At 40.6% G+C, this 288,358-nt stretch overlaps 6 protein-coding genes, 2 long non-coding RNA genes and 1 pseudogene across 17 annotated transcripts; 5 read left to right on the forward strand and 4 right to left on the reverse strand.

The window, feature by feature from the left end:
- Nucleotides 1–4,318: 4,318 nt before the first annotated feature.
- DCPS (decapping enzyme, scavenger) lies at nt 4,319–47,704 on the reverse strand. 3 transcript variants are annotated; one of them, XM_021000702.2, is made up of 7 exons: nt 47,462–47,704; nt 44,849–45,023; nt 20,163–20,308; nt 15,581–15,694; nt 6,707–6,817; nt 5,027–5,150; nt 4,319–4,540 (listed from the first exon to the last, which is right to left on the reverse strand). In XM_021000702.2, the coding sequence occupies exons 1-7, from the start codon at nt 47,684–47,686 to the stop codon at nt 4,518–4,520; spliced, it is 918 nt and encodes a 305-aa protein (XP_020856361.1). In that variant the 5' UTR covers nt 47,687–47,704; the 3' UTR covers nt 4,319–4,517. The 3 variants fall into 3 exon arrangements, with proteins under 3 accessions (XP_020856361.1, XP_020856359.1, XP_020856358.1); XM_021000700.2 differs by lacking the exon at nt 5,027–5,150; XM_021000699.2 differs by lacking the exon at nt 4,319–4,540 and having other exon boundaries at nt 4,756–5,150.
- On the forward strand, nt 39,921–41,237 carry LOC110218051 (60 kDa heat shock protein, mitochondrial pseudogene; annotated as a pseudogene).
- Nucleotides 47,705–63,185: 15,481 nt separating the features above from the next.
- TIRAP (TIR domain containing adaptor protein) lies at nt 63,186–68,895 on the reverse strand. Its single transcript, XM_078147114.1, is given in 5 exon segments — nt 63,186–65,607; nt 65,913–66,491; nt 68,296–68,364; nt 68,709–68,775; nt 68,777–68,895. Coding segments are annotated over 5 exon segments (819 nt in total). The 5' UTR covers nt 68,861–68,895; the 3' UTR covers nt 63,186–65,587.
- Nucleotides 68,405–78,778, forward strand: LOC110218148 (uncharacterized). Its single transcript, XR_002327210.2, has 3 exons — nt 68,405–68,770; nt 71,489–71,598; nt 76,306–78,778. It is a non-coding gene; the product is annotated as an uncharacterized LOC110218148 (long non-coding RNA).
- FOXRED1 (FAD dependent oxidoreductase domain containing 1) lies at nt 76,711–83,672 on the reverse strand. The gene is made up of 12 exons (XM_021000698.2): nt 83,384–83,672; nt 81,623–81,843; nt 80,266–80,376; nt 79,864–79,982; nt 79,497–79,591; nt 79,228–79,329; nt 78,800–78,876; nt 78,407–78,567; nt 78,173–78,302; nt 77,784–77,888; nt 77,283–77,541; nt 76,711–77,098 (listed from the first exon to the last, which is right to left on the reverse strand). The coding sequence occupies exons 1-11, from the start codon at nt 83,466–83,468 to the stop codon at nt 77,287–77,289; spliced, it is 1,461 nt and encodes a 486-aa protein (XP_020856357.1). The 5' UTR covers nt 83,469–83,672; the 3' UTR covers nt 76,711–77,098; nt 77,283–77,286.
- A 202-nt stretch (nt 83,673–83,874) lies between these two features.
- On the forward strand, nt 83,875–90,859 carry SRPRA (SRP receptor subunit alpha). Its single transcript, XM_021000697.2, has 14 exons — nt 83,875–83,991; nt 84,555–84,638; nt 84,959–85,122; nt 85,417–85,580; nt 86,090–86,249; nt 86,420–86,573; nt 87,307–87,398; nt 87,544–87,662; nt 87,790–87,876; nt 88,134–88,306; nt 88,443–88,656; nt 89,144–89,307; nt 89,383–89,481; nt 89,677–90,859. Exons 1-14 carry the CDS (start codon nt 83,875–83,877, stop codon nt 89,803–89,805), a joined length of 1,920 nt encoding a protein of 639 aa, XP_020856356.1. The 3' UTR covers nt 89,806–90,859.
- Nucleotides 90,860–91,344: 485 nt separating this feature from the next.
- Nucleotides 91,345–192,667, reverse strand: FAM118B (family with sequence similarity 118 member B). 8 transcript variants are annotated; one of them, XM_021000646.2, is made up of 10 exons: nt 192,572–192,661; nt 191,846–191,870; nt 165,647–165,698; nt 136,684–136,776; nt 127,230–127,482; nt 116,012–116,239; nt 111,696–111,824; nt 105,669–105,954; nt 92,229–92,285; nt 91,345–91,870 (listed from the first exon to the last, which is right to left on the reverse strand). In XM_021000646.2, exons 4-10 carry the CDS (start codon nt 136,767–136,769, stop codon nt 91,857–91,859), a joined length of 1,053 nt encoding a protein of 350 aa, XP_020856305.1. In that variant the 5' UTR covers nt 136,770–136,776; nt 165,647–165,698; nt 191,846–191,870; nt 192,572–192,661; the 3' UTR covers nt 91,345–91,856. The 8 variants fall into 8 exon arrangements, with proteins under 8 accessions (XP_020856305.1, XP_078003237.1, XP_020856306.1 ...); XM_078147111.1 differs by lacking the exon at nt 191,846–191,870 and adding an exon at nt 181,023–181,166 and having other exon boundaries at nt 192,572–192,660; XM_021000647.2 differs by lacking the exon at nt 191,846–191,870 and having other exon boundaries at nt 192,572–192,667.
- LOC144454573 (uncharacterized) lies at nt 92,962–98,562 on the forward strand. Its single transcript, XR_013483094.1, has 2 exons — nt 92,962–94,119; nt 98,032–98,562. It is a non-coding gene; the product is annotated as an uncharacterized LOC144454573 (long non-coding RNA).
- Nucleotides 192,668–192,760: 93 nt separating the features above from the next.
- Nucleotides 192,761–208,114, forward strand: RPUSD4 (RNA pseudouridine synthase D4). The gene is made up of 7 exons (XM_021000717.1): nt 192,761–192,997; nt 196,371–196,536; nt 203,429–203,630; nt 205,911–206,004; nt 206,083–206,227; nt 206,643–206,740; nt 207,416–208,114. The coding sequence occupies exons 1-7, from the start codon at nt 192,809–192,811 to the stop codon at nt 207,614–207,616; spliced, it is 1,095 nt and encodes a 364-aa protein (XP_020856376.1). The 5' UTR covers nt 192,761–192,808; the 3' UTR covers nt 207,617–208,114.
- Nucleotides 208,115–288,358: the final 80,244 nt, after the last annotated feature.

Consider the following 288,358-nt stretch of genomic DNA (forward strand, 5'->3'; position numbering starts at 1 on the left):
AATAAAGGAAAAACAAATTAATGAGGAAGTGGAGGGGGAGGGCTGCTGGACTTGCATATTTGGAGTGGAGTTTGGGAAAGCTAAGGGCTTTCCGGAGACTTAAAGTTGGATTTCAGGTTTAGCTGCCTCATATGATCATAGGATCATAGACTTGGGGCTGTAGGGAACCTCGGGGTTAAGTCCAACCCCTCCATGTTTCTGATGAGGTCAATGAGGCCTAAAGAGGAAAAGTGCCTTGCTCAGTCAAGGTCATACTGGTAGTAACTAGCAAAAGAGCTTGGATATGAACCAAGGTCTTTTGATTCCTCAAGGCTGGTAACATAGCGGTCTGGGCTGGGGGAGGATATTTCTGACATATAGTGTAATGATTAATGAGGTAGGAAGTATGGTATTATAGAAAGAGTACTGGTTTTGGAATCATTAGGCTTAGGTTCAAATTTAGCTGTATGACCTTGGGCAAATCACTTGATCTCTCTGAAGAGCCTTGGTTTCCTCATTTAATACTGCACTAGCTACCTTGAGTATGTACACACACACACATCCACACACATCCACATACAGCAGATTTTTATTAGACTGCAAGCTTCCCAAGGGCAGAAACCATCAGATTTAGAACTGCAAGGGAACTCAGAGATCATAGAGTCTAATCCCTTCATAGTGTCTTGTGAGCCTAATTGGAACTCAATAAATGGGATTTATCAATAGACTAAAATATTTCTTGTAGGATGATAAAAATTGAATTATTAGGTGATTACAAGATGGTGGCAAGGGGGAAGGAATGAGTGATAAACCTGAGTTCTTACTTCCTCTTGATGTCTGGTATATTTGACGGCAATAGAAAACTGAATGGCCCTGGCATTAAATGTCTTTAATTTCTCAGAAAGCTGGCTTGGTTTTCTCAGTGAAGAATAAGAAGGGGTTTGTTTGGTCTGGTCTAAAGCGTTCAGTCACTGCCTACTGCCCCTGGTCAGAGGTTAGGGAAATCCTTTCTAGAGGCAGGGGAATGGAAAAGCTCATACATATCTGACCCCAGGGACCTAACGAGGTATCCTTTTCTCATGTCACTTCCCATTCGTAAGGGAGCCAAACTGTAGTTTGAGTGTGTGTAAAAGGAGCAGGGCAGCTCGCTCATTTATTGACTCCTTATCTTCCCAGGCCAGATCTGAGAAAGAATTTTCTGAGTCTAGGGCTCTGCTCTCTGCTGTTTTTGTTTTTACGATTTTTATCAGTCATCTTTTATTTTTATATCACGTTCATTTTTGAATGTATTCCCCTACACATAGCCAGCAAGTCAGCTCTTGTAACACAGCATAAAAGGGGGTGGGGGGAGCAGTTCAGGAAAGCTAACCAACACGTCAACTATATCTGACAATGTATGCTGTGTTTCTCACCTACAGTCCCTCATTTCTGCAAGGAAGAGAGGGAGGTGCATTTTCCCGTTTCTTCCTTGTGGCCAAGCTTGATCATGTTGGATATTGTTTGGTGGTGTTGTTATCATTATTTCCTTTTATCATGTGGCAGTCATCTAGTTTTTCTAGTTTTGCTTCCTTCACTTTTTATCAGTTCACATAATTCTTCCTTCTCTGAATTCTTTAGTCATCACTTTTTATGGTTCAGTAACATGTCTTTCCATTCAAGTTTTACACGATATTTAGCCATTTCCCCATTGATGGCCTACCTTGTCTTGAGAATAATTCAAAACTAGTGTTTGCCTCAGATAAGCTGTAGTCTCTGCCTCTTCTATAGTAGGTGTGGTGGACAGAAGTCACATTACTGAACTATAAACCAACTTCATTAAACAGGAAATTGATTTACAGGCCAGTAATGTAACTTTTGCCTACCACATTTTCTATGGAGGAGGCAGGCACTTAGATTGAACAGGAGGGGATGGGCAGGGGAGACTGCTTTCAGGAAATTGCAAAGCTTCTTTGATAAATCCAAACTTCCTTCCAGAAACAAAAGTCCATCTTTTTATACCAATATTCTACCAGTACTGGGAAACACAGAACACAACAGTCTCTAAAGAACTAAAGATGAGCATAGAGGGGTTATGGTGAGTGTGAGCAGATTACAATATATAACCAGTGAGGAACTCCAAAGAATAGGGCCAAAGAAGGCCAACAGGGAAATGAAGATTAGGAAAAGAAGATGGGCTGGTCCCACAGTGTGGGCAAGGGATGACAGGACAGCCTGAGTGTTCCACTAGTATCCTCACAATGTCAAGAGAAATATTGGAAGGTCTCCATCATCTTTAGTGGAGCTTTCATGGCTAAGTTATGGAAGGACTCTCTTAGACAAGAGTCACACCGGAAAGGTAGGCATGAATGGATGGTATTCAAGTTGATCACATATCCATTTAAGTACCAATCAACTTGAAAAGTTCAAATCCTGTCCTGGTTCAGTTTTGAGGGGAGAGAGAGAGAGAGAGAGAGAGAGAGAGAGAGAGAGAGAGAGAGAGAAACTAAAAATCCCAGATTTTGTGTTTCTGTTGAATTGTTTGTCAAGAATCAGCTTTCCCCAGTTCCAGCTTTTCCTTTAGAGATAAAGATTCCTTGCCTGACTTCCCTTTCTTTGTACTTTGTACAAAGCTAGCTAGAGAGGATTTAATCTTGCAACTGTAATAAAGGCTTAAGCCCAGGGTCACAGGTACAACTATATGCACTCACCCCTGTAGGAACTAGCATTAGTGAAAGAACAATGTGAGTACTTTTTCATCTAGCCCCTGAGGGGTATTAAAAATGTCTCTCCTCTGAAAAGTTGAGGGACGCCAGTGAGTTACACAGTGCTTTACAGTGGTCCTGACTGTCAGAGGGCATTTCCAATTGGCTTTTCTAGTTGCCCTGTGCCTCAATATTTCAGATATAGAGTATGATTAATGAGGTAAGAAGTATGATATTGTTGAAAGAATCTTGGATTTGGAATCATCAGATTTAGTTTCAAACCTAGCAATATGACCTTGGGCAAATCACTTGACCTCTCTGAAGAGCTTTGGTTTCCTCATCTAATACTTGCGCTAGCTACTTTGAGTATGTGTACACACACACACACACACACACACACACACACACACACACACACACACACAAACATACAGAAAGCAGCTTTGTATTAGGCCGTGAACTTACCAAGGGCTAGAATTATCTTCATATCTGGGACCCAGTCAAACTTATAGCTGGGCTGCCTGTCCAATATTTGCTGTGAACTGTATTCATTACTGATGGGCTTTCTCCTGCTGTTCATGCAACAAACTTCAATTCACTATATTAACTGTGGGTCTTTCATGTAATCACTCCCCTACCTTAACTTGAACCTCAACTCTGATGGGCTCGTCCCTCAGGCTGCTATAGCAGGCTTTGGGGAACCAAGTAGAGTCTGAAGTAGTAACGTTCTCACTTTCTGGAGAAGGAAAAAGGAGAAAGAACCTATTTTCTCCCCATGGATTTGGAGTAAATAAGGCCAGGGCAGCACACTCAACACTGAGAGCCCAGGAGCTCAACCTCACAGCACAAAGACTTCAGCACGAGCTGCTGACTGAGCTGGTGGGACTACTTGGTTTCTGTACCAGTCAGGCATGGGACTTGCAGCCCCAGCGATCCTGTTTGCTCTCTGTCTTAAGATATTACCTGCCTTGATGCCTTTGTAGTCACCCAAGGAAATAGTTTTCCCTCTAGCTTTATCTTATCAAATCCCTAGAACTTAAAGGGATTGGCAGAGGTACAGCCATTTTGCTGGTCAAATTATGGTGGCAGTCAATTTGCCAGCTTGGACCTCCCAGGTTACAACCCGGGCCAGATGCTCTGAGGCCTTTTTACTCTGAGATACCTTCAACTGTCCCTACATTTCTGTGTTTTTCTGTTTTCTGGAGACCAGGGCTTCAGCCTGGGTGAGATGGTAAACAACCTAGGCAGACATAAAGAAATGTATTCACTGGAAAGAAGGGACTTGGAGTAGGTGATCTCAAGCTTCCTTCCAGTTCTAAAATTCAGATTCTACAAATGAAGACTATCTCCTCTAGCAAAAAGAACCAAAACAAAATACACCAATCACTCCTTTACCTTGAGTCCTCTCAATGCTTCCAGACTTAATTTACATGTCATCATCTTGATACGCTGCTTTGCTGCATAGTGTTGTACATTTAGTTATATTGCTACATATATGTATATATACCCACACATACATGTCTGTCTGTCTGTCTCTCTCTCTCTCTATATATATATATGTATATATATATATATGCACATACATATAGTATGTTTGCTGACAATGCTTTCACTGTATCACATGCCCTATAGATGTTTGCTGACCAAACAATAGACACTTTTACAGATTTCGTCATCTGATTTTTATTTAAATTTCCTCCCTACCTCCACGTCACTAACTCCCACGTCTCACCGAGGGAGCAGGAAAGGGCAGTGGGTAAACCAAACACTGGAGAAAAGAGGTGAGAAGGAGCTTTCAGATGACGCAGCGGGCTGTTTAGAGAAAGGTCTTCTAGTTGTGACCGTCCTGAGGAATCTCTAGACCACAGAGGTTTGGAGAGCTGCTTGGAATAAAAGGCCATAACAAGGTTAAGTACACTAAATAGGGACCTAGGGAGAAATAGAGACCCCAGGCTTGGTGTAGATCCAAGCTTCTTCATGATCTTTTCATCATGATCTTCAATAAGGAAACTCCACCTACCTGAAGAGAGAACCCTGCTCTTCTCCTCCCACCTCCTTATCTTCCCAATCCCCAGGATACTCAGTCACTCTTGGGCCTAGTGAACTAGATATTTTATTAATTGGTACAGAGAACAAACCAGTAGAAAAAGATGTTTTAAAAACCCAACATGGTAATAAAAATTCCCTTCATCTCCCCAAGGAGAGCCCCTCTGTGTGGGCACCTCAGCTCTTCTTGGCCTCTTGGAAGAGCTTAAGTAGAGGCTCATCAGCCCTCAGGGCAAAAGTAAGGGTACGCTGCTGATAATAGTGTGGGTCACGTTCTAGATTCTCAATCACATCAGCCAATAGGTGTGCCCGCTCCACACCTGAGCCAGGTGCCTCGAAGCCCAAGGCAGTGAAGTGCACATGCAAGTGGTAATAAGAGGGCTGGTAGTGCAGGTAAACTCGAAGACGATCCTCCTTCACTTGGTAGTGCTTCTGGATGGCCTCCTGAGAAAAGAGAGGAGTCCCAAAGACAAAACTTTTGAGTCCACACAAATCCCTTTCCCAAAACACTACCTAGGATCAGAGGCCTAGGCCAAGAGGCCAGACTCAATCATTCTCTCTCAATTTGTTATCAAAGGTATATCCTCCTCCCCAGGTCTATTTCCCTATGAGGAAGGTCCTGTTCAGAACACAAAGCCCCAGGATTGAAAGACAAGGCCTCTTGGTTCCTGAAGATTACTGAGACTGATATCCTGCCCTTTTCTCTGATTATCTCCAGACATTTTCCTTCCATGTTGCAGGGAAGGGAGTAGACAGAAGAAATCTGTACCCCCCTAATTGAGGCTGTGAACTTGAAGAAAACAAGGTCAGAGCAAGGCTAGGAATTAGAAAAGCTTAAGCAGAGAGGGTGGATAGAGGGGTGGCTGTGGGATGCTAGGGCAGCCTGAAGGCCAGTTAAATCTCAACTTGGCTCCTCTGGAAAGCAGGAAGGCCTTTACTTTGGCTCTGGATGAGACCCTGGTGCTGAGGTGGATTTTAACTAAGTCATCAAGTTTGGACAGACTGCTTGCTATTGAGGAAGGGGAAAGAGAAACTGCTGAGGAGCCGTAACAACAAACCCTTGGTGACTCCTGGAAAGCCTGCTGGTTACGTGCTCAGCTGCCCTTCAGACTTTTAATCAAGAGCTGGGGGCTAACATACTCAAGGAGTGGCCAGATCTACAGTAACTTTGATACAGCAGTATCAAACTGCTCCTACCTCTTTGCCTCCAACTCTGTCCTTAAGTTTCCTATGCTTAGAGATGGAAGAGACTAAGCTTTCTCAACTTGGGTAAATTTTAGAGGGAGTCAAGATGAATAGAAAAGACAAAAGGGCTCCGGGGAGCTGGAACTGTCTCCCAGAGACACAAAAACATGGTCAGAGCATCTGGCTACAGGGATCATTACCAGGCTCTGCATGAGACAAATCTTCCCATATGATAGAGGCAAGACCCAATATAAGAGTTTGAACAATGTGGGATGGAGTGGTCCTGGATAGCTTAACAGAAAAGGAGAATGTGAACTGGCCCTTGAAAAACTATTAGAATCTGGAGGGGAGGGACAGCTAGGTGGCACAGTGGATAGAGTACCAGCCCTCAAGTCGGGAGGACCTGAGTTCAAATGTGACCTCTGACACTTACGAGCTAGGTGACCCTGGGCAAGTCACTTAACCCTGACTGCCTCCCAAGGAGAGAAAAAAAAGAATCTGGATGGGGGCTGGGGAGCAGGGTGGAGATCAACATGCAAGGTGGAGAAAACAACTTGAGCAGATGGGAATGATTAGACAATGAAGAGGCCAGTCTGGCCGGTGTAGAGGCCTCAAATTACAGAGCTTTTATGCCAGCCAAGTTTTATTCTAAGGGTGATACACTAAGGATTTTCCTGTGGTGGGCTCCTGGGGAAATGCTTGGGAAAGGCAAGAGGAGTGAACTGAAGAAGAAAATGAAGAGCTCAACAAATGCATGATACCATTTTTTCCCAGGGAGGAACCAGGCCCTGGTGTGGCCTCTTGGGGTGGCTCACCTGCCCCTCTTGCAAGATGTTCCTGAGTAGGGGTAAATGTTCTCCAGTGAGCTCTCGTAGGGACTTGATCCCCCGGCGATGGCAGATGGCAATCAGGTAGAGGTCATCCAACTACAAAGAGGCAGAAGCGGCAGTGGTCAGGCTGGAGCCAGGGACACAGGAGAGTCAGACCTCCCTCCTCCCCCACTTTCTATGACCCTAGACCTGAAACACCGGCCACTGAGCCAGCAGCAGCAGCAGCAGGGGATACAACCTGGCCTTGAGCTAAAGGTAGACTGCTTTTCAGACACCATAAAGAACCTAGTTTTATCCTAGTAAAACATGAACACACACGTGTCGGGGTTTTGAGTAGGATGCAACAATAAATACAAGTTTTCTAAATCTTTCAATTTAAGGAAGCAAGATTAAAGGCCTTTCAGTTTTTCTGTGGGGTCTAGCTATATGTCCGCACCTGTGTTAACTGCATATCTATTTACTGTAAATACTACCAGTAAGTAAACTATAACTTGTGAGCTAGATGTTGCAGTCAGTAGAGTGCTGGCCTTGGAGTCAGGAAGACCTAAGTCTGTATTTTGCTCAGGCACTTTCTAGTGGTGTGACCTTGGTCAAACCATTTAATCTGGCCAAGTCACTTAATATCTCTGCCTCCATCTCAGTTTCCTATATAGAATAATAACAGCACCTATCTCATAAGGTGGTTGAGAGGATCAAATGAAATATTATTTGTAAAGCATATTGCAAACCTTCAAGTACTATGTAGATGTTAAGTTATTACTCTTATTTTCCTTTACCATCCCAACTAGGTCCCTGGGTTAACATTTCTGAGCTGTCCTGATTCCCATTCATGAATAAGGTCTGAAATTTTGTGGCCACACCAATTCAAAGAGCCAAAATGACTGGGATCCTACACAATAGACTGAATTGTTTTCCACTTCCAGCCAAGCAAAGCCTGTCCCCACCAACTCACCAAAGATCAGAGCTATGGGCTGGCCCACTGCATAAATTCATTGTGAATGAGGGGCCTTGATCACCAGGGTACTAGGAAGACCAACTTTGAGAGGATCAGAAAGGGCTCTCAGCTTCAGACTGTTTCTATCCCTGAGGGAAAGTACCAAATGACCCTGATTCCAATTCCTCACTGCAAAGAATCACCCAACTGAACCCTCTGAGGTCTCAGATCCAAGGATACAAAATGAGGTTTTCCCTTTGATTGCCTGAGGTACAACTGAGCTGTACCCTCTGTCATGCTTCCCTTTCTGTCCGTACCTTAGAGGGCTAAGTGATTTGACCCTCTACTCAGACCTGAAAGTACTGACCCAACCCACTGTGCAAGAGCATGGAATTGCTGAATGAATACACATTGTTAGGCTGAAAATGTTCCCTCCCTGCCCCACCCCCCACCCCCCCCCAGTCTCAGTCCTCCTAGTTGTGATCAGAGAACCAAGTTGACTAGTTTGGCCAATTAAGGGATCAAGGAGCAGCTAGAAAAGAAAATTAAGTTTCAAACTTGGGAGGAACTGAATATTCTTGACTTGTGTGGGTATGGTGTTTTTTTTAGCTCTTCTATTTATCAACTGCCACAGTGCTCCCAAACAATAATCGCATTTATTTTGGATGAACGTGGCTGACAAATGCTAAATATGACACACCGAATTACAGCTCTTGGCTCCACTGGCCCAGAATGGGGCCTGTTTGTTACCTGTCAGCTTGGAGGCTGCATCGGGGAGTGCAGGTGATGAAGAACAATTCTACGGAAACCGTGCCATGATTGGTTTCTAGTATACTAACCTAATGGATATGGTCTCTACAGGTCTCCAGGGAGGTCAGAAAGTTGTCAGATGTTGAGCAGAGACAAGGGACTTACATGGCAACTCAGATGGTGGGAGACTCTCCTCTTTCCATGGGGCAAGGTAAGCTTACCAGAGATTGTGTGGCCAAAGCACCACTTCCCCAGTGGGAACAAAGGCTGGGAATGCTGCTCATTTTTGACAATGTAGTGACAAAAAGAAGTCTAGTGTAGAAGGGATCTCACCTGCCCGTCACACATAAATTCTACTTGATATACATTCCAACCAACCACAGCTCCTAGTTCTTCCCCACCTCATCATGTCCCCTGTGGACCTCTACATTCACAACTGTCATCCCCCATGGCTACATTTTCCTACCACATTTCCAGTGATTAAATCTTTCCCTACTTTTCAAAGATCAGTCCAGGCAATAACTGTTTTCAATGAAACTTCCTTACATCCTTCTGGCTATACTTCATGAAGAGAGAATTGGATTTGAAATCAGAAGAATTGTATTCAATTCCTGGCTCTAACACTTACCAGCTGTATAACCCGGACATATCAATTAAACCTCTGTGTGCCTCAGTTTCCTCATCTGTAAAATGAGGACAAAAAACACTTTACTACCTACTTCACATCGTTGTTATGAGGAAAATGCTCATCAAAACTTAAAGCACTATAAAAATGTAAGTTACTAGTCTGTTTTCCACCTCAAATTTCTCATCTCATTTGGATTTCTCCCTTAGCCTTATCTGTCTATAACAGACATTTTGATAACCCCCTCCTCTTCCCTCCTTTCCTCAACCATGCCCCTAAGCCTCAGCTAGGGGTTCCGTGATGTCCCTCCTAAGGAATGTCCCTGCCACCTCTATCAGAAACAAAAGAAGAGATCATGTCCATGGTGCTGCTCTGCTTCTAATTTGTAGGTCCTAAGAACCCTATTCTCTTCACCCTGTCCATACTGAGTTATAAGGAAGGGACTGTATGGCTTTTCATCTTTGTAATACCACTGCCAAACACAATATCTTTCACAAAGCAGGCACTTAATGCAAATGTTTGTTAAGTCCAAACAAAAAGAGTAAACAGAAGCCACTTATCCAGTTTGTTTCACCTGATCATCTGGCTCCCCTTAAAGGAAGTGCCTTCTTATACTTAAAACAATCCAGATACACTCCATTTGAGGCAATGGAAAATCCATTCTTGGGAAGGCCACCCTCCTGGCACAATTCAGAGTCACTCCTCCAGAACTTCCTGGCTTACACTCAGATAAAAGCCAAAATGTTGTAGATCCCCTTGCCTAGGAGAATAAGCTTAATGAAGGTCAATACCACTCATGGTGAAGATCTACAAAATAAAGACATGCCAGCTGCAAATGAGACACCAGTATTCAGCCACTGGAGGGACCACAAGGAGCAAGAGGTGGGACGGCATGGTTGGGGTCCCTAGCTGTGGCTTGGGGTGGAGAGGAGTGCCCAAGGTTGGGCCCTGGGACAGAACTCAGAACAGTAAGAAGGACCTGAGGCTTAGGGCATCATTCCCAATACCTTCAGACCAGAACTTGATGATAATAATAGCTGCTAAAAACAAAATAAATAAAAATAAAACATGAGAAAGCAAAGGAGAAAGAACCCAACCATAGATAGCTACTATGGGGATAGAAAGACAATAGCACTGATTTAATATCATAGCTGACACCATCTGTTATCACTGCTGATAAAAGCTTTTCGTTTAAGCCAGCTCTTCTCCATTTCCAGGCCTGCACCACCTGTGGCCTGGCTGCTTATGGCCTGGAGTGCTATATTTCCTCTACATACAAAGGATGTTTTCCTCTACATCTTGGGGGGCTGCCTGAAATCCTTTGGCCTACCGAGCCAAAGGCCGGAGGGCTGTAAGCTGCCTGTGGGCCACAGGTTGTGTAGGCCTGTCCTAATCCCAACCTAAAATACTGCTTTTGGCCTCCTTGATGGGAGGATGGTGGTGGCTGAGAGCTGGACGAAATTCCCAAAAGTTCTCTGTGACTAAGTGCTATGTGAGAGACTGTCCAGAGGGACAGGGGAATCATTCCTCCCGGATGGCAAGACAGGATGTCTAGCTGTATTCAGACTCATTCAGTGCTTTCTGGGGATAGGAATTTTACATTTTTTTTATTGTTCAGTGGAGTTTAACTCTTCATGACCCTTTCCTTGTGACCCCATTTGGGGTTTTCTTGGCAAAGATATGTGGTTCACCATTTCCTTCTCCAGCTCATTTTACAGATGAGGAAATTGAGGCAAACAGGGTTAAGTAACTTGTCACAAAGCTAGTGTCTAAGGCCAGATTTGAACTCAGGAAGATGAGTCTTCTTGGCTTCAGGCCCAGCACTCTATCCACTGCACCACCTAGCTCCCCTTATGCATGTTTACTGTCAACCTATTGTTCCTTTTGCTCAGGCTTCAATCTCCTACAAATCATGAGCTCTGAAGTTTCAAGGGTCTTGTTATGCTGAAATCTCTCCCATTACCACCATCCATCTACCACCTCATGAGTTAGCCTTGAATCCTGGGCCTCTTGAGTGCGTGGGGAATGCATGGGGAAGGTCAGGAGTTTTGTAGAAGCTGACTCCTGAGCTAAACTGAGTTGGCCCTGGGGGCATTTCCCATTGCTGGCACAGGTGTTCCTGGCTCAGCAGCTTCATCCCCCAGCTCCTCCCAAAACAGCTCCAGAGCCAATGCAGGCTTGTCTGCTGGCAGCTCTTTCCTCCCTACTATCTCAATTAACTCCCAGAGGCCAAGGCAAAGGCAAGGAAAAGACTAACCATAGAGGGCAGACAGGTGTTCTCATCATCTCTTAACTGAAGATGGGGTCATTTTCTTTGATCTTACTTAGTTTTAATGAATTACTCAAGATTTCAGTTTCTGGAAATTCCCTTCAAAATTCCCCCCATCCCCCAAGCCACAATTGCCTAGGGGCTGCCTGATCCCCCTTCTAAACAGTGTCCCTGCAACCTTTATCAGAAACAGAGGAAGATCATGTCCTTGGTTCTCTCCTTCTGATTTTTAAGTCCCAAGAACTCCATTCACTTTATCCTGTCCTTGACTATTTTCTGCCTCTGTCTCTGTCCCTCTATGTGTGTGTGTGTGTGGTGTGTGTATACATTTCATTTTTCCCCAATTACATGTTAAAACAATTTTTTAAATACTTGTTTTCTTTTTAATGTTTTTTTTTATCTTTTTTTAAGGCAATTGGGGTTAAGTGACTTGCTCAGGGTCACATGGCTATTAAGTGTCTGAGGCCAAATTTGAACTCAGGTCCTCCTGACTCCAGGGCTGGTATTCTTTTTAAAGTTTTGAGTTCTAAATTCTAACCCTCCCTCTCCCCCCTCCCCTCCCCTGACTGAAATGGTGAGCAGATACAGGTTATACATATGCAATCATATAAAACATTTCTATATGTCATTTTGTACAAGAGGACTTGAATGAGAAAGAAAGAAAGAAAGAAAGAAAGAAAGAAAGAAAGAAAGAAAAAAAGAAAGAAAGAAAAAGAAAGAAAGAAAGAAAAACAAAAAAATAGCATGCTTCAGTTGTATTCAAACAGTCTCAGTTCTTTCTCTGGAGGCAGATAGCCTGTTTGATCAGGAGTCTTTTGGGATGGTCTTTGATCACTGTATTGCTGAGTTTAGCTAAGTAATTCACAGTTCTTCATTGTACAGCATTGCCGTTACTGGGTACAATGTTCTCCTGGTTCTGTTCACTTCATTATGCATCAGTTCATGTGAGTCTTTCCAGTTTTTTCTGAATCATCCTGCTTGTCATTTCTTATAGCACAATAATATTCCATCACAAAAGGGGAAAGAAAAGGGAGGGGAGATAGAAGGGAGGAAAGAAGTGGTAAGGATAAAGGGGAAGAAAAGGTAGGGGGCCAGTAGAAGGGAGATGGGACTGAGGGAGGCGGTGGTCAAAAGCAAAACATTAGTGAGGAAGGAAAAGGAGAAAGGAGATAGAAAAGCATAAATGGGGGAAAAAAGTGGAGAGAAAGACACAGATAGTAATCATAAATGTGAATGTGATATATGAATGTAAAGGAACACTATTGTGCTATAAGAAATGATGAGCAGGTGGACTTCAGAAAAATCCGGAAAGACTTGTATGGTTTGACGCTGAGGGAAGTGAGCAGAACCAGGAGAACATTGTACACAATAACAGCCACGTTGTGTAATGACTAATATTGATAAAGTTAACCCTTCTCAGCAAGACAAGGATCTAAGACATCTCCAAAAGCCTCATGAGGGAAAATGCTATCCATATCCAAAGAACGAACTATGGAATTTGAATGCAGATCGAAGCACACTATTTGCTATTTTTTTTCTTCCATTGTATTTTGTTTCCTCTTTCTGATAGTTCCTCCTATTGGTTCTAATTCTTACTTACAATATCGTTAATGTGAAAATATGTTTAATAGGAATGTATATGTACAGCCTATATCAGCTTGCGCACTGTCTTGGGGAGGTAGGGAGGGAAGGATGGGGAGAAAAATTTAAAACTCAAAAGCTTATGGAAGTGATTGTTGATAAATCAAAATAAATAAAAAAAAATATTCCATCACAATCACATACCACAGCTTGTTTAGCCATTCCCCAACTGATGGTCATCCCTTTGATTTCCAAGTCTTAGCTACCACAAAAAGAGTTGCTATGAATCTTTTTATATAAATAGGTCTCCTTCCTTCCTTCCTTCCTTCCTTCCTTCCTTTCCTTCTTTCTTTCTTTCTTTCTTTCTTTCTTTCTTTCTTTCTTTCTTTCTTTCTTTCTTTCTTTCTTTCTTCCTTTCTTTCTTTCTTTCTTTCTTTCTTTCTTTCTTCCTTTTTGTATATTTTTGGGATTTTGCTAGATCAAAGGGTATGCACAGTTTTAGAGCTCTTTGGGCACAGTTCCAAATTGCTCTCCAGAATGGCTTGGATTAGTTCACAACTCTACCAACCATGCATTAGTATCCCAATTTCCCCACCTCCCCTCCAATATTTATCATTTTCCTTTTTTGTCATATTAGCCAATCTGAAGTGGTACCTCTGAGTTGTTTTAATTTGCATTTCTCTAATCAATAGTGATTTAGAGAATTTTTTCATATGACTATAGATAGCTTTGATTTCTTCATCTGAAAATTGTCTGTTCATATCCTTTCACCATTTATCAATTGGAGAATGACTTGTATTTTTATAAATTTGACTCTATTCTCTACATATTTGAGAAATGAGGCCTTTATCAGAGATACTTATTACAAAATTTCCCTCCAGTTTTCTGCTTTCCCTTTAATTTTATTTGTGTAAAACCTTTTTAATTTTATGCAATCAGTTATTTATTTTATATTTTGTCATGCTCTCTATATTTTCTTTGGTCCTAAATTATCCCCTTATCCATAGATCTGACAAATAAACTATTCCATGCTCTCCTAATTTACTTTTTTATCACCTTTTATGTATAAATCATGTACCCACTTTGACCTTATCTTGGTATGCAGTTTGAGGTGTTGGTTTCTGCCATTTCTAGTTTCTGCCATAATGTTTTCCAGTTTTCCCAGCAGTTTTTGTTAAATAATGAGTTTTTGTTCTAAAAGCTTGGATCTTTGGGTTTATCATATACTAGATTACTATGTTCCTTGACTATACTCTTGTGGTGATAGGAAAACATATAGAGATTGAATGTATGACTGACACACTCCACAGGTCAGCTCAGTTTAGAATCAGAAAGCCTCAAAGTACACAGAAGCCCCAAAAGTAATATGGAAGGAATCATTGGAGAAGAAAGAGGACAAAGCCCAATCTAGGCCCCATGACAAGGCACTGACATCAGGACCACAGAAGTCAAACAGACTTGGTCTAACAGAGAACTATAAGAAAGGATTCAGAATACTCAGAGGGAGAGGGAGGGAAGAATCACTGTTTCCACCTTTTGACCTAGCCTCTCCTCATCCCCCAGCTTGCTGAGCCCTCTATCCTGATGCTGTCAACAGCTATTGCACTGCTCCTCCTGCTGATCTCATACAGACCTCAGTCTGCTCCTGGACACAAGAAGAATCCACTGTCCATTTTCGCTATCACCAGGGAACTGAGGGACTCGCAGAAAGAGATAAATGGTAACATAAATATAATAATGACCTGGGCTGGCAGAGATATCCTTCAGGGGATGGCAAATAGTTTAGGTGTGAATGGATCATAGCTGAAATAACACTCTTAAGTTCAACATTTAAGAGGCAGAAGCACTGAGATTTACTTAGAGACCAGGGAAGAGAGAGCCAGTAGGCAAAAATGGGCCTCCCACACAGAGGAAAGAAAGATGGGGATATTGACTGAGGCTGCTGCATGCTTTCTGCGGACTGAGGCTTATTTTGGGGAGCCTGATCCCTAAGAGAGTGAGCTACAACTCATCCCTAGTCACTGGAAGTCAAATAAAATATAATACCTTTGACAATAGGGGTTCATGTCTGAGGGAACAGCTATCAGTGCAGACAAAAGTTTGGCTGATGCAGGTTGCAGCTAGAGGCCCTCCTGCAAGTGAGATGGAAACTGGCACCTCTTGGTGGGAGCTGCATGGCTATTAAAACATCCTCCACACGGCCGCTCTCTTTAAGAGACGCCATCACTGTACTTTTCCTTAAACACTGGCTCACTGGGTGGGAGGAGAGGCAGAATGGGCATTTGGTCAATTTTTCTCACCCACATGTTTGGGTATGATAGGTATGTGCTCTGCCGACTTTTCTTCCTGGCTTTGAGAGCTTTGTGATCCACTTAGGTAATTTCAAAGAAATTTGAAAGGAAAGGAAACAAGGGCTAACGCAGGAGTAGGGAATCGGCAGCCTTGAGGCCACGCATGGCCCTGTAGGTCCTCAACTTTGGCCCTTTGAATCCAAACTTCACAGAACAAATCCTTTATTAGGGGGGTTTGTTCTGTAAAGTTTAAATTCAAAAGGCCGCACTTGCAGACCTAGAGGGCCACGTGTGGCCTGCAAGCCAAAGATTCCCCTCCCCTGGAACCGCTAAGGACTGCCAGAAACTTGAAGTCAAGCAACAAAACACTGCAAGACATGGGGAAGCTCCAGGAAAAAAATAGTCTTACTTGCTTTTGATTCCACTTGAGGTCAGGAATGAGAACAAAGCCATCTGAAGAATCTGGGTTCTCAAATACTATCCGGTCAGCTTCAGCCTTCTTCTCCAGAATATTATACACCCACTACAAGAGAAGAAAGAAAAAGGACTACACTTGGGTTTTTAAAAAATGAATTCCCATTTGATTAATGACAATAGCATACATATACATTTGTTTAAGAACAAAAACAAAAAACCTCCCTGGAAGGGGCAGCTAGGGGGCGCAGTGGATAGAGCACTGGCCCTGAAGTCAGGAGGACCTGAGTTCAAATGCGGCCTCAGATCAAATACTTGACACTTACTAGCTGTGTGACCTTGGGCAAGTCATTTAACCCTAATTGCCTAAAAAAATATATAAAAAAATAAGAATGGTAAAAAAAATAAAAATAAAAAAACCTCCCTGGGGCCGTGCTTCTTCACTCTGGCTAATTCATTAATTAAATTTTTATATTTTTAAACAACAAAAATATGCTTCTCTTTCTCCCTCTTCCCCCTCACCCCATCAAGAAATAAAGTTCCAAATTGCTTTCCAGAATGGCTGGACCAGTTCACAGTTCCACTAAGTGCATTAATGTCCTGCCAGCATTGAAACAACTATATTTCCCAAAGATTCTTAACTTTTTGCTACTAGAGGATGGACCATTCTGTATTGGGCAAATTCTCTGCTCCCTCAGGAGTGGAAGGGGTAGGAGGGGGAAGAAAGAGTAAGACAGAGGGAAAGAGAGGGAGAGGGAGACAGAGAAAGAAAGGGACAGAGACAGAAAGACAGAGAAATAGAGAAAGAGAAAGCCAGAGAGGCAGTATATAAACCTTATCTTCAAAAAACAGCTAAGCTAAAAAAAACCCAAAAAACAAAAAACAAAACAGCTAAGCTCTGAAAAATCCAACTACAGCCTTCTTCAAGATGAAGTTCAGCTCAGAGGTTGAGAAAGAGTTTTCTCTCTCTAAGACAGATATAGAATCATCATCAGCATCATCACCACCACTAGGGTCAACCCCAGCTCAAATAGGGCTCCAGATGCTTCAGGCTCAACTTAGTGCTTTTTCTACACTACTTCAGGCTAAAAAAACCCATGGCCTTTGTACTGCCAAAGCAAATATCTGCCTTCCAAGGGCCTGAAAGGTAAGGGAGGCAAGACTGGTTGAATGGAAACCTCTGGAATCCCCAACTCCTTCACCTTCCAGGCTTTTTAGGGACCATCATGCAAAGGAAACAAAAGGCAAGCTGGAGTCTTCAGCGGTGTCCTTGTGGAGAGCTGGCAGAGTGGTTAGTGCTGGGCTGCTCTGAGGACTGTACCACTGGGGATGGCAGAGAGCCCTGCCTAGTCTGGAGCACTCCGCTGCCCAGTAGGACTCCAACAGATAAAGCAAGCTTTCAGAACATCCACCTCCTTGCCTGAGAAACCAAAGTAGAAGGCTACATATAACGGGTGTTCTATCAGGGGTCCTCCAACCAAACGATGACCTTCTATCCCTTGCACAGGCCCTTCAGGTAGCGCCTCTCAGGAGCCAGACCAATCCCGGGAGGGCTTTGGTCCTTCATCATTAACTGTATCCCCAAAGCAAGCTCTCTCCACATTACAGGTCAGGGAATCGCTCTGAGGAAATGGGAGTATAGGGAAGGAAGGAAGACAGTTGGACTCGGGGCCCAGGCTATCTAACTCATGCTTCTCTAGCTCTATTTGCTCACCTCTTTCGACTCTGAGAACTCTTATGAACAGGAAACAACCCCTCCCAGACTCCTTCCACAACTGCAGCTGATGCTCCACCCATTTTACACAAAGGAAGCAAAAGTCCAGTGGGGGGAAGAGTGTTAAGGGGTACAACTGGCTAGAGCTTGGGTGACCAAGGTAGTACTGGCAATAAGTGGCTCAGGTCCTAGGGACATAAAGTCTGGTAAGGCACCCTGTACCTTAGGGAAGGTGGGAGGACTGTCCTTTCATTGTCTCCCTGACACATGCTTAATAGAAAGTACGGCAACCCTCTAGAGACCCATAGTGGTAACCTCGGTTTCAGGTTTAGTAAAAAAGGGAAGAGAAAGAAGCCTTGAAAAAAAGATAGCAAACGATGGAAGCTTCTGCTATGAGATAAAGGGAAGTTGGATGCCAGAAGGAGACAGGCTAGCTACAAAGTCTACTTTAATAACCCTGGTGCTTGATCTGCACATAGGGCACGTTGTCCTCACATGCTGATAAGGGTAAGCTGGCAGGAGAGAAGACAGAAGGAAGGGCTGGGATGAGGCCTATGCTCATCAAATAAGGGGTGAGAGGCATTGTAACCTTTGGGTCTGCATTGATTTGGGACTTCTGGGTCAACTTTGGGTTTCATTTGGGCTTGTGCCTTCATTTCTGCTGCTATGGGCTAGTTAGCATAGCAGGGCTACCCAACCATGGCTATTGCAAGGTGAGGGGGTGAACTCACTACCCAAAATTGATCATCTGTATCTGCCTCAATGGCCATGCTGGTCAGCTGCAGTTTGAGGGCTATAATAAGGGACGGTACCCATGGCCACACAATAGGCCCTGTATGAGAACATGAGTAAAACAGCTGGAGGTGGCAGCAGGGCTGGACATAATGAGAACAGACAGAACCTTCAAGCCCCTGCAACTGGTTAGAGCAAGTTCAGCAAAAACCACCCCTCCCAGCTCAGTATCTCAAGCAAACCTTCTTCCTTCCAAATTGGTATGGGAGTCCCAGGGAACGTGCCTTGCTCAAATACCTCTTCTTTCCCCTTCCCTGCTTCTATACGCTGGTTAATGCCTTTTTCATACCCTTGGCACCAACAGTCTGAACTCCCTATCCCAGCCCAGACAAAGCCGGAAAACCAGAGAAAAGAGAATAACTGAGATCACATTGCAATCTGCTTCCGCCACTGAGCAGTGAATGATTCCCAAGGACCAGTGGAAGGGGAGGGAAAAGCAGCTGGCAGGATTTAGACCTGCTAAACCAAGCAGGCATATGGAGAAAACCACACGCTCCTCTATAAGAATTCTCTCCCCATCAAAGACTGGAAACATCAACAACAAAAGAGTTAGGGGGCCAGATCACAATCATATTTAGAGTTACAAGAAAGCCATCGTTGGAGCTATGCAGAGATACTTCCACATTATGGATTTTTTAAAAACAGGCTCTATAAGGATAGTGCTTTAGAAAGGCATGTGTCTCATGGGGGTTAGGCATGAAGCAAATGTGGTACATTCTTTTGGCATCTGCTCACCACAAAGAAAGGACACGTCAGGGGAGGAGATTGGTTCCACTTTCAGGGAGGGCTCAGTCTCTGAGCTGCTTTAGGGTTACCTTCCCTACAAAAAAAAGATCAATGCCTACAAAAAGTCTCATTCCCAGAAATAAGGAGTCCATCAAAATAGAGATTGTCCCACTGTCCTTGTCATCAAGAAGGTCTCAATGCTACTTCCCACTTTCTCCCTACCTTGGTCCTAGTACCTACTGTTAACCAAAGACAGGAGACCCAACTTAGTCCTTGCCCCTTCCAATGAGCAATAAGGTGGGATAGGGAGCTCTTCTCAAAGAAGGGACAGTTCATTTTAGTTGACAAAGGGCTGAACTGGGGCTAAATCACTTGCCCAACAGAGTTCATTCCACTTTCTTTTGGGTAAATATAATGCTTAGGACGTGTAAAATGCTTAGAAAGACCCAGAAATGAGGAGCTTATGAAAGATAAAATATGATGATAATGATGATAATTGATGATATCAATCAGGTTCAACTTCAAATAGCCACACAGCTAGATTCTGAGCAATGATTCCCACTGGCCTCCATGAGACAGCTTAGGGCCAAGGAGAAGCTAGGTTCTCCTGACTAAATAACCTTTACACTTGGTCTAGAGAGGATGTTCAAAGGATTGGGTAGACCTAAAAATTTAGGTACTGGGTAAAGATGCCCTCTAAATTATTAGGGGGAAACAGCGCTCCTAGCAAAAGGCTCTGTTTATAATAGGTACTGAAGTATTTATTGAGGTAAATGTGGGAGGGTAAAGAAAGGAAGAAAAATGGTAAGTAGTATTTCACCCTAAGCTTCAACCCTTAGAGGATGGTTTGCTTGAGCTACACCCAGGGAAAAGGGTCTGGGTAAAGGAAGGTCTGGGGAATGGTTTCAGGAGGTCCAACCATGACGAATTCACAATGGAGACCGAGTCAATTTGGGAGCCAAGCCAGACATCTAAGTTCCTAAAATGGACATAAAGCATTTGTTCTGGGATCCCAAAGCCAACCCTGCTGAACCACATTGTGACCTTCCTTGTAGAATCAAAGACTGAGAACTGAAAGGGACATTAGAGGTCTCCCTCATTTTACAGATGAGGAAACAGAGGCCCAGAGAAGTTAAATGATTTTCCCTGGGTCACAAAGCTGCTAAGTGTTAGAGGCAGGATTCAAACTCAAGACTTCCTTATCTCAAGTCCAATGTTCTATTCACTTCACTATGTTGCTCTTTCTCTTTCCCCAGTGCCCAAAGGCAGTCCAGAATAAGTCCAGCCCTGAGTGAAGGCCTTATGATATTCATTCCTCTGTTTATCTCTTCTGGTATATAATCACCTGGATGCTGAGGCTCTGTGAATCCAAATAGGGTAGAGTGATGTTCTTGTAATCATCCCCAGTCTCCCGGACCAGATGGAGGTCCTGGCGTAAGTATTTTTTCAGGTGCTTCTCTGTGGCAGGGTAAACCACAGTTGTCTTTATATCTGCAACCAAACCAAAGTACCAGTTAACACAGGTTTCTTAGCCATACCTCAAACAGGCTTGGGGTGGGTGGGTGGAGACAGAGATGGAAGGGAAGAACCCAGGGAGGAGGTCATGTAGACTTGAAAAATAGGCCATGCTGCCTGTTTCTTTAATGAACCACAATTAGGAACTCTTGGAGTTTTCTTAAATGTAGTCTAGGCCCAGGAGAAGAGCTAAGGAGTACCTGACCTTGGTCAACCTTTACTCATCATCCTTCTAAACCCTTTCCTCCTCTTCTAGAAATTCATCAAGGTAACATAAAGTAAGACATATAAGAAGGTCCTGACCTTAAGCAATTATTACAGGTGGCTGGTCCCTCTGCCTAAGATAAAATTTCTGGGAGCCCCTGAACTTGGTCTATTCTGGAAAAAAAGACCCATCCTGCCTCCTTAAAATCCACCAGGTAGCCTTCTTCCTCTTTTACAGCCCAGGATAAACCCAACATTATTTTGCTGGGTAAGAGATCAGTCACTTCCTAGATGGAGAATTATAAAGTGTTTTGAGATGTCAGAAGGCAATGTGGAGAACTTATTTTTAATTATTAATCACTGCACAATTCGCTGCTAAGGAGAAGTAAAGGGTGCTGAACTCGAGGCAAGAAGCAAAAAGAACAATCAAAAATGGTGTTGGTTTCAGGAGAAAAAGTAATTAGGCCAAAAACGGCTAAGGCAAAAAAGGCTCTCCTTCTGACTCACCAGGCTTTTTCTGTTTTCTCCATAGTGGGCCTTGTTGTGGGAACTCTGGAAGAATTCCTTGATATTTTTCCTTCCTAACAATTATCTATCAGCAGAATGAACCACCTCAGGGTTCTTCTTTACTGAGGAAATGTCATTAAAGGCTGGATGACCACCTGTTAGCTAGGGAACAAAGAATTTTGGTTGAGGTATGGGCAGGTTGAACCAAATCGTTTCAGAGGTCTCAGCATTTTGGATTTATGATTTCTACTTCTGCTTTCTATTCTTGGAAAGTGGGAGTAAAAGCTGTTTGTACAGACTCCCTTTGCATGTGGTAGGGCAGATGGACGCACAGGTAGGCCTCAGCCTGTTTGATTCTTCCTGCCTGGCACCTAGACATACCCCTAAGCTATAAGCCCACTGTAGTCTATGGTTTCTTGGCCTCTTAAGAGTAGAAAGCCACCAGGGCCCACTAACATGTCTCTGTTTGCCAGGGCTTGTCAAGAAGCCTCCCTCAACATAGAATTACCAAGCCACCCACTACAGCAGGAAGAATGAGCAACCCCATTTGCTTGTAGTTACTTACCTCAACAGCTTCTTCTCTGCCCCTCTAACAACTAGGCACTGGACAAAGAGTTTTTATCCGTTCACTCACCCATCTTCCTTGCCAGTATCATTTGGCCTCTGAAATCTCATTGATACCCTCTAAGGGCATCTCCTAACTCCTCTACCTTGACACTGCTGACTTGCTGTGCTCAGACCATACTTCTTTCAAACTCAGTCCATTACAAATACTAAGTCTTTCCCAGATCATCACAGTGGAAAGTTACCTCCACAGGTAACTGCTGCTACCCAGCCTCAGTGGCATGGCAGTGACATGGTTCCTCAGTTCAAGACTAAATATCCGTTGAGTAGGAGAGATTGTCCCAAAGTCAATAGGCCCAATCTGGGAAACAGAAGCACTCAGATCATCAGGATTTTGATTTTTGGAAAGCAATTGTTTTGTATGTGTGCGTGTCAAAGACTCTGATAAATCAACAAACCTCTCTTTGGCAACCAAACTGCACTCGTGGTGTTTGTCGGGGTGCCAGCAACTCCATTTAAGACAGGGATGGCCTGTGGCCAGTGCCCACTGCAAACTTGACGTTTGTCAGCTTTGTCTCCATACCTAAGTCAGCTGATAGGGCTTGGATGTGTGGATTCTATTCCTAGGAATACTCCACTTTCGGGTGAACTGGGCTGGCAAGTTCTCTGTTTCAAAGGGTAATATTTGGTGACTTTTTTAGCTCATAACTCTGCCCTGAGGGCAGATTAGCCCAGTTCCAGTCTTCACATTGTCTTTCTGAAGGTGATCAACCTCAAACATCCATTCTTTCCTTTACTAACATACTCTTTTTTTAAAAATATTAATTTATTTTTAGTTTCCAACATTCAATTTCACAAGCTTTTGAGTTTTAAATTTTCTCCCTTTCTCTCCCTGCCTCCGTCCCCAAGACGGCATGCAATCTGATACAGGCTCTACATATACATTCCTATTAAACATGTTTTCACATTAGGCATGTTGTAAAGAAGAATTAGAATCAATAGGAGGAACCACAAGAAAGAAGAAACAAAACAAAACAGAAGGAAAAAAAAGAGCAAATAGTATGCTTCCATCTGCATTCAAACTCCATAGTTCTTTGGATGTAGATAGCATTTTCCATCATGAGACTTTTGGAGATGTCTTAGATCTCTGCACTGCTGAGAAAAGTACTAGCACATTCTTAAAAGGAACACATTCAAATTTCCTTAACTTCAGCCAGCCCCCTTTCCCCTATAGCTCTCTTCCCACAAACAGCCCTAGAGAAGGAACATAAACAGCTCCAACTACTTTGGGAGAAACATAAACAGCTGGTGACATAATGAGGTGCTAGAGAGATCAGGCACACAGATTAGGGAAGCAAGAAAAGAGGGAGGCCCTGCAGTTTATTAAAGACCCACAAATTCCACCCCATAAAGAGCCTGGAGAGTGGGGGAGGGATAAGCAGGAACCATGACTCTCACGAAAACCTCTGCACATATGTCTTTGGTAATGGCATTGCAAGTTTATGCTGGTAAGAAGTGAGAAGTGAGAAGCCTGGGATGAAACAGATCCTGGTAGTAAATAAGGGAAGAGGATTACAAGGGAGAGGGGTAAATTAATCTTGCATCAGTCATAGCTAGCTTAGCTGCCTTGGCATCTGCAAATAAAGGTGCTTTTATGACTGGCACCTTCATTCTTCTCTCAGAGTTTGGCAGCTCTGGCTCTTCCTGAGCGGGAAACTGGGGTGGATAACGACTACAGGGAAAGCAAACTCTTTAGTTCACTCCTGATGACTATGTTTCAGCTTCCTGTTGATTTCCCACCACCATTCTGTTGGACTTTCAGTTTCAGGACAGTGAAAGTTCTTTAAATTCCTGGTCCTAGAGATTTTATCATTTACTTAAAAAAAAAAAAGACATCTAGAATCCACTCTCTTCTTCCCTGGTCAGACCATATCTAGAGGACAGTGTCCAGTTTTGGCCACCATATTATTGGAAAGCTATTGACATTCTAGGGCATGTCCAGAGGAAGATAAGCATGATGATGAGGGGACCAGAAATGAGAATCCATTAAAGGAATTGGAGGTATTGGTTTGAAGATGAGACTTAGGAGAGAAATGATCAAACATTTGAAGAGCTGTCATATAAGGAATTACATGTGTTTGCTTGGTCTCAGAGGGCAAAATGAGAAGAAAGCCATAGGGAAGTAGATTTTGGCCCAATGTGACAATTACAGCTGCACAAAAATGGAACATGCTGTCTTTGGACACAGGAAAATCTATTACTAGAAGTATTCTAGCAGATGCTATATCTCCCCTTATGGAGGATGCTATAGAACAAAGTCATACTTTGGGTAAGAGTTGGACTAAATAGTTACTGAAAGTCATTCCAAGGCAACAGCTCTGAGAGTCATAGGATTCCATGTCTAATGGGAGTATTTAAGTTGACACCCTCCCTAATGAGTCAGGTAAAGCAAAGAAACCTGTATTTAAGAAGATAGCAGAAGGAATCCCTACCTGCCTTACGGCTCCTTCAACCAACTTTTAGAGTCTCTGAAGGCACTGGAGAACAAAACAAGATCAAGGTAGTAAAAAGATCAAGGTCTAATAAAAAGAACACTGGCTTGGCAAGCAGGAGCTGTATTAAACACCCACTAAGCACAGAACAATGTGCTAGGTGCTAGTTTGCTTAAGATGTGATGCCTGCCCTCATGGCACTTACAGAAACACAAAGAGGAAAAGACAGGAAAACAGATAACTATAGGACACACTATTATAAGATAACAGTATTAGGTATAGCACAAAGTGCTCTATGAAGTCTTTAGGTAAAGACAGGTTACTGACAGGTTGCTTTGGGGTTCTGAACGGCTCTCTGGATTCCCAAGGAAGATGGCACTGAATTGTACTTTAAAGTATTCAGGACATTTTAGGCACAGGAAACAGTACGAGCAAAAACACAGAAGAGGGAAAGCATTAGATGTATTTGGGGAATATTACGACAGTAGTTTAGATGGAGTGGAGAATGATGTATGGAGGAGAATAGTACAAAAGAACGATGGCAAAGGAGAGTAGTATCTGACTGTGGAGAGCTTTGAATGCCAGACAAATAACTTTAAACTCTGCTTGATAAGATGGAGCTACTGAAGGTTCTGAGCAGAGAAGTGACACAATTTTATGCACAGAGATGGATCTGGCAGAGGCATTAAGAGCAATTGCAGAGGATAGGAAGTAGGGGCAGGAATATCTGTTAGGAGGTTACTGAAATTGTCTAGGTAGGTGGGAATCAATGTCTTTAAGAGAGTGGTGACAGCAGGAGTATAAAGGAGACAGAGAAGACCATTAGTGGCCTGAGGGTTCAGGAGAATTGGCCTAGTCTAGCCTTGTCTTACCTCTCTTGTAATCTTCCATTGCCCAGTTTCAACAAGGAGCTGGAGGCCCCCTTCTGGGGGCTTGAATGCTGACCTATCTCATCCCTACCCCTCTCTGAAATAACCCAGAGCTCCACTGTACTCTGACTTTCAAAAACCAAAAGTCATTGGTCAAGAACTACCTCCCTTGTCACTGCTCCCTAAAGTCACCTGGGCCTTTCCATCTGCCTTGAAGCTGGGCCTTCTTGTATGTGTTGTCTCTCTAATTAGAATATGAGCTCCTTGAAAGTAGGGATTTAAAATTTTTTTTTTACTGTGCTTTTGAAAATAAAGAGGACACAGACAGAAAGAGAATTTTTTGCTTTCTATCTGTAGCCCCAACACTCAGTATGGGATTTGGCATAAAGTAAGTGCTTAACAAATGCTTTTCCAACCCATTCCATTTTGTAGAGGTGAATGACAGGAATTAGAGGTGCCTTAGATATGAGAGATAAGGGATTGGGAAGAGTTCAAGACAACACTTAAGGTTTCCAACAGAAGAGAATGAGTAAATAGTGACAATACAGACAGAAATATAAAGTTAGTTTTGGACACACTGAGTTTACAATGATGGTGAGACATCCAGTTGGAGATATACTAGAAAAAGACAGATATATGGAGGTCAGGGCTGAAGATATAGATACAGAAGATGTCAGCACAGAGATAATGGTTAAAGCCATGGAATTAAATGAGATTGGTTAAAGAGAAAGAGCACCAAGAAATGGACTAGTGAAGGAGACAGAGAAATAATAGTTGGAAAAGCAGGAAAACTGGAAGAATATGTTTTCTAAAGCCAAGAAAATAGAGAACATCCAAGAAGAAGAGAATGGTTAACAGTAACAAATATGTACAGATGTCTAGGAAAACAAAAAGCAAACAAAGAAACAAAAAGGCCAGTGAATTTGTGATTAGGAGGTCACTTCACTCCCGGTCCATTGACAGCAGTCTTGACTTACTTCTTGCCATAGGACTCTGATGACTCTGGAGGAGTAATGACTTTGCTAATGACTAATAACTTTGCATAGCTCTGCCTCACTTAAATCCAATTCACTTGAAAGTCAAGACATCGTGATGTCATTGGTCCTCTTAAAGAATGAAGGACAAATACCAACAAGGAGGTACCTCATGACCTTTGGGATGGATGACTGGTGCCAGGAATTGAGGACAGAGTAGGTTATAAGAAAGTGATGACTACACTTGTCTCTGTCATTAACCTGGTATGTGACCTTAGGCAAGTCACTTCAATTCTCTAGGCCTTAGCTTAACTATCTGTAAAACTAAGGAATTGCACTAGGTGATCTGAAAGTTACTCTCCTACTCTAGTTCCATCCCACAAATGAATACAAGGCTAATCTGAGAGGGGAAGGCAGGAGCAATCGGGAAAAGGGACCAACAAAGTTCTCTTGAAGGAGATGGAATATGAGCTGAATCTTGAAGGAAGCCAAGAGGCAGAGGGGAGAAAGGAGAGAATTATAGTTATAAAGGCCAGTCAGCACAAAGTCACAGAAATAAGATATATATAGAGATGGAGAGTTCTATTCAAGGAACTCCAGAGAGACCAGAGTTGTTGGGATCACAAAGTGCATGGCAGGGGGAAGTTTAAGAAGACTAAAAAAGATAGGAAGGGGTGAGGTAATGTAGAACTTTAAATGCCACCCAGGGAACTTTATATTTCATTCTGGAAATAATAGGATACCATTGGGTTTTACTGATGGGGGGGGTTAACATGTCTGACCCATGTTTTAGGAAAATTAGTTTGGTGGCTGAGGAGAGGATGGACTAGAGCAGAGAAAGACTTTTAGCTCAGAAACCAATTACAAGTCTATTACAATAGCCCAGGAGAGGTGAGAAGGCCCTGAACTAGAACGAGAAACGTAGTGAAGGCAGAAACAATAATCAGAAGCTATCAGGAGCAACCATCCACACTGATGTTCAAAAAAGGAACAGGGAAACAAAACTAGAAATGGCCACTTCCCCCAAAAAGGTGACAACCAATCACCTGCCCATCCAAATAATCTGGAGCCATCTAGTGATAGCAACTTGTAAGAGGAACTGAGACGTCACCCAAGTTCCCACTAAGTTTCAACAGGATTGGGATTCAATATTACCAGGCAAACAAGTGATTAGCAATAGTGAAAGGTACACAACAGATGCCAGACAAATGTTTGTTCAATAGAGAAGGGTCTCCATTAAGATAGAGTGCTGGACACAGAGAAGACCTGAGTTTAGACCTTGTCTCAGACTCTCCCTAGTTGTGTGACCCGAGGCAAGTCACTTAACTGCTCTGGGCCTCAGTTTACTTATCTGTAAAATGAGGGAGTTGGACTGGATGGCCTCTAAGGTCCCTTCCAGCTCTAAATATAAGATCCTCTGAACTCTCCTAGCTAAGGGCTTGGCTCAGCTTTGGGACCTTCGGGTTCTCTGAGAGAGTAGCCAATTTAAGTCTAGCAAGATCTTAAGTCCTAGGGGGCAACTAGGGGCACAGGGGATAGAGCACCGGCCCTGAAGTCAGGAGGACCTGAGTTCAAATCCAGCCTCAGACATATAACACTCACTAGCTGTGTGACCCCAGGCAAGTCACTTAACCCCAATTGCCTAAAAAATTAAATGTATAAATATAAATATATATATATATATATATATAATATATATACACACATATATATGTATATACATATAAAAGATATTAAGTCCTAAAGCAGATAGCTGGTTCTTATCTCAGAGCAGAGAAATGGTCTAGCCCTAGCCAATAAACAAGTTAGTTCTTGGTTCCATTTGCTAATTTAAGACCATTCTTTTCCCTAGCCAAACTCAGAGTACCTCCCAAACTCCAATAAGACCATCGGATAACATTCTCATATCTACATATCAAAGGCAACATTTAAATACAAAATGGTAGCCTAAGGGCCACATTCTCATACCAGGAGGGATTTCATCCATGGGTTTAAAAACAACTTCTCTAGAGAATTATCTTCAATTGGGAGACAAAAATGCTAGAGAGATACCTAACTTCTAAGATGTAGGAGAACAAGATTACTACTATTTGAAAGAAAACATTCACAATGTTAAATACTAGGGTCGAATCCAGCCCTGAACAGTAAAAGACACCAACTGAACACCCGAGAGATTCAGAACAGCCTAAATCAGGAAGGGAAGGAAAAAGTGGGGTACATGAATGACAGGGGATAGGATTTGCTCTAGACCCCTAAAAGGAAAAGACCATGTCTTTGGGATCTGGACTCCAAAAAGGAAAAGCTCCTAAGCTTTCCCCAGTGCTCATCCTACAATAGTTCTTTGGACTGTCCTTTCATTGTGGCTTTGATCTTCAATTCTGATACCTCTAACCCAGCCCAGCCCTTCATTGTCTGATACCTCCAGATCACCGCAGGCTATTTTGCCACTCCTTGATTCCCTCTAGACCCCTTCCCTGTTACCTCCCACACATCCCCAACTATTGGCCACTCCTAGATCACATTCAGATCTTCCCACAATCTATATAAGGTTCATCTTGCCCCTCCCCGCCCCCCTCTTCCCCCAATTGCTCAGATTCCTTAAGAGGCTGGCCTGCGTCACAAATGCATTGGTTCTTAAAAGTCCTGCCTGCTTCTACTGGCGAAACAATAAACCTTGTCTCTGACTGAAAAGAAGGCTTGAGTCTAATTCTTTCGAGTTTCAGGGTTCCCAACACCCGTTAGTCTGCAACACCCTTTCTCTAACATACACGTTTCTTTTGACAGACAGTTGCCTGACTTTTGGCTCCACTGCTCTTGGGCTATCCACCAAATCCTTTGTCCTTCCTCCATTTGCAGTCACAGCACCCAGGACTAGCTGTTTTCAGAGGCAGAAGGCAAGGGACAGAACTGCAGGTGGGAGCTGACTAGAGGAGAGTAAAGAGCAGATGCCTCTCTTTCTCTCTGCCAAACCCAGATTACTCAAATCCCCAGGAAAACACCACTGCAAATGAAACACGAAAATGTAAACCACAGACAGTCTGCTCTCCTTCCCATACACATGTTCAAACAAGACTGTTTTCCAGTGGTCCCTAACGACTTCTACTGCATGAGGTCATTCCAATGGCTCAGGCTGCGGTTTCTGCTCTCCCTTCATTACAATAAGCCAGTTTCTATTTATCTGACCCAGATGTGCTAGGCCCAGAAGAGAAGGGAGAAACGATAGAAACACAGAATCTGGGAATGAAGACTTTTCCTCAAAACAAAGTCAAGGCAGACCCGTAAAGAGCAGTGTAGAAACCTCGAGCTGGCTGGGCATGAATTCAGGCCCATGGTCAGACGCTTTGGACATCAAGAGCCAACACAGCAGGAGGTAGGAGGGAGGTGCTCACTTCCTAGGACAGGGGCTCTTAACTTTCTTTAGGTCACAATCCTCTTAGTGGACCTCTTCTCAAAACAATGCTTTCAAAATGCCTAAACTAAAATACACAAGTTTACAAAGGAAACTAATTATAAAACTATATTTTTAAAAAACCAAGTTCATAGACTCCAGGTTAAGAACCCTATTCTAGAGCCTTTCTCTTGTTAGCCAACACTCTCCATCATCCTCAATTTAAGGTAAAGGGCAGGTTCCCCAGCCTTGGTAAAGGGTATGAGATAGATCTGGAGGTTAGGGGCAGACTAGCAGCCACTGGACAGTTAACGCTGGGGGGCAGGAGCCCAAGAATTACAGAATTATTCCTCCACCCTCTCAGGGAAACTGCAGACATACCTCTAAAGAGAGGATCAATTGGGCCAAAGGGTGTGGTTCAGTTGCTGGAAGTCTCAAAAGCATATCCCCAAACCACTAATTACCTGGTACCACTAAAGATTAAGGCTTCTCTCTGAGGCAGAGGCCTGGTTTTAGCAAGGTCTTAGGTCTGCCAGAATTCATTTATAAGACCCTAGTTTCTCAATTTCTCCTTCCAATCATTTGAAGGCTGTGGCAGAGAGACTCAGACTTTTCCTCTCCTTAGTCACCAGCCATTGTAGGCTAATTGACAAAATGCTAGGAAGTTGAATGAGTCTTCTGGTTCAAAATCAAATTCTGCTGTCCTAAGCACAGCTCCCACATCCCTACCCCTAACCAGAGGAGGACCAGGAAAGTGGCTTCGATCTATACTCTCATAGCCGGCTTGAGAGGAATGGGGGGAGGGGTGAGAAGGGGAGGAGGGAGGAGAAGGAAGGAAACTATGAGACTCTGAGGGTGGGAAATGTTATGCTGTAGGATAGCTTCAACATCTATCACTCAGCAAAATGTGAGGATCAAGACAGCTGACTCCTAGTCAAAGTATGGAAATACACATACTATTGAATTCTGGTTCAGAATTTTTAACTCCGTAACAAAAAAAAAGTCTATTCTAAACGAGAGAGTATGCCATACCATAACATGAAGCATCACTTACTATACTCCTGGGCTATAAAAAAGTAGCCTCTCCCCCTAAGTACTTATCTCATCATTTCCTTATTTTATGTTGAGAAGAACATAGACAACAAGTCTCAATAAAAATGGAAAATGTGCTATAGACTGTCTCCTGTGTGTGTGTGTCTAGGGGTGGGCTGGGCCAATAGGGAGAAAAGGGAGACTGAAAAAAGGCACAGGACAGTACTCTCAAAAGAGAGTCCAGGTATAACAGTGGACAGAGCACTGGCCCTGGAGTCAGGAGGACCCAAGTTCAAATCCAGCCTAGACACTTAGTAGCTATATGACCCTGGGCAAGTCATTTAAGCCTGACTGCCTCCAAAAAAGGGGGGGGGGGATCCAGCACCAACTGAAACTTAAAGTGAGCATCACACGAAGGTTTTCAGGAGACTAACCACTGATCTGGGAGGAGGCAAAAGGAGCAGGCTACCACAGGCTGGAATTTACAGATGGAGCCAAATGAAGAAATGGAATAAGCTACCACTGTGGGTAATCTGGTTCCAGCCCAAACCTAGCTCTTAGGTCCTCTGAGTAAGCGGAACTTTTCTGCTGACAAAGGCCCTGATTACCCACTAAGACTTGGGCCTTGGCCTCACTAAGGGCTTCCACCTCCGAAGGAGAACTTGCTAATTTTTGCTGGCTAGGGGAGCACACAATTTGGTAGCCCTTAGCAATGCCATTTTGCAATAGAATCTAAAAAGCTTGGCCTCCACAGAAGAAAAGGCTTTCAAGAGAAAATGGAAAGAGGATCTCCAGCACACTAAGAAACTGTTACTGGTGCCCAGGTGGGGAGGGGTAAGCAGGTCTAGGCAGAAGAGGGGAAGGGAAACAAAAAAGTAGAGGTAATGGTGAGAAAGGTTTAGGTAAACAGCTGGTGCAGATCTTGACTTTTCTTCTCTTTGAGATCTTGAGCAAAGGTTTCTTTTCGGAAATGGTCATTTTTTTTATAACTAATTAATGAAATTTATTATGCTCTTTTTTAAAATGCAAATTGGGTGTCATAGAGATTCACAGTTTCATGTTATGGGCCTCATTTTCTGTTCTTCTATATGTACGTGAATGCTCATGTTTACTGATGTTTGTGAGGTTCAGAATAACAAAAAATAAAAATGTAAATGAAAGAAAAAGTGGATTATCTAAGAATGATGAGAGCAGAAGTTCATATGACGTGTTCAGATTGATATTGTTTAACATTCTCCACGCAATCTGAGCCTATCAACCACCCTGAGAGGTAGGTACTACAAGTACCTAGCTACATTTCACAGATTAGGATCAAAAGAAGGTCATCTTTCTGATTAGCCGTCCTTGGACCCTGCTCCAAGAATACCCACATGGAGGCCAAGGGAAATGGGACACAGCAAAAGTCCCATACCGTGTTGGAGAGTAGCCCTTCACACAGGATACCTGGAACTCAATGCTATCCTCGCCTCCTTCCAAACCCTCAAGAAAACTTTAATACTTTGGTACGAGGAGGTCTGAAGTGCACAAAAAGGGAAAGAAAAGAGCCTGATGCCTTTAGGATCGCTGGGAGGGAAGGCTGAAGGCACAAAGAGATGCTACAACAGGTCCCTGCTCTCTCCTCTTGTTCCTCCTTCCTCCGGTCCCATTAGCAAAGCCCCACTTAAAGTACTGAGTGGACACCAAACCTCTGTTCACACAGAAACTAACTCTCCTCAGTGGGCTGTGGGACATGTGCTCCTTCTGCCCTCTTTGCTCAGAATGTTCCCTCTTTCCCAGAATACCCCTTCATGCAAACCTTGCCCCAAAAGCCCTGGCTCGAATTCCACCTCCTGCTGGAAATCTTTCCTGTCTGCCCTGCCTCACAGAAACCCCTGGCTCTTCTGATCTCCTGCAGCCCTCATTATCCATACCACTCATCTGACATGTGATAACAAGTTTCCTTTGTTCCATGGGTTTCTGTGGCCAAAGAATCTATCCGTGTGGCCGACCAACTGGTGATGAACTTCCTTCTCTGTACTTAAGAGAGCTTGGCCTCAGAAAGCAAACTCAAGTCTTTTACTGGGACTGAGCTTTCTAGCATGGCAGAACCCGCCTGGGCATATGCATTGCCTGCAAGAACCTGGGGCCATCTCCACAACACAATGGGGCTCTCAGAGTAGGACTTTGTGAAGGCCTTTGTGAGTAGGCTCAACATATTAAAACAAAATTAGATGAAGGAGAACAAGAGTAAAAGGAGTCATCAAAGAAACGTATGAGTGAAAAAGAAGATGGACTGGTCATACGGCAACAGCAAGTGAAAACATTTGATGGACAGGTTGTGCACTCTACTGGTAGACTCTTGATGTTGGAAAAGTGCAATGAAGACCCTGGCATGTTAAGTGGACCCATGTAGTGAGCTTTTGGGAAGACACATACAAGAGTCATACCAGCTGGGAAGGAATTGATGGACTGGGGTCAGAATTACTGGAGGGAATGCACACGATGACATCACAGAGGTTGCCTTCCGACCTAACTGATTGTTCCTTCTCAGTCTCCTTGGCTGGCTCTTTATCCATATCATGCCCCTTAAATATGGGTGAATCCCAATCCCAAATCTCTGTTTTTTCTCTTCTCTCCCTATACTCTCTCACTTCGTGACCAATCAGCATCTTTGAGTCTCCAAGAGTGCTACCCTTGTAGCTGAGTCCAAGAATAGCTAATGCAAAAGATGACAGTGTTCAAAAAGAAAAGGATGAAGATGACTCACAGATTTATATATCTAGCCCTAGTGTTTCTCCTGAGCTCCATTCCCATATCACCAATTGCCTGATGGACATTTCAAACTGGTTATCCCACAGACATCTCAAACATATGTCTAAAACAGAACTCATTCCCCTCAGATCCACTTGTTTTCTGAAGTTCCTTGTTTCTGTCCAGGACACCATCATGCTCCCAGTATCCCATGTTCACAACCCCCTACTCATCCTCCCTTCCTCCACATATCCACTCAGTTGCCAAATCTTGCCATTTCTGTCTCCACCATCTCTTGCATCTATCCCCTTTTCATTATTCACATAGTTACCAACTTAGCTCAGGCCTTAATCACCTATTGTTAGGACTAACATTTAACAGCCTCCTAACTGGCCCTCCTGCCTCAAATTTTCCCTATGCCAATTCATTCTTTGCCAAAGTGATTTTCCTTAAGTAGGTCTGACCCATCACTTTCCTACAAAGTCAATGAAGTCCAATGTTCCCCTAATGACTATAGGGTCAGACACAAATGGTGTAGCACTGAAAGTCCTCCACAACCTGGTCCCAGCCTACCTTTCCTGCTTTATTATACATCCTTTCCCTTCTCACATTCTGCAGGCCAGCCGAACCAGCCTCTTTGTTGCCCCCGCCCCAATTCTGGTCTCTGTGCCTTTGTCTTGACAGGCCCTCATGTCTGGGAGACACTCTCACGTCAACTCTGCCTTGCAGAATCCCTCACGTCAATTACAATTCAGCTCCGCATTTGTCATTTAGCTCTAACTCTGTGCATCGCACACCAGGCCCTTCTGTCCTCCACCATCTCCCAAAGTCTGTCCAAGCTCATGTTTGTTGCTTCCATGACACTATCTATGATCTAGCATCACCTTCTACTTAAAGCCTTTCCTGATCCCCACTCTTTCATTCTTTGTATTTGTGCCCCCAGTGTCTAGCACAGTGCCAGGCACATAGTAGGTGCTTAATACATGCTTACTGATAGACAAAGTAATATGCTACCTTAGATCATTAACTTTTCATGTGTATGTCTTGTTCTCCCACTAGCATCTAAGTAAGTTCCTTGAGGGGTGTAACAGCATGATTTAGTACTTAGACACAGATGTTAAAAAACTCTTTGTTTCCTGACTAATGGGCACGTGACTGCTAGTCACACACATGCATCTATTAGGGAAATTAGAGGAGACTCAAGAAATATAGGTCATCTTTGCAGAAAGTGAGGCTTTGCGTTTTCATGCCACAAGGACTCTGGCTGCTCAGAACACAAATTTTCCAGCTGGGCCTGACCTTTGGGAGCTGATCTCTCTATGAGCTCAATGTGGCCTTCTCTCTGGAGTGCCATATAGAGAATACATCTGAAAAGCCCTCAACTAATTCTCCTTTAAATGCCAACTGATCTCTCTCTGAAGAGGGACAGTCTATGGCTTCAAGAAAAGAAAATTTAAGGCTCCAGAACTGGAAAGCACCTTAGAAATCAGCTAGTCAAACCTTCCCATTGGACAAACAAGGAAATGAGCCTGCAGAGAATAACTTACTTACTTACAGTTCCATAAGTAGCAGAGATCAGATCAAGCCCAGAGCCCAGGGTACTACTTTTTTCCACTATACCAGTTATAAAGCCAAAGGACAGCCTTTCAGTGAATCGGTCAATAAGCATTTATTAAGCAGCTACTACTTGCCAGGCACTATGTTAAGCACTGGAGATACAGAAAGAGGCAAAGGGCATTCCTCCCAGATCTCAGCAATATTCTATCCTGGTCTAACCCAGGCCACAATGGGGTTTTACTCCAATTTAAAGTTTTCTCAAAGCTACATTCCTCTCTACTGATTGAGAATGAGTGAAGCCATAGTGCTGGCTATGCAGCCCTATTCTTAGACTATTAATGCTCAGAAAGGTCTCTTAGACGATCTGGTCTAATCCTCTACTTTTACTGAAGAAGCTAAGGCCTAGAGGTAGGAAGTGACTTATCCAAGGTCATATCATCTCTGTCCTTTTAAAAAAATATTTTTATTTCTTCCTATTTAATAGTATTTTTTTTCCAATTACATGTAAAGATAGTTTCCAACAATGACTTTTATAAGATTTTGAGTTCTAATTTGTTTTCTCCTTCCCTCCCCTACCCCCTTCCCAAGACAGCCCCATCATCTCTTTAGAAGGGATCTGGTCATTAGTACCCTTTTAACTACTTTCATTACTCTAATAACTACTGTCCCTTGGCTCAGGGGCAAAAAGAGCTGAAGAGGAGACCGATGATAAGATGGAATGTTGCCAAAGTCCTGTGCTGGCCTGTGATGGAGTGGAGCACTGAATGCCTGGTACCCAGTCCTCCTCTCCAGCTGCTAGAGAACTCAGCCACATTGTACAATTCTGTCCAGGGCCTAAGTCACCCTGACATGGCAGTTCTGTGTAGCCACAGCAGCTGAGTCAACCTTCCTCCTTAACGCTCTCAATTACAATTTCCCCAGAGAGGAAAAAAAGTCCCAATGAAGATAACTGTTCAAAACATGAAGAGGAAGGGAAGCTCAACATAAACAGAAGTTGAGCAAAACTCAAAACCCCAAAAGAAAAAACCTGAACTGAAAACTCTCACCAAGAGTAGCTTCAAATAAGGCTTCTGTATAAGCCCTACAGTGGTTTCTCTGGTAATTCTTTCTGGGCACTACTCCACTCTCTGAGGCTCAGGTTTCTTCCACGTAAAATTGGAGAGGACAATACTGGCCTGAGGCTAAAGTCCCAAAATTTCTTGGGAGCACATTAGGGGATGGTTCCCAAGATCTGGTAGGTCTTTCTCCTCCCTACCTTAATCTCCCCTTCACCCATACATTCTTGCCTTCTCCTACAGAACCAGAGATTACACTCCCTTGTTTTACATCCTGGGAAACAATTGGCCTTTTCAGAAAGTAGTCTTGGCTTCTAAGCCAATTCCCCCCCCCCCACTTTCCTTTCTCAGAAATATCTCCCTCCTCAGATAAGAGGTCACTGAAATCTCACAGAAAGGACTCCACTGATAGGAGAACAAGAGTGTTTGAACAGTGGGATTAGATAAAGCCAGAGACAGAACTTCATTGGCTACCTAAAGGAAATGTTCTAAGATGTACTCTGGCTGGTTGGAGAGAGCATCAAGATGAACTGTCAGTCGTGAAACCACGAAGGTTTGTGGCACAATCCTACCTCAAAAATAACAACGCAGGACATACAGATAGACAATGAGTTGATCCTAAAGTTGAAAAGGAGGACAACAGGTTAGATTGCTTTTAAGAAATTGCAATGGATTTTTCCTAATTCTCCCCAACCCTGACACAATCTTCCCATAACAGCAAAGACCTATGGTTTGTTTTTTTGTTTATGATATAAATATTTTACCAGTGTGGCTTCCTGGCAGAGACCCTGAACACCATAACTGAGGGAGAGGATCACAGAGAAGGTAATGGAAAGGCACATGGTAGGTATGAGCAGCTTGCAACATATAACCAACAAGGTTCTTCCAAGAACAGAAGTAAAGAATGTTATCAATTTTAAGACACAAAGGAAAGATGGGCTAGTCAGATGGTGAGAGCAAGGGATAACAGGTGGATAGCCATGGTTCTCCATAAGTGGCCCTTGTGATGTAAGGAGAAAGCAAGGAAGGCCTTGAGCACACTGGGTGAACTTCAGTGGTAGATTCTGGGGGAGGACACACATGAAAGCTGCACAGGATGGGGAGGCGTGGAGGAGTCACAATCTGCATTGTCAAAGGAAACACCCAAGTCCTCGAGATCACAAATACAGTTGAGTAGTTGTCTGAGTTATTTTTAGTTTGTTTTTTTAGTTCTCCAGACCTTTGACTTCATTTGTATCTGGAACTCTCAGTAAGGCAACTCCATCCACCCATGTGAATCAGCTGCTGTTCTGCAATGTATAGTCTTAGAGAGTTTCCTGGGATAGTGAGAGGTCACATCCTGTTCAAGGTCATTCAGCCAATGGCATAAGGGGCAAGACTTTAACTCAGATCTTGGCTCCAAGGCTAGCTCTCCATTTACTAGGCCAAGCTTTCTCACTTTGTCACATAACCATTTCATTATATTGTGGTAGGTGATTGATAGATAGATAGATATCTACATATATGTAGAGAGAGAGAGAAAAAAGAGAGACAGAGAGAGAGAGATGGCGGGGGGGGGGGCGAGAAAACACCCCCTGGTTCTTTCAATTTCTTTTTATGTATTGTCTTCCCCTCTTAGATTACAAGCTCTTTTCAGAGCCATGAGAACATTATATACAGTAACAGCAACATTGTGCAATGATCAATTATGACAGACTTAGCTCTTGTCAGCAATACAATGATCTAAGTTCCAAAAGAGTCATGATGGAAAATGCTATCCACATCCAGAGAAAGAACTATGGAGTCTGAATGCATACTGAAGCATACTATTTTTACCTTTTTTAGTTTTTTCTTTCTTGTAGTTTTTCCTTTTTGTTCTGATTTTTCTTTCACAACACGACTAATGTGGAAATATGTTTAATATGACTGTACAGGTATAACCTATATCAGATTGCTTGCCGTCTTGGGGAGAGGGGGAGGGAAGGGAAGAAAGGAGAAAAAATTTGGAACTCAAAATCTTATAAAGATGAATGTTGAAAGCTATCTTTACATGTAATTGGGAAAAATAAAATATTGTTAAGTGGAAAAATAAAAATATATATTATAAGCTCTTTGAGGGAAAAAAAAAAGGAATAACAATGCAGGGAGGGCACTGGACTGTGAGTCAGGAAGCCCTTAGTCCCTGCTCTGCCACTAATTTCTTACACATCCTTAAACAAGTCATTTAACCTAAAGATCACCTGTAAAATAAGAGGGTTGGATTAGATGATCTTTAAGGATCTCCAGGCTCTGAAGGTTTAAGAAGAATCCTACCAAATGGCATAAGGGAGAAGCTAAGGTGAAAATGCAACAGCAGGCCATGGAACTAGACATGCCCTGCAGACAAGGAAAAACATGGGAATGGAAGAGATCTCCTAAGGTGAGAGAAGAACCTTGAGGGCAGATGCATTCCCTAAAGGACACAGGGGTTCTGTATCTCTACCATCCAGCACAAGGCCCTGGTACATAGTAGGTGGTTAACAGCCACTTGTTAACAAAAAGTGTCCAGTGGTGACGCCTATAGACGCCATCTCAGAATGATGTTTTTAAATGCATAAAATAAAATATATGAAACATGACAAAGGAAACTAATTTTATACTGAAATACAGTTATCAAAATATTTTTTAAAAGACAAGTATATGGAGCTAGGATAAGAACCCCTGCCTTGCGGAGCAGGCACTGTTGTTGCTTTGTGTCTGGAGGGGCAGGAACAGGCAGGAAGATGTGGAGACCCTGCAGAGAGCCAATCCAGGAGACTCTCAATGGAAGGGGGCTCTGGCCTCCCAACCCAATCCCAGGAGGAACTTGCCCATTCAGGCTCTGGACAGGCTGTGCTTTACTGATTGCCACAGTAACACTGCCACCTTGTGGCCGCTCTCCAATTTGCCCAAAACTGAATCAGGATTTGAGGATTGGGGATTCATCCATTCAGCATTTTTATTAAGCACCTTTTCTGTGCCATTCATTGTAGTAGGCCACATGAGGGGAGATATTCAAGACACAGTCACTGCCCTAAAGGGTGGGTTGTATCTCCTCTCCTCATCTATAAAATGAGGGGATTGGAGACAAATTCTACGGTCCCTTCAAGTTCTTGAGCCTGACTCTAGCCCTAGCTCAGGGCTGTGTGTGAACACCTGAGTAACAAACAGTTTCCTCTTTGTGGCCAGGCTCCATATGGCCATCTCCAAAATACACCTTATAAGGAAAGAGAGGAACCAATGGGGCTCGTCCCTAACCTCTGTCTCTATGGTTGGTAACCTATGGAAACCATGCCAAAGGAAGCAACTGTTCTGAGTGGCACTCACACTGCTCATCTAATTAGTAGTTATTCTCAAGAGGGCAGGAGATTGAGAAGGGGCAATATTGGTACTATTATGTTAAATTTAACGCATACTTTTAAAAAAAACCTAAGATTTATGGTTTCATATACAATCCTTTTTTCTGTTCTTATTTGTATATGGAAAGTTCATGTTTGTCAAATTCATGATTAAAATAAAGAAAAAGTTTTTTAAAGTTTTTCTGGCAACATGTGCTATGGTGTAGCATATATTTAGTGTAGACCACATTAAAAATACACATACATATGTGTGTAAAATAATCTAAATAGCAAATGCCTGTATTTTGTACATTATCTGCATTTTAAATCCTGCTTCCAGTTATGAGATTCTTTCATAGGTTATTTACCATCAGTACCCCATTATGTATCAGAGGTTGTAGATCCCTTTGGTAAAAACCTCCCACCCCCCCAAACTGTCCAGATCGGGAATCTCCAGATCTAACTTGGATCATATTACATAAAAACTGATGGGAGGAATTGGAAGACTTTAGCCTGGGAAGAGCAGATTTAGTGGAGATGTGATTGTAGTCTTCAACTATATGAAGGTCTGCCATATGGAGAAGGGATTAGACTTGTCCTGCTTGGCCTAAGAGAGCAAAATCTGAACCAATAGGTAGATCTTGATTATATATGAGGAAGACAGGCTTAACAATTAGAGCTGTCAGCTCCTCAACTCGTTAATGATGACACGCATTGAGCACCTGCTTGCTCCCTCCCCATCCACAACCCCACCCTATTCAAAAATGCTTCAGCTGCTCATACTTTTTCATCAGATAGAACCAGGGTTCAGGACACTGTTCCTCCATCTGATTTGTGCTGATGTTAAAGATATCAAATTTGAAGCAGCTGCCTAAGCCCTAATGCTTCACAATATCAGTCTTAGTGGATGCTGTTGCTTTTACTATGAGGACAAAGAAGTCCACTGTGAACAGAGCTGGGGAAGACTCAAGGTAATAAAAGATGGGGAGACTGTAAGAAAAGCAACTGACTTGAAGAACAAATACAAAAACAACAGTTCAGATGCTAATGAAATAAATGAAGAGGCTGGGAATAGACCAACCACAGCCATTGTCCTTGCACAGACATTGCTAAGAAAGGTTTTGCAAGATTAGCAAAGAGGCAAATTTGGGGGAGATCAGGAGAGGAGTGATGCTGGAACTGATGCTATCACTGCTGAGCTGAAGGAGCAGTTTAAAGCTGTCACAACCCCCTGAAGAAATCACTCAGATGGCTATAATTTCTGCAAATGGATGCTGATAAACTGGCAATATAATATATGATAAAATGAAAAAAATTACATGAAAGGGAGTCATTTCAGTAAAGGATGGAAATATAATGGATGAAAAAAAGCAGAAATGATGAAAGTCATGACGTTTAACAGAGGTCCTCTCTTTCCATATTTTATTAATGTAGCCAAAGGTCAGAAATGTGAACTCCCAAATGCTTATTAAATAAAAAAGGTTTCTAGTGTCCAATCTCTTGTACCTGCTCTTGAAATTTCATATGGTTGCCTTAAGCCCTTGGTCATAATTGCTGAAGATGTCAAAGGAGAACACTTGGAACATTGGTTTTGAACAGGCTAAAATTTCTGTCGCCAGTTGTTGTAGTAAAAGGTTTTGGTGACAACAGAAAAAAAAACAAATATCTTAAGGACACTGGCTACTGCTGTGGTGGTGCAGTGTTTGGAAATGAAAGACTGACCCTGAACCTTGAATGTATTCATGATTCTGGAAAAGATGGAGAGGTTTTTATGATAAAGGATGACATCATGCTTTTGAAATGCAAGGGTGAAAAATTCTAAACTAGGGGCAGCTAGGTGGCACAGTGGACAGAACTCCAGCCCTGGAGTCAGGAGGACCTGAGTTCAGATTTGGTCTCAAACACATAACACTCACTAGCTGTGTGACCCTGGGCAAGTCACTTGACCCCACTGCCTCAAAAAAAAAAATCCCAAACTGAAAAGTAGATTTAAGAAACTATGGAACAGTTAGAAATTACAAGTAGTGACTATGAAAAAGAAACATTAAGTGAACAGCTGGTAAACTTTCTGATGTAATAAAAGTAAGTGAAACAAGTGATGTAGCAGTGAATGAAAAAATGACTGAGTTACTGATGGACTAAATGCCATACAGTTAGCAGTACCTGGCTTCAGTGCATTCCAGCCTGAGAATCATTAACTTATAACGACCCCCCCAAAAAAAAACTGGAACAGAAATAACTTCAGAATCTTAGCAGTTCCCATTGCTAAGAATGCAATTGGGTAGGCAGTTAAGTGGCACAGTGGATAGAGCACTGGCCCTGGAGTCAGGAGGACCTGAGTTCAAATCTGGCCTCAGACCAAACACTTGACACTTACTAGCTATGTGACCCTAGGCAAGTCACTTAACCCCAATGCCTTAAAATTAAAAAAAAAAAGAGAGAGAACGCAATTGGGGAATAATCATGGATACATGAGAAAATTTTATACAAAGCTCCTCAGTGCTAGTCGTGGTGGTGCACACCCTGTAGTTCTTACTACTGGGAGAGGCGGAGGCTGGTGAAATGCCTGCCTTTTTGGGGGTTCAGCTAAAGCTGCCTGAGTGTCCACATTAAATGTAGCACCAATACAGTGAGCCCTGGAGTTAGGGAGACCACCAAATCACCTAAGGAGGGGTGAACTAAGAAATGGGACAGGGAGAGATAGGGAAAGAGATAGGGAAATCTAGTCTCAAAAAAAAAAAAAGGGTCCTTAGAAATCAGTCATGATTTCTTGGAGATTATGTAAGCATGGTTGGAAAAGGAGCAATAGATCCAACTGAAGTTGTAAGAACTATACAGCCTCTCTGTTAACTACAGCAGAAGTTGAAGCCATTGGAATTCCTCAAGAAGAGAAGGAACCTGACAAGTAGGATGGATGGAGGCATGGGAAGCAGCAGCATGTTCTGATTCTCTGGCATAGCACAGCATCATCAGGAACTATGACGCAAGGTACAAGATGGTATTCTTCTCTAACTTCAGGAAAGTCAGTTGGAGAAAGTGAGTTAAATAAAGGCTGATGTTTAAGAAAATCATATAAACCACCAATGACTGGTTTCAGGGGATGAAATACATCATGGTTTATTGTCATTATTAGCCAAGCCTACAGATAATTTGTTTTGAATTTGTGAATGAATTAAAAAACCCTACAACAACATTTGTACATTCCTGAAAAAACAAAACAATTTGAGTTACCCAAGAGTAGCGTGAGCTGCCTTGGGAAGTAGTGGTTTTCTGTCACCAGAGGTCTTGAAGTAAAGCCTAGATAACCACTGGCTGGGGATGAGATAAGGCAATTCTTATTCAAATGTGGGTTTGAATAGATAGCCTTTAGATTTATCTTTCAGCTGGGATTCTGGGATTTTGTGGAGATCACAAGGAAGGCAATGAGGCTTAGAATAAGTGAACCATCACTTGGGTAGCCTGGGAATGGGGTGTTGCGTGTGGAAGGAAGATGCTATTTCAAAGCTTTTCTAAACTCCTTTGGACCTCAACAGTATCTCTATTAGCAACATTTAGAGCAAAAGACTTGGTTTCCCATTTCACTCAGAAGAATAAGGCCATCCATAGTTACCTCAGCTCCTCTCTTCTACTCAACAAAACTTCTCAGTATCACCACTCACTTTATTCCCTCTGATAACAGAAGAGGGGCTACCCTTCCTTCTCATTCAGGTTAATCCTTCTATCCCTTCCCTGTAATATCACTCCATCCTCTCCCCTCAAGGTCATGCTCTGGCAGTATAGTCTTTCTACACTCTATCCTTTGGCCATCTCATTCTCTCCCACACTTCCAAATACCTCCTCCCCTATGTCGATAATTCCCAAATCGGTATCTTCATGTTGGACCTCTCTTCTAAGCTCTAGATCCAAATTTCCTACTAACTACACAGTTTTAGCTGAGTGTCCCTCTGACATCTCAAACTCATATGTCATCTGCTTTTCCTTCTGATTTCAATATTTTTATCGGTGGTATCACCATTCACCAGCCTCCCTGTTGGAAATCTTGGTGTTTGTCATTCAATTCAACAAACATTTATTATCTTTGATTCTTTCCTTTCCCTCACCTATTATATCTAATTAGTTACCAAGTGCTGTTGAATTTATCTTTCATCCATCCCTCAACTATTCCCATCCTAATACAAGGCCTTCATTACCTTCATTACTTGCCTAGACTACAATAGTCTCCTAACAGCTCTTACTGCCTCCATTTTCTTCTCCTCTCTTCTAATATATCCTTCATTCTTCTACCAGAATACAATTTTTTTTTTATGAATCTGATCATGTCACTCTTCCACTCAAAAATCTTCACTGGCTCCCTATTGCCAAGCATGTAAACCTCTGATTCCTTTTGCCTGTCATTCAAGGCCATCTACAGTCCAACATCACAAATTTTACCAGTCTTATTTCATATTCTCTTCTACAGATTCTATACTCCAGCCAAACCAGGCTCTTTGCACCTCTGATGAGTCTGTGTTTTCTTTCTTCTGTATCTTTCCTTGTGTTGTTCCTTAGGTCTGAAATGCTCTCCTAACTCTCATTAAATTCATATCTATGCTTTAAAACTAAATAACCATACTCTCTTTGAAATTCCCCCTGATTCCCTCCAAACTTCAAGCTGGCACCTTCAGACCTCACAGAAGACTTCGTTTTATTCCTCTATTTGATGTACTTATGAGGTAATATGGTGTACTTGTTTTGTGCCTCGATGACTATCAGCTAAATAAGGGTAGAGTTCTAAACAAGTTCTTTATCTCAGTGCCTAACACAGTGCTCTGCACAAAGCAGAAATTATTCAGAAGAGATGGGGAAAGCTCAGAATCATCTACAGAGACTATAAGAATTAGAGTAATTAGCCCTAAAAATGAATTAAAAGCAGGAAAAATTATATGCTTGCTAAAAAATATCAAAGAGGTACAATGGTGGGGATGGGGGTGACTACAGAAATGATAAAAATGCAAAGCGAATAGTCTTTAAAGAAGGATTCCATAATTTTGTGAGTGGAATGTTTGTGGTAGCAGAAAATTATCCAAACAGGAGGTAAAAAAAAATGGCCAAAAGAGCCTTTTGTTCTGGAGGTGTGATGATTCACAGCTCATCACAGTGCCTTTTGCTATGATTATCTCCCACCCTTGTAAATTGATGGGTACATTTAACAAAATGACAACTTCTAAGCAAGCAAATCGAGAATGGCCAATTATTTCAGACTTCTTAGACAGATAAATTGAGATTTATTCAAATAAAGGACCCCAGTGTTTGTGTTCTCTGTTGCAAAAGTATTTGCTGCACATCAAGGATTTGAAGACATTTTCAAAGAAGCAGGAGAAGAGGCCAAGCCTGAATCAATCAAAAAGACAGTTGCAAGATTCATGAATGTAAATCAGTGTTTTAATGCTTCAGCATAAGCAAAAATCAAGCCAAAAGCAAGAAACTGAACTCCAGAGTATACTGCAAAAAGAGTATTGCATTTACAGATGTGTAATTATAAAAGGAACTAGAATAAAATATAACTGTTGAAAGAAAATTGGTAAGTTTTTAACCTCACAACAATAATACTGAGATGGATGGATGGATATTCTTCAAATTTTAAAATATACTACAGACAAAATCCCAAATTCTGCCAAATCTTGCCCCTCATCGCATCATGGACTATTCTGTTCTCTAGCCCAAGACCACTCCCCCAGTTAGGATGCACACAGAAACCTAGAAACCTACAAATCAGCCTGTGGAGCCTCCCATTGTCATTCTTTCTTCCCTTCCTATCCCCCATGCTTACCACTCAGCACCCTTGGTGGGAACAGATTATAGGTGCTGTAGATGTCATTGGAGAACTGTAACTGGAGTTCAGGGCTCCCCAGCAGGAGTGGTGTCACCTGGTCCACTTGGAAGGGAGTTTTCTCCAGAATGACAACTGCATCATCCCCATCTCCATCCTCAGAGGTCTCGTTTACCTGTGAGGAGAGGAAAAATCAGGGAAGCTCAGAACAATCACTAAAGCCTGGAGAAGGTACAGGAGGGTATGCTGGAGCCTGACTTCACACTATCCTGCTGGTTTTTGTGGCTAGAACTGCCCTACCACTTTAACCTGGCCCCTTTCCTTAACAGAAAGGTTAAGTAACTAGCCCAAGGTCATACACTGGTTAGTATCGAAACCAGAATTAGAATTCAAGTTTCCCCACTCTTAGATTTTTTTTATTTGTTCATTTTTCTATGTTGTGTTGAAATACCTGTATCTTTTTTTTTATTAATTTTTTTTGATTTATCAACAATCACTTCCATAAGCTTTTGAGTTTTAAATTTTTCTCCCTCTCCCTCCCCACCTCCCTCCCCAAGATGGCTCGCAATCTGATATAGGCTATACATATACATTCCTACTAAACATATTTTCACATTAGTCATGTTGTAAGGAAGAATCAGAACCAATAGGAGGAACCATCAGAAAGAAGAAACAAAACAAAACAGAAGAAAAAAAATGCAAATAGTATGCTTCAGTCTGCATTCAAACGCCATAGTTCTTTCTTTGGATGTGGATAGCATTTTCCAACATGAGACCTTTGGAGATGTCTTAGATCCTTGCATTGCTGAGAAGGGCTAAGTCTATCAACGTTAGTCATTGTACAACGTGGCTGTTACTGTGTAAAACATTCTCCTGGTTCTGCTCACTTCACTCAGCATCAGTCCATATGTGTCTTCCCAGGTTTTTCTGAAATCCACCTGCTCATCATTTCTTCTAGCACAATAGTATTCCATTACATTCACATACCACAACTTGTTCAGCCATTCCCCAATTGATGGGCATCCTCTCAATTTCCAATTCTTTGCCACCACAAAACGAGCTGCTACAAATATTTTTGTACATGTCCCCAGTCTTAGATTAAAGGGTTCTTTGGTGACTAATCAGTAGGGACTCTACATTAGAAATATGAAGGACCAAGAGAACTTGGCCAAAAACAAAAGACACAGAAGCCTAGGCCTACTGACCTCAAAATCTAGACATGGGTGACAGAACTTGATATTCTGAGGTACAGCAAAGTTAGGGATGTTTGGTAGCTGTGAGATTTGGACTAAGTGGTGCCCTCTTTGCTATTACTAAGCAATCATAATTTCTCAAGGACTATCTCCTTGCTGAGCTCTTGGAAATTAAAAATTGTTTCAATTTTTTACCTTAGATCTTTCAGCACCTGGAACCTTGTGTTTACTAAGTGCTTAGTGATTGTTTTCAGCTCCCTTTTGTGGGTGGTTCTGTTATATTTATTAATATAATTATTAGTTATAATTTTATTAATAATAAAAATTAGCAAGGTGGCACAGTGAATAGACTGAGGGATCTGGAGGCAGGGAGACCTCAGCTTAAATCCTGCCTCAGACACTTATTAACAGTATGACCCTGGGCAAATCCCTTAACATCTCTGGGCCCATTTCTTACCTCCCACAGTTATTGTGAGGATTAAAGGAGATTTGGAAAGTACTTTTGCAAACCTTAAATTGCTAAATAAATGGGAGCTATTATTATTGTTATTATTGAAAACATTTATTCTGCCTTCCTCATTAAAACAGTGCCCTTGAAAGATGGGGAGATGCTCTCCCCAGGGGGGAGTATTTCTCCTAGTGCTTAGTGATAATAATTCGTATTATACCTCATATTATTAAAGTACTTTAAAATCAAAAAAGTACTGTTCTCAAGACCACCCTGTGAGGTAGGCAGAATAAGTTTTATCTCCATTTATTAAGCACTGGGGATGCAAAAAGAGGCAACTGACAGTCCCTGCCCTCGAGAAATTCCAAGGAAACTGAGTCTCTTTCTGACTTGGAGCCAGCTAGGTGGCACAGTGAATAGGAGAACTACCTCTAGAATCAGGAAGAGCAGAGTTCAAATCTAACCTCAGATACTAGCTGCCTGACCTTGAGCAAGTCACTTAACCTTCCTGCCTCAGTGTCCCCATCTGTAAAGTGGGGGTAATGACAGCCCCTATCTCCCAGGGTTTTGCGGAGATCAAATGAGATAATGATTATAAAGGGTCTGGCACACAGCAGGCAATACATAAATGCCGGCTGTTATCATTTACTATCATTATTATTCTTGCTCTGGGTCAAAGAACAAATTAAAATGCCAAAGCCAAAGGCAGCAGTCCACCAACGACATCTTCCAGGGACTAAATCTGAGCAAACAACAGAACGGATTGCACCTTTGCACAGGACTCTCTGCTCAACTCGAGTAAATGCTGTCACTTGCCCTCTTCTAGCCCCTGGTTGGTACGTCCCGGCCCCCGTATTCAGTGATTGGTACATTCCCCGCAGCCTAAGCGCGGAAAGGAAATAATGAGCCACAAAAGGGAGGTTTGGTACAGCCCTTCCGCCTCACTCCCCCGACGAGCGGAAAGAATGGTACCTTCCCATGAAGGAAAATTATTTTATCCCGCGAAGACTCTTTGAGCACTTTCTGCAATCGGAAGCCAGAAAAAGGGAAACGAGTGGAGGCAGCGGTTCCATTCCCAACGGGCTCTTTATCGCCTCCTGGCCCAGAAGCCAAGAGCGACTCCTCCTTCTCCTCCTCCTCCTCCTCCTCCTCCTCTTCCCGTTTTCTCTTGCCGGGTTGAACTGATGGGTCCGCCATGCTAGCTCCTTAGATGGCGTGCGCATGCGCGGCAGAATGGCGCCTTTCACCCTCCTCGCGGTTTCAGCTGGGTGCTTGGACTACAATTCCCAGCATGTCGCGGGTCCTAAATCCGCTATCTCCGAGTCGGCGGTACGTACATACATGCTGTACTAATGTGGTTTATATTACGGAGGATTGTGAGGTGAGTTTGGGAATTGATGCTCAGTCCTCAGCCCCAGTTACACTCGGAAAATCATTTAAAAAATTCCCAATTACTTGTAAAACCAATTTTTAACATTCTTTTTTTTTAAATGCTGAGTTCCAAATTGTCTCCCACTCTCCTTCTCTGAGACAGTAGGCAATTTGATATATGTCATACATGTGCAATCATGCAAAACATAGTTCTATGTTAATGATGTTGTAAAAGAAAACACCCCCCCCAAAAAAAAACACCACACACACACACAGTGAAAAACAATACGCTTTGATCTGCATTCAGACTCCATCAGTTCTTTCTCTGGAGGTGGATAGCATTTTTCATCATGAGTCTTTTGGAATTGTCTTAGATCATCACCATACTGCTGAGAATAGCTAAGTCATTCACAGTTGATCATCGTACAATGTTGCTGTTATTGTATACCATGTTCTCCTGGTTCTGCTCACTTCACTTTGCATCAGTTCATGTAAGTCCTCCGGGTTTTTTTTTTAAATTATCCTGTTTTTCATTTCTTATAACATAATAGTATTCCATTAGATCACATACCACTTGTTTAGCCATTCCTCAGTTGATGGGCATCATGATTTCCAGTTCTTTGCCACTGCACAAAGAGCTGCTATAAATGTTTTTGTATAAATCGGTCTTTCCCCCCTCTTTTTTTTTCTTTTTAATCTCTTTGGGATACAGATCTAATAGTAGTATTGCTGGATCAAAAAGTATGGACAATATCATAGCCCATTGGGCACAGTTCCAAATTGTTCTCCAGAATGATTGGATCACTTCACCATTCTACCAACGATACATTAGTGTCCCAATTTTCCCATGTTTATCATTTTCTCTTCTGTCATATTAGTCACTCTGAACTCTGAGATGTTTTAATTTGCATTTCTCTAATCAGTAGTGATTTAGAGCATTTTTTTTCATTTGACTATAGATAGCTTTGATTTCTTCATCGGAAAACTGCTAGTTCAAAGCCTTTGACCATTTATCAATTGGGGAATGACTTGTTTTCTTATAAATTTGACTCAGTTCTTTATGTGCTTGAGAAATGAAGCCTTTATCAGATATACTTGCTATAAAAATTTTTTTCAGCTTTCTGCTTTCCTTCTAATCTTGGTTACATTGGTTTTGTTTGTGTAAAACCTTTTAAATTTAATATAATCAAGAGTATCCATTTTACATCTCATAATGCTTCTATCTCTTGTTTGGTCATAAATTCTTTCCTTACCCATAGATCTGACAGGTAAACCATTCCTTGCTCTCCTAATCTGCTTATGGTATTACCCTTTATTTGTAAATCATGTACCCATTTTGACCTTATCTTGGTATATAGTGTAAGATGTTGATCTATACCTAGTTTCTGCCATACTGTTTTCTAGTTTTCCCAGCAGTTTTTGTCAAATAATGAATTCTTGTCCTAAAAGCTTGGATCTTTGGGTTTATCAAACACTAGTTTACTATAGTCATTTACTACTGTGTCTCATATACTTAATCTGTTCCATTGATCCACCTCTCTATTTCTTAGACAGTACCAGATTGTTTTGATGATTACCACTTCATAATACAATCAGAAAATAATTTCTTAAACACTTGCTATAGGCAGGACTTTGCAGGATGCAAAGGGAAAAAAAATGGAAACAGTCCTTGCCCCCAAGAGCTTACATTCTGCTAGGATTCCACAGCCTGGTATACACTTAAGTAAATGCCAGGTGATTTGCAGAGGGAGAAAGCACTAAGAGGCACCTCAATTTCAATTCAGCAATACTCATTCTGGACTTCTGTGGCTTCTCCACCATACTCCCAGGAAACTCATCATTGGGAAATATCATCTTACAAGATCCAGTCTTACTTGGATTGGATCAGTACTTTCTGCCTGTCTGGGGTGCACGTAGTTCTTTTATGTGTTGTATTTTGCCCATTAGATTGTAAATTCCTTGAGGGCAAAGACTGGCTTTTTTTTTTGTATGTGCAGTGCTTAATAAATGTTTATTGACTAAGACTAGCACAATAGCATCAGAGCTGAGTCTTGGAGGCAGCCAGGTCTTACAGTGGGTACAATGCTGGACCTAGAGTGAAAAAGGTTTGAGTTCAAATGGTGCCTCTGACACTAGCTATGTGACCCTGGACACAAGTCACTTAACCTCTTTCAGCTTCAGTTTTGTCATCTGTAAAAAGGGAATAATAATGTCACCTACCATCCTGGGGATATTGTGAGGATAAAATGACATCATATTTGCAAAGTGCTTTACAAACCTTAAGGAATTATATACTGAAAGTAAAGGGAATTCCTTCCAGTTAGGGATGGAATCATGAATTTAAGGAACAAGTAGGCCACTTGACTGGAATGTTCTGTGTGTATGTGTGTGAAAGGAAGAAATATGAAATAGATGTGGAAAGGTAAGTTGGATTGTGATCTTGGAGTGTTTTTTTAAAAATTAATTTATTTTGAATTATCAACAATCACTTCCATATGCTTATGAGTTTAAAATTTTTCTCCCCCTTCCTCCCCACCACCCTCCCCAAGACGGTGAACAATCTAATATAGGCTATACATATACATTCCTATTAAACATGTTTTCACGTTAGTGATGTTGTAGGTAAGAATTAGAACCAGTAGGAGGAACCATCAGAAAGAGGAAACAAAACACAACAGAAGAAAAGAAATAGCAAATAGTATGCTTCGATCTGCATTCAAGCTTCATACTTCTTTCTTGGGAAGTAGATATCATTTTCTATCATGAGGCCTTTGGAGATGTCTTACATCCTTGTATTGCTGAGAAGGGTTAAATCTATGAATATTAGTCATTGCACAACATGGCCGTTACTGTGTAAAACATTCTCCTGGTTCTGCTCATTTCACTTAGCATCAGACCATACAAGTCTTTCCAGGTTTTTCTGAAGTCTTCCCATTCATCATTTCTTATAGCACAATAGTATTCCATTACATTCATATACCATAAGTTGTTCAGCCATTCCCCAATTGATGGGCATCCTCTCCATTTCCAATTCTTTGCCACCACAAAAAGAGCTGCTATAAATATTTTTGTACATGTGGGTCCTTTTCCCATTTGTATGATCTCTCTGGGACACAGCCCTAGACGTGCTATTGCTGGGTCAAAGGGTATGCACATTTTTATGGCCCTTTGGGCATAGTTTGGAGTGTTTTAAATACCAAACTAGGATATTGGTATTTTATCCTAGAGACAATAGGAAAGGAACCACTGAAGATTTTTGACTTGTGCCTCAGTATGATTATTAAATTGAGGGAAGGAGGAAGGTCAGAAGAGAGAGTTGACATGTTGAGTTTAAATGCTTACAGGAGAAGGGACTAGAGTCCAGGAGAGAAATTAAGTCTGGGTATATTAGCTTGGAAGTCATCTCCTGTCATCCTCAACTCCTTACTCTCACTCCCCATATCCAATCTGTTGTCAAGGCCTGTTGATTTCACCTTTGCAACATCTCTCAAATACGCTGCCCTCTTCTGACGCTGCCAGCACTCTGGTGCTTGCTTGCATTCATCACCTTATAGCTGGACTATTGCAATAGCCTGCTGGTGGGTCTGCCTGCCTCAAGACCCTCTCCAGTCCAATCCATCCTCCATAGAGCACCAAAGTGATTTCCCTAAAGCACAGCTCTGATCTTGTCACATACACCCCCTCCAGTAAATAACCTCTGGCGTCTGCCTGTCATCTACAAGATCAAATACAGAATTCTCTGTTTGGTTTTCAAAGCCTTTCATGTCATAGCCCCCTCCTATCTTTCTAGTCTTCTTACATCTTATTCCCCACCACTCAGCCCCTCCTCTATGTATTCTTTGATCCAGTAACACTGGCCTCCTTGCTGGGTATATTGACTGGTATCTTTGACTCCATCTCTTACCTCTGGGCATTTTCTTTGACTCTCCACCATACCTGGCACATTGTAGGCCTTTAATAAATGTTTGTTGACTACCTGACTAGACGCATTTGAACTGGTGGGAGCTAATGAGGTCACCAAAACACTATTGAGCTCTGTATGGCAGAGCGTTTACAGATAACTTTAATTAGGGGGTAGAACAAAGATGATGATCCAGCAAAAGCAGAACCATAAGGATGAATTTTGCATCTGGGGCAAACATCATGAAAGGCAACTTAACTTTGAGAGCATTTAGGGGTGCAGAAGAGAGAGGCAAAGAACTCAAGTTACCGCATGGCTTCTACTGGAGGCATAGTGATTAGAGTGCTGGCCAGGATTCTCTGGAATCATGCTTGGTTACTGCATTGGTCAGAGTTCTTAAGTCTTTCCAAAGTTGCATAACTTTTTTTTTTACTTTATTTTTCTTTAGTTTTGTATTCTGTTTTCTTTCATAACATGATTATTATGGATATGTTTTGCGTGACTACACTTGTATAATCTATATTGGATTGATTGCCTTCTCACTGTGGGGGATGGCAGGGGAGGAAGGGAGAGATTTTGGAACTCAAAAGTTTTAAAAACGAATGTTAAAAATTGTTTTTACATGTAACTGGGGAAAAATAAAATACTAAACAAAGTTGTCTGTATTTACAATGTTATTGCTATTACATAAATTATTCTCCTGGTCCTGCTTAGTTCACTCTGCAACAGTTTATACAGGTCTCCTCAGGTTGCTTTGAAATTGTCATCATTGTTTAGGGTACAATAATATTCCATTGTATTTATGTGCCGTAATTGGTTCAGCCATTCCCCAACTGATGAGCTTCCACTTAGTTTCCAATTATTTGCCACCATAAAAAGAATTGACATAAATCTTTTTGTACATATGAATTCTTTTCCTCTTTCTTCCATCTCTTTGAGGAATAGGACTAGTAGCGATATTGCTGTGCCAAGGGGCATTGTTTCAAATTGCTTTTCAGACTGACTCAATCATTTCCCAGCTCCATGGTGCATATGTTCCAATTGTGCAGATAAACATTTTTCAGAAGAAGAATTGAAAATTGTAAATGATCACATGAAAACATGTTCCAGATCTTTGATAGGAAGAGAAATGTAAATTCAAATAGCTCTGATGTTTCACCTGGTACCATGCAAATTGGTAAAGATGACGAAAGATGGAAACAGTCATTGTCAAGCCACAGGGAGAGACGGACACAACAATGCTGTTGATGGAACCCAACTCCTCTGTATTTCAGCTTGGAATTATGCAATAAAAATGACCGAACTGGTCACACCCTTTGGCCTTTTGATCGTACCAATGGATATGTACCCCAAGTCAAAGCTGAAAAAAGGTCAACAAAGAAACAAAAGAAAGTATGCCAAGATATTCACTACAGCATGTTTTGCCACTGCAAAACAAACTAGACACAAAGGAGGTGACCATTGATTAGGGCAGAGTTGAAAAACTGTGGTGTATTAATGTAATAAAATACTATTGTGCAGTAAAAATGACAAATATGAAGAATGTAGAAAAACATGGGAAGATTTGTAAAGAGAAGGGAGCAGAACTTAGACAACAATATACACAGTGACTACCATAGTATAAATGAAAAGATCACAAAAAATTTTGAAGAACAAATATTTAAACATGTCTCCTCCCTCACAGGGAGAGGTGAGAGACCACTAGAATGTTGTTGTTGTTCTGTCATTTCAGCCTTGTCTGACTCTTCCAAGACCCCATTTGGGGTTTTCTTCGCAAAAATACTGGAGTGGTTTTGATGGGGTCTGGGCCCAAGCCAAGATCTTAGCCCCTTGCCCCAAAGGGAATCTGACTCCCATTTGTCTACAAGCCCCAGCCCCTCATCTCCCTTTGAAAGCCTTAGCCCTACCTTTTAATCTTATACAGGATGCGCCTTTGCCCCTTGCCCTAAAATAATCTGGCTCCCTTTTGTCTACAGGCCCCAGAAAGCCCTTACTCTGGTCTCAAAGGGTTCCTTATCAACTCCCCTTATCTCCCTTTGAAAGCCCTAGCCCCACCTTTTGATTTTATGCAGGTGCCTTTCAAACTTCTACCTTCCAGTTCCCTTCATTATCTAGTCCCATTGTCTATTTAATCTCTCAGACCTTCCAATCAGAATTCTCACCTAGACTCTTTTCCCAGCCCCCTTCCCTGGCCACCCAAAGTTACTTTAAGTGTATATGTGTATAAGATCTACCCTGGCCCCTATTCAAACTCTGAGAATCTCTCATGCCCCAAAGGCTGGTCTTCTCTCATGCCTGCTTCTCCCTATGGTCATCACCTGGCCTATATGATTTATTACTAATAAACTTTTTCTCTGGCTGGAAGATTTGAGTTGAATTCATTGAGGCAGGGCCCAGCATCGCAATCTTGGGGGTTCCCAGCAGCACCCCAAACCTCTAGACCTCTTCATATAGTTCCCTGCACTGGGGAATAACTGCCAAATCTCAAACTCTTCTCCAGCCACAACTGGAAGGTATGTGAGCCTCCTCCTCCCCACTTCCTTTGTTGTCTTGTGGCTGGGAGGGGGATTTCCAAGTACCTTGCTAGGCCTGGCTTGGAAGTGTTTTCGGGCCTGACCTCTCAGGTTCCACTGGGGCAGACAGCTACGAGGCTGTCTCTAACTCTGCCTGAAGCTCTCAGGCTCTCGGTCCAGTGCTCCTGTTTGAACAGCCCCTGTTTGTGGGGCTGGAGAAGACCTTTAAGAGTCCCTTGGAAAGCAAGGAGATCAAATCAGTCAATCCTTAAAGAAACTAATTCAGGCCATTCACTGGAAGGGCAAATGCTGAAGTTGAAGCTTAAATACTTTGACCACAAAATGAGAAGACAGAACTCATTGGAAAAGATCCTGATGTCAGGAAAAGGGGATGACAGAGGATGAGATAGTGTCATGGAAGCAAGGAACATGAACTTGGACAGACTTCGGGAGATAGTAGAGGATAGAAAGGTCTGGAGTGCTATGTGGGGTCACAAAGAGTCAGATACCACTGAACTACTCAACAACAACGAGGAAGGCTCGAGTTCGGATCCAGCCTTAGACACTTACTTAGCTGTGTGAACCTGGGCAAGTCACTTAACCCTGTTTGCCTTATTCCATTGGAGAAGGAAATGACAAACCACTCTAGTATCTTTGCCAAGAAAACCCCATAGACAATATTGGTGTAGTATGGTCCATGGGGTCATGCCACAACTGAACACCAACAACTACAAAGTCAAACAAAAGGGACCAATTCATGGAGAGGAGAAAGCTAGGGCTAGGATTTTGCTGCTTAGGAGACTGCAGGCCTTAAAAGGAAGATTCTGAAGAGCAGAATAGGAGACCACTGTGGGTCCTAGGGTACAAATTCTGGTTTGTCCTGAAAGTACATAGCAGGTACTAGGCCAAGATCTCAGCTGATCCAGAGTTTAGAGGTGGCGGAGACCACATCCTAGCATTGCAGCAGTATCCCCAGATGAATTATAGTCATCTGGGAGCAGTGTGAAGACATCAAGAGAAAAGAAATTGGGATCCTGCAGTATTAGAGTTCAGACAGTCAACAAACATTTATTCAGCATGTAATTTATGCCAGGCATTGTGCTAAGTGCTGGGGATACAAAAAAAGGCAAAAGATGGTCCCTGCAACACTGATGCATTGTTGGTGGAGTTGTGAATTGATTCAACCATTCTGGAGAGCAATGGAACTAGGCCCAAAAGGCTATAAAATGGCATACCTTTTGATCCAGCAATAGCACTACTAGGTCTGTATCCCAAACAGATCATAAAAAGGGAAAAGGACCTACAAAAATATTTATAGCAGCTCTTTTTGACATGGTAAAGAATTGGAAATTAAGGGGATGTCCATGAATTGGGGAATGGCTGAACAAGTTGTGGTATATGAAAGTAATGGAATACTATTGTTCTATAAGAAATGATGAGAAACTTCTCAGCAATGCAAGGATCTAAGACATCTCCAAAAGCCTCATGATGGAAAATGCAGTCCACATCCAGAAAAAGAACTGTGCAGTCTGAATGCAGATTGAAATATACTATTTGCTCTTTTTTTTCTTCTTTCTTGTGGTTCTTCCTGTTGGCTCTAATTCTTCTTTATAACATGATTAATGTGAAAATATGTTTAATAGAATGTATATGTAGTGCCTGTATCAGATTGCATACTGTCTTAGGGAGGAAGGTGGGGAGGGAGGGGGAGAAAATTTAAAACTCAAAAGCTTATGGAAATGAATATTAAAAACTAAAAATAATTAATTAAAAGGGAAAAAAAAGAAATGATAAGCAGGTGGATTTCAGAAAAACCTAGAATGACATTAATTGCTGAAGTGAGTAGAACCAGGAGAACATTGTACACAACAACAGGAACATTGTGCGATTATTAACTATGATGGACTTAGCTCTTCTCAGCAATAATGTGATTATTCCAATTGTTTGGAATTATTCCAATTCCAAAAGACTTGTGATGGAAAATGCTAGCCACATCCAGAGAAAGAACTATGGAGTCTGAATGCAGATCGAAGCATGCTACTTCTTGTGGTTTTCCCCGTTTTCTTTTGATTCTTCTTTCACAACATGACTAATGTAGAAATATGTTTAACATGATTGAACTTGTATAAGCTAAAAATAAAGATAGTCCCTGCTCTCAAGGAGCTTCCAGTGTAATAAGGGAGACAACAAGCAAACAAATATGTACAAACTAGCTATATATAACAGGAAAGATAGGAAGTAAATAAGAGAATAAAGATGATAGAATTAAGAGGGGTTGGGCAAGGCTTCTGGTAGAAGATGACATTTTAGTTGTGACTTAAAGGAAGCCAGGGAAGCCAGTAGGATAATTAATGTAAAGCTAAATTCACTGGTGGTGGCTTGTGAACTATAAATTAGGAATATGGGCCCAGAGAGTACCATGAATCTGGGGTTTGGATAATTTCAGGGACCTTACCTGTGAGTGTAAATTGAAAGTAGCTGGTAGCCCAAAGAGGACCGTATAAATGAATTTTTTTTTTTTGCTTTTAGGCAATTGGGGTTAAGTGACTTGCCCAGGGTCACACAGCTAGTACGTGTCAAGTATTTGGTCTGAGGCCACATTTGAACTCAAGAGTCCTCCTGACTTCAGGGCCGGTGCTCTATCCACTGCGCCACTTAGCTGTCCCTAGATGAAAAATTTTTAAGAGAGGAAATTAGAGTATGGGGAAACCTGAAGATTTAAAGCAAAACAAAACAAAAAATAATACATTTTTTTAAAGAAAGAAAAAACTCCAAGGATAGAGTAATGGGAATAGAAAGTTGTTCCTCCCTCTCTCTTCCCCTTTCCTAGGGCCAGTAGGGCAAAGGGATTGCAGAGGGCCCTTCATCCATTCAATAGAGTCACTGAGGCCCAGAGGAGTTGATTGGCTGGCTTGCCTGTGATTGCATAGGTCAGTGGTAGAGCCAGCATCCAAACTCAGGTCTTCCAAATGCTCCTTCCAGTGAACTACCCTGCCTACCCATTTTCTGTATCATTATAGTCAAACTCCTTTGGAAAGACAGGATTGTGATTTCCTGTCTCTTTGGTGGCTGGGCTATTTCTACTCTTCTTTGGATTTTCTTTCTTTTTTTTTCAACCTGATCCTCCTAGTCCAGCCTGGTCCAAGGTCCAAGGGCCTTGAAAAAACCACAATTCCAGGCACCTCCAAAAGGAAGGGTCCCTATGCTATCCCCCCTTCACTATCCCAGAGCTGGAGAGGGGGCGGGAACTAATCATGGGTCAAGGAATCCCCTCTCTCCCTAGCCTGTCTGGGGGCTCTGAGTAGCCCTCTGACTAGTGGACTGGGAGGTAGCCCCTGAAGTGCCACAGAAGCTGGAGAGGCATAAAGAGGAGGAGTAGCAGGTACTTTAGGAGCAACAATCAGAACCATCCGAGAACAGCCTTCTAAAAATTCCTCCTTGCCTTCACTTCTCTTGTTCAATCATATTGTAGGCGAATCCCACAGCAGGTGGTCTGATGGTTCCTGTTTGAGACTGGAATGAAATGAGACACTCATAGACCATCTGACAGTTAACAGAAGGAAGTTTACTTAGCCATAGCATGAACAGGACATTCAGCAAGAATACAGTATTGATTTACCTCTGTATTGGCCAAGCTGGAGCTCAGATCAGAAGCATGTGTCGAGCCGGAAGGAGAAGCATCTGATACCTTCTAGGGTGACCTGGTCACTGTTTCAAGCCTTAGTTCCCTGGACCAATTAAGTCCAAAGGATAGTTTTAATCTCTTTTAAGGAAAAACTAGCCTAACCTTCTGGGAAATAGTGCTTCAAGATATTGCTGCTATCACACTCCGGTTCTTGGTGGCAAAACCCTTAAAGGTCTTTTAGTGGGCCTTCTGCCACTTTAGATGACTTTAGAGCCATGATTTGACAACCTTAGTCTCTGGATAAGAGAAGCCTGGGGTGGACAGTATTGGAGGAGGAGCTCAGTGCATGTGAAAGAAAAACAAAATCAGAAAGAAAGCAAAAAGCAAACCCAACAAAAATCAAGCAATGGAACAGCTACCTTGAAGGAGTGACCAAAAATGGAAGAGAATGAAGACCAGAAATCCCAGCCTTCCCCCTTCTGAAGCACTGTCTTGGATCTAAATTACCTGGCTCGTGTGGAGGGTGATGCAAAATGTTACAGTTCGTAGTGAATTTCTCAACGTAAAGGTGTGAAGATTAGCAGAGTGGAAGTGCCCCTGAGATTAGTAGGTCTTTTTTCTATGAGTTACCTTACCAGGCAGATGCACTAGATGTAGAGTAAAGTCGGTTTGCTGAAAGGAGCCAGTCAGGAGCCTGTAGAGAGCCAAAGTCCCGCTCACTCTCGGACGCCTTTGCTTCCTGGTCTCAGTGCCTTTTCTCAACAATAATAATAATTGTAGCTAACATTTATATGATACTATATGCTAAGCACTAAGAAATTTTACAGATATCTCATTTGATCCTCACAACAACTATGTGAAGTAGGTGTTATTATCCCCATTTTATAATGAGGAAACTGAGGCAAAAAAGTTAAGTAACTTGCCCAGGGTACACAGCTAAGAAGTGTCTGAGGCCAGATTTGAACTCAGAACTTCCTGACTCCAGGCTCACCTCCACCCATTGTACCATCTAGCTGCCCCAGCAATATCCCAAGTCTGGAAGTGCCTGTCTTTTGAACTCCTACTTATTCTTTTTTTTTTTCTTTCTAGTGAGGCAATTGGGGTTAAGTGACTTGCCCAGGGTCACATAGCTAGTAAGTATCAAGGTCTAAGGCCATATTTGAACTCAGGTCCTCCTGACTCCTACTTTTTTCAAGAACTAGCCTAAATGTCATTTCCTCCATTAAACCTTTTCTCACTCTGTTGGACATCTCCAGTCATCCTGATCTATATCTTGCCACTAGGTCCAGATGGCTCCAAAGGAGAAAGTGAGGCTGGTGACTTTGCACAGCCCTCCCTCACTTAAATCCAGTTCACTTGCATGGCATGGTATCACCTTCCTGATGTCATGGTTGTCTTTGAAAATGGACAAAAATAACAACAACCTGACCCTGTCAGAGTAAATAACCTTTCCTTTTTGTGACCACTGATAGCTTATACCTGTGCTGTTTATATTATTGTTATTTGTGTATGTCCTCTGACCTCTCGTAGATTGCAATCACTGTGAGGGCTGGGGCCTGTCATTTATCTTTGTATCTAGTGCAGGGGTAGGGAACCTGCAGCCTTCTCAAGGCCACCCTGATTCTAGTGCATTACTCTGCACATAGTAGGTATTTAAGTAAACTTTTACTGAATTGAATTGGGCCGTGGTTCTAGAGAGCACAAACTGTAGCTTTACAAGGAATTTTGCTTATATTGATCCTACCCCTTCCACAAATCAGAGAATTTGACAGGTGGGACCTGAGAGATGTTAGTCCAACATGTTCATTTTATAGATGGGAAATCGAAGCTCAGAGGAGTTAAGAGACTTGTATGTGGTCACACAGTTAAGACTCTAAGCCCTATACTCCTTCCAGATCAAGGTGGTGCCACACCCCAAACACCTGGGATGTGGAAGGGATAACTGTATTCCATTAATGATCCATTTTCTATCCTTGTAGGATGATACTCAGCTTTGCATGGTAAGGTATTATTGGTGGTAAGTCTATCTCTTTTGCCTTTTGGAATTTTGTATTTCAAGATCTCTTTTCATTTGCAGTAAAAGATGCCAGGTTTCATGTGAACCTAACTGAAGTTCCTTGGTATTTTATCTGCTTTTTTCTGGATGGTTATGGTATTTTTTCTTTGTGAGGGGTCTAGATTTTGATTGACCTTCCTGGAACTTTTCCTTTTGGGGCTCTTTCAGGAGATGATTGATGCTTTCTTTCTGTCTGTAAATTACTTTCTGGTTCTATTAGACCTGGGCAGTTTTCATTTATGATTTCCATGCTGGTTGGCATCGTGGTAGTTACTGTGCACTGCCAGGGGGCTTTCAAGGGTCCCACCCTAGGGCTTTTTTTTGAGTCCTCTGCTCTTGCTTCTTCTGGACACAGAGCCTTTCAGGTTGCATGTGTCCTATTTCTGCTCCTGCCAGTACTAACTTTGCTTGAGGAGTTTGCTTTCCTGTTGACCATGGACCTCTGGCTGACTTTTTATGTATGGTTCTGTGTAAGAAATCACTTGCTATAGTTTCTTATTGGATTTCTTGATCATTACTCTGGTGTGAATTTCAGGGATTTGCTGGGTAGGTGTGTGGGAGCAGGGCAGCCTGCCTCCTGTTCAGGCAGCCATCTTGGCAAGAAGTACTTAAAACTTTGGTTTTTAAAAAATTGCCCTCCATAAAATACTGATGTTTGGTTTGAATTTAGCAGAGATGAGATTGATCTTACAGCTATTGGTAAAAAATACAAACTTCTAACCTTATATAGCCCTTTACAATCTGACCCCAGCTTATCTCTCCAGTTATTTCATATTATTCCCCCTCACATACCTAACATTTCAGCCAAATAGACCTACTCATTGGACTCCAAACTCAGAATTCCTTCTTCTGCTTGTGGGTCTTAATAGAAGATGTTCCCCATGCCTGGAATGAGTTACTTCCTCACCTTGAGTATGTAGAATCCCGTTTCCCCCCAAGTTCAGTTTGGGTATCCCCACCTGAGTAAAGCCTTTCCTGGTCCCACTAAGTTGTTAGGTCTCTCTAGTTCCTCAGATTATCTTGTATTTTCTTATGTAAATGAAGTCTGCTTCCCAAGTTCATCTCTTCCTCTCAACTCCCATTACAACCATCTAGGTTCTGATTTTTATTTCTTTTTGCCCAGTCTATAATAATAGCTGCCTAACTAGTCATCTAGCCTATAGTTTCTCTGCTTTCTACTCTATCTTTCTTACACTTTCCCAAACAATCTTTTTTAATGTACTGATCTGATCATGTTACTCCTAACCAAAAATTTTTCAATGGTTTTGCATTGCCTTCTGAATAAAGTATAATAAATTACTGATCCTGACCTTCAAAATCTTTTACAATCTAGCTTCAATCTACTTTTCTAGCCTTATTTCATAGTGATCTCCTTCCTTTTTTCTGCCTTTGGCAGATGTGGTGGCCCATATCTGTAGTTTCTGATGCTAGGGAGCCTGAGGCTGCTGGATTTCTTGAGCTCAGGAGTTTTGAGCTACAGTAGGGATAAAGTCAATTGATTGTCCATGCTAAGTCTGGCACAGATATGGTGAGCCCCCAAGAGCAGGATGCTATCAGGCTGCCTAAGGAGGGACCTAGGTAGAAAAAGGAACATGTCAAAGCTTCCATGTAGTTCAGCAGTAGGATCAGGCCCATGAGTGACTGATAAATTTCCAGTCTGGGCAAAATAGCCCTAGTCCCACATTCTTTCTCAACCAAAAAGGAAAAAAAATTATTCTGCTTTTCAGACAAACTACACTAAACTTAATTCCTTTTCCCATCCTATTTGTGTGCCTGGAATGGGGTCTGATGCCATTTCATTTGCATCCATTCTTCAAAGACCAATTTAGGCACCATGCCCTCCAAGAATACTTCCTTGACCTCCCTCTCCATCCCAAGTCAAAGATATTTTTCCCCTCTCCAGATTATCATAGCACTTTGCCAGAACTTTTCCTTTGTACACATCCTCTTGGTATAATAGTTATTTGTATGTATGCCTTTCCTCCAATTAGATTGTAAACACCTTGAAAGCAAAGTGTCTTTGTATCCCCAGAGCCTGTACTAGAGCTCACCTAAGGTTCCTTTCAGCTGAGTCCTATCATCCTCTAAGTAATGAAGTCCTAGAGAGAAAGGAGGGTCTGGATATGTGCTCAGGTAGTAGGCCCTTCTCAGGGAAGTACCTTTGTTTTCCATCAGTTATAGAGAAACTGATTTCAGAGATTGGCTCAACCAAAAAGGAGCACGGTAGTATCTTTAGCACTTAGACAATGTGCTTACTTTTCATTCTCATTTTGACGGGGTGCTTGGGTGCTTGTACTTGGACCCCAATTTTTCCCTCGCCTCAGAAACACCATCCCTGACAGTTTCTCCCCAGCCCAAGGACCCTGTGCTTAGCAATTACGCATGAGTGGGCCCCAGCAAGACCCTTATCTCTTTCCCTCTGAAGGATTTATTAGTTTAAACTGGCTTTGCACTGGGTCATAAAGACATTCTTACCCACTACTATACTATCCTACTGCCCTACCTTATTATCTACGTCCTGGGCGCCTCATTAACTGTATTCTAGACTTAAGACATATGTATACTCCCTACATCTATCTTGTCTAACAAGACATTGATTGGTGGCAGACTGGACAACTCTCAGTTACCCTGAACTCTAGTTGACTTAGTGATGTAGCAGGCCTAAAAACACACCTCCCTGTGGCTCCCCTTGTGGGCTTTTCCTAGTGAACTCTGGGTAAAACTCCTACGCAGTAGGTACAAGAAGTGCATGTTCTTTTAAGAACTGACCACTCCTTAACCACTCCCTAATCCCACCCTGAATCCCCTAGTTAGCATATTTGGCACGTTTTATTGTATTTTATCCTATATAAACTTTAACTGTACCTCTCTAAGGTTGCAGGATCCTTTAAGAATCCTTGCCGGCTGAAAAGCGTAACAATAAACTTTGCCACCTTGCCTTAAAGAATGCTTGAGTCTGTGAATTCATTCCAGGTGACCCATGTACTTCAGTCTTTGAGAGGTCACAACCTCTCACCCTCACACACTGCAACCATCTCTTCAATTCGGATTGATTCACATGAAAGTTTTTCAATTTCACATAATCAAAACAATCTGTTTTTTCTTCTGTAATTGCCTCTTGTTCCTTGTTTAAGTGAGAGCTCTTCTCCTAGCCAAAGCTGTGAAAGATATCTGATCTGGTTTTCTTCTAATTATGAAAAAAAGATGTGATCTTTAATGTTCAGGTGGTATAACCATTAATCATTCTGAGTTTATTGTGCCAAACAAGCATAAGAGGGTGGCCAAAACCCATTCTCTGCCAACTGCTTTTCAGTTTCCCAGAAGTTCTTACCAAATAAGGAGTTCTTCCCCAAGTAATTTATGCTCTCAGGCTTATCAAACACTGTGCTGTTAAGTTCATTTGTTTATGACTGGTCTGTTCTGTAATCCATTTTTTCTATTTTTAAAAATAGTACCAAATAGTTTTGATGAGGACTGCTTTGTAATACTATTTGAAACATTTGAGAGCTGTTTCCTTTTTATTCCTTTTTTCATTATTTCCCTTGAAATTCCAGTCCTTTTGTTCTTCCAAATGAATTGTTACCATTTTATCTAGCTCTACAAAGTATTCCCTTTGTAGTCTAATTAGTATAACATTGTAAGTTAGTTTAGGTAGTATCATCATTTTTATTATATTGGTGTGACTCATCCAAGAACAATGAATATTTCTCTAAGTATTTAACTCATTATTTCTTCAAAGAACATTTTGTTATTGTACCTATAAAAGTCTTGAGAGTCATTCAGATCAGTTCAACAAGTATTTATTAATCCCTGAACAAGAGCTAGGACATTTTTAGTGGGTCCAGACCTATGATTTCATCAGGGTGGGGAACTTCTGGTTATAGAAACTACCTCCTCTTATACAGATCGCTGGCTGTTTTTTCTTTCTTTTTTTTTAGCTAGGCAGTGGGGTTAAGTGACTTGCCCAGGGTCACAAAGCTAGTGTCAAATATCTGAGGCCAGATTTGAACTCAGGTCCTCCTGACTCCAGGGCTGGTGCTCTATCCACTGCACCACCTAGCTGCCCCTCAACAACTGTCTATAAACTTATTCCACTCAAATCCCTTCGGTGTAAAGATTAACCTGGAATAATGGTAGGGGAAAGGAGGAGGAATCAGGCAAGGAATCAGGGCAAAAATGGGAAGAGGCTAGGGTGGTGGGTGTAATGGGAAGTAGCTTAAATTCTGTGAAAAGTGATAGTTCTTTCAACTCCACAGTCTGAGACTGAAAGTCAAATTCCTTTCTCTCTAAGCCAGAGGCTTCCCATCTTTTCAAATATAGGAAACTTTTTTTTAATGTAAAAAACTTTCCAGTACCTTCTTATTAGAGCTAAATAAAGTTTTTAAAAAATGACAATGCCCCTTACAACAGACTGCATCTCCTAGGTTGGAAGTCATTAATCACTGTAAGATTTGCTAGTGCCCCATTAAAATTACCTAGGGATCCTGAGTATGGATGATCAAATTGGTTGTAATTCTAGGTACGGAGGCCCTAGAAATTTCTCTCTATATATCCCACTTCTCCATCCCCCTCCTTACTCACAACCCTGTCCCTTCCCTTTTTTCACTCAAAATGATTTTTTTGTTTAGCGCTTTAATTTCTTTAAATAATATCTATATAATTTCTTCCCATTAGATTGTGAGCTCCTCGAGGACTGGAAGTGTCTTCTGCCTCTCTTTGTATCCCCAGTGCTTAGCATAATGCCTTACACGAAGTGCTTAATAAATGCTTATTGACCAACTGACTTTATAATTCCAAAGTCCTGACATATATCTCATTAAAAAATGTTGCATAGGACTCTTCCATTTATTTATTATTATTATTATTATTATTATTATTATTAAGGTAACTGGGGTTAAGTGACTTGCCCAGGGTCACACAGCTAGTAAGTGTCAAGTGTTTGGTCTGAGGCCAGATCTGAACTCTGATCCTCTTAATCTCAGGGCTGGTGCTCTCTCCACTGCGCCACCTAGCTGCCCCAGACATTTCGTTTAAAGAGCTTTATAAAGATGGGTTGGAGAAGGTAGGGGAAATAGGAGAGCCACAAACGGGGAGGAACTGGCACCAGTTATATTTCCTCCCGTTGAGCCGAAATTCTTTAGTCTAATAGAGGCTTTTAGTATGTTCTGTAGCCTTGCCAGATGGAGTAGATCAGTAGCTCTCTCCCTGGGCAGGGACACAGAGTTACACAAATATGCCCATGCTTGAGGGGGAAGAACACACAGGCATGTGATAGGCTTCATGCAGAATTATGGAGGCAAGACTTCCTTTTGGACAGAAACCAAAATAACACATTCATCCTGCCTAAGAAATGGTCTGAGGGAGTGACATTAGCAGCAACCTGAATGTCTTGGATCCTGAATTTTCCCATGGCCAGAGTTGAGTTCTTGGGAAGGGAAATCCCAAGTCCTGGAGAAGCCAGCTATAGGCTCTCTCAGAGGCAGAACAGAAATGTTGTTGAGGCCATGAATCCTCATAGCACCTGTCTGTTCTCCACCAGAGCTTTCTGGAGACCCTCAGTGGCCCCTCTAGCTCCAAGTCCAGTCTTGCTCCAACATCCTGGGCTCCATGGTGATAAGTTGGGGTATACATCTCAGCTAAATTTTTGCAGATCTGGAAAAGACCGAGCAGAGTCATGGGACTCAGTTTCCTTACAAATGAAGTTCCTCTCTCCAAACTGGTCACTTGCTTTCTTTCTCTATTCCCAAACCTATTCCCAAACTCATGGTAATATCATATTCCTCCCCTTCCCTTCTGTACCTTTTCTCCCTTGCAGACCAGTGTCCTTCACCCTTGGGGTCCCTCCCTGGCCCCTTCCCAAAGAGAGGTTTCCATCCCTATCTAAAAGAAACCAAAGTAACTTTTCAGGTGGATCAAGGTCTTTTGAGTCCCACCTCCCCCACCATCACACTGCTTACAACGCCAGACTGTGTTCTTGACCTTTCCAAATCCATTGTCAAGGCCATTGCCATCCACGTAGAACATGAATCGGAGCTCAGGGGGGTAATCGCTTCGGGCCAGGCCGAACAGCAGAGGTATGGTGTGGCCCTCGGACCCGGGGGCCTCACTTAGTGCCTGTAACATTTGGTACTTGCACCAGGGGTCCTGAAGGAAATTCGGGGTGATAAATAGTACACAGCAGTGGCTGTTGCCCATTGCCTGGCACAGTTCTGACACGATGGCACCACCCGGGGCTGCGTCCCGAAGCTGCAGGAAGCATCGAAGTCCATTGGGCTCGCCCTCCAGATAGGAAACCAATTCCTGGACAGGCATCAGGTCTTGCTCACTGTGACACACGCACACGTCATAAGTTTTGCACCACCGAGAGCCGCTGCTTGTGCTCTCTGTGTCTGCTGGGTTTGGGGTGGGAACCTTGGTAGATTCCTCAGTCTCAGGCAGAGAACTGCTTTGGGAGGGTAGCTCTAGGCCATCCCTGGTGTTGGTGTGTGGCCGCACATGACGTTTCTTGGGCTTATGCAGGATCTGTCGAAACCAGCCTGCGGGAGTGAGAGAGCAGAGCCAAGGGAAATGAATGAAGGTAATCTTGACAGTGAGGGAGGTAGAATTTATAGTGAAAAGACAGAAAAAGGGAAGGACAGAGCTAGCACTGGTATGGTCCCAGTAAAGCTTGGGTCATCACTGGGAAAGGAAGAAACAGGAATGGGACAAAGCAGCGGCAAAGCTCCTGAGGTTTAAAGAGACACAGCCCACCAGGACTTTTTTTTCCCCACCCAGAAAACCAGTGTGTGGCTCTTTCTAGGGCCAGAAGGGTTTGGAACTTTTGGAATCTGGTGCTTCCTTGAGCTGGATGCTCTTTTCTCAGTGGGGAACAAGATAGCCAGGGCAAGCACTGAAATGGAAGCAGACAGGTCTCCATGCCCTAGGCAAGCAACTGAGGCACCTCTCAATCAAGAAGGTCATCTAGAATCAGGAAAAATCCTAGAGAAGAAACTGGCTGGACAATACCTAAGCAACCCTTTTTTTTTTCTTTCTTGGAGGTATAAAGACTTTATTATAGAATTTAAACTTGGAGGAGGTTGTAAGGCTAGAGATCATCTAATCCCAACCCTTTACTTTACAAATGGGGAAACGAGGTCCAAAAGGTCACAGAACAAATTATTTGCAAAGTCAGAAATAGAATGCAGATCTTTCTGACTCCTAGGCTGGAGTTTTAAGCCAAGCTGGGTCATTGGCCTCTCCCTTCCCAATTTCCCTGGGATTTCTACCCAGGAGCCTTCCCCGCCCTTTCCCCTTCCTCTCCTCCCCTCAGATATAAGGTCTATATCTGGATAATAAGGAATTCGCATGTACCCAGCCCTTTCTTTGAAATAGGAGTCAAATCCTAAAGCAGTTTAATTCTACTCACCTGCCATCCCGTCCTGGCCCCCTAATTCAGGAACAAGGAAATGAAGGTGATGCCACTTGACTTGGGCTTGCAACTGATCTGTGGGAGGCAGAACACTGGTGGGACAGGAGAAGCCTCAGTCTAGGTCAGGTATCATGGAATAGCCATCCTGTGAGGGATAGTCACAGATATCATCATGTCAAAATAGGACAGTCCTTGGCCTCAGAGGGTGAGTGGGCTCCTGAAGGTCCCCTTTCTGTCCTAATGGCCCATATGGGTTCTGTCTCTTGATTTCTCCATTGGACTGGTCCACAGTTACTAGAATTTGTTTTTCATTAAAGCTGCATCAATGTAGCAAAGGCTGTGAGTTTTCAAGATCCAGGGGATAACAAACTAAGCATGCCTAGTTGGTCATGATGGCCACTCGTCCTAGAACCACGGTAGTGAGGAAACCTGGACTATTTAAGCCCATTAAGCATGGATGCTGAAACAGAACTAGGAGATGGCTGTGCAGATGGGTAAATCGATCAATAGATATTTTTAAAGAGCCTATTATGTGCTAGGTTCTAGGTATACAAAGACAAAAAAAGATACAGCCCTTGTCTTCAAAAAGCTTACATTCTATTAGGTGAGACAACATGTACATATCTGTGTATACAAAATAAATACTGGGTAATTTTCAGGGGGAGGCACTGGTAGTCCCGGTGATGATCAGCAAAGGTCACATGTAGAAGGTTATACTTTGAAAGGAATAAGTGATTCTAAAAGCTAGAGAGATTCAGTTCAACAAATACTTATTAAATACCTACTAGGTATAAAGCACTGGGTTTGTTGCTTTCAAGGAGCTTGTATTCCACTGATAGGATATAAAATGCACAAGCTAAGCAAATACAAAATATATACAATATAATACAAAGTAATTTCAAGAGGCAGAGAATAGATTAGGGGCATCTTACCTTCAGTCATGTGGCTTTTCCTGTGTCGACGGACACATGTGGAGGTTGACATGAGACGGGTAGAGAGCCCTAGAGGGAGATAGTGAGATAGGAACACAGTGACACACAGAAAGATCAATACAGGGCTAAGGGAGAGACGCGGCCGTTTGAGCTCCCCCCCCCCCCAGTGGAAGAATGACATCCTTCTCAAGACGGAAATCAGATTGCACTTTTTTTTTAAAGGTGCAAGAGAGTGGTTGAAAAGAGAGGGAAGAGGAAGAAGATAGAATGGGGAAAAGGAGCCTGTGTGAAATGGGGACAGGACACCAAAGCAGAGACGCAGCAGAGGAGACAAACGGGGGAGGGGGGGTGGTGGCAGAAAGGGTCCTTTCTGGACAAAAGCACAGCTGGAGCTCAGGCTTCCCGTTTCTGACTCAGTGCTACAGCTCTGTACGCCTCCCAGGGAACGCCTTCACTCCCGTTCTGCCCTGCCCTGGTGAGTCTGAAAGCTTTCTTTCATCTCCATTTTAGAAGTTTGAAGGCTGCTTAGCTGCAACCTCCTAAGTCCTTCCTTAGGTGATAACATGGTATTCCCCACCCCAGCCCCCACCACCACTTCTCTTCCCCCAACCCAAAGACTCACCAGGGAGGGGAAGAGCACCCACTTAGGCTCAAAACTTTGGTAGTTTCTCGCCCCGCCTTTGGCTCAGAAAGGAAGTGAGTGGTCAGAGGAAGGTGGTTTCAGGCAGAAATAGTTCCAGACGGAAGTAAAGGAGTTCTTGCACTGCCGAGTCCTTCTCGGCAAAGCTTAAACCCTCAAACTTTTTTTTTTAATTTCCAACTGAAATTCAGAATTTCCTTCAATTATTTATTTTCCAGTTTTTAACATTTTTAAAGTTTTGAGTTCCAAATTTTATCCCTCCCTCCTCTATCCCTGAGATAAGCAATCGACTATAGATTATACATGTGCAATTATGTAAAACATTTCCATATTAGTCATTTTGTACAAGAAGACTCGATTAAAAGAAAAAATGAAAGAAAGTGAATAATAACATTCTTCAATCTGTATTCAATCAATATGAATTCTTTCTCTGGAGGCAGATAGTATGCTTCATCATTAGTCCTTTGGCATTGTCTTGGATCATTGGATCGCTGAGAATAGCTAGGTCATTCATAATTCTTCATTGTACAATATTGCTGTTACTGTGTACAACGTTCTTCTGATTCTCCTCACTTCACTATGCATCAGTTCATGTGAGTCTTTCCAGGCTTTTCTGAAATCATCCTGTTTGTCATTTTTTTTCTTTTCTCTTTTAGGCAATTGGGGTTAAATGACTTGCCCAGGGTCACACAGCTAGTAAGTGTCAAGTGTTTGGTCTGGGGCTGGATTTGAACTCAGATCCTCCTGACTTCAGGGCCGGTGCTCTATCCACTGTGCCACCTAGCTGCCCCCTTGTCATTTCTTAGGGCACAATAATATTCCATCACAATCATATGCCACAGCTTGTTTATCCATTCCCCAATTGATAGGCATCCCTTTGATTTTCAATTTTTTAAAAATTATATTTTTTATTAATTTATTTTGATTTATCAACAATCACTTCCATAAGCTTTTGAGTTTTAAGTTTTTCTCTCCCTCCCTCCTCACCTTCCTCCCCAAGACGGCAAAACCAACAATGCATTACTGTTCCAATTTTCCCACATCTTCTCCAACATTTATCATTATCCTGTTTTGTCATGTTGGCCAATCTGATAGGTGTGATGTGGTACCTCAGAGTTGTTTTGATTTGCATTTCTCTAATCAATAGTGATTTAGAGCATTTTGTCATATGACTATAGATGGCTTTAATTTCTTCGTCTGAGAACTACCTGTTCATATACTTTGACCATTTATCAATTGGGGACTTGTATTCTTATAAATTTGACTTAATTCTCTATATATTTTAGAAATGAGGCCCTTATCAGAGATACTGGTTGTAAATTTTTTTTCCTAATTTTCTACCTTCCTTCTAATTTTGGTTGCATTGGCTTTGTTTGTGCAAAAACTTTTCAATTTAATGTAATCAGAGTTATCCATTTTGCTTTTTGTAATGTTCTCTATCTCCTGAATTCTTCTGTTCTCTATAGATCTGATAGGTAAACTATTCCTTGCTCTCCCAGTTTGCTTGTAGTATCAGCTTATATATCTAAATCATGAACCCATTTTGACTTTATTTTGGTATATGGTATGAGATTTTGGTCTATGCCTAGTTTCTGCCATACTCTTTTCCAGTTTTTTCAGCAGTTTTTTTTTCAAAGAGTGGGTTCTTATCCCAGAAGCTGGGGTCTTTGGGTTTATCAAATCATAGATTACTATAATCATTGACCACTGTGTCTTGCATATTTAACCTATTCCACTGATCCACCATTCTATTTCTTAGCCAGTACCAAGCAGTTTTGATGATTGCTGCTTTATAATACAATTTAAGATCTGGGATGGCTATCTCCCCTCCACCTTTCAGGATGTCAGTCAGCATGGGATACCTTCACCCCTCCTCCTCTTACTTCTAGACCTTTTGCAACCATTACCCAACAACCTCTCATCCTTTGAAATCTATGCCATCAGGTTAAACTACCCCTTCTCATCCATGTTGAAGTCATCTACCAACCTCCAGGAAATCCTCCTTCAGTTATTTTAGCACCTATCTCACACTTTTCTTTTTCCATCCCCAACTCCTATTGTTGGGGACTTTACATGGTTCCTCAATTTCCTTGACTCTAGTTATTTCCATCACAGGATTTCAGTCACTTCCCAAACATGGACAGCCCATAACAATTCTATCAGTGCATATACCCTGCAAGTGTCAGCAGTAGAATTATAATTCCAAGACCAGTCTCCAATAGCCATTATATTATGCTGCCTCAGTTCCTATTGTCCCTGCTGTGGAATCTACATCTCTACTCAGCCTGCATCCATGCCGTGATCAGGCATTTCAGGGATGCTCTTCCTACCACCTTAGGATACTTTGTCCTTCCATCACCTCTACCTTGTTTATCCCCTTAGTAGGGCCTACTCTGTGCTTTAACCATTTCCACTCTGGAGGTGCCTAGTCCTGATGGAGAAAGTAGTACAGCCTTGTTTATTTCATCCATTATAAGTTTATATTCATAAACTCAGCTGGATCCTTTGTGAAGTAGTCTTTTTTTTTAATCACCTCCCTCATTCTCCACACAGGCTGTTCCAAACTTCTCTCCTCCAATCTACCAAACCTTGCCTCCACATTCCAAATTTTCAGCCAGTGACTGTGCTTCCTGATTTACAGAGAAGATTGACATTATCTAGTGGTGAGTTTCCTCAACAACCTTTCTCCACCTTAAAATATCTGTATTGTAACCTCTTTACTATGTCTTCTCTCTTCTCTCATTTAAAGAGGTGAATCTCCTCCCTACTAAAACTAACCTGTGCTCTTACTTTCATCTCTTCTTCATCTTCCAGTACCTCATTCTATTCATCATTCCTTTTATTTTTAATTTTCAATCTCCTCCCTACTAAAACTAACCTGTGCTCTTACTTTCATCTCTTCTTCATCTTCCAGTACCTCATTCTATTCATCATTCCTTTTATTTTTAATTTTCAATCTTTCCTACTCTATTCCCCTCTGCCTACACAGCTCTCCCTTACCCCAAACAAACAAAATCCCTCCCCTTTGCTCTATTTGTCTCTCTCCTCAAGCAACAGTCTCACATTTTTCACTCTTTTCATCACAACATTTCTGGCATGAGAAATCTTATTTTAGTTGTCTCGATTCCTACGTCACTTCCCCTCCCCCACTCCCCCATTTCTCAACCTATTGTAACCTTGCTTCATTCTACTGAAACTTCCCTCCAAGGTGACTTATGTCAACCCGAATTCAAGAGAAAATAGCCAACATAGCAAAATAGAGGTGTTTCATCGGGGCAAGTGAGGTGTAGCTCCAGGTGCCACACAGCAAGTGCTGGGATACCCAAAGAGGGGGGCTGGAAGCAGGGTTTATACAGGTACTAAGGCAATAGGAATGGCCAAGCTGCAAGTGGGAGAGATTTAGGTAGAGGGATTGGGCAGGTTGCAGATGAGAGAGGTTAGGGGCATCTCAGTTTCTCATAGTAAGTTGTTTTGCTTAACAAGCAAAAGTCTGCAGAGAAAGCTTGGGAATCTCGGAAGGGGAGAGTTTGGGAGATTTATAAAATAATCAGAGGCCGGAAGGGACAAAGTTTGTTAAGCCCCAGGCAATTCATTGGCCAGGGAAGGGAGCCTAGGTCAGCTTCTGTCAGCTGAGTTAGACACCTGCCACCTTGATTATCAAACCCAATGGCATTTTCTCAGTCTTCATCCTCTTTGCCCTTTCTGCAGCATCAACAATGTTGATTCTTTTCTAGCTACTTTCTTGGTTTTTGTGATGACACCACTCTCTAGGTTCTCCACTTATCTCCCTAACTTCCTTTCTGTCCCCCCCCCTTTTTTCCCCCTGCGGTACTGGAAAGAATACTGGGTTTAGAGTTAGAAGAGGGGTGCAAATCTTGACTTTGTCACTTAGCTATGTGACTTTAAACAAGTCATTCAACCTCTTAAGGTTTCAGTTTCCTAATCTGTAAAATGAGAGAGTTGGGCAAGATGACCTCTAAGGTCCTTTTCGGTTTTAAATCTTACAATTTCTTAACATAGACATTATCAGAGTTCTCTCCTTGCCCCTCTTTTCTTCTGTCTTCCTTGGAGACCTTTTCTATTCCTTCAGTTTCAAATATCACCTTTTTGCAGATGGCTTCCAAATACACCTCTAACTTTCACCTCTTTCAGGAAATCCAGAGGAGCATTTCCAGAAGTTTACTGGATCTTTCTACCTGTCTCACCAGTAACCCATACCATCTCAAACTAATTTCTCCCCTAAACCTATCCATCTTCTTGACCTCCCTATTTCTCTATCTAGTCATTCTAATTGTAAAGTCAACTTTGATCCCTCCTTGATCATGTATTCCGAAGTCAAGTTTCAATTCAAGTTTTATAATCTCTCTTCCACCAATCCCCTTCTTACCATTTCTGCTGAGATCACTCAAGTTCAGGCACTCATTTCACTGTGAACTGAACTCCTGCGATATCCGCCTAGTAAGCCCTCCTCTCTCAAGTACCTTCCTTCTTCCAATTTGTGGCACACACCTGCCAGCAGATTCTTCTTCCTCATATACAGCTCAGGTTCCATCACTGTTCACAAACGTTAATGGATCCCAATTACCTCCAGAGTAAAGTCCAGACTCTTTAGCCTAGTTTTCAAAGCCTTTAAGATCTGACTCCAACCTTTCTAGCTTCTCTGAAGCTATTCTTCATTGAATTTATCGTTTTCTGAACACGACCTGCACTTCCATCATCATTTGCTCAGTCCTGCATTCCTCCATCTCTACCCACTGACATCCCATTTAGCCTCTGAGCATTGTCTCTGCCTTTTCTGTGAAGCCTTCCTAGATTCCCTTTGGTAGTATTATCATTCTCTTTCCTGAAGCATTTTATTTGTAATTCTCATGCATTTGTCATATTCTCATTTGTGTTAGGCTTATTGGTGTACGTTTTATTTTTTCCATTGTGGAGATGAGGACAAGAATTGTGTATTCTTTGACTTTCTATCACCCTCAGTACCTAGCACAAATTAGATGCTTAACATATGATTTTGCAATGAACTCCAATGCTCATTAGGGAGGGCAGAGCAGGGGCTGTCTCTGCTATTGAGTAAGCCCTCAGAGACACTTGTCAAGGTAGAGCAATGGGAAGCTAAGCATAGTAGGGGCTGAGAGCAAACTAAGGGCAGAGATAGCTGGGAAGGGAGTTGTTGGTGGGGCATAACCACGTTGTTCCAATTCCATATTCTTTGGCCTGGAAACCCACACTTGAACTCAGCTGCCAAGTTCACTCTTATTCATATGGAGGGAGAAAGACATTCCACTCAGTTGAAATACTGTGTGTAAGGACAGGGAAAAGAGTAATTCAGTGCATTCCCTACCCATGTTAGTTATGTAGTCTCTACCACTCAGCCATCCCTTTGGTCTTCCTTGACTTTTGCTGCCCTACTTCTCTATTCCCTGCTTCTTAGCAGAGAACTTCACCAAACACTTTACTGAAAAAAACGAAGGCCTCTTCTCAACTCTACATTGCTAGTCACCTCAACATTACTCCTGACCCTGTCCTCCATTCTCAGGGGAAGAGGTGTCCCTGCTTCTTGCCAATGTGCATGATTCCACACCTTCTTGGAGACTAATCATTAGTTTATCACTTGTGTCTAATTTCCCACTTCTCTTTGTACGTTGGCTCCTTCTCCATTGCTCACAGATGTAGAGATCTCTCATCCTTGAAAAGCCTTCACTTAATTTTGCCATCCTTTATTTCTCATCCAAACTCCTCGAAAATGAGCTATGCTCTTTGCTCCCACTTTGCTTCTTAACTCCTTACAATCTGGCTTCTGCCCTCCTCATTCGACTGAAACTACTCTCCAAGTTTACAGTGATTTATTGTTTGCCAGATCCAGGGGCCTTCTCGTAGTTCTTATTTTTGACCTTTCTGTGGCATTTTAAAAAATTAATTTCTTTTCAGCTAATGAAAATCTATCTTCTGTTCCTTCTCCTTCTCCCACTACATCGAGGAAGAAAAAACACCTTGTAACAAATATACATAGTCAAGCAAAATGAATTTTTGTATTGGTCATATCCTAAAATATGTATGCCTCAATCTGCACCCTAGGTCCACACCTCTCTGGTAGCCTAACTACTCTGGGATTGTGGTTGGTCACTATGTTGACTAGAGCTTAAGTCTTTCTATGTAATTTGCCATCACAATGTTGTTGTTACTGTATAAATTGTTCTCCTAGTTCTGTTCATTTAACTCTATGACTCTGTTTGGGGTTTTCTTGGCAAAGGTACTGGAGTGGTTTGCCATTTCCTCCTCCAGGTCATTTTACAGATGAGGGATGGGAGGCAGAGTGAATTGACTTGCCCAGGGTTACACAGCTAAACTGTCTGAGGCTAGATTTGAATTACTCAAGATGAGTGTTACTGCCTCCAGGCCCCACACTCTATCTATTTGCCACCTAGCTGCCCTCTGCTAAGTAATAAGCACTTAATTAAATACTTATTGAATGAAAGTTATGGCTTTTCTGGAATTCTGACCAACAAGGTTTGTTTGCAAAGGGTTTTCTCTACAGCCATGCTATAGTAGGTATCCTGGGTGATAAAGAAGTGGAGGTTCCGAGAAGTTATATAATTTGCCCAGAGTCAGCTAGTGGCGCAGTGAATGGAGTGCTGGGCTGGAGCCAGGAAAACCTGAGTTCTAAGCCAGCCTGCGAACACATACTAGGGTTGTGTCTCCGGGCAAGATATTTTTAATCTTTCTGCCTCAGTTTCCTCAACTGTGAACTGGAGATGATAATAGCTTGACCAAATTGTTGGGAAGATCAAATGAGATAATATTTATAAAGTACACATAATATTTGTACAGTGCACAAAGTAGGTACTGTATAAATGCTTTATCCTTTTCCTTTCTCCTCCCAACATCACACAACTAATGTCAGGGCCAGGTTCTTCCTGGCTTCGAGTCCAGTTCTCTTTCCACCACACACTGCCTGTCAGGTGAGGAAACAGACCACAAAAGATTAAGTGTCTTGGCTAAGGTGATACAACTAGTAAAAAGCAGAGCTTTGAATCCAGGTCCTCCGATTTCAAATTCTGTTCCTTTTCCACACACCACAATGCCACCCTCTGAGACTCCTGGAGCTACTTCTGAGGGGAAGGCTGAATGAAGCCAACCAGTGGAGTGGTCCATTAAAGTCCTCTGGCCTCCTAATTCAGGCATTTTAAAAACTGCACACAGTTTCTCCTGTTTACTATATGACAACTTTTACTGGACAAAAACTTAACAAGTATTAGATGAAAATTGGGCTTTACAATTATGGCTTTTTCCCCACAGTAATTCACCTGTATTAGGCTGTGGTCAGTGGTTAATGTTGGTGGTAAATTTAACCCATTCTTGCTCTCCAGTTCCTCCCTGTCTGCTACCTGAGGGCTGTCTTGTCGTCCTGATCCGTATCTGGCCACTGGACCCAGATGGCTCCAGAGAAGGTGAGGCTGGTGACTTTGCACAGCCCTCCCTCACTCAAATCCAATTCACTTGCATCTCATGGCATCACCTCCCTGACGTCATGGTCCTCTTTGAGAATGAAGGACAAATGACAACAACAGCATGCTCTAACCTTAGCCTGTTTACTAAAGATTGTGGGTTCCTGGCTGGCAGCCATAGAAGTGATGACTGGATCAGGAATCAGGACCTATGACACAGGAATGCTCCTGAGGAGCAGCTCAGTTCTCCAGGTCCTGAAAAGTCACGTACGGTTAGTGGTTATCAAAGGCACCTACCCTTGGCTTTAAAGAAGAGGGTACAGTGTGTCAGGGTGGAAGGAGTTAAATGGATTTATTGACTGATGAACAGGGTAAAGAAATAAGTCAGTAGGCTTGGGTTCAGGCTGTCCCAGAGTGCCCAGACCTTGACTGCTGAGTAGTTAAGAAGCGTCTTGCACAGGTGCCAAGTGAAGAGCTGGCACTTCAGCACTCTTTGATGTACTGTGACCAGTATGGTTTCCCGTTGTGAGTGAGCTCCAACTATGATTAGGAAGCAATCCTGGGAACCAGCCTCAATTGTCTGTGTCTACCCAGTGCTTGGGTAGTATGGCTTAGAGGCAGCAGTGCCGGGGGCTTGGGTATCACAGAGGTCCTTGACTTTCTGAGAAGGTTGCTCTCGGTAGCTTATTCCTCATAGACAAAGGGGTAGACAGACCTAAAGAAAGAGGGAAGATATGGACACTTAGGTAAGGTCTAGCTAAATCCAAACTTATTCCTACCTGGGAAAAGGAGTCTGTAGCATGGCCATGATGGCACAAGATAGGAAGGGGGCTGTGGTTACAGGAAGGGACTGCAGATATGAGTGAGGGATGGGGCCTGGTTGGCAAAGTGATGCTTACAAGCTTAGATGATGATGTTTTCCTGGACCTTTTCCACCTGGTAGAAACGGCTGAAGGAGAACACGTTCAGGTCAATAGTGCTGAACTCTCCATTCAGCAGTATTTCTGCCACAGCACGTCCCACACCAGGGGCATGTTGTAGCCCATGGCCACTAAAGCCTGTGGCAAAGTACATGTTGGGGACCAGTGGATGAGGGCCCACTATGCCATTCTGGTCAAATGTGTTGTAATCATAGTAGCCAGCCCAGGCGCTCTGTACCTGTATGGAGTCATGGAAAGTATTTTAACATTCTGTACCCCTATACTTGGCAAACATTAACCCACCTCTCTACCCCATTAGTCCCAGTTCCCAGATAGGATAAATGACCAAGGGTATTCTTAGGACCACCTTAACAGACTTCCCAGTGACAGAAGTAGGGTTAGAGAGCTTCCACTGGTACTAGAATTCCCCCAATGCTATTTCCCCTTATCCCCTAACAAAGAATTCTCCCAGTTAATTACCTTCAGGGAATTAAAAGCTGGAACCCTATGGGCCAGATGGGGCCACAACTTTTCCTGAAAGAAGTCATGATCTACTTCTAGATCTTCAGTCTCTGGTTCATCTTCCTAAGGTAAAAGCAGGGTGTGGGGAAAGGAGGTGGGATCCCTTTTGCCCCACAGGTCACATTTTAGGGTTAGCAGGTGGAACTGATTCCCTTTCTTAGTCCCTTTTTGGAGACAGCCAGCTCTCCTTTCCTTCATATCAAACTTCGAGGAGACTGTAGTACCAACTCTGCTGGGCACACCGCAGAAAAGTCCCTAAGTAATTGGTTAACTGATAACCACACAAGTTTATTATCTAAACTCTTCCCCTTGCTACCCAAAGGTTTCATTTGGAACCCCCAGCTTACCTCCGTGGGACTACAGCCACCTAAGTAGTAACCACCTAGTCCTTCTCGTCTGAAATAGACTCCACTGATGTCTGTAACTAATGGGGCCTCCAAGCCAGGCCCCTGTGGGCAATGCCAAACATACACATACCTGCCATATTCCAGGGAGAGCAGAGTCAGGGGAGATCTGCTCTCCCTCCTCCAACTCCCAACCTTTGGCCCCCTTCCTCCAACACCTACCCAGAACCCTATCACCTTTTTCTTGGCTCCACGGGAAGCCTGGTGCCTTGCAAAGTGCCTGGGGGCCCAATGCCAATTCCAGCCAGCTCTGCTAATTTCCCAGACCAGGCCCCAGCAGCGTTGATCACTACAGCACACCCCACAGGTTGGTATTCCAGGCTGCTGTTCATCTTCACCTGTGGGCATCAGGGGGAGGAGAGAAGGTCTAGATAGGGAAGGAGGCAGTTTTTGTCTGGCACCCAGCACCACAAAAGATTCATTCCCTTCTGAGTCCTTGACAACTTTTGCATCATGGCCAGTGAGCAAAAAATTAGTTTCTTTAGAAGCAGGCAAGAAAATGAGATGGATGTGAGAAGGGAAGGTTAAAATAAAGATAATCACTGTTCACTGCTTTGAGTATTTACTTACATGGACCTCATTAATTCTTTTAATGTTTACTTGTTCCCCTCTGGAAGTCACCATGGGTCTTACTGAAGAGACTAACTCTGGAGAAGAGAGAGAAAATGGCCTCTTGTGTCCCAGGGAAGGAAGCTGAAGGGGAGCCCAGGCCTGCCCCACATGGCGGGGCAGTCCAGAAGTAGGGTGAAGGTCAGGCCTTCTCATAGGTGTCGGGGAAGGCTGAGCTCATGTAATTAGGAAGAATGGGACTAAAGACAACCTGAAGAGGACTGAGATCCTCAAAGAGAACCCAGGCTATAGAAGAGCCTAGTCACTGGGAGAGCAAGAGGGAGGGCACCTAGGACCATGGCCTACCTTGCTTAGCCTACAGATAAAAATGAAAACCTCCATTCAGGACTTGGTTGGTGAAAAGTACAAGGGCAAAGTATGAGACTCACCAATAACCTCCCCATGGCTGTGACAGACCCCCATAGACAGAGCCTTTCGGCGCAGTCCCTGAAGCAGGCACCATGGATCAAACCAGCCCTCATTCTCCAGCCCTGAGCAGAGAAGACAGTGAGAAGGAAATGGCTTTACCTATCCAAGTGGACAAAAGTCAAAGCCAGATGAAGTACAGATTGACTATATATAGACTACTGCCCCGGGGCTCTCACTCAAATCCTTTAGAAAAGGATGGAGCCTTCTTTCTTCCCTTGGGAAGTCTCACCATAAGATGCCAAGGCTACATCCTCTGTGTTGATCCAGGGAAATTTGTTTTTAAGTTGTTCGGGGGACAGCAGACAAACTTTGGCTCCTGTTTGCCTGAGAAAAAAGGAAGGAGAGCTTAGGAAAAAAAAGGAGAGGTAGAGAAGAATGTTAGATGGAGGACCAGAACGAGAAAAATGTCTGTTTTCTTTTCATGAGAGATGGGACTAGCTCCACCTTTGTGACACTCTCAGTAGGAAGCAGAGTAGGGATAGGGAGGCCTCAGACTTCCATCTTAAATGACTTGCAAAGAAGTGAAAACAGAGCTGGATGTAGGGCATAGAGAGATATCTGGAAGGTGCTGATCACAGTCTCTGCCAGGCACCAACCTCTGCATTTTTACGTTGCGTTCCATCTCTGAGGCATTTTCTTCTGAAGCCAGCATAAGGTAGCCTGAGGGACAGAACTGGATATCTAGGGGAGGCTCACCAGCTACAGCTAGGTATTCCTGTGGGATGTAGAGAACATGGGTGGGGTGACAGCCATTATGCTCCATGGTAGACCCACTAACTGCAATGACAGGGAGGTCCTCAGAAGGACTGGGTGGCTTCCCATCAGTAACCCTGGAAATTTCCAAACCTAGAAGCCTCCCAGTCACCATTATTGGGAAGAAAGAATCAGGTCTCCTGACTCTAAATATAAACCTTGCTTTCCTCAGCTGGCTAGGCCCCTTCTCATTCTGGGCTAATAGCTCAATTACTTCCCCATCTCTTCCCCAAGCCCTCACATACATTGATGTTACGGAGGAATTCAATGGAGAAGAGAGATAGCTGGACACTCTGAGGGACTGAGAACTGCTGCCGAATGCCTCCTATGGAAAGCACAGTGGAGGCCCTAGAGTACTGCAAGACACAAGACGGGATTGAGTTCAATCAGCCATTGGGATAAACATTTGTAGATTGCTGTACTTAGAGGTATCAGTTTGAGTTGGAGGAGAGTCATGCCTTCAAAATGGGTAAATGTGAAAGCAAATCAATAAGGAACCTTATATCAATGCACAAATCAATTCAGATCAGCAGAAATACAGAAAAAGGAGCGTCAATCTGAGTAAAGAGGGTTAGGAATAATGGGGAGCCCAAGATGAAGTTTGAAATTTAATACTTTCCTGGTGGAATTGCAAACCAGTAGTCTTTTTGGAAAGCAATCTGATAGTACACAGTCAAAGCTGTAAAAATAATCATACCCCTTTACTCATTTTTGTTATTGGGGTTTTACCCTTACTATTTGCAAAAAGAAAAAAAAAGTTATTCAGAGATTTTTAAAGCAGCATTATTTGAAACTGCAGAAAACTAGAAGCAACTTAAATACTCAAAAGGGAAGTGGTTAAACTGTGATATGTTAATATAATGTAATGCCATAATGAAAAATACATTGGCAAAGATGAAAAATCTTGAAAAACCTTTAAGAAATGATGTAAAGAGAAAAAGCATAACCAGAAGAAGAATATACATTATTATCTAATAAAAAAGAAAACTGAATTGGAATGAATTTTCAAAGAATTCCTAAGAGACTTAAAGAGAATATGGGAAAAGTTAGTATGATACTGTAGGCACTGGAATTCATTTTTAAAAATGTAAATGGTTGCAAAGAAAGTTACATTGGTGATACTAATGTTTAATATGAAGTCAAAAATACATGATTTAAATACACTGGGTAATGGGAGCTATTGGAGAGACTTAGCAAGGGGAGGGACATGCCCAAATTGGCATTGATATAGGATGATCTGCAAAGACTTGGCTAAGGGAAGGGAGGAGATCCTGGAAGATTCCAGAAAACAGGAGGCTGTGGTATCTGATTGCTGTAACCACAACTTGAATTGAGGGGTTGGAGGGCCAGAGCTGGGAAAGCTCATTCTTAGAAATGGGACTGGGGATAGCCATCTTCATAAAACACCTGGATTACTGTTAGCTGCCTCTCAGGGTAGGAGCCCTAGGATAACTGCTTCCAAGGCAACTGGGTACAAACAACAATATCTCTTGCATTTTGACCTAGTTAGCAGTGAGGAAGACCTTTCTCTCTCTCTAAAACTCCCTCCCTAGTGGGGTAAAATATGACCTCTCTGCCCCCTTTTGCCCATCCAGTACTCACCGTAGGGTCCCGTTCCACCACCAGTACTCGTATGGTATTGTTCCGTGCCTCCAGCCGCTTCAGCCAATAGGCCACAGACCAACCGATCACACCACCCCCCACGATCACCACATCTGCATGTTCTGGGGGTAAGTGGATTGTGCCACTAAATGCCTCCCAGGATCCTCCAGGCCAGAACACTTGAAGTTTCCTCTTAAACTCTGTCCATTTCCCATCTTTGTCTATAGGGAGAGACTACGGTTACAGAGAGATATTCTACACTTTCTTCCTTTTTCACTCTGGAAGTGAGAACTAAAAGGCTAGACTGATTAAGACTTGGGATTGGCTTTCCCACCTCAACTGCACTTCTCAAGAGTCTCTCATTGCTTTATTGTAATTAGTCTCCCAAGTGGGCTCCCAGTGCCTCTAACCACTCTCCTAAAAAATCCTCAACAGTGATACCAGGTCCATCACCTTGAAACAATACCAGTACTAGCTGTGGTCCTTGGGCAAGTCACTTAATCTACTCTGGACCTCAGTTTCCTCATCTGTAAAATGAGGGAGTTAGAAGAGATGACGAAGTCTTTTTCTTGAAAACATCCCATGATTCTTTCAGATCCACTTGAGCAAGTAAAGAATCCAAGGTCTAAAGGATGAATTCCAAACTCATCAACCTGGTATTAAAATATCTCTTCAATCTAAGTGTCCAACTAGGTGGACTTAGGACTTGGAGTCAGAGGCCCTGGCTTTAAACCCTATTCTGCTATTTTCTATCTTCTAATAGGGCACGGGTTCTCAATCCAGGGTCCAGAGTTCCATGGATAGATTTCAAGAGAGTCTGTGAACTTGGAAAGGGAAGAATATTGCCTTTAGTTTCACTAAAATCTAACGGAAACTTAGCATTTCTTTCAATTATTTGAAAACATTATTCCGAGATGGGGTCCATAGGCTTCACTAGACTTCAGGAGGGGTCTGTGACACGCACAAAAAGTTAAGAAGCCCCTGCTGTAGGGAAATCTACTTCCCCTCTCTGGGGCCGTTTCTTCAAATATCAAATGAGGGGATTAGCCTACATAATCTCAAAGGTCCCTTCTAACCCTCAATCTAAGATCCTAGCCTTATTCATCCCTTCCTTTCCCCCAGTCTCCCAGGTCCCAGCAATCTCTTACCACATTCACTGACTCACAGGGAAGCTGCTGGCGAAATAGAACGGTGGGCCTGGAGTCAGGAAGACTGGGGTTCAAATCCAGTCTCAAACACTTACTAGGTGTGCTACCCTGGACATGTCGCTGCCTGCCTCAGTTTCTCCCACTGTAAAATGGGGATAACAATAGCACGTACCTGCCAGGATTGTGAAGGTCAAATGAGATAATAACTGTAAAGTGTTTAGCATAGTGCCTGGCACAAAGAATGTGCAGGGTTCTATACTCGGGGGTTCAACCACAGAATCTGGGGAAGGGAAGTGAGTGACCTCGAAGTGAGGTCACTACCCCTCTTAACTGCTAGGAAAGTTTCCCCTAATTCCTGCTGAATGTCCCCTCACTCAGGTGGGTAAACTGAGGCACAATGACGCCAGCCAGGCTCCCCCCACCCCGGCCCCCGCCCCTTCAGCCTCCGCGGGAAGGCAGTTCCTAAGCGTGGCCACCCTTCTCCCCGGCCCTGGGCTAGGGGCTCTGCCTGGAAGGGAGGGGGACAGTTCAAGGCGAAGCAGGGTTTCTCAGCTTAGCACTCCTGGACCGGGAAGGAGCTCACAGCTCCCAACCCCAATTCTCCCCACTTTACCGTCGATGGGGCCTCTACTGCGCGTGCGCAGGCCCCGGCTCAGCAATCCACGGGAGACCCTCAGCTGCAGCGCCAGGCGAAGCATAGCACCCTAGAACTGAGCACCCAACACCCTGGAACGAAGGACCCAGCTCCCTGTACCGTCACCTTCGCGTCATCGCCCCGCGCCTCCCCCAGCCAATTTTCATCGGCTTACTCCGGGACACTCCCCTTTACGTAATTAGCCAGAGTCATACGCCACTTCCAACCAGCTCTGGCTCCGCCCCCCACACTCATTGGCCAGTTTTCGTATACGCCAGCCTTATGGGACAGGGTAGGGGGAGGGAGCAGAAAAAAAGCCCTAGAGACCTGAAACGGAAGTGCGGCTGTCAGGTTTCCGGGGCCTCTGGTGTGACGTGTCCCGTGTCTGGCGCAGCAGGAAGCGGCGGCGATCGTGGCTCGAGTCCGCCGGCTGCGGCCCGCTGCCCTCCCCTCCCTGCCCCGCCGCCGCCATGCTCGACTTCTTCACCATCTTCTCCAAGGGCGGGCTCGTGCTCTGGTGCTTCCAGGGCGTGAGTGACTCGTGCACCGGGCCCGTCAACGCGCTGATCCGTTCCGTGCTGCTGCAGGTGCCGTCCCCCAGCCGCAAGCCCCGGCTCCCGGGCCCCTATTGCTTCCCCAGACCGCAGCCCTCGAGGATGCCTCCCCCGAGCCTCCTCCCCGGGAAACGCCAACCGCCACACGTCCTCGGATCTCCCCTCTTCCCGCGCCCCGGGAGGGATCCACCGCACCCCGACCTCTCCCGCCTCCCTCCGGCCTCGGGGATGGCAGGCAGGAGCAGCCGACCTCTCCCGCCTCCCTCCGGCCTCGGGGATGGCAGGCAGGAGCAGCTGGCGTTTCGTCCTTGCGTGTGTGTGTGTTGTGTTGTGTTGTGTTGTGTTCATCCTTCCTTCGAGTGTGGGTGCGTGTGTCTCCACCCATCACTTCTGGAGGCCTCCCATCCTCCTTTCCTCTCCTCCCCTTTCCATCTCTTCTGCCACCAGCTGACACCGACAGGATGCCGAGAGGGCAGCACTGAGACAAGAACCTTTCCCTGCCAGATTTTCTTCCTGTGGGTTCCCTGCACCCCAAACTCCTCCTTTGGGTTTGTGTGTCTGGGTCCAGCCTCATCATTGGGACTCTTTCTCTCTAGGAGCGGGGAGGCAACAACTCCTTTAACCATGAGGCGCTCACACTCAAATACAAGCTGGACAACCAGTTCGAGCTGGTGTTTGTGGTAAGTGGGGTGGGGGCAAAACCAGATTGTATTTTGTAATGTAGCTTAGTTTTGTAATGTAGCTTACTTTATGTTGGGAGGATTTCATTTGGTATTATAGGTAGAGCAAGTGACTAGGTTGGTAGGGGAGGAAGGGTAGAGGAGGAAGCCCTTCTGGACCCAGTCAAGCAATCTGGCCTGACTATGAGAGCATAGACAGGGAAACCTGCCATATGTCTGGGTGAACCTCCAGGGGCAATTCATTATTCATTTGGCTTTCTCCTTTGGAAGCTGGAGTATAAACACATCCTCTTGTTCTGTGTGTCTCTTCCCTGACACAGGTTGGTTTTCAGAAAATCTTAACGCTAACTTACGTAGACAAATTGATAGATGATGTGCATCGGCTGTTCCGGGACAAGTATCGCACAGAAATCCAACAACATAATGCCATGAGTCTACTAAATGGCACTTTTGACTTCCACAGTGATTTCATGCGTCTCCTTCGGTAAGGGAGTCCCCACTCCTTGCTACCACTTGGCACAACTGAATAGGACACCAGGGGCAGGCTTATGGGCAGTGTATGATGTGAATTGGCTGGAAGAGGAAATTTTTACTGCAACAACCCTTGAACATACGATGTAGAAAGATTTCAGTCTGTGTGACAAATCACAGATCTCTGTGTTAAATATGAGGTGGGGCCCTGGAAATTCTGGATTACTTAGCCTTGACCCTGGGTTTCCATTGTTTTCTTTTGTGTGGAGAGAAAAAAAAATAACCGTCTTCCTTTATCAACTTGCAGGGAGGCAGAGGAGAGCAGTAAGATCCGTGCTCCCACTGCCATGAAGAAGTTTGAAGATTCTGAAAAGGCCAAGAAAACTGTGAGGTCCATGATTGAGATACGTGGGGAGAAGCCCAAGGAGAAAGCTAAGAGCAACAAGAAAAATAAAGGGTCTAAGAAAGAGGGTGAGGCTTTGATCCATGAGTGCCTGGAGGTATTGGGCTGTTGAGAGAGAACCAACTTAGGGACCCATATAATTCAGGTGCTTCTTAGACTTTCCCTTAAGCAACTACCCTGGTAGCTCTCATTATTACTTCTCATTCCTGCTTTGCAGCTCCAGTGACTCTCAAGGGATTCTGAGGACTAATATTCTCCTAGGTGTCTTGTCCCTGTGACGATGAGAGATTTTCCCCCAAAATTTAACTTGGCTGGGGCTTAATCACAGCTTTATAAAGTAATTCCTGGCACTTACACAGTTGTTTTTAAAACCTTTAAAGATAAAGTGCTTTACATGCTCATTGAGCTTCACAACATCCACTTTTTATAGAGAAGGAAACAGGCCCATAGAGGTTGAGTTGCTTGTGGTCATACTGCTAGTGTCAGAGGCAGGATGTGACCTCTGTTCTTTCTGTCTCCCCACAGGAGTCTCTTCATTATACTGTGCTGCCTAGCTTAATGAAGTTTCTCTCTCCAGGTGCTGAAAGCTCCTCACCTGCCAGCAAAGGGGCCCCTACAGGAAAGCCTGATCTCCCAGTTGGCCCTGGGGATGGGGTGGAACTGTCCAAAGAAGAGCTGATGCGCAAGAAGCGTGAGGAATTCATGCAGAAGCATGGGAGAGGTGCTGAGAAGTCCAGGTGAGCTGACCTCACCCTCTACTCTTTATTTCCCTACCCCAGGTGGTCATGGTTTAGCTACATCCTTACTTGGGAGGGAAGACTTAGGACTGTTCTCTGGATCAGTGCACAGACTTACTCCTTTTTTCATCTACTATTTATTTTCCCTGCTGACCCCACCCCCTTGTCAGTAAGTCCTCAAAGTCAGATGCACCAAAGGAGAAAGGCAAAAAGGCACCTCGGGTGTGGGCACTGGGTGGCTGTGCCAACAAAGAAGTCTTGGACTATAGCCCACCTACCACCAATGGAACCCCTGAGACCACCTTACAAGAGGACATCAGTCTGGTAAGAGGAAGATGATGATTGTGGGTGTGGGAAGTGTAGGAAGTACTATAAAGGGCAGGATTCCATTACCAGCAGATTAAAGTAGGGAGAGGAATGAGACTAGGTGCCACAGCTTCTGGGCAGCTAGGTGGCTCAATGGACAGAGTGCCAGACCTGGAGTCAGGAAGACTCATCTTCCTGAGTTAAAATCTGGGCTCAGACACTTACCAGCTGTGTGACCCTGGGCAAGTCATTCCCACCCCCACCTCCCCTTTAACCTCACTTTCTTCATCTGTCAAATGAGTTGGAAAAGAAGAAAACCCCAAATGGGATCACGGAGAGTCAGAAATGACTGAAGAGCAACCAAGGCTTCTAGGTCCTCTTTTTGGTGGGTGTAAGAAAGTAGTAGATACTCAGAAACCTTTAAAATAAAGGAATGTGTATAGAACAGTGGCTTTCACTCTTTTTAGGTCTCGAGGACACTCTTAAAATGTTCTGAGGACCTTAAACTTTTTGTTTATGTGGGCTCTCAGTATTTGCTGTAATAGAAATTAGTATCATAAAAATAATTTTGACCTTGTGGACCCCCTTCAAAGGCTTAGGGACCCCAGATCACACTCTGAGAGCTGTTGATCTAGAACAGTGGGGTCATTATAACCCCGGGTTCTTGGTTTGGGGAATCTTGGGGCAACATCTTAATCCTGCTGTCACTAATTATGTCTTTTTCTCTTTATCTCCCCTTGGCAATCCCTAGATCCGAGGAACTCAGGCTGGGGGGCAGCTACAGGATCTGGACTGTAGCAGTTCAGATGATGAGGAAATCATGAAGAACTCAGCCAAACCCAGGTAGGTTGTGGTTTGGGGTAGGAGCAGGTCACACAGGCCATGGAGAAGGTTGGAGGAAGATGAGTGGAAGTGATCAAATGTTGGGAGCTCCTCACTTCAGAGCGTTTTGGATTAGTGGGTACTTAATAGTTTCTTCTCTCTCCAGTGCTACAAAGGGAGCCCTGGGGGGCATGTTTGGGATGCTGAAAGGCTTGGTTGGCTCTAAGAGCTTAAGTCGGGAAGATATGGAATCTGTGCTGGACAAGATGCGAGACCACTTAATTGGTGAGGCCCAAGGAGCTGGGGAAGGGCTGTGTTTGTGAGGGTGGGGATTTCTGGGGAGCAGGGCTCATTAACTTAGAGTTCTGCTGATACGGTTCTTACATATACCTGCTTTGCTGTGTGCCCTCAGCTAAGAATGTGGCTGCAGACATCGCTCTCCAGCTTTGTGAGTCTGTCGCCAACAAGCTGGAGGGGAAGGTGATGGGCACGTTTAGCAGTAAGTATCACCCTGTCCTAAGCATTGTCGGCTGCCCCTCTGCTTAGTGTTCTCATTCTTTAGCATTTGTCATAGAGGATATGCTAGAATGGAACTGGAATACATTTAGCTTGGGGTTGCTAGAAAATAGGAGAGAGAAGAGCAATACAGGATTATTTGCCCAAATAATTACAGGGGCTGGTGGCATCAGTATTCCAGGGTTCTTTCTCTCTTTGAGTGCTTTTAGTTCCTGACTCTTTTCCCCCTCCTGCTTCCAGCTGTGACTTCGACAGTAAAGCAGGCATTACAGGAGTCATTGGTACAGATCTTGCAGCCACAGCGGCGTGTAGACATGCTCCGAGATATCATGGATGCTCAACGCCGTCAACGTCCTTATGTTGTTACTTTCTGTGGGGTCAATGGAGTAGGCAAGTCCACAAATCTTGCCAAGGTAAGGGCTGTTCCCCTGTTGCTGTCTGCCCCTTGCTTTCCTGTCCTACCTTAAGCTGCCATTATCTGTTGCCACCTGTCTTAGATGCCCCCAACCTAGGGCCATCTTCCCACAAAGTCCTCTTTCCCTCTTATAGATCTCCTTCTGGCTGTTGGAGAATAACTTCAGTGTCCTCATTGCTGCCTGTGACACATTTCGGGCAGGGGCAGTGGAGCAGCTGCGTACCCACACACGGCGTCTTAGTGCTCTGCATCCTCCAGAGAACCATGGTGGCCGAACCATGGTGCACCTGTTTGAGAAGGGCTATGGCAAAGATGCTGCTGGCATTGCCATGGAGGCTATTTCTTTTGGTACATTTCTTGGGGGCCAGAGGGCAGGACAGAACTGAGGGCTTGTCTCTGGCTCTTTCCTGGTTTTACACCACTGTGCTTCATTTTTCCTAGGGGCTCTTTTCTTTCCAGGTGGGTTGGCAAATCCCCAAGGGTGCCACCTTAATAAAGGTCAGAGCTCTTAGACCTTGTGTACAGTTGCTTTATGACTAATTATGTCAAATCTCAACTCTTGTTACCAGAGAGCCCTGGTCCTTTAAGTAGCATATTCTTGCTGCATCTTCCATCTTTCCATCTAGTGGTGGTAGCCTAACCTGAGGCAAAATTCCTCCACTTGGTTAGTCTCATATTTATAATTAGAACCCAGGCTTGGGAAAGGAAATTAACAAGCTTTTAATACAGCCCTGATATGACTGTCAAAAGACCAAAGTTGAAAAATGAGGATGTCCAAACCTAATAGTCACCCCCCCCCAATCCATTTGACATGACGAGTATTCTCTCTCTGCAGCTCGGAATCAGGCCTTTGATGTGGTCTTGGTGGATACAGCTGGCCGAATGCAAGACAATGCACCCTTGATGACTGCTCTGGCCAAACTCATTGCTGTCAACACACCTGACCTGGTGCTGTTTGTTGGGGAGGCCTTGGTGGGAAATGAAGCTGTAGATCAGCTGGTAAGTGCCTTTTTGCTTATTTCTTTACTATTACTTTCATGGTTGGCTCTTAACACTACCTTTTCACTCTTGTAGGTAAAATTCAACAAAGCTCTGGCTGACCACTCTATGGCTCAAACACCCCGGCTCATTGATGGCATTGTTCTCACCAAATTTGATACCATTGATGACAAGGTAAAAAAAAAAGGGCAGTGAACATTGAACAAAGTAAATCTTAAGGCCAGGAATCCTTTGCAGTACACAGAAAAAGTGGAGGCCATAAAGCCAGTAGATTTTTCTAGTGCTGTCCTCCCTATCTTGTTCTCAGTGGATTGGATTAAAGAAGAGATGGGCTAGAACTGACTGGGTTGTTTCTTTTCCCTTTTGCAGGTGGGTGCTGCCATTTCTATGACATACATCACAAGCAAACCCATTGTCTTTGTTGGGACTGGCCAGACCTACAGTGACCTGCGTAGCCTCAATGCCAAGGCTGTGGTGGCTGCCCTCATGAAGGCTTAACTTGATGCAGCACCCCATACCAAATCACTGCTTTCCTCTACCCTTTCCTCCCCTGTGTCTAGAATGTTTTTTGAAGTATGAGATCAGCTTGTCACGAATGTATTGCAAACACAGAATAAAGGGAGCTCCAGGGGCTTGCAATTTTCCCAGAACCTTGTCCCGGCCAGCCTCCCCACCTAACCTAGATTCTTTATCTGCCAGGAGGGCCCAATCATGTTTCAATCACTGCCCATTGACCCTCAGTGCAGCCCTCTAGTCCTCCCCCACCCAACTCAGGGGTCCCCTTCACTCTGCCTATACTGTACTGTCTCATTACAGCTTTGACCAATGGCTGGAAGACCCTGACACCAGAGCTTTCTATTGTCCACACTGTGAGTGTGGTCCAAGGCACCTCTGTGCCTAATAAGCAGCTTCAGATTCATGCTTGATTTGGTACTTCTACCAAAGCAGCCCTACGTCTTGATTTGGCACTAATCACTGAGACATACATGGCTTTCATTCCCTATTTATGTGCTGTGGCACAGGCTAGAATCCACCTCAGTCAGTGTATGACATATTCTTAATTGCTGCTAATTCTGACAACTGTAGCTCACCCATAACTTTAAAATATACAGCTAGGCCAGGGTGACCTGTTACAAGTGAAGAGGCAGAGGTAAGTCCCTGCTTCCTTCAGAGCTAAACTTCCCAAACAAGGGGAGTGAAGCTGCAGTGTGCTTGTTGGCCTTTTTAACACACCCTCCCAGCCCTTTCCTAGAGTTCATTTGTGAGCTTTGCATGTTGCCCTTCCTGGGTGTCCCGTTGGAAAGGCATACCTTTCCCCCTTCCCATTTTTTACCCTTCCCAGCAGATCCTGTTACGGGAGGCTGGCGGCTTCCTTACCCCTGTCCTCTCCAGAGTGCCTGGTATACAAGTGCTACGTTGAAGAATACAAATTCTTGTTAAGATTTGTCTTGTAGCTCGGTATTGCAGATGTGCTGTTAGTGCAATAAGGTAAAGGCTGTCTGCCCAGAGAAATACGTAATTTATATAAAGAAAATAAATTTCATAAATAATACTGCGTTTTCTGTTTGCAATGTTAGTGTCTGAACGTTGAATTCGGGGATTTCACATCAGCTATAAATCCTGACATTTGGGTGTAAGGCTGCCAGGTAATCTTGGTGTCTTGGAAAAGAAACAGTATCAACTTCTGATCTTCAAGTACATACTGACAAGAATGGAAGCTTCTCTAGGTATATGGTGAAAGCAAGCAGTTGTGAGATGGCAATACATTAACCCTGAAAAGGGATGCTTCTACTTTGTCAGTTGCTGTAGGTGGAAAGAGAACCTCAAAACCTACATTTGAAGGGCAGTGTCAAGTATTCACTGTCAAGTCTCTATAATAACCCTTTTGCACCAAGGGAGATACTGGAGATTTCTGATTGCTAAATATTATAAACCTGTTTTTATTGAAAGAAACCAGGACCAGTGCAAATCCTAACTTACTTAACTTCCACTGAATGTGTGACGTGACCTTATGATTAAAGCCAGAGTCTGAGAAAGTAAATGAACAGGCTTTTATTACAGCTCAGATATGCAAAATACTGTACATTGTAAAAGGTCTAGAAAACTAGAGCTTCAAGTCATGTTTAAAAAATGCCATTAAGCTTAATTGAAAAACCATAGTACAGAGTACAAAACTGCAGCAGGGACCATGGCAGCTCCATGGTACCTAGATCCCCAAGTCCTTCATGCAGAGATGCTGTGACAACCAGGAGAGGCATGGAGAGGCATCACATTGATCTGTTCAGTGGACACAAGCATGTCCAACCCATGAAGGGCCCAGTGGTCCCTAGGGTATTCTTGGAAATAGAACAGGCAGCAGGATAACCAAGCCCAGCAGGAACCAAACCAAAGGAACAAGGTAGGCCCCTTTTCAGTTTCTCCCCTGAACCTTCAATCTCTTCTTCATTTTGGTATTTTCTGGGAGCTGATGGATTCTTGTAAGATTGTTGAACACTGTGATGGGGCCTGAGAGCTGTGGCTTTTGCTCTGTGTTGGGTTTTTTTAGCCCCTCATGTACTACACCCTGTGGGGAGAGAGAAAAAGGTAGAAGTAACTTCTGAAAAAAGGTAGGTGTACCATTCTCTAGAGCTGTAGAGATTTAGGACCATAGCTAACTCTTGGGATCATATCACAGAACCGTAACATTTTAACATAGCCATATAATTATCCGTTGTTTGAGATGTCTTTGTGAGCTGCATGCAGATCTTAAATTTAACAGTAACTAAAGCAGTTAGATCCTGCAATGCATGGAGTCTCCCTTTCACAAATACTTCCTAAGCCCTTTTAAAAAAGACTTCCCCTTATAGGTGGAAGCGCACAGTGCTTGCTTAAGACTTAAATTTCCCTAACTTCAGAGTCTGTAGAAGAAAAGTAGTTTGTACCTCTTAATTCACTGTGTGCTGCAGACGAGCCATTTAGCTGACCTTCTCTTACCAACCCTGTCAAACAAAGGAATCTGGTTAATAGTTGTAGAGTTCATGGTTAAGATTTTAGGAAAACAATCGGGAAACTATCTAGATAAACATTCAGTGGCTGCAAGGAAGTGGTGAACAACTAAGGAGTCCCAAATCAATATTAGAGTCCTAGAGTAAAAGCATCAACTATATCCTTGGGTCCCTCCAGGAGCTGTGGATAAATTTCAGGGGGTCCATGAACTTGGGCAGGGAAAAAAAATTATATTTATTTTCACTGCCCTCTAACTGAAATTTAGCATATCCTTCAATTCTGAGTTTTAAAAAATTATTCTAAGAAGAAATTTCAACACTGTCAGGAGTCCATGACACAAAAAAGGTTGGAAATACCTCATCTGTAGTGGAATCACAAATATGTACTGGAGGGAAAGATAGTGGCAAAGGACTCAGGGTCAGTCAATGGGGCAAGATCTGTTGAGTTTGCTGAGTATGGGTGAAAGCCCAAACTACCCTGTTTTTGAGCATGCTACAAGACTTGTTTGGGACAAATGTGCAAATGAGAAATGCCATTGCAACAGAAAGGTTAGTGTTCTCCCAGAGGTTTCTATGGCCAGGTTTACAAAACTCAGGCAAGCAAAAGTCAGCCAGGGACTGGAATGGAACCCAGCAAGAGGCATTATAAAGTACAATGGATTAAGTGATGTTATAACACGGGAGTCAGCAATTTAAGACTTAAATACCTACTTGGAGCTCTTTTTCTTAAATCTATTTCTATGTTGAAAGCTCATAAAAGTACATATATGTTACAAATTAGGAAACAGGTATGCTAACTTTAGAGAAGGATAGAGTTTAGGTTTAGACCTATGTTGTCCTGCCCCAAACACCATAGTCCCTAGAAATCCCATTTGGGTTTCCTTTGAACAACTTGCTAAGTATGTACTGTGTATGAAACACTGCTAGATACAAATCACAAAATTTTGGAATTGGAATGGATCTCAGAGGCCATCAAGTCCAACCCACATCTGAAAAAGGATACCATTTACAATTACCTGATAAGAAGTCATTGAGTTTTTGCCTGAAGACCCCTAGAGAGGGTAAACACATTATGTCCCAGGACAGCCCACTGAACTTTTGGATAGTTCCATTAAACTATTCTATTAAGCTATCTTCTATTAAACCTAAATTTGCTTCTGCAATGTCTACTTATAGTTCCCAATTCTGTACTCTGGGATCAAGCTGAACAAGTCTAATCCCTCTTCCATGTGGCAGTTATTCAAATCCCTTCAAGGCAGCTTTTGTGTCCCATCCTGAGTTTTCTCTTCTTTATGCTACAATCCTCAGTGCCTTCAATTGATCCTCATATTACATAAACTCAAGGCTATTCAACAAGTTTGTTACCCTCAGACATTCACTGGCTGATCAATGTCCTTTCTAAAATGGGGTGTCAAAAACTGAACACAATGCTCTAGGTGTGGTACAGCTATGTTATGTCACTCTTAATGCAGTCTAAGATAGCATTAGCTTTCTTGGGATCATATCATATCTTGGGATCATAGCATTAGCTACATCACATGACTGACCCAGTGAACTTATATTCTAGAATCTGACAAATGTTGCCAGATAAACTTGTCTAGCAATGCCTTTTCTATCTTGAACTTGTGAAACAGATTTTTCAAAGCCAAGTGTAAGACATTCATCCCTATTAAACTTGACCCAATGTTCTATTTCTTTTATTCCACATTTCTTCTCTCCACAGCAGAACTGCCTGGATAGAAGCAAAACTGAAATTATAATTCTGATTTCAAAAACTGGAACAAATCTTCCACTCAATTTGCCAGCCTAGGGAAGATGGCAAGTTATGGTAAGTTATTTTTTAATCAGTCTCTGACAGCCTTGCTCCCACTACTATGCTAAAAAGGCTTTAAAAGTCTATGGTCTAGCAAACCCCTCCTAACCTGTGTTAAGAAGGAATATAAGAACAGCATCTGAATTGGAATCTGGGATGCAGCTTCTCGTTTCCACATTCCTCTCTTAGAGCAATTTTCAACCTTGATGTTGCAGCACATTATTCTGTACTCCCGCAAAGCTTTCTGACATGGTTATTAAAGATTAGGGTAAATTAATATTTTGAAAATTTTACAACTACTAGAAAAATCCTAAATTTCTGAAATCAGAGCTATAATCAAATTTCAAGTAATTGGCTTTCTGCAGAAGAGGACGTGGCCCAAGTATATCCAGGTACTTAAGAAACTGCATCACAGTAAGACAGAGTATTAATTTCCAGACTGTCTTCTACTATTTTGAGGGGAAGGAGTGGAAAAAGCCATTTTTATTTATTGCAACCAATCCAGTAGAATTTTGCTCACCAGACACAATCCACCCACCAGAAACAAGCCCTTATGGACTGCAACCTAGGCATTCTCCTTCACCCACATATCAAGTTAGTTGCAGTCTCATTACTCCTCTACTCTGTAGTCCAGCCAAACTGGTTTTCTCTCTGTTCCTCACACGTTCCCATCTGTGCCTTGAGTCAAGCCTGCAACAGGCTTCACTTTCACCTCAAAAAATTCCTTTTTTCCACCTCCATCTGTAGTACTATCTTCTAGATAAAGCTTTTCCTGATCCCACACTTGCTATGTTCTCCACCTCTCTAACTACCTTGTGTTTATCTGTATTCATAGTTTTCTTATTAATTCTGTGCATATTTACATATGTTTGGGCAGCTACGTGGTACAGTGGATAGAGCACAGGACCTACAGTCATGAAGACTCATCTTCATAAGTTGAAATCTGGCCTCAGATACTTTACTAGCTGTGTGACCCTGGGCAAATCACTTCACCCTGTTTGCCTCAGTTCCTCATCTGTAAAATGAGCTAGAGATGGAAATGCCAAACCACCCTAATACCTTTACCAAGAAAACCCTAAATGGGGTCATAAAGAGTCAGATACAACTGAAACACCTGAACAATTTACCTATATGTTAGTTTCTCCTGTTACAATGTAAGATCTTTGAGAGTGGGATTGTTTCATTCTTCATATTATATCCTTAGTGCCTAGCAGAGTGCTTGGGACATAGTAGGCACTTAAAGGTTGATTGACTGAAATTTACAAAATGTGTGGTTTGTGGGGAAGAGATTGTTAAAAGGTTACTAATGGAAAGATCGAGAAAGGCTCCATGGAGGAGATGGTGCTTGGTTTTGGCATTAAAGGATACATAAAAATTAAACAGGTGATGAGCAAGAGGGAAGACAGTATTTCTCTCCTTTCCATGTGGCAGTCCTCTTATACCTCTACCACTTTCAGGCTGCTATGCCTTTCCCCTCTTACTATATCTTCTTGTCTCATATGCCTCCTCTCCCATAGCTAGGCTCAGCCTGCCTTCCCTGAACTTAATAATTAGCTAATTTGATAACCTTACTAAACTAATGTGCTGATGTGGAAAGGCCATAGGAATTTTTCAAGGTCCCTCCTCTAATTGTCGATTACCCACATCCATTATAAGGACTTCCTATAGACAAACTAAAACTCTTGCAGAGTAAAGCAGTGGCCCAAATTTTTAAATGAAAACCAAAAAAAAATGATTTCATATAGCACATTAAAATCAGAAAAGCTCTTTTTATTGCAGTATTTCATTCGAATCTCACAAAAGCCCAGTAAAATGGGTACTTTTTTTCAGGTTGCTCCTGGTGAGGTACTTCTAATCAATCTAGACCAAACATTCTCTACAACTTATAGTCTTAGAGAACTGCCTGGGCTACCAAGAGGTATAATTCACATTAATATGGGGCTTTATTTATCAAGGCTTTGTTTCACAATAAACATATGATGTATGGGAAGAATGCAAGTATTACCTCCATTCTACAGATGAGAAAACTGAGGCTTGGAGAGGTTAGTGACTCACCTTTGGTCACACAGTGTCAGAGGCTGGACTTGTGTCCAGGTCCTATACATCCATTCCTTGACCCTGCTTCTCTACTCTCACAAAGAAGTAGTATTGGATGGGGCATTGTATAGGCAACAAATCTGGAAACCTTATAAAAGTTATCTAGAACATGGTGATACCTCTTGTCCATTCTAGTCACTCAACCGAAGCATATTCTTTTGAAATTTTTTTTAAGTTTTAAATTTTATTAATTTATTTTGATTTATCAATAACCACTTCCATATGCTTTTGAGTTTAAAATTTTTCTCCCCCTTCCTCCCCACCACCCTCCCCAAGACGACACACAATCTGATATAGGCTATACATTTACATTCCTAGTAAACATATTTTCACATTAGTGATGTAAGTAAAAATTAAAACCAATAGGAGGAACCATCAGAAAGAGGAAACAAAACTCAACAGAAGAGAAAAAAAATAGCAATTCAACTTTCATCATTCTTTCTTTGGATGTGGATAGCATTTTCCATCACAAGGCCTCTGGAGATGTCTTAGATCCTTATATTGCTGGAAAGGGTTAAGTTTATCAATATTAGTCATTGAACAAAGTGGCTGTTATTGTGTACAACGTTCTCTTGGTTCTGCTCATTTCACTCAGCATCAGACCATACAAGTCTTTCCAGGTTTTTCTGAAGTCACCGTATTAGTGCTATTTCTTATAGCACTATAGTATTCCATTACATTCATATACCACAAGTTGTTCAGCCATTCCCCGACTGATGGGCATCCTCTCAATTTCCAATTCTTTGCAACCACAAAATGACCTGCTATGAATATTTTTGTACATGTGGGTCCTTTTCCCATTTGTATGATCTCTTTGGGATATATAGCCCTAGAAGTAATTGGAGCATATTCTTAAGAGCATAATCAAATTATATAAAGCCAGCATGGTTTCATTAAGTACAGGCCATCCATCTGCAGCTCAACTCCATGGAATAAGATGTACCTCTACCAGGTTTCCCCTGGTGCCTCCTCCTCCCTTTCCAGCTTTCTTTTGTGTCTTGTCTTCCTCCATTATCATGGGCTATCTTTTTTCTTTTCTTTTCTTATTTGTATCCTCAGAGATTAGCACAGTGTCTCGCACACAGCTAGTGCTTAATAAATGTCTACTGAATTGAACGAATTGAAATGCCAGGTTAACTTTACTCCCTTTTTTGAAAATGCTATTAGTGTGTTAAGTTAGGAGAATTCTATGGGCACTGTACAACAAGATTTTGGCAAGGGATCTGAGAAGGTTCAGACTATGATTGGAGACAAGATGGAGAGACCTGGGTTGGCCAGAATTTGTAAATATTTGAACAAATAGATCCAATAATGAATTGATGTCAACCTAGAGGGAGACCTCTAGTGGTGTGCCAGGGGACTCTGTCCTTGGTACTGTTCAAGACTTGTAGAAGTACAGACAAAACATTTATCAAGTTTGAACATGGCATGAAGTTGGAAAGTTAACATAGCTGGTTTGGTTTTTTTCATACATAATGTTCTATTTCCTATACCTCTGCATAGAATGTCCCTGTGCCTGGAATGCACTTCCTCATCCTGCCTTTTAGAATCCCTAGCTTCCTTCTAAGCTCAATTCAAAAGCCACTTCCTACAGGAAGCCCCTCTTCCTTAAGTCTACTCCAATTCATCCTTCACTCTGCTGCCAAAGTGATTTCCCATAAGTGCAGTTCTGACCTTGTCACTCCCTATTCAAACAACTCCAGTGACTCCACATTATCTCCAGGATCAAATATAAAATGCTCTGTTTGATATTTAAAACCTTTACAACCAGACCCCTTCCTATTTTCCTAGTCCAGTCTTCTTACACTTCATTCCTCTCACCTACTCTAGGTTCTGAAATGCTGGCCTGGCACTTGACACCCCATCTCCTGACTCCATGTCTTTTCACTGGCTTTCCACCATGCCTGGAATGATCTCCCTCTTCACTTACTCCTAGTGCCTTCCTTGATGACTCAACTCAAATCCCATCTTCTGCAAGAGGCCAGTCCCAATCCCTCCACTGTTATTGCCTTCCCTCTGAAATTAGCTTCAATCTACTCTGTATATATCTTGCAATGTATATAGTTGTCTCTCATTAGAATCTGAGCACCTTGAGGGCAAGTACCATGTTTTCTTTTTTTGTTTGGTTTTTTGATGAGGCAGTGGGGTTAACTGAATTGCCCAGGGTCACACAGCTAGTGAGTGTTATGTGTCTGAAGTCGGATTTGAACTCAGGTCCTCCTGACTCCAAGGCTGGAACTCTATCCACTGTGCCACCTACCTGCCCCGCAAGTACTATGTTTTAAGGCTTTCTTTGTATCCCCAGAGCTTAGCATACTGCCTGGTACATGGTAAATGCTTAATAAATGCTTGTTGGCTGATTGACCCTCTTCTTCCCCTCACCACTTATTCCTCCACCCCCCAAAAAATTATCTTGTTTACTCTGTATATGTTTTGTATTTACTTTTTAAAATATTTTATTTTTCTGAGTTTTTTTTTGCAATCATCAAAAACATGCCTTCTCTCCTTCCTACTCTCCTCCAATTAAGAATGAAATAAAAACAAAATCCTCATTACGAACATGTACAGTTAAGCAAAATAGATTTCCACATTGGCCACATCTAAAATATACGTGTATGTACGTACGTATGCATATATATATATATACACACACAGACATATAAGGATCATTCTGCATTCTAAATCTTTCATATCTTTCAGAAGGTGGGGAATGTTTCATCATTTGTCCTCTAGAATTGTGGGTGGCCATTATGCTGATCTGAGTTCCTAAGTCTTCTGAAGTTGTTTGTTCTTACAATACTGTCATTGTGTAAATTTTTTTCTGGTTCTGTTCACTTCGCTATACATTGGTTCACACAAATCTTCCTAGGTTTCTCTGAAACAATTCCCTTGATCTTTTCTTACATCATAAAACTATTCTATCACCTTTACACACCATAACTTGTTTAGCTATTTCCCCAACTGATGGGTACCCTGATTCCAATTCTTTGCCACCTCAAAAAGAGCTATAAACATGTTTGTACATCCTTAGAGTTTGTTTTGCTTAGGAGCAATCCCTACCTTAACCTGCCCTGCTTTTAATTCCCTCTTCTCTCCTTCCCTATTTTTCTCTTGAGTGAAATGTATTTCTGTACTCTGTGTGTACAAATTTTTTTCCTCCTTCAGATAAAAATGAGGTTCAAATGTTAGCCACTCCCCATACCTCTTCCTCTTTGTTTAGAAAAACTCCTACTTTCACATCCTAATTATATGGGATAACTTCCCCTAACCTTCCTGGACATCCTTTTCCTCCAGTATATTCTTCTTTCTTTTCCTTTCCATTTTCTTTTAAGATAGAGATATTATAGAACCACTCCTAGGTCTTCTGTCTCATTATACTACCTTTATGACCTCTGATGATTTTATGATTCAGAGGGGACACATGTATCATTTCTCCCCTTTATCACTGTTTGTTTGTGTTCACCTTTTTATGTTTCTTTTAACTCCTGTGTTTGAACTTCAAAGTTTCTACACAGCTCTGGTGTTTTCATCAGGAATGTTTGGAAGTCCTCTATTTCATTTAAAAGTCTATTTTCTCCCTTGTGGGGTTATATTCAGTTCTGTTGGTTAAGTTGTTCTTGGCTGTAAGCTCAAATCCTTTGCCTTCTAAATATCACATTCCTTTCCCCACTTCTTTAAAGTGGTGGCTGCTAAATTGTGTGTGATTCTGACTATGGTGCCTTGGTACTTGAATTCTGACTGCAGTATTTTTCTTTAACCTGGAAGCTCTCTGGGTTTTGACTAGAATGTTCCTGGGAGTTTTTATTTTGAAGCTTCTTTCAGAAGGTGACCAAAGGATTTTTGTATTTTCACACTGCCTTCTGGTTCCAAGAGACCTGGAATAGCTTTCTCTTATGATCTCTTTAAACAGGATGTCTAGGGCCCCCTTTCCCCTTTTTTTTGGTCATGGCTGTCAGGCAGTCCAATGATTCTTAAAATTTTCTCTCCTCAATTTGTTTTCCAGGTCAGTAGGTTTTGCTATGAGAGTCCTTACATTTTCTTCTATTTTTTAGTTTTTTGACTGTTTTGTTGCCCCAAGGAGTCACTGACTTCCTGAGTTTTATTTGGTTCATTCCAATTTCCAAGAATCTTGTTGTTTCGGCAAGGCTTTGTACCTCTTGTGCCAAGCTACCTATTCTCTTTCCAACTCTCTATTCCATTGATAATTCCTCTTCAAATTTTTTTCTAACTAATTTAAAAAACATTGTTTGTTCCCCCCCACCCCAATACTTCATCTCTTCCAGGAATTCCAGTTGAATTGGTACACAAGCAGTGGTTTTGTCTGAGGCACAGCTTGTAGATATTTTGGAGTCATTCTCTTTTTCTGGGTTTGTGTCTTGAGTGTCTCTGTCACCATAACAGCTTTTAATAGTGGGATTCTTTTTTTGTTTGCTCATTCTTTCAGCCTACTTCCTCAGTTCAGACTTGATGTCAGGGCCAGGCTATGTGTATTTCTGGAGGAAAGGTCTGGATTGGTTCTGTTTCTGCTTTCTTGAGAGTTGTGTTATTCTTGGTTCTCAGGGACAGGCTGAAGAACTGAAAGCTTTCAGAGCTCCCAAAGTGTTCTAATCTAGGGCACAGCCTGCTTGCTCCCCATCCCCCTTTCATTTTGAGTAACAGTCTATTGCTGCTGGATTTAGCCGCAATCAGTTCTGCTGGTTCAGTATAGGCTTCCCTTTGATCTGGGATTTCTGGCCTGGTTATTCTTGGTAGGATTCAGAAGCTGTAACTGAGATCCCTCTCTACTCTTGGGGTCCAAGTCACACTGCTGTTACTTGCTTCTGAACTTCTTTACTGGGTACACAGAGTAACCAGACCACTCCCAACCCTGGAAAGCCACCCTTGCATGCAGGTCCCATCCTCAGTCTGTACCATGAATCTGTGAGCTGGAACTGGGTTAATGATTGACAGTTGCCAAGTTCCCTTTCCCTGCATGAGACTGTATGGGCACAGTCCTTAGGTACTAAAATGCTTTGCTTCTGTCCAGACCCTGTCCCCAGTGTCCATAAACTTTTAGTTCTGTCTCCCTATGTCCACCTGTGTTGGAAAAGTGACTGCTGTAAATTTTTTTCTTTGATTTCCCAAGGTCATTCAGTCTGGTGTATTTTCTAGATGTATGAAAGAGTTTTTTGGGGGAGCTTGCTATATTTCTTCCTGCTACCCAGCCATCTTGGCTTTACCTCTCTGTATTTACTTAGATGTGTATTTATTTCCCCCAACAGAATGTAAGCTACTTGTGGGTATGTTCCCAGCACCTAGCATGGAGCCTAGTACTTAGGAAAAAAAACCAAAACAAAACAACCATCAACTGTATAAGCATAGCATAAGAGAGATGAGCTAGAATGAAGTTCTGAAGAAAAGCACCTAAGAGTTTTAGTTGACTGAAAGTGCAACATAGGTAAGGTACCCCCCCCCAAAAGGGCTCACATTCTTTGCAGCAGTTATTCCAAACCTCCTCTGACCTTCGCCCCTGAATCATCCTTATCTATTTTCCTCTCAGCAGAGCTCACCCTTTACTTTAATCCAAGAAAAATCTAAGGTCAGTTACCAAGTGTATGGGCTTCTCCCATACTCCACACCTCAAAGCCCCTTCCCTACCTGGTCTCCCATTCTTTTCTTTGTTTCAGTCACCAAGAACAGGTGACATTTGTCAATGGCATCCCCTTTTTTGTACATTTGACCCCATTCTGTCAGGAAGCTTGTCCCTTTAATCACAGAATCACAGATTTAGAGCTGTAAGACACACCTTGAGGGGCAGCTAGGTGGCGCAGTGGATAGAGCACCGGCCCTGAAGTCAGGAGGACCTGAGTTCAAATCCAGTCTCAGACCAAACACTTGACACTTACTAGCTGTGTGACCCTGGGCAAGTCACTTAATCCCAATAGCCTTAAAAAAAAAAAGACACACCTTGGAAGCTCATATGGCCCACCCACCATAATTTTAGAGATGAGAAAACTGAGCCCCAGAGAGGTTACATGATTTGCTCAAGGTCATACTAGCAATGATAAAAGTGAATCTAGTTCCAGTGACTCTAAAACCAGTGCTCTTTCCACTGTACCCCACTAACTTTTTTCTCATCCTTCAATTTACTGTTTGTTGTTTTGTTTGTTTGTTTTTAGGCAATTGGGGTTAAGTGACTTGCCCAGGGTCATACAACTAGTAAGTGTCAAGTATTTGGTCTGAGGCTGCATTTGAACTCAGGTCCTCTTGACTTCAGGGCCAGTGCTCTATCCACAGCACCACCTAGCTGCCCCGTCTTCTCACTTTTCTAGCTAAACTCCCAGCACGTCATCTTGATTCTATTTTCTCACATTCAATTAACTTCTCACTCCCTTAAAATTTGGCTTCCAATCCTACTACTCAACTGAAACTACTCTCCCAGTGGTCAATGACCATTGGCTTTGGGTACATTTCTCTTCTGTTTCTTCTATGACTGTCTCCTTTGTTGGATCATCACCCATGCTTATTTAACTTAATCTTAGTCCAGGAGATCATCACCTCTCACTAGGAATATTATAACAACCCCTTAAGTAGTTGCCCTTCTTCCAGGTTTTCCCCTTTCCAATCCATCCTTCACTTGGATGGTAAAATAATTTTCTTAAGGCATAGGTCTGACTATATTACTCATCAGATTTTTCAGATCATGGATGGTCTGGCTTTAAGCTACCTTTTTAGCTTTGTTTCATGTTCATATCATCCAAGAACTCTACATTCCTGCCAAGCCCTCCCATTCAAAGCTTAACTAAGCTATGATCTTCATGATGCCTTGCACAATCCCCTCAGGTCTTTATGCTCTCTTTTCTCCTGTTACCTTATATTTTCTTATCTATGTATATGTACCCCAGTAGACTGTAAGCTCTCTGCTGGTTGGGACTGTTTTATTAGTGTGTCATTGACTTTAGTGGTGAGCACAAAGTAGATGCATAAAAAAATGCTTGTTCAATTGAAATAAATTATGTTGCTCATAGAAGCAAGATCAAGAATGAAAGAGATGAATACACACTGCCCTTGTCAGAGTACACACTAGAAATTAGTGGGTTCAGTTCTGAGTATCACATTAAAAAAACTTTCTTCAAATTTTAATTGTAATGTGGAATATGTTTAATAGGAATGTGCAGGTATAGCCTATATCAGATTGCACGCCACCTTGGGGAGGGAGGTGGAGAAAAATTTAAAACTCAAAAGCTTATGGAAGTGATGGTTGATAAAATAAATTAATTTTTAAAAATTCAATAATTAAAAAAAAGAAGAAAAAAAATTTTAAAATATTTTTATATTCTTACTATGGAAGAAGTCATTAGAATTGTATATGTTGGCCTGAGCAGTAAGTTCAATCTAAATTGTTAGAATTATGAAGAACTGATTTGCTGGAATGCCAGCTTTCTTTTATTTGCCTACTAAGAAGTCCTGTCTTCTCAAACTTTCACCTTGTATTGCCAGATCCATTCTCATAGAGCTTTTCCCTCTTTCTGTTACTACTCCTATCCAACTAATGACTTCCACTATAACCAAAGCCATAGGTCAATATGCTAAAAAGTCAATCATCCATTCAGAGACTCAGTTATCAGAGAATCTGAGAGCTGGAATACATGCTAATATTCACCAAAGTGGTGTCTCTTTAGTTTGTTATAATGAAAAGAGCTTTGTAAACAGTAAAGTGCTTCAATATATAGTAAAAAAAAATTATTGCATTTAATTGCTTAAAAATAGATTTTAATTGCTATCTTTCATTTGTACATTGCCTAAGATTTCCTCCTGTATCTAGGTGTCACATTTTAGGGAGAACTTTGATTAGCTGCAACATATCCAGAGGAAGACAATCTGCTAAAGGAACTGGGGAATGTTAAGCCTGGAGAAGAAAAGACCTAGGGGGCCATGACACTTTATCCAAGTACACGAAAGCCTGTTATTAGTCAGAAGGATTAAGAGGGAAAGCTTTGCTTTGGTAGAGTACATGGTTAGAAATAGAAGCAATCAATATGTGAAACTTTCAGAGAGGCAGCTTTTGGCTCTGTATGGAAGAATTTCCTAATAATCCAAGTTACCTAAAAGAGGAACAGGCTGTACCTTAGGAAACAGTGGTATTGAATACTCCATCAGTGGAAGTCCTGGATGACTATTTGTGGAGATTTTGTAGGTTTTTATATAGGTACAAGTTGAACGACATTATCCCTGACATTCCTTCCAACTCTAACCACTTTTTGGTTAAGACAGTTCAAGCTGAAGAGGACTGTTAGGCTAAGACCATACAGAATTTAAAGCACCTGAGAAACTGTCTAGTTCAATTTCCTCTTTTAAAGATAAAGAAATGTGAACCTTAGAAAAATGAAGTGACTTGCTTATTCTCAGAGGCCTAAGTCAACACTAGAACTCAGGTCTCCTGATTCCCAGTCCAAAGCTCATTCCACTATGACAGCCTGTCTCACTAGATCTGGTCCTTCAAGGTGTGTGAGAGATTTTTTGTACATATCTTATAGGTAAAGAACAGAGAAAAACAATCATTTTTAAGCATTTACTATGTGCAAGGCACTGTACTAAACATTTTACAAATATTATCTCATTTGATCCTCACAACAACTCTGAAGAGGAAGCTGAGGCAGCAGAGTTTAAGTGACTTGTCCAGGGTAACACAGCTAGTAACTGTCTGAGGCTAGATTTGAACTTTGAGTTTTTCTAATTCCAGGCCCAGTACTCTATCCAACTACACCAATGAACTTTCAGGTGAGTTATGAAAACATTTCTTTAAAAATGTTGTGCTTTATTACTTTATACCAAAGCACAGTTGTGGATACCAAAATTGATGGATCATCTTTCATCTGTGTAGGATATACATATATATATATATATATATATATATATATATATATATTATATATATATATATATATATATATATATATACTTTAAGTCTGCTTTGCAAAAATCTACATTTTCATAAGAAACCATGAGGTGATTAAGTCATAAAAATTCTTACTACTAAAAATTCTTGCCAATTACACTAGGATATCTTAAATTATTTAATTTACCAAGCGCTCAATTTATACACAGTTTTTTAGAGGCATGTTTACTGTGTGGTCAAGATCCTTTTGCATTTCTCAAACCTCTCAAATGAGTTGGATCTCTACAGAACACTTTTTCCCTAACTCAATTTCAAAGCATTCCAAAGTTTCTATTCTCTGGATTCTGGACCTAGGATTAAAAATGTCCCAAACAACAAAAATCAAACATATCAGCAATTATTAATTCTTCCAAAATACTAAGGTTTCCTAAATGGCATTTTAATCTCATTTTAAGGGTAGCTCCAATCTAACCTGCAAGCTTGGCTAGGCTACCACACGCTCTCTAGTCTCTACAGTAATCCTGATTTAAAAGCTGTGGGATCCTGTCCAGTTCCATTGTCAGAGTCCTCAGTCTCAAATGCTTCTTACCTGTTCTGCCCCGGGTTGAGATCTCATAGGTTAGACGCTTGAAATATTCAGGAAGATCAGCATATTCATTTCCATAGGAGATAACCTTGATCCCTTTGTCCAGCATGTTTTCCCGGAGCTTCTTGAATTCATCTACATCTCCCCTCCGAACCAGCATGAAATGTTCTAGGTCAGATTTGTGCTTGACAGCCTCCAGGAACAGTGCCTGGAAGGTAGTGTCATCTACAGTCCAGCCACAACCCAAGAAAAGGAATGATTTGTTCTCATAGAGTTTCTGAATCTCTCTCTGGAAGGAAGACAGATATCAGTGAGTGTCTGATGACAACTGGGAAAACACATCTCATGCCAAAAACAACCTGTGATGCATGTGTTCAGACTGATCAGAAAACTTACATAGTTCATTAAATAAGACCCGGCATAAAGCTTCACAAAGTTAAGAGGACTGGTTTTCTGTTAAAGATCTTTACCTCCTGGTTATTCAGAGCAAAGTTTTTTTTTTGTTTTTGTTTTGCTAGTGGTGTAAGGTTTTCTCTCTAACTGACCTTCCCTATCGACTCTCTTACCAGGGTTTGTTTAGCATTTGTCATTGCATAGATCTTTTACTTTATGTTCTAGGGTTGTGAACACAGAAGTCTTCAGGTAATTAATACATAAAAAATAGTAAGTTAGTTGTTTTGGGAACTGAACATTTGGTTAAGAAGATAGTGTCGGAGAACAGGATAAAGATTTCTCAAATGGTATACTGGCTAGGGTCAGAATACAACTAACAAGGGGCAGCTAGGTGGCACAGGAGCACTGGCCCTGGATTCAGGAGGACCTGAGTTCAAATCCGGCCTCAGACACATAACACTTACTAGCTATGGGACCCTGGGCAAGTCACTTAACCCCACTGCCTAGCGAAAACAAAAACAAACAAACAAACAAAAAAACAGAATACATCTAACAAGTACTGCTAAGAATGTCGTTGTCATATGAGTCAAGCAAATCTAATCCAAATGGCTATAAACTGGAACAGAAAAGAAGAAAATAGGTTACTTATATACAGCAAGCTGGACCACAGAGAGGAGCTATAACATAAGAAGATGGACAGCAGTAAATGTAACCAAAAATTCACAGAAGAAAAAAAACCTAAGAAAGGAGACAGTAATATAACTTCTCTTGAGAGAAGTACTGTATCTAAATACATAAAACAGGAGTAACCAGCAGGGGGAACCAAAGAGCTAATCCAAGATGAAAAATTTGACCTAATGAGTGCTAGATTTGGTGGAATAACAACCAGGCCTAGATTGTGGCTCTGGAAGGGTATATCTTATTCAAAATGAACAGAATGGGTAAAAGGGAGTGGTACTGAGTAGCACTGTAAATTTAGAAAATTTTCTCATGTGAGGAAAATTCAGGAATCAGAAGGAAGAGAACATGGTCAAGATCATTTAGCTGAAGATCAGTGGGATCAGATCATACAATAAACTACGTGGATGTAAAGAGGACATAGATAATAGTTTAGAAAAGAGATGCTATCATGAAAGCATGCTATGGTAGTGATGAAGTACTTCAATTATCTAGATACCTACTGAAGCCCTTTTTCTGCTCAAAGCAAAGCAGTTAATAATCTCTTGATTTGCCTTAAAAATCTCTGGCTTTAAAGACATGATTCAAAAGGAGTAAATTCTATTTTGTATCTGGACCTCACCTACAATGAAGAGGTAAACTGGTTGTTGGTAGGAATGTGACAGAGGGGAACCTTGGAAGGAAGTGACCACTTGCCCAGCCTTTGTGACAGAAGAGAAATAAAGTGGACATGGTCTGACATGTACCCTGCATTTCAAAAGAATAGATTCCAAGTGGTCCGATACAGGACAGGTTCATGGACTAAAATTCTATAAGGGATATTGGCTGAGAAAAGAAATTCTGAAGACAAAAAGAAACAAATTTGATGAGGAAGAAAGGGGATGTTGTGCAAAGAGACTAATGTAGATGTCCTAGGAACTTATCAACCATTTTATATTTTAAAAGATATGTATAAAAGATGGAATCAAGGGCAGTTAATGGACGACAAATTGAAAAGTATGGCATGGTCCTGAAAGAACAGTTTCAGGAATGCTAAAGAGCAGAATGAGCTGATACTACTAAGGACAACTAAGGACAACAAACAGGAATCATTTTTTGTTTTTGAAAGCTGTATGGGAGAATATGATTACTAATCTGGGTACCTGGGATGATACTGAATCATAAAAAGGGGGCAGTTATTCAACTCTTATTCTGTACCTGTTTTCTCTGCCAAGGAGAATGATCTTTGGTCAGGAAAGAACAGAATAAAAATGGTTAGTAGAGAGCAAGTATTGAAGTTGAGTTGGGGGATAGTAAGAGAGCATTACTTACTCTTGATGAGTTCAAGTCTCCAGACCAAATGAACTACATCTCAGGGTACTAAAAGAACAGGCAGATGTGACCATCATGTGAATGTCAGTGAATTTTTAAAATAACTATATTGTACCTTGAGCTATGCAAAGTACTTCACAGTTGTTATCTCATTTGATACTGGCTGAGGGGTTCAATGACCTACTTAAAGTCACACAGCTGGGAAACGTCTGAGGAAGGATTCAAAGCCAGGTCCTCCTGACTCCATATGTAGCAATCATTAGGCTACGCAGTCTTTGTCAGTGATCTCTGATAGATGGCAGAGACCAGGTGAGGTACAGCAGGAGCACTGCAGAGGGCAAATGTCCCCATTTCCAAAAGAGGGAAGAGAACAGAGTATACAAACTACAAATAAATGGATTTAACAAAAATTCCAGCAGAATTATAAAACATTATGAAGGGATGGTAAGTGAAGGGATGGTTAAGTAAAGGGGCAGTAACAAAAGAAGTAGTGCTCACGAAGAACAAGCTATGTCAGTCTAACCTCATTTCCTTTTTAAAATAATGGTGTCAGATTGGTAGATCAACAGGATGTTGTATAGTTTAGCTAGATTTTAGCAACACAATCACAAGGTTTCTCATGCCATTTTTATGGAAAAGATGGAGAGATGTGGGCTGGACAACTGTACAGTTCATCAGACTCAGAACTCCCTGGCTGGTCACAGAAATAAGTCATTAATGGGTTCAAAGTCAGTGAAGAAAGTCTCTAGTGGAGTGCTCTAGGGAGCTGTGCTTAGGTTGTGCTGTTTAACATTTTTATCAGTAACTTCAGTAAAGGCATAAATAGCATGTCTGTCAAATTTGCAAATGACACAAAGATGGAAGAGATGACAGAGACAGGATCCAAAGAAGATATGGACATGCTTGGCCAAATCTAATAAAATTAAACTTAATAATGATAAAGATAAAGCCTTACTTTTGGATTAAACAAAACCAAATTTTTAAATATAAGATGGGGAAGTTATAGGCAGCAGTTGGTATTAAAAAAAACAACAAAAGTTCTGAGGAGTGTCAGTGGATCACAAGTTCAATGAAATCAACAATGTGATACGGCAACTCAAAAAGCTACCATGACCTACTAATAAAGAGGCATGGTCTAGGTCATGGTATCCATGGTATTCTAGTTATAAGCCCTGTTTTCTTCTGCTTTAGATTACATCTCATGTCTTATATTCAGTTTGGGCTGTTATATTTTAAGAAGAACACTGATAAACTGGAAAGTGTCCAGAGAAGGGCAACCAGGATGATAAGGACATCAAGACAATGCAGTATAAAGATCAACTGAAGGGACTGGGGATATTAAGTCTAGAGAAGTCATGGGGAGATATGATAAGCTGTTTTCAAATATCTAAAGGGCTGTTAGGTAGAGGAAGGATTACTTGTCCCACCTGACTCCAGGCAGAACTAAAGGAGCTATGTGTGTGTAAAAGCTGCGAAGAGGCGAATGTAAGCTCGCCCTCAGGAATAACTTCCTAAGGCTGAGGAAGCAGCGGGATTCTCCTCTCTAGAGGTCTTCAGGCAAAGTCTGGAAGACCATTTGCTAAGGATGTCAGAGGAGACCTCCTTCTTCCAGGCAAGAATGGACTAGAAGGCCTCTGAGATTCCTTCCCATTTTGAGATTCTAAAATTTTGTGGTTACAGGGATAAAAAGAAAGTATTACTTAATTCCAAGTGGTGTTTGACAAATATTGATCAGGCACAGAAAACATGCAATAATCCTTTCTTATTATCTGGAGCCTCTGGAATGTTCATACACTTAGTTAACTTGGAACAGAAAGCAATGGCCACAGTACCAAGTACCAAATATTCCCAGCAGGTGGTAACCATATACATTACCCCCTTTCATGCACTCTTTAATCCAATCAAAATGGCTTTTTTGCTGCTCCTTACAGATAACATTTCATCTCCTGTCTCCTTCTGTTTGGAATATACTCCTTCCTAACCCTCATCTCTGAGAATCCCTGGTTAACTTCAAAGCCCAACTCAAATATGACTTCCCTATATAAGGCCTTTCTTGATCCTCCCAACTACTAGGGTCTCTACCTTAAAATTAACCCGTATTTTTTTGTATATATTTATATGTGTACAGGTTGTCTCCCTTGAGAGAACATATACTCTCTGGGGACAGGTGACTGCTTCATTTGTATCTTTGTATCCCAAATGCCTAGTACAATGCCCAGCAAAGAGCAGGTGCTTAATAAATGCTTGTTGACTGACTGACTAGATCTTTTCTTCTGGTCTTAGAGAAGGTAAGTTTGAATACTAGTAGTCTGGATACGAGCACCCTTATCCATCTGCTTACAGAATCGCTGTAGAATTCAAGGGGGAAACTTCAAGTAAGTATACCTGCCACATAGTCTTGTACTCTTTTTTTCTCTAAATAAATTTTTTTCTTATGAATTTATCAAACACATTTGAATATGCAAAGAAAAACATCAAGGAGAATATACAAGAAACTGTGAACTTGTTTGATAGTTTGTCTTTTAAAAAGTCTGCATTCCACTTCAAATTTTCTTGATCACTTTTAACTTTTTTGACTAAAAAACTCCCCATCCATACTTCCCAATTCTGATCTAATAGTTAAAGAATTACAAATGATACTGCCACTAGGCTTACTTGCTCCTAATTGGCTAAAAGAAAATACATTCCCTCTCCCACATCTGTACGAGCTACTGAATGAAAAAAAAAACCTTCAGTCATATATAAAAAAAGGAAATGAAATATAGAAAAGGGTTTCCCCTCTCTATGATACTCTAAGGTATCATTTCCCGCAAATTATGATGGAACATAACAGAATTAAGGACTGTGTCAAGGAAAAGTGTACAATACTTTCTACCTTTTGGGAAATCTGATTTTCAGAAAGCACCAGAAAAATAAAGGTGTTATAATTTTAAGTCTTTCACACTCTGGAGTCAGTTAATTCCAGTTGGAGAAGACACAGTATTATTTCTTATACATCTATTGCCAATGACTTGAGTTATTTAGAGAATAGAGCTGATCCTGACTCCAGAAAATGGCTGATGAGGTCAAGATATTTGCATCTTTCCAGTTTCTAAAGGCATCCCAGAAAAGGTCACTTTTAGGTAGAGGGAAAACTCTATTCTATATCTAGAGAATGTATCCCCTAGTTCTGGAAAGTCATTTTCCAAATATTGGGGGACACAGTCTTCTAATACTCTCCAAAAGGAGGGCTAGGTAAGGAAGTGTAGATGGCTCCATACAAACCCATCATTATTAACCAAAAATTCCTCAAAGCACATGTTCTTATAGATGATAGTATTTAACAATGTATTTTGTATAGATAAATGGCATTATTTATACAACCAACAGATGGCAACCAAGTAAAAAATAGTCTACTTGGGTCTTAAATGTCTCCAAAACAAAGCTGGGAAAATCCCTATAATTTGGTATCTCAGGAGAAGCTTTAAGTTTCCCAAGACAATGCTGACACCACCAGCTGTGAAGAACAGAAGAGGAAAACTTGACCTTCCAACATTTTCCCACTGTCAGAGGAAATAACATTCCCTTTTCTAAAACCTGTGACTCATGCTCAGAGAAGTTTCTCAGAAAACAGTTCCCAACATGCCAAGCAGGACCCCAAGCACTCACCATGACTTCAGTATTACGCAGTACATTCTGATAGCCAGCTGGATGAAGTACAATTCCACTAGGATTGGTATAGACTCCATGGATGTGTAAGACACTCAGCTTTCTCTTCTCCTGAGCCCATTCCAGGACCTGTACAACATAAATAGAGTTCAGAAGGGATAGAAAAGGAGAGCATTTGTTCAGAGGTCATAACTGGGCAAGAGGTTGTTTTTTAAGGCGTGGCTTCCAGATATTTGCCTCTTTCCAGTTTTTAAAGGCAGCAATGTAGGCCAAAAGTTTCTATTTTACATCTCCCTGCCTGGCTAAATACCAACAAATCTGGTGTATTAGGAACAATAATGGATGTGGAGACAAGAGGCCTAGGTTTAAGTCTTGGTTTTGCAACTTACTAAGTATATGACTGGTCAAGTCACTTCACCCCCTTGGGTCTCAGCTTGCCAATCTGTAAAATGATAAGGTCGGATCAGAATAACAGTGTCAAAATGAAACAGAAATGGGGATTCATAAGGATACATATGGATCCCTGTGGGTCACGTTGACGTAGAAAACCACACGTGCATACATGTACATATATATTAATACACTACCACACTGGAATCAGATAGGAATTACATTTTCATCTCATTTGGGCTGCACTTTGGAGTGCTGTGGCCCACATGTGGCCTGCATGTTTGACATCTCTGGACGAGATAATTTTGAAGGTTACCTACAGATCCAAAAAAAAAAATTCTATGATTTTAAGTTCAGCCCTAAGTATAAGTTTTTGAAGGTTAACTCCAGATAAGTACTTTGCTACATTTATTTAAAAAAATCCCAACCCTGAACTTGCATAGTACTTTTTCAGGAATATCGCATATCTGACAAGCAAACATAGGAATCATTTATATTTATATCTAAAATGCCTACTTAAGTTAAAAAAAATTGTGTAAGCACAAGATAAAAGAAATGTGTATAGAAAGCAGTTAATGTGAAAAAGACCTAGTGATTGTGGCCAACCAAAAGCTCAAGATGAATTAGCAGCATAATGTGATAGTCAAAAGAGCTATCTCGCTCTTAGAATGTGGGTCGGGATGAGGGTAGTGATTATAGTCACTTGCTCTGTCCTGACTGGACCATAAGAGGCACAGTGGGTCCAATTCTGGGTGCCACATCTTACCAGGGACATAGAAAGACAGAACATGTCTAGAAGAGGGTTACCAGGGCGGTGGTGTTTGGGGGAAGTGGGTGGTTACATAAAATGTCACATAAAGATCAGCTGAAGGAACTGTGCATGTTTAATCTGGACAAGAGAAGGTTAAAGGAGACAAGAAGACTCTTCAAATATTTGAGGGACTGTCATATGGAAAAAGGATTAGACTTGTTATACCCGGTCAAGAGGGCAGACCTAAGGATCAACATATGGAATTTATAGAAAGATAAATTTCAGCTCAATACAACGAAAAACTTTTGAACAATTAAAGTCATCCAAAAATGGAATGGGAGGACTGGTATTAAAGTAGTAGGACAGTGAGTGAGAGAACCTGGATCCAAATCCCAGTCCTGACATTTACTGTATAGTGATTTGGGGTAAGTTACTCAACCTTTGGGCCTAAGTTTCTTCGTCTGTAAAATAAAGGAGTTGGACTAGATAATTTTCTAAGTCACTTCCCTCTCTACATCTATGGTTCTATGGCTCCAGGATTCTTTTCTTCCAGACCCCGCCCCCCCGAACCCCAAATCCATGAACTTTCTCCTCACGTCTGCCTCTTCAGAATCTTTATCCTCCTTCAAAGGTCACCAAAGATATGACTTCTCCCACAAAGTCTTCCCTAATCCTCACCATTACCTCCTCTATTTTTACAGTTCTCTCTCTCAAATGATTTATTATCACTGGGACCACTATATTTTTGTCTTTGCAATCAGTGCCTTGCACATACAAGTAGATGCTTGTATTGTACCATAATATTCAGAGGTCTCATATGAAATATAAAATCTTTTTAGGCAACAATTGTCCTGTATTTGAAGATCTTTGGCACCATCATCTCTCCAAAGTGGGCTTTTTCTTTTTTAAAAACTCACTTGTTAAGTCAGTAAACTACAAAAATGTTGTTAATCCACAGCTACAGCTATAGCATATAAACGGCAAAAGCCACTGTCAATTGTCTGTTTTGTTTTTAGCTGTTTTTAGCTTTAGAAAAGCCCCTCAATGATTATATCAACAGTCTGTTTGGGGGGGGTAAGGAGGTAAACAATAGTGACGCCCCCTCCAAAAGAGTGCCATTGTAATATTTTTCTCAAATGCAGAGAAGAGAAAAAAACTTCATAAAGAAGCACAGATAAGCAGGGCAGTTTTGAAAATAACATGCAGAATTACATACTTTTTTTTTTGCTTTTTGGTGAGGCGATCGGGATACTTTTTTTTTTAAGCAAGTGGCATGAAATGGAGATTCACTGTCTTATATGGAATCATCTTTTTGCATGCTACACAAAACTTATATAAAACTGATGAAGGAAAAAGTGTAGAAAGAGAAGAGGGCTGAGCCCAAGGGAGCTGCTTTTTACTTGGTAGGTAGCGTGGTGACAAACCAGTGAAGGAGATGAAGAAGGACTGATGAGAAGACAGTATCATGGAACCCAAGGGAAGAGAGAGCATAATGAAGAAGGAGTGGCCAAAAGTATTCAATGCTGCAGGAGGTAAAAGAAAGGTAAGGACTTAGAAAAGGCGATTGGATTTAACAATATATCACTGGACTCCTTAAGAGAATGCAATGTCAGCAGAATGACAGGTATAAAAATTAAACTGCTAGAGGTGAAAAGTAAATGGGTGGTGAGGAAATAGAAAGAGAAGACTAAGTTATTCTTTCTTTAAGTTTAGCAGTGAAGGGAAAGTGAGATACAAGATCATAACCTGAGGTACATGTAGCTGGGTCAAGGGAAGGGTGGCTTTTGGGGTTTGTTTTATTGTTTATTTATGTTTGAAGGTACACACAGAAAAAGGGAATGAATGACTGACGGAGCAAGGTCACAGAAGATACTTTGTGATTCTCTAATTTAGACATATTAGTATAACTGCTAAATTGGATTTGTATCTCTATCACTCAGCAAAATGTATGGCATATAACGAGCATTTAATAAGTGCTTACTGACTGACTAAAACTCCTTAGGAAGGCAAAATGAGGAAGTAAAGTCACAGAATCATACAGTGGAAAAAATGGGGTCTCAGGAACTCATCCAGTCAGCTTTTCTGAATTCAGAGAAATCTTCATGGTACACTCTTATAAGAACCATGGTTTCACACCCTCTCTTGGTAGTTAAATTCTAGTGGCTAAATTAAGTGCAGTCCTGCCAAAGGGTAGGACACTATATTTAGAGACCTTTTTGGGTATTACCCAGAATATTACCATGAATTTCTACCATATGATTCATATGATAAAGCAAAGGCTGGATGAACCACTTGTTGGATATGTTATAGAAAGCATTCCTGTCCAAGTGTATGTTGAGACTACTTGGACCTCAAGGTCCCTTCCAACTTTAAGATTCTATGATGTCACCCTTTTAGTTGTATCTTTCTACTTATGCATTTTTACACATATTTACATACTTACACATATTTCTCTTTGACCTACTGTTATTCAATTTCTTAAATATTTCAAAGATGCAAGTTCATCTTGTCAGTATGAACATCCCCTCCACCGATGGGGTAGGCAACTATTCAGTGGATTATCTTTGTGAGTTATTGTGACAGAAAAATTCATCACCTTTAGTGATGGCTGCTCAACTTCAAGAGTTGGCTAGGCTGAAGCCCAACACATAGGGCCCTGTTGGACCAAAACTCAAAGACTTTTTACTTAGTAGGACCTATCAGAGCTTGTACTCCATTGATATAGCCTTTGAAAAGCCAGGGTTCCATGTTGGTCACAATGAGGCACGACATCTCTGTGGAGGGTTAATTTATTATAAATATTAAATAATCTGTCTTGAAGCATAATGAGGCAATTTTCACATATTTCTTTGTACCCCCAGCTCCTAGCACAGTACCCTACACAGATAGGCACTTAATAAATATTTTTTGGAGTTAAATCCTTGGAGCTGTTTCTAATTCAGTGTCATACTTACTTAATATTTAAATGCTTAATGATAAAAACTCCACTACAATTCAAAAGGACTTATTGCAATATTCAGATAAAGTAGAATGAGGTGTCCAGATGCTATCTCTTCATCTCTGCAGAAGTACCAACTGGCATACATTATTAAGGAAATGGGGGTATTTGTCAATTATCAAGAAGAAACAATCCTTTGCCCTAAAGAGTAGTACTTTACTATTTTTTATGCTTTACCTTTTTCTCATCAGTAAGGTCAAGGGACTCAAGTTCTTTTCCTTGGTCTGCAGCATATAGTTCTAGGAGATTATCAAAGTTTGTGGTTAACACCAAGGCTCCATTCTCCATCAGGTGGAGGACTGACTGAAGCAATTGTTTTCCTGAATCTTCCATCTTTGACTCCAAGTCATCAAATACTTCATATAAACAGTCCTTGAAAAATGTAGAACGGACATGGCTGGTACGCTGCAGAAGGATTAAAAAAAAAAGGATAATAACAGATCAAGTCTATATTGGCAAGTCATCTGTTACTATTGTTAATATTTCTCTAAAGAATACTTGTTATTTATGCATAAGGCTTTTCTCTTTAAATCTCTAACTGACCAAAGAATTTCAGAGTTGGAAAGGTCTTGAGAGAGTATCTAGTCTAAGCCATATTGAAAAAAGACACACTTTATAACATAGCTGACAAATTCTTAACCAGACTTTGCTTGAAAGATCCACAGTGAACAAGATTCTGCAGCTTCTATAGGCAGCCCATTTCATTTTTTAATAGCTCCAATTGCTAGGAATTTTTTCCTAATATCAAGCTTATATTTGCTTCTTTGCAACTTCCAAGCACTGCTCGTAATTCTTTATTCTGGGGCCAAGTAGAAGAAGTCTAATCTCTCTTGTGTGACAGTTCTTCAATATTTGAAGATAACTTGTTGCCCAAGTCATCTCTTCTCAAGACTAAGCACCTTAGTTCTTTTAATTGTTCCTCATATGACATGAAGTCAAAGTTCTTCATTATTCTAGTTGCCATTCTGTGAATGCTTTATAGCTTATTAATGTCCTTCCTAAAATGGGGTGCCCAGATTCCATTTGCTATTTTTACCACCAGAATACAGTTAATTCATAGTGAGCCTGTAGCTGGGGGCCAATGTCCCCAGATCTTTTTGGACAAACTACTATCTTAGTCATTTGTCCCCCATCTTGTACTGGGGTGAAGCTGATTTTTTTGAACCCAAATATAAAAATTTGCATTTAATCCTACTAGATTTCATCTTACTGGATTCACTCCAATGTTTTAACCTGTCAAGATAATTTTTGAACCTGAATTCTCTCATTCGGGGCATTATCTTTATTCATTTGGCATGATTTGAAAATTTGATAAGCATGACATCTATCTCAATTCAAATCATTGATAAAATATGTTAAACATAAAGCCAAATAAACATTCCTGGGGCCTTTTACTGGAAACCTCTTTTCAAACTAAAATCTGAGTATTAATAATTATTGTTTAGGCCTAACCATTCAACAAAGTCTAAATCTATTTCACTGTACTTTTATGTAGCCTACATCTCTCCATTCTTTCTTCAGAAATAGCATCAGAGATATAAAAAATTTTTGTAGTAAACTTTATCTATGGTATTCCTTTGATCAGTTTAGTAACCTTGCCTAAAAAAGAAAAAAAAAAGTTAGTCTGTTCTTAATGAAGCCATGCTCGTCCTTTGTGATCACTATTTCCTTTTCTAGAGGGTCATTAATGATCCCTTTAATACTATGGTGCAGAGTTTTGGGACAGCTAGATGGTGCAACAGATACAGTGCCTGGCCTGGAGTCAGGAAGATTCAGTTCAAATCTGACCTCAGGCACTTACTGGCTGTGTGACTCTAGGTAAGTCACTTAACCCTATTTGCCTCAGTTTCCTCATCTATAAAATGAGCTGGAGAAGGAAATGGCAAACCACGCTAATATCTTTGCCAAGAAAATCCCAAATGGGGCCATGAAGAGTTGGACATGACTGAAAACAACTGAACAATAACAAAGAATTTTGTTTGCAGACTTCACTCTTCTCCTTTTTGAAAAACTGGCATACAATTATTTGCTCTTTTTTGATTCTACTGTACCTTTCCCATTTGTCATCATCTTCCAAATATTACAAATGGTGGTTCAGTAATCATTGTTTGCCATGTATTTTAATACCCACGGATGTAGTTCAGCTTGGCCTTAGTACTTGAATCATCAAGGGCAGCTAGATCTCTTTTCACGAGTTCTTTACTTATTCTGCGTATAAACTCACCATTAGTTATATTTGTTTTGTACTTTTCCAGTCCAGAGATAATTCTCCTTGGCAGAGAAAATAAACAAGATAAGATTTGAACAGTTCTTCCTTCTCTCAGGTCAGTTATTATAATCCTACCATACCAACAGTAGCCCTACTTCTTCTTTGGTCATTTTCTTATCCCTAGTTAAAAACTTCTATGCTTTAATAACAACAACAACAATAACTAATGTTATACAGTATTTGCAAAGTGCTTTACATATTATCTCATTTGGTCCTCAAATAATCTGGTGGTGTAGGTGCTATTATTATCCCTATTCTGCACACGAAGAAACGGAGACCTGAGCTATCACATCAAGAGGCCCTGGGGCAGCTAGATAGTTCAAGGATAGAGTGCCAGGTCTGGAGCCAGGAAGATCCGAGTTCAAATGTGGCCTCAGACACTTACTAGCTGTGTGACCCCAGGCAAGTCACTTAACCTCCGCTTGCCTGTTTCCACATCTGAAAAATGGGAATAAAAGTATCTACCTTCCAGGGTTGTTATGAGGATCAAATGAGATAATATTTGTAAAGTGCTTAGCATAATGTCTGGTACATCGTAGGCACTTAATAAATGCTTGTTCCCTTCTCCCACCCCCTAACTGAGGATGCCCCCCCAGACTCTGTTCTGGGCCCTCTTCTCTTTTTTCCCTATACTATCTCTTATACTGATGTTTCCTAGATCTACATATCCAGTCCTACCTAGTCTCTTCTCCCCTAAACTCCAGTCACTCATCACCAACTACACAAACTACTATGGTTACCCCACAGGCCTCTCAACATTTCCAAAACAACTCATTACCTTTCCCTTTCATATTCTTATAGTAATAATAATAATAATAATAACAACAACAACAAAAGCTAGCATTTATACAGTGCTTTAAGGTCTGCAAAGTGCTTTACACATGTCATATCATCTGATTCTCACAACAACTTTGTGAGATAAGTAAAATTATGAGAGGTTAAGTGACTTGCTCAGGATCACAAGCATAGTGTCTGTGACAGGATTTGAATTTAAGTCTGCATAACTCCAAGTCTCTTAATCTACCACACCGCCTAGTTGCTCTTTTGAACTTCTCTATTATTGGTGAAGGCCCTGCTACCTACCCTCCCAATATGCCAGGTGTCAAAGCTCGGTGTTCTCCTTGACTCCTTACTTTCACTTCACATAGCCAATCAGTTGCCAAATCTTGTTATTTCTGTCTTTACGGTATCTCTTGGGGCAGCTAGGTGGCACAGTGGATAGAGCACTGGCCCTGAAGTCAGGAGGACCTGAGTGCAAATCTGCCCTCAGACAGTTGACACTTACTAGCTGTGTGACCCTGGGCAAGTCACCTAACCCCACTGCCTAGCCAAAAAAAGAGAAAAATCTCTTGTGTATGTTTCCTTCTCTCAACTTACATGGAGCCTGAATTCAGGCCCTCATCTCTTACCTGGACTATTCTCATCTAATTGGTTTCCCTGTCTCAAATCTTCACACACTCCAGACCACCCTCCCCTCAGCCGCGCTGCCAAAAGTAAACAGACCTAAAAAGTAGGTCTGCCAATGTCACCCCCTGCTCTAGCTCTACAGGCTCCCCATTACCTCTAAGATCAAATATAAAGTCGTCCAGCACTTAAGGCTCTTGACACAATTGGTTCCTCCTACTCCCATACTCCATGCATGGTACAGTACAACTCACTTACTTGGCTGTTTCTTGCCAAAGACACTTACTTCATATCCCTGGTCTCCATGCCTTTGTACTGGCTGTCTCCCATGCTTGTAATGATCTTCCTCTTCATCTCTGCCTCTTGACATCTCTGCCTTCTTTCAAGACTCAAATGCCACTTTTGCAGAAGGGCTTCCCCTAGTCACTTGAACCTTTCTCGTCTCAGGCTCCTTACCTTCAATGTATATACATATGAGTTTACATATTTCTTCTTCACTAAGTTGTAAACTTCTTTAGGGCAGGGATTATTTTTGCCTTTCTATGTATCTCTAATGTTAAGTACTATGCCTGGTACATACTAAGTGCTAAATTGATGTCTCATTGACAGATTTCCAACTACCTAAAATATATTCAGATACTGAAATCCTTTTTTAAAAAGCCTTCTCTTGACTTACACCATCCCAGTATTGCATAGTATCTTCCTGCCCTTCTTGAAAAAATTGTTTACATCTGAAGTCATTGTCTCCTCACTACCTACTGTCCCCTTAATCCCTTTCATATATGCTTCAATTCCCAACACTCAAATGAAACTGTTCTCTCAGAGGCTGCCAATGTTTGCAACTGCCAAATTTAATGGTTTACCCCTTGCCCAGCCATTCTTATACTCCTGGACCTCTCTCAAGCATCTGACACTGATATTCACTCCTGCCCTGACTTAAGACACCACATCCTCTTGGATATTCTATCTATCTGTTTCTTTTGCTGCTTTGTTATATAGTCTTTTCTAACTTTCATGTAGTCAGTTTTGTCCTTGGTTCTTTTCTCCCTACTCTCCCTCGGTACATTTCTTCATCGGTATTGCTCCTACCATTTTGTTGGTGTTTAGTCATTTCAGTCATTTTTGACTCTTCACGACCCCATTTGCGATTTTCTTGGCAAAGATACTGAAGCGGTTTGCCATTTCCTTCTCCAGCTCATTTTTTTTACATATGAAGGAAATGAGGCAAACAGGGTTAAGTAACTTGCCCAAGGTCACATAAGTTAATAAGTGTCTGAGGCTGCATTTGACCTCAGGTCTTCCTGACTCCAGGTACACTATCCACTGCGCCACCTATATGCAGATGACTCCCACACTACATCAGCTTTCTTCAGAACCACAACTCCAAATGTTTCAAGTACATCTGTCTCAACAGCATCTCGCGAAATCAGAATTTGAAGAAGCCTCAGAGGCCACCTAATCCTTATCTGTACCTCAGCAGGAGGCCCTCCTACAACATATTAGACAGGTCATACAAACTATAGGTCATCCAGCCTTTGTCTGAAGACCTACAGTAAGGAGGAGACACACGATCTGTAGAGGCAAGTCATTCTACTTTTGGAGAGCCTTGTTTTGTTATGAAGTTTTTTCTTCACATCAAATCAAAATCTTTGCAAGTAGGTCCCCAAAATTAACAATGTCCATAACTAAGTTGGTCCTTTTTAATTTGCTATCTTTGTCACCAGTAATGCCGGTCACTCAGTCGCCCCAGTGTGAAACATTGGCTTTACCCCTTTGGTAATTCCTTTCTCCTCACTTCTTAGATTCAATCAGTTACCAAGGCCTTTTTTTTGGGGGGGGGGTGTAGGAACTCCTGCAACTAGTGAGGAACTTCTATAAGTGCAAATTAGCACTTGCTTTGTAGCTTATAGTCTCAGACAGGTGCCTGGGATACGAAGGTTAAATAACTTGCCCAGGGTCACCGAGCCAGTATGTGTCAGAGGCAGGATGTGAATCTAGTTCTTCCTGACTCAGAGGCCTCCCTACCTTTCCAGTCATCTTACACTTTACATCCTGTCATGTTCTCATCAATATAGTGACATTGGCCTTCTTGTTGTTCCTTAAACAAGATCACTCCCATCTTCTAATTTTGGGCATTGTCACTGGCTGTCCTCTATCCACAAAATGCTTTTCCTTCTTATCTCTACCTCCTGGCTTCTCTGCCTTCCTTTAAGTCCTAAATAAGACCCCACTTTCTACAGGAAGCCTTTCCCAATTTCTCTTAATTTAGTGCCTCCCTTCTGGTGATTATTTCTGATTTATTCTGTAAATAGCTTGTCTGTACAGTTATCTGAATGTTGTCTCCCCCATTAGACTGTGTCCTCCTTGAGAGCAGGAAGACTCTGACCTTTCTTTGCAACCCCAGTGCTTAGCATACTACCTGGGACATATTAGGTGCTGGATTTGGAGAGTGTTTGAGTTACGTGAGTCATATTTGAAGCCCAGCTCTACCACACACGACTCATGTGACTTTGGGCAAATTAGATAATCTTTATGGGCCTCAGTTTCATCATATGTAAAAGAGATGACTGGACTAGATGACATCTAGTCTTTCCGGCTTTAAATACAAGATCCTCTTTTATATAGATTTGGTCATTTCACTGCTCTGCTCAAAAACCTTCAATGAGTTCTTATAAAGTTTTAATCTTCCCCCCCCCCAATCTGATACAACTTTAGCATTCAAGACCTTCCACTATCTGGTATCATCATATTTCTTCAATCTTCCAAGGTAGTGGGTTTCCCTTCCTTGCACATCTTTAAGTAGAGGATGGACAACCAAATGTTGGGTACGTAAGAATGGGGATTCTTCTCATTTGTGGGTTGGACAAGATCCTGCTCAGGTTCCTTCTAACTCTCAAATTCTGTGATTCAATACTATTCCCCTCCACATAATTTGGATTCTGGCCATACCGTACTACTCACCGTCTCTCAGTATACTTCTTGCACTTTCCTACTTCCCTGTCTTTGCTCATTTTATTCCTCATGCCTAGTGCAGCTCCCCAACCCCTGTCCACTCACTCTCCAGCTTAATTCCTACTCATCTTTTACAGACCAACTCAAATGATCTCCCTTACTTAGATTACACAAAGTATTTTTTTGTACTTGCATTATATTAACTAGAGCATCTAGACTTTGAGGTCTATAAAAACCATATTTTATCTAACTTTTGTGTCTCAGTACTTAGCATAGCATATAGCACAATCTGCACCTGATAAGTGTTTGAATTGGATTTGTTGCTATTTGACAAATATCTATTAAACACTAGAACTATATCAGATAGAGGCTATGAGAAGTATAATGATGAAAATAAGAGTTCCTCACTCAAGAAACTTGCAATTTTGTAAATGTACAACAATATTTAAACTCATGCTTTAAGAAAGGATTTTGAAACACTAAAGTGAAGCTAAAATTTATGTAAATTCTTGGTAAATAAAACATTTGGCCACCAAGCCTATAATTTACATAATAATACCATTAATCCTTAGTTCTAAATACTTAAGGATTTCCCTAAATCTTAAAATAATATTTATTAAAATAGTAACTTTATCAAAGCCATCTGGAATAAATGTGATGACCAGGATTAAGCAGAGAAATATGTCATTAGTGAACATTATGTTTTGAAAAGTTAATTTCATATCATAGTACTTCGTAGCTATCAGGCACTAATAATCTACCCCCCCAACTCTAATTCTTTGTGTACACATTTAATCACCCCCCACTCAACTATAAGCCCCTTAAGGGCAGAAATTGTGTCTTATCTTTCAATCTCCCTCAGTGCCTTGCAAATGATGTAGCACACTTTGGAAGAACTTAATATGTGCTGAATGGAGATGGCAAGGGAAATGGAAATGTTAGAATTTGTGTGTGGGATGATGCCCTAAAACAAATGAGTCATTTGTACCTTCCATTCCAGTACCATTCTATTTAATATGTCAGGATCAAGAAATATTTCCTAATGGCCTCAAGCTTTCCTGCTTAAACTTCATGTCTCTGAACTAGGTAGATGGATGATTGATATTTAGCTTCTTTAGTCTTTCCTCAGAAAAATTTCCAGAGCTCTTCTCCATATTTTCTTGATGCTGATTTCTTAGAAATAGATCAGCTGTCATAGTGTTACCTCAGCAGCTTTAAAGGGAAATTTTTATTTGTCTAATCACTCTTTTCAAAATTAGAAAACAAAACATCATTATTCTCTATGAAAAGTGATCTATAGATAAGCTATAGCAAAGAGATTGTGAGAGATGATCTCTCAGAAGTGAAGCCTCCTCAAAGAGTCAATAGTTCTTGTTGATAGTTCTTGTATTGTTTTCAAAACCCCCCCCCCACCCTGTTTTTAAGCACAGTAGTCCCTACCCCCAACCTGAACCGCTTGCCCTTGCAAAACTTCCCACTTTTTCTTGTCTCTGGGCAAACTTGTGTCTCTGTTGCTGGGGCTGTGAATAGATTGTGCCCCCTGAAAGCCCAGCCAATGGGATAAGGGGATGGAGGTTAGGGAAGAGGAGCTGGAGTTAGGGTATAAATAAGGCTTCCTTTCTGTGACCAACTTGTACTCTCCTGGCCAACAATGGCAACTAGGGGTGGTACCCTTTCTCATGAGAAAACAATAAACTCCTTTCTGCTTTCAAGGTATCTAAGTCTTTGTTTTTATTTTGAGTAAGTGGTCTCTGTCCCACACAAGATAAAATATTGTCAAAAGTCACATGTTCAGCTGGTGACATGCAGCTATGAAATGAATTGGATTTTCTTATTTACTATCCCATTTTACCATCAGATCTTACCATAGGGTCAAGGCTTCTTCCCAGGGCTAAGTGAAGCTCCAGTTAATATATTCTTCCACTGCTGGTTATGTGTATCAATTATTAAACTCTTTTTCATTACATACAGTAACAAAATATAGATATTTTTGAGACCCAAAAGCTATACACATGATAGCTAAGAGGAAACAATGTCTATCCATACTCTCTAATGAGAAGGAACAATCTCAACAGTAGCAGGCAAAGTGTTTAGAATGGCTATCTAACTTTAAATGACTCTTAAAAACACACATAATATTTTTGTTCTAAAACAAACACTTCCTTGTTGAGTTTTATAGTCACAGTCTATTTGGACTCATCATATATAGACACTGCTTATTCATTTTGTGCTATCTAGTTTTATTACCCAGCTAAAAGGTGATAGTACCCTCAGGCTAATCAGATAAGACACCAGGCTGTTGGAAGAGTGGTAAAGGCTAAAAATTGGAAATGAATGCTCTGATTTCTGTGAGTATGAATACATAGGGAAAGGAAAGTGGCCCTTTTTTTTGTAAGCTGGAATGATTTCTTCAGTATCAAACAAATGTTTTTCTCTCCTAAAGCTGGTGACACTGGAACTGATTTAATTTCCAATTGCCTTTATATGAGGGGATTTAGGAATACAAACACAGATGTTTAAATGGTCAAAGAAACAGAAATACCAAACTCCCACGCAACTTTTTTTTTAAACATTTCCTCATTCATTTACTGTATCACACTAAACCAAACTTTACATTTCCTGTAAGGTTGTATTTTACCACCTATATTCTTCTGGGCACTGTTAACAAAAAACCCTGAGATTTTCTTAAAATTTTTTTTTCTCTAGGCTAAAGATTTACATAAGCTTTATATGAAGGCAGCCCACAAGTCCTTATTCACTCAGTGCATGGGGATACTGGTTTTATTTGGAAGTATTTTCTTAGAAAAGTGGATTGAATATACTGATAGTGACTTTAAGAAATAAGTTTCTCTCTTCACTCTCAAGCAGAATAAATCCAAAATGCCCATTCAGTTATAGTTTAATGTTGCCAAAAGGGGAACATTTCAGATGATTACAGGTGGGAGAATCCACTATCTCCTCAAGCAACCTAATCCACCAGAGAGCTATCTGAAAGTAGAACGAACTGCCCTGGGAAATAGTGGGTTCTCCCTCAAATAGTGGCCCTTCTAGCAAAGGCTAGATGACCACCTGTCTAGGATATTATAGAGGGGACTTCTGTTCAGAAACAAATTGGACTGGATAGATGGCTTGAGGTCTCTTCCAAGAGACCTTTAATTCTTTAATATTCTTTAATACTATTGTATTAAAGTATCTTTAATACTAGGACTATAGTCCTAGCTAAGACAATATTGTGGATCCCAACCTAAAATATGTCTTCCCTGATCCAACCATCTACATTCACTAAATTAACAGTATAGTTAATCCAATAGTTTGCCACATCTTTCCTATTGTCCCCTTCTCTTTTCCATTACCACCACTGTGCAGGCCCTCATCACCTCACACGTGAACTACTGCAATACTCTACTAGTTGGTCTTACAGCCTCACGTTTCTCCATTACAGTCCATCTATCACTCAACTACCAAACTGATCTTCCTAAAGTGCAAGTCTGACCATGTTTCCCTCCCCTTGCTGTCCACCCCCTCCCCCCAATAAAATCAGTTCCAGTAGCTCCCTATGGCTTCCAGTATAAAATATAAAATCCTCTGTTTGGCTTATAAAATCCTTCATTTAAATCAATAAATAATACATTCCATATCTTTTGCTTTTTCCAGATATTCCCCATTTCCATACAAGTGAGTCCTGATTTTCAGGAAAGCAAGATAAAGGGACTCATTTCTGGAGTTAGTCAACTTAGTACTAGCCAAAACAAAACAAAAAAGGTAAATCATATTACCTCTAACATTGCCAGAAGGTGCTCATTAAACAGAAAAAGGCAAAACCAAAAAAACACACACAGTTCTCCCTCACCTATAAAACTGTGAGAATCTCTCACCATATATTAGGACTTCTTAAAAGATTTTGGCTTTTGTGAAATAGGTATAGAGCTTGCATTAAATGTGTAGAAAAATGAATACAAATCATCACTACTACTATAAAAACCCAAAGCACTCACTGTATTGATATCAGCAGAGTGATCTTTGTCTATAAAAGACCACACATTCTCTAGACTAAGCAAACTGAAACCGGGTCAAGATAAACTATATATAGTAATTTATTGAATAGTCTCAGAATCTCAGAATGAGAAGGGTTCCCAAAAGCTGCCTAATCCAAGTTATACCTGAGCAAGAATCCCTTCTACAAAAAATAGCCAACCATTCTTTGTTTGAAGACCTCCAGTGAAGGGAATCCACCACCTCCTGAGGCTAAACATCTCTGGTTCCTTCCTTGAGTTTCTTGACCATTTTAGTTATCTTCCTTTGGACAACCTCCAATTTATCATGTCTTTCCTAAAATTTGAGGCCCAGAAATGAACAGATGTGGTCTGAAGAAGGCAGAATACATCAGAACTATCACCTCTCTAATTTTATACTATACCTCTTAATGAAGCCTAAGACTGCATCAGTTAATTTGGCTGGGTTATACTATAAACTCTATTGAACCTACAATTTACTTAAAACCATCAGTTAATTTTCACATAAACTACCTAGTCATGCCTCCTACATATTGCACTTCTAAAGTTGATTCTTTATCCCTCAAATGTAACACTTTATATTTACTCCATCTAATTAGGTTTGCCTCAACATTTTAGCTTCTTGGTATCTTTAAGGATCAAGCGGCTATAGATGTGATTAAATTTTCTCAGTTGCAACTGGACAGCTTTGCTGTTTAAGTGAGAGTAGGACTAAGGGTTTGAGAAAAGCAGAATGCCCAAGCATAGGGACACTTACAGGAGACAGTTTCTGGATAAGATCATGGGCAACATGGATGAGGTTCTTGTCTTCATGGAGACACTTCTGAAACTTTTCACTCTCTTCATCTTCAAGGAGATCAAAATCAATGGCAGCATCTAGCAGGGCCTGAATTAATCCCTTCCATGATTTCAGAGCTGGAACTTGAGGTGCAACTGCAGCACTGATGCCTGTTCCAATCACAAGCACAAGTTCCTGGGGTTTCTTGGATTTTAAACTTGGGAGCAGCTTTCTGTAGAAAAAAGCACATCTGAGAAATTTGTTTTCCTAACGCACTGGCCTGAGAGTGTTACTCCTCTCTGCAAAAAACCTCAGGAGTTTTTGCCCAAAGTATAAAATACAATTCTTTAAGTACTTCAGGCCCTTCTCACTCTGGCTCCAATTTACCTATTTTAATTGATATTACACTATTCCCCTTCTTCCCAAACTGGAGTACTACTAGCTGTTTGCCAATTCTATCCTGTATTCTGCTAAACTCTCAGGATGTGTCAGCTGTCCACTCAACACCTTTCACATCTCTGCCTGCTGAAATTCTTGGCCTTTAAGGCCCCATTCATGTACCACACTCTCTATGAGGTCTTTCCTAACCCCATCCATTACCCTCAAAGTGAAAGTGATTTCTCCCTCCTCAAATTTTCATAGGGAATTCTGTCTGGATCTCTCTTTTGCCCTTATCTCATTCTACCTTGCATTCGAGCACTCCTATACGTGTTGCATTCCTCCATTAGGTTTCTGCTCCTTTAGGGTTACAAAGCACTTTGCATATTTTATCTTATTTGAGCCTCTGGAAAGTCCCAAGAGGGGAATACTACGAGTATTATTATCCTCATTTTACAGATGAGGGAATTAAGGTTCAGTGAGATTAAATGATTTGTTCCTGGTCACAGAGCCACTAAGTGTCAGAGGCTGGCTTGGAATTAGTTTTCTCCAAGTTCACATTCTCTCCACCACGCCAAGCTGTCTGATATAACAGTAGCTTGATATTAAACACATAATACATTTTTGTTGGACTGAAAAGACCTTGGTCAGAGAGAAAAAGTGATCTATTAAAAGTACAACTTTCACATAATCAAAAGATGATAAATGCTAATTTCTAAAATATTTCACTCCAAAGTACATGAGGGAGACATAGCTAAATATCAGGAAAATGTCTGCTAAAAACAGCAAAGACTCAGCTTTAAGAATTAAAAGTAATCCTGAAGTTGACTCTCAATCTCTCTCTGTCTCTCTCGCCCCTTTATCCATACTTTAGATAAAACAAAAAGGATAGGAAAGATCTCAAAATTATAGTTCAGTAGGGTAATATTGGTAGAAATGACTTTTAAAAAAAAGTAACACAAAAGAAAAAATTAACTTAAGAGAAAAAACAAAAAAAACCCTGTGACCTAGTTTCTAATTAGACACCAGAGTGATACAGTCATGGGGATTTTAATCCATATATGTTATAGGTGTCTTGAAGAAAAAAAAAATTAACCTTAGGATAAAGATGAGAATAAATTTGCCTCTAGTATGTTTATGGAATCCAGAATGGAGGCTGGGAAGGAATATGAGTTAGTAAGGTTCTGAAACAACTGAGGACCCACACATCTGATCAAAGAATATGTGCTGCATAACAACACTTTTATTCTAGGGAAAAACAGAATCTGCCTTGAAACATGCAATAAACCAATTTACTGAACATAAGCATAACAGGTTTTTTAGCTGGGCATATCAGGACCCTAGTTATAATATATTTCTTATTCTAGGATCTCAAATATGCAAAATTAAAAACTCTCTAAAGGTCAATTTGCCACTTAATTTTTGGCAAATGCACTTTATTCAAGAGGTCTTCTTTGCCTAAATCATAAGAAACAACAGAATTAGAACTTAAACAATGATTACATATGTACATAGAATTATAGATTTTGAGCTGGAAGGGACTTTAGAGACTATCTAATCCAATCTTCTCTTACAGATGAGAAAACATAGTAAGTTTAAGTATCTTGCCCATGGTCACACAGCTAATAAGTATCAGAAGCAGGGTTTTCTGACTCCTAGTCCAGCTCTCTATCTAGTATACCACACTGCATAAGGAGAGATGGAAGGATAGTATGAATATGGTCTGATAAATGAATTTCAGAGTTAAGGATAATGGAGGTGAACAACATGGTATTGAGATTTAAGGTATTATCACTGCTGTATGTGATGGAGTTAAGGGACAACCCGGGAGAAGGTTATGAGATGGAGAGGAAAAAGATAGAAGGATGTAAGTCAAATAATTATAAGAAAATCTTGTAGGGGACATAGAGAAATGTGTGCTAGTAAAGTAGGTCAGTGGTTGAAATTGAGGATGAGAAATTTTGGAGAAATTAAGGAAAATCTGAAGAACAATATCTAGCCCATATATGAGTATAGATTCTAGGTTATAAGAGAACTATGTTCAGTGACAATTAAGGAAAAGCAATGAGGATTACTGAACAGAACCTGAAGAGGTAGGCTCAAGAATGATGAGGATAAAGTATCTGGCAAAGACAATGCAGCTAGAAGGTGCCTAGAATCAGGAAGACCTGAACCCAAATCTGGCCTCAGACACTTATTAGCTATGTCACCCCAGGTAAGTCACTTAACTCTGTTTGCCTCAGTTTCCACATCTGTAAAATGAGCTACAGAAAGAAATGGCAAACCATTCTAGTATCCTTGCCAAGAAAACCCCAAATAGGGTCAAATGGAGTCTGACAGGATTAAATAACAATAACAGAGAAGGCAAGGTAAATAAGAAAAAGTAAATGGAACAATCAGTGGGTTAAGCTAATTAACTGATTGTATAGATTGATGGGTTTTATGGTTGCTGTTGTGAAGTCAGTCTCAATTCCACTCTTGGGAACCTCACCAGTGGGTGAGGTGGGGCAAACTGCTGACGCAGATCAGAGATTAGTATAAGGCCAAAGGGAGGTGGATGTAGCCTTGCAAATTGTTGAGATGAAGGAAAGGGATCTGTGTGGCTATCAAGTTATTAAGAAGTGATAAATGGATCTAAATCTTTTAATTAGGCATTTAGGGTTGAGGGGGGTACATACCTTCAAGCAGATTCAAAAACCAAAATGAAAATCTCAACCTTTATGGAGAATAAAGGAATTTGAGCAATTATAAGTGTTGTATTTCTGTTAAATGACTCTCATATGTCCAAATGTAAGCTGATCTTTGTGGAGGAGAAGGTGAAGGGACTTGAAGAATACCTCTTTATACTGCAAGTTATGAGAGAGAATAAAGGGTTCCTAAAGGAAACCAGAAGCAACACTTTGACGGGAGAACATGGATATGAGATGGAAGAAAAGATGACCTTTATCAAAATGAAAGAATGGAGAGGATTACACAGAGGAGAAAGGGAATGAAAAGGACAGCTGTATAATTAGAACTTAAAAACAGATTTGAGCCTCTTTCTTCAGGAGAGAGCTGGATCTTCTGAGGAGAAAGAAGTTGCTTGTAATATCAACAAAGATATAATAGAGCCAGAGAAGCTATCAGGTGAGAGATGATTCAGTAAGGGTCAGAGGAAAAAGAGAACAGGCAATTCCCTGTTCAGTAGTATTGAAGTAGGTATCTGTTAACCTGATAACAAGAGAAATGTCTGTTGTCTTCTTGGGGCATATATCCAAGATATAATAGAAAACATCCCAAAACAGTAATCTAAACAGATGACAACTATTTGCTTTTGGCTGATTCATGATGTCACAAATGACACTTCCTGAATGAATACAAAAAGCATTGCCAATGATTATAAAGCTTTTGGAAAGAAATTGAAGACCATAGGGCACAGGTTCCATTCATCACTGTTCCACTGAAGACAAAAATTAAATTGGAAAGTGAACAGCTGGCTAATAAGGTAGTATCTAAGAATGGAATTTTAGATCATGGCTTGCAATACAGGACTGACTGAGAGATTCCTGGCCAGAGAAGAAATAAACCTAATATAGGCTGGCAAGAGTATATTTTCCAAATACAAATCTAGCCAAAGGGCTTTAAACTAAAAAAGACAGGGAGAAAGAAGATTGCTTATATATATATTCCCTAAGTTAGATATTATAAAGAATAGTTACAAAGGAAGAATAACAAATAAGAAATCTAGAAGTTCATAGAAAACATGATCCAAGAAGGGAGATAGTAATTAAACTCATGGTCTCAAGTGCCTGTCCACAAATATCTAAAAATCAGGCAACAAATGGGACGAGCTGAATTACTAATGCAAGGGGGCAAATTTCCCTTCACAGTTATAACTGGAGGGATGTAACTCATGATGAGACTATACCTCTCAATGGGTATACCTTATTCAAATGAAATGACATAGGTCAAAATAGGGATGGGGTAGGTGTATTAACAAAGTATACTCATGTGAGGAAATCCAGGAAACAGACCAGGAAGCATAATATAGAAGTTTTGTGGTGGTTAAAAGACGAAGAAACAAAAAATAATTTTGTCACTGCAATGACAAAATTGTCCTATATATTACAGGACACCTGAATAGAAAGAAAAATTAGATGAAGTGATCTGGAAACAGATCACACTTCTGGAACAGAGGTATAACATAGTAGTGATGAGGGAGTTCAATTATATCCAGGTTATCTGCTATTGCTTTTTCTCTCTGACAAAAGCAAAACAACTAATAACTTCTTGACTTGTCTTAGTGGTTATGTTGTCCTTCAGAAGGTGGAGGAAGCAATAAGAGGAAATTCTATTTTGGATCTTATTTTCACCAGTAAGGATGCTGGGGTGGAAAGAATGAAAATCTTGGGATGGGGGGGGTGCAGCAAGAGATCACTTCTAGAGTTTGTGACAGGACAGGAAAGCCAGACATAGTCTGACATGTACTCTATATATTGGGAAAGCAGATTTTAATGAGGTTCAGAGGAAGGAAGGAAGGTTCCCATAGACTAAAATGCTTTAGGGGAAGTCAGCCCAGGAGAGATGGAGGATGCTTGAAAATTAAATTCTGAAGACACAAAGGAAAACAATTCCAATGTGGAAGAAATATGGGATTATTTTTTTTAAATTAATTAATTTATTTTTAGTTTTTAACATTTACTTTTATAAGATTTTGAGTTCTAAATTTCCACTCCCCTCCCCAAGACGGCATGCAATCTGATATAGACTATACATGTACAATCATATTAAACATGTTTCCACATTAGTCATGGTTTTTTGTTTTTTTTTTGAAATATGGGATTATTCTAAAGATACCAACGTGAACAAACAGAAAACTCACTAACCAACTTGGATTTTAAAAGAAATATATCAAACTACCAAAAAATTATTTTATAAAGCTAGAAAAAAATAACAACAAAAGTCATCTGGAAGAACAAAAAGTCAAGAATATCAAGAGAAATAATGAAAAAAAAAATGTAAAGGAAGTTGGCCTAGCTGTACCAGATCTAAAACCATATTATAAATTGGCAATCATCAAAACTATTTGGCATTGGCAAAGAAAGAGAGTGGTGGATCAGTAGGATAGATTAGGTACATAAGACACAGTAGTAAATGACCACAGTAATCGAGTATTTGATAAACCCAAAGACTCTAGCTTCTGGGTTAAGAACTCACTGTTTGACAAAAACTACTGGGAAAACTGGGAAATAGTATGGCAGAAACTAGGCAGAGACCAACATCTCACATTGTATACCAAGATAAGGTCAAAATGGGTACATTATTTACACATAATGGGTGATGCCTTAAAAACATTAGGAAAGCAAGGAATAGTTTACCTGTCAGATCTTTGAAGAAGGGAAGAAGTTATGACCAAACAGGGGATAGAGAACATTATGAAATGCAAAATGGATAATTTGATGACATTAAATCAAAAAGGTTTTGTACAAACAAAGCCAATGCAACCAAAATTAGAGGGAAAGCAGAAAAATGGGAAACAATTTTTACAGCCAATGTTTCTGATAAAGGCCTCAGTTCTCAAATACATAGCAAAGTGAGTCAAATGTATAAGAATACAAGTCATTCCCCAAGTGATAAATGGTCAAAGGATATGAACAGGCAGTTTTTAGATGAAGAAATTAAAGCTACCTATATTGATATGAAAAAATGCTCTAACTCACTATGATTAGAGAAATGCAAATGAAAACAACTTTGAGGTACCACTTCAGACCTATCAGATTGGCTAATATGACAGAAAAGGAAAATGATAAATGTTGGCGAAGATGTGGGAAAGTTGGGACACTAATGCATTGTAGGTGGAATTGTGGTATAAGAACGTAATGGAACACTATTGTGCTGTAAGAAACGATAAGCAGGAAGATTTCAGAAAAACCTGAAAAAACTTACATGAACGGATGCTGAATGAAGCAAGCAGGAGAACATTGTACACAGCAACAGCAACAATCAACTATGACTGACTTAGCTCTTCTCAGCAATACAATGATCCAAGACAATTACAAAAGACTCACGATGGAAAATGCTATCCACATCCAGACAAAGAACTATGGAATCTGAATATACATCGAAGCATACTATTTTCACTTTTTTTTTGGTGGCTTTTCCCTTTTGTTCTATTTCTTCTTTCACAATATAACTAATGTGGAAATATGCTTACATTATTGCAAATGCATAACCTATATCAGATTGCTTGCCATCTTGGGGAGGGGAGATGGGACAGAGGAAAGGAGAGAAAATTTGAACTCAAAATCTTTATGAAAATCCTTATAAAAAATGTTGGGAAAAAAAGAAAGAAATATAAAAAAGATGGACACAATGCTTGGTAATGGAAGACAAGTAGCATAAATGCATGGCAGAGTCTAGTAAAAGTAGTATCAGGAATGACAAAAAAAAGAATAAGTTCAGGCTGGTAAGGGTAACTAAGGACAGCAGAAAGGTTTTATTTTGTTTTTTTTTAAAGCTGGAGGATCAAAGAAGAGATAGGACCTTTGTTTGGGGTGGACAGGATGATGATAATCGACAAAAGAGAGAATCTGTTTTCTCTTCAAAGGAGAATGACCTTTTACAATGGAAATGATAAAACAAAAATGACTAACAAGCAGCTGATACTGGAAGGAATTCCTGAAGTGAAGCGACCACAGATCTATTTGAGTATTTCTCTTCTAAGATAACTTTTGCACTGGAAATGACAGAACAAAACATTTCTATTAGGGAGTTGATATCCAAAAGTAAGGAGATACCTTATTAGCTACCTTGATGAGTCCAACTCACTTGTCCTAGATGAACTACATCTTCCAATCCTGGCAAAGATGATTATTTAAGCCACTGTTAGCGACATATGAAAGATGACAGAAATCAGCAAACAAAGGGCAAGCACTGTGGCCTGATTTTCAAAAAAGGAAGAGAAAAGAATCTGCCAACTAAAGGTCACTCACTAAACTTGACTTCAATTCTTGGAAGGTCATTAAAGATACGGTTGGTAAAAATTTGGAAGGGAAGTGGTAATGATAAAGGGCCATCATGGCTTCATCAAGAACAGGTCACGTCAGACTAACCTCATTTCCTTTTTTGATAGGATTACTAAACTAGTAAATGAGATGAATGGTACGAATATAGGTTACCTAAATCTTAATTAAATTAGATTTATAAATTATGTTGTACTACTCTTGTGGAGAAGATGGAGAGATATGGATTAAACAATAATATAATCAGATAGATTTAAACTATGGCAGGAGGTCTCTAGTAGAATATCACAGGGATCTCCATTTGGCTGTTTAAGATTTTACTAATGATGTGAGAAAAGGCATAGAAAGTATGTTCATCAAATTTGCAGGTGGCACAAAACTGGGTGGGATAGCTAAGACAGTGGATGACAGAATCAGGATCCAAAAGCATAACAGGCTAGGCTGAATCCAGTAAGATGAAATTCAGTAGGGATAAATGTAAAGCATCGTTCTTGTGTGGAAAAAATAAGCTCCAAGAGCAAAAGGAGGAGGAGACACAGAAAGATAGAAACTGTTTCAGAAAATATCTAGAGTTTTGGTGGATAACAGACTCAATGTAAGTTAACAAAGTGAAGTAGCAGCCAAAAAAGCTAATGAATTCTCAAACTTTATTACAAAGGGGAAAGGACTTCCAGGAATTGGGAGATGATAGTTCTCCTGTACTGTGACTTTATCAGATTTCATCTTGAGTATCGTGTTTAGTTTTAGGAATCACAGTTTAAGGACACTGATAAGCCAGAAGAGTATTCAGAAGAGGTCAACCGGAATGGTGAAGGACAAGTCCATGATATGAAGATCAACTGAAGAACTGGGAATGTTTAGTCTGGAGAAAATAAGACCTGGGGAGCTGTCTTCAAGTATCTGAAGGGCTGGCTGTCATGTGACTAGGGATAGACTTGTTCTATCTGGCCCCAGGGTGGCAGAACTGATAGCAATGGGTGTAAGTCACAAAGTGGCAAATTTAGGTTTAATGTCAGGAAAACCTTCTTAAAATTAGAGCTGTTCAAAATTGGAATGGTTTGCCTCAAGAGGGTTCCCCCTTCTTGGTAGTTTAAGAAAAGGCTGGACAACTACTTGTTGAGAATCCTAAAGTGAGGATTACTCTGATGTATAAGTTGTTTTAGATGACCACTGAGGTCCCCGCGACAATCAATTCTGTAACTGTCTGAGTTAAGGTTGATATATTGAGAAGTCAGGGTATTTGAGAGAACATCAACATGCATAATGAAGTCCTTACATAAAGGACAAGGATTAGGGGTAGAGAAAGACTATTAGTCAGATTCTTGAGAAAAGAGGGACAATCACTGAAGGTCCGGTAGGTATCTGCCATTAAGGTTTACACAGGATGATGTGATGAAGTGAACCTCAAAGGAGATGTTGCTGAGTTCTCTTCCAAATCGTAAGAGTTAAAGTATCTGGTATACTGATAATTTTTTTTCCTACCCTACAGAAGAAATGCTTACCTCAACCATGAAACTGCAACATTTAATACAATGTTGAGGACAGTAATTTTTAGAAAAAATACTGACTGAATACATTAATAAGGGAGCTTGGCAAACAAGTTGGAATTCTTCAGAATTTCTCCAAGATTCTAATATGTGGGGTGTTCTCAAATGGTGTCACAATGGTCTTGTTTTGGGCATATCATCATCCACTCTCTAGGGGAAAAAAACTGAGCTTTCTCTATTGTCTCTACCTCTATTGCCTTTCTCCTCGATTTAGTGAAACGACAAGAAAGAAAGCATATTCCTTTTAGTCTTGAGAAGTATAGTGCTGTGGTAAAAATCAACTACTATTGTCACTACCTCCTCTCCCTTTACCTGGTTATATAAAACATAGTACCCCCCCCCCAAAAAAGGCTCAAGTTTTGAGTAATCATCTCTGCTTTGATGACAACATGAACTGGATGAAAAAAATCAAACATGCCAAGTAGATGGAACATGAACAGGCTGCTCCCCTGCACCAGACAACAATAACCATTACCTTTGTTCTTGAGGTTCTATTCTTTTCCTTACCTGGGTTTTTTGGTGGGGGGTGCTCCATCACTGAAGAATCCAAAAATATTGTCTATATCAGAGGGCTGGCTCCCTGTAGAAGCCATCCAGTTTCTAAAATAGATTAAACATAGGAACTAAGATATTAAGGATCAGATCAACCCAAAAGTATACCACTGAGAAATCCAGGGACAAATATAAAGCAGATTTCATAAGTTTTACTGTTTTGAAGGTTTTAGTGGGTCTACTCACAAACTTTTAGTAGATTAGGTCAGATCTTTTTCTGAACCAAAATTACTCCAAATGTTCCAAAATGAAAAAACTCATAAATTACACCACAAATTCATTGAAAGGAATAGACTTCCTTGAAACTACAGAATTTTTGAGTCTCATGATGCCAAGTGGTCTCCATTATTTGAGGGCCCAACTAAATTCTGGCAAGTGGCCAGGATCCACAAATGTTCAACATTTTGCCAAGCTTAAGACTTTTGGATATAGTAAAAGCCCCCAATCAGGCCATCTGTCAACAGTTATAGGAACCAGTAAGACAAGAATAGAATGATCAATATAGGCACAATATACAAATTGGTTACCCCTAAGACATTACCCAATTGCTAGACAGTTACATGACTGTACAAACCCTAGGATAAGTCTCCCTTAAAAACAAAACAAAACAAAACCTGAATATTTAGTCAGTTTCATATGCTCTCCCTTCCTCTGCAGTATACTATACAGATGTTGTCAAGTACAGATTGCAGAAACAAATTAGGAATTTACATGATGAGGTAAGTAGGAAAAACAGGTATAAAAATTACCAAAGAAGCAAAATTTAGATACATTAAGATAGTTTAAGGTTGGTTAAAATAACAGCAACTTAGGCAAGTTGCTAACATGTTAGGGATTGATACCTACACAGTGAGAACAATATTTTAGCTGTAACATACAAAATACAGACAATTTTAGGCCATAGTACATTCTCCCTTCTAATATTTTTGAGAACATTATATTATTGTTAATCTTTTAAATAACACTATTTTATGCTTCTGGGTTACTGAAGGCAATGCCAGTGGAGTAAAAGCTAATAGGGCCTATCAAACAATCAATCAATATATTTATTAATCACCTACTATTATATGTCAAGCACTGTGCCACGTCCTGGGGATACAAGTACAAAGAAAGAGACAACTCATTCACATAACAAGCAGCTTATATTATAATGAGGGAGAAAACAAATGCATACAAAAACCATATATAGTATACATAAAAACTGAATACAAATTAGTTGAGCATAAGGTAGTCTGGGAAGGAGGGTACTCACTAGAAGCTGGTGGGGATAAGAAAAGGCTTTGTGAAAAAGACTGTGCTTCAGCTGCATCTTTTAAAAAATTTTTTTTACTAATGTTTTTCCATTTCTTACATCACTACAGTATCCTTCCCACTCCCCCTCTCCAAGAGCTATCTCATATGACAAATAGTAATTTTTTGGGGGGAGGAAAAAAAAGGCAGCACAACTGACTGACACATCAAGAAAGTCTGAAAACATGTGTAATGTTTAACACCTGTGACCCTCCCACCTCCTGGAAGGGGTAGGTTGGGGATGTCTTCTCATATCTTTTCATTTGAGTGTTGACTGAACCTTAAAATTTTTGTTACATTTACTTTTAATTTTTGGTGTGTTATTCTTTCCATTTACGTTGTTGTAATTATTATGTATATTGTTTTCTTGGCTCTACTTACTTTACTTTGCTTCAATTCAATAAACATTTATTAAATGCCTACTATGTGCCAGGCACTGTGCTAAGAGCTGGGGGATACAAAAAGAGGACGAAGATAGTTTCCTCACTCAGGGAGCTTACAATCTAATGAGGGAGACAACATGAAGATAAATATATACAAAGCAAGCTATATATGGGATAAATAGGAAATAATTAACAGATGGAAGGCACTAGAATTAAGAGGGGTTGGGGAAGGTTTCCTATAGGAGGTGGGATCTTAGTTGGGACTTAAAGGAAGCCAAGGAGGTCAGTAGTTGGAATGGAGGAGGGAAAGAGTTCTAGACACAGAGGAGGGCCAGATAGAATGCCAGGAACTGAGAGAGAGAGTACTTATTGGAAAAGGTTCTGCTGCGGGGGTGGGGAACCTGCGGCCTTCCAGGCCACATGTGGCCCTCTAGGTCCTCAAGTGTGGCCCTTTGACTGAATCCAAACTTCACTGAACAAATCCCCTTCATAAAAGGATTTGTTCATAAAACCTGGACTTAGTCAAAAGGCAGCACCCAAAGACCTAGAAGGCCACAGGTGGGCCTGAGGCCGCAGGTTCCCCATCACTATTCTAGTGTATCACCACTGCAGCTTTAGCTGCATCTTAAAGATAGATATTATGAAGTGGAGGAAAGGTAGGAATGCATTCCATGCATGGGGGAAAGCCAGTGCAAAGATAAAGTGACAAGAGGTGAAGTGTCATGAGCAAGGAACACAGAAAAGGCCAGTTTGACTGGACTGCTGAATACAGGAGAGGGATTATGTCCAATGATGTTGGAAGGAGGTTGGGGCCAGGTTGCAAACGGCTTTAAAAGTTAAAAAGAAAAGTTCATATTTTATTCTAGAATCAACAGGAAGCCACTGGAACCCACTGACTAGGTAGGGGAATCACACTGTGAGATTTATGCCTTAGGAAAATTACTTTGGCTGCAGTATATATGATAGATTACAGTGATGAGAGAATTAAGGCAAGAAAGAACAATTAAAAGGCACTATTGCAATAATCTAGGTGAAAGGTGGTGAGGGCCTGAACTAAGGTGGTACTTTAAGTAAGTGAAGAGATTGGGTGTGAGAGGTAATAGAAATGGCAAGATAGGACAACAGACATAGGTTATGGACTAGGAGCTGTGAGTGATAGTAGCACGCTACCTCAACAGAAATAGGGAAATCTGGAAGGGGTGGAGTTTTTGCAGGGAAAAATGAGTTCATTTTGGACATGTTAGGTTTGTAGTGTCTTTAGGACATCCAGTTTGAAATATCCAACGTGCAGCGGGTGATGGGAGACTGAAACTCAAAAGAGGGACTAAGGTCGTTCTACCTATTTATCTCCTCTCTCTGAGAGTCATCTGCATAGAGATAATAATTAAACCCATTGGAGCTGAGGAAGTCACAAAGGAGAGACAGAGCAGAAAGAGAAGAGACGAAGGCATGGGTTAAAACCTTGGGGGAATATCTACTGTTAGGGGGTACTAGATGGATGATGAGCCAGCCTGAAGATCGGTCAGATAGATGTGAATGGATGCTGAAACAGTGAAGCCCCCTCAGTGTAGCTGACCCCTCCCTACATTTCTCAGAAGCTGCCTAGCTGAGAAAGCAGAGCGTCACAAGTAATCAGGTGACAGAGTCACATCCTGTTCACCTGGATTCTATCCCTCCTAAGGCCCCCTCTCTAGTTGTTGAAGCAAACCATGCCCTGTTTTGTGCCCTTTTTGTCCTTGGTGCTGAGGAGAAGTTTCTGCGCTTAGCTGTGAGCTCCGAAGCCCAGCCAATGGGAAGAAGAGACAGTGGGTGGGCGGGGGGATTGTGGTTAGGATCTATATAATCTGCTGAGCTGAACACACTTCCCTCTCTTTGGTCGGTGCCATCTTTTGGGTTCTCTGAGGGAGCCCTTTCTCAAGAAAGCCAATAAACGAACTATTCTTTTTGCTAATATCTCTGAGTCTCCGATTTATTGGTAAGGGTCTTCGCACCCCACACAGATGAGTAAAGAACAGAATACAGCAGGGTCACAAAAATGCTGAAAAGAGAGTATCCAGGAGAGGTTAGTAAACAGTATCAAATGCAGCAGAGGTCAAGAAGAATGAAGCCTGAGAAAAGACCTTTATATCTGGCAATTAGGATGTTACTGGTAATTTTGGAAAGAGTAGTTTCAGTTCAGGGGGGTGGGAAGTGAAAGGACGGGAAATAAAGGCAGCAAGTTTAGACAAGTTTCAAGGAATTTGGCTGAGAAAGGGAAGAGATCTATGGTAGCTTGAGGGAATGGAAAGGTATAGTGAGGATTTTTTTTGAAGTGGGGAAACTTAAGCATGTTTGAAGGCATTCAAGAAGGAATCAGCAGATAGGGAGAGGGCCTGATGACAGATGACCACTTGAAAACCACCCTACTTATGTTCAAAAAGGTTCATCTGCAGAAGATTACCTAAGAGGTGATCAATTTTTGTTTTGGTCACAGCAACTGACTAAATTTGATCAATACTTATTATTAAGTACAAGGCATCATGATCAGTACTGGGGCCATAAAAATAGTCTCTGCCTTCAAAGGGTCAAATTGATGTTCCTAAAGTACAGATTATGGCCACGCTATCTATCCCCTCTCTGTACAATTAAGTTCCGTGGCTCCCTATTACCTTCAGGATCAAATATAAAAATCCTCCATTTGGCTTTTAAAGAACTTCATAACCTGGCTGCTTTCCAGTCTTCTCCACAGTCTCTAGGATACAGTGACACTGGCCTCCTTGCTGTTCCTTACACAGGACACTCCATCTCCAAACTCTGGACATTTTCACTGGCTGTCCCTCATGCCTGGAATTCTTTGCCTCCTCATTTAAGTCTTCTAGCTTCCCTGGCTTCCTTCAAAAGCTAGCTAAAATCCTCCCTTTACAAGAAGTCTTTCCTAATCCTTCTTAATTCTAGTGCCTTCCCTCTGATTATCTAAAATTTGTCGTGTGTGTGTGTGTGTGTGTGTGTGTGTGTGTGTGTGTGGTTTACACATAGTTGTTTGTAGGTTGTCTCCCCCATTAGACTGTGAGCTCATTGAGGACAAGAACTGTTTCATCTCTCTTTGTATCCCCAATGCTTAGCATAGTGCCCGGCACATAGTAAGCACTTAAAAACTTGTTGACTTGACTTGATTAGAAGGAATTTATATCTATATATTTATATGAATATAAATATATATAAATATAAAAATACACACACACACATTTTTTTTTTGGTGAGGCAATTGGGGGTTTAGTGACTTGCCCAGAGTCACACTGCTACTGAGTGTTATGTGTCTGAGGCCGTATTTCAACTTAGGTCCTTCTGACTCCAGGGCCCACGCTTTTTTCACTGAGCCACCTAGCTGCCCCCTAGGAATTTATATTTTACTAGAGGATACAACATGTGCACAGATAAGTGAATGCAAAATAATTTGAGAAGGGAAAAAAACCACTAACAACTGGGGTAGAAAGATCATAAAGATTTTGCTTAGCAGGTGCCACCTGAATTGAGTCTAGAAGCATATTAGGTATTCTGAGAGACTGAAGTGAGGTGGCAGCACATTAAGGACATCAGAGATAGGCTGTGTGAAGACCAAGAGACTGGAAATGGTATGTTGTGTCCAAGAAATATGTTAGTAGTCTCAAGCAGAATAGATGAAGAGGTTACAATCTTTATTAGTGTAGAGACTACTCAAACCAATGAAATCAAAGATGTTTTGAAGTTCAAAAGATGTACTGTTTTACCAGGAAGTTATTACAACTTCTCTATAATATTATACTGAAAGTCAATAGGAAAATAGAATTCATGAAATCAGAGATTTTTAAAGCTGGAATGCACCTTACTGATCACTTAGTCCAACCCATTCATTTTAGATATAAATAAACCGAAGCCCAGAGAAATCATATGACTAACTAAAATTCACTTTAGATTTATTCCAACAAAATGTTTTGTTGAGTGAGGTAAGTAATTCAGTAATATTTTTCTCTTCAAAATGCATTATTTACCACATATCAGCATCTTCCTAACAGTTATATCCACCACTCAACTAACTCTATATAATTTATACCTTAGTTGAAGCCATGGCCTATATTAAAATATATGCTCTAAAGTGGAGAAGTATGATGACTGATAATCTGTTATAAAATAATATATAAATATTTCTGAGTGGGATACTTAAAAAAAAAACCTAAGTACACCGATGAAGATTTGTATATTTTTAATTTTCTCTCCCTTTAAAATACTGTAAAAACTCATCACCTGAAGCCAGGCTGAGTTCCCTGCCCATCTAGTACTTTAAAAAGGCTTGGCAGTCACTAACCTCAATTCTTTTAAACAGATATTAGTATTTTGCCACTTTAAAGTATGCTCTTAGTTTCCATGTTACTTTTAAAAGACTTAGAATCTCGAAAAATGACACACCATTATTCTTTTCTTTTTTTCTTCTCTATGCATATCTAGATGGGACTGGCAGGACTGATGTCTTTGGATTACTTCTACACAGTGCTTTGTACTTAGATCATACACAACTGAGCGCTGAGATCATTTTATAATGGTGGTCAATCATTTGGAAAGGCTGGATGAACTATTTTTTTCTCTTGATGATAATCACTTGCATTTGTCTCTGTCATATTCCATCAATCATCACTATGAATCTACCAACATCCAGAACCAGCTTGTACTACTTCCAGTGAAGATATATGACTGTTTTGCTAGAGTCCATTCCTGATAGATGGCTAAAGTTATCTGAAATCCATTATTGCACTTATGCTGCCTGATCTTTCTTTTTATTGTGCCATTTGGTTTAAATAGGTTGTTTTTCAATTGACAAGTATCTATTTTCTTTTCCTCCCATCTCTGTTCTGTCTACCTCATGTAGTTATATGTGTTTCATTTGTGACTAGGTATCTCTTGACCAGGCTAGAAACGAAGCAACCACTCACAGGCTCAATCCTACTGCTGGATTAGCATGTAAGTGTTGATCTGCTTCATTTCCAATACAGGTTGGTCTGCCTCTCCTTAAGCAGCCCGGTGCCCTCCCACCCCTTTACTACTGGGAGTCACCATACTGGTGCTGGACTTGGTGTGGTCACTTGATTTTAACCTTACTGCAGTTCAGAACTCCCAAATCAAGTGAACCACTAGCCTGTCTAATATTAGCAGGGACTTACAAGTATGCACTAGCACATCTGGCTTTGTCCCCGACTTGTAGGGTGAAAAAAGGCAAAACAAACTCCTATGCTGGTAGTTAAAAAAAAAAACTCATTCTTCATCTTGAACCTATCACCTCTCTTTCAGGAGGGGGATAGCATACTTCATCTTCAGTCTCCTGGAATCATAATTGTTCATTACATTCACCAGCATTCTTAAGTCTTCCAATCCTGTATTGCTTTATAATGTTATTGTTTTCCTGATTCTGCTCACTTCACTCTACACATCACTATATACAGGCTGTCTCAGGTTTTCCTGAAACTATCCTTTCCCTCAATTTTTATGGAACAAAAGAATTTCATTATGGCATAATTTGCTCAGTCTCCAATAAGGAGGTACCTATCTTCTTAGTTTCCAGTTCTTTGACACCACAAAAAGAGCTGCTCTAAATATTTCTGTACATATGGGTCCCTTCCCTCTTTTCTTTTTAAGTATCTTTGGGCTATCAGTATCAGTGTCTTCCCAACATCCACTACTCAACTAGCTTTATATAATTTACATCTTAGTTGAAGCCATAGCCTATATTAAATAGCAGATAGCTGTGGTATCAATGAGTCAAAATGCATGCAGTTTAATAACTTTAGAGGATACAAACTGCATTTCAGAATGGCTAATAAATGTCATTTGTCATTAATAGCTAACCAGCACAATAATCTGCTATAGAGTAAGAAAATTAAGTTTGGTTTCTATTTTCTGATAAACTTCAAAGTTAGGATGTTTCAGGTGTCCTCATTTACACTGTTTATCAGAACTATTTCAATGCAGCCACACTGTCTTACACACACACACCTGTCCTCGATATTCAGACAGAACATCTTTCCTTTAGTTTATTGAATAACTCCCAGAACATTCATACAAACTCAAGTATATATATTCCCTAGTGGCAAGTAAGATTAAATCATATTTAATTTCTTTCACTATGTTTCTGTTTTCGGAAAGGAAATAAAGTCATGTTCTTTTTTCTCCTTCCTTTCCTGTTAAAAAGTTCACCTTAAAACAATACTGTAATTATTACTGAAACTCAAAGCTAATCAGGAAAATCATGTTTGGGATTTCACTGGGAGTAACTATTAGCATTCCTATGGCTATATTTGATTCTGCTTTTGAGAGGTTTTGTTTTTTGTATAACTAAAGTAAAATTCAACAGCATTTTTATATAACAACAAAATATAAGAAGAAATAAAAGAAAGTGAAATCCCATTCCAAACAACTACAAAGTGCATAAAATTATCTGAAGATCAACCTCCCAAAGCACACAAAAGACATGTATAGAATCAATTACAAAGTGCTCCTTAAAGAATTAAAGAATAACTTGAATAGCTGAAGGAATATTCAATGCTCATGGCTAAGCCATGCCAATATAATGAAAATGACAATGCCACCAAAATTAACTTACACTTTTAATGCTATATCAATCAAATTACCAAGAGGAAACTTCACAGAGCTTGATAAGGAAAAACAAAAGATCTAGAATGTTAAGAGAAATGGTGAAAAGAAGTAAGAAGAAGGGAGAATAGCACTTCCATACTTCAAACCATGTTATAAAGAAGGTCATCAAAACCATCGGGTATTAGTAAAAGAAGAGAGAGAGACTAATGGGAACAGACCATACAAGGGAGACTAAGAAAAAAGGCAACTCAATAACCTATTGTTTGATAAGGTGGAAAACATAAATTACCTAGGGAAAAATTCCCTATTTGATAAAAACTGCTGGGAAAACTGGATAGCAATCTGGCAGAAATTAGACGTGGACTAACACCTCACATCACATTCCACAATACATTGTAATTAGACCCATGACCTTAATATAAAAGATCACACTAACAAAAAATTAGATCACCTTAAGTTATGGGCAAGAGATGTTCTTAACCAAACAAGAGATAGAAGCATTACAAAAGATCAAATAGATAACTTTGACTACTTAAAACTGAAGAGCTTCTGTATAGATAATTTTAACTCATCTAGGAAAAGGAAAAAAGTAGTTGAATAGGGGAAAAAAACATTTTATGTCAAATTTCTCTGATAAGGGTTTGGTATCCAAAATATATACACAGTGAATAGCTGGCTAACTAGAAAAGATTAGTAGACATTTCCCATAGAGAAATGGTCTAAGGACATTTAGTTCCTAAAAGATGAACTGCAAAATGTTCACAACCACATTAAAAAATGCTCCATATCACTAATAAAGAGAAATGCAAATCAAGACAACTCTGAGGTTTCACTGCAAAATTGGCAAAAATAGCAACAATCATTGTTGAAGGAGATGTGGGAAGACAGGAACATTAATACTTTATTGGTAGAGCTGTGAAATGGCACCAATTTTGGAAAGCAATTTGGAAGTATACAAATAAAATGACTAAAAATGTCCATACCCTTTGAACCTGAATCTCTATCACTGGGCTTATTTTATATTCCAAGGTAGCTATCAATAAGAAAAAAAAAAGTCCCCATATATTCTAAAATACTTATAGGATCACTTTTTGTGCTAGCTAAGAATTAAAAACAAAATAGATACCCATTGACTAGTGAGTGGCGTTAAAACAAATTGTGATATATGAATATAAGGGAATACTACTGTACTATAAGAAATTATGTGTGTGATGAATACAGAGAAGCACGGAAAAATCTTTATGAACTGATGCAGAGTAAAGTTAAGTAGAGCCAAGAAAACAACATACCCAATAACTAAAACAATATAAATGGAATGACACACCAAAAAATCAAAAGTAAACAAAACAAAATTATAAAGTTCAAGTGGAACTCAAATGAAGGGAGATAGAAGGTCCACAATACTTACATGTTACATGTATTTTTGGACTTTTTCAATGTATCAATCAGTCCTGTCGACTTTTTTCTCTCTCTAAAGATACTATTTGTCATATGGGATGGCTCTTTGGGGTAAGGGGGGAAAGATACATGGGATACTATATCAATATCATGATATAATAAATATAAGTGTATAATTATAAATAAATTATATTATATTATATGTAACTATACCATATATAAATATAATACCAATAAAAACTTAAAATATAAAACAAAAACATTTACCTATGGCTATATTTCCAATCACTGCTAAGCCACTGAGAAATCCTTCAAAGGACAGAACAAGATCATAAATAAGCCAGATACTTGGTAAATCCCAAGAAAAAGAACAGCAACCTCATTTACATATTTTCCTTTTCTTTTTAAAGGTCTCACATTTTACACAAGTTCTTGTTTTCGTGTTTTAAAATTCATATACTTAGCAGATAATGAAACTCGCATATCTGGTGGATGAGAAAAAGGAAGAAATCAAGGAGAGTCTTCCAAGAAAAACATATTAATAAATTCGAGAATGAGACAGGAAAGCGTACGGGACAAGTGTAAGTTTTTCATGTAAGACGTAAGCTATGCTCCACAAATGTAGTGAGGCTTCAGTACGAGCTGGGCCTAAGTTTCACTTTCGTTTCTGGGGAAGGGGGTTATGTACCAGCTTCCCACCCCCCTCCCTTATTTTGTAACCACCCCCTCTGTTGTTTTGTGCCTTAACTTTACCAAATAAGGCAATCCTCTAGCTCCCAAGCTAGTTTTGAGTAAAATGTATCTCTTGGGTTCCCAATATAGACTGTGAGGTCTCCTGCCTCAGCCAATGAGGATAAAGAGATTGAGACAGACAGGTGGGGAGGGGGCTTTTTGGAGTGGTTTGTCTAAGACTATATACACTGCTTGCTGTTGTTTGTGCCTCGCCTCTCTACACCAGTCTGCTGGGTAGGAGATGCCCAACTCTCGGGCGAGACTTGCTAGACTAAAACCTTCTCTTTTCTACCTGGAGATACCTCTGAGTTTTTATTTGGGTAAGTGGTCACTATTCCACTCAAAAGGAAAGGCTAGCTGTGCAAACAGATGAAATTATTTTTTATGTGCAAGCTGGGGATAATGCAGATTTTAAGATATGTGATTCTATGGCAGATCCTAGTTTTACAATTCCAAGTCCTACTTTGATAACAGCTTCTCTAGATTGTAATTATGTACATGCACATAGATAAGAGGTGTCAAACTCCTGGCATGAGCTAAATCAGATTAAAATGTAATTGGGAAATGTTTAACTAAATAAAACCATGGTACTACAAAGATAATATTAATTCATGGTTTTCTAAGTCATAGGCTTGCAAAGATCCATTCCTATTTGATACCACTGATACGGATCACACATCTGAAATGGCTTGAACAATGGGCTAAATTCTAAGAATAACAGAATCTAGCTTCTCTTTCCACTTTGAGGGAGCAAGGACTATGACCAGCCTGCTTTCCTTATCTCCAGCTCTATTTCTTTTAACCTGTTTATGCTATATCTATATTTCCAACTAAAATAGTAGTTAACATGTTAAAAAGGAATTAAAGCACAAGATAAGGTTGGTTTTTTTTTTTGGAAGAGCAGAATAATTCAAACAGGGGAAAAAAGTTCACAATGATGGCATTTTTTTCAGGAAGGTCAAACACCTTCAAAAAGTGTTATACTTCCTGCTTTATAGGGAACATATGGACAAAATGCAAATTTCCAAAATAGGGCATACTAAAAAAATCAATTAAAAAGTGGCTTATTTGACCTAGATAAACACTATGATAGGAGTTGAGTGGGATAGAGACCACCTACCCAAATAAAAATTCAGAGGTTTCTCTCAGTAGAAACAGAAGTTTTATTCTAGCAAATCTCACATGAGAATTGGGCATCACCTACCCAGAGCAGAGTAGGGAGGCATAAGTATCCAAGCAGCAAACAAGCAGTTATATACCCTTAGACAAACAACTCTAAGAACCCCCCCCATTTGTTTACCTGAATCTCTTTATCCCCATTGGCTGAGGTAAGAGACAAACAATTTACCCAGGAACTAAGAGATACATTTTACCCAAAACAAGCTTGGAAGCTAGCAGATTGCCCTACGTGGTAAAGATAAGGCTGGGGTGGTGGTTACAAAACAAGGGAGGGGGTGGGCAACAGATATATGATCTGATCACATGATTTACAGGAAAAGGAAACTTAGGCCCAGCTAATGCTAAAGACTTGACTAAATTTTGGGGCATAGCTTCCATTTCATATGAGAAACTTTCACTTGTTCCACACAAAGTTAAGCATCAAGTAAGAGAATGATCACTTTCTGATTTAGAATGAGATTAAACTGCTATCATACATCACATTCCCATTTACTTAGGGCTTTTGGACTTATTTCAACTATTTGACTTTGGTAAGTGTATGGGGTGGGCACCTAGATAGGGTGCTATATGCTCTCAGGACTCCGCAAGTTTTTTTATAACTAGTAAATTGTAGGAAACATTCTATTCTAGTAACTGAAGAATTTGATTTGGTTTTACACAATAGATACCTGTATGTGTTAAAATGGTCTGTTTCAGCTTTTGCATCTCCCCTCCCCCTGCCCCAACCGCATTAAGAATTGTTTCTAAATAAAAAGATACCCATATTTTAACTTCTCTGGGTCTTCTGCCTGGGAACAATCCTGGTATATTTCTTGTTGTTAAGAGAGATTGTTCCTAGCTTTGTCTTTAAGTTTTCTATTTTTACAAGAGTCCTCACTCATCTTAGATTCCTATGTCAAACTCTATATTTCCAAAATGAAGTTTCAACACATCTCTAATAAAGCAAATGCCAGAGAATGACTCCACTGGTTTCTGGCACTGCTTCAGCAAAGACTGGAAAGATCTGATCAAAATGAGGAAAAAGAATGACCTACAGAGAAAAGGAATATCTGTCCCTACAAACTGCTATAAGAAACCTATAGTCCAAAGTCCTGAGACCCATTCTTCCATTGGTATAATAATACCGTTATCTGCCTCCTGTCAGAGAACAGATATAGTTTGTAAATGTGAATTATAAGTTACAAATATAAACTGAAAAACCATGCTCACAAAGATAGGTTGTTTTTAAAAGGAAGTATAAAGTACCCAAATTCAAATATGACTTGGGATAGGAGTTGGTGATTTTACCTACAAAGTGATCACTTCCTGCTTTGTCACTGCTTCCCCCTCCTATATTCCCTCTGAGATATGTTGCTAAGGAAGCAGATGTTTAACCAAAAACTTTTTATTGATATATATGTTTTTATATAAATAAATTTTCAACTTTGCCTCAGACTGAACCTTCCCTTGTGACAAAGAAAAATAATTAAGCAAAAACCGTCAATTTAATAATCGCATCTGACGATGTATATAATATTCTACACTACTGGTTCCCCCAACTTTCTTCTGTGAAGGTAGAATCATGATTCTCTTCTCTGGAACTTTCATTGAGTTTCCCAATACTCAAGAGTTCACCCTCTTTTTAGTACTCTTTTAATTTACATGGTTGTAAAAATTGTGTATACTGTTTTCTTGGTTCTATTTATTTTGCTTTATACCACTTAGTAGGAAGCTTTCCATATTTCTATGAACTTCTAATTCTAATTTCAATAATTAAATCTAATAAACTTAAAAGTGCTTACCAACCAATCTGGGAAATAGCAGTTTTTGGAGAGGTATATGAGAAGACTTCCTTCTTGAATGTCCTTGTATAAGTAGAATTTGAAGATGAAAGGGAAGATTTTTTTTTTTAGTCATAATGCATGTCAAAATGGTTTGATTTAGCCAGAATATCAAACCAACTTCAGCCTTCTATTGCTGCCTTAATTACACTGAGTATAAGTAACAATAGAATTGACAATTAGCACCCTGAATTATCCTTGGGATAAAAGAAGAAACAATATAAATTGCAAAATAAAAAATAATGTGTGTTTAAAATACACATTGATAAAGACACAAGCCACATTTTTCACCAGCTGAAACTTCTCCCCACAGAGTATATATATATATAAACCAAATTCTCAAATGGTTAGAGGCTTAATATCAATTTCAAAAGGCAGAAAAGTCTTTGAATTTTAGAAAGATACACAATACATCAGTTTCATATTTTATCAAAGATGTAACAAAAGAAACAAAACAAATATTTGACAATACTAATTTATGCAGTAGTAACTAAAATTATTTTTGTAAGTCAATTACTCTTATACTAATTTGTAGACTTTTATTACTTACCTTTAATGCTTGGGGGGTTTTTTCCAGCTTTTAAAAATATTACTTTTATTCTGCACTTAAATACTAAATAGGGAGTATTTCCATTTACACACAGAAGGATTTCATATGATACCATGAATCTCTATTTCACAACAAATTGACATGTGTGTATATACATATGTCTATTTTTCCCATTGCTTTCAAAACCATTCTATTTGTGCTTCCTTACAAATTTCTTTCTATAAGAGAATTTGCATTTAAAAAATGTTAATTTTTTGCATCATTGCTAATCTCCCTCTTCTCACATTCTCTGCATTAACTGAGAACAAAAAAAAGAGGAAAATTTAAAAAACTCTTTTAACAAATATAAACACAGTCAAGCAAAATGAATCCATACAGTAGTTATATCCAAAAATATATGCCTCTGCAATTTGTGTTCATTAATGCTACTGCTCTGTGAGAAGGTGGGTAAAATGCTTCATCATAGGTTCTTTGGAAACATTATTTGCAGAGTTCTTATCTTTCAAAATAATTTTCTTTACAATACTGTTGTCCCTGTATAAACTGTTCTCCTGGTTTTGTTCATATCACTCTGTATCACTTCATGATACTAAGGAATCTTTAGGAACACGTCTTTTAGTAATTTCCTAAGGCACAAAAATATTTCACTGCATCCACATGCAGTTTATTCGTCATTCTGCAATTATCTAAGAGGCAAAAGCTAAGGTACCCCTACACTCTCATCCTAAGTTTTCCTGCTCCCTCCCTTTTTTGAAAATAAGTTTTTATTTATACATTAGGGTTTCTTTTTAAATCACCAAAACTTCTTCTGTAAGGAGTAGGGAGGTACCATCTTCTCATATCTCTTTTTTGTAGCCATACTTGGCTCTGTAATTTTCACTTCTCATTTTTTTTGTGACTGTTTTTTCCTTGTAGTTCCACGGTTGTAGTTAATGTGTCAATTTCTTGACTGCTGACTTAATTGTAGTAATTCATAACTCTTCTCATGATTCTCTATATTTATCATATTCATCACTTCTGGCTGCACAGTAATATTTAATTACATGTATATACTGCAATATGTTTAGCCATTCCCCAATCTGTGGGTATTATCACAAAAAAATGCTGCTATATTTTGGTTTACACAGGGATTTCTTGTTATTTATTTTCTCCTTGTGGTATAAGCCTAGTAGAAGTATCCCTGGTTAAGGGGTGAGGATAGTTTAATCCCTTTCTTTGCATAATTCTAAACTGCTTTCCAAAAGGGTTGTAATAAATTTATCTGGAAGGACAAAAGGTCAAGAATATCAAGGGAATTAAAGAAAACAAACGTGAAAGAAAGTAGGTTAGCCGGAGCAGATCTCAAACTGTATTATAAAGTGGTAATAATCAAAACTTATCTGGTACTGGTTAAGAAATAGAATGGTGGAACAGTGGAATAGATCGGGTACACAAAACACAGTAGTAAATGACCACAGTAATCTGGTATTTGATAGATCCAAAGACCCCAGCTTTTGGGACAAGAACTCACTATCTGACAAAAACTGCTGGGAAAACTGTAAAAGAGTATAGCAGAAACTAGGTACAGATCAACAATTTACACAGTCTACCAAGATAAGGTCAAAATGGTTATATTATTTAAACATAAAGGTGTCAGATTTATGGAAAAGGAAAGCATTTATGACCAAACAAGAGATAGAGAACATCATGAAATGTAAAATGGATAATTTTGATTATACTAAATTGAAAAGGTTTTGCACAAACAAAACCAATGCAACTAAGATTAGAAGGAAAGAAGGCTGGGAAAAATGTTTTATAACAAGTATCTCTGATTAAGGCCTCATTCTTCAAATATATAGAGAACTGAGTCAAATTTATAAGAATATAAGTCATTCCCCAATTGATAAATGGTTAAAAGATATGAACAGACAGTTTTCAGATGAAGAAATAAAGGCTATCTATAGTGATATGAAAAAATGCTCTAAATCATTATTGATTAGAAAAATGCAAATTAAAACTAGGAGGTACCACCTTACACTTACTGGATTGGCTAATACGAAAGAAAAGAAAAATGATAAATGTTGGAGAGGATGAGGAAAACCGGGATACTAAAGCACTGCTGGTGGAGTTGTGAAATTATTCAACCATTCTGGAGAGCAATGAGGAACCATGCCCAAAGGGCTATAAAACTGTACATACCCTTTGACACAGCAATACCACTACTAGGTCTGTATCCCAAAGAGATTTTTAAAAAGGGAGGGGGGGAGGACCTATTTGTACAAAAATAGTTATAGCAGCTCTATCTGCAGTGGCAAAGAATTGGAAATTGATAGGATGTCCATCAACTGGGGAATGGATGAACAAGTTTTGGCATATGATTGTAATGGAATAATACTGTGCTATAAGAAATGATGAAGGGAGCAGCTAGCTGGCGCAATGGATAGAGCACCGGCACTGAAGTCAGGAGGACCTGAGTTCAAATCTGGCCTCAGACCAAACACTTGACACTTACTAGCTGTGTGACCCTGGGCAAGTCACTTAACCCCAATTGCAAAAAAAAAAAAAAAAAAAGATGAGCAGACTGCTTTCAGAAAACCTGTAAAGACTTACATGAACTGATGCAAAGTAAAGTGAGCAGAACCAGGAGATCATTGTACACAGTAATAGCAATGCTGTGTGACAATCAACTATGACTGACTTAGTTCTTCTCAGCAATTAAATGATTCAAGACAATTTCAAAGGACTCACGATGAAAAATGCCATCCACATCCAGAGAAAGAACTGATGGAATCTGAATACAGATCAAAGCATACTATTTTTCACAGGTTTTTTTTTTCCCTTCCCTCTGTCTTCTTTCACAATATGACTAATATAGAAATGTTCTGCATGACTGCACATGTATAATCTATATCAAGTTGCTTACCATCTCAGGGAGAGAGGAGGTGAGAGAGGAAACTTGGAACTCAAAAGTTTTGAAAAAATGAATGTTAAACATTGTCTCCCCTGTAACAGCAATTTTTCCTCTAGCAACTGAACTCATCATATTAGCACTTCTACCAGGAGACATTTTTGGGTTGCTTTTATGAAAAATCAAAATGTTACATTTAAGGACTGGATTAACAGTATTATTAGTAGACAAATTGAGAACACAGTATTTATATGGATATTATAGCTGTAATCCAGACTCCTGGAACATGCCCCAGAAACGTTTTCAACCTGGAAGATCATTTCAGCTCTGAAATTCACATCTGGAGTACCCTTACAAGTCCTATGGCCCTTCCAACTGATTGGATGGCTCTTCTTAGAACCTCTATTTAAGGAGAGTACTCAGGACAACCATCTCATTTCCCACCAGGTTGTTCTCTGTACTTCTTTATCATATCCGTATATCACATACCTTTCTCTACCCTGCAACCTCCGTAACGTTCATGTGCAGCTTCCCCTATTAAAATGTAAGTTCCTTGAAGACAGGACTGTTTTTCTTTTCTGCTTGTACTATCTTCCCACTTGGGTAAGTTCACTTAACCTGCCTGCCTCAGTTTCTTCAACTGTAAGATGAGGATAATAATAGCACCTACCTCCCAGGTAGTTGTAAGGATATGATATAAATGCCAGTTGTTGTTATCATCATAATCATCCCCTCCAACAACAAATATTTGCATCTTCCATCATCTTTGCCAATTTGCAGGGTGTAAAGTGAAATCTCAGGGTTGTTTTGATTTGCATTCTTATTACTAGTGATGTAGAGCCTTCTTTCATATAGTTGTTAGTAGTTTACAGTTATCTTGAGAACTGTTCATATTCTGACCGCTTATTTAGTGGGGAAGGGCTTTTGGTCATAAACCTGTCTGTTAATTGCTTATTTATCTTGGATTCTAAAACCTTATTATGGAAATCTGATAAAAAAGTTTTCTCCATTTGACTTCCTTCTTATCCTAGGTGCGTTAACTTTGTTTTACAGGAGCTTTTCAGTTTCATGTAATCAAAGTTATACATTTTATCTTTGATAATTGATTCTCTCTCGTTTGATTTAAGAACATATCTCTTACCCATGACTATGAAAGGTATACGATCTGTTTCCTTCCTAATTTTCCTATGGCATGATCTTTAGTAATCATAACTCCACGTCACTTAAAATATGCTGTCAAATATGGTGTAAGGTGTTTATCTAAGCCTAATTTCTGCCAGACTGTTTTCCAGTTTTCCTAACAGTTTTTCTTAAATAGGGAGTATTAGCTAAAAAATTATATTTTTTGGCTTAGTGAACATTAGGACACTGAGTTTCATTCTTTCTAATTCTTCAATGTCTAGTCTGTTTCATTAATTTTTTTTAAATAATAAATATCAGATGGATTTGATGACTGTTGACTAATAATATATTTTGAAGTCTGGAAGTGCTAGTGCTCCTTTGATAATTTAGATATTTTATTTTTCAAATGAATTTTGATATTATTTTGAGTTCTGTAAAGCATCCCTTTGACAATATTATTGGTATAGCATTAAAACTGTAAATTAACTATGGTAGCATTGTTTTTTAAAATTATATTGACACAGCCCAACCACAAGCATTGAGTATTCTGATAGCTATTTAAGTTACTCTTTATCTCATTAAGGAACATACTGTAATTGAATCTATACAAACATTTTCTGTGCTTTGGTAGAATGATCCCTAGACACTTTATTTTGTAGTTATGTGGAGTGGGATTTCCCCTTATTACTGCATTTTGTATTTATTATTATTATATATAATATTTTATTATAATACACTGTATATCTTATTAGAGGCAGCTATGTGGTACAGTGGATAGAGTGCTGGGCTTACAGCTAAGAATCTGAGTTCAAGTCCAGCCTCAGATACTTACAAGTTATGTGACCCTGAGTAGGTCACTTAAGCTCTTTTTGCCCCAGTTTTCTCAACAGTAAAATAGAGATAATAACAGCATCTAATTTGCAGGATTAATGTGAGGCTCAAATGAAGTAATATTTGTAAATTGCTTAACACAACATCTAGCATATACTAGATACCAAATAAATGCCTATTCTTTTCTCTTCTTCCATTATGTAGAAATGCTGCTGCTATTTGTTGCTACTGAGGGTTTATTTTTTAGTTGGCAATTTTGATGGAACTATTCTTTCAATAAGAGTTTCTGCTGATCCCCTTGGATCTTCTAAATAAACCATAATATCATCAGCAGATAGTTTTTCTCTTCTTTGTTTATCTTTACGCCTTTAATTTCTTTCTCTTGTTTTATTTCTATTGTTATCATTTGCAGAACTATAATAAAATAATAGTGGGGAAAGTAGGCATCCTTATTTTACTCTTGTAGCTAATTGAGAAAGCTTCTAGTATAACCCCAATGCATATGATGCTTGTTTTTGGTTTTAGATACTTTTTATTATATTTTTAAAAATGCTTATATTTTGTAGGGTTTCAATCCTAAATGAGTGTTGTACTTTGTCAAGTGTTTTTTGCGTATCAACTCAGATAGCCATGTTGTTTTGGATATTTGTTTTTAATGTGATTAATTATATGATGTCCTTACATTGTTTTATTTTTTTTGAGGCAATTGGGGTTAAGGGACTTACCCAGGGTCACACAGTTAGTAAGTATCATGTGTCTGAGGCTACATTTGAACTCAGATCCTCCTGACTCAAAGGCTGGTGCTCCATCCACTGTACCACCTAGTTGCCCCCAATGATGTCCTAATGTTAAATCATACTTGCTTCTCTGGTATACATCCAATTTAGTCACAGTGAATAATTTCTTGGTTGACCTGCTTAAGTCTGACATGATTTAAATTTTTTGAGTCAATACTTATAGGAGTCTATAGCTCTGTGCTTCATCCTTTGTGGTTTAGGTATCATATTTGTCTCATAAAAGGAATCCGGTAAAATGCTTTCTTAATATTCTTCTATTTCACTTAAAATGTTAAATTTATTGGCATATAATTGGGCACAACAACTAATAATTGCTGTGATTTCATCTTCACTAGTGGTATATTCACAAGCAAACAAATATGTACAAACAAGTTATATACAGAATAAAAAGGAAATAAACAGGGGAAGTACCAGAATTAAGAGAGATTGGGGAAGATTTCCTGTATGAGATAGGATCTCAGTTTGAACTGGAAGGATGCCAGGAGGCAGCGATTAGGAGGGAGAACATTCCAGACATGGAGGATAACCAGTGCTATTTTAAAAGAATCAATCGAGGTCCAGAGATATAAAACGTGTAAGATCCAGGAATTAAATGATAACATATCAATTCTGAGAACAGATGTAAGATGAAAGAAAAGCCAATAGCTAAATTGTCAGAGAAACAAAAAGTGGAGGACTTCTGTGTATCAGGACAAAGAATATTGGAGAAGATTCTGGGAAGATGAAAGAATAAGGCAGAAAATTACCTAGCTCTCCCAAATTCTCCCACAAATAATTTAAAATAATGCCTCAAAGTGAACTTTGGAGAGGCAGAAAAAATAAAGTTGGGGTAAAGCAACTGTCCAGTCTAAAACAACTGACGAGGATGTTACGAAAGATCTGACCTCCTGTGGTGGTGGTCTGGCCTGACTGAAGTGCAGATACCACCAAAACAACCAACAATAAGCCCTGGGGGCAGCTGTGTTGGGAGGCAGCCTCACCTTCAGGAACTTTCACCCTACGGACATCGTGATTGTCAGAAGGCTGATTACAGGAAGACTGTAGGGCCCTCCACTGGTGTTGGACTGGGGGTCCAGATGCACTGACCAGGCATGGTCCTAGGCTACCAGTGAGGAGAAGTGAGTACTCTCTGGTGAGTGTGGTTAGTGGAATCCTGCTGGCTATGGTCAATAGTAGGAAAACAGAATCCAGTTTTGGTTCCAGGGGAGAGAAGTGAGCTGAAGCTTGCAGCCACAGGAGGGAGTGCACAAAGAGCATTTGTGGTGACAGTGTTGCTGGGGATCATGATCGGGTCAGTGTTGCTGGGAGCCCTGGTTGGGTCTCAGGGGAGGAGAAGGGTACCTGAGGTCAAGCCCCTCAAAAAACAACAGCACAAAACACCTGAGGCTTCAGACTTTATTCCCCACACTTTGGGACTACTGCCAGATCCTAACACAAAATTAATAGCCAAGAAATATGCTGCTAAAAAAATAAGTAAACAAAAGAGAAAGAATTCAACCATAGATAGTTACATAGATAGAAAAAATCTGGGTTCAAACTAAGAAGACAGTGAAGTCAAAACAGCTATTTCAACTTCAAAGAAAAATGTGAAATGGTCACAAGCCCAAAAAGCTCTTGGAAGAGTTTAAAAAACTTTAAAAATCAAATAAGAGAGGTTGAGAAAAATTAGGAAAAAAAGTAAGACTAATACAGGAAAATCAAGAAAATTCTGAAAAGAAAGAGATCCAAAAACTAAAGGAAGAAAATAATTCCTTAAAAATCAGAATTGGGCAAGGGGAAGCTAATGACTTCATAAGACATCAAGAAATAGTAAAACAAAATCAAAAGAATGAAAAAATAGAAAAGAATGTGAAACATCTCATTAGAAAAACAAGTGAAGTTGGAAAACAGATTGAGGAAAGACAATATAAGAATTGTTGGACTACCTAAAAGTTATGATCTAGACACTGTACTTCAAGAAATTATTAAGGAAAATTGCCCTGAAGTTTTAGAACACGAGAATAAAATAGAAATGGAAAAAAATTCACCAATCACCACCTGAAAGAGATCCCAAGATGAAAACTTATTGGAACTTATAGGTACGTTTTGAAGCTCCCAGGTCAAGGAGAAAAATATTACAAGTAACTAGAAAGAAACAATTTAAATACTGTGGAGCTAAAGTCAGGATAACACAAGATTTAGCAGCTGATACATTAAAAGACTGAAGGGCATGGAACATGATATTCTGAAGAGCAAAGGAGCTGGGTTTGCAACCATGAATAACTTACCCTGCAAAGCTGAATGTAATCCTGCATGGAAAAAAAAAAAAAGACTATTTAATGAACCAAAGGACTTTAAGATACTGGTGAGGAAAAGACCAGAACCAAACAGAAAATCTGACCTACAAGGATCAGGAGAAACATAAGAAGGTAAACATGGAAAACCAATTATAAAAGATTTAAATAAGGTCAAACTGTTTACTTCTCATGTGGGGAAAATGCTATCTGTAAGTCTTAAGAATGTTATTATTGGAGCAGCTAAGTGGCGCAGTGGATAGAGCACTGGCCCTGAAGTCAGAAGGACCTGAGTTCAAATCCAGCCTCAGACACATAACACTTATTAGCTATGTGACCCTAGGCAAGTCACTTAACCCCAACTGCCTCACAAAAAAATATATATATATATTATTACTAGGGTAGTTTGGAAGAACATACATAGATAGAACACCTGGGATTGAGTTGAGAATGATGGGATGATCCTAAAAAATAAAATTGGATAGGAAAAAGTAAAATGGGGCAATTATATCATCTAAAAAGTCACTCATGAATGGAAGAACTGTTACAATGGAGGACAGGAGGGGGTGGAAGTCAGGCAGCATAGGACCCTTATCCTCATCAGGACTGGGTTAAAGAAGAAATAAATATACATCTATAAAGGGACAAACGTCTTTTTAACTTACAGAGAGATAGGAGTGAGGGGATAGGATAAGGGAGGCACTCTTAGAACGGCTTGCAGATCAAGAAATAGGAGGGTAAGGTGACGGGATAATGGAGGGAATCTTATAAGGATGGGTAGATTAAGGAATAGGAAGGCAAGGAGAGAGGAAAAGGGAGGGATTCTTAGAAGGGGTATGGATTAGGGAGGCAGTGGTCAGAAATAAACTAGACATCGGAGGAGGGAGAGGGTAAAAAGAGAGAGGGGGGAGGATGAAAGTGAGGAAAAATAGGATGGAAGGCAACACATAACTTTGAATGTGACAGAAACAAACAGAATGGATTAAAACCAGAACCCGACAATATGTTGTTTATAAGAAACACATTTAAATCTGGAAAAACATATGAACTGATGCTGAGTGAAGTGAGCAGAACCAGAACACTGTACACAGTAACAGCAACACTGTGGGATGATCAACTAAGACTGACTTAGCTCTTCTCAGAAATACAATGATCCAAGACAATTCCAAAAGACCCATGATGGAAAATGCTATCCACACCCAGAGAAAGAATTATGGAATCTGAATGCACATTGAAGCATACTATTTTCTCTCTCTTTTTTCTTTCTTGTGGTTTTCTCCTTTTGTTCTGATTCTTCTTTCACAACTTGATTAATGTGAAAATATGTTTAATATGATTGTTCATGTATAGCCTTTATCAGATTGCATGCTGTCTTGGGGAAGGGGGAAAATTTAGAACTCAAAATCTTATAAAAGTGAATGTTGAAAACTAAAAATAAACAAATTTTTTTATAAATTAAAAATGAAACATTTAAAAGTGAGAGATACACACACAGAAATAAAGGGCTGGAATAGAATTCATTACACTTCAGTTGATGCAAAAAAAGCAGGGGTAGCCACCATGATCTCAGACAAAATAAAGCTAAAATAGATTTAATTTAAGAGATATACAGGGAAACTACATCATGGTAAAAGGAACCATAGACAATGAAATAATGTCAATACTAAACTTACATGCACCAAATGCCATAGGATCCAAACTTTTAAAGGAAAAGCTAAATGAATTACAGGTAGAAATAGATTGCAAAACTATAATAGTGGAACACTCTCAGAACTAGATAAATCTAGCCAAAAAATAAATAAGGACATAAATAGAATCTTACATAAGCCAGAGCTGATACAAACCTTGAGAGAAGTGAATAAGAATAGAAAAGACTATAACTTTTTCTCAGTGGCACATGGTACCTTTACAAAAATTAACCATATGTTAGGGCATAAAAATTTATAGTTAAATGCAGAAAAGCAGAAATATTAAATGTATCCTTTTCAGATCTTAATGCAATAAAAATTATATTTAATAAGGGGACCATGGAAATACAGATTAAAAATTAACTGAAGACTAAATATCCTAATCTTAAAGAAGGAGTGGGTTAAAGAATAAGTCACAGAAACAATCATTTTATTATAGAGAATGATGATAATGAGACAACATGCCAAAACCTACGGGATGCAGCAAAAGCAGTAACTAGAGGAAAACTTCTATCTCTAAATGCTTACATCAGTAAAACAGAGAAAGAGCAAACCAATGAACTGGGTATGCGATTGAAAAAAAACTAGAAAAAGAAAAAATTAAAATTCCCCAATTCAACACCACATTGGAAATCCTAAAAATTAAAGGTGAGATTAATAAAACTGAATATAAGAAAACCATTGAATTAATTTTAAAAAACCCTAGGAGTTGGTTTTATGAAAATAACAATAAAATAGATAAACCATTGGCTAATATGATTAAAAAAAGGAGAAGAAAACCAAGTCACTAGTATCAAAAATGAAAAGGGTGAATATACCACTAATGAAGATGAAATCACAGGAATTATTAGGAGTTGTCATGCCCAATTAAATGCCAATAAATTTAATAATTTAAGTGAAATGGAAGAATACTTACAAAAATATAAACTGCCTAGATCAGAAGTTCCCAAACTTATTTGGCTTACTGCCCACTTAAAAAAAAAATTACTCAGTGCCCCTGGAAATGTACCTTCTTTAACCCTTTAACCTTTTCTTTTTAATTGCATTATTTCAAAAATATATAATTTTTTAAAACGACACATCTTAAATTTAACAACTTATTGTAAATTTGTAGTTTTTTCCCTGCATTGAAATTTTGATGATGCAATACTGCACCATGGAACCATATAGTATTACATTGTAAACAAGTCAAAATACACATATATTCTTGCTGATGCATGCTGGACTTCTGACAATGTGCAACATGCTTGCCTGCCAACACTTCCTTGTTTGTTTGTTTTTTTTGCTAGGCAATGGGGTTAAGTGACTTGCCCAGGGTCACACAGCTAGTAAGTGATATGTGTCTGAGGCCGCATTTGAACTCAGGTCCTCCTGAATCCAGGGCCGGTGCTCTATCCACTGCGCCACCTAGCTGCCCCCCAACACTTCCTTGTTAAGACCTGTTGGTGGACTTGACCACTGATTAGTTATAACTTGCATTTTGTGTATTTATTTGGAAAATAATGTAATCACTACACCTTTAACTCTGTATTGCAACAGATGAAACATGTATGAATAGTTTTTCAAAATTTTCTTATTTTCTCTTTTTTCCTTATGCTTCCACCACCCCCTTATTTTTATTTAATGGCCCCCCCCCCAATTGCACCAGAAGCTAGTAATATATCCCCCAGATCACTCTAGGGCCCCCCCTCAGGGGGCAGTATTGCCTACTCTGGAAACCTGTGGCCTAGATTAACAGAAGAGGAAATAGAATATCTAAATAAACCTATCTTAGAAAAAAGAAATTTGAACAGACCCTCAATGAGCTTCCTAAGAAAAAAGCCTCAGGACCAGATGGATTTACAAGTAAATTTTACCAAACTTTTAAAGATCAACTAATTCTAATATTAAATAAATTATTCAGAATAATAGGCAAAGAAAGAGTCCTACCAAACTTCTTTTATGAAACAAATATAGTGTTGATATCTAAACAAGGAAGAGCAAAAACTGAAAGTAAATTACAGACCAATTTCAGTAATGAATATGGATACAAAAATCCTAAAGAAAATACTTACTAGGAAACTACAACAATATATCACAAAGATTATACCTTGTTACCAAGTAGGATTTATGCCAGGAATGCAAGGGTAGTTTAACACAAGGAAAACTATTAACATAATTGATTATATCGACAACAAAAGTAACAAAAATATTATTATATCAATAGATGCAGAAAAAGCTTTTGACAAAATGCAACATTCATTCCTATTAAAAACTCTTGAAAACATATGTATAAATGGGTTTTTCCTTAAAATGATAAGAAGCATCGACCTAAAACCACCAGCAACCATTATTTGTAATGGGGATGTTTAGAATTCTTCCCGATAAGATCAGAAGTGAAACAGTGATGCCATTATCACCAATATTATTCAATATTGTATTAGAAATGCTAGCAATAGCAATAAGAAAAAGAAAGTGAAAGAATCAGAATGGGGAATGAGATAATAAAACCATCTCTTTTTTGCAAGACAATAAGATGATATACTTGGAAAATCTTAGAAATTCGACTAAAAAGCTAGTTGAAACAATTAATAATTTAGCAGAGTAGCAGGATATAAAATAAACCCACATAAATCACTGGCATTTCTATATATCACTGACAAAACCCTGCAAGAAGAGATAGTAAGAAATACCCCATTTAAAATAACTATAGATAGCATAAAATACCTAGAAGTATACCTGCCAAGACAAACACAGGAACTACATGAATATAATTATAAAAGACTTTTTAAACAAACTCAGATTTAAATAATTGGAGAAATAGTAATTGTTCACTGGTGGGCAGAGCTAATATAATAAACACAATTCTAACTCATCTACTTAATTCGATGCCATCTCAGTTATGGCAAATCAGGCCATATATTGTCTCAATTTTTACCTAACCCTTAGTTATTGAATGGATATGGTCTCAGACAAACTGAGACCTGGGAAAGATCTTAGTTTAAAAAGGCCAAGGTCACCTTTGCCTTCTTAAGGTGCATCGTAGGCCATCATCAGTCATCCTGATCTTTGTCTTGCCATTGGACTCCGATGAGTGGAGGAGAGAGTGAGGCTGATGATTTTGCACAGCTCTGCCTCACTCAAATCCAACTCACATGCAAGTCAAAGACATCATGCTCATGATTTCACTGGTCCTCTTTGAGAATAAAGAATGAACAACATCCCAATTAAATTACCAAAAAGTTATTTATTAAGCTAGAAAAAATAATAAAATTCATTTGGAAAACAAAAGGTCAAGAATATCAAAGGAATTAATGAAAAAAAAAGTAAAGGAAAAAGGTTTAGCAGTACCAGATCTTAAACTGTATTATCAAACTATTAAAACTATCTGGTACTTGCTACAAAACTGAAAGGTGGATCAGTGGAACAGAGCAGACGTACAACACACAGTAGTAAATGATTATAGTAACCTTATGTTTGATGAATATAAAGATTTAAACTTGTAGGATGAGAATTCACTATTTGGTAAAAATTGCTGGGGAAACTAAGAAAGAACTCTGGCAGAAATTGGGTATAGATCAATTTACCAAGATAAGGTCAAAATGGATATATGACCTAGATAAAAAGAGAGATATCATAAGCAAATCAGAAGAACGTGGAACATACTTATGGATAGGACAAGAATTTATGAATAAACAAGAAAAAAGAGCATTGTGGTATGTAAAATGGATAATTTTGATAACATTAAATTAAAAAGGTTTTGTACAAATAAAACCAATGTAGCCAAGATTAGAAGGAAAGCAGAAAACTGGGGAAAAAAATTTTATCGACACATTCTTGGATAAAAGTCTCATATCTCAAATAGAGCACTTTGTCAAATTTATAAGGATATGAGTAATTCCCTAATTGACAAATGGTCAAAGGATATGAACAGGTAGTGTTTTGCTGAAGAAATCAAAGCTCTATATAGTCATGTGAAAAAATGCTCTAAATCATTATTTATTAGAGAAATGCAAATTAAAATAACTTTGAGAGGTCATCTTACACCTATCAGATTGGCTAAAATGATAGAAAGTGAAAGTAACAAATGTTAAAGGGGATGTGGAATAATTGGGTCACTAATACACTGTTGGTGGAATTGCGAACTGATTAAACTATTTTGGAGAACAATGTGGAAATATGCCCAAAGAATTATAAAACTGTGTACATCCTTTGACCCAGCGATATCACTATCAGATCTGAATCTCAAGGTAATAGAGGAAAAAGGAAAAGAATTTACATGTTGCAAATAAAATGTTTATAACATGTCTCTGTGTAGTGGCAAAGAATTGGAAATTAAGGGGAATGGTTAAACAAATTGTGGTATATGATTGTGATGGAATATTACTGTGCTGTAAGAAATGATGAGCAGATTGATTTTAGAAAAATATGGAAAGACTTGCATGAAATAACGAAAAGTGAAATGAGCAGAACCAAAAGAACGTTGTATATAGTAACAGAAATATTGTTCGAAGATTAACTAAACAACTAAGTTATTCTGAGTATTAAAAATACTCAAATCAACTACAAAAGACCTAAGAAGGAAGATGCTATGCACCTCCAGAGAACAAAGTGATAACCATAAGTATGCATAGTATGGTTTTATACATATCATTATCTATATATTTGTGTCAAATGGCAGCTGTCTCTTGAGCAGGGTGGGGAGTGAGGGAGGGAGACAGTTCAAAACTCAAAACGCAACAAACAAACAAATAAATAAATAGAATTTGGGGGAAAAAAAGAATATCAATCTTTAGAACTCCAACGTCAGTTTCATTGATAATTTTCACCTGTTGCTTTTTTTTAAAAAAACAAATTCCATAAGACTGGGGAACAGAATGAGAACTAGAGAAAGATATAATCAAAGGTATTTGAATACATTAGAAGCAGCATGGTATAGTGTAAAATGCCAACCTGGGAATCAGGAAGATCTGGGTTGATGAACCACCTCTATCACATACTATGTAACCCTAGGTAAGTCACTTAAACTCTCTGTGCCCTAGGGAACTCTATACAAATATAAGTTAGGTATAAAGAAGGTGCCAACCTGCATTAGTAATACCTACCCCTGTTGTGTATATGCCAAAACCCAACAAGACAGAATATCACTCTGAAAGTATTTTACAGTTACAGAACATGGTAAAAACCTCTACCATTACAAGCTATTTAAAGAGCATATACACAAGGATTTCTCAATCTTTAATCCTGACTTTCAGATGGTAGCTATAAGAAGAATGGATAAATTATCAGGTGATAGTTGTTCCCCTCTGAAGTCACATAAAAAGGGTCCTAGTATTATTTCTTTATTCAAATTAGATTTAAATCCCCCCAAATAACCAATTTTTCTTACCTTTTCTTGAAGAGGCGTCTTTCTTTGCTCTGTTAGGTTTCCTCTTTCTTAACTAGAGCAAAACAAACAGTAAGTACAAGCATCTATTTTTCAGTCTTCTTCCTAAGGTTGATATTAATAAGCTACAGAACAAGTAATATTTATCCTTGAAATGATACTTTCTACCATAAATATCTACATTGTCAGAAGTAATAAGAGTTGATACTAAGGAAGGAATATTAAGCATTCCCTCATGTTCTTTTTCAAATGCCAGCTATTGTACCCACTGTTAGTTTGCCTAGCCAAACCCGTATGGGAAATACAGGAGGTATAGCTGACTTAAGTCAAGTGATCTGAATTCAAATCCTAACTCTCACAATTACTACCTATGTATCCTTGGGCAATTTACTTACTCTTCTGGGCTTCAGTTTCCTCATATGTAAAAGGAGGAAGCTGAAGTAGATTGCCTCTGAAGTCCCTTCCAGATTTAGACCTATGCTCCTATGATCCCAAAACAGAAATAAACAATTAAGAAACTCCTAGCACTCTGGATACAAAGACTAGGAATATGTTAGTATAATGAGAAATTTCTTTTCATTGACCCTTCAAAAAGCATAAATCCCATGGTGCACCTCAGCATTTAATTATACAACTAGGGTTTACCTTCTTTCCAAATACTCCTGGATCTTAGGAATGTTTGCTTTAGATGATGTTCTTTTATATCCCTGACCTTTAAAGAGACGTTGTGGAAAGCAACTCCCATTGAAGCACAAGATAACAACAGAAGCAACGTAAGACCAAGACTCATACCTTTTATATATAATAGACACTTAATAATATAATAGATAGATTCTAGTCCTAGCTCCACTACTAACTTAATTTTAGCAGGTTCCTTTATGTCCTCTGGACTTAGTTTTTCTCATCTACAAAATGAGATACTGGAACTAAATCAACTTTCAGGTTCTTTCCAGCTCTAAGACTTTAAAGTCTGATACACTGAGGTGAAGATAAAAGTTGTCTATCACTTTAGCTAAACCCCACATAAGCTGTTCTCAAAGCGATACCAGATTTCCAGAAAATAGAGCTAAATTTAGATCTTTGGTACCGAGTTTTCTTTTTAGGGTTTACAATTGTTCCCCATTTTTTCTTAACATTAAACAATTATTTCTTTTCTTCATCTAAAAAAATATTTAATACTATGTACCACCTCTTTCTCTCAAGAATAATTCTACTATTGATATGCCAGTGGGAAGCTGGCAAGCAATTTGTTAAAGGATAGCCTACAACAACACTGTAATGACAAACAACACTGAAAAAGTTAAGATCTGATTAACTGCAATGACCAACCACAATTCTGGAGAACCTATGATCAAACATATGACCCTCCTTCTGACAGAGAAACGGTGGGCTCAAGGTGCAGCTGAGACAATTTTCTGGACATGGCTAATGCAGGAATGTGTTTATGGATGACATGATGCTGATTGCATCAAGCTCTAAAATGTAGCACAGCTTGCTAGAAAAGATCTGTATTCACTCAAAGGAGTTTGGCTTGTCTGTCCTCACGAGACCAAGAAGATGAAGAATATCTACTGCCTCGATTTGAAAGCACATAATTCCTCCACCTACACCTTCTTCCCTAACATGTACTCTTCCATCTACTGACACTGGCCTCCTTGATGTCCCATGAATAAGATACTCCATCTCTTAACTCTGGGAATTTTATCTGGCTGTCTCCCATGCCTACAATATTCTCTTTCCTCATCTGTGTCTACTGCCTTCCAAGACTTCCTTCAAGACCCAACTAAAATCCTTTCTTTTGCAGAAAGCCTTTCCCACTCCCTCTTAATCATAGTGCCTTCCCTCTTTTAATTATTTCCTATTTGTCCTGTATATAGCTTGTACATATCTGTTTGCTTGTCTTCCTTTTTAGACTGTGAAATCCTTGAGGGCAAGGACTGTGTGTTGGGGTTTTTTTTTTTTTGGCTTCTTTTTGTATCCTCAGCACATAGCACAGTGCCTGGCAAATAGAATGCACTTAACAAATGTTCACTGACTGACTGATATTCGAATGTATACTCTATAGTCCAACAGTATACATCTTTGAAAGGCAGTACTGATGGAGAATAAGCTGGGCACAGAGTTGAACAGGAGGAAGAGGGGTAGCTAAGTGGTGCAGTGGATAGAGCTCTGGCCTTGGGAGTCTGGAAGACCTGAGTTCAATTCTGGCCACAGACACTTGACACCACACTTACTAGCTATGTGACCCTGGGGAAGTCATTTAAACTCGACTGCCTTACCAAAGAGCAACAACAGGACGAAGAGAAGCACAATGAATTGCTTTCAGGAAGTTGCAAAGTTCTTTTACTAACCCCAAGTTTCCCCTAAAAGCAAAGGCCCACATTTTCAAGACTAACATTTTATCAGTGCTGCTGAATGACAATGAAAGTTCAATCTGTCTCTGAAGGACGAAAGATGAGCATCACAGAAATGTGGATGATGGCTTAGAAGGTTAACATATAACTGGGAAAAAAATCTTTGCAGCAAGTTTATTAGGGTCTCATTTCCAAGGAACAGAAGAATTGATTCAAATTTATAAGAACCATTCCCCAATTAATAAATGATCAAAGCAGATTTCTAAGGAAGAAATCCAAGTTATCAAGTCACGTAAAAAAAGCTAATCACTAATAAACGTAAATTAAAGCAAATGTGAGATTTTACTTCATACCTATAAGACTGAAAAAGTTGATAAAAATGGAAAGTGACAAATGCTGGAGGGACTGAAGGAAAACAGACACATTAATGCATGTTGTGCATTCTGGAAAGCAGTTTAGTCAAAAAGTTACAAATCTGCGTGTAGCCTTTGACCTTAGCAATATCATTACTAAGCCTATAGCCCAAAGTTATCAAAGAAAGAGGAAAAGGATCCATACGTACAAATATATTTACAGCAGCTCTTTTTGTAGTGGCAAAGAATGGAAGTTAAAGGGATGCTCATTAATTGAGGAATGAATGGCTGACCAAATTATGCTATATGAATGTAACGGAATATTATTGTGCCAAAAGAAATGATGAAAGGGACAGTTTCATCAAACCTAACAAGAAGTCATCGAGTAGGAGGTGCAGCCAAGATGATGGACAAAAGTGAGGATGTTGCCTGTGCTCTCCCCAGTTTCCCCTCAGAAACATTAAATCAAGCATCTAAAGGAATTCTGGAATGACAGAACATGCAAAAAGACGGAGTGAAACAATTTTACAGCCCAAGATAACTCAGGACTTCAGGAAAATTCTGTCTCAGTTAGATAAAAGGGGAGTGCAGCCCAGCATAGGTGGTATCTGAACTGGCATCTGGGCAAGCCAGCAGGAGGCTCTAAGCCACAGCACAGGTCTGCAACTGAGGCCCTATAGTCCTGGCTCAGGAGACCAGTGGCACAGCAGGCCAGCTGTGAGGCCTCCAGCCCCAGACCCAGGGCACAACAGGTGCAACTAGGCCAGGCCACCCTAGCACAGTGGGCAAGCCACTAGCCCTAGGGGCCCTGGCTCAGAAAGCCAGTGACCAGGCCCTGGGCCCTCAGGAGAAGCTTGGGACAGTGCTCTCTGTACTCCCAGCAGCAGAGCTCAACTTTAAGTCATGAAACAGGCTAGAAAATGAGGAAAAAAACAAAAAAGAGTCCTGATCATAGAAAACTACTATGGCAAAAGGGGAGATCAAAACACAAACTTAGAAGAGGACAACAATGTAAAAATGCCTACATGAGAAGATTCAAAGGGGAATACGAATTGGTTTCAAACCCAGAAAGTCCTCTTGGAAGGGCTCAAAAAGGATTTTAAAAATCAAATAAAAGAGGTAGAAGAAAAATTGGGAAAAGAAATCAGAGTTATGCAAGAGAATCAAGAAAAAAAGGACAAGAGGAAGCTAGTGACTCTATGAGTCATTAAGAATCAGTCAAACAAAATCAGAAGAATATATAAAATAATTCACTGGAAAATAGATCCAGGACAGATAATTTAAGAATTATTGGACTACCTGAAAGCCATGATCAAAAAAAGAGCCTGGACAGCATCTTTCCAGAAATTATCAAGGAAAACTGCCCTGATATACTAGAACCAGAGGGTAAAATAGTCACTGAAAGAATCTACTGATCACCTCTTGAAAAAGATCCTAAAGTGAAAACTCCAAGGAGTATCGTAGCCAAATTCCAGAACTATCAGTTCAAGGAAAAAATACTATAAGCAGCCAGAAAGAAACAATTTAAATATCGTGGAGCCACAGTCAGGATTACACAGGACTTAGCAGCTTCTACATTAAAGACTAGAGAGCTTGGAATATGATATTCTGGAAGGCAAGGGAGCTTGGATGACAACCAAGAATCAACTACCCAGCAAAAATGAGCATAATCTTTCAGATGAAAAAAACTGACATTCAATGAAACAGATGATTTTCAAACTTTGCTGATGAAAATACCAGAGCTGAATAGAAAATCTGATCTTCAACTACAAGCCCCAAGAGAAGCATAAAAAGGTAAACAGGAAAGAAAAAAAAGCATGTTATCCAATAAGGTTCCAGGGATGGGAAACCTGCAACCCTGAGGCTACATGTGGCCTTCTAGGTGCTTGGGTACGTTCTTTTGACTGAGTACAAGTTTTCAGAACAAATCTTTTTATTAAGGGGATTTGTTCTGTGATGTTTGGATTCAGTTAAAGGGCCACACTTGAGGACCTAGAGGGCCATATATGGCCTTGAGGCCACAGGTTCCCCATCCCTGGAACTGTTAAACTGTTCACATCCCTACAGAAGATGATACTTGTAACTCTAGTTACATAGACATAGTGTATATACACAGAATGTGTGGATATAAGTTGACTAATGTGATAACATAAAAAAAGCAGTGAAAAAAAGGATTGTACTGGGAGAAGAAGAAAAGGGGAGGCAGAATGGGGTAAATTATATCATATGAAGTATAAAAGACCTATTAGAGTAGAGGGAAAGAAGGGAGGGGGTGAGCATGTTTGAACCTTACTCTCATCATATTTGATTAAAAAAAAGGGAATAACATACACACTCAGGTATAGAAATCTATTTTACCCTATGAGAAAGTAAGAGGGGAATGGGGAAAAGAAAAAGGGTGGGGTGTACGTGCTGATAGATTGAGACAGACTGAGGGAAGCAGTGGTCAGAAGCAAAACACTGGTCAGGAGGAACAGGGTGAACAAAGAAAAAGAGAGAAGTATAAATGGGGAAAATAGGATGAAGATACACAGTCAATTTGTTGTTGTTTGTCTTTCTTTTTTGAAGAGAACCAATGACATCGGGAAGGTGATGTCTTGACCTACAAGTGAATTGGATTCAAGTGAGGCAGGGCTGTGCAAAGTCACCAGCCTCTCATTCTTTCCTTTTGAGCCATCAGGGTCTAGTGGCAAGATACAGATCAGGACGACTGTAGATGGCCCCAGATGCAGTGGGAGACCTTAGTCTTTTTAAGCTAAGGTCTTTCCCAGATCTCAGTTTGTCTGAGACAATGCCCATTCACTGATTAAGGCTAGGTAAGAAATGAGGCCAAAAAAAGGCCTCTTTTACCTACTCAAACAAACAAACAAAAAATCAATCTGGGAGGGGAAGAGTCTCAGAGTTTCTGGCCAGAACAGAAACAACTGCTATTTACACTCACTCTGAGCCATCAAAACCCAAACAATGACCCTAAGTGAGGCTTGGGCTGGGATTTATTGTTCCCCAATCAGTAAAAGCCAGAGTGACTTGGCTTTAAGGTATAGTCAAACAGTTTAATCTGAATCCCACTGGGCTTTATCAAAACCTAGTTTTTTCCAGTGCTATATTTAAGAAATGATAAATGAAACTACATGGGGCAAAAGAGTTAATTGTCTTAGTTTTGTTTTTTTTTCCTCCAAATGACAGAATGAATAAGTGGGGAAGAGAAACAAAAATCTAGCCCATAAACCCCAGATATCTTGCGAGGTTTCAGTGATCAAAATTTATATTCCTCTGGAAAGAGTGCCCAAAAGAATTAATAATAATAACTGTGAATGAATGGGATGAACTCTCCCATAAAACAGAAGCAGATAGCAGAGGCATTAAAAATCAGAATCCTACAATATGTTGTTCATAAGAAACACACTGGACGCAAAGAGACACACACAAAGTGAAGGCAAAAGGCTGCAGCAGAATATATTATGCTTTAGCTAAAGTAAAAAAAGGAGCAGTAGCATTCCTGATCTCAGACAAAGTAAAGCAAAAATAGATCTAATAAAAGAGACAAGGAAAGAAACCACACCTTGCTAAAATGTACCATAGGCGATGGAGTGATATTAATACTAAACATATATATACCAAGTGGTATAGCATCCAAATTCTTAGAGAAGAAGTTAAGAGAGTTATAGGAAGAAATAGATAGTACAACTATACTAGTAGGGGACCTCAACCTCCTCCTCTTGGAACTAGATAAATCTAACCACAAAATAAAGAAGAAAGAAGTGAACAGAAATTTAGAAGAGTTAGATATGCTAGACCCCTGGAGACAACTGAATGGGGATAGAAAGGAATATACCTTTTTGTCAGTGGTACATGGCACCCCCACAAAAATTAATCATGCATTATGTCATAAAAACCTCATAATCAAATGCAAAAAGGCAAAAATATTAAATGCATCCTTTTCAGATTATGATGCAATAAAAATTACATGTAATAAAGGGCCATGGAAAGAAAAATCAAAAATTAATTGGAAACTAAACAATCTAAGCCTAAAGAATAAGTGGGTTAAGCAACAAATCATAGAAACAATCAATGATTTCATCAAAGAGAATGACAATCGTGAGACAACATAGCAAAATTTATGGGATGCCGGTCAAAGCAGTACTTAGGGGAAATTTTATATCTCTAAATGCTTACATGAATAAAATAGAGAAAGAACAGATCAATGAATTGGGCATGTAACTAAAAAAAAAAGCTAGAAAAAGAATAAATTAAAAATCTCCAATTAAATGCCAAATTAGAAATTCTGAATATCAAAGGAGAGATTAATAAAATTGAAAGAAAACTACTGAACTTATAAATAAAACTAAGAGCTGGTTTTATGGAAAAAAAACAATAGAATAGATAAACTTTTAATTTGATTTTAAAAAATTAAGAAGAAAATCAAATTACCAGTATCAAAAATGAAAAGGGTGAATTCATCACCCATGAAGAGGAAATTAAAACAATAATTAGGAGCTATTTTACCCAACTGTATGCCAATAAATCTGACAATCTGAAATGGATGAATATTTACAAAAATATAAATTGCCCAGATTAACAGAAAAGGAAACAAAATACTTAACCTCATTTTAGAAAAAGAAATTTAATATGCCATCAATGAACTCCCCAAGAAAAAATCTCCAGGACCAGATGGATTTATAAGTGAATTTTACCAACATTTAAAGACTAATTAATTCTAATATTATATAAACTATTTGGAAAAATAGGCAAAGCAATCCTACCAAACTCCTTTCATGATACAAATAATGGTACCTAAAACAGGAAGAGACATAACAGAGAAAGAGAATTATAGACCAATTTACCTAATAAATATTGATGCAAAAATTTTAAATAAAACATTAGCAAAGAGATTACAGCAATTTATCACCAGCATAATTACACTATGACCAGGTGGGATTTATAACAGGAATGTAGGATGGTTTCAGTATTGACTATCAGCATAATTGACCATATAAATAACAAACCCAACAGAAATCACAATTAACTCAACTGATACAGAAAAAGCTTTTCCCAAAATACATATTCATTCCTATTAAAAACACTAGTGAGCATAAGAATAATGGAGCTTTCCTTAAAACTATAAGTAGTATCTATCTAAAACCAAGCATTATATGTAATGAGGATAAGCTAGAAGTCTTGACAATTGAGGTGAAACAAGGATGTCCATTGTCACTTCTATTATTCAATACCATACTAGAAGTGTTAGCTTTAGCAATAAGAGAAGAAAAAGAAATTGCAGGAATTAGAATAGGCAACGAAGAAACAAAACTATCACTCTTTGCAAATGATATGAAAGTATACTTAGACAATCCAGGAGAATCAACTAAAAACTACTTGAAATAATTAACAAAGTTGTAGGATATAAAACAAACTCACATACATCATCAGCATTTCTGTATGTTACCCACAAAATCCAGCAGTAAGAGACAGAAAGAGAAATTCCATTCAAAATAACTGCAGACAACATAAAAGATTTGGGAGTCTACTTTCCAAGACAAACCCAGGAACTATACAACATAATTACAAAACACTTTTCACACAAATAAAGTCAGATCTAAACAATTGTAAAAATATCAACTGCTCACAGGTAGGCCAAGCTAATATAATAAAAATGACAATTCTACTTAAACTAATTTAATTATTCCATACCAATCAAACTACAAAAATTATTTTATAGAGCTAGAAAAAATAATAACAAAATTCATCTGGAAGAGCACAAAGTCAAGAATAGCAAGGGAAATAATGGAGAAAAAAAAGAAAAGGAAGTTGGCCTACACATACCAGATGTAAAACTATATCATAAATTGGCAATCATCAAAACTATCTGGTACTGGCTAGGAAACAGAGTGGTGGTGCAATGGGATTGATTAGGGTACATAAGACATAGTAGTATATGATGACTGTAATCTAATGTTCGATAAACCTAAAGACTCCAGCTTCTGGCATAAGAACCCACTATTTGACAAAAACTGCTGGGAAAACTAGAAAACAGTATGGCAGAAACTAGGTATTGACCAACATATCACACTATATACCAAGATAAGGTCAAAATGGGTACCTGATTTAGACATAAAGGGTAATATCATAAGCAAATTAGGAGAACAAGGAATAGTTTACCTGTCAGATCTATGAGAAGGGAAGAATTTATGACCAAATGAGATAGAGAACATTATGAAATGTAAAATGGATAATTTTGATGACATTAAATTAAAAAGGTTTTACACAAACAAAACCAACTCAACCAAGATTAGAAGGAAAGCAGAAAGATGGGAAACAATTTTTACAAGTGTTTCTGATAAAGGCCTCATTTCTCAACTATATAGAGAATTGAGTCAAATTGGTAAGAATACAAATCATTCCCCAATTGATAAATGGTCAAAGGATATACACAGGCAGTTTTTAGACAAAGAAATTAAAGCTATCTATAGTCATATGAAAAAATGCTCCAGGGGCAGCTAGGTGGCGGAGTGGATAGAGCACTGGCCCAGAATCATGAGGACTTGAGTTTACATCTGGCCTCAGACACTTGACACTTACTAGCTGTGTGACTCTAGGCAAGTCACTTAACCCCAACTGCCTTACTTAAAAAAAGCAAAAAAAAAGCAAAAATGCTCTAAATCACTACTGATTAGAGAAATGCAAATGAAAACAATTCTGAGGTACCACCTTACACCTATCAGATTGGCTAAGGTAACAGAAAAGGAAAATGATAAATATTGGAGGGCATATGGAAATTGGGACACTAATGCTTTGCTGATGTTGCAATTGTGAACTGATCCACCATTCTGGAAAGCAATTTGGAACCATGCCCAAAGGGCTATTGATCCAGCAATACCAATACTATGTCTGTATCTCAAAGAGATCATAAAAAAGGAGAAAGGATCTATATGTCAAAAATATTTTACAGTAGCTCTTTTTGTGGTGGCAAAGAATTCCTTGGAAATTGAGGGAATGCCCATCAACTGGGGAATGGCTGAACAAGTTATGGTATATGAATGTGATAGAATACTATTGTTCTGTAAGAAATGATGAGTAGGTGGACTTCAGAAAAACCTGGAAAGATTTATAAGAGCTGATGCTGAGTAAAGTGAGCAGAACCAAGAGAACACCGTATATAGAACACTGTGCAATGATTAACTATGATAGACTCAGCTAGCTCTTCACAGCAATACAATGATCGGAGATAATTCCAAAAGATTCATGATGGAAAATGTTATCCACATACAGAGAAAGAACTAGGGAATCTGAAGGCAGATTGAAACATATTATTACCACTTTTTTGGTTTTGTTTTGTTTTTTCCCCATGGTTTTCCCCTTTTGATCTGTTTCTTCTTTCACAAAATGACTGACGTGTAATTATGTTTAACATGGCTGTATACATGTATAACCTATGTCAGATTGCTTGCCATGTTGGGAAGCGGGAGGATAGGGAGGGAGAAAAATTTGGAACTCAAAATATTATGAAAAATGAATGTTGCGGGGCAGCTAGGTGTTGCAGTGGATAAAGCACCAGCCCTGGATTCAGGAGGACCCAAGTTCAAATCTGGCCTCAGACATATAACACTTACTAGCTGTGTGACCCTGGACAAGTCACTTAACCCCACTGCCTAGCCAAAAAAAAAAGTTGAAAACTATCTTTACATGTAATTGGAAAAAGTAAAAAAAAAACTATTTACAAAAAAAAAATCATCAAGTATCAGAGTTTATGTTGATTTGCTCTGGAAAGTCATCAAATTCTTCATAGAATTTCTCTACCAATTCATCCTCAAAAACCAATGTTGGTGAATAAGCTGCAATTGTTTTCACAGTGGTCTTTTTATAAATATTTATCATTAATATTTTAATTTGTAATGACCAAAACCCTCCACAAAGTCTTCCTCCAGTAATGATGGAGGTTACCTTGGATTCTTGTACTCTGTGCCTGGAGAGTATAAGTTCTGTGAGGTCTACCATGCTGGAAAGGTTTTGAGTATGGCACCAATAACAGATCTAATTTGTTTTCCAAAGCCCAATCTAGCTAATCACAGAAGCATGTTATCAGTAAATTGGCTACCTGGTGATGAATTCTTTTGGACGTGGCAACCCACAAAACAAAGGAAAAATTTCCTTGGTCCTTTGTGGCCCCTTTTTGATTCAGCAGTGATTATGGCAGAGAAGCAGGAAAATGGTCCTAAAGTCATAGTTTTTAGACCATTAAAAAACATCAATCTGGTACTCTAAATGTGAAGTCTTTGTTCAGTGAGTATGCTCAGTACAATAGAAATATGAGATGTTATTTTTATCCACATATAAAAGGATCAAGTAGAAAAGTCTTGGTTATTTACTACTTTAAGCAATAGTTCTTCAGTTCATAAGGATCAGCCAAGTAGACCGGAAACAGTTTTGACTTTCTAGAAATTCCTAACAGTTTAACAGAGGTGATTTTAATTAAATTTGCAATGCAGCAGAATAGCTATAACATAATTCAATAATCAAATTTCCCAAAAACACAAAAATATTGAAATTTATATTTCTTAGGCAATATCTCTTGCAAGTACTTTCTTGATTTTCTATGGAGATCCCAACCGTCATCCTCTGCTTCATGGCTTCAGGCCAATTACTTATGAAACAAAGGATAGTATCACTTCAGTTTTACTTTATTTAGTGTCTAGGACTCTTATCTTCCCTCCAGCCAGACTGAATTTCCTTTATTATATTAAAGTGCCTTCAATGTGGCTGTCACAATTTTAATATATCAATAATAACTTAGATTTATTCAGGTAACTGAAGCTTTTTCCTCATTTGAGAAATAGGATAAAATCTGCTGCCTATCAGACTTATTATAAGGATCAAATGATACCATTTGTGTGTAAATTTCTTTGAAAATTATAATGTACCATATTTGTGTATTTATTTCAAAGTTCCTACTCAGCTCTGGTCTTAAATCAGAAATGCTTAATAGTGCTCTCATTATCTTAAAGACGTTGATATTTTTTTCCTGTAGGATTATACTCAACTTATTTGCTGGCTGTGTGACTTTGGACAAGTAAATCAAGCTCTCTCAGACTCAATTTCCTCATCTGTAAAATGGGGATAATAGCACCTACCTCACAAAGTTGTTGTGAGGATGAAATGAGACATTTGTAAAGCACTTTGCAAACCTCAAGGTGTTATATAAATCCTAGGTATTACGGTAAGCCTGTCTCATTTGTCTTTTGAAATACTGTAGCCTAAGACCTGTTCTCATTTATTGGAGAAACTGCTGGGTCTTGTGTGATTGTGACTGTGGTTCCCTGGTTCTTCAACTCTTTTCCAGATGTTTAAGCTAATTTTTCTGCATGGAAGCCCTATATTTTGCTTATAACAATTATTCCAGAGACTTTTCCTTTTGGGATCTCCAGAAGGCAGAGGATTCTCTCTAGTTTCACTTTGTCCTCTGGTTCAAATAGACCTTGGCAGTTTTAATGATTATTTCTTGAAGTACAATGACCAGACCATTTCCTTTAATGTGGTTTTCAGGTAGTCTTAAATTATCTCTCTTAGTTGTGTGACCCTGATTGCCTCACCAAAAAAAAAAAATCTCTCCCTGGCCTATTTTCAAGGTTAGGTTTCTTTTTATATCAGTTATCTTCTATTTTCTTCTTTAATCTTTTGATTTTGTTCTACTCTTTCTTGAAGTCTCAGGTAGACACTGATTTTTAATGGTCTATTGTTTTCAAGAAGTTCATTACTTGGGTAAGACTTACCACTTCCTTTTCTAGGTTTTCTATTTTCCTTCCAATTCTTTCTTCAGAGCTTTTATTTAATTTTTTAATTTGTTGTTTCATTTATCTTAGGCATCCAAGTAATCCTTATGGAAAATTCATTTTTCCCCTTTGAGTTACTGCTTGCAGTTGCTACAGAATTACTTTTTCCTTCTTCTGGGAGCTCTTGAGGACTACAAAAAAACTTTTATACCAATTAGGTGTTTTAAAGTTGCTTAATCCTTGTCTCCCTCAGTTTCCTCATCTGTAAAATGGAGATAACAATAAAATTTATTTCACAGGGATAAAATAAGAATATTTGTAAAGCTATTTGCAAACCTTAAAGTACCACATAAATGTTAGCTATTTTTATTATTAGCTATTATTATTATTTGTCCAGCTTTAATTCCTGAATTGGGACTTTGTGCTAGATGAAGATGGACTGGACCAGTATATACAAAGTCCACGTTGGAAGTAACAATTTTAAAGAGGTTGAGGGGAGTGATTCCTAAGATATCTGAAAGAGAAAAAAATAGATATGAAACCCCCAGAGATGTTACTGCCTTCTTTTTTAAAAGTCAATCAAGAATGCCAGTAACTACAGATCCCTATGTCTTTTTCATTTGTATGAAATCTTCATGATGATGATGGAGATGATAATTCCACTGCTCTATCTAGCAGCGAATTATGTGCAAGAATGACTGACATATAGAGGGCAACCTTGATTAAAATATGACAACGGAACAGGCAGGTTTTTGCAAATGAGAGTCTATAGCAGACTACATCTTTACACTGTACATTTAAGAGGTATAAAGAATATAAAAATTGCATTGTGCTTATTTTTTTTTTGCTGGCTATGTAAAAATATTTGATTTGGCAGAGCAAAATACAGCCTTAAAGGCTTTCTGTCAAGGTGTTTCGCAAGCTTGAGTCAAGATCATAAAAGATTACTGAACAGATGTAATAACAGAGACTTTGTCCCATAACCCTATGGCTCCTCAGCAAAGCATAATAAACAAGTCACAAAATCAGGAAAATATATGCTTCCTAAAAGTATTTGACACTTTTACAGATGTCTTACAGTGAATCCAAATGGAAGAGTGATTCCCAAAATGGTAAGATCCTCTGAATGCTTCTATCTGTAGAGGACACTGCTGCTTACATCAAATCTTGGAACACTACAATGTCTACTAAATAAGAATTATAATCAAAAAAGTTTGCCAGATCTATATAGAAAAACCAAGTGGATGAAAAATGCCTATTTCATAATACAATATGCAGTTAATAATAATAACTCACATTTATATAGTGCTTTAAGGTATGCAAAGCCAACCCTGTAAGTAAGACAAGGAAAAAGACTGAGAAGTTAATTAAGTGACCTGTCCATGGAAACACAGCTAAGAAATACATGAAGTAGACTCAAAGTCAAGATTTAACTGAAAGTCTAGCTCTCTATTGTGCTATGTTGCTTCTTTGTAGAATGGCTCATCAATACATACATCTTGGATAAATGCTGTAGACAAATGGTGACGTGGGCTTATAACTGAATAAGAGAAAGAGAGTAGGCTGGACTGCATTTGGTAAATTACAATGATTTCAATGGTTCCAACCCTCTCATTGAAATAAAAAGGCATCTTTAAACACCGGTATTCTTCTGGTAATTCCATAAGGTTATGAATGACAGAATTTGACAATCTCTAAAGAATCCAAAGTCCCATACTCAAAGGGCAATGGAGAGATGCATAGTGGGCATAAATAGGCCACTGAATACAACTAACAAAACAATTAGCAAAAATCAGTATAAGAGATATCAAAATACAAATGGCTAGAAAAGCCCTGGGAAGTCACTTAACTCTCTGGGCCTCAGTTTCTTCATCTGTAAAGTGGCAATAATAACAAGGTTGTGAGAGTAAAATAAAGCTCTCTGCAAACTTTAAAAGTAGCTGCTATAATAATAATAATTTCCACTCAATCATCCACTCAAGGATGATGATAAGGACACCACTTAAGGTAGTAGCTGTATGAATGAAGAGAAGGGGAGAGATGTTATGGAGGTATATTTCACAAGTCTTGACAATTTAATGAATGTAGGTGGTAAAGTAAAAAAACAAGGCTAGCACTAAAATTACAAACAGTGACTGGAAAACTGGCAGTGTCTTCAACATCAAGTAAGTCTGGAAGAGGGGCAAGTTTAGGGGAAAAGAGGATACTTTGGACATGCTGAGTTCATAGAACTGATGGGGCATCCAGTACAGATATCCACTAGTAAGCTGGCAAAGCAGGACCGATACCAGTGATACAGATTAGGGTTGTGTATATATATAGATTTAGGGATCATGTGCATAGACATGGTAATCTATGGGCACTGATGAGACCAGACAAAAGGTATCAAGAGCAAAGGGAAAAGAGACCAAAACAGAGCACTGGAGGACACCTATGGTTAGGGAGCAGAAGATAATTAATGATCCAACAAAAGAGAGGAGAAATAACCAGAGAGGCTGGGGGAAAAAACCCAAAGAACCCAAGAAAGTATCATAAAAGTCAAGGGAGGAAAGAGTATGTAGGAAGAAATGGTGGCCAATGACGTAAACTGCAGAGAGGTCAAGAAGGATGAGAACTAAGTAAGGGCCATCACATTTATTAATTTAGAAATCAGTGGTAACCTTAGAGAGAAATTTGAAATTTAAAAATAAAGTCAGAAACCAGATCACAAGGAATCGTTAAGTTAGAAAGATATAATAATGACAACGAAGCAGCTAGCATTTATATAATATTTTAAGGTTTGCAAAGAGCTTCATAAATATTACCTCATTTGATCCTCACAAGCCTGTGAAGCAGGCAGTATTATTATTATCATCCCCATTTTATAGATGAGGAAACTGAAGCTGAGTGTGGTCAAGTGACTTACTTAGTTTACACAGGTAGCAAGTGTCTGAGGCAGAATTTGAACTTGGGTCTTAGCGATTCCAGGTCCAGCACACCATCCACTATACCATCTAGCTGTCTCCTAGGAAAAGGCTCTTCTAGAGTACAGAGAGCTTCGTCCAAGACACTGGCAATGGGGGGAAAAAAAAAGATGTGACATGAATAGCTTAACAGGGCATAAGGGACAAGCAAAGGATTTTTTCTCCTTCATAAAAATGTTATTGATGGGGCTGCTAGGTGGCTCAGTGGATAGAGCACTGGCCCTGAAGTCAGGAGAACCTGAGTTCAAATCCGAACTCAGACCAAACACTTGACACTTACCAGCTATGTGACCTTGAGCAAATCACTGAACCCCAACTGCCTGAAAAAAAAAGTTACTGATGCTTATTGTTTTTATAGAATCTTCTAATACATTTCTTTTTCTCTCCCTTCCCTAGTAAGCCTGGGAGTCTTCCTTAAAACAAAAAAGCAACAACAACAAAATAGCTGAACAAAACCAACCAACACATGGACTGTGTTTGGGAGCATATGTAATACTCTACACGCACAGTCTATCTTAATGACAAGACAGAGGTGCATTTTCTCATCTCTTCTCAGGGGCCAAGTTTGGTCTTTACAATTACCCTGTGTTATTTCAATTGACATCATCACACTGTTCTTTCCATTTATGTTGCTGTTGCAGTCACTGTATATCATATTTTCCTGGTTCTGTTTACTTTATATCAGTTTATAAGTACTCTCACATTCTCTGAATTTCTCACGTCCACTGTTTCTCATGGCACAATAATATTTTGTTACATTCACATACCAAATTTAATTACTCATGCCATTCAAGTGAAGTTTTGTTGCTGCTGTTGTTGTTTTTAAGGATCTGGGACTCCTGAGTGTGGTTATAGGGAATATGAAAGAAAGATGAGAAGAATGAAAGTTTGACTGAAATGACTAGCTCCTGAAAAAGATGGTAGGGGTTGGGAGTGAAAGACAGAAATAGAAAGACTAGCCTTCTGAGACTGTAGCATCATGTAGAAGAAATCAAGGTAAGAGAGCCAATTAGGGAATGAAAGAGAAAAGGAGCTCATAAGAGATAACCCATTTATTTTCTCAGTAAGTTAGGAGTCAAGGTTCATTCTCTGCAAAGAGGGAGGGGGTATTATGGGAGTTTTGAAGAGAGAAGAGGTTTGGAACAGCTGCTGTGTGGGATGGGATAAGCCAATTAGGAAAGAATAAGAAGACTGCCATGCAACAGAAAGGGCCAGTTTGAATTAGACAACCTAATTTTTTAATTAGTATAAGATTAAGTCTGTAAGTCAACATTGGTGGAATTGTCATTTTAATTATATTAATTATACTGGGACAACCTAGGTATAGCTATTCTTTCTGTTTTGGCCAGAAACCTTGAGGGTGTTTCCCTCCCAGACTGATTTTTATTTTTTTGGAATGGTAAAGAGGCCATTCTTTGCCTCATTTCTTACCTAACCTTAATCACTGAATGGGATTAACTCTGTCAAACTGAGACCTGTAAAAGACCTTAGCTTAAAAATGCCAAGGTCTCCCACTGCAGCCAGGGCCATCTCCAGTTGTCCTGATCTATATCTCACCACTGGACCCAGATGGCTTTGGAGGAGAAAGTGAGGCTGGTGACTTCACACAGCCCTTCTTTATTTAAATCCAATTCACTTGCATGTCATGGCATCACCTCCCTAATGTCATAGTCTTCTTCAAAAACAAAGGACAAACATCAATCTCTGTGAATAGAAATAGGGACCTAACTGGAACTGCCCAGTCGGGCAACACAGCTTTCTTTCTTTCTCCCTCCCTCCCTTCTTTCCCTTCCCTCTGTCCATATAGGGTATCATACCCTTACCTGTGGGGTGCTCTGCCCAAAGAAATGTAAAATTTTTTTTCTTTTTTTTGCAAGGCAATTGGGGTTAAGTGACTTGCCCAGGGTCACACAGCTAGTAAGTGCCAAGTGTCTGAGGCCGGCCAGATTTCAACTCAGGTCCTCCTGACTCCAGGGCCTGTGCTCTATCCACTGTGCCACCGAGCTGCCCCTGAATGTAAATTTTGATTGCTGAAACCTTTTTCTCTTTAGGGTCACACCTTAAACCCAACTCACTTTGGCCATCACTGACTGGCCAACAACAGGCCCCAGGCCAAGCCCCACTTGGTCATCCTTTGTGCTCTAATTGACTCAGAGAGAATGTAAATAGCAATTGTTTCTGTTTTGGTCAGAAACCCTGATGCTATTTTCTCAAATTGATTTTTTTTTCAACTAAGTAAAGAGGCCATTCTCCACCTGATTTCTTACCTAGACTAAATCACTGAACAGGCATTAACTCAGTCTAACTGAGACCTGTGAAAGACCTAAGCTTCTTAAAAAGCCCAATGTCCAGGGCCATCTCCAGTAGTCCTGATCGATATCTTGCCACTGGACCCAGATGGCACTGGAGGAGAAAATCTGGCTGGCGACTTTGCATAGCCCTCCCTCACTTACATCCAATTCACTTGCATGTCATGGCATCACCTCCCTAATGTCATGGTCCTCTTCAAAAAAGGACAAAAAAACCAACAACATTCCTCCAGCTATTTAAGTTATTTTTAAAAATTTAGGTAGCACTTTGTAACTAAATTTATACAAATATTAAGTGTGCTTTGGTAGACTGATTCCCAAATATGCATTTGTAGTTATTTTGAATGAGATTTCCACTTCCATTTTTGCCTCCTGGACTCATTATTATGCAGAAATGCTGTTGATTTGGTTTATTTTGTAGCCTGAAACTCTGCTGAAGCTATCGTGTCAATTAGTTCCCTGATTTCCTAGGATTTTCTAAGTAGATCATCACATCATCAGGAAACAGAGTTTCATGTCATCTTTTACCTATCTTTATGCCTTTAATTTCTTTCTCTTGTCATTCTTATTGCTAGCCCAGTTGTGTGATTTTATTCAGGGGTATTTGGCAGCACCTGATCAGGAGCAGAAAAAGTAGATGGTGGGAGTGACCCAGGGTTGGAGTTTGGCAAGGAATGAGTAGTGAAAAGACAATACAACATAGCATTCAGAGGGCAGAAGAAAATTTATAATTTAACTGGTTAACTTTGTCCTACAGATGTAGGAAAGTCAGGTCAGAACAGTGGCAATGTAATTACTAAATCATGAGGCAAGGACACAGAACAGGTATAAGAAAAGTCTACATTTTAAAAAGTCTACTGAATTAAAATGGACCTATTCCTTACTCGAAAACTGAAGAAAAGTGAAAGGATTAGAAACACCACATAGAAAAATCCCTTTATAATAATGACATAGGGTTAAGCTCAGTGTTTTCCCACCCTTTTTGTTTTGTTACATAGTCCACAGATGAGCTATGCTGATATTGCAGAGGTGGTTCTCTTCAGAATAACACAGCCAGAATGTCTCAGGGTTATAGAATCATGGAACTGGCACAGGCGGTAACCTGCAACACCACTCCCTCTGGCTACTCCCAATACTCGGAAACCTTTATGGTCCAACTTTATGATTCAATGACTGTGTCTCCCAGTAACTTCTTAGGAAAAAAAACTCAGACTCATTCTCTAAAGCAGGTGTTCTTAACCTTTTCTGTGTCATGAAGACTATGAATCCTTCCTCAGAATAAGGTTTTTAAATGCATGAAATAAGTAATGATGATGATGGCTGGCATTTATAGAAGCATTTAAAGGTTCACAAAGTATTTTACATATGTTATCCTCACAACAACCCTGTGAGGCAGGTGCTATTATTACTCCCATTTTATAGATGAGGAATCTGAGGCTGAGAGGTTAAATGATTTGCCCAGGGTCACCCAGCCAGTACAAGTTTGAAGCAGGATTTCAACTCAGGTCCTGACTCCAGATCCAAAGCTCTATCTACTGTACCTAGATGCCTCAAAAAAGTAGCATTTACACAGTGATTTTACATTTTAAGTACATTATCTCATTTGGTTCTCACAACAATGTAGTATTACTATCCTTATCTTACAGATGAGGAAACTGAAACAGATTAAATTACTTTCCCAGGGCCACACAGTTAGTTTGTCTGAGGCAGAATTTGAACTCAGGTCTTTCTGACTGCAAGTCCATCAATCTATCAACTGCATCTGGATGCTTAACAAAGGAAACCAACTATATTAAAATACAATTATCAAAATATTTTTAAAAGTCCTAAGATTCCAAATTAGGAACCCCTGCTCTCAAGATTAAGCAGGAAAAAGAAAGAAGGGGTGATGATTTTAAATAACCCCCAAATTATTAGCAAGAAAAGAATAAGATTACATAAGCAAACAAAAATAAATATTTTAGTAAGAACTCATATTATTGTAATTGTAAAATGAAAGGCAGGGTAGGATAGCAGACAGAGGAGAGCCTTGGAGTGGAGAAAGGGGGAAGAGGGATCTTGGTTCAAGCCCAGACTCTGACCTTCTCTTATGAACTGTATGACCTTGGGCAAGTAATTTAACTCCACATCCACTGAGGGGCACCCCTCCTTCCCCCTCTAAGACTGGAAATTGCAGACCTGCATCTGTAGTGGATCCTTCCTCATTCACAGCTTCCCTGAACTCCCTGGAAACTGCAGGTCTGCGTCCTCTCATAATTATACTTAAAAATATACAGATCACAGAATGATAGGGCAAAGCTAGCAGGGATCTCAGAAGTCATGTATTCCAATATCTCCATTTTACAGAGGAGGAAACTGAGGCCTATAAAGAGTAAATGATTTGCCCTAGGTCACAGAAACAGCAAACATCAGAGCTAGGATTCCCCTGGTCAGGACCATTGATTTTTCCACTGTATCAAAGTGCTCCAACTTCTTTGTAATTTGAAGACTACTTGGGCAGAGTTTAATTTAACAAATATTGTATAGAGATGCAAGGTTTCAAGCTTTACAGGCATGTGATTTCAGAGAGAGCTGTGCTGTTTAATTTGGGGAGTACTTTAGCTGAATAGTTTATAATAATCCTATTCCTCTTTTCCTAGATCTCCAGATCCTGTGCAACTAGTTAAATCATTTAGGATCTAGGATTCTCTAATGAGTGAGTAAGTTTGCTAAGGTAGAGGAAAACAGTAGTGCATAAAAAAAAGCCCCCTGAGGCTGCTTTTAAAAGTCTCTCCAAAGATAAATATTGTAGACCCTGTTTCAAGGGGTATTACAAATCTTTTATATTTAGAACTAGCATAAGGTAAAAGGGCACACAAATCTTTGCTTGGGTGGCCAAGCAAATTTAACCTTCAACGTGTATTTATATAAGCATAAATGCTTTAAATCACCACCCTTCATCACTTCTTACACGGACTAATAATATACAACAACCTCCTAATTGGACTTTCCAGCTTCCAGTCTTTCCCTTCTCAAATCCATCCTCCACACAATGCCAAAAAAATCTCCCTAAAACATAAATCTGACTAAAAGTCCCTCCTCAGCTCAAATATCTTCAAGGGCTTCTAGACAATAGTCTCTAGGATAAAATACAAACTCTTCAGCTTGGCATCCTTCATAGTCTTAACTCCAGTCTACCTTTTCAGGCTTATGGAACATTACCCCACCTCACACACGCCACCTCCCAGCCAAACTGGCCTACTTGCTGTCTTTTTCCTGAATTTGACTCTCTCTCTCCCGATATTTATGTCTTTGCAACGCAGTCCCTCCCCCTCTTAGAAAGGTGGCTACCAAAGTAGGGGTCATAACCTCACCCTAAAAGGTGTTATCCTTCCTGCCCACAGGGTGGGAAGATGAGTGGCATCCTGTTCTCCCCATGACGACCAAATGTGGGGCTCAATTCCCATATAACTAAACGTACCTATTCTATCCCCCCTGACAGTTTCTATCTCCCCTCTTCTGAGCCAGGCATAGTTCTTTCAGGACAGTTTCAACTTAACCACTACCTAAATAAGCGGAATAGAAGCTGCACAGGTGCTACAGGGAAAAATAAAATGTTCACCATCCTCTAGATCACCTGGTGGCTGCAGCAGCCCCCCTTAGGAGGGCAGACTCTACACTCTAGGACAGTGACTCTGAGTAGGAACCTCCCCTTCCCCACTTTTCTTTTTGGGTGGGACAAAGTGAGCTTCACAGGAGACCCCGGCATGCAGACCATGTGATCTGCATTTTAGACCTCCACCAAAATCCACCACCTCTCTTCCAAGATTCTCTATTTCTTTCAAGGGTTCCACCACCTTTCCAATTACCCAGGTTTACAATCTTGGTGTTATAATCAACTCCTCTTTTTCACTCCCCCCAGTCAGTTGTCATATTTTGGGCTTCTACATACACAACATTTTTTTTTTCCATCAGTTTCCTTTTCTCCATCCACACAACCACCCAATTTCAGGCTCTCATCACTTTTTGCCTGGACTATAGATAGCAACAGTCTCTTGTTCTCACTGTCTCAATCCCCCTTCCAATCTATCCTCCACATAGCTGCCAAAATAATTTTCCTAAACTCCCCTATTCAAAATTCTAGTGGCTCCCTATTGATTTTAGGATCAAATATTATTTTATCTTCGTCTCATCCTTTAAAAAATGTATGTTTTGTATAAATATCATGGTGGACATAATTATTAGTATGCTAGTATTAATCCAAACACATCTAGTGTATAAATGAGTAAACATACAGATACTAGGTGGTAAATGTTAAATTTTTTTTTTTACTGATAAGGGTGCATGATCAAAAAAGTTTGCAGACCATTGTCTTAGAATCCCTAGGTTCCTTCAAGACTCAATTTATGTGCCATATCCTGTAGGCAGCCTTTCTAATCTTCTTAGCTCACTCCTTTGCACATACCTTTCCCCATTACTATCATGTATACAGGTGATCTGACTAGAGAACGTCAACTTTCAAGACTAAGACTATTTTTTATTCTGCCTTTGTATTCTCTAGTTAGGTCCTGCACAACTTGTGCCACCTGCAGCATGCCAAAGGACTTCCTCTACATTTTTCAAAGGCTACCTGAAATCCTCTGATGGGCCACAAGTTGTGCAGGCCTGCTCTAGTGCTGAGCACATTATCTTGCATGTAGTAGGAGCTAAATAAATGCTTGTTGGATTGCACTAGATGTTTGTGACACACCAAGGAGACCTCTTCAATTATGGTATGAACCTGGAAATATTGTTATAAGCTATTAAATTAAGCTTTTACTTTTTGCAGTTATATTCTGAAGGTCATGACTTAACATGTTATGTCCATATCTATGTAAGAAGCTACGTTACGAGAGCACTATACTATTTACACCACTTGTGGTATTAATATGCCACTATTATGGGATTTTGGTTCTACTACTGGTTTGCTGGATTATTGGTTCTATGTCAGAAAGCAGACCAGAAAAAAAGTCCCTAAAAAAACGGAAGAAACTGGCATTTGTTTATGTATTGGTTAGTCTACAGAGGCAGGAAAACAAGAAAGCTCAACAGTTATACAAATAAACAAGGAAGGGGAGACAACAATGCCTAAAAGAGAAAACCCAAACACAAGTGAAAAAAGATAATACTAATTTTTTTGCATGAATTCTTTGCTATTGCGCTCAGGTACCTACCCCAAATGATTTGTCTTCAAGTAAAGGGGTAGAAGTTGGGAGAATGTAATCTAATTGGCTAATTACAATAGATTGCTAATAAGCTAGACTATGTTACTAGTAAAACACTTCAAAATGCAAAATTTTAAAATCAAAAGGATTTAAAAGCTCCTACTCCAGAATAAATTAACCTGTTTTTTTTTCCTTCAGCCTGAAGCTTAAGCACAAATTCTCTGAGACCTAGAAATGATATATGAACTGAACTTTTATATTCCTGCCACAGAAAGCCCAGTGTCTGTAAGAGTGACATTTCATGTTTGGAATAGAGATGGATTAAGATGGAAAGGAACTTAATAAAGAGAACCATCACTTCATAATGAAAATAATTTCAAAATACCAATTTAATGTTATAAATTTCAATTCCAAAGCTCTAGTTTCAGTGCTGATGCTGCTATAGTTCCAAAACATTTTTCCCCTCCTGCTCTGGCCCAGAAAGACAACAAACTACAGGCAAGTGAGTTTTGTCTCTTTAAAATAATATATTGTATATAACTATTCTGACTAGTTATTCTGGAATCTAAATCTGGGCAATGTCAGTAAATGGAATAATCTCTCAGTTAACAACATTTCCCAACTTTCTCACAATTGCAGCATTTGTTGGAACACTGGAGGGAGGGAGGTAGTCTTTGTCTCTCCCCATTTCCTTTTTCTCTTTCCCCAAAAGTCAAACCATCTATGCATCTCCAACTCTTAATCCTTACCACTGTATAGAAAATACATATACTTTATCTATATCTTTTCTTCTCATTATTTACTATTATTTCCACTTGGTCAAGAAAATTGGCAGAGTACCCAAGAAATCTAAGATGTCAGAAATCTCTCTCTCTCTATACACACACACATACACATACATACACACACACACACACATATATTTTTTTAAAGTAATCTATCCAAAGGAAAATGTTATGCAGATCTCAGGGAAGTAATGTGGTACAGTAGAAAGAGCGCTGTCTTTGGAATATTGGGACTTGGATTTGAATTCTGGTTCTTCCTTTTACTACTTCCTCCATGACCATGGGCAAGTCACAATCTGGATCTTGATTTCTTCATTTATAAAATGGGGATGGGGGCCTGGACTAGATGATCTCTAACGTCCTTTTCATCAACTTTAAATCTGTCATCTATTGCCACCTGACTTTTTTGTTATATATTTGTTTATTTGGCCTATTAGAAATGGTTGGATAAATGAGCTAATGAGAGGAAAGAGAGAAACTTGGCATTTAAATTTTGCTTATTTCTCTGATTGGATCAAGATCTATCCATCTTTTGTATTCCACATCTCCCCATTTTTGTTTCCTACTTATCATGATCTCCTATGGCATACTTTCATTAAGATCTCTTTCTTTCTAATTCCTCCAAGAGGGAGGCTATATACGGGCAAAAGTCTACCTGTCCTTGATACATCAAGGTAGTATCTCATATTACTTCTTTTGAGGAAGCAAAAAAACCTAGCCCCACCCCCCCACCCCAACCCTCTTCCAGTAATCTACTCAATTCAGGATCCGTCCGGAGTACTCTGACCTTCCTTTAATCTAGAAGAGTCATCCATTCATACTACCTTATCTATTCATTCCAGACTAATTACTCACAAATCTACATTTTCAACACTAAACAATCACCAGTGCTCTAGTCCCACATTACCGACTACCTAAATGTTTAGACTTGAAGTTCCTCCCAACCCCAACCAAAAGGCAGTGGAAAAAATATCTGACCAGGAGTCAGGAAATTGTTAATTCCAACTCTATTATCTAGCTCTGTGGCCTTGGGCAAATTACTTAGTATCTCTGGGCCTGCCTCGGTTTCTTCAACTGTAAAATCAAAGGGCTGGAATGGTTGATCTCTGAGGTCCCTTTCAATTCTAAATTCTATAATTTATGCCCAAAATCTTCACTTTTCTTTCCCAAAGAGGTTCCTGTTCACAACTTTGTCAAAGTATTATTATTTTTTTCTTCAGTTTAGAAGCCTTGGAAATAGTTCCATTTATGAAACACCTTACTGTTTAAAAAATGCCCTTTAAATTGTACAAGGGCGGTAGAGGAAATAATTTTTATTTTTATTTGTACAACTGTGACGTCACTCGTATGGGGAACCACTGGTGAGGAAATTCTCTACGCCAAAGCAGATCAGAAAGTGTTTTGCAACTTGTCTTAAAAGCTGCATAGGACACTGAGGGGTTAAGTGACTTGCTCAGGGCCACATAGCCACGATGTGTCAGAGGAGAGATTTGAACCCAGGTCTTTTGACTCCAAGGCTTGCTGGATCCTCTAACCACTTTATCTGCCTACTTTAGACTATTTTACAAGTGAGGGAACCGAGGTTTAGAAAGATTATATAAATAGTCCACAGTAATTGAGTTAAGTGGCTGAATTAAGACTTTAACCCAAGTCATCTTCTGCCTTTTGAGACTGGAGTTTTTTTCTATTACATCAGGTTGTTTCCCTACTAGTAACAAGGTATTTTTTATTGTTTTCTAAAAAATTTTTTTGATATCTTTTGTTTTTACATAATCCACATTTCCCATTGTGGCCCTCCTCCTCACTCATCCCATATAAACAAATTTTAAAGTAAAAATGTTCAGCAAAACTAACATAAAAAAAGTGATATCAATCGACCAATAAATATTTATTAAGTGTCTACTATGTGCTAGGCACTGTGCTAAGCACTGTTCTTTTTACTGTTCTTAATGAACAGGTTTCAGGGGGGCTTAGACATTGCTTCCAACCTACCCACTCGGTTTCTGTCAGCACGTATGGACATCTCCCAGGGGAGTTAAGCCACTGCTTATTCAGACCAAGAAAGAAACATTGTACATCTGGTTATCTAACTTCCTAAACTTTTCCATCTGCCTTTTTTTTCAAAAAGCAATGGAACAAACTGAATTGGTTTTGATAACATTTGGGCTAAAAAGAAGGAAAAGACAGCAACATTTTCACAGAATTCTAGAGTTGAAATGGAACCATAAAAGCTTCTAGTTTAACTTCTTTGCCCTACGCAGGATTTCCCCTTACTTTATATCTGCCAGCCTGACCCCTTTGGTGTAAAAGGCCTGGGAGTTGATAAACGTTTGTTTCGTTTTGTTTTTTCTTTTTTTCATTATCTGATATTTTAAGAATAGAAAAGCAAAGTACCTCAATAGCTGGATGGTGTCACAGAAAGAGAATTGGATTGGAGTCAGAGAACCTGGGTTATATCCCAGACCGACACCAGTAACCAGTTACTCACCTTTTCAGGGTCTCAGTTTAACCATCTGGAAAATAAGAGAGTTGAACTAGGATGGTTCCTTCCATTTCCCCATGCTATGATCTATGCCCATTTTGGGAATTATTTTTATTTGGGGAAGTTGTGCCTGTGTGTGACTATGAGGAATTTCATAATTTCACGAGGAGGAGAACGAGAATATGGAGGTGAGGTTAACTTAATACAGAGCAGAGAACCAGCTGATGTGTTTTCCTTTTTGATTGTGGGGTGGAGAAGCACAAAAATCCAAGAAATGAGGTCTCAGGACGGGGCACGGGAAGGGAGGTAGGGCTGGAACCCTGGACACGACTGAAGGGGCCCTCAGGTACGCTGGAGGAGAAGAACGGGGGACATCCCCCGCGCAGTCCCAGTTATAGACAAAGAGGAGGGGAGTTTGGGAGCCAGGAGAAGGGTTTCGGAGGGCATCCCCGAGCATCCGGGGGTGGGAGGGTCGGCGCGGAGAGGCTGCGGTTCCCCAGGGGTCCGCGGGCTGGCGCCCTCGCCGGGGGAGCAGGGATCCCCGAGGAACGTTGGCGAGGGTCGCCAGGGAGGGAGCGGGGGTGGGGAGCTGTTTTTAAGTGGGTCTGTCCCCCGACAAGGAGCACCGAGGAAGCAGTCTCAGAGGCTGCGGACCCGGGGCGGCGGAGGGCGAGTCATGCCAGAGGCGGCCCCCCGGCGCACTTCCCCTGCCAGTTCCAAAATCCGACTCACCCGAGTCCCTTCAGTCCGCCCCGTCAGCCAGCCGCCGCCGCCGTTCTCCAGCTGCTGCTACCGGCCCGCGCAGCCGCACTGACCGCCGGGCGGCCCCACGTGACAGACCCGGTCGGCCCCACCCACCCTCCCGCCTCACTATTTCCCACGTGACCATCTGAGACCTCCCCTTTACATTCTCGCACCACCCCTACGCTGCTTGTAGTAGCCTTCCTTCCCTCTCCCGTGACGGGTAAGATGGCTGCGTCCGCGAGGAGTGTGCTGAGTCTCTCGGCCTGGGATACTGGCCGCATTTGGGGGCGGCACTCCGTCCTCGTGGCCAAGTGCTTGTGTTCCGCTACTGCCGCAGCTCAACCTTTGAGTGCTCAGCAGCTAGCAGAGAACCTGCGAGCCAAGAAGCAAGAACAAAAAGCGAAGGAGAGGGAGGTGAGGGCGCCGAGACTACGACTCCCAGGAGGCAGTGCGCGCACCTGGCGGGGGCGGGGGGAGGTGGGGACGGTGACCCCCAGTGTTGCGGAAGTCGGGGTTGGGGTTCTGTGGAACAGCCACGCCTTGGCCTGGCTCTGGTGCTTTGGCACCAGGCAGCCCCATCTCCATTTCTTTTTATTTTTAAAAGAAATTGAATTATAATCTACCCGGAGGTACTGTCGTGGGATATAAAGAGCTCCAGCCTTGGATTCAGGAAGACCTGGGTTCAAGGGCGGCCTTGGTCACGCTAGCTGTGGGCTAGTCTCCTCACTTCTCGGTACTCTAGGCAGCTCTTTAACATTGAGTTACTGAGTTCTCTGTTCTGATGAAATCCTTAGTCACCACCCCAAAAACACACAAATATACCAGGAAACAAATTTTTAAAATGAAAAATGTTACTGAAATTAAATTTCATTTAAATGAAAATGAAAAATAAAACCGTAATATCCAAACTATATTTTAATTTTAAAAATATATTATTGATAACATTTGGACCAGAAAGGAGGTAATGTATTTATACTTTTTTTTTTGACACAACAGATAATTCCCAACAAACACCCAAACAAATCCCTCTGTAAAACCTATTCAAGAAAGCAGTTTGATCACCCTTTGTTAACAGAGGGGATGTGTGTCTTTGGACTTTGGTGATAGGAAACTAACCTCAACCATCCTGTGTTTTGTTGCCTCTCCGTATTGATTTTATTTACTTTGGTTTGGTCGGTTGTGTATGCTGTCGTGCTGCTATGGGTTCTGACTGTCACATCATACAGGTCTTGCTCGTCTTGTTTCTCAGACTTTTTCATTCCTTATGGGATAGCAGTGTTCCATTACATTTGAATTGGTTTCAAGATCACACATTCATGCTCACCCATTGGACACAAATTTTGCTTCCAGCTTTTTCTTAACTTATGAACATTTTCAACATACGATTCTTTTCTTATTGTCAGTTACCTTTTGGGGCTATACTACCAGTAGTGGCATTTCTGCATCAAAGGGTGTGCACAAATTTAGTAATTTTCTGGTATAATTCCAAATTGTTTTCCAAAACTGTGGAACTAATTCACAGCACTACCAGCAGTAGGGTACATCTTGAAAAGTTTTCATTCAATCAGTAAATATTTATTAAGTGCCTACTATGTGCCAGTTTTCATGCTAAGCACTGGGGATATAAAAAGAGGCAAAAGACAGTTCCTGTCCTCAAGGAGCCTACAATCTAATGGAAGAGAGAACAGGATAAATAGGAAGTAATAATTAATAGAGGGAAGGCACTAGAATGAGATTTCACATCTTCGGCATTTTTGCTAGTTTAATGGGTGCTCCATTCTGATAAAGATGTCTTTCACATATACTTCCATACTTCAGAGGATTTGTAATCCCTTTGAAAGGACTCCCTCAAATGACACCGATCCCAACCCATCCATGCACGCTCATTCCACGTAATTCTTATCCATCTCCTCCCATAAATCCTCCACACCTCTAGGTGCTCAGAGCTTTCTTCTAAGTCTCTTGACATTAGCCTGTTAGCTACTAAATCATCTGTTAGCCCAGCACTCTCTTTTTGTTTCAGTAATACATCTCTTTGGCCTCAATTTCCTCTGTAAAATGAGGGGGTTAGACTAAATCAGAGGGGCCAAACATGCACTCCCTAGGGCATCAGGAACCAAATTAAAATGTAGTTCCTACCAGATGGTTTTCTAAATTAATATGTGGCAGACAAGGATCCTTATATACAATTTAGTGGCCCTCATTTCTTCTCATAAATCCTCCACAAGGGAACTACTCAAAATGCTGAACCTTCTTCTAAATCTCTCGACAGTACCCTGTTAGCTACCCATCCTGTTGCCATTATCGCTTTGATAAACCCCAACCATGGGTTATTCCCATCATCTACCTCCTTTGTTCTTATTCATGTGCTGCTAAATGAAGCTAGAGAAAAGTCATGAAAGTATGGTTCCTGGGTTCACTACAAATTTAAAATTTTTTGGTTTTGGTTAGGCAGTGGACTTTCCCAGGGTCACACCGCTAGTAAGTGTTATGTCTCTGAGGTGGGATTTGAACTCAGGTCCTCCTGAATCCAGGGCCAGTGCTCTATCCACTGCACCACCTAGCTGCCCCTACAGATTTAAATTTCATAATCTCAACTGGCCTTTCACTGCAGCAAGGCAATCCTTTTAAACCTTCCTAATCAAATCATTGTTCCACTCAGCCAGCAATGGCTTTTCATCCCTCTTCAGGTCCAACAGTAGCGTCCCTCCCTTACCCTCTCAGGGTTATACTTCACCAGAAAAATTGAGGCCAGTCATCAAGAGCTTCCTCTTTGCTTCTCTTCTTCATTTCAGATAATCTTCCTCACAATCTGAAATGCCCCTTTCTTCTAGGACCTTGTTTTTATGGGATCTGATAACCAAATATGCAAAAGAGGCATGGCAAAATACAGAATCTCATTGATTGATGGACCTTGCTCTTAAGGGCCAAAAATGACATATTAGCAGAGGGGTTACAGGTTGGGTAAAGTGTGGGGCATCTCCACTGGCTAAGTGGCCGTAAGATGGTCATAAAATGGTCACCTGCTTGTGATGGACAAGGAATACTGGTCCAGAGGTACAAAAATAAAACGAGGGACACGCGAAAGCATCAAGATACCCCGCTCATGCTGGGTTTGGACGTGGGATCTGGGTAACACAGGGTGGAGGCGTCTTTGTCAGCATTCTTGTGGTTTCGCAAGTGAGCCTCACAACTTGGTAAGTCAGTAGTGAACATTACATTGAAGTTTCAAGCCCATTATAAGAACCTGTCTGTGTCTATATGATTTATGTAGACTATCAAGCTGATTGGAATAGAGTAGGGGTACAAATGAATTATTTCTCGCGTTCCCTTTTACATCCTGGCTTCCTTGGCCTTCAAGACTCAGTTCAGATTCTGTCTTCTACAAGATGCTTTTCCTAGTCCCCCCACTGCTAGTGCCTTCTCTGTGAGAATACCTTCCATTTATACCGTGTATATCTTCTGTGTACGTAGTTATTTACCAGTTATGTCACCCAGTAGTATGTGAACTCCTTAAGGCAGGTAAGTGTCAAGTGTTTGGTCTCAGGCCAGATCCTGACTTCGGGGCCGGTGCTCTATCCACTGCGCCACCTAGCTGCCCCTATTTACTTGTATTTTTAGTATTTGTCGTTTCTCATGGTGCAATTATATCCAATTATTTTGATCTACCACAATATATTTAGCTGTTTTCCAATTATTGGATATATATCCCAGTCGCAATTCTTCCTTAAGTCATGGTGTGAATTGTTAAGGCCATTGTGAGTGATACCTTTTTTTCCTTTCACAGGTGCCTAGAGACCCTGTTCAGAGGAGAGTGCAGGAGCTGAAACGGTATACTCAGCAGCTACAGAATGTCCACCCCAATGTGTTATCTAAAGCATTGAAGAGAGGGATCCTACATCAAGACAAGAACCTTGTTGTCATTAACAAGCCATATGGTCTGCCTGTGCATGGTATGGATCAGAGAAGGAAAAGATGAACTGAATTGAATTGTAGATGTACCAACTATATACAAAGGTCTGTGCTAGGTGTTGCATATAGAAACATAGAAAAATGACACAGTTCATACCCACAGGAAGTTTATATTCTGCGGGGCTAGGGAATGCAGCACATGACACATACAAGAATAAAGGGCAGCTAGGTGGTACAGGGCATGGACTCTGTCCTGGAATCAGGAGGGCCTGAGTTCAAATCCAGCCTCAGACATTTGACTCTTACTGGCTGTGTGACCTTGGGCAAGTCACTTAACCCCAATTTGCCTAGCCAAAAAAAAGAAAAAGAAAAGAGTGTTAAAAGGTTGAGAGAGATGAGAATGAGGGAAACACCCAAACGATGTGTTTTGGCAAAATCTGAGTGAGAGGACACTAGCACACTTTTAGGTAGTAGAAGGCCTCGTGGAAGAAATGCCTGTAATTTTTATAGGTGGAAAGGAACTTAGAAAAAATCAGAGAAGCCTAGATAGCAGAGTAGAGGAAGCACTCAGCTGAGCTTTTGTAACATTCCCCTTGAGACAACTTTAAAATAAGACCTTAAATTGAATTCTGGAGTGGCAGAGCCAATAAAAAGTCAGTGAGACATTTTTCCAACTCAAGGCAACTTAGGAGGTCAGAGAGATGTGTGACATGGGGGTGGAGGCTGGCTTGAAGGCTATGTGGATGAAATGCTAGTGGTGGTGATAGAAGAAGCAGGAGCTTCGGGAGCTCTCAAGCCAGAGATAGTCAGGGTACCTGGCAGTTGGTCAATAAGAGATTATAGGGGACCCCGTGCTAGCACTGGACACGGGACTAGATGCCGTTTGCCTGTACCCACTTCTGGGTCATAGTTCAAGGGTAGAGAGGAGTACTTTCAGTCAAAAGGGAGTAGGAGCCCTGAAGAATGGTATCAATTTTGGTCAGAATGGATCAGGGACCCTAAGGAACAGTATCACTTTGGTCCAAGGGATCAGGTGCCCTTCATGGCTAAGGATCAGAGTGAAGATCAGTGGCCACACTTTTTCCCAGATCACACCTTGGAAACAACAAAAACTTCCAGACTCCTAAAACTAGCTCTGAAAACAGCAGTGTGAAAAAGCCTGAAGCTTAAGACAACGTCCCTTCCCCTGTGTAAGACGGTAGCCTAGCAATCCCAGATTTCAAACTGTATTACAAAGCAGTAATCATCAAAACAATCTGGCATTGGCTAAGAAATAAAGTGGTGAATCAATGGGGTAGATTAGATACACAAGGCATGGTAGTAAATAATGTTAGTAATCTAGTGTTGGATAAATCCAAAGACCCCGGCTTTTGGGACAAGAACTCACTATTTAACAAAAACTGCTGGGAAAACTGGAAAATAGTGTGGTAGAAACTAGGTATTGACCAACACCTCACACTGTATACCAAGGTAAAAATGGGTGTGGTTATCCCTTCCATGTCATGGTGGGTTAAGGGTACAGCGCCCCTGAGATCTGGAAAATCTTCATAAAATTTTTTGGCCTTCCTTTTGTACCAGGAGTCTGAATTTTTTTCTTTTTCTTTTATGGTGTGTTTACAATATCTTGCTGTAAAATTTGGTGTAAGTATTTGGTCACAGGCTCTGTGTTATCTGCTGTCCTTTGCTTGTTGTCTGTGGCTTCCACAAAACTTCTCGTTTAAATTCTTACGCTGACCTGTGATATGTAATGTGGAAGGGATAACTGTACATGATTTAGACATAAAGGGTGACATCATAAACAAATTAGAGGAGCATGGAAAATTTTACCTGTCAGATCTATGGAGAAGGGAAGAGTTTGACCAAACAAGAGATAGAGAGGGTCATGGGAAGTAAAATGGATAATTTTTATTACACTAAATTAAAAAGCTTTTGCATAAACAAAACTAGCAGTCAAAATTAGAAGGAAAACAGGGAAAAATTTTTTACCACAAGTTTCTCTCATTTCTCAAATGTATAGGGAACTGAACCAAATTTATAAAAGTAAGAGCCATTTCCCAGTTAACAAATGGTCTGAGAATATGAAGAGGCAGTTTTCTGAAGAAGAAATCAAAGCTGTTAATAGTCTTATGAAAGAGTACTCTAAACCACTGCTGATTAGAGAAATGTAAATTGCAACAATTTTGAGATACTGCTTCACACCTATTAGATTGGCTAACATGACAGAAAAGGAAAATGACAAATGCTGGAGAGAAGGTGGAAAAAATGGGACACTAATCCACCACTGGTAGAATTGTAAATTAGTCCAAACATTTTGGAGAACAACTTGAAACTATACCCAAAGGGCTATAAAAGTGTGCATACTCTGTGACCCAACAAAGCACTACTAGGTCTGTATGTATGCCAAAGAGATGAAAGAAAAGGGAAAAGAACCTGTTTGTATAAAAATATTTACAGCAGCTTTTTTTTGGTGGTGGTTGTCGTGGCAAAGAATTGGAAATTGAGGGGATACCCATCAGTTAGGGAATGCCCGAACAGGTTGTGGTATACGATTGTGATGTAGTGCTATTGTGCTATAAGAAATGAGGAGCAGGAGCAGGATGGTTTCAGAAAAGCCTGGGAAGACATATATAAATTGATGCAAAGAGAAGTGAGCAGAACCAGGAGAACATTGTACATAGTAACAGCAATATTATATGATGATCAACTGTGAATGACTTAGTTATTCTCAGTAATACTATGATCCAAAACAATTCCAAAGGACCCAGGTTGGAAAATGCTATCCACCTTCAGAGAAATACCTGAAGGATTCTGAATGCAAATCAAAGCATACTTTTTTTGTTTTTGGCTAGGCAATGGGATTAAGTGACTTGCCCAGGGCCACACAGCTAGTTAAGTATTATGTGCCTGAGGCCGGATTTGAACCCAGGTCCTCCTGAATCCAGGGCCGGTGCTCTGTCCACTGCGCCACCTAGCTCCCCCTGAAGCATACTTTTTTAAAATTTTCTTTAGTTTTCTTTTCTTTTTTTGTTGGTATTTCCTTTTGTGAAATAGCTAATATGGAAATATATTTTGCATGACTTCACTGGTGTAATCGCTATAAAATTGCTTATCTTTTCAAGGAAGGGGAGGGGAAGAAAGAGAGTTTGGAACTCAAAATTTTAAAAAATGATTGTTAAAAAAATTTACATGTATTGGGAAATATTTAATGAAATAAATAAAACCATATTAAAAAGAAAGAAATAATTAGAGGCAGCTAGGTGGCACAGTGAATAAAGCACTGGACATGGAGTCAGGAAGACCTGAGCTCAGATTTGATCTCAGACACTTACTCACTGTGTGACCTTGGGCAAGACACTTAACCTCTCTTTTTCTCAGTTTCCTCAACTGGAAAATTGGGGTTAAAAATAGCCATCTATCTCCTAGGGTTGTTGTGAGGATAAGATGAAATATTACTTATAAAGTGCTTAGCACAGTGTCTAACACAAAGTAGATACCATATAAATTCTGGTTATCGTTATTATTGTTGCTATTATTATATTTTACTCATTTTACAAATAGGGATATTTAGGCCCAGAGTGGTGAACTGATTTGCGATAGGGCACATAATATTTTAGCAGTCTGGGATTCTCCTAGGGGTTGGAGCAACAATTGAGAATATCCATTACAACTGTATATCAGACAGAGTTGTCTCTCCAATCAGTTTTGAGCTGGTCGATATCAATTAATTGAATACCTACCTTGTACAATTACTGACAGTGAGTAGTACAGGACGCTCACAATCTAATGGAAGAAGCTGGGATATGTAGGCATGCATACACAAAGACACATGAAGAACACATACAAAAGATATGTTGGCAAGCCTCACTTGATGAGAGGCAGCCAGATACCTGGACCATGTCACTTTGTATCCATGTACCTTGTTCCTTCATGTGTGGAATGAGGGTGCTAGACCAGAAGACCTCTAAGGTCCTTTCCATTTCTGAATTCTAGTATTTTGGGGGATTTAGTGTAGAGGGTTTGAATGAGTGAATGGATTTATTTATTAAATCAAAAAGCACTAATTAAGCACTTGCTGTATGCTAGGCATTGTGTTAGTTGCTAGGGACACAAAGATGAAAACAGAACAGCCCCTGCCTTCAGGGAGGTTACATTCCTTTATGGTTAAGCACAATTCTGTATACATAGAAAACTAAATACAAAACATACGGAATAATTTTGGGGGAAAGTCCTTAGCAGCTGGGGGGATCAGGAAAGGAGGCTGATACCTGAGCTGAGATTTGAAGGAAGCTAGAGGATCTAAGTGGTGGAAGTGAGGAGAGTCTTCCAGGACTAAGGATAGAAGTGTGGACACAGGAGGCCAGTGAGGAACAGAAAATAGGCCAGTTTGATTGCAGTGTAGATGGGATGAGAGAGAGTAATGTGCAATGATCTTTGAAAAATGGGCTACAGCCAAATAGCAAAGGACTCCAAAAGCCACCAGGAGTTTGTACGTTATTCTAGTAACAGAATAACCTACTGAAATTTCCTGAGTAGGGGAGTGACAGGGTCAGATCCGTGCTTTGGATATGAAAATTTGCAGCTCTGTGGAGAATGGATTGAAGAGACTTGAGGAAAGGAGACCAGTTAGAAGCCTATTTCAGGCAGAAAGTGATGAGGTCTAGAACTAGGATGGTGGCCATGTGAATGGTGAAAAGGGGACGTATGGGAGATGTAGTGGCTTTTGTGACTATACTCCTTGAAAAGGCCATCTGCAATAAGTGCCTCCCCTTTCTCTCCCTCTTTAACACTTGGCGATCCCTCATCATTCCATCGAAACTGCTCTCTCCAAGGTTACTAGTGATCTAATTGACAAACCCAGTGACCTTTTCCTTTTCTCTGTTCTCATTCTTCTTGAGCTTTCTGTAACCTTTGACATGTTGATCATCCTCTTCTCCTTTCTCTTTTCTCTCTAGTTTTTTGAGACACTACCCTCACTTGGTTCTCCTCCCTATCAGAACTTCTCCTTCTCCTGCTCTTTTGCTGGATGCTCATCCAGTTAACACCCTCTAACCATAAAAGTCACACAGGGCTCTGTCTTGGACTCTCTTCTCCCTCTGTTCTACTTCACTTAGTGATCCCATCAGCTCCCATGGATTTAATTACCATCTTTGTGCTGATGATTCTCAGATATACCTATCCTGCTCTAACCTTTCTGCTGACCTCCAGTCTCGCACCTCCAACTACCTTTCAGACATCTTAAACTGGTTGTCCAGTAGACATCTTAAACACAACATGTCCAAAACTGAACTCCTAAACGCTGTCCCCTTCCAAATTTCCCTATTATTGTTGAGGGCAACACCATCCTCCCACTCCCTCAGGCTCAGAACCTAGTTGTTTTTCTCAACTCCTCACTATCTCTTACCCCCCAAATCCAATCTCAATTTCACCTTTGCAGCATCTCTCAAAGAATTCTCACTTCTCTCCTCTGACACTGCCACTACTATGGTGCTGGCCCTCATCACCTCTTGCCTAGACTACTGAAGTAGACTGTTTGTGAATCTTCCTGTTTCAAGTCTTTCCCCACTCCAGTTCATCCTCCATTCAGACACGAAAGTGATTTTCCTAAAGTACAGGTCTAACCTGTCATTCCCCTAATCAATAAACTCTGTCCTATCTAGATAGCTCCCTGTCACCTCCAGGATCAAATACAAAATCCTCTGGCATTCGGAGCCCTTCACAGCCTAATTCTCCTCTACATTATCAGTTTTCTTATACTTACTCCATGCCAATTACTCTTCAATCCATTGACCCAGGCTTCCTAGCTGTTCCATGAACAAGATACTCTACCTCTCAGGTCCTGGCATTTTCCCTGGTTGTTTTGTATGTGTGTCATAGTCTCCCTTCTCATCTCTGCTTCCTGGCTTTCTTTGGGTTCCAACTAAAATTATACCTCCTCTAGGAAGCCTTTCCCAACCCCTCTTAATTCTAGTGCCTTCCGTCTGTTAATTATTTCCTATTTACCCTATATGTAGCTTATTTTTTACATGTTTGTTTGCTGCTTGTCTTCCCCAACAGATTGTGAGTTCCTTGAGGGCAGGGATTTTTTCACTTCTTTTTATATCCCCAGTGCTTAGAACAGTGCCTGGCACATAGTAGGTGCTTAGTAAGTACATATTGACTTACTGGTGTATTGTAGAATTAGATTTGATAACCCATAGCAACTGATTGGGTGCAAGGGAGAGGGAAGAACTAGAGAGGATTTTGATGTTGCATAACTGGGTGATTGGAAGGATGTTGGAGCCTTAATATAGAGGATTTAGGAAGAGGTAGGTTTGGGGGAGAGAGTGGGGGATGGAAATTATTTCTGTTTTGGACATGTTGAGTTTGAGGTGCCTAAGGTGCTTCCAGATGAGATGCTCAAGTTCTGGAGAAAGAGGCTGCAGATATAAATCTGGGAGTTGCCTGCATAGAGCTGATGGTTGAACACGTGAGACTGAATTGAGTCATCAGCAGTGACTGATGAGGTTAGTTAGGAGTTAAAGGAGGTAAGTGTGGAGTATTATTTTAAAGGTTAGGAAGGAGACTCATTAAAGTTTGGGTGAGGGATGGCAATAGCACACATGAAGGCTTAAAGCTAGAGAACAGTATGCAGGCTTTAAGTGGAGAGCAAAGTGATTTTGCAGTTCTCGAGCAGGATTTGCAGATCTTCAGGCTCCTTGAACATAGACACCCTCTTTCCCCCCTCCCCCTCACTGCCCCAAATTAAGGGTCCTGAGTTTAGAGCCATAGGTAGCTTTTGGTAGAGTGAAGAGAATGTTACTTGTTCCTGCTGGGGGTCCTTTGACAGCTAATGGCGACAATCTTTTTTTTTTCCCCTTCCAAGAAAAGGTGTTATTTTCTAGTAGAATCCTTTTATTAGGTTGCTCATTCCTCTTTGTTCTGCCCTCTTCCTAGGTGGCCCAGGGGTCAAGAGCTGTATCACCGACATCCTGCCTATTTTGGCTAAGATGTTATATGGCGACAAAGCAGAGCCGTTGCACCTCTGCCATCGTCTGGACAAGGAGACAACAGGAGTGATGGTGTTGGCACGGGACAAGGAGATGGCTTACCAAGTCCAAGAGCTGTTTAAAACCCGGCAGGTGGCAAAGAAGTACTGGTAGGAGCATCATTGGGACAGTTAACTCGGATGAAGGACTGACTTTTTGTCCATTCACTCAGCAAATGTTTATGGAGCACCTATTGTGTGCAAGACATTTTAGGCACAAAAAAATATAAAATGTTCCTCCCCGTCACGGAGCTCATAGTCCATCACTATCATTGCCCAATATTCTGCTCCCCTTTTCTCCCCTCCCCTAAGAACCCTTCCTTATAGAACTTCATCTAAGAAAACAGACTGATGGAGTGACTGATTCTGACAGCACATGCCTTCTAGCTTCCTTTCATAACTAATATACAACCACCTCTCTAGCAAGAGAGATCATTAGTCCTTTGGGGTTAAGATTGACTTTTGCATTGATCTGCCTTTTCATGTCTTTTAGTGTTGTCTTCCTTTACTTTACTGTGGTTATTATGCTTATTATTTCACTATATATCACTTCACACAAGTTTTCCCAAAATTCCCTGAATTATTCATATTCAATTCAAATAAATTTTAATCCTGCAATAATATTCCATTATATTCATTTTCACAGTTTGTTCACACTTTCTCTAAATAGTGGGCACCCGATTTTTCTTCAGTTTTTTGCTACTACAAAAAGTGCAGCTGTGAATAGTTTGGAGTGAAGGAGTCCCTTCCTTTTATCAAAACAGAGTTTTACAAAGTTTTTCATGACTGTGGTTCACACCAGTTCATATAGATAAATAGAAGTTCCTACAGATTTGTACTTTTTTTAAAAAATTAATTTATTTTTTAGTTTTCAACATTCACTTCCATAAGCTTTTGAGTTTTGAATTTTCTCCCCCTCCCTCTTTGCCTCCCTCCCCAAGATGGCATGCAGTCTGATTTAGGCTGTACATATTCATTCCTATTAAACATTTTCACATCAGTGATGTTGTAAAGAAGAATTAGAACCAATAGGAGGAACCACAAGAAAGAGGAAACAAAACAAAACGGAAGAAGAAAAAACAAAAGAGCAAATAGTCTGCTTCGATCTGCATTCCAGCTCCGTAGTTCTTTCTCTGGATGTAGATAGCATTTTCCATCATGAGACTTTTGAAGATGTCTTAGATTTTTGCATTGCTGAGAAGAACTAAGTCTATGAAAGTTAGTCATTGCACAACATGGCTGTTACTGTGTACAACGTTTGCCTGGTTCTGCTCACTTCACTCAGCATCAATCCATATAAGTCTTTCCAGATTTTTTTGAAGTCCATGTGCTCATCATTTTTTTTTTTTGCTTTTTGGTGAGGCAGTCGGGGTTAAGAGACTTGCTCAGAGTCACACAGCTGCTTATCATTTCTTATAGCACAGTAGGATTACATCCATATACCACAGCTTGTTCAGCCATTCCCCAATTGATGGGCATTCCCTCAATTTCCAGTTCTTTGCCACCACAGAAAGAAGTGCTATAAATATTTTTGTACATGTGGGTCCTTTTCCCATTTTTATGATCTCTTTAGGATACAGACCTAGAAGTGCTCAGATTTATACTCTTAATGAAGGATATTGGATGTACTGTTACATATCCATTGCCTTTCCTAGGACTTAGTCCTTACCCTGGAGCAGGGGATCTTGACACGTGTGTGTGTGTGTGTGTGTACCCCTTTGGCAGTCTATGGTACCCCTTCTTAAAATCATCTTTTTAAATAATTGAAGGAACTTCTAAAGAAATTAGGGAGAGTAAAGATATATGTTTTTCCCATCCAAGTTCACAGAACCCCCTTAAATCTATCTGCAGACTCCTTCTTAAGAAGTTCTGCTCTTGAGGAACGTCCCCTTTGGAAAACTAAGATCACAAAGATGGTGGTTCTTGTTTGCCTGCAGTCCTTACTAAGCGATGGATTGCTTAGGATGGGACAGTGGTGGTGAAAAACCATCTGCTATTCTTTGAACCCTTTGTTCTGAGGAACATCTAGCTGATAGAATTCTCTCTTTCTGAAGGGAAGCCTAAGCTTACCAAGAAGGCCAAGCTGATGAGAGGGAAACCTTATTCCCCTACAATTAGGAGAGGGTACTATGTAGGAACAATCCTTTTTTGTTTTATTTTTAACCAAGAAGGTGGAACTGTTCCCTCTAATCCTTCTGTCATCATTTTCCTCACTTAAAAAAAAAAAGCATGTACCAAATAGCCATTTGTGAGTGGCTTTATGCTAGGCACCCCAAAGACTATACAGATATAGCAGGTAGACTTACAGTTGTGTTATATAACTATAGACTTCCCTCCCCCCTCATCTCTTCTAGGGATGTGTAATGCTTGTGTTCTGTCCCCTCCCCCCAGGGCCATCTGTGTGGGGGTCCCCGTTCATTCAGCAGGGATGATAGATATCCCTATAATTGAGAAGGAGGTGCAAGGCCAGCAGAAACACCATAAGGTAGGTAGGCTTCTTCTGTGCAGAGCTTTCTTTTCATCTCATTTCCTTGAAGTCAAGTCTTGATCTCTCTGGCTTCAGATGACATTGGCACCCAACTACCGCATGGAGAATGGGAAAACCATGAAGGTCCGTCCAAACAGGCACGCTCATGTTGCTGTGACCCAGTATCAGGTGCTAAGCAGCACTCTGTCCTGTGCCCTCTTAGAGCTGCAGCCCATCACAGGTGAGGTCTTACTGTCTCAGAGTGAGTTAGCAAATCTAGAATGTTTCACAATGTCTTTGTGCAATTGTAAGTAACTAAAGCTTTTTAGACTCCTTATGAGACATTCCATACAGTGGATCAGTGAGCTGTCTCTAGTGCTCATTGTGAGAGTCTTCATGGACATGGCTTTGTAAGTATTTTGATCAGTCTGTGTCATTTCTTGGGTATTCAGGGTGATTCAGTATGATTCAGCAAACATTTAATAAGTACTTCTAATTGCAGGGCATAGTCCTAGGCTTTGGGGGAGATGCAAGGTAAATGAGACATTGTCCTCAAGGTTTTTACTGTTTAGTAAGAAGATAGGACACATACACCAGTGCTTTGAATGAGATGAATTTTCTGGATCTGCTGTTTTTCTTTTTCCTCAATTATTCAGGGGTTAAGCATCAACTTCGAGTCCACCTAGCCTTTGGATTGGGGTGTCCAGTCCTTGGGGATCACAAATATTCTGACTGGAACAAGTTGGCTCCCCAGGTAAGAGGGCCCTGACTTCTAAAGAATCACAAAAAGGAAAGAGAGATTGTTCTTTGTGCCCAGTGGGTCAAAACCCCAGAATAAGTCAGTTAGCAAAGGGTTATCAAGTGCCCTTTTGGTATTTAATATTGGACTGGACATTTGGGGAATATAGAACAGGCAGTCACAGCTCTTGGGGAGCTCATACTCAGAGGAGTTAGATGTTCAGGCAGCAGAAGTATATTTTAAGTATATGTCATAAAAATCCATAGGCAGAGCAAGATGGATCAGAGTAGGGAAGAGCTTGTATAGAGTTAATTAGGAGATCCTTTCTGCTTTATTCATTCTCAGCTTTCATTTTTATTTTGGGTCTCTAAAAGTTAACAGCAACCTTTTCTCACTTGGCTGAAGAGCCAAGGAATTCAGCAGTACTGGTAGAACCCATCCTTTCTGAAAGACTCACAGCCAGACTGGTGGCAGTAACCCAGGGGTCATGACTTCTGGATTTAAGAGCCTTGAGACTATGTCTAATCACTTCCCAGGTGTAGTTTGGAAAAAAGAGGCCTAACAATTGCTCTGTCTCCTAGGAAGATTTTCACAGTGATGTCTTCAGAGCAGAGGCTCGCAGGCCCTTCCTGCTACTTGAGGATATGTTTCCTCCATCCTTTTTCATGGGCCTCTCTTTCCCTTATACAGAAATTGTCTGTTGGCATCCTGAAGAAACTGGGTCTGGAAAAGACAAAGACCCGTTACCTTCCTCTCCACCTGCATGCCCAGCAGCTGATCCTACCTTCCCTGAGCTCTGAAAATCAGGAACTTAACTTGGTTTGCAAGCTCCCCAAGTTCTTCGTGCATTCTTTATCACATCTAAGACTGGAAATCCCTGAGAAAGACTGAGATTAAAGTGAGGTACTGAATAGAACATGGTATGGGACAATTGGACAATTTTTCATTGGGCCCATTGGCTTTGCTCTCTCTTGGAGCCTGTATTCTGTGAAGCAAGAAAGTTCAAGAGATGACTCTCCAGGAGGAGGTCTTCATCGTCCTCCAGATACTTTTGACTTTGAAGTTGGAGCTGCTGGGTGGGTTGACTTTCCGTGGAATTAGAATCCAGCATCCAGATGTACAAAGGACAAATATGATGGGCTGAAGATTCTGAGTTATTTCAGGTTCTCTTATATAAAACAAAGCTTACTTTCTGATAAGGTCAGCAGGTCGTGGAGATGCTTGTTTTGTGGGTTTGTATTATCCTCTCACTTCACTGGAACAGAAGAACCCAGCTAAGCTAGGCAGACTGGTATAAGTGGGGAAAATTAAATATAGATAATCCCCAAGGACAGAAACAAGAACCAAAAACTATATTCTTCCTATAATAAAATTCTTATTTAAACTGTATGCTACTTACCAGGTAAGTTCTTATTTTGAATGCCCATCATGGCTTAACTTGTGTCTGCTGTGCTGAGCAAACAGGTTTCATACAACCTCTCCAGTGTCCCTCATGTGCCATCTTCTAGAAGCACCTCATAGGGGTCGCCATCTTCCCCATTCCTGCAGTAAGGAATTCGCCAATACCGGATTCCCAGGTTACCTTGATGGCTATTAGGGCCTACCATTTAAGGCAGTAAGTATCAGCATCATGGTCTTCTGGCAGCTCCATCCTTGCTGTCCTTCAGGTTCTGGGCCCTAGGTCCTTCTCATTCTGATCATCTTTGTTCCAGTGCAAGGTCTGTCATTTTACAACCTGCCCTCTTTGTCTTTGGTTTTGACTGTACTGTGTTGAATTCCTTCCATAAGAGTCAGTGAAAGGAAATGCAGGAATGGCTTCTATAATGCTCCCCAAAATTTACAACACAGCTGAGGTTACTCACTCATCCAGTAGGATTTATTTGACTGCATGAACTATTTCAAAAGGTGTCTCTCTTCCTCAAGGTTATCAGTCACTCCCCTCTTGTAAACTTCTACTTTTTCCTTAACATTCCTCAAGTTATGTGCTACTTTGGGCGTTCTGTCACACTGAAAGGTGGAGGGATTGTGGCTTCTTATGAAGGGTGGAAGGGTGGTGGAGAGAGTGAGCTGTTTCAGTAGTGATCATGGGCTAGGGGACTCAGGAAAAGGGGGAATATTAGCTGTTCTGTTAAGGAATAATGAGGAAGCAAGGGGAAAAGGGTGACCTGGGAGTTCTATGGGGTTCAAGGAGCAGTGGTAGGAATTTTTCAGATGAATTAATAGGCATAGAAGAACTTAACTGTCCAGTGCTGAAGGGGTGTTGCTGTTTATGCCCAGTTTTCATTGTGCCTGTGCAAATCTGTAGTTATGCAGGTACTTCTATTTCTTTTTTTCTTGATTGGATCTGATTTGGAAGCCAGATTTTCCCTCTGTGTCTGAACAAAGAAAACAGCCATCTGAACTCCAGGAATGGAAATTTTCTTGGCTTCTGTGTTTTCATTCCTAGCTATAGTCAGCTTATTTCTTGTAGCCAAATATACCTCAGATTCCTTTTGGCTGAATTAAGGGATGGAGGAGTGATAGCATAATGGGAGGAAAGGACCCCCAGTGCAGCTGTTACATACTCCCTGTGTGCCGCTGACACAAACATCTTTCTGAGTCTCCATCTTTACCCGTTTCCATGGTGCCCATTACCATAGTGCATAATCTCTCAGAGTTGTTTGCTACCGTATGGAAGAGAGTTTTAATTTTACTAATATACTTTCACATTTGTTTAATTCCTGACCATATTTGGGGTATCTTAAATAAATCCTGCATTCTTCTGAATAAAAGCAGTGCAATGTGAGACCTGGGGGTACGGAAATAGGCATCCTATGAGAGAGGGAGAGAGCAGTATTAGGAAGCAGAGAAAACAGTAGATGAAATGGAGTTAGGTTGATGGAGCATGATAGGGAAGAGAGGGGAGAAAACCTCTAAGTCAGGGAGATAAATGGTTGAAGCACATGGAAAACTGATAGAACAATAACTAATGTTTACATAGAACTTTATAGTTTGCAAAGTGTTTGATATACATGATCTCACTTGAGCTTCACGACTCCATAGGTACTACACATATTATCCTCATTTCACAAGTGGGGAAACTGAGGCTCAGAGAGAGATTAAGTAATAATAGCTGGCATAGCTGTTATTAGCTATATTATTATGTTAGCCATATATTATTGCTATTAATAGCAAAACTGAAAGTTTTGCAAAGTACTTTGTGCGTGTTATCTCCTTTGATCCACACAACAACGCTGTGAGGTAGATGCTGTTTTTATTCCTATTTTGCAGAGGAGGAAACTGAAGCTAAGATAAAGGAAAGTGACTTTCCCAGGATCATACAGCTTAGTGGCTGAGGCAGGATTTTAATTCAGGTCTTCCTGACTCTAAGGCCAACATTCTATCTACTGGGCTGAAGACTTGGTCACTAGTAAGTATCAGAAGGGATTTAGGCTCTCTAACTTTTAAGTTTGGCCATTTGAAAGAATTCATTTACCCTGGTGCCTCACCATGGCATGGAGGAGACTGACCCTTGAACAAGGTCTGGAAGGTCTTTCCAAGGGGAATGGCTTCAAGTGTAGCCCCTGTGATGGGCTCTAGGCCATTCTTCTGAGAACCTGGACACTAAATCTTGAGAGGCTCATCACCAGGGAGTTTGCCACCAGGTGTTTTTTTGTTTTGTTTTGTTTTGTTTTTGTTTTTTTAGCCCTAGCAATTCACAAAGGCTGCCTGCTAAGGCTTTTGTGGGAGGCTTAAATTTTACATCAGTGGATGGAGGACTCGTGCCAATACAATTTCATATCCTTAAAAAATTAAAGTTTAATATCAGATAATGCCAACATAACCCAAACTTAGAGGTCAACATGAATGTTGCTCTTCACAATGGTCAGCATGGCAGGTTTATCATTTATTCAGGTGGAACTTCTATTTTGGTTTTGCCTTCAGAAGCAGGTCCTCCCCACACACTGTGTCATAGATGCACAAGTTGATGCACCTGGGTGGGCCTCAGTTTCCTCATCTGTAAAATGAGGGGATTGAACTAAATGATCTCTCAAGTTCCATCTATCTCTAGATCCTGTGATCCTCTAGGTTGGGAAGAGAAAGAAAGCCTCATCGAAGAGAAAGCGGTAGCCTCAGAGAACCTGAGATTTTTCCAATGGAGTTCTGACCAAAGAAAGTAAAGACCCAGCCACAGAAGGACTCCCTAGTTTCAACCCAACCCCCAAGTTGCACAGAAATAAATTAATGAGTTCTAGCTAATCTAAATTGGGATTGAAGTCATACTCTCATTCAGTTTGGGATCTTTTGTATGATGGACAGCTCAGTGGCTCTGGGTGGAACTTGAAGAATGCTGAAAAATTTTAGATGAGGACCTCAGTCTTAGTTGTAAGATGACGTGTGATTTTTTTACCCTTTATTGTTTGCATGGGTTGCAGGAAGAGAACAGTGGGATGTGACTCGACACGTGATTTCTAGTCCTGGCTCTGCCATTAAATGTCTTAGAGACCTAAGGCAAGGTTTTCAACCTCTCTAGCCCTCAGTTTCCTCATTTCTAAGTTGAGTGCATAGAATGGGGCAATTTCTTAGGTCCTTTTCAGCTCTAACATTCCACGATTCTCGATTATTTTATTTGTCACGAAGATAACTGCATGTTGCTTCCCTACCACGTGCCCAGCCTGTAGGCTACAATCCTAAGCATCACAGTTTCTATAGCAACAACTACTGTTCCCTATACAAGTGGTAGGGAAACATAGGAAAGCCCACTCTTTTCACTCTTATACATACAACTGTAGAGACAGATTTACAGTATCATACATACCCACACCTACACGTACATTCACACTCATGGCACACACATATGCCTACACAGCTTTAATTACTCATGCCCTAGACCTCATGTATGCTGGACCTTCTGCCTACCCTTTCCCAGCTCGAAGTGATTCATAGCTTCCACCGTCTCTTACACTTTAAGATACCTCATGCCTCCCTACAAGAGAAGAAACATCATAAAGTTAATGATGAATTGCAAAGGAATGGTACAGATGATTAGTATTCCCCTTCTCCATCATTCCTTCCCAGATGATGGTGCTCTTGGTATTTAGCCGTGAGTGGTGCCTCCCTTATTCAGCCTACATCAAGGAATCTGTCTCTATCAAGCACATATGTTTGTACAATCAAAAACCCGTATATGTGGCTGGTGGGCTGCATGTAAAGCCAGTTGTAAACTTTGGGGCAGCCACCAGGGGGCAGCAGTACTCTGTGCTGTTTCCCTTTGCCTGTCGAGCTAATCAAGAGAGATGTCAAGCATCCTGGATCCCAGACCAGTGTCTTGGCTCTGCTACTTGTAATTACCAGACATCCTTGTCTGGGCTTTTCTAGCATTTCCAGCCTTACAGTCGCTGTTGCCTTAACTATTTGGGGTGAGGGCTAAGGAGATTTTCTTGTTCTTTGCAGAGAGAAGAAGGCTGAAGTCATGGGTCTAAGGCCCACTCTGGTCTTCATCCTTATTGTTTCTGATGTTATGGGGGTGTATATCCAGGCCTGCAGCCTCAGACCATCACAAGAAGCTCCAAAACCAGAGAGCCCAGCCTGGGAATAGGATTTCTCTGTCCAGGGTAGCATAGGTGCTACTATGTCTGAGACAAGATTCGGATCAGGCTTCAGTCAGGGTTCCCTGTTGCCTTTGTTTACTGCTTAAAAGACTTTGAATCCACTGGTCCTCTTGCATAACAGGTCTTATCTCCCCAGATGTCCAGTCCCATTCATTTTGGTCCAGCCATTGCTCACCATTTGCTCCCTACCCTTCCAACTCCCCCACTCCCCTCCCCCCACACCACACCAGTGGACTTTTGGTCTGTCTTGGAATAGCCTTCCCTCATTTTTGGAACCATGTCTATTTCCTTTAAACTCAGTTCAAGGGTTACTTTTGAAGTCTTACTGGTTGTGTGTCCCTGGGCAGATCAGTTAACCCCTCTTAAGGTGTTCTCCTATTTAAAATGAGGTAGTTAGGTTCTAAAGGTCTCTTCCAGCATGAAATCTATGATACTTGGATTACCAGCTATGTGGCTCAGTAGATAAGAGTGTTAGGTCTGGAGTGAAGAAGACCTGAATTAAAATGTGGCCTCAGATACTTATTAAGTTTGTGACCCTGGGCTAGTCTTACCCTGGGCTAGACCCTTAACCTGTTGTTTGCCTCAGTTTCCTCAACTGAAAAATGGGGATGATAATAGCACCCATCTCACAGGATTGTGAGAATCAAATGAAATAAGATTTATAAAAGTAGTTAGCACGTTAACTGTCACATCATAGGTGCTTAATAAATACTTAATGCTTTATTCCCTTATGATTCTGTGATCTTTACTGACTCACAGTACCATGCTCCAGTTTTCCCTGTTCTCTTGTCTTGCTTCTTGCATAACCTCTTTTCTTTATGGTTCATGGTAGTTTTCCCCAGCAGTTCAAATGCTTAGTATTTATGTGTTGCATATATGCTCTGGTTTTAGAAAACCCTGAATCAGAAAATCTAAAGTCATACAATTAAAGGATAATAATTTGTATTTTAGAAGAGACTATCCAGGAGTATATTTAAAATATGATTCAGTCTTTAAAAGTTTTGATTCATATGACTTTTCAAGAACATGCCTATTTTATAAAATTTATGTGTATATATGTGTGTATGTATGTGTATATGTATATAGGGGTGTGTGTGTGTGCGTGTGTGTGTGTGTGTGTGTGTGTGTGTGTGTGAAGAGGGAGGGGGAGGTCTGCATGGCCATTGTTGGTTGTTTCTACTGTTACATACTGTGGAATTGAATTTATGTGTGTGCCTTCCAGACCACATTTGGAGTGTCGTGTTCATCTGGGTGCCATATTTTAGGAAAGACATTGACATCCACCTACTACATGATGTCACTGGAAGAATGCAACCAAGATGGTGAAGCAGCTATATATTCATGCCATCTTAGGATCATTTGAAGGAACTAAGGGTGTTTAGCTTAGGGAAGAGAAGCAGCAGGAAAGTGATAGCTACTTTCAGATATTTAAAGAGAAAGGTACCTTAATATATATTTGCTGAATTTAAATGTCAAACAGGGATTAGATTTGTTCTTTGAGTGCCCAAAAGGACAAAATTAAGACCAATAGGTAGATGTTCTACTAGAGAGGTAGATTTTGACTTCACAAAGAAAAAAAAATTCCCAAAAATTAGAGCTAATTGTATATATCTCATTACTGGAGGTGTTCAAGCAGAAATTTGATGATCAGTTGTTGGCAGTGATGTATAGGAGATTCATGCTTAAGATAAAGAGGTTTCTTCTAACTCTCAAATGCTGTAATGTGATGTGATATTAGTGACTCTTCTTTTTCTTCCCTTATTCCTGCCCTAGCCCTAACCTTTGGGCCCCTCTGTTAGTCTGGTAGTTTACTGAAGGTGGAGAATGCTACATCCCTTTCTTCTTCCTGCAGTATTTAGACCAGTGCTCACACATGGATATTCCATCAATGCTGTTGATTTAATTTCATTATTCTACTTCTGAGATTGAGGGAGTGTTTAAAATATTTTCTCTCTTCCTCCTCCATTTACCTCCCTTTCCCATTTATTTTAACCCATAGTCAGGCCCTGTGTCAGAATAGCAATAAACATCATGTTTACATAGCTTTTTAATGTTTACAAGCATGTGCTCCTCACAACAACTCTGTGGGGTGGGTAGTACAAATGTTAACTATTTTGCAGATGAAGAATCTAAGGCTCAGAAGGTTGAGAGGATGGTTCAGGCCAAGGGGAGAGGGAGAAAAGCACGTGTTGTTATTAAGGGAAAGCAGCCTAAGAAAAAGAAACAATATGGTCCTATGGGTCCATTTCTCATGGTTTCCCAAACCCTAACCTGTCAGAACTCTCCTTAGAGAGGAGCTTCTTGACCTTTTCCAAGTCATGGGCCTCTTTAGGCAGTCTAGTGAAGCCCATGCACCCCTTCTCAGATTAATGTTTTTGTTGTCTACATTTGTAATTGAAGGAAATGCTTAATTTTACTTAAAGGTTAGTGTAAATAAAGAAGTCATTTTTTTCTCATCCAAGTTCAGTGGTACTCCCCCTCTAATCTATTCCACGGACCCTTCCCCCCCATCCCCCCCAGTTCAGAATGCTTGCCTTAGAAGATCCATGAGGCTGTAAAAGCAGGACAGGCAAGGCCCACAAACAATAGGGTAGATATATATCTCAGCCCTGGAACTTGGTGGGAGTGGAGTTAAAGTTCTGGGGCCCGTAGGAAAGGAGGCTATGCAGGGCCATCTTTCAGCAGTCAGGAAGCTATTACCATCTGTCCATCAGCAGCCACTGAGGCCCTAGCAGTAGTAGACCTTGCTCAATTTAAGGGGTGGAGCATGGGGAAGGGTCCCCACTTTGATCTGAACAGCAGGGGTCAGGAAAGGAGCAGGACACTGGGGCCAAGGGGATGGGATTCTGGAGACAATCTCCTCTTCCATCTTGGGCCTCTGATGGGGGGAGACGCCAGTCTGTCTTCCTCACCCCTTTTATCTTTCTGTCTTCTCTGGCTGATCTTCCCTCAGCCCCAACCTCTGGGCCCCCCCAAGCACACCAGCTTTACTCCTTTACCAGTGGCACCAACCTACTCTCAGGCCGCTTTCCACATCACCTTCTTTTTCCAGGGATACCACCGCCCTGAGCTTCGTTCTGACAACAGTTGGAGCTTATTGGAATGGGAAAGGGAGGGAAGATTTGGGGAGCAGAGAGACCAGTGATCAGTAGAGGTGGGGGTGGAGTGATGAAGAGAGGGAGCTGAGACAGGCTGGAGCTGAGGCCCCAAGATGGTTCTTCCTCATTTTTCAGTTGATTTTAGGGGGCTTTATAATGATTATGTAACACCCCATAGGGAGATTTAGTGGTGGGAGCAGAGACAATGGAGAAGACAGAAGAATAAAGGAAAGCCAGCCTGAGAGCCCCTTGCTGAAGGGAGCCCCCTGCTAGATGCCTTCTCTGCTGGCACCCTGAGTGTTCGACATTCTTCCCCTTCATGCACCGGGGCCTCTCTGCATCCAGGATCCTGAGTGGCTGCCAGCTCAGCTCAGCCCAGCCATGAGTCTGGCCTTTTTCCTGTCTAGAGTTACAGAATTTTCCAGAAGAGTTTTCTTAGTTTTCTTCTGGAGTTATAAACCAGGTTTGCCGTGCACACACCTACTTCCTCCACCCCCTCCCCTCTCTCCTCGTTCTCTCATGTGTTCACCACCCCCACCCCTTACACTGAAATGTCAAGCAAAAGTACAAAGGAAGACCATGACTCTCAGAGGGCCTTAAAGTCCTGCCTTGGGAATGAGAAGTGGGGGAGGCCTTCTGGTGTATAGCTCAGACGCCTTATATTCCAGGTATCCTATAACCCAGTAAAGTACCAGAATGATTTCCCAGGTATCTCTGCTCCCTTCCTTGGACCCAGTATTAGGTGGTAGTCCTGTTTTGGGTGAGGCAGTTAGGACAAGACACTGTCTGGGAAAGGAGAGGAAGAGAAAGGGGTGAAAAATCTCTTCATTTTGCAGATGGGCAAACTGAGGTCACAGTCTCAGCTTCACCTTAAAGAGCTCTGCAGTGGCCAAGAGGTTAGGGCTGAGGAGCTGATGTAGGGAGTCTGTCATCCTTCTGGCCCACAGAGTTCTTCTGGGAATAGGATGGAAGTTCCTGTCACCAAGTTGCATTGTCTATCACAGCTGGTGTTAGAGCGAGGATTCAGGAGATAATGCAAGCCTCCCATTGAAACGTCCCCTTTGCTCAGGGAGTCTTCTTCGGGGGAGCCAATATCAATCAGGGACTCAGGGAAGGAGAAGAAAGGGATTGAGAAGAAAAGAGACAGGAGGTCAGGGTTGGTTACTGTTCTAACACTCTAGGACTTAGAGCTGAAAGGGGCTTTAGAGGCAATTTAATCTAGCCATCTGATTTTACAGATGGGGAAACTGAGGCTTACAGGGATGTGACTTGGCAAAAGTCACACAGCCAATAAATAAGTGACAGAGATAGGATTCAAACCGAGGATCTCTGAGCAGCCAAGTGGTGCAGAGTCAGAAAGATCTGAGTTCAAATATAGCTTCAGACAGTAGATGCATGAGTGGGCAAGTCACTTAACCTCTGCCTCAGTTTCCTCAACTATAAAATGGGGATAACAATAACACCCTGGGTTATCATGAGGGATCAAATGAGATGCAACATGCTTAGCACAATGTCTGGCACGTAGTAGGAGGTGATTCATAATTATTTCCTGCCCCCCCCACTCCAAATCCAATATTCTTGACACCTTGCTGCCTTGTCACCCAACAGCTTCATGGGGAGTAAATCCAGTGGGGGAAGTTGTTGGACTTATTTTCCTCGTTTGAGAGTAGTTAACAGAAGAAATCTTTGTTTTGTTTTTTGGCGAAGCAGTCAGGGTTAAGTGACTTGCGCAGGGTCACACAGCTAGTGATTGTCATATGTCTGAGGACTGATTTGAACTCAGGTCCTCCTGACTCCAGGGCCGGTGCTCTATCCACCGTGCCACGTAGCTGCCCCAACAGGGAGAAATCTTGACTCTTTGCTGTCAGCTCTGCGACCCACCGGACTAGATCACAGGGCTAAAGAATAACCATTGGCCGCATGTTCCTATCCATGTCTCGAGAGGAGGAAGGTGCTAGGGAGACCACATCAGCAGCTCCCTTCCTTCCTCCTTTTCCCTCCAAGCAAGTCCCATCACTGCCTGGCATCACTCATCCCAGGGCAATTTAGCTGCCATCAGGTACTGTTATCTGGCTTAGGGGAAGGAGAGTTGAGGGGGAATGGAGAGGTCAGAGTTGGAAGGACAGTTGAGAGAGGGGATTGGGGGTTGTGGGGGGGGTGGGGAAGAGAGAAACACAGGTGTCTTTGTTTCTGAAGGTCAGGCTGAGAGAGAATGGAGGGAGGAGGCAGGTGGGAACTCCCCAGACCACCTCTCTGCCCTGCCTGGTCAGTAGCTTCTAGCAAGTTCTTTGCTTAGTTCCTGCCCCTGCCCCATGCCCTCCCCCAAGCAACTGCAGGCAGCTCAGTGTCTGCAGAACTGAATTAAGTTGTCCTTACCTCTCCCAGCACTAATAAGGCCCCCAGGGCCTGTGACAAGAGCTGTCAGTGCTGCTATCAGCTCTGGCAATCTATTGGAGAGGCCAGGCTGCTCAGGACACCTGGGAGAGATGCCAGATAAAAAAGAGAGGGGAGCTGGGGGCTCCTTGGGAGAATAAAGAAGAGCAATTTAAGTGCAGGAGCTAGGGACAAGGAACTCGGTCTTTATGGGGAGGCTCCTCATGAGAAGCATGACACCTGAGTTCTGTTCTTGTTATTGATTGGTAGTGGTCAGTTGTGTCTCTTCCCTGACAGCAGGATTGGGAGGACAGGATGTTGCCTTAAGGCCACTTAGGACAAAATAGATGGAAGTAAGCGCCAGGGGTTCTGGCCTAGTGCCTCCCTGTCCCTGCCCACTCATCTGAAATCCTCATCTGGTATAATGCCAGCCCAGGCACTATCTGCCAGGAGGTCACTTTCCCAGTATAATATGCCAGAGACTACAAAGGAATTCACTCCAGCTGGTAGGAGCCTTTCCCATGGATGGGGTGAACCAGGTGGCTTTCTCTAGGGAACTTGCTAGTATTGCAGGGGGGAGCCCAGCCCCTGTGGAAAATGTTGGGAGCCAAAACCATTGAAAACATGAGCTACATCCTTCTTTTCCTCATTCCCCACTGCCATCTAGAGATGGGCAAGGGAACAGCTCAGCCCTGCAAGCCCATCCCCAAGTGCTCGTGAGACTTTCTCCATCAAAGATCTTTGCTCTAGGATGTCGCCTGATAAAGGCAGTGAACCCAGGCATGGGCTATTGAACTGACTTCATTGAGCCCAACCCAGCTGACTTCAAAACCATGAAGCCGGGTAATGGCAGAAGTCTGACAGCTGCAGCAGCTGTGTTCAGCCTCTCTCCCCCAAGTGCATATTTATTAGCATTATATGGGCATTATCTCAGCAGTAAAATGGCACATCTGGAACTGTTCTCTGACTCCTTTAATTGCCTCATTATTTTCCCAAAGAGCAGCCCCCATCACCTCCTTCCCCTTAAGCCCCTAGGGACTGTCCAGAAGTCAGCCTGGAGCCCTTAGCCCTGGTAGTAGCTTCAGACACTCGACACTGAGTTGGAGGGGAAAAGGCTTTATTTTTCTGGCATTACAATTCCTCAATAGGGGTTCAAAGCTCTGAAATGGATCTTTTTTTTTCTTTTTGCCCCAGTAGGCTTCTAGGCCTCAGGAAGGGTCAAAATCCAAAGAGGAAGACAACAGGAGAGTTTTCCCTGTATTCCCTGCAGACTTTTTTCAAGGGCACTCTTTCAACCAATCAATAACTATTAGACGGACATTTAAAAGAGGTAAATTTAGACTTGATATGTGGGAAAACTTCCTAACAATTACAGCTGTACAAAAATGGAATGGTCTCCCTTGGGTAGTATCAGGTCGTATCCTCATTGAAGGCAGAGAGACTAGACAGTACTTTGGGGCTGCACTAGAGGGGATTTGGGGTCATGTATGGGTTGAATTAGATGACCTCTGAAGTCCATTCCAGTGAGTGGAAGGTGCAGCTCCTCTTACAAAAGGAAGGTTGGAGATTGGGCTGGAGGCAAGTGTGGTGTAAAATGGGAGACCCCACTTTAGTATTCCTCTCCCCTCGGAAGAGTGGAGATTAGGCAGGAAAGGGCACAGCAGAGAATGGAAATCAGACCTGCAAGGCAAGAGAAAAGTCCTGCTCAGCACCAACTTTCCTTCTTCCCTCCAGGAACAGGCACAGGAGATGGAAGGTCTGAGGTCAAAGGGAAGGTGGCTTCTCTTTGTACCAGAGGCTCTCTGTGTCTTAGCTGAGAGATCAGGTTGGCAGCAGGAGGTAGAAGTTGCCTTGTGCTGGCACAGATGGAGGTTGTTGCTTTGTGGTAAATGAAGGACCAGGGCCAGCCCCTTGCTGCCTTCCCTCAAGGGGCACACTGAACCAGCAGGAGATGGAAGGCTCAAGGCATGAGGTCAGAGGAAGCTTCTCATACCTGATCATACCCTTCACATCTCAGTGATTCTGAACCTCGGCAGGTCATCATCCAAATCCCTTTCCTCACCCTACCCCCACCACCCAGTTCCTTATTCCTATCCCCCTCAGCCCCTCTACCTCAAAGTTTTAACCAGATACCACCCTGCCCTTCCACTGTGCTCAATGGAATGCCTCTTCCATAGGCAACAAACTTCTCTTCATCCTAAATCTTTTCCTCTCCCATTCATTCTATCTACTAGCTATTACTGAAATCTGGTTCCCCCTTGATGATGACACAACTTCCCTGGATACCCTTTCCAGTACTGGCTGCACGTTCACTCATTCCTCTTGACTCACTGGTCAAGGCAGGAGAGTTAGAATATTTTTTGTTTTTCATAGCCACTTCCAGGTTCTTCCTCTACCGCCATCACTCAGAAACCTCTCCTCCTTTGAGATTCCTGCTATTCAAATCTACCAGCCAATCAAAATCCTGGTCTGTTGTCTACAGGCCGCCAGGTTATTCCCCTTTCTTCCTCAATGAGTTTGGTACATGACTCAAAATTTTCCTTTTCCCCAACTCCTGCTCTGATAGTACAGTACTTCAACATACGTATGGACTCTCCCTCAAGCACTCTAACCACTCATTCCCTCAACTTGCTCACTTCCCACGACCTATTCTTCTACCCTTACCTTAGCCACACACAGAGATGGTCATATCCTTGATCTTTCCATCACCCACAAATGTACCACCTTCACATTCAAGAATTCCAAATTCTCTCTTTGCTTTCCCTTACAAGAACCCTGCTTTTTCATTGATATCATGAGCTGCAATCACTTGACCCTTCAATTCTCTCCCTAACCATTTACCCTGCACTGGCCACTCTCCTCTTTTCCCCATCTTGATCTTTGATAAACCAATTCTACTCTATACTATCTTCTTCTGTTGAATCTCTAGCCCCCTTAACATTTCACCAGTCACACCCAGCCAAGCCTCATTTACCTTCTTTGTTCCTATATCCATGCTGCTAAATGAAGGTGGAGGAAAACATGCAATGCTTTTAACTAGGTCTACTATAAATACGTTATACAACCTCAGTTGGGCCCTCATTACTACTGGCATTCCTTCTGTATCTTCCTTACCAACTCTACCCCACTCTGTAGCAGCATCCTAAAACCTCCCATGGCTCCCCTTTCCCCTACACTCTCTCAGCTTAGAATCTTGCCTCATATTTACAGAAGAAATTGAAGCCATTTGCTACAAGCTCCCTCTTCTCCCCTCTTCCCCATCTCCGATCACTCAGATGCCTTCTGCCACTTTCTCCTCCTTTACCTCTGTCTCACATGATGAAGTGGCCTCACTCTTTACCAAGGCTAAGCCCTCTACCTACTCAAGTGATGCTATTTCATCCTATCTCCTCCAAAAAATTGCCCTGCTCTTTCACTTATTTTCAACTTCTCCCTCTCTACAGGCTCATTTCTTACTACCTATAAACATTCCCATGTCTTCCCCATCCTAAAAAAAAAACCCAACCCTCACTTCTATATCTCTTCTGCCCTTTCTAGCTAAATTTCCCACAAAGACCATATACAATAGGTGCCTCCACTTTCTGTCCTCACTGTCTTCTTAACCCCTTATGATCTGGCTTCCAGCCTTATCATTCCACCAAAACTACTCTTTCCAGTTACCATCTATCTCTTAGTTGACAAATCTAATGGCCTGATTAGCTCAATCTTTATGCTCCTTGACTTCTCTGCAGCCTTTGATATTTTATCACCTTCTCCTCCTTGATGTTCTCTTCTCTCTAGGTTTCTAGGACATCACTCTTTCCTGGTTCTCCTCCTCACTTCACTTTCTCAGTCTCCTTTGCTAGCTCCTCTCCCAGATCATGCTGTCTGGCCATAGGTGTCCCTCAGGGCTCTGTCCTGGGCTCTCTTCTCCCTTTCTACTACTTTACTTTGTGATCTCATCAGCTCCCATTTAGTTACCAACTCTATAGTGATGATTCTCAAATCCGCCTTCCTTCCCAATTTCTCTGCTGACCTTGTATTTTGCATCTCTAGCTGCCTTTCAGGCTTCTCAGATGGAATGTCCAGTAGCTATCTTAAATTTAACATGTCCAAAACAGAAGTTATCATCTTTTCCTCTAAAACCCTCTCCCCTTTCTACTTTCCCTATTACTGTAGAGGGCAACACCATCCTCTCAGTCCCTCAGGTTCACTACACCAAGAGTCTTCCTGGATTCCTCACTATCTCTCATCTTCATATCTAATCTGTTGCCGATGCCTTATGACTTCACCTTTGCAACATCTTTCATATACACCTCTTCTCTCCTCTGACATTATCACCCCTCTGGTATAGACCATCATTACCTCAGGCCAGGGTTATTGTAATAGTTCACTGGTGGATCTGCCTGCCTTAAGTCTCTCTCCATTGCAGTCCATCCTCCATTCAGCCACTAAAGTGATTTTCTTAAAGCTTAGGTCTGATCATGTCACCCTCTCTACCTTCTACCCACCCCCACACCCCTCAGTAAACTCCAGTGGCTTCCTATTTCCTCCAGGATCAAACAGAAAATGCTTATTTTGACATTCAAAGTCCTTCATAACCTACCTAGCCCCAACCTGCCTTTCCAGTCCTCTTACAAAACCTTTCTCCCTGACATGTACTCTTCAATCCAATGTTACTGGCCTCCTAGTTCTACAGCCAAGACACTCCATCTCTTGGCTCCAGGAATTTTCTCTGGCTATTCCCCATCTCTGCATTATTCTCTCTTCTTATCTCCACCTACTGACTTCCCTGGTTTCCTTTAAGTCCTAGCTCTAAGCCCATCTTCTACAGGAAGCCTTCCCCAATCCCTCTTAATTTTAGTGCCTTCCTTCTGTTAATTATTTCATTTTTATCCTGTATGTAGCTTTTTTTATACATATTTGTTTGTTGTCTCTCCTGTTAGATTGTGAACTCCTTGTCTTCTGCCTCTTTTTGTATTTTCAGCATTTAGCATAGTGCCTGGTACATCTTAGGCACTCATTTATTGTTTATTGCTCGATTATTGAATACTTGTATTTTTAGCACTGTGGTAGATAGTTTGAGAGTTAATAAGACTTGTATGAAACAAGGTCCCTGATGTCAGTGAGCTTACACACCAATTGAGACAACATAACAAAACCAGTATATACCAAGCAGTTACATTGACAACTAGTAAACTGAGGATAAGTAGACCAAGAGTTGAGAGACAGGAAAGAAATCCATTTGTGCTAGACTAGTCTGGGAAGGCTTATGAAGAAAGGTGAGACTTGAATTGGGTCTTGATTGAGGAATACAATTTAGTTAACCAGAGGGAATTTGTGGGGAAATGGGGAGAAGGGGAATAGCTTGAGCAAAAGCATATGCCCTTGTGGGAATGTGGATGGTTTGAGGATGGGGGAAACCTCACTAGAACAGGTAATAATATGTTGGGGGAAGTGATTGATAATAATAATACCAATTCACATTTAAAGAATGTTTTGAAGTTTACACAGAAGTTTCCTCACAATAATCATGTCAGGTAAATAGGACATATCAGTGAGGTTGATCAATGAATTCCCCTTGACATATGTATCTAACCTGCTAATTTAAAAACAACAACAACAAGAAGTAAACTTTAATCCGCATATTTACACATAACTGTGTGGGGGGACAGACTTGTTTATATGATACCAAAATGCCCAGAAATTTGACAGTTTTCTACTCCTTGCACTCAAATTCTCTCAACTCCTGTTGTGTTAGGTTGGGCTTGCCTCAGCATATGAAAACTCCTGCTTGAAGCCTGTACAGGGCCCCTCACCTGCCTGGGGGATTTCTTCTCTTTTCCAATGGACAATAGATGAAATGTTCTGTACCCTCCATCACTTGGTTATAAATTTGTGCGTTGTGGAGGGCTTCCAGCAAGGTGGCTGAGTGAGTATGATTAAAAATAATGGCGAAGAGATTACAACTGCATGTCTAAAAAATTATTTATTAGGGGGCAGCTAGGTTGCACAGTGGATAGAGCACCGGCCCTGGAGTCAGGAGGAACTGAGTTCAAATCAGGCCTTGGACACATGTTATAGCTGTGTGACCCTGGGTAAGTGACTTAACCCTGATTGCCTCGCCAAAAAAAAAATTATTCATTATAACCAAATTGGATTTATACTGGGAATTTAAGTAAGGGTCAGTTAACGTATTTTTGTTGTTTAGTTGTTTTTCAATCGTGTTTGACTCTTTGTGACCTCATTTGAGGTTTTCTTGGCAAAGATACTGGAGTGGTTTGCCATTTCCTTCTCCAGCTCATTTTACAGATGAGGAAACCAAGGTAAACAGGATTAAGTGACTTGCCCCTGGGTCACACAGCTAGTGTCTGAGGCCAGATATCATGTTAATAACAAAAACCACATGATTCTATCAATAGATGGAGGAAGAGACTTTAACAAAATACGCTTTCATTTTTGTTAAAGCACTAAAAAGCATGGGAATGAAAGGTCATATGACCAAAGCATTTCCTTAGTATGACTAAAGCATCTATTTAAAACAAAGAGCTAGAATTATTTCTAATGGGGATACACCAGCAACTTTCCTAGTAATAACAAGACGAGAGCAAGGCTACTCACTATCACCGCTATTATTTTTCTTATTGCTAGATATGTTATCAGTAAGACAACAATAGTGGAAACATTGTTAAAGAGGAGACAAAATTATTGCTTATATGTAGATGATGATGATGATAATGATAGTTAACTTAGAAAACCTTAGCGAATCAACAAAAAATCAATCAGGACAGTTCATTGCCTTAGCAAAAAATACAGAATATCAAGATACAAAATAAATAAATAAAAACCATCAGCATTTCTGTGTATTATGTGTGTGTGTATATATGACAGGTGCCAGGAAGAAGACTTAAAATGACATAGCAGCAATAAGACATAAACTGTCTGGGAGTTAATTTACCAAAATGCATACAAACAAAGCAAGCACCCAGCCTCCCTTTTTAATAAAAAACAAACAACTACTAAAGTGTGAGGTTGCATGAACTACAAGTTGCAATCACTGTTTAAAGCTATTTTGCTTAACTTCTAAGGAGTTTTCCAATGGGTGGTATTCAGTTGTGAGTATGTGGGTAGGGTGGAGTTCTTCTTGTTGTTGAGTAATGTCTGACTCTTTGTGACCCCATTTGGGATGTTCTTAGCAAAGATACTGGAGTGGTTTACCAATTTCCTTCTCCAACTCATTTTATAGATAAGGAAACTGAGGCAAACAGGGTTAAGTGACTTGCCCAGGGTCACACAGCTAGTAAGTCTCTGAGGCCAGATTAAAAATCAGGAAGATGGGTCTTCCTGACTTCAAGCCCAGTGCCCTATCTGCTGTGCCACCTAGCTGCCCAGTGGCATGGGGTATAATGTGTCAAATGGTTTATTGTGTAAAAAAAAAATAGATTTTTTTCCAATGATTTTTTACTAAGAGGTTTCTGTGAACAAGACTATTGTGCTAGGTTCTATGGGAAATACAAAGATGAATAAGACATTGTCTCTGCTGTCCAGAGAATACTTTATATTCTGTTGTTTTCCAACTTTCCTTATTCTCTTTCATATGGGTTAGATGAAGTCAATGGATGTAATATTATCTATTGTTTATTGCACACACTCGCTGCTGTTATGCTTGTAACCTTCAAATATGCAATGTCACTTCCCTCGTCGTCTGGCCAGGGTCTGGAAGTTTACTCCTAACTAACCAAAGATACTACTCCAATAAAAGAATATTTCAAAAGCATGGTATACACTATGTTGGCAGAAGTGAAAGCCTCTATGAGGAGTACATTCACTTTGTTCCACAGTGGCCACTCATATCCTTTCACCAAGTGATTCGCTGACCTGCATATCTGATCTTAAATCCCAGCGTAACCAAAGATGTCTGCACCTCCAGAAGCAAGCTAACTGGATTCCTGGGACAGCTGTGCAGGAATCTCAGCTGAGCACTTTCCAAGAGACCACTAGCCAACATGAGATAGCACCCACTTTGTGTTGTCAAAGCTTCTTTTCAGTGCTGTGTGAGGAACTTCAATTCATGAACAGTATCAACATGTGATTAGCAATATATTCATCTTCTAAAGTCTCTAATGATTTCTTTTGAGATGTGAAGGTGTCTACTCATTTCTTTATTTTTAAAAATGTTTTATTGAATTTTTTTGTGTTTATATTGTGTTAATTCCAAACTCTCCTTCACTGAACCCTTCTTTGTGACAAAGAAAAACAAAAACATCCAGTAGTTACTTCATCTGCCCTAGTAGTCCTCTGCCTCTTTGCATGCCTTCATTTTTGTTCTCAAAGACCTTTATTTATTTTTCATTCTAGTCAATTCAGCTCAGAGTTTTACTTCTTTTTAGTGATTTTTTCCCATTTATATTGTTTTAGTTATATAGTTTTAGCTTAGTTCTGTTGTTATTGTGTATGTGTTCTCTTGGGTGTGTTTATGTCCCTCTGCATCAGTTCATGCACATATGTCTATGTTTTTCTGAATTCCTCATTTCATCCCTTACTGCACTTGATTGCATTTGTATACCATATTTTTCAGCCATTCCTTAATCAGTGGGTTTCCTCTTTTGTTTCAATTTATTTGTTACCACAAAATGGGGTATGTGACTATTTTAGCATATATTGGACCTCTGTTTTTGTCTTCGACTTCCTTGGGGAACATGTTCACAGTGAGACCCTGTGTTGTTTGGAGAAAGACATAGGTAGCATCCTCGTCAAATATATCCACCATGCAAAACTGGGGAGGGATAGCTAATATGTTAGATTTAAAGAGGTCCTGATAGTCTAGGTAATTAAGTGAAATAGAATAAGATAAAATTCAATAGTGATCAATCAATAGACATTTATTAAGTCCCTCCAATGTGCCTGGCACCACGCTAAGAACTGGGGATATAGAAAGAGGCAAAAGACATTCCCTGCCCTCAAGGAGCATACAATCTACTGGGTGAGACAACGTGCACACAAATATATACAAAGCAAGCTAGAATAAATAAGAAATAATTAACGGAGGGAAGTTGGTAGAATTAAAAGGCAATGCTTCTTGTAGATAGTGGGATTTCATTTGGGACTTACAGACAGCTAAGGCCCCTGCACTCCTGCAGTCACAAGTATCAGTGCTCCTCTTCGTGCTGGAGTTGCGTATGAGCAATGCAACAGGGTCCTGCACTCAATGCCAGCAAAGTGTCCCTTGTAATCTCTTTCTGACCACTTGTCTGACCCCCTTACCATCTGTGGGCTGAGACCTCCTGAAGCTGCTGTTACCACTGTTGCTGCTACCTCTGCTACACTCTGCTCTGGGCTGAGCACCACTTGGTTTTCACGAATCTCTCCTGCCAACCTCCTAACTTATCTTGGGCTGGAAAATTGTCTCACTCCAACCTTCTGTTGGCTCTGCCACTCCAGAGTTCAATTGGAGGTGTTGTTTTAAAGTTGTTTGGAGGGGAACGTTGGGAGAGTTCAGGTGAGTTACTGCCTGTACTCTGCCATCTTTCTGCCCCTCTCCTCTTTCAAAACTAAAATTCTGTAATACTCAGAGTAGTTGGAGCACTTCACAGTTCTACCAAGAGTATGTGTTCCTGCTCTCTGATAGCCCCTCCAGTATTTACTGTTTGACTATTTTATCATTCATTTTTATCAATTTACATGGTATAAAGAAAACTTCAGACTTGTTTTAATTTGCATTTCTTATACTGTTAGTGATTTGGAGCAAAGGTGTCAAACATGCTGCCCACAATAATCCTGAGTACTGCCAGAACCAGATTAAAATGTAATTGGGAAATATTTAACAAAATAAATTAAAATACAATGAAATATAGATAATGTTAATATGTGATTTTCTAAGTCAATATGTTTCTACAGAAATACTTATGTATAGTTTAGTGGGCCCTATTTCTATTTGAGTTTGACACCATTGGTTTGGAGCAAGTTTTCATATGGTCATTTATAGTTTCAAATTCTTTTAAAAACCATTTATGCTCTTGGCTCCGGCTGGGGAGGCGGGAGGGCGGTATTTGAGATTCCAGTGTCCCCAAGAGGTCAAGATTCCTGTCAGGCATGGCGCATGGACACGGACATGGTCATGGAAAACTCCCTGATTACAAAATGGAAGATAGAAGGAACGCCACTGCAGTGAGTCCAGGAGAGGTTGGCTAAGCAAGGTTTTAGGGATCCATGGGGCCACAATGAAGCTTGGCGATACATGGGTCATTATGGAAAACCCGCTACTTTGTGGGCTGCTTTGACAAGAGGATTCAAATGGGGTTTTGGAGCATTTTTATTAGCTGCCGGAGTGGAGTATTTCCTAACTGCACCAAAGAATAGGGAGGAACATGCTTCTAAACACTAAAGTTAAGACAGAGGAATCATAGCTAGTTATTTAGAGTGCATGTTTGCTGTTCTGTAGTTTGCCTCCTTGCCATGTTAAAGATTAACATTAAAATTTCACTTGGTAAAAGAAAAAAAACTATTCCTATCTTTGGCCATTTATCTATTGGGGAATGCCTCATGGTATTAAATATTCGTACCAATTCCTAATATACAAAATGTGCCAAAAGTTTTAGTGAACAATTTAAATCTTCATTAAAACTTTTGGGACAATTTATACTTGGCATATATCCATCACCATCCCGCACCCCGATTCTTCTACTTATAGAGCCACAGGATCTTAGCGTTGGAAAGGACCTAGAAGTCATCTATACCTGAGGGAGAGTCATCTCTACAATATTCCCTAATGCTGATCATCTGGTCTCTTCTTAAAGATCTCCAGCGATTGGAACCTTGAGATTATCTTTGATTCTTTCTTCTTCCTCATCATTTATAGCCAATCAGTTGCCAAGGTCTGTCAGTTTCATCTATGCAATATCTTCTGAATTTATCCCATCCTCTTAATTCCTGCTGCCACCATCTGATTACCACCTGCCTAGATTATTACAGAGACATTCTAATGAATCTTCTTCCCTCTACCATCTCCTTCCAATTCATACCACAGCCAGGATAATCTTTTGTATGCAAAGATCTACTTATATCACTCCCCCACTCAAAAAATCTTCATTGTGGGGGCAGCTAGGTGGCACAATGAATAAAGCACCAGCTCTGGAATCAGGAGGACCTGAGTTCAAATCTAGCCTCAGACACTTGACACACAGTAGCTGTGTGACTCTGGGCAAGTCACTTAACCCCATTGCCTAACCAAAAAACAAAACAAAAATCTTCATTGACTCCCAACTACCTATGAATCCCACCTTACCTAGGAGTACACTTCAGACTTTTCTGCCTAGAATTAAAGGCCTTCCATCAATCTACAAGCCTTATCTCATATTATTCTCTTCTGCACACATTCTATCCTTTAGCCAAACTATACTAAAAAAGATGGCTTATGCTCTCTCATCTCTGTGCCTTTGGTCATACTATCCTTGTGCCTGGACTGTCCTCTTTGCCTGTTGAAATCCTATCCATTCTTTAAAGCCCAACTCAAATGCTACCTCCACCATTAGGCTTTCATCTGTAAACAACCTTTACCCTTGGACCTCAAATAATACTTTGTTTATAATTTTCTAATAAGTGTGTAGTCTGTGGCTTCTACCTCTCTGGACATGCACAGACGAGGCTTTATATCATGGGGGACTTTTAATGGTATTTATCATTGTTTCATTTGTCCCACCCAGTCAGAAACCTGGGGGTTTTTAACCTTGTATTTTCTGTGGCTTACAATGCTTATCATTCCAGACAAAGAATAGCATTGAAACAGTAAACATTAAAGTGGGTTAGAAATTAATATTAAAGTAACTAAAACAGAATCAGTAAGATTCCCAAATGAGTAGAGTGGCTTTCTGCTTGCCCACCAGCCCCCTAGAATAGTTTGTGGGTCATATTCCTCCAAACTCAGGACTCAGTGGGCTCAGTTTCTTTCTGCTGTTGGAATATACTTTTGGATAGTCTCGGGACTGAATACTATGTATAGGATTACTTACCTGCTTCCCTTGCTGATCTCTGTACCCCTGGTCTGAAACCCATCTGGCTCCTGATTACATTATCTTCATACAAGTTCTTAATACATCATCATGCCTCATATCTGTTACTTTCCTATCTCATGCTGGAGGAGGGTAAACAAAAACCAAAAAAAACCCCAAATTTCCTCTCTGGTCGCTTGACTGAGGGCAGGACCAGAGCAAAACCTTAGCCACCAACAGGAAAGATCTGTCACTGTCTCTACACGTGCCCAGTGAGCCTTTCTCCCTCTCTGAAAAAAAGGAGGTGGAAAGAAAATGCATACAAATTGTGCTCCAAATCCCCACAGGCTGTATATATTACAATTATCTCTGTCAGAGTCTATACCACGTAAGAGACTGGAAACTCCATGAATACAAGAGTATTCATGAAATACATGCCTTATCTAAATTCGCCATCTCCCAGTGCTGTGTATCTGATTGGTACCTAATGGCTGCTACAGCTTATTCTATATCATTCTCCCTCAACACTCTGTGTTCTAGCCAGACTGGCCTGGGATAAGTTGTTTCTCAAACTTGTAGTGTGTTTCCTGCTCTGGAGTCTTGCTCAGGCTATCCTCCATGCCTAGAATGCTCTCTCTAATGCTCACCTTATCCCCTACAATAATTTTGTGTGCATTTTTATTTAGTTATCTGTCTGTAGTTCTTCTCCACCCCCCACCCAAGTTAAATATAAGCTCCTAAAGGATAGGCAGTCTTGCTCTTGTCTTTGTAATTAGCATGATGTCTTGCTTGTTGAATGAATGGATGCTGAATTAATTAATTATGAAAACAGTCATTACCCAGTCGTTATCATCTAAGGCATCCCATTTGTTCTGACCAGTGAGTGACTACTATTGTCACCTCTCTCATTCTTGGGTACTTTCTATACTCTCATTCTGGAGTGAAGACTAGCAATCTATGCCTCCCTTCCCCCCCCCCCCACGTGTCTCTCTTTTTTCTCTATTTTTTCCCTTTGTATATGTCTGGTCTTATATCTGCCTCTGGCTGACCTTCACTTTTTCTTTTCACTCTGTGTTGATCCCCTATCTCTCCTCTGGGTGTCAGCTCCATCACCATGATCTTGGCCTTCCCTCCTGGAGCCCAACCCCCCCCCCAAAAAAAAAACCCCAAAACAATTCATCCTGAGTAAGTGAGACGTTAGTAGCAATACCCAGTACAATTTTAGGACTGCCAAATCCAGGAGATTCTGAGGGAGCCCCAGAGTGACAATCCGGGCAGTATCTTCCTTATGCCTAATCTGACTTAATATAATATACTTAATATGTACAGGGAAAGAGAGTTACCAGCTTACTACCTTTCATAGGATCATAGAATTTAAAACTGGAAGGCACTTTAAAGATCATCTAATCCAACCTAGTTTACAATTTATAATTGAGGAAACTGAGGCCCAGAGAGGTTATATATTATTTGCCCAAGGCCACATAGGCAGTGACTATCAGAATCTGAATTTGAATCCAGGTCCTCTGACTCCAAATTCTGTACTCTCTACTATACCATGCTAACCTCTCTCTGTTCTTTCCCAGTGGTCCCAGATGGAGTTGTGGGGAAGTAAGGCAACATGGGCTTTGGTTTTAGCCCTAAGCTGGGAAATAGGATGCTCTAGATTCTTCCCAAATAGGTCATTTAGAGTAACTGCAGGTCTGCCTGACCAATTTTTCCACATTCAGAAAAGTATATTGGAGAAGCAATAAAGGGAAGCCACGGAGGGATTAAGGCACTTGCTAATGTATCTTTAAGGAATACCTGACTCTGTGGGGCAGCTAGGTGGTGCAGTGGATAGAGCATTGGCCCTGAAGTCAGGAGGATCTGAGCTCAAGTATGGCCTTAGACCAAACACTTGACACTTACTAGCTGTGTGACCCTGGGCAAGTCACTTAACCCCAATTGCCTAAAACAAACAAACAAACAAAAAGAAGTACCTGACTTTTGGGAATGACCAGATCTGTTCAGTGTCTATATCACCATCACTATCAGGAAGCATTTACTAAGTGCTTAGTATATGCCAGGTACTGTGCTAAGCCTTGGGGATACAAAGAAAGGCAAAAACATGCTCCCTGCCCTCAAGGAATTCATGTTTTACTGGAGAAAACATCAGGCCAACAATTATGTTCACACAAGATAACAGTGTAAATGGAAGGCTGTCTTAAGAGGAATGCACTAACCTTGGAGGGCTGAGGAAAGGCCTTTTGCAAAAAGTGGAATTGGAGTTGGGTCTTGAAGGAAGTAAGAGAGGGTGGCAAGTTTAGATAAGGCAAAATGTGGCAGGAATGAGGGAGAGCTTCTAAGCACAGGGGACAGCCAGTGAAACTACTCATGAAATGGGAGAGAAAGAGTGTCCTATTCAAAGAACAAGTAGATCAAGGTCATTAGGTCATAGAGCATGGAGAGGAAGGTAAAGTGTAAGAAGACTGGGAAGGTAGAAAGGGGCCCAGGGGTGGAGGGCTTTAAAAGCCAGACAGGATTTTGTATTTGATCCTGGAGGTAGTAGAGAACTACTGATGTTTATTGAGTAGTGGGATGACCTACTCAGACCTGTGTTTTAGGAAAGTCACTTTGTCAGCTGAATGGAGAATGGAATAGAGTGGAGGGGTCTTATGGCAGAGAGATCAACCAAAAGAATATTGTAATAGTCTGGGGAGAAGGGCAGGAGAGAGAATGAATGAACAAAGGCAGGGTCTGGCTTTGAAGTCCAGAGAAAGTCAGGAACAGGGTCCAAAGGGGAATGAAGGCAGGCTGTCCTAGGCCTCTACATCATGGAGGATCTAGGAAGCAATCACCAATGGGAGAAAGGTGGGGGGAGGGGTTGAGCCTTGCAGAGGGATATTCTGTAGGGGTAGAAGGCTGCTCCGGGTTGAGGAAGCCCTAGGAAGTGAAGGAAGTTACAAAATGAGGCAGTAGTAGAAGAGTCATGGTTTTGAAGTCCAGAAGAATAGGACTGGGAGGGAAATAAAGTACAAGTGAGGAGTCAAGGATAACATGAAGGTTTCTAGCATGGGTGATGGAGGGGATGGGAGTGCCCTCAACAGTTAATAGGGAAATTGGGAAGGGGAAAGGCTTCGGGGAAGGGAGGGAATGAATAATGAGTTCTATTTTGGTCATATTGATTCTGGGATGTCTATGGTACTAGTGGCTAATTCTAATGGAAGGCAGTATAGTATAGTGGAAAGGGAGTTGGATTTGGAGTCAGAAAACACGGATTTGATTCTGGGATCTGTGACCTTGGACAAATCAGTTAGACTCTGGACCTCAGTTTCTAAATCTGTAAAATAACATGGTTGGATTCGATGATCCGAAGTTCCTTAGAACTCTAAATCCTGTGACTATATTTTGATTTACGTTATTCACCACTAGCTACATTCCCTCCCCAGGGGCCAGTAGTTACTACGAGGAACAGTAGAGTATTATTCATTTTTTAACAACCAAACCAGAATTTAAATATCTGAATGACTATTATTCCCTTCACAATAGTCCTTCACTAAGTGAATACTACCTGCCTATTGCTGTTGCACAAAGCATGTTTGATACTCTTCTCCTGGAATTACCTTCAGAGATTGTTGCTCATTCTTTTGAATATCCTCTGTGGCCACAAATCTTCATCACTTAAGGGTAGATTTGGGGCATTGGAGTCATATCTGCTGATTCAAATAGGTGATGGAGTTGGAGAATACCACTGAGAGCTCATGGCAGAACAATGAGTTGTAACTCAGTTCAGTGCAACAAATACTTCTTAAACACCACGTGTAGAGTACTGTGCTAAGCTGGGGATGCAAGGATTTTAAAGTGTGTGTGTGTGTGTGTGTGTGTGTGTGTGTGTGTGTGTATTCCTAACATTCCAGTGGGGGATACAACATATACACAGAGAAATAAATTCAAGGCCACATGAGGAAGGAGAGAACACTAGCGACTCATTGAATCAGAAAAGGCTTCTCCTAGGTCATGGCTCCTAACAAGGCCTTGAAGGAAGCTAAGAATTCCAAAATAAGTATGAACTCATGATAAAGACTGTGAGAGGTAATGTGGCCTAGTGAATAGAAAGCTGACCTTAGAGCCAGAAAGAACTAAGTTCAGTTCCCACCTTTGACATGTATTGATTGTGCTTAGGGCCAGTTATTTCCCAAGGTGCACCAGGCAACTCTCTAAGGCAGAGGAGATGCTGAGCTGTACTGGTAGAGGCAGTTACCTCATCTGGAAGTTCCCTATACAAGTGACATTGCAAGTATGGTCCGTATCCCTGTTATTATCGTTTAGTCATTTTTCAGTTTTCTTGGCAGAGATACTGGAGTGGTTTGCCATTTCCTTCAGCTTATTTTACAGATGAAGAAACTGAGGCAAACAGTGTTAAGTGACTTGCCTAGGGTTACACAGCTAGTATCTGAAGTTGGATTTGAACTCTGGTCTTCCTGACTCCAGGCCCAGCATTCTATCCCCTGAGCCACTTAGCTGCCCATATCCTTATAAAGACTATTAAAATATAATTTTAAATGATGTGTAAAATGATGTTCTTGCTTTTCCTCTGTGGTTCCTAAGTCGCTTAGGAAGGCAGTTGTAAAAGAGGCACTCCGGAAATGTTCTGATCAATGATGACATCAAGGGAACAAAGGTAGAATCCCCAAGGTACACTTTGGGAGGCGGCTACAACCCTTTTGATGCAGAGTTGCCACTGAGTTCATGTAAGAAGCAGCATCATGCCTTTGGCTCTGGGGGAGTAGCCTTAGCAAAGTGGGTGAGGTTTCTGCAGCCTCTTCTTGCCACTAATTCACCAAGCATCTTTGGTGAAGCTGGGGTCCAGGGCTGCAGGGAGGAGGGAAAGAGGTGGCAGAGATGTGTGGGGTGTGCTGGTTGCGGGGGGAGAAACTGGGTTTAATGAGGTGACTGTCACTTGTAAACGAAACAGAAGGCGGAGCAGCTTGCGTGAACCCTGACCCATCCTGTCCATCTTGCCTTTCACTGGGGAGCTTTACGAGCAGCCAGTTCATTCAGGAAAGACCCACCACAGCCACAGGGAGAGTGGAACTGAGATTGGGATGCATTCCTCCGAGCAGAGGAGAAGGGCATCCAATGGCACCAGATTTCCATGGCCTAGGGGCTAGAGGGACCCCGTGTGCACCCTCAGTCTCTTCCTTAGCTAGAGAAAGAAAGAGGGAGGAGGGCAGAGGGCCAAGGGCCAAGAGATGGGGGCAATGTGTATGCATGTATTAGAATGCAGTGACTAAATTTACATAGTGGAAAGACGGCTGTTGATTTAGGATGTTTGGGGTTCTAAGGACATAGGGCTATGGCAGCTCAAAAGATTGTCTGCTAAATGGTGACTTGACTCCTCCAGATCTGGAAACTTTATAAATCATACATAGTGGTCGGCATTAACCACAAACATACAGTGCATAGAAGCCAAAAAAAAAAATCCCCATTCCATTCTATTCCAACTTTAGTCCTGAGGTCATTATTGTACGCCAATGGTGTCAAACTCAAATAGAAATGGCTTCCTGTGGGCTGCACATTGACATAGAAACCCACAAATTCACATTATGTTGCATTATATTTTTATTTATTTTGTTAAACATTTCCTAATTTCATTTTAATTTGGTTGAAGCCATGCGTAGGAATTGGCCCTTGGGCTGCCAAGTTTGACACCTTCTGCTCTATACCACAACTAAAGGAGAGGGGGAGAATTTGTAGATGGGACAGAGAGGGGATATGAGGGGAGAAGAAGGGAGAAGAAAGGGAAATGCCAAAGGGGAAGAGAAGGCTGAAGGTAGATAGGGGCTGGATTGGCACAGGGAAAAGGGAATTTTACAATAAAATTTATAAAGAATTGTGTGGAGTGTGATAACCCCCTATTTGAGTGGGTTGGAGTCAGGAGAGACCAGGATCAAATCCAGCTCCCCCAAATTGACTAGCTATGTGACTGTGAACAAGTAATTTAACCTTTGTGAGCCTTGATTTCCTCACCTGTAAAATGGTAGTGAGAATGGCTGCACAACCTTTCTCCCAGGGTTGTTATGAGGGTCAAATGAATTGATTAAGGGAAAGCTTTGTAAACCTCAAAGGAAAGATATAAATTTCCTATTCCCATTGAGAACACAATGCGAAAATTGGATAAAAGCAAGGCAGGAAAGGGGGGATATTTGATCAAATTAAAAGTATTTTGTGACCATGAGGGCTCTTAGACATTTGAGGAAGGTTTCAAAATATCTTTCTGCAAAGGTCTTTAAGGACAGACCAGAATTCCTGTCTATTTAGGATGGTTTAAGTTAAATCTGCTCAGAGACAGAGACATGATCTTTTTATTCAGACCCTAGAGTCATGTTCTCTTTAGGTGATGAGAAACACAAAGGCACAGGGAAAGCAAATTGACTGGAACAGAGAGCTTCAAGTTCTTATACTATGCCACTGTTGAGACTAATGCAGGTAACCACCTCTGCTCAGTAGCCTAACCCTGACCAACTCAGGAGGATGCATATTGAGAGGAAGGAAGATGAGTAGGGGGTAGAGGGTAAGGAAAGCTGCTTAGAGCCCCCACGGGGCTACATGCCGTGGTCACGGTGGCTGCTTTGTGTAAGCTGTGGCTAACCTAACTCCATACAGCTGAGTGAATATTAAATAAACAGAACAGGAGATGGATTCCAGCCCACAACAGGATGGGTGGAAGCCCTCCCTTACTCTCAGCCCAGTCTAGGGCAGGAATAACAGTATTTCTTTCTTTTTTTTTTTTTGTCTTGGTGAGATTTTCTGGAAGACTTTGTTTCAGTCTTATAGGGTCACATGCTCCTGTGGAGCCTTCTTAAGTAACTCACTCTCAATGCCTCAGGGAGTGTGGATATCTTCTTCCCTGGACAAGTATTGTGTCAGGAAGTAGTGAAATCTCCATCACTGGATGTCTTCAAATGGAATCTGGATGAACACTTGTCAGAAATGTTGTCCAGGGAATTCCTGTTTAAGTATAGGTTGGATTAGATGACCTCTGAGGTCATTTCAAACTCTGATTTCCTCTCTCACTCTCATCTGGAAAGAAACAATTCCCTTTGATTTCAGAGAGAATGGTTTCTGGGGCCATATGTTAAAATGCAAGGTTGCCTTTGCGGTTCCTTTTGCTGGGCTCCTTCCTAGGGTTTTTGTGCTTCCTTCCTCCCTTCCTTCTTGCCTTTTTCTTCCCTTCCTTTTTTCCTTCTTTTTTCCTTCTTTTGTCCTTCCTACCCTCCTTCCTCTCTTTCTTCCTTCCTCCATTCCTACCTTCCTTCTTTCCTCCCTTTCTTCTTCCTTCCCTCTCTCCCTACCTTCTCTCTTTCCCCCTCTCCCTCCATCCTACCTTCTCTCCTTCCTCCTCTCCCCCTCATTCCTTCCCTCTCTTCTTCCTTCTCTTCCTCCATCTCCCTCTTTCTCTCCCTCCTTCCTTCTCTTTCCTTCTTCCCCCTTCCTTCCCTCCTTTCTTGCTTCCTTTTCTCTAGCCGTCTCTCCCTCCTTTCTTCTTTCCTTTCCTCCCTCCCTCCCTCTTTCCTTCCTTCCCTTGGTCTTTATTAATGCTTTTTAAAAAAAAAGGCATTGCCTTCCAATAGAATCTTCTCTTGTAACAAAGTGTTAGAATTAAACAAAACAACATTTTTGCTATATCTCACAAGGTATGCCTTATCCTTCATCTGTATTCTACCACCTCTCTGGCAAGAGAGGGATGGTTTCACTCTTAGTCCTCTGAAATCAAGATTGATTGTAGCACTGATCAGAGTTCTAACGAGTTTAAATGTCTTCCTTTACACTATTGTGTTCACTATGCAATTTGTTCTTTTGGTTCTGTTTACTTTTGCTCTGTATCAGTTTATACAAGTCTTTCCAAATTTCTCTGAATTCTTCATATTTGTTATTTCTTATGATGCAAAATATGAGATTATATTTATACCCCATAGTCTGAGCATTTAGCTTGATGAGATTTTGTTTCTAGTTTTTGCTCTCACAAAAAGTACTGCTATAAATGTTTTGGTATGTTTGAGATGGTAGATACAGTTTAGTGCCTTTTCTAATCATTCCATTGCTTTCCAGAATAATTTAACCTGTTCACAGTTCCAGTAACACTGTATATGTCTCTCCTCTTACCCCTCAACATTTGTCATTTTTATAATTTGCAAGTTTTTTTCTTAGCTGATGAATTTGAGATTCGGCCTCAGAGTTTTAATTTGTGTTTCTTTTATTTGGAACATTCTTTCATGTAGTTGTCAGTCATTTTGTCTCTTCTTTTGAAACCTGATTACACTGTTGGTGGAGCTGGGAATTGGTCCAGGGGTGGGGAACCGTGGCCTTGAGGCCACATGTGGCCTTCTAGGTTCTCAAGCGCGGTCCTTCGACTGAATCCAAACCTCACAGAACAAATCCCCTTAATAAAAGGATTTGTTCTGTAAAATTTGGACTCAGTCAAAAGGCCTCATCCAAGGACCTAGAAGACCACACATGGCCTCGAGGCCACAGGTTCCCCACTCTTGGACCATTCTGGAAAGAAATTTGGAGTTAATGCTAGGAATTTACCTCAGTGAGGACAAAGATAGAAAAGTCCCATCTACACCAAAATATCCCTAAAAGCCATTTGTGGTAACAAAGAACAGGAAATAAGGCATGGAACAACAAAGAACACCAACTGGAGAATAGCTAAACAAACTGGCAAATGAATGTCGTGGAATATTACTGTGAAATAAGAAATAGCAATTATATCTTCATGATTCAGAGAAGCCGAAGACTAGTGAAGTAAGTAGAACCAGGAAAGACCTGTAGACAGTGATAACAGCAATGCGAGTGGAAAGAACAAAAAAAGAAAACAACTTATTATGCTAATGACCAAATGTGGCCTCAGAAAAGAAAGGAGGCACTGCCCTTCCCTCCTTTCTCTGCAGAGGTGGGGTACTATGGCTGTGGAACATGGCATATGCTGCTCAATTGATTTGTTGGTTACTTTTGCAGAACTACTTTGTCCTTTTTTATCTCATTACATGGGACAGCTTGCTTGGGCTGGGGAAGAGAAGGAGTGATATGTTTAGAAATTAAGATGATGTAAAAACAAAATATATCAATAAAAATTTAAAATATTTAAGAAAGAAAACAAACAAAAAATAAAGCTGCTAATTCCTAACCTTAGTTCACTTATATGTTAGGGTAAATGGCTCTTGTTCTTTGCATCAGTGTCATATATTTTGGATTTCAGAAATATTTCTTGTGAAGATTTGATAGTTTAATTGTTATGGCACTAGATATGTTAATTAATTTAGATAGTATCTAACCTTTATTATTTTGATGTGGCCCAACCATGAACAATGAGTATCTCTAAATGTGTTTCTTTATCTCTATAAAGAATATTTTGCACTTGTATTCACCTGAGTCCTGGGTGTACCATGGTAGGTTACCTTTCAGATAACTATATGTGAAACTGATTTTTTTTGTGTCCAAGTGTAAGGCTTTACAATTATCCCTCCTGAATTTCATCTATTACATTCGATTTAATGCTCTAGCCTGTCATAATCTTTTTGAATACTGACTCTGTTATCCACCATATTAGCTATCCCTCTGAGCTTTGTGTCATCTAAGAATTTGATAAGCATGTGATCTATGCCTTTTTAAAAACTCATTGATAAAAATGTTAAATAGCACAGGGCCAATCATAGATCTTTGAGGTGTTCCATTAGAGACCTCCTGCCAGGTTGGCTTTGGACTATTAATCGCTCTATTTTTTTTATTAATTTATTTTGATTTATCAACAATCACTTCCATATGCTTTTGAGTTTAAATTTTTTCTCCCCCTTCCTTCCCATCACCCTCCCCAAGATGGCACACAATCTGATGCAGGCTCTATATATACATTCCTATTATTTTCACATTAGTGATGTTGTAAGTAAAAATTAGAACCAGTAGAAGGAACCACCAGAAAGAGGAAACAAAACTCAACAGAAGAGGAAAAAAAATAGCAAATAGTATGCTTCGATCTGCATTCAAATTCCATAGTTCTTTCTTTGGATGTGGATAGCATTTTCTATCATGAGGCCTTTGGAGATGTCTTACATCCTTGTATTGCTGGGAAGGGTTAAGTTGATCAATATTAGTCATCTCACAATGTGGCTGTTGTGTACAACATTCTCTTGGTTCTGCTCACTTCACTCAGCATCAGACCATACAAGTCTTTCCAGGTTTTTCTGAAGTCAGCCTGTTCATCATTTCTTATAGTACAATAGTATTCCATTACATTCATATACCACAACTTGCTCAGTCATTCTGCAACTGATGGGCATTTTCTCAATTTCCAATTCTTTGCCACCACAAAAAGAGCAGCTATGAATATTTTTGTACATGTGGGTCCTTTTCCGATGTGTATGATCTCTTTGGGATATAGCCCTAGAAGGGCTATTGCTGGGTCAAAGGGTACGCACATTTTTATAGCCCATTGGGCATAATTCCAAATTGTTCTCCAAAATGGTTGGATCATTTCACAACTCCACCAACGATGTATTAGTGTTCCAATTTTCCCACATCTTCTCCAAAATTTATCATTTTCCTGTTATGTCATGTTGGCCAATCTGAGAGGTGTGATGTGGTACCTCAGAGTTGTTTTGATTTGCATTTCTCTAATCAATAATGATTTAGAGCATTTTTTTCATATGACTATAGATGGCTTTAATTTCTTCATCTGAGAACTGCCTGTTCATATCCTTTGACCGTTTATCAATTGGGGTATTAACCATTCTTTAAGTCCAGCCTTCAAATCAGATACAGATCAACCTAGCTGTACTCTAGTCCATATCTCTCCGTCTTCTCCACAAGAAAAAAATCAAAGAGAGACAAGTTATCCTAAGTAACAACTTGCTGCATTCAGGAAGAATGCTGAAATTGAAGTCATAGGAGCTAAGTTCACAATTTGGTTTGGCCACTTACTACCTGTGTGACCTTAGGCAAGTCACTTAATTGTCTGTTTATTCATTTCCCTTGACCACTTATCTTTTACCAGAGCTGCAAAATTAGGGTGTTAAGCTAGGTTGTTTCTATCTTTTTTTTGGAGGGGGGGCTAGGCAATGGGATTAAGTCACTTGCCCAGGGTCATGCATTTAGTAAGTGTCAAGTGTCTGAGGTCACATTTGAACTCAGGTCCTCCTGACTCCAGGGCTGGTGTTCTGTCCATTGCACCACCTAGCTGCCCCTTAAGCTAGGTTATTTCTAAGATTTCTTCTAATTCAAAATCCTAAGATCCTATGATCCAGATCCTTTAATGAAAACCAGGAGAAAATAATAGAAAAGGAAATTCCATTCAAAATAACTACAAAATGTACAAAGTATTTGGGAGTCAATCTACCACGACACTCAATATTTTTAGAAGAAAAATTACAAAACACTTTATAAAAATAGAGAAAGATAAATAATTGGAAGAATATGTATTCATTGCTTTCTGAGGCCATGGCAATATGATAAAATGGTGATAACATAAAAATTAATGTATATATTTGGTGCTATACCAGTCAAACTACCAAGGAGTTATTTTTCTAAAGGTAGACGAAGTGATAACAGAAAGGCTTTGGAAATACCTAGGGTATAGACTATCAAGCTAAATCATGAAAAAAGTAGAAAAGGAAGGAGAATGGCATTTTCTGACCTTGAACTATGTTACAAAACAGTAATAATTAAAACCAGTTGTCGCTAGTTACAAAATACAAAGGTAGATGAGTGGAATAGGTTAGGTAAGGAAGATTGAGAGAATAAATTGAACTCAGTAGCACCATATTTGATAAACCCAGGAACACAAGCTCCTTGGGAAGCAACTCCCTATTTGTTAAGAACTACCAAGAAAACTGGAAAAGTTTGTAAAAAAATATTTAGGCTAGCATCTTAAGCTACAATAAGTTCCAAATGGTTAGGAGACCTAAGCATAAAAAATAATATCATTTAAAAATTGTAGAAAAATGGATGGAAGTCTATTCCCTTTTACAATTATATAACTAAGAAGAAAATTCTTAATCAAATAAGAGACAGAGGAAATCACACACACAAAAATTAGGCCCTCTTGATTACATGAAGGATCATATATTTAGAGCTAAAAGAATCTTAGAGGCCACTTAGTCCAACCTCTTGATTTTACAGAAGAGGAAACTAAAGTCTGGAATATTTAAGTTACCTGCCCAAGGTCACATAAGTAGTTATCAAAGCAGTAATTGAAAAGCTTTTGCATGAATAGTTATGGACAAAAGTCTGGACAAAATGGGAAACTCTTGGGAGAAAATCTTTGCATCAGATAATACTGTAAAAGGTCTGATATCCAAGACATATAATAAATTAATACAAATGTATAAGGCCAAGAACTATTCCCTAAAAGATAAGTGGTCAACAGATACGAATAAAGAGTTCTCAGAAGACATGTACTATTAACTACTGTATGACACATTACACCAAATCATTAATAATCATAGAAATATAATTTAAAACAACTCAACTCTTAAGAAAATTAGCAAAGGTGACAAAAGTTGGAAATAGTCAATGTTGGAGTGGTTGTGGGAAGACTGGCACACAAATATATTCTTGGTCAATCTGTGAATTGGGCTAGCCATTCTGGAAAACAATTTGTGAATAATGTGGGGAAAAAAAGTAACTGGAATTTTTATACCCTTTGACCCACCTATCTCACTATTGAGTGAGGTCAAAGAGGTCAATGATAGAAAGGCCCCATATTTATTAAAAAAATTTTTTTAAAGCAGCACTTTTATGGAAACAAAATGGATAACATTGATTGGGGAGTGGCTAAGCAAATTGTGGTATGTGAGTATAATGGAATATTATTATGCATAAGAAATGATGAATATTAGGAATTCAGAGAAACTTAGGAAGACTTGTATGAACTGCTGCAGAATGAAATAGGAAGAGCTAGGAAAAGAATATATGTGATAACTCTAACCATACAAGTGGAAATAACAAGAAAATGAAACTAAATGCTATATAATTATTTTTTTAATATGAATTTATTTTTAGTTTTCAACATTTACTTCCACAGATTTTGAATTCCAAATTTTCACCCCATCTTGCCCCTCCCCCTCCCCAAGATGGCATACATTCTGAATACCCCTTCCCCTAGTCTGCCCTCCCTTCTATCTCCCCCCCCTTCTCTTATCCCCTTCTATTTTCCTGTAAGGCAGGATAGATTTCTGTACCTCATTTCCTGTATTTCTTATTTCCCAGTTGCATGCGGAAACATTTTTTTTTAAACATGTGTTTTTAAAACTTTGGGTTCCAAATTTTCTCCCTTCCTCCCACCCTACCCACCCTCATTGAAAAGGCAAGCAAGTCAATACAGGACATACATGCAGTTATGCAAAACACTTCCATAGTAGACGTGTTGTGAAAAACTAACTCTATTTCCCTTAATCCTATCCTCCCCTCCCCATTTATTCTAGTCTTTCTTTTGACCCTGTCCCTCCTCAGAAGTACTTCCTTCTGATTACCCCTTTCCCAATCTCCCCTTCTCTCTATCATCTGCCTGCTATTTTGACCTTTTCCTCCCCTGTTTTCCTGTAGGGTAAGACAGATTTCCATATCCAATTGAGTGTGTATGTTATTCCTTCCTTAAGCCAAATCCTATGAGAATAAGATTCCCTCATTTCCTCTCACCTTCCCCTGTTTCCCCTACACTGTAAGAACCTTTTCTTGCCTGTTTTGTGCGAGATAATGTACCCCCTTCTACCTCTCCCTTTCTCCTTCTCCTGGTATAATCCTCTCTCACCCCTTAATTTTATTCTGCAGATATCACCCCTTCACCTTCAGCTCACCCTGTGCCTTCTATCTATCTATCTATCCATACATATAATTTTTCCCTTCCTACTACCCTAATAGTGACAAAGGTCTCATGAGTTATAAATATCATCTTTCCATGCAGGAATGGTAAACAGTTCTTAATAAGTCTCTTATGATTTCTCTTTCCTGTTTACTCTTCATGTTCCACTTGAGTCTTGTATTTGAAAGTCAAATTTTCTATTCAGCTCTGGTCTTTTCATCAAGAATGCTTGAAAGTCCTCTATTTCACTGAATGACCATTTTTTCCCCTGAAGGATTATACTCAGTTTTGCTGGGTAGGTGATTCTGGGTTGTAATCCTATCTCCTTTGCCCTCCGAATATTATATTCCATGCCCTGCAGTCCTTAATGTAGAAGCTGCTAAATCTTGTGTTATCCTGATTGTGTTTCCACATACTTGAATTGTTTCTTTCTGGCTGCTTGCAATATTTTCTCCTTGACCTGGGAACTCTGGAATTTGGCTACAATATTCCTAGGAGTTTTCCTTTGGGGATCTCTTTCAGGAGAGATCATTCTTTCAATTTCTATTTTGCCCTCTGGTTCTAAAATATCAGGGCAGTTTTCCTTGATAATTAATTTCTTGAAAGATGATGTCTAGGCTCTTTTTTTGATCATGGCTTTCAGATAGTCCAATAATTTTTAAATTCTCTCTCCTGGATCTATTTTCCAGGTCAGTCGTTTTTCCAATGAGATATTTCACATTGTTTCTAATTTTTGGATTTGTTCTACTGTGTTGTGATTTCTCATAAAGTCACTGTCTTCCAATTGCTCTATTCTAATTTTTAAGGAAGTATTTTCTTCAGTAAGCTTTTGGACTTCCTTTTCCATTTGGCCAATTTTGCTTTTTAGGGCATTCTTCTCCTCATTGGCTTTTTGGACCTCTTTTGCCATTTGGGTTAGGCTATTTTTTAAGGTGTTATTTTCTTCAGTATTTTTTTGGGTCTCCTTTAGCAAGCTGTTGACTTGTTTTTCATGATTTTCTTGCATCACTTTCATTTCTCTTCCCAGTTTTTCCTCTACTTCTCTTACTTGCTTCTCAAAATCCCTTTTGAGCTCTTCCAGGGCCTGGGACTGATTCATATTTTTCTTGGAGGCTTTGGATGTGGAGCTTTAACTTTGTTATCTTCTCTGGTTGTATGTTTTGATCTTCTTTGTCACCAAAGTAAGATAATATAGTCTGACTCTTTTTGTGAGGTTTGCTCATTCTGCCATCCAACTACTTGAGTTTTAAACTCTTTGTTAAGGTCTGCTTCCAATGTGGTGAATGTACTGTCCCAAGCTTGGGGGGTTTGTATAGCTGTTTTCAGAGATACTTCTAGTAAATTTTCATTTCTTCCAAGGTGGTATGATAAAGGTCGAGGTGTTTACTTTTTTCCTGCCCTGAGCTCTGGTCTTTGAGTGACCGGCCACAAGCAGTCTTTTCTCTCTTGGAACTGTGAGGAGGGTTTCCTCTCCACTGACACTACAAGCTCCACAGCCAGCGCTCCTCCTCACCCCAGGACCGCCACCCAGAACTGTGACCCAGATCCAAGCACGGGCAAAGCAAGAGATTCCTGCCTCAGCACTGGCAAAGAGATCCCTGAAATGGCCCCTCTGATCAGCCACTGGATTCCCCCTCAGTCTGTGGGCCCAAAGCTCAGAACGCAGCCACCGCCCCGGTGACCGCGCTCTGCGCTCTGGAACTGGCTCTGACCTAGCTCTTCTCTCACCAAAAAACCAGACTTTTCCCATTGACCTTCTAAGTTGTCTTTGGCGTTCGTGGATTGAGGATCTGGAAACCGCCACGGCTCCCTGTGATTTGTTCCTCTGAGGCCTGCTCCAGGTTCGCTGCGGCCTGCGCGCCCATGCTGAACTGCGCTCCTCTCACCACCCCAGCGAGATATGCCTTTCAGATCAACCATCCAGGCTGTCTTGGGCTGGAAATTTGTTTTACTCTGTCTTTTTGTGGGTTCTGCTGCTTTAGAATTTGTTTAGAGCCATTTTTTTACAGGTATTTGGAGGGGTTTGGGGGAGAGCTCAAGCAAGTCACTGCTTTCACTCTGCCATCTTGGCTCCGCCCCCGGGAAGATCTAAATGCTATATAATTAAAATGGCCAAGCTTGCCCCTTCAGAGAAGAGATGAGAAAATGCAGCTCTCTCCCTTCATTGTATAGGTGGAGGACTATGGTTACAAAATGCTATCTGATGCAGTTGATGTACTGATTGATTTTGCTGAGTTAGGTTTTTTTTGTTGTTAAATTTTGGTTACAATGGACAGCTCTCTGAGTGGTGGTAGTGGTGGTGGTACTGATAGTGGTGTACCTTACATACATACAATATAAAAACAACATAAAGTGAATCAATAAATCTTTTAAAAAAGAGAAAGAAGGAAGAATATCCTGAAGGCTGGTAGATGACTATGACAGGACTTTTAACCAAGTAATAATGATGGTTGGTATAATACGCCTTGCAGGAAAAGAGATTGCTGAGTTATGGTGGCAAAGGAGAAGTCTGGAAATGTGAGTAAAGGGCAAAGAATATGCTTCTCCTCCTCCTTCCTCTGGGGCAATGCTTTAGAGGGTATTGAAGAAAAAGCAAGAAAGTCTTGGTGACTGTGGCCAGGCATGTAGGATCTTCCGGGAAGTCAGGTTTCTGTTAGTGCAAGATGGAAATAATGTGCAGAGATGAGATCTTGGATAAAGGAGAATTTCTTAGCATTTGAATAGATTTTTCAGAGTCTGCAGTAGAATAAGAATACAGAGAAGGACATATGCTATGGAAGGTTAGGGCAGAGGTAGACAAGAATAAAAGGATGAAGAGAAATAGGATGGGGAGCAGATTTTCACCTCAATGGAGTGCCTGAATCACAGGATGATGGAAACAGGAGCTGGGAACTTGCCCAGCATAGTGTGGGGAATGACCAGTTGATAAAGGCCATCTGCCCTCTGGGTTTTATGATGACTGAACAATTAACTAGTGTAGGTCATCACTGTCTCCAATGCACAGAGGTCTGCTATCTCTTATAGTTCTCATACCCTAGTCGTGAAGGAAGAATAAAGTCAGGAGGTAGATCCCTGGGACCTGGGCTGAACATTCACTTCACAACCATCCTGGAGACTTATGCGAGGATGATAGAGAATGAGGCACAACTGGAAGATGCCTTGTACATGGTACAGGCACTCAGCTCACTGTCTTTGAAAACATAGCCTATCCAATTCCAGATATAATTGGTGAACTGAGGATCAGGATCTGTAGAGGCTTAGTACTGAGATGGCCTAGAATGGTCTCATTTGGGGCACGTTCTCTGCTGCCCCAAAGGCAATCCAACTCATTCTCCTCCAATTCTGGGCCATGATACCACCACATTGCTTCATCCTGGATCATCCGGTCGCAATGGCAGATCATATATCCTTTAATAGGCCACACAGTTCAATGGAAAGGAAGTTAGTAACCTTAGTTCTGCCACTGACTACCTATATGACCTTGGGCAAATTAATTAACCTCTCTGGGCCTCAGTTTCCTCATATGAAAAATGAGAGGCCTCTAAGGCCCTTTCCAACACTAAATCTATGATCTCATGTTCCTGTGGTCTAAGAGGACAATGACTTGGGTCTGCATCTGAAACTACAAAGCACAAATCTGCTCTGGACCTGGAACTCCTGTGGTAGCCAATGGCTACTGGACCCCATAATGATACTGACAACATAGAGAGGGATAGCCAAACCCTGATGATTGAAGAGGGGATGGGTGGGAATGAGGGTGCTGGCTTGGAGCTCAATCAATCAGTAAACATTTATTGAGTACCTACTGTGTACTGGACACAGGGCAGGCGTTCTTGTATTCCCTTTGTAAAGAGCCACCAGGCTGGACAAACTCCGGTTCTGTTGTGACCTCTGTGAGCTTCTTCAGGACTTAAAATTGAAGACTTACAGAGCCAATAGAAGCCTTAGTGAACATCCAGTACCACCCCCTCATTTTTATAGATAAGGAAACTGAGGCTCCAAAAGTGACGTAGATGGAATAGACTTTCCTTTCAACTCCACTGTGCTGCTTTGCCTCTCCTTGAATAGGACATTTTTCATTTCCATGAGTGTCAGGGGATAACCAGGTGTTTCGCATGTTCCACCTCTGATAGGCACGAATATAGGAGTGCCTGGGACAGGGGCCTGTCTTTGCTTTCTCCCTCCCTCCCTTCAGGCCCCAAGAGCTGGGAGTTCATCAACTATCACGAGGCATCTTGTTCATATTTTCTCAGCCGGAGGTCTTGGCAACAGCTCTTCATTTCCTGTGAGGGAATGATCTTTTAATCTCTGAGTTCAAACTCACTTGGGGTGGGGGAGGGAGGGGGATGAGTTGGGAGAAGCTGTAAAACCCGAATTCACCCCCATTGTGATAAGTAGAGGCACATCCCTGTCGCTTGTCCTCGGCTTCAGATTCTCCAGGGCACAGCCAGGGATCCAGAACAGACATGAAGACATCTGCCTTTGAGAAGAACTGAGGTGTCCTGATTCCAAGCCTACCCTCTGAAGCCCCTGTCCAGGCAGCACCATCCAGGAGTCTGATTCTTCTGATGCATGAGCAGGCCTAGATGGGAGTAAATCCTGGCTTGTACTGCACACAGAGGCGCCTTGCTCAGGCACTGATTTGTGGGGAACATGGTTTCTTGTGTGATCCTGCTCCAGCAAATCCTCAGTATAGGATTTTGTTCCCTGCTCACTGGGCACAGAAGCAGCTTTTTTTTTTTTCAGTCATCCTAATGAGCCCAGCCCCAGTTCCAGCCTGAGCCACAGGCAGCTAGTACTACCCAGAAAATTTGCCTCCAACAAATGAGAATGATCACTTCACCTGGACTTAGGATTGTAAGGGACCTTAAAGATAAGTTAATCCAAACCCTCATTTTATTTTGCTTCATTTTATTAGTCATCTAAACAAGTATAGACTTAGTAACCGTACACAAAAACAAATATTCAAAAAAATAATAAAAATGAGATCGTATATAAACTCCAAACTCTGGTTTCTTTTTAAAAAAAAAACAAATATATTGATTTAACAGAATAATAGTATGAACATCTTATTTGCTTCTCTATCCCTGTCTGATCTTTTTTCTGTGTATATTTTAGTTATTCATTTGCTGTTGATCTTGTTACTTATGTAGTTGTAGTCAGTATATACATTGCACCACTTAGCTGCCCCAACAATAACAACAAAAGTTGGCACGGTGGATAGAGTACAGGGCCTCATCTTCCTTGGCCTCAGACAGTTACCAGTTGTGTGACCCTGTGCAAATCATTTAACCTTATTTGCCTCAGTTTCCTCATCTGTAAAATACGCTGAAGAAGGAAATGGCAAACCACCATAGCCTTCCCAAGAAAACCCCAAACCAGGGTCACGAAGGGTCGGACATGACTGAAACAACTGAATAGCCACAAAGTCAGCACATGTTGTACTTGGTCCTCATCTTCACGCTGGCCGTTTTCTGGTGTGGTTCTGTTACTTCTCCACCCTCACCTGTACCTCTAAAGATCATTCCAGGAAGGAACTAAGCTACTCACCTATTAATACTCTGGACCATCCCACATCATCTTTCCACTAGTCCTTTTCTACTTTGCCTTGTTGAGGGGGAACCCCAACCCCCTCTACTTTTCCATCCTTTTCTTCTAAAACTGTAATAAAATCAGCACTACTATTGCTGCTGGAAAAGTCCTTTCAGTGGACTACTCTCTTGTTCCAGTGCCCATCCTGATGATTTCCCAGACCAAATCACCTTTTTTTAAAAAAAATTTTTAGGCAATTGGGGTTAAATGACTTGCCCAGGGTCACATAGCTTGTGTTTTCTCTTTCAAGTAGAATGTAAGCTTTTTTAGGGCAGAGATTGCCTGCTTTTGTATTTCAATTCCGAGTGCTTAGCACAATGCTTGGTAGATAGTACGTGCTTAATAAATGTTTTTTTTTCCATTCGTTCATACCTATTCTATATTCTTCACTAGGCATCACTTCGTATTCAATAATTCAATTCAATAAACATTTATTGAATGCCTGCTAAGTGCCAGGCACTGTGCTAAGCACTGGAGATATAAATAAGAAAAAGAAAGATAGTTTATACCCTCAAAGGGCTTACAATCTAATGGGAGCAGACAGTACACAAAATGAAGCTGGAAAAGTAGGGGGCATCTTGTTTGGGGGGGGCAGTGAAAACCAGACAGAGCTGCAGATGCAAAGTGGAGTGAGCTGGAAATCCGAGTTCTGCCCTCTGTAAGGGAAGACTTTGGTACTCCATCCTCTAGTCCTCCAGTTCGAGGGGAGAAGAGGCTGAGGGAGCTGCTAAGGCTTGAGTTAACAGCAGGGTGGTGAGATTAGAGGTGATGAGCTTGTCCTGGGAGGGTCATCTTGTTCAATGGAATTGAAACCAGTTGGAGCTGGAGATGCAAATATTTATTTGTATTCTTTATATTTGTAATTTCTTATGATACAATATTATTCAATTGCATTGATTTCACCCCTCCATGCCCTAAAATTTTGATAGATATATAGCCCTTACCTCAAAGGGCTCATTGCATGGGACTGTCCTCATTGGTGGAGGTTAATTAATCAATCTATGTGAGGGATGAAGTTGGTCAAGACTAAAGAGAAAAGAGATTTTCTGTCTTTCTGGCTTCCAGCTTTGAGACAGAAGACACAGTTCCAACTTCCCTTCAACCTAAAGAGAAAGTGTCACCATAATATCGTTCTAGGTTATGCTCTGTATTATGCCATATCTATTGCATGTACTATTAATGCCCATTAGTTTTACTTTCGTTTCAAAGGTACCATAGGTTGGCTCCCTGAGATGCCTTGTTTTAAAGCACTGGTGTTTTTGTTTATATTATATAATTACAGTTATCAAGCTTGCCTTAGATGATCTTTGCAAGGAACTGCAGAGTTTGGGCCCAGGGGAGGAATGTAACCTGAGCCACAAAGCCCATTGGTATAGGACTCTCTCTTTCTCTCCTCACTGGTGGAGATTGATTATTCAATGCCCCATACCCTCAAGAGAGGCAGAGTTGGTAAAAGGTTGAGAGAAGAGAGATGCTGGTCTTCTGGTTTCTAGTTTTGAGAGAGAGAGAGAGAGAAAGAGAGAGAGAGAGAGAGAGAGAGAGAGAGAGAGAGAGAGAGAGAGAGAGAGAGAGAGAGAGAGAGAGGTCATGCTATTCCAGGCTCTCTTCAAGAACTTCAAGGGAAAGAAAGCCTCTAAGAAGATGCCAGCATGTAGAGGAGATGGCACTTTAAACACATCCCTATTCTCAGCTTACTTCTCTGTCTTCAGGTTGAAGGTAGGCTGGAACTACATATCTTCTCTCTCAAGACTGGAAGCCCAGAAGTCCAGGATCTTTCTTCTTTCCAGCTCTCACCAACTCCAACTCTCATGTAGGCTTGGAGCATTGATTAATCAATCTCCACCAGTGAGAATAGTCTTATGCAATTGGCCCTTTGAGCCATAGATTACAGATAGGTAGATAGGTAGGTAGACAGATAGATAGATGATAGATAGATAGATAGATAGATAGATAGATAGATAGATAGATAGATATAGATAGATAGATAGATAGACAAATAGACAGACAGAACATTCATCAGGTATGCACTATATTCCAGGTACTGTGTTAAGTCCTGGAGATACAAATAAAAACAAGACAGTCACTATTCTCAAGGAGCTTATATTCTAAATGGGAGAAGAAATTATATGAAAGAGAACTGGAAAGGCAGGGAGGGTACAAGCACAATGGCATGACTGGAGATGTCTAGGGAGTGTTGTGGAGAACTGAAATAGAACAAATTAAGGCCAAAAATGGCTTATCAAAGCTCAGGGTGGTTTCAGGGTCAAAGTTCAATTTTCTGGCTGGGAGGGAGTGAAGATAATGCCCATGTTTTCCCCCTCCTCAAAAAAATCCTTATTTGATCCATCCATCCATCCATCCATCCCTGTCAGCTATCATCCCATATCTCTTCTCCTTTTTCAGGATAAATTCCTTCAGAAGGCTGTCTACAATAGGTGCTTCTACTTCTTTTCCTTTCCTTTTATTATTTTCTTAACTCTCTGTAGTATGACATCCAATCATTCAACTGTGACTGTTCTCTCCAAAGTTAGCAATGATCTCTTAGTTGCCAAATTCAATGGCCTTTTTTCAATCCTCATCCTTCTTGACCTCTCTGAAGCTTTAGATACTGTCAGTCACCCTCTTCTCTCTAGGTTTTTGTGACACTGCTCTCTCCTGGTCTTCTCCCACCTGTCTGACTGCTTCTCAGTCTCCTTTGCTGGATCTACATTCAGGTCAGGCCTGCCCTTCTTTTCTCCTTCTACATTATTTCATTTCGTCATCTTTCTTAATCTTAGTGTCCTTCCTCTTAGATTACTTCCCATGTACCCTGTATATAGCAATCTGTACATAGTAATTTGCATATTTCATCAGACTGTGAGCTCCTTTAGAACAAGGGCTGTTTTTTGCCTTTTTTTTGTATCCCCAGCACTTAGCATAGTGCTTGAAATATCATTATTGTCGCTGTTGTTTAGTTGTTTTCAGTTGTGTCTGACTCTTTGTGAACCCATTTGGGATTTTCTTGGCAAAGATACTGGAGTGGTTTGCCATTTTCTTCTCTGGATCATTTTACAGATGAGAAAACCAAGGCAAACAGGGTTAAGTGACTTGCCCAGAATCACACAGATATAATAAGTGTCTGAGGCCAGATTTGAATTCAGGAAGATGAATCTTCCTGACTCCAGGCTTGGCATCCTATCCACTGCAACATTTAGCTGCCCTGAAATATAGAAGGCATTTTCTAAATGCTTATTGAATGACTGACTCAAGGATCTTACATTCTAATGAGGAGGGGAATAAACAGGAGCTGGAAGGGGGACTGGGCCCCTGAGGTACCCACATAGGGGCAAAGTGGAAAAGTCCAGATAGAAAGAGTGGGGCTGGAAGAGAAATAAACATGACTGGTCCTGTACGTTCTGAAATGATGGTCCTGAACAGGAACTCATCAGTTGGAGGAGGGGCCCCAGGGATGGAGGAATCTCCAAGTAGAGTTTGCTTTTATGGAAGTGAAAAAATCAAAAGAGACTGGGCAGGAATGGCTGGACAGATAGGAAGACTAGAAAAGAGCAATGTCATGGAAGTCTAGAGAGGAGAAAATATCAAGGAGAATATGATTGAAGATGTCAAAGGCTGCATAGAGTTTAAGAAGAATGAGAATTGAGAAAAAAAAGACCATTTGATTTGGAAATTAAGAGATCATTGGTGGATTTGGAGAGAAGAGTTTCAATTAAATAGTTGAATGATGAAGTCAGAAGCCAGATTGCAGAGGGTTTGGAATCAAGTGAAATGAAAGAAAGTACATGCATCTGGGGTACATGGGGAAGAGATCTGCTATAATAGCTAGAGGGGGTAGTTAGATCAAGTGAGAGTTTCTATGGATCAGGAGCCCTGGGAATTATTGGGAGAGATTGAAGATTAGTGAGATAGTAGAGATGATAAATGGGTAATCTCAAGAAGATGGGATGGAATGGGATCACTTGTATATGAAGGCCTTGGCAAGGAGAAGGACCACTTCTTCATCTGAGACAGGGGTGGAGGAGATCTTGGAGGAAAACATTGGCATGATGTGAGATGAGGAGGGGAAGAGAAAAGGGAGCTCTTGGCAAAGGGCTCTAATTGTTTTAGTTAAGTATAAGGCAAGGTCCTCAGCTGAGATGTGGAGGGGGTTCTATGAAAAGCTAGAAGAGGGATTGTAAAGGTTAGGAATAGCCTCTGTGGTGAGCCAGAGAGCAAATCAGTTATGGAGATATAAAAGGATGACCTTGCTGAGTGGAGGTCAGCTTTAAATTAGATAATATAAATTATAGTATAGATAATGTACATTTATAATAGACCAGTACAGTTTCATGATTTTCTCAAACTCCATTCAGTAGTATATTAACAGAAATGGAGGCAGCTGATGGCTGGAGCAATCTAAGGATGGAGTTTGACACGGTAAGATCAGTGATAGGAAAGGGGGTGAGGGATTTGAGAGATGATAGTATAGAGTTGAACTAATTCACCAAGGGGTCAAGATAGGTAGAGAAAGAGATTGTAGCCAATGATGTAGGTGTGATAACATGGCATAGAACTGAGGGATGGAGACTGGAGGTCATGGGGAAGATGAAGAACAGTTTTAGGGATCACAAGTCAAAGGAAATGATGGAATGATAAAAGATTGTGAACAAATAAAGAGTTTTTGTAGTTTGTGAACATGAAAGTGGGAGATGGCAAGATCAAGGCTATGTTCATCTCTGTATATAATTGAGGTAGATTGGAAGAGTTGGTCAGAGCATTTGAGTGGATTGAGGAACTGGTAAATTAGGACACTTGATGGAGTATTAATATATACACTGAAGTCCTCTACTATGAAGGCAGGGTTGGAGTGGGGAGAAATACTATGAGCCAGGCACTGAACTCATTGAGGAAGGAAGGAATATGTCTTGGGGAACAGTAGAAAACAGACACCAGAGTCCTGACCTGGTGATAAATCTGTACTAAATTTCACGTCAAGAGAGAAGAGTTCACTGAGTGATGATGGGAGAGGAAGGGCTGAAAGTAGCAATAGGTCTCACTAGGAGAGAGACCTTCTGTTACTAATGAGAAGAGGAAGTTGTGGTGATTGGCAACTCCACCATTCTGCCAGCTCTGCCAATACTGAGGAATACTGAGCCTGATATATGTGTATACACACATATAATGCCTACATATATATACACATAAACACGCATGTACATATGTACATGTATATATAGAGAGGGTGTAAGAGATTGCTGGTTAATACAAAGATGGCTTAGCTCATCAGTGGCAAAGATATGTATATCTACTCTTAGATCTGGCCTATACCTCTCCAAAGGAGACCATAATTTCTGCCTTTGTGGGGAGCAGGAGAAAAGCTGTGGCTGAGCACTTACTCCTTTCCTGTCTTATCTCCAAAAGGGGTATTGGATTACAATTATATGTACCCATTACACCTCAAATATTGGTAGTATAGGAGCACAATACTCTTAGGCAGGATCAATACCGTTTTTCCTGATTGCTCTGTAGGGTTGGGTAATACTTAGTTTACTATCACCAATTTAGTTCACTCCCACCAAAGTTAAACAAAAGATCATCATGAATAGCTCATAAGCTTCTTTATCAAAGTAAATAGTAATTGAAGTCAGGAAAGTAATACAGATTAGAATAAACAACAACAAAATAGCACCATAAAGGTAAAGAAACTAGGGGCAGCTAGATGGCACGGTGGATAGAGCACCAGCCCTGGATTCAGGAAGACCTGAGTTCAAATGTGACCTCAGATACTTGACACTTACTAGCTGTGTGACTCTGGGGAAATCCCTTCACCCCATTGCCTCACCAAAAAATAAAGAAACTCATCAAATGGGAGTGAGATAAGATCTTAGCTTGCCAAAGAGAGAGTGAATGATCTCACCAATGGAGTCTGCTTTTAGTAGTCTCTAGTTTACAAGCCCTAGAAGTCAAGAGACACATTATGGGCCAGCTCTCCGAATCTATGGCTCTGGGGGCCTCGGTAGTCATTCAAAAGTTTGTGCTTTCCTCTTGTGATGGCTTCCCAAAGTCCTCTAACCCTCTGATGTTGCCCCTATGTTATATAGGTATGCGGATTAAAGGCTCAGCACTCAGCCGATGAGGAATCAAATAATGATGATGGTGATGATGATAGCTAGCAATAATGCAGCATACTCTTTCAGGGCACCACCCACTGAATAATGGGATATTCATATATACACATGTGGGGTCTAGGTGGTGTTTGAATCTTTGCTGCTTATTGAAGGTGGGAGCTTCAGAAGAGAAAGATGAATTTGTGAAGCCAATTAGATGATAGTGTCTAAGAATGGGATTTGGATTTCTATGCTGTCTGTTAAGATATTGGAATGGTGTGAGGAAGGGGGTGTTTGAGCTGAGTCTGGAAGAAAACCAGGGATTCTAAGGCGCAGAGGTGAGGAGAGAGTGTTTATAGGCATGAGAATGAAGCATTGAGTATGTGGAACAACTTAGCTAGCCAATATGGCTGTATCTAAAAAGATATGTTGGAATGATGAGCTTTTGTACAGAGGTAGAGTGTACTTAATGAGGACTGGTGAAAATATATTTGCTTGTGAATCTGATTGAGAAAACTTCAAACTAAAAATGGAAGGAAAGGGGGAAAAACTGCCTACATATAACTGCTAACTAAAGAAAGTAGTAGGTTTAATAGAAGTATAATATTAATAATTTTTAAGTCAATGTGCAATCCCATTCCCACAGGATGCTCATACTCAGTTGAACAAAGTATGGATAGTAAATGAGATGGACTCAAGATCTTAATGCAAGGCAGTAGATTTGACTTATAGGTATCACTGGGAACTGATTGGATATGACACATGCCTGGAATGTGCTTAGGTATAGAAAGGCATATTTATTTAAAAGTAATAAATTTTAATTTTTTTAAAAAAGGAATGAAATAGTATCATAAAGTAAATAAACATGATTGAGAGCATTTGGGTTAGAATTAATGGAGAAAGGAATAGAAGCAGTATTGTGATAAGAGGATACTACAGAACTTCAGTCCAGAAAGAAGAAATGGATAATGAGTTTGAGAAACAGAACACAAACTTAGCGCAAAGTTCTGAACTTACTCTCCCAATCAAACATACAGTAGCAAGTAATGTCCCCAGGGCTCATCTGGCTATATCTCCCCATCAGGGTTCTAAGAGTACCTCTGAGGAGCATCGTTGTTCTTCTAATCCTATAAGTTCAAGATCCCATTCCAGTGAATGCATTTTTCTCAATATCAATCGACCATTTACCTCTTTGATATCATCCAACCAATGACTAATGCACCAATATCCTTTTGACCAGTTGATGTCTCCTCAATATCATCAATAAGCAATTAACATTAATTAGATCTCACAAAGAGATATTTACTGAAAAGATATAGCAAGAACAGAAGTATAAACACATTCCCCCCAAACTGGGGGCACACCCTCCCCTCTACAACCTCAGTTCTTGGAGAGAGCCTGAACAGATGGAAGAAGTGTGGCCAAATAATAATGCATGTAAATATGACCTGAGGGTATTAGTGGACTGCAAGATCATATGAATCAATTTCTCATACTTAAGAATCTTCAGTCACTACCTATTGCCTCTAGGATATGATACTAGCCTCTTGGCTTGGCATTTAAAGCCTTTTGCAATCTGGTTCCTTTCTAGGCTTATCGCACATCACACGCTTTCACACACTCTACCTTCTAATCAATCTAGACTACTTGCTGTTGTATGAACTCTAAACTCTATCTCCTGCTTTGTGCCTTTGCACATTCTTGGAATGCCTTTCCTCCTCACTTTCTTTGATGTTCAGCTTATGTGTCATGTCCTATGGGAAGATTTGCCCTGATCCTGTTGATTGTTAACTCTCTCTTCCTCTTCCTTCTCCTTAAATTATATATATATATATAATATATATATATATATATATATACACACATACATAAATTATCTGTTTACATGTTGTATCTCCTCAGTAGAACTGAAGTTCCTTGAAGGCAGGGTCTATTTGTCATTTGTTTTTGTATTCTCAAAACCTAGCACAATGCCTTTCACATAGTTGGTGCTTGTTGAATTGGGTCTAATCAGAACAGTAGGTCATGGAATTTTAAAAAAAAGGTAATGTGAAAACTTTGGCTTTATCAGTAAAGGCATAATATCTAGAAGGAGGAAAATAATAGTTCCACTATACGTTGGCCAGGTCAAACTACATCTAGAATATGTTCATGTCTGGGTACTGCCTTTAAAAGACATTGACAAACTGGATTGCATCCAGAGAAAACTAACCAGGATAGTGAGAAGAATGGAGACCAGGCCATATGAGGATCAGTTGTAGCAACTCGTAATGTTTAGCCTGGAGAACAGAAGACTTGGATGGGAGAGGGGGGTTGACAGTTGTCTTCATGTATTTGAAGGACTGACACGTACAAGAGGGATTTGATTTATTTTGATCAACTCCAGAAGGCAGAAGTAGAAAAAAATGGGTAGAAGTTACAGAGAAGCAGATTTTCAGATTGATATTAGAGAAAACATATCAACAATTAGAGAGGTCCAAAAAGTAGAATGGGTTGTCTCAGTAGGTAGTGGATTCTCTATTACTGGCAGCTAGGTGATTCAGTGGAGAGTAGGAAGACCTGAGTTCAAATGTGGCCTCAGACACTAGCTGTGTAACCCTGAAAAGGCACTTAACTGCTGTTTGCCTCAGTTTCCTTACCTATAAAAGGGGGTAATAATAGCATCTTCCTCCCAGGGTTGTTGTGAGGATCAAATCAGATAACAATTGTAAAGCGCTTAGCACAGTGCCTGGCACATAGTAGGTGCTATACAAACATTAGCTATCATTACCATTGCTGTTGCTGTTGTTATTTTTTGAGAACAGAGGCTGAATGAACCTTCATTGGGTATGTTGCCTTGAAGGCTCCTGTTCAAACATGGGTTTGATTAGATGACTTCTGAAGTCCCCTACCACTCTGTTTGCTCATGCTTTGACATTAGCTATGTGACCCTAAGGAAGCCACTTAATATCTCTGAACCTTAGTTTCTTCACCTCTCAAACAAAGATAGTGAATAAAGTGCCAGCCTCATATGTTTATTGCAGAGAAAGCCTTTGGTAACCCCAAAGTGGTATACAAATGTGAATCAACAACTCTTGGTGTTCTTTTAAGTCAGATGAATCTAGTTAAAAATCTTGGTATAGCTGATGACCCAGTGTCATTTGCGCTAACCCCACTCTCTCCACCCTCCCAGGGATAGTTCTGTACCTAGAAAGCTTAATTTCTCTTTTTGCCCCAGGGAGCCAAAAGTGAATGAGTTCTTCAGCTGGGAGCTAAAGGTGCAAAGGCAAAAACCCAAAACATTCCCTGTTCTTAAGGAGCTTACGTTATGTTGGAGAAGACAACATGCACGTATATGGAACCCAGCTCCCACCCAAATAGAGTGGGAGAGGAGCAATCTGCTGTGTGCTGAGTATGGAGAAAGATGTGACTACTGATTGGGAGAGAGAATGCTGAGCTCAGTGCTGCACAACATCGGATAAGGGACTTAATGAGTCAGTTCCAGAGATTCTTTGGAGGGAGGCAGTCATGATAGACAACCAGAGCTGAAGACACGTAGGGGAAGCTAGCACCCCAACATATCTGAACTTCCAGATCACAAGAGGACATCTCTCTGGTGAAACTGTCTTCTCTTGGTCTGATATGAAATATTATTTCTTTCCCAGCTAAAGAACTCATTCACTCCTGCATATTTTCTCCAAGTTTTGTATAACTTCTTTGATTTCTGTTTGCTTGAATAAATAGATTTGAAAATGATCTTCTCTTTTACAGATGACCTACAGGGTCTGTCTAAGTTTCCTCGGTCAATTTGAGTATTTCTCATCAATTGCACTCCAGTTCATCATTTCTTACTTAATCTAAAGTATTTGATTGGTTATTTGGTGGTTTGGTTCCCATTTCATTAAGTATCAGGGCAGGCATCTTATCATTTACTTTAGGTGAGGTGGGTGACTATTGATTTATTGAATCAACTCCACCATTACATATAGATGGATGTATAGCATAAATATGAAATAAATATGATAGTTTAGGGAGGGGGTTGAGGGAGAAGCAGGACCAGTGAAGACTTCACACAGAAGATAGTATTTGATAATGCATTACTGGTGGATTTGCGAATTGATCCAACCATTCTGGAGAGCAATTTGGAACTATGTCCAAAGGGCTATAAAATCGTGCATACCCTTTGATCCAGCAATACCACTTCTAGGTCTGTATCCCAAAGAGATCATAAAAAAGGGGGAAAGACCTACATGTACAAAAATATTTGCAGCTCTTTTTGTGGTGGCAAAGAATTGGAAATTCAGGGGATGCCAATCAATTGGGGAATGGCTGAACAAGTTGTGATATATAAATGTAATGGAATACTAATGTGCTGTAAGAAATGATCAGCAGGCAGACTTCAGAAAAACCTGGAAAGACTTAAATGAACTGATGCTGAGTGAAGAGAACAGAGCCAGGAGAACACTGTACACAGTAACAGCAATACTGTTGATGACCAATTTTGGTAGACTTAGTTCTTCTCAGCAATGCAATGATCTAAGACAAGTCCAAGAGACTCATGATGGAAAATGTTGTCTATATCCAGAGAAAGAACTATGAGGTCTGAATACATATTGAAGCATACTATTTTCTTTCTTGTGGTTTTTCCCTTTTGTTCTGATTCTTCTTTCACAACATGACTAATGTGGAAATACTTTAATGTGATTGTACATGTATAGCCTGTATTAGATTACATGCCATCTTGGGGAGGGGGAAGGGATGGAAGGAGAAAGAAATTTGGAACTAAAAATCTTGTAAAAGTGAATGTTGAAAACTATCTTTGCATGTAATTGGAAAAAAATAAAATACTATTAAGTGGGAAAAAAGAATATAGTGTTTGAGTTGAGTCTCAAAAGAAGGAGCAAGGGATTCTATGGGGTAGAAAGAATATATTTCAAGTACAGAGGATGCCATTGTAAAGGTATGGAGGCGGGTGGAGTGCCCTACATGAAGAACATCAAGAAAACCAGTATCACAAAGTACAGGAATAGGACTGATGCAGATGGTAACCAGGTTGTGAAAAGCTACAAAAGTCAAACAAGAGCTTACATTTCATCCTAGAAGTAATAACAAGCTGAGGTCCTGAAGTTCATTGAGTAAGGGAGTGACACATTCAGAACCTGTGCATTTTAGCAGATAGGTAGAGGATGGATTGGAGTGGGAGTGCCTTGAAGTAGAGAGATCAGTCCCATCCATAAGCCCTTGTTCCTGAAAGGACAAAGGGTCAGGACAGAATATCTGGATTCTTGTTCTAGCTTATTAAAGATTTGCCCATTCATGTCTCAATTTCCTAGCAGTAAAATAGGTATAGAAAGTAGGAAATGGTTAGATGGAGGATTGTAGAAATTTTGAGCTGGAAGGAATGTTAGATATTCTTTAGTCCAACTCACTTGTTTTATAAATGAAGAAGCTGAGTCTGAGGGTGGGGAAGTGACTTACTTAAGGTCACATAGGTAGTAACTATCAGAGTTAAGATTTGAATCGAGGTCATCAGTGCTTTTTGCACCATACCACCAGGACTAGTGTTTCCTGTTATTGACAAAGGTGAGCCCCAGGAATAAGGAAAAGATCTAATAATCCAGGAGTCAATCAGGACAAGGCAGTTGTGAACTCTACTACATGTGTTCCTGTCCACCAAACAAGAAAGTTTTGAGCTTTCAATGTTAGACATAAAGTTTAAGTAATTCCAAAATAAACACCTACTTGCCATGGAGAGCAGAATTTTCTGGCAGTAAAAATATACACATTTGACAAAAGGTAATATTAAAAAGCGTCCCTCACTGTACTCTTGTGTCCTGTGCCCTAGGTGACTGCCTACCTTGTTAACCTCCACTTCCTTGTTCTGGCTGGCAGGTTTATTTCTGTCCCACGTGAGAAATTTCCAAATTTGAGGGACCATCTGTGGATGATGTGAGAATTGGGCAATTTCCATTCTCATCATTAGCTTGGCGGTGATGGAGAGTGAGTCCAGAAAGAGCCCTTGTGTATCATAAAGGAAATCTAAGCCGTATGTTTCTCATTCATTTACTCTTAAGTCATCAAAATGTTGTTTTTTAAGAGGCTTTTGATGTCCAACACGCCTTCTGCATCTTTATGAGGAGAAAGAGGAAGTCACGTTTTTTTTTTTCCTAGCAGTAAACTGCTTGGCTCTGGAAAAAGCTCGAGATGGATTCAGTATTCCAGGCTCAGAAAGTTCTGATGGAAAGATTGGAGCCCTGGCCAACAGGCACTCCAGCCCCAGGCTTGGAGGGGCCCTCGGGAACAGGGATGGTAATACTTACTTCTACAACATTAAGTAATCCTCTCTAGGGAAATCTAATCTCCATTGTTCCCCATCACTTCTAGGGTCATCTTCTCTCTTGCCTTTTATTAGAGGACCTTAGACTAAGCACAAGAGAGAATTAGACCTTAAGGGGCCCTTAGGAAGGTAAATTCTCAAACCATTCTAGACAGATGAAAATCATTTAGTTATCCAGAGAAGGGGATTCTGTTCTGAGTTACCTATTCTAGTATCAAACACCCCAGCAACTTAAAGAAGTTCCTCTCCTCTAAACTGAACTTTCTTTGTTGTAGTTCCACTCCTTTCTCACATACTTATGGAGATAGGAAGCAGAGAGTTACCATCTACTGAAAGTCCTTTATGTTTTTAATTCAACATTTAAATAATAAACAAACACTTATTGAGAATCTACTGCAGGCAAGAGAAAGGGGATGGTGCAAGATGGGGCAGGGGAGACATGAGCAAAAGTCATGATCTTAGCAAAGCTATGGAGGCATAAACCATACTTCCTGCCTTCAAGGAGTTGCAGTCTAGTTGGGGAGATAGGACATTGATATAGAGAGGCATGGTACAAATGCTAACTAACCATGTGACCTTTAGAAAATCACTCTATCTCACTAAGTCTCAGTTTCATTATACACACACACACACACACACACACACACACACACACACACACACACATAAATGTGGATTGTTGTGATTGTTGTTATGGAAAGATAGATGCCAAGGATTACCTCAGCAAGTTGTGAGATTAGTCACTTTCTGCAAACCTCTTGAATTGCATACCAGCTGTAAAATCATTACAGCTAAATCCATAGATGAAGAAGACAGAACCACCCACAGGGTATGAACTGACACCGGAGAACATAGTTAGAGGATTCCCTCAGCACCCTTTCCCTACCAGCCACCACAAACCAGCAACAAGAACAAAGAAACTTGAAGGCTCTTCATGTCTACATCCATATCCCTATGTAGGGACCCCTGATAGTGCAATGACATTACCCAAACACATCCACCCCTTCCTCTTTGCAAAAAACAACAGATGCGGACTCTGTCCAGCCATATAAAAGAAAGGAAGAGAGTAAAGGAGGATTTCTGGTGCCAGGAGAGGTAGCTTTATCAAACCTGAAGGAAAAGGGACAAAAATTCAGCTAACACCAGTCTTGCCTTGCTGCTCCCCCCCCCATTATTCAGAGCAGGAATTCAAGCTGGTGAACTTTATTTCCCCATCACTATCAAAGGAAAGGGGACCAGGAGGTGCTAGGGAATACTATAACGCTAAAGATGTCAAGAGAAAAAAATCTCAGCAAAATCCCATTACACAAGCATACAGATCAACAGAAAGGGTCTTCAAAACAAAAGGAAAGGAGCGGCTGGGTGGCACAGTGGATAGAGCACTGGCCCTGAAGTCAGGAGGACCTGAGTTCAAATCCTTGACACTTACTAGCTGTGTGATGCTGGGCAAGTCACTTAACCCCAATTGCCTAAAAAAAAAACCCAAACAAACAACAACAACAACAACAAAAGGAAAAATGTATATAACCTGAAAAAGAATACAAAGTCCTTTTAGAAAATATCATGTAAAGGAAAGTTTTCCAATAGTGCTTGATGAAAGATTCCCCAGAGAACACGGAACAAAACAAGAAAGTCCAGAATGGCTCAAAAGAAAAATAAAATTCATAAAAGAAAAAATTTGTAATAATTATGCCAGGAATTAGAGCTCTCAATGAGAATTAAAAAATAAAATTAGCGGACTAGAAAAAAAATTGAATCCTTGATGGAGAATCTCTCTAAATAAGGGAAAGAAAAATAAACAAATTTGGAACATAAAAATGCTGAAATGGAGGATAATGTGACAGAAGAAAAGCAAAAGACAACAACATTAAAAGAACACATGAATTCTATTTAAGTTAAAGCAATTGTCCTCAAAGATACAATGCACAGATATAACTTAGGGATCATAGGTGTACCAGAAGAACATGACAAATTAAAAGACCTAAATATTATAAGGCAGGAAATAATACAGGAAAACTATCCAGAACTTCTCTATATAGGCAACATGAATTGAGAGAATCCACAAACTACTGCCAGAAAACCCCCATGCTTCATCATATAATACATATAGTGCAAGTGATCAGGAGAAACATCATCAGATGTAAACAAAAAGGTGAGTGTTAAATATGGATAACACGAGTTTGGAAGAGCAAGAGGTATTCTAGGGTACTCATGGAGGGATTCACAGGGGCAGTAAAAACTGGTGGGAAACTGAGGAACAAAGACCAAAGACAGAATTTACCAGAAAAGTAGAAGGAGAACCCGATAATCCAATTTCCCACAGCCATGCTTTGAGTATTAGTTTTTGCAGGACATCCTATGGTCTCTGACTGGAAACCTGGCTGCTATCTGGATTAATGACCAGTAGATGCTCTCATTTGTGACTGTTTTGAGTCCTGCAGATCCCCAGTTTGTCCCGGGAGTTCTCATTAATGCTGGAAGTGCCAGGTGGTTCTCTAGCTGTGCTGAGGGTACTCAGGATGACATTTTCTCTATGTTGGACTGTCAGTGGCCATGCCCCAATCCAAAACTGTTCCCCTTCCCTTATTCAAATTAAACCAGCTAATTTTAGCCATTTTCTGATTGCTCCCAGCTGGGTATCATTAGCAGAATTAAAAGTGTTGGAGTCTTGACTGGAATAGAAGTAACTTCCAATACCATCCCTTTCTCCCCGCACCCCAGTTTTCTATCATCATATTGCTGTTGGTTTGGCTGCCTCTGGGAGATGTGGAGGGAATGAAGACAGTGTACTTTGGGGCCAGCTGGAGCAGTATCGTGTGTGTGTGTGTGTGTGTGTGTGTGTGTGTGTGTGTGTGTGTGTGTGTAGTAAGAGGAAAAAAGATTTACAATGCTGTATATGTGCTTATGGGTGAGAAGAGAGGGCACGTGTGCTGGAAGGCAGGAGTACAAGAATTTATACCTGAAGACAGGGATGTTTTATTGTTGCTTTTTTCTCTGTTCCAACAAAGCCATGCTGAAAATTCAGCATGAAATAAATCCTAACTCTCAGCTGGTAGGTACCCACTTGCATACAACAATGCACAGACTATAGCACATACATCCTTACCTCTTCCTCCTCTCTATCCCCATCCTCCCACCACTACACATATATCCTTTGTTTCTGCTAGCTCTGTCATTTTATTTAAGATGTTTTAAGCATGATAATGGTTGGAGGCAGTGAGATAGATTAGATGACCTCTGAAGAGTTTTCAGAGTCCAGAGATTCTTTCATGAGTTCTGATAAGAGACAGAAGGTCAAGGTCTATGTTAACAGCCAAGGGCACAAAGCAATATCAAGGATTCTGAGCTTCTTGAGGTCAGGGTAGGTAGGAGTATGTCTCTGTTTACCGTGATTGAGGAGCTAACTATGGGGAAGCATCATTATGGACTAAAGGTGATGCAGTACTGGGAGTTAGAAAGAACATAGGGTTCTAGACCCAGTCTTGCTGTTAACTGGGTATGGTGATTGGACAATTCCTCTTACCTCTTTGGGTCCCAGTTTCCTCATCTGCGAAGTAGGGAGTTAGAATCAATGATCTCAAAGGTCGCTAACCTTTCAGGTCTCAAATTTCGTGAGACTTTCTGTCTCTGATAGTATTGCTTCCCTGTGTAACTGTGAGTGTGTGTGGTGGGGGATGGGAGCTGAGATGGGAGCAGGATAAGTATAGATAAACTATATCTATCTATATCCATATGTATGTATCACATGTATCTATCTATCTATCTAGAGAAAGAGACAGACAGGGAGAGAGAGAGAGAGAGAGAGAGAGAGAGAGAGAGAGAGAGAGAGAGAGAGAGAGAGAGAGAGGGAGAGAGAGAGAGAGAGAGAGAGAGAGAGAGAGAGAGAGAGAGAGAGAGGGGGGGGGGGGGGAGAGAGAGAGAAGAGAGAGAGAGAGAGAGAGAGAGGGGAGAGAGGAGAGAGAGAGAGAAGAGAGGAGAGAGAGAGAGAGAGAGAGAGAGGGAAAGAACAGAAAAGAGAGGGAGGGAGAGAGAGAGATAAGGGGGGGAATCCTAGAACGTTTGAACGGGAAGGGACCTTTGAGATCATCTAGCCCCCTCTGTTATCTGTACCCTCCTTTTACAGATAAGGACACTGAAACCCTGAAAGGTGAAGTGACTTGTTCCTGATCACACTGTGACACGCTTCAGACAAGACTCTGATCTTCTCACATTTAGTCCAGTGCTTTTCTACCAGATCATCTTCCTGTGCAAAATAGAAATTTCAGATTGGAAACAGGTTAGAGTGTATTCCATTTTCAATTAGCCAATTGAATACAGAGAGCTAGTACTAGGATGATGATCCTGAGAAAGAATAGTCAGACAGATGGGGGGAGACCTAGCCTCTATGCCCCCTAAGATCTTGCTTAATATTTAAATTGTATATTAAGCCAAAAGGACAATGAATTTTTTGGCTGGGAGAAGTGAAGAGAGAATGTTAGGGGGGAGGGGAATTCCCAGCACTTGTTTGGTGAAAATGGAAGAAATGTAGGAATTGTTGGATCACAGATTGAGCTGGAAGGGATTTCAGAGGTTTAATCCAAACTCCTCATTTTATAGATGAGGAAAGGGAGGTTCATAGTGAGACTCTGAGATTTCTAATAGTGATTTTTCTTGCTCTGAGTTGGTTGCTGTGACAATAATAATTAATAATAGCTAGCATTTATAAAGTACTTTACAAATATCATCTCATTTTGTCTTCACAAAAACCCTGGAAGGTAAGTGCTGTCATTGTCTCCATTTTATAGATGAGGAAACTGAGGCAGACAGCAATCAAGTGACTTGCACAGGGTCATACCCCTAGTTAAGTTTCTGAAGTCAAATTTGAACACAAGTCTTCCTGGCTACAGGTCCAGCACAGTGCGCATCTAGTTGCCATCTACCTAACAAGATACAGGGCCACCTGCCTTCACTCTTAACCTAACCAGCCAAGGGTTCTAGGGAGTATGGACAAGGAAAATATATCCCTTCCCTGCATCTCCTATGTTTCTCCTCCTTGTCTGTCACTAAAGGAGGTGGTGGCAGGGAGCCCTGCTCTGGGATGGGGAAGGATAGTGGCTCTCAGGAAACTGTTGAGTGTTTTGGCTCTCTGTACTCATCTTCATGAGAGCACTTCAGCCCTAGAGGCTCTTATGGGAAGAAGAGCCTCATAAATCTAGAGGCCAGACACTCTTGGAAGCTTCTGGCCCACCACTGGCCGTCTGGGCTATCTGCCACGGGGACCGTCTCCCAGTCTGTCTCTCTTCATCACAGACGTACTTCACACATTGTTTTTTGGCTCTGGTGGGGCAGCTTGTGCTTTGTGTACCCCAAGGCTTTGGACTTGCTTGGGATGTCATGACTGGATATCTCTTTTGGACTTGGCTTGGATGGCCTCCCTGCCCCCCACCCCCACCCCAGGTTCTGAAAGCTGTTGTTGGTTCTAAACTTAGCATAGAGGAAAGACAAAAGAACTCACAGCCCATCCTTATTTAGGAGAAACCTCATGATTAATGTGAGGCTAAATGACTATGGGTCCATGCCAAGGGGTTACAGCCAAGGAAGAAAACTCTTGGGAAATTCAACTGAAACCTGAGTGAGGTTTTCTGCCACCAACTATGGGTCCTAGCATCTGAGGTCCATCTGTGCTTATGAGCAACACAAGGGGTCTCTTTAGTCGCATCCCAGGCTGATAACCTCCCCACTAGCTTCAAGGGTTTCTGTTCAACTCTCTTCAAAGTCTCATGGTGATGCCCCTTGCTTCCTTATCCTCATTTCCTTTTCCAACCAACTCTGTCCTCATTTGTGTGGAGGTCATGAGTATGGGGTTGTCAGATGCAGTTAGCAGTGGACTGGAAGGAGATAGGACAATCTGTCAAGAGAGTTTAGTATTTGCCATTAGGAAGGCCAGCTGGGAGCTCCCTCCCTGGCCTCCATTCCTCTGCTCAGCTCCTACTAGTCCTGGCCTTCTGAAGATGGAGCAGGAGATTAAAGAGACATCTCAACTCTCTCTATGCCTTTGAAAAGTGGTCTGAGCTGTTTGTCCCTTAGCAACAAGGAGTTTGGCTCTCCAAGGTCCTAGGTACCCCTTTCTGTTCCCTCAGGCTTTGATAGGAAGCAAACTGAGGCCCTTGACAGAATTGGTCAGCATCATCGGCATCATGTTGTAAAGTTGGTTAACCCCAGAACCTCTTCGTAAGGTTCGAAAACTGCACTTCCTGTGGACCCTCCAGAGGACATGAACCTTCACTGTAACAATAGCAACATGGCCTTGTGGAAAGAGGCCTGGATTTGGAGCTAGAGTCTGAGGAACTGGGTTTGAATCCCTGCTTCTTCTCTTTACTACCTGTAGAATCTTTGGCAACTCTCCGTAGCCTTTCCTCAGCTATAAAGTGAGGGAGGTATGTGTAAAGAAAACTGCAAGGTCTTTTTCAGTTCTAATTTCTATGGTCCTATGATTGAAAGGAAAATAAGCACATATGTGATAGAAAAGATAATGTTTTCTGATGTTAAAAATATAAGTTTATTAAAGGTGATATTAAAAAATGTCTCTCCTTGTACCATCCTCTGTGTTAATTTGTTCTGACTCTTCTGAGAATACAATCCTGGAGTCCCTCAGTTCTATGATATAGTATGCTAAAACAGTAATATCAAACTCAATAGAATTAGGGGCCACTCAACTGTATAAAAGGATCCCTATGGACGGGATATTGACTTAGAAAACTGCACATATTATAGCCTATACCAGATTGCTTGCCATCTTGGAGGGGGAGGGAGGGAGAAAAAAATTTGGAACTCAAAATCTTATAAAAAGAAATGTTGAAAACTATCTTTACATGTAATTGGAAAAAATTAAATACTATTAAGTGAAAAAAAAGAGAAAACCACATATGTTTATATACTTACTTCCTTCCTTTCTTTCCTTCCTTCTTTCCTTCCTTCCTTTCTTTCTTTCTTTCTTTCTTTCTTTCTTTCTTTCTTTCTCTCTTTCTTTCTTTCTTTCTTTCTCTCTCTCTCTCTCTCTCTCTCTCTCTTTCTTTCTCTCTCTCTCTCTCTTTCTTTCTTTCTTTCTTTCTTTCTTTCTTTCTTTCTTTCTTTCTTTCTTTCTTTCTTTCTTTCTTTCTTTCTTTCTTTCTTTCTTCCTCTCTCTCTCTTTCTCCCCTTCTTCCTTCTTTCCTTTGTAATCAATACATCAACACATTAAAATCAGATAGGAACTATATTTTAATCTGGTATAGGCCCACTCAGGAGATGTGACCCAGGGAATATATTTGATACTTCTGCACTAGAAGATTAGAACCAGGAGGCATGAATTGTAGTCTTCCTTATTCTTTTTTGTGACTTGGGGGCAGTTATTTCCTTTCTCTGTGCCTCATTTTCTCCATATGTATAATGGGAAGAACAGTCCTGCTTATTAGGGCAAATAGAATAGGTGATGTTTATCAGTAGATGTTTTAAATGGGGGGGGTGGAGCAGTGTCTCAGGGACTCTGTAGCGCCATAATTTCACCAATAGGAGTGGGTTGGGGCTAAGGGGAAGGTGGGGGGGTACTGCAGATCCACTGAGACTGTGCTATTGAGAGTGAGTGAATACTGAGATGGGCAGACAAGTAGGCATGAAGCCGTGTGCCAGATCAAGCAACTCTGCTCCCTGAAAATCCATTTTCCTTCAGTGAGGTTCAAAGGAAGTTGGAATTAGCTAGCTATGGGTGCTGGAGAAATGTTTCCAGGTTGTTACAGGTAAACCAGAAGCCTCAGCAAGGTTCGTGGTTCCTTTGAGAGGATCCCACTGGAAGGGACCAAAGCTACTTCCTCTCTTTCATTTCCCTGTCCTGTCCCTCTCTTCACATCTCATTGTCTTTGAGTGTGTAGGTCTATCTCTGTCCCATGTGCCTTTCCTTCAGTCTCTGTCCCTCTTTCTCTTTCTGTCTTTGTGTGCACCTTTGCTGTTCCTGTGGGTTTTCCCATATGTCTCTGTCTCTGCCACAGTCCCTGCATATCTCTCCCTTTCCCCGTGAAAGCTCTCTGTATGGGACCCTCCCCTGTAGGACCCAATTACTGGAAGCTCCAGGAATGTTTAATTGAATATTTGCATTGTAAACAGGATCCAGAGCCCTTGGCCCTGATTAGAGGAAGCTGAGTGATAAGAGGAGAATCAGCTTTTCATTCTGGATTAGGGACCGTTAATTGTTCTGAGAGCACAGTGGGGTTGAGGGATGCTGAGGCTGGTGTGTTTGTTTGCTTGAGCTGCCCCTCCTTTCTCTTTCCAGGGAAGAGAGTTAGAGATAGCTAGCTGGTGGGCCCTCTCACTGGCTCACTGAGCCTCCATAATCCTAGCACCTATCAGAAGAGCTGGAAATAGAGGTGTATGCAGGGATAATTTGCTCAAATGTCTGTGCCCTTTGTTTTCAGGTATTTGGAAGGCAGCAGTGTGATCTAATGGAAAGAGAGCCCTGGAACGGAAGTGAGGAAACTCAGGATCTAGTCCTTTGCCACGAGTATCAGAGGATTTAGAGCTGAAACAATACTTTTCTAGACCAAACCTCTCATTTTACAAATGAGGAAACAGAGGTCTAAAGAGGAAAAGGGATTTGCCCAAGGTCACGGAGCTAGTAAGCAGTAGATTTGGAGTCAAATCCAGGACCTGTCATTTATTGCATCTGTCCCTTCTCTAGGGCCAGGTCTTCATCAACCTTTCATCTGGACAATTGCAGTAGCCTCCTAATTGGTTTCCCTGACTCCATTTTCTTCCCCACTCTACTCCATTCTACACAGAGCCGCCAAACTGATATTTCTAAGGTACATTTCTGACCGTTTCACTCCCCCTGCTCAAACAGCTCCAATGGGTCCTTGTTATTTTTAAGCTAACATATAAACTCCTCTGTTTGCCATGAAAAGCCTTTCACCATCTATCTCCAGACTACCTTTCTAGACTTATTACATAGATGCTACATTCCAGCTAACTTGGCCTACTCTGTTTTTCAGTCAGAACATTCCATCTCTGTGTCTGTCCAGCCTCTTTGCATGTCACCCATGCTTGGAATGCTCTCTTTTCTCTCTTTCACTTCTTAAAATCCCTCATTTCCCCCCAAAGCTCAGCTCAGGTGCCACCTCCGATCTGTCATTCAATCAATCAAACGACAGCATATATTAAGCACCTACTCTGTGCTAGGCGTAATGTTTAGTACTAGAAATCCAAAGGCAAGAATGAAACTGTTCCTGTACAGAAGAAGTTTACATTTTTCTGGGGAAAACAACACTTCCACATATGATAGGCAAAACAGTACAAGGTTTTGTGTGTGTGTGTGTGTGTGTGTGTGTGTGTGTAGCTGAGAAGAATAGGAAAGGCTGCATGTGGGAAGTGGTCCTTAAGTTGAACTTTGAAGAAAATGAAGGTTTTAAAAGGCTTAGGTGAGGAGGAAATGTATTCTAGGGATAGCGGATATATCTGTGCAAAGGTATTGAGGCTGGAGATTGAAAACCATGTGTGAGAAACAGTAAGAAAGCCAGTCTGGCTGGGCCATACTTTGCATGAAGGGGAGCAGTAAGTTGGAAAGGTAAAAAAGGGCCAGGTGGTAGAGAGCTTCAAATACTAAATAATTTATGTTTGATCCTGGAGGCCTTAGGGAACCACTGAAATTTATTGCTCAAGAGAATGACCCATCCAGAGTTATTCTTTAAGAATATCACTTTGGCAACCATGTAGAAGAGAGAGAAGAGAGTGGAGGCAGGGATACCGATTAAGAGACTATTGAATGAGAAAGAACTGATAAATAGAAGTATGCATAGTATGGTTTTACATATATATATATATATATATATATATATATATATATACACATACACACACACACACACAGAGCTAGGTAGCGTGTGTGTGTGTGAAATGGTAGCCTTCTCTAGTGTGGGGCAGAAGGAAAAGAGGAGACAGTTCAGAGCTTAAAATGTAACCAAAAAATTAAAAGAAAAGAAAAAAGAGGCTATTGCAATAGTTTGTAAAGCTAATAAGAGCAGGACTAGTGTGGTGGCCCTGTGAATGGAAAAAAGAGGAGAGATACAAGAGATATTGAAGAAGTAGAAGTGACAAAACTTGGCAGTTGATTGGATATGTGGGATGAAGGGGAGTGAAGAATTTGAGGATGATTCTGAGGTTGCAAACCTAGGAAGGATGGTGGTACCTTTGGAAGAAATGTGGATTTGGGGAAAAAGAGATTAAGTTCTGTTTTGGACATATTAGTTGACATGCCTATGGGATATCCCTTTAGAAACTGGTGACTGAGAATTGGAGCATAAGAGAGAGACTGGGTCTTTTCTGATCCATTACCACCCCCACCCCCAACCAGGCTTCTTCTGAGCGTTACCTTGCACATATTTGCATATATGTTGTATTTGCTTTTCTGTGTACATTTTGTTTTGCTTGATAGAATGAAAGCTCCTTAAGGGCAGGAACAGTTTTATTTTTGTCTTTGCATCTTGACTGTCTGGCACATAGTAGGTGCTTAATAAATGCTTAATAATTGATTAGAAACTTACAACAAAGGCAAGTCCCTTTACATCTGTAGGCCTTTGGATTGGAGGGCCACCAAAGTCTCCTCTAGCTTCACTGGCTAGGTCTAACAGGAAGAACACAGAGTGTATATGAGGGTGGGTACTGATGTGAGCCTGTGCCTGTCTGGGCATGTGTGTACTTGAGTGTGTGTGTATATAAATAAGCATAATAACATATGTATGCATGCACACTTGTATATATTGTTGTCAAGCATATATGTGTGACTGATGCGTGGCTGTGTGTGCACCGTATATGTGTGTGTAAAAGGCCATTATCCAGGAAGGCCAGCAGTAACTTTGCACACCTGCCAGGTGCCTGGGATGGGCATGTGGGCTTGTGATTTATTAGGGCCTGAAAAGTGCTATAAATATCCCACTCCCTGGAAGGCAAAACATGCCATTCTCATGAATTGCTCCTCTCTCCCACCCCTCCCCAGGGCTAAGATTTGCACGTGCTTTCTGCAGACTTTCCATCTCTTTCTTCCCCACCCTTGGAAGAGGCTCCATGGGGAGCCCAAACTGAGCCAGGATGAAGCCTTCTCTCATTTCTCAGCCAAAGCTGAAATAGATGACAGTGTTAGATGATCAGTCCATGTAGCCAGGCTTTGCCCAATCCAGACAAGCCCAGCCCAGTCCAGCTCAGGCCAGTTTAGCAGTCCAGCACTGTTTTCCCTCCCTAGGGTTTCCTTCCTTGGGAATCTCTGCTTAACAAGTCCCCTTGCTATTCCTTAGAAAATTATTTTTTTCTAGCTCCCTGTGTCTCAAAGTGTGTGTGTGTGTGTGTGTGTGTGTGTGTGTGTGTGTGTGTATGTGTGTGTGTGTGTGTGTGTATTGGAACTGGGGACACTGGAGAATAGTCACAATCCCTAGAGTCCTTGAATGTGATGTCTGGCTCCCAAAGTAAGGACTTGTCGCTGATGGTTTCTCATATCCCAGTGATCAACATGAAACACATAAGTAGGCTGCCCAGAACAGGGAAAATGACCCCCTCAATTTCTCAGCCTCCTCCAGAGAGGAGAAGGATTTCCAGCCATTTCCAGTCTCTGGCAGCTATAGTGCCAGGACTGGATGCCACTGTTGTCTAGCAAAGAAACTAGAGACAGTGTGGTCTTTTGCTAGATTCTGACTATTCCCTGTTTAGAAACCCAGGCCCAGATCCTGTTCTCCTGTTGCCCAGGAAGGTGGAGTACCAGTTTGACCATTCCTGATTCCTCCTATTGGCAGCTAGGAGACAACCAGGACAAGATCCCTCTCTAGGACATCCTAGAGCTTGGGAGAGTGGGGGAGGGGAGCAAGGAAAACAGGCTCAAAGTTCAGATGTACCAGACTGGATGAGAGCAAAGACCATTTCCTGTGCCTGTCAAGTGACCCAAACCAAGCTGACCTCATTAGTCTTCCTTCTTCCCTTTTTATTTATTTACTTTTTGGGGGTTTGGTTTGGTTTGGTTGAGGGTAGAGGGGTGGGGGAGAATGGAAATTGTGAAGAAACCTGGCCAAGGATGCCCTAGCAAGACAGAAATAGACCTGAGCGATAGAACCAGGAGTTTGGACTTCCCTCTTTTCTAGCTCTTGCTGCCACTGCTTTTCCAGCCTGGCCGACAGGGGCTTAAATCTCAGCACTGGGGCCAAGTGAAGCTGGGAGGGTGCAGGGGCTCCCTATGCAGCAAACAGTAGTAGGGAAATGCAATCATTTGTGTATAAACTGGAGTCATTTATAGTGGTGGAAACTTCCGACTCTGAGTGCTACAAACTTGGAACAAAGACACATTCTGGAGAGATGTCATCTGAATTGTTTCTGCTGGCCTCTGATAATTCCCCTGGATCTCTCTCCCTCCCTCCTGGGGCCTGCCCTCAACACCCTCCCTTGAGTTCCCCGCCAGAGCCCAAACAAAGCCCAGCTGTAAGAACATGAGCCTCTCATTATGTCTTCCCAACTTCTACACAAACACTGTTAGGCCATAGGGGCTGAAAGCAGTGGAGACATAAATTAGGAAGCTATTGGGGAACATTCAGAAGGAGCAATCACTGACCGTGGAGACAGATGTTTTGTCGGGCAGTCCAGTTTGATTTAACAACTATTTATTAAGAACCTACTAAGTGCAGAACTTGCTGCTGCTGTTTGCCCTTCATGTTCTCAAAGAGCACCATGACATCAGGAAGATGATGCCATGACATGGATGTGAATTGGATTTAAGTTCGGGAGGGCTGTGCAAAGTCACCAGCCTCACTTTCTCCTCCAGAGCCATCTGAGTCCAGTGGCCAGATATAGATCAGGAAATGGCCCAGGATGCAGTGGGGGACTTTGGCCTTTTCAAGCAGAGGTCTTTACAGGTCTCGGTTTGACTGAGGCAGCACCCATTCAGAGATTAATGCTTAATGGAAGGATACAGTCTGGATAAAACAAAATCTCTGACCATATGAGGTTTACAGTCTAGTGCAGCGATGTGGCACATACATGGATGCCTGCATTACCCAATACATTCATCAGAGAGTTACAAAGCATATTGCATGTAAAGCTCAGCAGAGAGGAAGGTTGTTATCAGCTGTAGGGATATCTGGGAAAGCTTCACGTAGGAGGTAGCATTTAAGTTGGACTTAGAGCATAAGAAATATATGCACACCAAAGGTGTGTCTCTGTCATTAAAGAAGTCCAACACAGTATCCAAATGAAAAAGAAGGCTTAGATGATGGGGTTCTCTAGCTGCTACTATTTATAGATGACATTATGCTGATTGCATCAAGTTCTAGAATATTTCATCATCTTCATGAGATCCAAAATCACTCAAAAGAATTCAGCCTTACTATCTACACAGGAAAAACAAGTGGATGAAGAATGTCTATCTTCTAGAGCAGTAATTTCTATGCTTTTTTTGATGTACCCCTCTCATTAAAAAATTCCTGAACATGCATACCCGATATTTGTATATTTATTTATTTATAAATCATGTACATGTGCTACTGTACTCTTAATTGGGTAAATTATAAAATTTACACAAAAAAGGAAATTTAAAAAAGACGAGATAAAGGTGAAATAAGATTTGCTCCCAGAGACAATAAAGAGCCAATGGAGTTTATTGAGTAGGGGATTGACATAGAGAGACTCATGCTGTAGGAAGATCACTTTGATGGCAATGTGGAGGTTTAATCGAAGAGGGGAGAGGCTGGAAGAGGGAGGACAATAAGGAAGCTATTGCAATTGCCTAGGCAAGAAGTGATGAGGACCTGCACAAGGACTATAGCGGCCACATGAGTAGAAAGAAAGAGACAGATGTAGAAGACACAGTCACAGAACTGACAAGATTTGGATATTCAATTCAATTCAATAAATATTTATTAAGTTCCTACTATGTGGCAGGTACTGTACTAAGTGATGGAGATGCAAATAAGAAAAAGAAAGATACAATATAATGGGGAAAGATAATGCACAGAAGGAAAAGAAGGTGGGGCACCAAGGGGTATCCAGAGGTGGTGTGATATTCCCTTGAGTCAAAACCAAGTAGAGGAGCTAATGGAAAATGAGAGTTACCTTGAAAGTTCTAAGCGCTATATAAAGGAAGGCTTTGAGCAAAGTTTATTGCTCTCCCCTCCAATCAGAGGGCAGAGGCAAATGACAGAGCTTGAAAGACGTTGAGTACAAAAACCTGAGGCAGCCAAGTGGTGCAATAATAGATAGAGTGCTAGGCCACGAGTCAGGAAGACTCATCTTCCTGAGTTCAAATCTGGCCTCAGAAACTAGCCGTGTGACCCTGGGCAAATTATTTGTCCCTGTTTGCCTCAGTTCCTCATCTGTAAGATGAGCTGGAGAAGGAAATGACAAACCCCTCCAGTATCTTTGCAAAGAAAACCCCAAATCGGGTCATTAAGAATCGGACACAATTAAAATCCAACCAAAATGAAAGGGGAGGGTGGGAAGGAAGGGATCTAACTCATCAGTTATTTCCCCTAACCATAGGGCCCACCCAACAAGGGGTACCACCTGCAGCAGTGAGGTAATCTGGGGGTCAGGGGATGGTACAGAATTATCCCAATGGCACCTGCTATGTTTCTAGTTATAGTTATAACTATATAAACTAATTATACCCTATAAACTAGGTTATAAACTGCCCTCAGGACAAAAGGCGATCAGAAGAAGAGAGGCTAGGAGCTTGCATAGCAGAGGGGGGGAAGTAGAGTGGGGAATTATAAAGACAAGGATAGATTTTGTTGTGTTGGAGATAAGTCCCATGATTGGTTGTCAGTCTGAGGGTGGGATGCAGCTGGTCTTCTTACCCTTAGATTGGGTGATCACACAATCCTTGAGGGTCAGGCCATCGTCTCTCTAGGTTGACACTACTGCCTCCCAGGGAAAATTTGGCCTCCATCTTAGAGTATACTGGTCTAAACGCTAGTATGTAGCACTTCAGGAGGACCATTAACTGAGTCCAGAATTGAATAGGAATAGAAGAAAGTGGGCTGAATTGCCTCTGATAGCTTTTATAATGTAAAAAAAAAAATGTTATCATTGTTACATAATAATCCCAAGCTTCTCTCTGAAACATTTTTAACTGGTCCTTTGTTTTCACTCCATTTTCCACTTTCATTTCCAAATATATTCCTACTTCTTTTCTACTCAGTAAATCATCCCTTATAACAAAGATTTTATTTGTCTTTTTAAAAATATATTTTATTTTTCTCCAATTACATGTTAAAACAATTTTTAAACTTTTAAAAAAAGTTTTGTGTTCCAAATTCTATCCCACCCCCTCCCTAAAATGGTAAGCAATTTGATCTAGTTTATACATGTGCAATCATATAACAAAGATTGTTAAAAAAGAGAAAAAAAGCAGTCCAGTAAAGCCAACCATCACATCCACTACATCTAACAAAATATGCAATATTCTAAATCCATAGTTCTCTATCTCTGTAAAGACTGAAGAGAGTTGTCTTTTCTGATTCTTCTTTGGGAACAAGATTGGTTGGTAAGATCATACAACATTCAGGTTCATTTAATCATTCTTTCCATTTATATTGTTCTATTTATTGTGTATATTGTTTTCCTGGTTCTATTTACTTCACTCTGCATCAATTCATATACGTGTTCTCATCCTTCTCTAAACTCTTCACATACATTGTTTCATGTGGTGCAACAACATTCCATTATATTTATGTACCGCAATTTGTTTATCTATTTTCCAATCAATGGGCACCTACGTTGTTTCAAGTTCATTACTATCACAAAAAGTGTGACTGTAACTTTTTTTTTAAATGTATGAGACCTTTCTGTCATTTACCTATGGCATATGCGTAGCAGTGGGCTCTCTGGGTCAAAGAGTATAGACATTTTAATCACTTTAAAACCAACATATTTCTAAGTTATTTCCAAGGAGGATTGAACCAGTGCTTGCACTACTCTATCATCAATGAATATATTAGTGTTCCTATCTTTCTTCAGTATTGAACTGAATTGAATTTTATATTATATTTGAAAGTACATACTGTATATATATATTATATAGTACATACATAATAAATATATATAACATATACATGTTATATATAGTATATATAATAAATACTGTATATATTGAAAAGTATATTTCTCTAGTATTGAATATTCCCATCTTTTATCAACTTTGCCAATTTTCTGATTGTAAAATGAAACTTCAGAGTTGTTTTACATTTATCTTATTGACTTAGAGCATTCTTTACTATATTTCTTAATGGCTGGTCATTCTTATATTGAGAATTGTTTGTTCCTATTCTTTGACCACTTATCCACTGGGGAACGGCTCTTGGTTTTATATAGTTTGTTAATTCTCTATATGCCTTGAATATCAGACCCTGAGAGATATTTCATACAAAGATTCCCCCCCCCCCCATTGGCAGTTTCTCTCCTTATCCTAGCCAATTACTTTTGTTCTAGTAAAAGCTTTTCATTTCATGTGATCAAGATGCATTTTTAATATCAATATTCTTGCAGCAATACTATGCTCCCTTTCAGCTAGGCTTCTGAAATTTTGGACTTCAACATCATGCTTCACCTGTAGTCTTACCCTGTTATCTCCCTCCATGCCCTGGAACTCCTCAATCTGGACCCTCCCTCTGCTTTGCAAGACCCGTTTTCCTGTTGATGAATTCCTGCTGAGGCTTCCATTTTGGGGAGGGTCCCAGGATAGCCAGACTTCATTCTCTTCCTGGCAGTGCTTCTACCTTCCCAAACTGCAACACCATGCTGCTCCCATGGCAGACAATGTCACTGTCCCTATTCCTTGATGGCAAGGCTGTCTTTCTTTTTGTTTGCATTTGTATCCCTATCACTTAGTACAATGCCTGGCACAAAGTAATCACTTAATAAATGTTGTCTTGCCTCATCATTTTCTCTTCCCTAACTCCTATCCTCACACTAGGAGATTTCAGCATACAAATCGATACTCCTAAAAACACCCTAACCTCTCAGTTCCTCTTATTTTCTTACTTCTTCACCCCACCACAATTATATACAAGTAAAGTCATACTCTTGTTATTGTCCTTACCTTTAAATATACCATTTCCATGACTGTGAACTCTGAAATTCTTTTATCTGATCACAATCTATTTTCATTCCTCCTCTCCCTCTACCTTGTAATTCCAAAATCTGTTCTTTGTCTTCACCACAATCTCATATCCCTCTATCCTTCAATTCTTTCCCAGGTCATCACCCCTGTACTGACTAAACTCTCCTTCCTTCTCCGGATTATTCCCACCACCTTTGCTCTTACTCAAATGCTACTGAAAAAAAAAAGGAGAAAATAACAAAACTGTGCTGAGTCCGCTACAAATTTATTTTATGTAATCTCAATTGGGCCATTAACTGTGGCAAGCCAATCTTTTTATACCTTCTTAATTGACTCACTATTGCCACTCTCTATAGTGACTTTTCCAGACCCCTTATCTCTCCCAAAACTTCCGATGGCCCTCCTCCCCCCCATCAACTTAGGTGAAAACACTGCCTCATATTTTACTGAAAAAATTTGAGGCCATTTGCCAAGAGTTCCCTCTTTTCCCCTACTCCTCATCTCACATCACTCAGATGACTTCCACCAATTTCTCTTCCTTCACTCTCTCTCATATAAAGAAGTGGCCCTTCACCTTGCCAAGGCTAACATGCACAACAAATTCCTGTTACATTTGGCCTTTTCCAGCAGATTGCCCCATCTATTAACCCCACTCGTTCTTATCTTCAGTCTCTCTTTGTCTGTTGGCTGCTTCATAGCTGTCTACAAACGTGCCCATGTCTCCCCCTCCTCAAAAACCCTCACTCACTCAATCCATCCATCCCTGTTGTCTTCCCATATCTCTTTTCCCTTTGTTATCTACCTTCTTTGAGAAGGCAGTCTACAACAGGTGTCTCCATTTCCTTTCTTCTCACTCTCAACCCTCTGCAGTCTGGCTTCTGAATCTATCATTCAAATGAAACTGCTCACTCCAAAATTACCAATGATCTCTTAATTGCTAAATCTAATAACATTTTCTCAATACTCATTCTTCCCTCTCTGCAGCCTTTGTCACTGTGTATCACCCACTTCTCTATAGGTTTTGTGATACACTCTATCTTGTTCTCCTACTTATCTAACTGCTCCTTTGATGGATATTTATCCAAGTCAAACCCACTCATAGTAGGGGCCAAGGCTGTATCCTGGGTCCTCTTCTCTTCTCCCTCTATACTATTTCACTTGGTCATCTCATCAGCTCCTGTGGTTTCAACTGTCATCTCTATGCAGATGACTCTCAGATCTACTTAGCCAGCCTTAACCTCTCTCCTCACCTACTGTCTCTCATCTCCAACTTCCTCTTAGACATCTCAAACTGATTGTATACCATAGACATCTTAAATTCAGCATGTCCAAAATAATCTCATCATCTTTTCTCCAAGCCCTCACTTCCTCATTTCCCTATTACTGTAGAGGGTATCTCCATCCTCCCAGTTATCCAGGCTTACAACCTTGGTGTCATCCTTGACTCCTCACTTTCTTTCACTTTCCATAGCCAATCAATTGCCAAGTCCTGTAATTTCTGCCTTCTCAATATCTCTCTTCCCTCCTCTGACACAGCCACCACCATGATACAGGACCTTATCATTTCATGCCTGGACTATTACAAGAGGTTATTAGTTGGTTTCTCTGCTACAAGTCTCTCCTCACTCCAGTCCATCCTCTACTCAACTGTCAAACTGATCTTCCTAATATTCAAGTATAATTATATCACCCTTCATAGTCAATTAACCCTAGTCATTTCCTACTGCTGCCAGGATCGAATATAAAATCTTCCTTCATAAAAAAAAAAATCTTCCTTTATAACCTGTCCCTTCCTATCTTTCCTATTTTCCTATACTCCCTCCCTTGGTACATACATACCTTGTAATCCAATGGTCCTCACCTTCTTGATATTCCTCAAGCAAGACATTCCATTTCTCTGTTCCAGGAACTTTCACTGGATGTCCCCAATGCATGGAACTCTTTCCCATCTCATCTCTGCTTCCTAGTTTTCCTGACTTCCTACAAGTCTCAGCTAAAGTCTCATCGTCTAGAAGAAGCCATTCCCAGTCCTTAATCTTAGTGCCTTTTTTCTGAAAGCACTTACTTACTTAAACTGTATATATTCAGTTTGTACATGGCTGTTTGCATGTTGTCTCTGCCATTGGATTATGAATACCTTGAGAGCAAGGTGTTTTTTCGGGGGGGGGGAAACAGCATTTGGGGTTGGTTGGTTTGTTTTTTGGCTTTCTTTGTATCTTTTGCATCTCATACATTGCCTGGCACATAATAGGTGCATAAAAATACTTATTGACTGACTTATTGTGCATCATGAAATGCCATAGTATCCAAAGAATTAAGGTTATTAAAGCAATAAAGGCTAAAGCACATTACCAATGAAATTGTGCAGGAGAAGCCTATGTAGAAGTATTACCAGAAAAGGAAGTGGTTTAGTCACGGAGCAAGAGTGAAGAATAACTGATAGATAGTCCCTGTGCTTCCTTGGTATCCATGTGATTTCAAGAGATCTAGAGGAAGTCGGGCAGCACATTGGGTGGAGGGCGGGAACAAGAATAACACCGAATAAGATAGACTTTCATCGACACTGTTGAAGGGAATACTTATAGCAGTGATATCAAATGGCAGCTGGAGAAGGAATGGCAAACCACTCTAGTATCTTTGCCAAGAAAACCCCAAATGAGGTCACAAAGAATTGAACATGACTGGACAACAACAATAATATCATAGTTAAAGAATATGCAGAGATTTGAGTAAAATAGAGTCAGAGGGAGGATATTCAGGTATAAGAGAACAGGATGGTCAAAGGCAGTGCAGGGTAGTACTTAGTCCAGTTTGGCTAGAACGTGGCAAGATGTGGGGCAGGGCTCAGGAAGCGGTGTAGCAAAGAGCTGGGGTGGGGGGGTTGGAAAAACAAAAGGCTTATAATCAAATCGGGCTCTGATACTTATTAGCTATGTGAACTTAGGCAAATCACTTCCCATCTATAGATTTCCCATCTACAGACCCAGAATGTATGCTCTTTCAGGTCCCTTTCAGCTCTACATTCTATGACTAATTCATCAATGATTTATAGGTCTCTGTCTGATAGGAGAGCCTGGTGCTATTCAGACCAAAGATCCCAGGAAACAGGCCTCCTTGAAGATCAGCACCACTGAGACAAGGAAGGTAGAAACACAAGGAAGTTTCAAGAATCCAGCTGGTGTGCAACACAACCAGCTGTTTTTCCAGGATGCACCAGCTCAATTTGTCTTAGCAAAGGCCTTGAAAGAAAGGATAGAGAGTGGGGACAGACGTGGCATCTTGACATTTCAAGAATAATATGCAAATGATATGCAAATCTACACTATTGTTTCTGAATCAATAGCTTTTTTTTTTTGTCACTGATTTGAAGCCTAGGTTTCTGTAGAACCCAGCAGCATCCCAGGTTGGAGACTGAGGATTCCCTTAGATGTTGGCAGGGAGCTTTGTGTGTAAGTAGGGGGAAGATGGTCACAGAGGGGAGAGAAAGGAATAAATAGGATGAAAGGAGGGGGATATGTCTTTCTCCTCTGCCCTGTGGCTGCTGAACTGAAGGGGAGAGAACAATAATAAGACCGTAGATTTGTTTAGTAAGTACATTGCACTTTTCAGAGTGTTTTTCCTTGCTTTACCTCCTTTGAGGAAGGGAAAGAAAGGAGAGACTCAGAGCCTTGCCCAGGCAGCCCTGTACATAGGAGCTCCAAGGGATGGCGTGGGGGAGGAGGTTGCGGTTTCCAAGCCCTGGCCCCTCTGGTCCTGATGGATGGTCCCTGGCAGCAGCAGCTTTAGCCACTCAGCTGGAGGTCAGGGGCCCCAGACTCTGGTGAACAGGGTCAGGCAGAGGGCGAGAGAAGCTCCTGGTGCTTTCAAACCAGTCGGGGTCCTGGGACTGCGGTGGGGGTAGGGGAGGGGTAGAGAATTTCCCAGGAGCCCCCTGGGGGATGGCATTTTGAAATTAAGGGGGAGGGGATGGCATACAGTAGGGATGCAGTAGGGGAGGGAACACAGATCACAAGTAGCAGTTGGAGAGAAACTCAGGTTTGGAGATTCTCTCAGGGACTTTAAGGGTTTTTTCAGAGCCAGGAAGATAAACTCTCAGTTGGATCTCTTTTTTCCAAAGTGCCAAAGGGATGGTGCAGGATTGGGAAAGGGGGGAGAAGTAAACTTTGCTGAGAATTGGGACTGTTGTTTCTATGGAAACCACAGCCCTGCTAGTCCTTCCCACACCCATACAATGTAGGATTTGAAAGAGCCTTAGTGATCTGGCCTAACCCACTCACTCTATATTACAGATGCATTTTACAGATGAAGAAACCAGGGCTCAGAAACTCAAAGTCATTTATCAGATTCACAGAGCTGGTTAGTGGGAAGGTCAGGACTAGAACTCAGGTCTCCTAACTTCCAGCTCTACGGTCTTTCCACAGTACTTCCTCCTGAGTTTTCTCTTTCTTAGTCCTGATGGGTTGGTGAGAGCAGGGCTGTGAGATTGTGGTGGGCAGTTGGAGAGGAGAGAAGGAAGAAGGGCTCTTGGGGAAACTAGAGACCCCAGCCAAGGAAGTGGAGAAGGGGAATGCATGCTTAGATGGCTTTGGAACCAGAACTGTAGCTTCCTGCCTCTAGTTACACAAGCTGCTCAGTCTGGCACATACATAGTGGTGGGAATGGAAATTGTTGCCTGCTAGAAGAACCTGTTGGTTTTTTTGGCTAACCCTTTTTTATCCAATGAGATATGTGTCCCAGACATGTCCTCTTCTCCTGTCTGGCCCCTCCCTTCTCTGCCCTGCCCCTTTTCTGGAATTTATTGTATCTTGATTTTCTATGCCTGGAAAGTCTTGGCTAGAAACTTAAAGCTTCCTATGTGGCTAGTATCCCTAGTCTGAGATGTTAGAGGTGAAAAGCCAATCAGACCCAACTCATCCCTCCCTAAAAAGAACATGAGTTTCCCTGACTCCAGAGCTGTCTGAGATCCTCTAATGCATGGAGGGAAGACAGAACTAGGATTATTCCTCTTTTTCTCCATTGTTCCAGCTTTGGAGAATGATGTGGCCTTCTCCTTGCCAAGACCAACACCTCTACATGTACCTTTTTTTGTCTTCTCTCTATGCACCCACCACCATAATTCAGGTCCTCCATCACCTCTTGCCTGCACTATTGAAATAGCCTTCTAATTGGTCTTCTTGCCTCCTCTCTCTCTCCTCTTTCCTATCTATTCTCCACAAAACTGTCATATTAATATCCCTAAAACACAGTTTTGACCAGGCCACTCCCAAGTACAGAAAGCTCCTTATTGTTTGTAGGATAAAGTACAAAACCCTCTGAAAAAGTCTTTCACAATATGGTTCCAGATGACTTTCCAGATTTATCTTTCATTAGTCCTGCTTACCCCCTCTACCTTTTAGCCAAATTGGCCTACTTCACTCTGTCTTGTAAATGGTGCTCTATTTCCTGCCTCCACCCTTTTCCATAGTCTGTCCCTCATCACCCTTGGAACTCTCTCTATCATCATTGATGTTCAGATGCTGCAATAGTAATCATTTATATACTGCTATAAAGTTTGCAAAACACTGTATAAATGTTATATCATTTTCTCTCATAAGAGAGAAAGAAAAATGCTTCTAAGACAGTACCATAAAGGATAGAGAAGCTGACCAGGTCAGGAGAGCCACCATGGGTTCAAGTCTTGCTTTTGATATTTACTAGCAAGATAAGTCAATCAACTGAGTCTGAGAGATTCTCTTTTCTGTAACATTGGAATAGTAATAATAATACCGATATTACTTAGGTGTATCACAAAGTTGCTGTGAGGATCAAATGAGCTTTAGATGCTCTCTAACATACTTTGTAAACCTGAAAAGTTCTATATAAGTGTCAGTTATTATTATTATTGTAGAGGGGGATCCCTCATCCATGGTTTTGTACTAAGAGGGAGTAGTAGTAGCTTGTGTACAACTCAAGGTACAGTTGAAAAAATTTTCAGCTGGGGGCGGAGCCAAGATGGTGGAGTGAAAGCAGTGACTTGCTTGAGCTCTCCTTCAAACCCTTCCAAATACTCGTAAAAAATGGCTCTAAACAAATTCTGAAGCAGCAGAAACCACAAAAAGAGAGAGTGAAAAAATTTCCAGCCCAGGACTACCTGGATGATTGATCAGAAAGGTGTATCGTGCTGGGCTGGAAGTGCAGCCCGGTGCGGCGTGTGTGCAGCGCAGCAAGGCGTGTGTGCAGCGCACAGGCTGCAGCGTGGCTGCGCAGGCAGCAGCGAACCTGGAGCAGGCCTCAGAGGACTGAATCTCAGGCAGCTGTGGAGGTTTCCAGACTCCTCAATCCACCAATGCCAAACTCAACTTAGAAGGTCAGTGGGAAAAGTCTGTTTCTGTCGGTGCTGAGAAAGGAAGGCAGGGTTTTGGTTCCATTCCCCAAGAGCGTGGGGGGGGGTTGCTGCTTCCCAAGCTTCCAGCCGGCAGACTGAGAGGGAATCCAGTGGCTAATCAGAGAGGGATCGCAGGGATCTCTTTGCCAGTGCTGAGGCAGGAATCTCTTGCTTTGTCTGTGTTTGGATCTGGGCCACAGTTCTGGGCGGCAGTGCTGGGTTGAGGAGGAGTGCTGGTGTGGTGGAGCTTATAGCGGCTGTGGAGAGAAACCCCTTCTCACAGTTACAGGACAGAAAGGAGTACTTGTAGTCTCAGGCCAGGAAAGGAGTAAACACCTCGCCCCCTTATCATACCACCTTGGAAGAACTGAAAATTTACAGGGCCCTACAAGTATCTTTGAAAACAGCTGGGACCTGAAGCTTGGGACAGTACATTCTCCACATTGGAAGCAGATTCGTACCTTAACAAAGAGTTTAAAACTCAAATAATTGGCCGGGATCATGAGCAAGCAGCGCAAAAAGAGTCAGACTATATTATCTTACTTTGGTGACAAACATCAAAATATACAACCAGAAGAAGACAACAAAGTCAAAGCTCCTACATCCAAAGCCTCCAAGAAAAATATGAATCAGTCCCAGGCCTTGGAAGAGCTCAAAAGGGATCTTGAGAAGCAAGTAAGGGAAGTAGAGGAAAAACTGAGAGTGATGCAAGAAAATCACGAAAAAAAAGTCAACAGCTTGCTAAAGGAGACCCAAAAAAATACTGAAGAAAATAACACCTTAAAAAATAGCCTAACCCAAATGGCAAAAGAGGTCCAAAAAACCAACAAGGAGAAAAATGCCCTAGAAAGCAAAATTGGCCAAATGGAAAAGGAAGTCCAAAAGCTTACTGAAGAAAATGCTTCCTTACTATGACCAAAGGGCTACAAAAATGTGCATACCCTTTGATCCAGCAATAGCACTTCTAGGGCTATATCCCAAAGATACCAAATAAATGGGAAAAGGACCCACATGTACAAAAATATTCATAGCAGCTCTTTTTGTGGTGGCAAAGAATTGGAAATTGAGAGGATGCCCATCAATTGGGGAATGGCTGAGCAAGTTGTGGTATATGAATGTAATGGAATACTATTGTGCTATTAGAAATGATGAACAGGCTGACTTCAGAAAAACCTGGAAAGACTTATATGTCTGATGCTGAGTGAAGTGAGCAGAACCAAGAAGACTTTGTACACAATAACAGCCACGTTATGCAATGACTAAGATTGTTAAACTGAACCCTTCTCAGCATTACGAGGATCTAAGACATCTCCAGAGGCCTCGGGATGGAAAATGCTGTCCACATCCAAAGAAAGAACTATGGAAGTCGAATTGCTATCACCTATTTTTACCTTCTGTTGAGTTTTGTTTCATCTTTCTGATGGTTCCTCCTATTGGTTTTAATTTTTACTTACAACTTCACTAATGTGAAAATATGTTTAATGGGTATGTAAATGTAAAACCCATATCATATTGTGTGCCATCTTGGGGAGGTTGGGGGGGAGGAAGGGGGAGAAAAATTTTCAACTCAAAAGGATATGGAAGTGATTGTTGATAAATCAAAATAAATTAATAAAAAAAAAGACTGGGGAAAAAAAAGAAAATACTTCCTTAAAAATTAGAATAGAGCAATTGGAAGATAATGACTTTATGAGAAATCACGACACAGTAGAACAAATCCAAAAGAATGAAAAAATAGAAGACAATGTAAAATATCTCGTTGGAAAAACAACTGACCTGGAAAATAGATCCAGGAGAGAGAATTTAAAAATTATTGGACTATCTGAAAACCATGATAAAAAAAAGAGCCTCGACATCATCTTTCAAGAAATTATCAAGGAAAACTGCCCTGATATTTTAGAACCAGAGGGCAAAATAGAAATTGAAAGAATCCACCGATCTCTTCCTGAAAGAGATCCCCAAAGGAAAACTCCTAGGAATATTGTAGCCAAATTCCAGAGTTCCCAGGTCAAGGAGGAAATATTGCAAGCAGCCAGAAAGAAACAATTCAAGTATGGTGGAAACACAATCAGGATAACACAAGATTTAGCAGCTTCTACATTAAGGGACTGCAGGGCATGGAATATAATATTCAGGAGGGCAAAGGAGATAGGATTACAACCCAGAATCACCTACCCAGCAAAACTGAGTATAATCCTTCAGGGGAAAAATGGTCATTCAGTGAAATAGAGGACTTTCAAGCATTCTGATGAAAAGACCAGAGCTGAATAGGAAATTTGACTTTCAAATACAGGACTCAAGTGGAACATGAAGAGGTAAACAGGAAAGAGAAATCATAAGAGACTTATTAAGATTGAACTGTTTACATTCCTGCATGGAAAGATGATATTTATAACTCGTGAGACCTTTGTCAGTATCAGGGCAGTTGGAGGAAAAAAATTATATGTATGTGTAGATAGATAGATAGATAGAGGGCACAGGGTGAGCTGAAGATTAAGGGGTCATATCTGGAGAATAAAATTAAGGGATGAGAGATGATTATACTCGGAGAAGAAGAAAGGGAGAGGTAGAATGGGGTAAATTATCTCACAAAAGAAAAACAGAAAAGAAAAGTCTCTTACAGTGGAGGGGAAATGGGGGAAGGTGAGAGGGAATGAGTGAATCTTATTCTCATAGGATTTGGCTTAAGGAGGGAATAACATACACATTCAATTGGGTATGGAAATCTGTCTTACCCTACAGGAAAATAGGGGGAGAAGGGGACAAGAGAGCAGGGGGATGATAGAGAGGAGGGCAGATTGGGAAAGGGGGTAATCAGAAGTAAACACTTCTGAGGAGGAACGGGGTCAAAAGAAAGAATAGAATAAATGGGAGGGCAGGATAGGATTAAGGGAAATAGAGTTAGTTTTTCACAACATGTCTACTATGGACGTGTTTTGCATAACTGCACATGTACAACCTATATTGAGTTGCTTGCCTTTTCAATGAGGGTGGGTGGGGAGGGAGGAAGAGAGAAAATTTGAAACCTAACGTTTTAAAAACATATGTTTAAAAAAATGTTTTCACATGCTACTAGGAAATAAGAAATATAGGAAATGGGGTACAGAAGTCTATCCTGACCTACAGGAAAATAGAAGAGGAAGGGGATAAGAGAAGGGGAGAGAGATAGAAGAGAGGACAGACTAGGGGAAGGGATATTCAGAATGCATGACATCTTGGGGTGGGGGGAGGGGGGAGATGGGGTGAAAATTTGGAACTCAAAAACTTGTGGAAGTGAATGTTGAAAACTAAAAATAAATAAATGTATATTTAAAAAAA

The sequence above is a fragment of the Phascolarctos cinereus genome, unplaced genomic scaffold (assembly GCF_003287225.1).
Source record: "Phascolarctos cinereus isolate Bilbo 61053 unplaced genomic scaffold, phaCin_HiC Scaffold_726;HRSCAF=1367, whole genome shotgun sequence".
Lineage (NCBI taxonomy): Eukaryota > Metazoa > Chordata > Mammalia > Diprotodontia > Phascolarctidae > Phascolarctos > Phascolarctos cinereus.

Excerpts from the sequence above, each read along its gene's own strand:
- SRPRA (XM_021000697.2), top strand. The coding sequence starts at position 83,875 with ATGCTCGACTTCTTCACCATCTTCTCCAAGGGCGGGCTCGTGCTCTGG. Across the intron at positions 87,877-88,133 it reads GGTGATGGGCACGTTTAGCA|CTGTGACTTCGACAGTAAAG; the intron begins GTAAGTATCACC and ends TCCTGCTTCCAG. Across the intron at positions 89,482-89,676 it reads TTGATACCATTGATGACAAG|GTGGGTGCTGCCATTTCTAT; the intron begins GTAAAAAAAAAA and ends TCCCTTTTGCAG.
- DCPS (XM_021000699.2), bottom strand. The coding sequence starts at position 47,686 with ATGGCGGACCCATCAGTTCAACCCGGCAAGAGAAAACGGGAAGAGGAG. Across the intron at positions 6,818-15,580 it reads TCAAGTGGAATCAAAAGCAA|TTGGATGACCTCTACCTGAT; the intron begins GTAAGACTATTT and ends GCCTCTTTGTAG. Across the intron at positions 5,151-6,706 it reads ACATCTTGCAAGAGGGGCAG|GAGGCCATCCAGAAGCACTA; the intron begins GTGAGCCACCCC and ends CTCTTTTCTCAG.
- RPUSD4 (XM_021000717.1), top strand. The coding sequence starts at position 192,809 with ATGGCTGCGTCCGCGAGGAGTGTGCTGAGTCTCTCGGCCTGGGATACT. Across the intron at positions 206,228-206,642 it reads AGAGCTGCAGCCCATCACAG|GGGTTAAGCATCAACTTCGA; the intron begins GTGAGGTCTTAC and ends TCAATTATTCAG. Across the intron at positions 206,741-207,415 it reads GGAACAAGTTGGCTCCCCAG|AAATTGTCTGTTGGCATCCT; the intron begins GTAAGAGGGCCC and ends TCCCTTATACAG.
- FAM118B (XM_021000651.2), bottom strand. The coding sequence starts at position 146,492 with ATGACAAATAGTATCTTTAGAGAGAGAAAAAAGTCGACAGGACTGATT. Across the intron at positions 136,777-146,409 it reads TCCAAAAATACATGTAACAT|AAACTGGATGGCTTCTACAG; the intron begins GTAAGTATTGTG and ends AATCTATTTTAG. Across the intron at positions 116,240-127,229 it reads TTATCCAGAAACTGTCTCCT|CGTACCAGCCATGTCCGTTC; the intron begins GTAAGTGTCCCT and ends ATCCTTCTGCAG.
- FOXRED1 (XM_021000698.2), bottom strand. The coding sequence starts at position 83,468 with ATGCTTCGCCTGGCGCTGCAGCTGAGGGTCTCCCGTGGATTGCTGAGC. Across the intron at positions 78,568-78,799 it reads AAAGAATTAATGAGGTCCAT|GTGAAGATGAACAGCAGCCT; the intron begins GTAAGTAAATAC and ends TGATGCCCACAG. Across the intron at positions 78,303-78,406 it reads CCCGTGGAGCCAAGAAAAAG|GTATGTGTATGTTTGGCATT; the intron begins GTGATAGGGTTC and ends GGAATATGGCAG.